A 288,358-nucleotide genomic window follows, 5' to 3' on the forward strand; every position below is an offset into this window, starting at 1 on the left:
CCGTGTGCCACAGAAGCACATGGCCCCGCGTCTGGGAGCCAGAGAAGCACAAGGCCAAATGTTTGGGTGCCACTTAAGCACACGGCCCCGGTTACTGATGCCACCGAAGCACACGGTCCTGTATACGGATGCCACCGAAGCATTTGCCCCCAAGTACGGGTGCCACCGAAGCACACAGCCCAGCATACGAGAGCCACCGAAACACACGCCCCCGTGTCTGGGTGCCACCGCAGCCCAAAGTCTCGCTTCCGTGTGCCACCGAAGCAAGTGACCCCGCGTCCTGGTGACCCCGAAGCACATGGTCCCGTGTCTAGGTGCCACCGAAGCACACAAACCCGCGTTAGGGTGCCATCAAAGCACACGGCCTACCTGTACGGGTGCCACCGAAGCACATGGCCCCACATGCAAGTGCCACCGAAGCACATAGACCCATGTCTGGTTGCCACCGAAGCACACAGACCCACGTCCATGTGCCACAGAAGCACATGGCCCTGCGTCCGTGTGCCACCGAAGCACATGGCCCCGCTAATCGGTGCTACTGAAGCACAAACACCGGTGTCCGGGTACCACCGAAGCACACGGCTCCAAGTATAAATGCCCCTGAAGCACACGGCCTCGTGTCTGGGTGACACCGAAGCACACAGTCCCACATCCATGTGCCATCGAAGCAAATGGCTCCATGTCTAGGTGCCACCAAAGCACACAGACTCGCGTCCAGGTGCCACCGAAGCACAAGGCCCCGTGTCTGGATGCCACCGAAGCACACGGCTTCACATGCGAGTTCCACTGAAGCACACGGCCCCGTTTCTGGGTGCCACCGAAGCACACAGACCCACGTCCGTGTGCCACTGTAGCACTCTGCCCCGCCTCCGGGTGCCACCGAATCACACGTCCCCGTGTCTGGGTGCCACCGAAGCACACAGACCCGCATCCGTGTGCCATCGAAGCACATGACCTTGTGTCCGGGTGCCACCGAAGCACATGGCCCCATGTCTAGATGAAATCGAAGCACACAGACCCGCATCCGGGTGCCGCCAAAGAATACAGTTCCATGTACGAGTGCCCCTGAACCACACGGCCTCATGTCTGGGTGCCACCAAAGCACACAGACCCATGTCCGTGTACCACCGAAGCACACAGACCCCAGTCCGGGAGCCACCGAAGCACATGGCCCCGTGTCTAGGTGCCACCGTAGCGCTTAGACCCGTGTCTGGGTGCCACCGAAGCACACAGACAAACGTCCATGTGCCACCGAAGAACATGGCCCCGCGTCCGGTTTCCACTGAAGCACATGGCCCTGCTTCTCGGTGCTACGGAAGCACAAAGCCGGGATCTGGGTACCACCGCAGTACACGGCTCCACGTACGAGTGCCCCTGAAGCACACAGCCTCGTGTCTAGCTGCCACCGAAGCACACAGACCCATGTCCGTGTGCCACCGAAGCACATGGCCCCACTTCTCGGTGCTACCGAAGCACAAAGATCGGCATCCGGATACCACCGAAGTACACGGAATCACGTACGAGTGCCCCTGCAGCACACGGCCTTGTGTCTGGGTGCAACCGAAACACACAGACACGTGTCCGTGTGCCATCGAAGCACTCTGCCCCGCATCCGGGTGCCACCGAACCACATGGCCCCGTGTCTAGGTGCTTTCGAAGCACACAGACCCGCATCCGGGTGCCACCGAATCACATAGCCCCGCTTCTCGGTGCTACCGAAGCACAAAGCTTGGCGTCCAAGTACCACCGAAGAACATGGCTCCACGTACGAGTGCCCCTGAAGCACAAGGCCGCGCATCTAGGTGCCACCTAAGCACACAGACCCGCGTCCTTGTGCCACCAAAGCACATAGCCCCTCATCCGGGTGCCACCGAAGCACAAGACCCCCTGAATGGGTGCCACCTAAGCACACAGACCCGCGTCCTTGTGCCACCAAAGCACATAGCCCCTCGTCCGGGTGCCACCGAAGCACAAGACCCCCTGAATGGGTGTCACCGAAGCACACAGTGCCACATGAGTGCCATTGAAGCATACGCCCCCGTGTTTGGGTGCCACCGAAGCACACAGACCCACGTCTGTGTGCCAAATAAGCACAGGGCCCTGTGTATGGGTTCCACCGAAGCACATGGCTACCGCTTCTCGGTGCTACTGAAGCACAAAGACCGGCATCCGGGTACCTCGGAAGCACACGGCTCTACGTACGAGTGCCCATGAAGCACACGGCCCCGTTGAATGGGTGCCATCGAAGCACACAAACCTGCGACCGGGTGCCACCGAAGCACACGACCTCCCTGTACAGGTGCCACCGAAGCACAAGGCCCCACATATGAGTGCCACCGAAGCACACAGACCCGTGTCTGGGTGGCACCGAAGCACACAGACTCGCGTCCGGGTGCCACCGAAGCACAAGGCCCCGCTTCTCGGTGCTACCGAAGCACAAAGACCGGCGTCCGGGTACCACCGAAGCACACGGCTCCACGTACGAGTGCTCCTGAAGCACAAGGCCTTGTATCTGCGTGCCACCGAAACACACAGACCCGCGTCCGTGTGCCACCGAAGCACTCTGACCCGCGTCTGGGTGCAATTGAAGCACATGGCCCATGTCTAGGTGCCTCCAAAGCACACAGACCCGCATCCGGGTGCCACCGAAGCAAACGGCCCCATGTCCGGGTGCCGCCAAAGCACACGGCCCACATACGAGTGCCATCTAAGCACACGGCCCCACGTCCGGGTGCATCTGGGTGCCACCGAAGCACATGGCCTCCCTGTACAGGTGCCATTGAAGCACACAGACCCGTGTCTTGGTGCCACCAAAGCACACAGACCCGCGTCCATGTGCTACAGAAGCACACAACCCTGCATCTGGGTGCCACCGAAGCACGTGGCCCCGCTTCTCGGTGCTACCAAGGCACAAACATCGGCGTCCGGGAACCACCGAAGAACACGGCTCCACGTACGAGGGCCCCTGAAGCACACAGCCTCGTGTCTGGGTGCCACTGAAGCACACAGACCCGCGTCCTTGTGCCACCGAAGCACACTGCCCCGCGTCCGGGTGCCACCGAAGCACACGGCTTCACATACGAGTACCACCCACGGCCACGTGTCTGGGTGCCACCAAAGCACATGGCCTCCCTGTAAGGGTGCCAACGAAGCACACAGACCCACGTCTGTGTGCCACCAAAGCACTCTGCCCCTCGTCCGGGTGCCACCGAATCACATGTCCCCGTGTCTAGGTGCCAGCGAAGCACACAGACCCACATCTGGGTGCCACCGAAGAACATGGTCCCACTTCTCAGTGCTACCGAAGCACAAACACCGGCGTCCGGGTACCAACGAAGCACACGGCTCCAAGTATGAAGGTCCCTCGTGTTTGGGTGACACCGAAGTACACAGACCCACATCCATCTGCCATCGAAGCACATGGCCCCATGTCTAGGTGGCACCAAAGCACACAGACACGCGTCCGGGTGCCACCGAAGCTCACGGCCCCATGTCCGGGTGCCACCGAAGAACACGGCTTCACATGCTAGTACCACCAAAGCACTCTGCCCCGCCTCCGGGTGCCACCGAAGCACATGACCCCACATACAAGTGCCACCAAAGAACATGGCCCCGTGTCTGGGTGCCACCGAAGCACACAGACCCACATCCGTGTGCCATCGAAGCACATGACCTTGCGTCCGGGTGCCACCGAAGCACATGGCCCCATGTCTAGGTGCCACCGAAGCAAACAGACCCGCATCCGGGTGCCACCAAAGAATACAGTTCCATGTACGAGTGCCACCGAAGCACACAGACCCATGTCTGTGTACCACCGAAGCACACAGACCACAGTCCGGATGCCACCGAAGCACATGGCCCCGAGTCTAGGTGCCACCGTAGAGCTTAGACCGGTGTTTGGGTGCCACCGAAGCACACAGACCAATGTCCATGTGCCACCGAAGCACATGGCCCCGCATCCGGTTTCCACTGAAGAACATGGCCCTGCTTCTCAGCGCTACCGAAGCACGAAGCCGGCGTCCGGGTACATCCGCAGTACACGGCTCCATGTACGAGTGCCCCTGAAGCACACGGCCTCGTGTCTAGCTGCCACCGAAGCACACAGACCCGTGTCCGTGTGCCATCGAAGCACATGGCCCCGCTTCTCGGTGCTACCGAAGCACAAAGATTGGCGTCTGGGTACCTCCGAAGTACACGGCTTCACGTATGAGTGCCCCTGAAGCACACGGCCTTGTGTCTGGGTGCAACCGAAACACACAGACCAGTGTCCATGTGTCACCGAATCACACCGCCCCGCTTCTCGGTGCTACCGAAGCACAAAGCTTGGCGTCCAGGTACCACAGAAGAACACGGCTCCATGTACGAGTGTAACTGAAGCACAAGGCCACATATCTAGGTGCCACCTAAGCACACAGACCCACATCCTTGTGCCACTGAAGCACATAGCCGCTCGTCCGGGTGCCACCGAAGTACACGACCCCCTGAATGGGTGTCACCGAAGCACACAGCCCCACATGAGTGCCATTGAAGCACACGCCCCCGTGTTTGGGTGCCACCGAAGCACACAGACACAAGTCTGTGTGCCAAATAAGCACAGTGCCCTGCGTCCGGGTACCTCCGAAGCACACGGCTCTACGTACGAGTGCCCATGAAGCACACGGCCCGTTGAATGGGTGTCACCGAAGCACACAAACCTGCATCCGGGTGCCACCGAAGCACACGACCTCCCTGTACAGGTGCCACCGAAGCACACAGCCCCACGTACGAGTGCCGCCGAAGCATACAGACCCCTGTCTGGGTGCCACCGAAGCACACAGACTCGCGTCCGGGTGCCACCGAAGCACAAGGCCCAGCTTCTAGGTGCTACCGAAGCACAAAGACCGGCGTCCGGGTGCCACCAAAGCACACGTCCCCGTGTTTGGGTGCCACTTAAGCACACGGCCCAGGTTACTGATGCCACTGAAGCACACGGTCCTGCATACGGATACCACCGAAGCATTTGCCCCCAAGTACAGGTGCCACCGAAGCACATGGCCCTGTGTCTGGGTGCCACCGAAGCACACGGTCCCGCATACGGATGCCACCAAAGCACATAGCCCCGCGTGCGGAAGTCACCGAAGCACACAGTCCAGCTTCTCAGCGCCATTGAAGCACACGGACCGGCGGGTGCCACTGTGCCACCGAAGCACATGGCTCCACATACGGGTGCCACCGAAACACACGGCCTGGCATCCGGGTGCCACCGAAGCACATGGCCCCACATACGGGTGCCACGAAGCACATGGCCGTGCATCCAGGTTCCACCGAAGCACACGGCCCTGTGTCCGGGTGCCTACGAAGAACAAGCCCTGCGTACCGGTGCCACCAAAGCACACGGCTCCATATCTGAGTGCCCCAAAGCATACGGTCCCGTGTCCAGGTGCCACTGAAGCACAAGACCCGGCGTCCACGTGCCACTGAAGCACAAGGCCCGATGTCTGGATGTCGCTGAAGCACACGGCCCGGCATTTATTTGCCATCAAAGCACATGCATCAGCTTCCGCATTCCAGTGAAGCACCAGGCCCGACATCCACATGCCACCGAAGCACATGGACCGACGTCCGTGTGACACCAAAGCATCTACTGGTACAGAATATAATATCATGATATAGGTCATCTGCGTATATAAGAATATATATATTCCTCCTATACCCCGTTTACAATGCTTTTGTTGGACAGAAAAATTGCATCAACAATTTGATTAGTAATGTAATAATGGCAATGAAGAACAGATGGGCATGTTAGCATTTATACTGGATTCCTGACAGATGCCACACAGACTGACGATTAGATTTGTTAATCCAAGGGAAATACACTATTGTGTTTCTGTTGACTTGTTATGTATGAGCATTTCTGTTACTGGTCAAGGGCAGACCAGTATTTGTATAACCCTGATTGTTATCTTCTATTAGTCTGTGGTACAATGAATGTTGATTAAGCTTTGTGTGGACACTGTGGCTTGTTGACTCCCAAGACAGGAGGACAAACTATGCAAATTCATTAAATGCTCAAACATTGAGACCTGAGCGCTGCCCTTTCCCCCAAACCTGTGAATGTGTACTTGCATGGAGAACTGTGACTATTTTAAGGGACATGTGCTTCTGTAGGAGAGACATGGGACAGAGATTGAAAGAGACTTGGAACATCAGCTTGGTAGTATGGCTTTACCTAAAGAGACCCAGATTTGGATTCTACATGATTCTTGCCTAAGGGTACATAGCCCTGACTGGAAAGATACGGATCTGCTCCATTAACCATCAGAGAGCCCATGGATACATTTGTGGAGACCAGGTTGGGACGATGAAGTCGCCTGGCCCCATGGATATGTTGTTTGGGGTTGCCAGGAGGGACCCATTGGTTGCCTGGAACTCATGGAGACATTCGTAAAAGCCAGAATGGGACTCACCAGTCATCTGGCCCCATGGAAACTCTCGGAGAGGACAGGGTGGGACCCTCAGGTTTCTTGACCTTGTACCTTGATGGACTACTAACTTCCTAAGCTTACCGCTACCTTCTCTATGTGGGGCCCGCCAGTAGCCGGGGCCCACTGATTGAGGTAGTTGACCCTGGAAGTCTCAAAGTCGCAGCTGTTCTATCCCAGGAGCGGAAGGGTGAGACTGTGTAATGTTGTACCATCTTGGGTATTTGCTGGGACTGTTCTATGTGTTTATTGTCCTATTTTGTGGTTCAATAAAGTATTGTCACGCTGTTTTACCCTCACCCCTGTGTTGTCTGAGTAGCATTACGCCCACTGAAGACCCCAGAACTTCACACCATACATTAAATGTTGGATAACAGTTGCTTAACTCCTTAAATGCCGTGGTGAAAAACAAGCACGGTATCTAAGTTGATAGACATAGGGAGGAGCTCCTTTTCTCTCAGTATCTCTAAAATGCGCAATAATGGAGTATTCAGAAGTACAAAAAAAATAAAGTGAAAACCACAAAAATAACTTTTTTTACATTAAAACGTGTTTTGACAAAAAAATCACAAGCAAAAAAATATAAACCTACGGTAATTTATATTGCAGCATCTGTAACTACACAAACTATAAAGCCATCACATTATTTATCATGACTGAAAAATGGCATAATAATAATAACACCACAATTGCTATTATTGATCATTTTGGCCTCACCCTAAAAAAAATCCACCAGAATATATTACCTATACTGCATTATAAACTCTGTACAGTTATATAAATAACCAAATGGAAAAGTTCATACCAGTCATCACCCCCCATAGATGAAGCGGAGAACGCTCTGGTGGTCTGCATCAGATCCGGAAGTGATGATTTCGCCATCCGGAAGTTACTTGATCGCTGATTCACTGCACAGGTCAGGAAAGATCTAATGACACACTGGTTCAGACGCCTGTCCGGCCAATCTCAGGCTTCAGCATCGGTCACATCTGGGCGGCTTAGTCATCGTTTCTATCTAGAGTGAGTATAGCAGGGGGACGCACATTTGTTTGTTATTTTTAAAAGATCAACGCCAAAGAAAAAATATTGGATAACTCATTTAAAAGTAAAATAATGGTAGCTCTCAGAAAATGTAGACAGAAAAAATATTTTTATTTTTACAAAGTGATTTTATTGAGCAAAGCTTGAAAGCTTCAAAACCTTCTAAATTAGGTAAAGTGCTAAAAATAAAATAAATAACATTTTTTTTTCACAAAATGCAGCTTTTTTTGTTCATCTTTCCTACAAATAAATGGAATTAAAAAGTGATCAAAATGTAGTCTGTACCCTAAAATAGTACCAATGAGAGCTATAGATTGTCCTGGAAAATTTAAGCCCTCGTATAGCTTTGTCAACAGAAAAATTAACAAGTTATTACTGTTAAAATATGGCAATATAAAATCAAATATATTCTTTTTCCCTTTCCAGATTTCTGACGCACTTGTACGACGTACGTGGGGTGATTGTGTACGTGGCCCACTCGTTACAGTGTGGGTGCTGGCTGTGTTATACAGATGGCACCGGCCTCTGAACAGCAGCTGCTGAAAATAGCACCGATTGTTGCTGTCAATTTATGATAGCGGCATTTAAATCGTTTTTCACCATGTGGAGAAAAACTATGGGCGACTATTGCTACCAGCCCCCACCACGCACAATAGAATAGTGGGGGCTACTGGATTTGACATTGTTCAATATCACCAAACAAATTACAAAACATTTGCATGCTGAAATCCCCTAAAGGAAAAATATATAAGTTAAAAAAATAAAGAGATATTGAAAGAATAAAAAAATCAAAAACTCAAATCATACCCTCGTCTCCTCGTTTTCAGCAAAGAAATGTAAAATAAATAAATAAATATATGTATATATAGGAAACATATACTGGAACAGCACCATTTCACATTCACTCACGGTGGGTGCCAGGCCTCCAAGCAACCTGTCCAAATTGCATCTGAATAGAAACATGTAAGAAGGCAGCACTCCAGATATATTACATTTTTAGAAAAAATGGACTTTATTGAGCCCAAATGGCGACGTTTCGGTTCATAGAACATTTCTCAAGCCTTGAATTTATCTGTAGTGCTGCCTTATTATATTTTATATATATATATATATACATATATATATATATATATATATATACACATGTATATATATAACAGCACATTTGGTAATGTTGCATTTGTAACACATATGATAAACGCTGTAAAGAAAAAAAAATGTTAAAAGCCCCAAAAATTGGAATAAAAAGCAATCAACAAGCCGTAAGCAGCCCCCCTTGGTATTACTAAAACCAATAGCTTACGCTGGAAAAAAACAAGTCCTCATACAGCTCAAAAAAAATGCATTAGTCTCTGAAAATGGCGACACAAGGCAATTTATTTTTACAAGATTCTGGCTTTCTTAACCCCCATCTCCCTGTCTTTGACGTGGGCAAGCTGAGCCTATATTTTTGACAGCAGATGATGGCTGTGTTATTCAGCCATCACTTGCCTCTAACAGCTGCGAATGGAGCAGAGCTCCGCCCATAGCTATTAACCATCTAAATGCTGCTGTCAATCTGTGACAGCGCCATTAACAGCACGGTCTGGGGAAGAGCTCTTCTTACTGCGCACTGACATCACCGCGACGTGATCGTGAGGCGCCAGGTTGCCATGACAGCTGGGGGTCTACTGAAGACCCCAGTTGCTCGCAAGTACTGACAGTACTCTGGTGAACGCCAGATTCTAGTTGGCGTTCATAGGAGATCGGAGACAGTGATTTTTTTCTATATACAGCAATATAGCGGCATTGCTGTATAAAGTACAAGCGATCAGAAGATCAGACTAACAATTACAATGAAAAGAAAAAAATATTTAAAAAAAAAAATTTAAAAAAAATAAAAGTTCCAATCACCCTCCTTTTCCCTCATTAAAAATAAATAAAAAATTCAAAATTTACACATAGTGTGATATCGTGATTTCTGTATCAAAATATAATGAATTAATCTGATCAGTAACAGCGTAATGAGAAAAAAATGCAACATGAGGCGATGGAAACATCATATGTACCCCAAAATTGTATCAATAAAAACATCAGCTCAGGGCGCAAAAAGCGAATCCCTCGCACAGCCCCATCCACCAACACTTGGAAACCTATCGGGTCTCAAAAAATGACAACACAAGGGATTTTTTTTTTTTTTACAAATTTCTGATTTGTTTTCTACACTTAAAGTAAAAACGATGTATGTTTGGTATTGGTGAAATGGTACTGCCCCGGGAATCATATTGTCAGGACATTGTGACCATATAATGAACGCTGTATATAATAAATACTGAGTTGGGGGATTGCGCTTTTTTCACTGCAGTTGGAATTTATCAGAAGATAAAATGGTGACATTCAATAGCAGAACTCGTCCCCAATAAACAAGTCGTCATACGGCGATATCAGCGGAAACATCAGAAAGTGACGGGAAGAAGGGAGGAGAACAGCGAAAACGCAAGAACTGATAATCGCCGGGAAGTGAAGGGGAAGCAGGAAATTCTACTAATCAGTTTGGTGACAGCCGCCATCATGCCACCGGAGAACCAGCACCGGACATTATTACCGGCCAATAAACCCCCAAACACAACGATCTGTTATTATTCCTTTATTCCTCGGCCCCTGGATGCAGATTATATGGACAAGTGACTGGAGCCATTAATAAGAGGAGATCACTCAGCAGATAACGAGCCGCCGTACGGATCCACCGACAGAAGAAGGAAAAGTGATGGAGGAGACATAACAGGGCGGAAATCAGAGCTGTCAGGAAGGGGTTAAAGGGCATTTATTCCATTAGTAGGAATATGGTATCTATAGATTTGGTGTCAGCTGAATCCCCCAGAATAACCCAGCAGTGCAGAGACCCCCATCCTCCATGTATGTATGTACACTGCTATCTATAGACACACATACATCCACAATGCCCACAGCTCGTACATCGCACAGCCTCAGCCGGGGGCTCCACCACCCGGCAGCACAGACCCCGCTCACCACCTCAGACCCCCGGGGTGAGCGCTCATATCGCTGCTGGCTCTGCTCCTCCGTCCTCAGCAATTTGGTGACATCCGCGGTGATGGGAACACTGCGCGCAGGGCGTGGCTTCTCACTGTAACAGACACTGACGTGTTGTCATGGAGAACTCAGGGGGCGTGGTATCTATAATGGGCGGAGTCTCCTGGGAATGGGCGGGGCCTCCGGTTTATAGTGTTCCGCACGTAATAGGAAGTAGCAGCACTGCATGCTGGTCTATACAGTGTAAGATCCGTCCTGCTGCTGCTGCTCGGGGAAGATGGAGAGGGACAGAGAGCAAAAGGACAGATCTGTGAGAGGAGAGAGAGATGAGAATCTGTGTGAGAGGGGACATCATGGGGGCAGTCTGTAATAGTGGGGGGACTATGAGGAGCCTGCTGTATGAGAGGGGACTATGGGGAACAGGCTGTATGAGAGGGAGCTATGGGGAAAGTGGGGGGCTATGAGGAGCTGGCTGTATGAGAAGGGAGTATGGGGAACAGGCTGTATGAGAGGGGACTATGGGGAAAGTGGGGGGCTATGAGGAGCTGACTGTATGAGAGGGAAGTATGGGGAAAGTGGGGGGCTATGAGGAACAGGCTGTATGAGAGGGGACTATGGAGAAAGTGGGGGGACTATGAGGAGCCGGCTGTATGAGAGGGGAGTATGAGGAAAGTGGGGGGGACTATGGTGAACAGGCTGTACGAGAGGAAAGTGGGGGGACGATGAGCATCAGGCTGTATGAGAGGGGACTATGGGGAACAGTCTGTATGAGAGGGGACTATGGGGAACAGGCTGTATGAGAGGGAGCTATGGGGAAAGTGGGGGGACTATGAGGAGCCGGCTGTATGAGAGGGGAGTATGGGGAAAGTGGGGGGCTATGAGGAGCAGGCTATATGAGAGGGGACTATGGGGAACAGGCTGTATGAAAGGGAGCTATGGGGAAAGTGGGGGGCTATGAGGAGCCGGCTGTATGACAGGGGAGTATGGGGAAAGTGGGGGGCTATGAGGAGCAGGCTGTATGAGAGGGAGATATGGGGAAAGTGGGGGGCTATGAGGAACAGGCTGTATGAGAGGGAGCTATGGGGAAAGTGGGGGGACTATGGGGAACAGGCTGTATGAAAGGGAGCTATGGGGAAAGTGGGGAGCTATGAGGAGCTGGCTGTATGAGAGGGAGCTATGGGGAAAGTGGGGGACTGTGGAGCAGGCTGTACGAGGTGGGGCTATGGGGAAAGAGGGGTGACTTTTGGGAGCAGGCTGTATGAGAGGGAGCTATGGGGAAAGTGGGGGGCTATGAGGAGCTGGCTGTATGAGAGGGGACTGTGGGGGGACTACGAGGAGCAGGCTGTATGAGAGGGGACTATGGGGAGCAGGCTGTATGAGAGGGGACTATGGGGAGCAGGCTGTATGAGAGGGGACTATGGAGAAAGTGGGGGACTGTGGAGCAGGCTGTACGAGGTGGGACTATGGGGAAAGAGGGGTGACTTTTGGGAGCAGGCTGTATGAGAGGGAGCTATGGGGAAAGTGGGGGGCTATGAGGAGCTGGCTGTATGAGAGGGGACTGTGGGGGGACTACGAGGAGCAGGCTGTATGAGAGGGGACTATGGGGAGCAGGCTGTATGAGAGGGGACTATATAGAAAGTGTGTGACTATGGATCAGGCTGTATGAGAGGGGACTATGGGGAAAGTGGGGGGACTATTGGAAGCTGGCTGTATGAGAGGGAGCTATGGGGAAAGTGGGGGGCTAAGATATGCTGACTGTATGAGAGGGGACTGTGGGGGGACTACGAGGAGCAGGCTGTATGAGAGGGGACTATGGGGAGCAGGCTGTATGAGAGGGGACTATGGAGAAAGTGGGGGGACTACAAGAAGCAGGCTGTATGAGAGGAGACTATGGAGAAAGTGGGGGGACTATGAGGAGCAGGCTGTATGAGAGGAAAGTGGGGGGACGATGAGCATCAGGCTGTATGAGAGGGGAATATGGGGAAAGTGGGGGGACTATGAGGAGCAGGCTAAATGAGAGGAGACTATGGAGAAAGTGGAGACTATGAGGAGCAGACTGTATGAGAGGAAAGTGGGGGAACGATGAGCATCAGGCTGTATGAGAGGGGACTATGGGGAAAGTGGGGGGACTATGGGGAGCAGGCTGTATGAGAGGGGACTATGGAGAAAGTGGGGAACTCTGTGGAGCAGACTATGAGAGGGCACTATGGGGAAAGTGGGAGGCCTATTAGGAACAGGCTGTATGAGAGGGAGCTATGGGGAAAGTGGGGGGATATGAGGAGCTGGCTGTATGAGAGGGGACTATGAGGAGCCTGCTGTATGAGAGGGGACTATGGGGAACAGTCTGTATGAGAGGGGACTATGGGGAACAGGCTGTATGAGAGGGAGCTATGGGGAAAGTGGGGGGACTATGAGGAGCCGGCTGTATGAGAGGGGAGTATGGGGAAAGTGGGGGGCTATGAGGAGCAGGCTATATGAGAGGGGACTATGGGGAACAGGCTGTATGAAAGGGAGCTATGGGGAAAGTGGGGGGCTATGAGGAGCCGGCTGTATGACAGGGGAGTATGGGGAAAGTGGGGGGCTATGAGGAGCAGGCTGTATGAGAGGGAGATATGGGGAAAGTGGGGGGCTATGAGGAACAGGCTGTATGAGAGGGAGCTATGGGGAAAGTGGGGGGACTATGGGGAACAGGCTGTATGAAAGGGAGCTATGGGGAAAGTGGGGAGCTATGAGGAGCTGGCTGTATGAGAGGGAGCTATGGGGAAAGTGGGGGACTGTGGAGCAGGCTGTACGAGGTGGGGCTATGGGGAAAGAGGGGTGACTTTTGGGAGCAGGCTGTATGAGAGGGAGCTATGGGGAAAGTGGGGGGCTATGAGGAGCTGGCTGTATGAGAGGGGACTGTGGGGGGACTACGAGGAGCAGGCTGTATGAGAGGGGACTATGGGGAGCAGGCTGTATGAGAGGGGACTATGGGGAGCAGGCTGTATGAGAGGGGACTATGGAGAAAGTGGGGGACTGTGGAGCAGGCTGTACGAGGTGGGACTATGGGGAAAGAGGGGTGACTTTTGGGAGCAGGCTGTATGAGAGGGAGCTATGGGGAAAGTGGGGGGCTATGAGGAGCTGGCTGTATGAGAGGGGACTGTGGGGGGACTACGAGGAGCAGGCTGTATGAGAGGGGACTATGGGGAGCAGGCTGTATGAGAGGGGACTATATAGAAAGTGTGTGACTATGGATCAGGCTGTATGAGAGGGGACTATGGGGAAAGTGGGGGGACTATTGGAAGCTGGCTGTATGAGAGGGAGCTATGGGGAAAGTGGGGGGCTAAGATATGCTGACTGTATGAGAGGGGACTGTGGGGGGACTACGAGGAGCAGGCTGTATGAGAGGGGACTATGGGGAGCAGGCTGTATGAGAGGGGACTATGGAGAAAGTGGGGGGACTACAAGAAGCAGGCTGTATGAGAGGAGACTATGGAGAAAGTGGGGGGACTATGAGGAGCAGGCTGTATGAGAGGAAAGTGGGGGGACGATGAGCATCAGGCTGTATGAGAGGGGAATATGGGGAAAGTGGGGGGACTATGAGGAGCAGGCTAAATGAGAGGAGACTATGGAGAAAGTGGAGACTATGAGGAGCAGACTGTATGAGAGGAAAGTGGGGGAACGATGAGCATCAGGCTGTATGAGAGGGGACTATGGGGAAAGTGGGGGGACTATGGGGAGCAGGCTGTATGAGAGGGGACTATGGAGAAAGTGGGGAACTCTGTGGAGCAGACTATGAGAGGGCACTATGGGGAAAGTGGGAGGCCTATTAGGAACAGGCTGTATGAGAGGGAGCTATGGGGAAAGTGGGGGGATATGAGGAGCTGGCTGTATGAGAGGGGACTATGGGGAAAGTGGGGGGGCTATGAGGAGCTGGCTGTATGAGAGGGAGCTATGGGGAAAGTGGAGGGACTATGGGGAACAGGCTGTATGAGAGGGAGCTATGGGGAAAGTGGGGGCCTATGAGGAGCAGGCTGTATGAGAGGGGACTATGGGGAGCAGGCTGTATGAGAGGGGACTATGGAGAAAGTGGGGGACTGTGGAGCAGGCTGTACGAGATGGGACTATGGGGATAGAGGGGTGACTTGGGAGCAGGCTGTATGAGAGGGAGCTATGGGGAAAGTGGGGGGCTATGAGGAGCTGGCTGTATGAGAGGGGACTGTGGGGGGACTACGAGGAGCAGGCTGTATGAGAGGACTATGGGGAGCAGGCTGTATGAGAGGGGACTATGGAGAAAGTGGGGGGACTGCGAGAAGCAGGCCGTATGAGAGGAGACTATGGAGAAAGTGGGGGGACTATGAGGAGCAGGCTGTATGAGAGGAAAGTGGGGGGACGATGAGCATCAGGCTGTATGAGAGGGGACTATGGGGAAAGTGGGGGGACTATGAGGAGCAGGCTAAATGAGAGGAGACTATGGAGAAAGTGGAGACTATGAGGAGCAGACTGTATGAGAGGAAACTGGGGGAACGATGAGCATCAGGCTGTATGAGAGGGGACTATGGGTAAAGTGGGGGGACTATGGGGAGCAGGCTGTATGAGAGGGGACTATGGAGAAAGTGGGGAACTCTGTGGAGCAGACTATGAGAGGGCACTATGGGGAAAGTGGGAGGCCTATTAGGAACAGGCTGTATGAGAGGGGACTATGGAGAAAGTGGGGGACTGTGGAGCAGGCTGTACGAGGTGGGACTATGGGGAAAGAGGGGTGACTTTTGGGAGCAGGCTGTATGAGAGGGAGCTATGGGGAAAGTGGGGGGCTATGAGGAGCTGGCTGTATGAGAGGGGACTGTGGGGGGACTACGAGGAGCAGGCTGTATGAGAGGGGACTATGGGGAGCAGGCTGTATGATAGGGGACTATATAGAAAGTGTGTGACTATGGAGCAGGCTGTATGAGAGGGGACTATGGGGAAAGTTGGGGGACTATTGGAAGCTGGCTGTATGAGAGGGAGCTATGGGGAAAGTGGGGGGCTAAGATATGCTGACTGTATGAGAGGGGACTGTGGGGGGACTACGAGGAGCAGGCTGTATGAGAGGGGACTATGGGGAGCAGGCTGTATGAGAGGGGACTATGGAGAAAGTGGGGGGACTACAAGAAGCAGGCTGTATGAGAGGAGACTATGGAGAAAGTGGGGGGACTATGAGGAGCAGGCTGTATGAGAGGAAAGTGGGGGGACGATGAGCATCAGGCTGTATGAGAGGGGAATATGGGGAAAGTGGGGGGACTATGAGGAGCAGGCTAAATGAGAGGAGACTATGGAGAAAGTGGAGACTATGAGGAGCAGACTGTATGAGAGGAAAGTGGAGGAACGATGAGCATCAGGCTGTATGAGAGGGGACTATGGGGAAAGTGGGGGGACTATGGGGAGCAGGCTGTATGAGAGGGGACTATGGAGAAAGTGGGGAACTCTGTGGAGCAGACTATGAGAGGGCACTATGGGGAAAGTGGGAGGCCTATTAGGAACAGGCTGTATGAGAGGGAGCTATGGGGAAAGTGGGGGGATATGAGGAGCTGGCTGTATGAGAGGGGACTATGGGGAAAGTGGGGGGGCTATGAGGAGCTGGCTGTATGAGAGGGAGCTATGGGGAAAGTGGAGGGACTATGGGGAACAGGCTGTATGAGAGGGAGCTATGGGGAAAGTGGGGGCCTATGAGGAGCAGGCTGTATGAGAGGGGACTATGGGGAGCAGGCTGTATGAGAGGGGACTATGGAGAAAGTGGGGGACTGTGGAGCAGGCTGTACGAGATGGGACTATGGGGATAGAGGGGTGACTTGGGAGCAGGCTGTATGAGAGGGAGCTATGGGGAAAGTGGGGGGCTATGAGGAGCTGGCTGTATGAGAGGGGACTGTGGGGGGACTACGAGGAGCAGGCTGTATGAGAGGACTATGGGGAGCAGGCTGTATGAGAGGGGACTATGGAGAAAGTGGGGGGACTGCGAGAAGCAGGCCGTATGAGAGGAGACTATGGAGAAAGTGGGGGGACTATGAGGAGCAGGCTGTATGAGAGGAAAGTGGGGGGACGATGAGCATCAGGCTGTATGAGAGGGGACTATGGGGAAAGTGGGGGGACTATGAGGAGCAGGCTAAATGAGAGGAGACTATGGAGAAAGTGGAGACTATGAGGAGCAGACTGTATGAGAGGAAACTGGGGGAACGATGAGCATCAGGCTGTATGAGAGGGGACTATGGGTAAAGTGGGGGGACTATGGGGAGCAGGCTGTATGAGAGGGGACTATGGAGAAAGTGGGGAACTCTGTGGAGCAGACTATGAGAGTGCACTATGGGGAAAGTGGGAGGCCTATTAGGAACAGGCTGTATGAGAGGGGACTATGGAGAAAGTGGGGGACTGTGGAGCAGGCTGTACGAGGTGGGACTATGGGGAAAGAGGGGTGACTTTTGGGAGCAGGCTGTATGAGAGGGAGCTATGGGGAAAGTGGGGGGCTATGAGGAGCTGGCTGTATGAGAGGGGACTGTGGGGGGACTACGAGGAGCAGGCTGTATGAGAGGGGACTATGGGGAGCAGGCTGTATGAGAGGGGACTATATAGAAAGTGTGTGACTATGGAGCAGGCTGTATGAGAGGGGACTATGGGGAAAGTTGGGGGACTATTGGAAGCTGGCTGTATGAGAGGGAGCTATGGGGAAAGTGGGGGGCTAAGATATGCTGGCTGTATGAGAGGGGACTGTGGGGGGACTACGAGGAGCAGGCTGTATGAGAGGGGACTATGGGGAGCAGGCTGTATGAGAGGGGACTATGGAGAAAGTGGGGGGACTGCGAGAAGCAGGCTGTATGAGAGGAGACTATGGAGAAAGTGGGGGGACTATGAGGAGCAGGCTGTATGAGAGGAAAGTGGGGGGACGATGAGCATCAGGCTGTATGAGAGGGGACTATGGGGAGCAGGCTGTATGAGAGGGGACTATATAGAGAGTGGGTGACTATGGAGCAGGCTGTATGAGAGGGGACTGTGGGGGGACTATTGGGAGCTGACTGTATGAGAGGGAGCTATGGGGAAAGTGGGGGGCTAAGAGGAGCTGGCTGTATGAGAGGGGACTGTGGGGGGACTACAAGGAGCAGGCTGTATGAGAGGGGACTATGGGGAACAGGCTGTATGAGAGGGGAGTATGGGAAAAGTGGGGGGACTATGAGGGGCTGGCTGTATGAGAGGGGACTATGGGGAGCAGGCTGTATGAGAGGGGAGTATGGGGAGCAGGCTGTATGAGAGGGAGCTATGGGGAAAGTGGGGGGCTATGAGGAGCTGGCTGTATGAGAGGGGACTATGGGGAGCAGGCTGTATGAGAGGGAGCTATGGGGAAAGTGGGGGGCTATGAGGAGCTGGCTGTATGAGAGGGAGCTATGGGGAAAGTGAAGGGACTATGAGGAGCATGCTGTATGAGAGGGGACTATGGGGAACAGGCTGTATGAGAGGGGACTGTGGGGAACAGGCTGTATGAGAAGGAACTATGGGGAAAGTGGGGGGCTATGAGGAGCTGGCTGTATGAGAGGGGAGTATGGGGAAAGTGGGGAGACTATGGGGAGCAGGCTGTATGAGAGAGGACTATGGGGAACAGGCTGTATGAGAGGGAGCCATTGGGAAAGTGGGGGGCTATGAGGAGCTGGCTGTATGATAGAGGAGTATGGGGAAAGTGGGGGGACTATGGGGAACAGGCTGTATGAGGGAGCTATGGGGAAAGTGGGGGTCTATGAGGAGCTGGCTGTATGAGAGGGAGCTATGGGGAAAGTGGGGGGCGATGAGGAGCTGGCTATATGAGAGGGAGCTATGGGGAAAGTGGGGGCCTATGAGGAGCTGGCTGTATGAGAGGGGACTATGGGGAGCAGGTTGTATGAGAGGGAGCTATGGGGAAAGTGGGGGGCTATGAGGAGCTGGCTGTATGAGAGGGAGCTATGGGGAAAGTGGAGGGACTATGGGGAACAGGCTGTATGAGAGGGAGCTATGGGGAAAGTGGGGGGCTATGAGGAGCTGGCTGTATGAGAGGGAGCTATGGGGAAAGTGGGGGGCTATGAGGAGCTGGCTATATGAGAGGGAGCTATGGGGAAAGTGGGGGCCTATGAGGAGCTGGCTGTATGAGAGGGGAGCTATGGGGAAAGTGGGGGACTATGAGGAGCAGGCTGTATGAGAGGGAGCTATGGGGAAAGTGGAGGGACTATGGGGAACAGGCTGTATGAGAGGGAGCTATGGGGAAAGTGGGGGCCTATGAGGAGCAGGCTGTATGAGAGGGGACTATGAGGAAAGTGGGAGGACTATGAGGAGCAGGCTGTATGAGAGGGGACTATGGGGAAAGTGGGGGGACTATGAAAAGCTGGCTGTATGAGGGAATTATGGAGAAAGTTGGGGACTATGAGGAACAGGCTGTATGAGGGGACTATGGGGAAAGTGGGGGGACTATGAGGAGCAGGCTGTATGAGGGAACTGTGGGGGGACTATGGGTAGCATGCTGTATGAGAGGGGACTATGGGGAAAGTGGGAGGACTATGAGGAGCAGGATGTATGATATGGGACTATGGGGAAAGTGGGGGGACTGAGGAGCAGGCTGTATAAGAGGGGACTAAGGGGAAGGTGAGGGGACTATGAGGAGCAGGATATATGAGAGGGAAGTGTGAGGCTCCATTGGGAGTTCTCTGAGAGGAGAGACTAAAGGAAAAATGGAGGGTATATGGGGAGTTTCCTGTGAGAAGAGGGACTATGGAGCATGTGGGGAACATTAGGGAGTGGTCTGTGAGTAAAAAGCTTTGGGTAAATTGAGGGACCATAGCTGGTGTGCTGTGAGAGACGGGATTATGGAGAAAGTGGGGGAACTATGAGGAGTGGTCTGATAGAGCGAACTATGGGGAAAGTGTAGGAACCATGTGGAGGGGTTTGTGAGAGACGGTACTATGGGGAAACCATAGGACATGGTCTATGAGACGAGGCCTATAGAGAAGTGGAAGATGAGGGTCTGTAAGAGATCAAAGACTTGGGGGACACTCTGTAAAAGTAGGGGTACCACAGGGAGCCGTCAGTTAATTTGGCCAGTGTGGAATGAGGGAAACCATGGTGAGCGGTCTCTGATGGGGACCGTTGGAAACAGTTTGTGTTAAATGAGAGGCAATCGGGATCACAAGATAAGAGGAGTGACTGAGAAGAGCGGTCAGGTGCCCATCATATAGATTAATGGCGGAGTGTACGGCATGTGCTGTGATGAATATAAAGTCTGCACTGTTGCATCATGATGTTGTTTATGGGGGTCTGTCTGATAAGTGACAGTGAGCCCTGGACCCAGAGGTACAAACCCACTGTTCGCCGCCCCTGCCCCCCAGCTCTAAATTATCCTAGGTACAAGCCCCCTGCACACAGCTCCTGCCCCCCAGTTCTGCATTACCCAAAGTACAAACCCCCTGCACACAGACCCTGCCCCTCATTTCTGCATTACCCAAGGTGCAAGACCCCTGCACACAGCTTCTGCCCCCATTTCTCCATTACCCAAGGTACAAGCAAGCCCCCTACACACAGTCCCTGCTTGCCAGTTCTGTATTACCGAAGGTACAAGCCCCCTGCACACAGCCACTGCCCCCAGTTCTGCATTACCCACAGGTACAAGCCCCCTGCACACAGCCCCTGCCCCCAGGTCTGCATTACCTAAGATACAAGTCCCCTGAACACATTCCCTGCCCCCCAGTTCTGCATTACCCAAGATACAAGACCTCTGCACACAGCTCCTGCCCCCCAGATCTGCATTACCTAAGATACAAGCCCCCTGTACACAGCCCCTGCCTCCCCCCAGTTCTGCATTACCCACAGGTACAAGGCCCCTGCACACAGCCCCTGCCCCCAGGTCTGAATTACCTAAGATACAAGCCCCCTGCACACAGCCCCTGCCCCCCAATTCTGCATTACCCACAGGTACAAGCTCCGTGCGAAAAGCCCCTTCCCCCCTTAGGACTGCATTACCTGCACACATTCCCTGCCCCCAGGTCTGAATTACCTAAGATACAAGTCCCCTGCACACATTCCCTGCCCCCTAGTTCTGCATTACCCAAGGTACAGCACCCTTGCATACAGCTCCTGCACCCCAGGTCTGCATTACCCTAGGTACACACCCCTGCCTCCAGGTCTGCATTATCCACTGGTATAAGCCCCCTTCACACAGCTCCTGCCCCTCAGTTCTGCATTACCCAAGGTACAAGCCCCTGCACACAGCCTCTCTTTGTCAAGGCACGGAAAACCCACCAGGAGGCAGTAAACCTCATATGCTATCCAGGGGTGTACATAGAAATCATGGGGCCCCATTACAGAAGTTCTAATTGGGCTCCCCCCCTCCCCAAAAAAAATAATTGTTGGGGTCACAGGGGAGCATATCTCATAACTTTCCAGCCTTTACATAGTAATTTCCTCATGCTGAAGTCCTAGATTCCTTTTGCATTACCCCCATAAGTATGATGCCAACAAAACAAAAGTACCCCCCCCCCAAACACAGAATGATACCCCCATGGTGAATTCCTCTACATTAACCTCCACATGCACAGTATAATTACTCTATTGTACCCCACCTCAACTCCCAAGGCAATGTATGGTGACCCCAACACAGTATGATCCCCCAGCTGTGACCCCCATACAGCCCTTCATGCAGTATAATGGACCTACATACAGTATGATGGCCCCACACCTCTCCACACTGTATAATGGCCCGCACTAGCCCTCCACACAGCATGATGGTACCCACACAGGGCTGCCACTAGGAATTACAGGTCCCCATACTGGCTAAATTTTTGGGCCCCCTTGAGACTCTGCCCAGGCTCCACCCCAGCTCCGCCTCAACCCCTCGAATGTTCCACAGTCCCGCCGCCCACTCTTGGAAAAACTCTACTTTCTGCACCACGTCTTCACCAATCACACATTAACAGTACCCATTGAACACCGGCTCACATATACAGTACAGACCAAAAGTTTGGACACACCTCATTTAAAGATTTTTCTGTATTTTCATAACTATGAAAATTGTACATTCACACTGAAGGCATCAAAACTATGAATTAACACATCTGGAATTATATACTTAACAAAAAAGTGTGAAGCAACTGAAAATATGTCTTATATTCTAGGTTCTTCCAAGTAGCCACCTTTTGCTTTGATGACTGCTTTGCACACTCTTGGCATTCTCTTGATGAGCTTCAAGAGGTAGTCACCGGAAATGGTCTTCCAACAATCTTGAAGGAGTTCCCAGAGATGCTTAGCACTTGTTGGCCCTTTTGCCTTCACTTTGCGGTCCAGCTCACCCCAAACCATCTCGATTGGGTTCAGGTCTGGTGACTATGGAGGCCAGGTCATCTGGCATAGCACCCCATCACTCTCCTCCTTGGTCAAATAGCCCTTACACAGCCTGGAGGTGTGTTTGGGGTCATTGTCCTGTTGAAAAATAAATGATGGTCCAACTAAAAGCAAACCGGATGGAATAGCATGCCGCTGCAAGAAGCTGTGGTAGCCATGCTGGTTCAGTATGCCTTCAATTTTGAATAAATCCCCAACAGTGTCACCAGCAAAGCACCCCCACACCATCACACCTCCTCCTCCATGCTTCACGGTGGGAACCAGACATGTAGAGTCCATCCGTTCACCTTTTCTGCGTCGCACAAAGACACGGTGGTTGGAACCAAAGATCTCAAATTTGGACTCATCAGACCAAAGCACAGATTTCCACTGGTCTAATGTCTATTCCTTGTGTTCTTTAGCCCAAACAAGTCTCTTCTGCTTGTTGCCTGTCCTTAGCAGTGTTTTCCTAGCAGCTATTTTACCATGAAGGCCTGCTGCACAAAGTCTCCTCGTAACAGTTGTTGTAGAGATGTGTCTGCTGCTAGAACTCTGTGTGGCATTGACCTGGTCTCTAATCTGAGCTGCTGTTAACCTGCGATTTCTGAGGCTGGTGACTCGGATAAACTTATCCTCAGAAGCAGAGGTGACTCTTGGTCTTCTTTTCCTGGGGTGGTCTTCATGTGAGCCAGTTTCTTTGTAGCGCTTGATGGTTTTTGCAACTGCACTTAGGGACATTTTCAAAGTTTTCTCAATTTTTCGCACTGACTGACCTTCATTTCTTAAAGTAACGATGGCCACTCGTTTTTCTTTACTTAGCTGCTTTTTTCTTGCCATAATACAAATTCTAACAGTCTATTCAGTAGGACTATCAGCTGTGTATCCACCTGACTTCTGCACAACACAACTGATGGTCCCAACCCCATTTATAAGGCAAGAAATCCCACTTACTAAACCTGACAGGGCACACCTGTGAAGTGAAAACCATTTCCGGTGACTACCTCTTGAAGCTCATCAAGAGAATGCTAAGAGTGTGCAAAGCAGTCATCAAAGCTAAAGATGGCTACTTTGAAGAACCTAGAATATAAGACATATTTTCAGTTGTTTCACACTTTTTTGTTAAGTATATAATTCCACATGTGTTAATTCACAGTTTTGATGCCTTCAGTGTGAATGTACAATTTTCATAGTCATGAAAATACAGAAAAATCTTTAAATGAGAAGGTGTGTCCAAACTTTTGGTCTGTACTGTATATATATATATATACACTGCTCAAAAAAATAAAGGGAACACTCAAATAACACATCCTAGATCTGAATGAATGAAATATTCTCATTGAATACTTTGTTCTGTAGAAAGTTGAATGTGCTGACAACAAAAACACAAAAAAATCATCAATGGAAATCAAAGTTATTAACCAATGGAGGCATGGATTTGGAGTCACCCCCAAAATTAAAGTGGAAAAACACACTACAGGCTGATCCAACTTAGATGTAATGTCCTTAAAACAAGTCAAAATGAAGCTCAGTATTGTGTGTGGCCTCCACGTGCCTGTATGACCTCCCTACAACGCCTGGGCATGCTCCTGATGAGGTTGCGGATGATCTCCTGTGAGATCTCCGCCCAGACCTGGACTAAAGCATCTGCTAACTCCTGGACAGTCTGTGGTGCAACGTGACGTGGGTGGATGGTGCGAGACATGATGCCCCAGATGTGCTCAATCGGATTCAGGTCTGGAGAATGGGCGGGCCAGTCCACAGCTTCAATGCCTTTATCTTGCAGGAACTGCTGACACACTCCAGCCACATGAGGTCTGGCATTGTCCTGCATTAGGAGGAACCCAGGGCCAACCGCACCAGCATATGGTCTCACAAGGGGTCTGAGGATCTCATCTCGGTACCTAATGGCAGTCAGGCTACCTCTGGCGAGCACATGGAGGGCTGTGCGGCCCTCCAAAGAAATGCCACCCCACACCATTACTGACCCAGTTCCAAACCGATCTTGCTGAAGGATGTTGCAGGCTGCAGATCGCTCTCCACGTCGTCTCCAGACTCTGTCACGTCTGTCACATGTGCTCAGTGTGAACCTGCTTTCATCTGTGAAGAGCACAGGGCGCCAGTGGCGACTTTGCCAATCCTGGTGTTCTGTAGCAAATGCCAAGCGTCCTGCACGGTCTTTGGCTGTGAGCATAACCCCTATCTGTGGACGTCGGGCCCTCATACCACCCTCATGGAGTCGGTTTCTAACCGTTTGTGCAGACACATGCACATTTGTGGCCTGCTGGAGGTCATTTTGCAGGGCTCTGGCAGTGCTTCTCCTGTTCCTCCTTGCACAAAAGCGGAGGTAGCGGTCTTGCTGCTGGGTTGTTGCCCTCCTACGGCCCCCTCCACGTCTCCTGGTGTACTGGCCTGTCTCCTGGTAGCGCCTCCTGCCTCTGGACACTACGCTGACAGACAAATCAAACCTTCTTGCCACAGCTCGCATTGATGTGCCATCCTGGATGAGCTGCACTACCTGAGCAACTTCTGTGGGTTGTAGAGTCCGTCTCATGCTACCATGAGTGTGAAAGCACAACCAACATTCAAAAGTGACCAAAACATCTGCCAGAAAGCATTGCTACTGAGATGTGGTCTGTGGTCCCCACCTGCAGAGCCACTCCTTTTATTGAGTGTGTTTTGATAATTGCCAATAATTTCCATCTATTGTCTATTCCATTTGCACAACAGCATGTGAAATTGATTGTCAATCCGTGTTTCTTCCTAAGTGGACAGTTTGATTTCACAGAAGTTTGATTTACTTGGAGTTATATTCTGTTGTTTAAGTGTTCCCTTTATTTTTTTGAGCAGTGTGTATGTATATATATATATATATATATATATATATATATATATATATATATAACCATATAATATAGGATGAGAGATCCTGTAGCCTGGAGCCAATTCAGTCAGTGCATATAACTTTATATATCTGTGGACAGTATAACACATCCAGTGTACATATTGTTATATACCATCTGGTGTCTGTAGCCATGGTATATTATATATTGGTGATCCCGGACCCTGAGGAGGGGAACACATGGCATTACCAGGAATGCTATGTGTTCTGCTTAGTTAAGGGTTAAATGGCGGGAGAATGGCTTTCCCGCCGCTTTCAGATGGTCATGTAGCTAGGAGAAGTTAGGGAATTGATTGGATCTAAGGCCCGTCCATTCAGGGCACCGTAACAGGGGAGATATGTTTTCTGCCCTGGAGATGGACCGTGATTGGAGCGGGTATCAGCTGGGGGATATAAGGGAGCAGTGCCGGAGGTTCATGTCTGTCCTCCGGCACTGTCGTACCTGAAGTGCTGCCCTGCCCTCCCTCCCTGAATTTTTGGCACGGCCTAGCGTTAGTCGTCCAGGTATCTGGATGGACAGGTAGTTGATTAACGGGCTTAAGCCTCATGGCCGAGCTGCAGTGTTGGAAAAATGGTTTGAACCTTTTAAGAAATTATGTTAATATGGTTATATTTATATGATATGTTTTAATGTTTTAATAAAGGCTGTGGCCAATCTTTTATCCACCAAGTCAATGTGTCAAGCAGTGTTTGTTATGCGCTGTTTAGGTAGAGAGTTAGATTAATGTGTAATGCCTTTGCAATGTATCTGTAAAAATCGAAAGCTATACTATGGCTCTGTATGGCATCTGATTTTTTTTACGCACCCAGACTTGAATGTGCGAGTCTCATCTGATTTATAGAAGAAACCAGAGCACGCTGCACTATTTTTCTCACACAAATTCAGTGAAAAAAAAAGTCTCATCTGCACTGTGCCACTGAATAACAATGGTCCGAGTGTGGTCCGTTATTTCAACAGACAGCACCCGGACCAAAAATACAATCCTGTGAATGAGCCCCAATCCTGGCTAGAAATCAGACATGAATTGCAGCAGCTGCTTACTGATGGTCTCCTGGCCAATCTCCTGCCAGCTTCCAGGATTTAAACCACAGAGAGGAAGCAGTCAGCAGATTGTGTGCTGTGATGAGGGCCTTTATGAGAGGGTGTAAAGATGGCAGCTGTGATGACCAGGGTAAGTGGAAGGGCTCTGGCGGGTGCAAGGGTTAAGTTACTTGCATGTTGTCTGGTTATAGGTAAATTCCACTTTTACATTGTGCTGCTGTTTTATGAGATTTGCATTGCTGGGTTCTTCATGGTTTATGTGGAGGCATGTCATTGTATGATTTTCCAATTTTCTTTTTTTTGTCTTATTGCTGAAACTAGAACTTGGCTTCTTCACTCTTTTTAGGCCATTTTAAAAAAAACAACAACCTTGTTGCTTACTGAAATTCCTGCTGTGACTTTGCTGCTTGCCTACAGGACTGAGTTAGTACTGGGCTAGCTGAGGCCTAACCCTGACAGCACATGTAACTCCTTTAGTGATATGGGTTAGGATTAGTGATGAGCGAGCACAAAAATGCTCGGGTACTCGTTGCTCGGGTCGAGCAAATTGGAATACTCAGGTGCTCGACCCGAGCAACGAGCCCAATGTAAGTCTATGGGAAACTCGAACATTTTTCCGGCGGCTCCCCCCGGCGGTCTGCAGAGGGCCTAAAAATTGCCCAAATCGATGGGAACAGTGCTCAAATGACATGGGAAAAGCATGGGGAAGACCCCTGGAAGCATTTCTGACTCCCAGGTCACTGCTGTCAACAACGTCAGAGTATTACACCACTTTTACGGACTCACAATAAAACATACAAAAACAAAACCAAAATGGATTTTCCTAGGAAATATATTAAGGAACATCCTTTCCAGGGTAATGACTTGTATATAAGGCAAAATAAATAACCAAAAATACTCCTCCACACCTTGGGCTATGTTCACACGTAGCGTTTTTGATACGTTTTTGCACTTTTGCATTGCTTTCAACAAAGACAAATGCATTCACTGGGAAATGTAATTTTAACATTTTACAACCTTATCTGGCCATGTGGTGTGTGACACATCATCAGACACATGCATACAGTGCTGAAAAGACATGGGAACAGCATGGGGAAGACCTCTGGAAGCATTTCTGACTCCCAGATCACTGCCTAAAAGTGTGCCCATCATAAGTGATCCTTGGCGCATGCGAAGATGCCTCCCGCCATGCACCTGTCGTTGCAGACTTGCAACAATCACTGTCCACGTCCTTATCCCAGTGCAGCGTTCAGTTGTCCCTACCCCATTCCTTGGAATGCAAGCGCAAGTATGCAGCCAGCCACCCACCCACCCACAGGCTGCAATACTATACTGCCAAATTTTTGACAGCTGCTTGCACTTGAAAATGTGGCCTTTTAGGCTCGTGGAGGCGGAAGCTTTTGATAACCTCATGCAGGAGGCGGCCGGGTGTCCATACTCCTGTCCCCAGCCGCCACTGTTTCTCCCGGTGTCGTCTCCTCCTTCCACAAGCACGGTTCCCACAACATTACCCGTGCCCTCCCCAGTGCAATTACTGGGAAGGACCGCCTAACCACAAACACGTGGACAGGGAAGGTACGGAGCCAGTCCACAGCTTTTTTTGCTGAGTTGTATTTCACCACAGCCATATTCTTTAGCTTGGTGAAAGGACTTGGGAAACCATATGTACCCAGCTGTCATTTCTCCCAAGAAGTCTTCTAAAGCTGCTTTCACTTGAAATGTGGCCATTTAGGCTCGAGAAGTCGGAAGCTTTTCATAACCTCATGCCAGCAGCGTCTGGGTGTCCAAACTCGGTCCCCAGCCGCCACTGTTTCTCCTGGGGTCGTCTCCGTCTTCCACAAGCACGGGTCCCACAACATTACCCGTGCCCTCTCCAGTGCACATACTGGGAAGGACCGCCTACCCACAAACACGTGGACAGATGAATGTGGCCAGGGATGGTACGGAGCCAGTCCACAGCTTTTTTTGCTGAGAGTTGTATTTAGCTCGGTGAAAGGACTGGCATAGAGGGAAACCGTATCTACTCTGGGTGTCATTTCCCCGTCACCAGGTTCCACCCATTGTCACACACGACCATGCCTGGCTGTATGTTCAGCGGTAAGAGCCACAAATCAGGCTGCTGTGTTACAGCTTTCAACAACTCTGTAGTGCTGGGCGGTTTGTAAATTAAGCATTAAGCATGTTATCTTCAGCACAGCCTGTTGCCGCTTGGCCAAGGCAGTGCTGCAGTGCTGTCAGCTTGTGACTGATGTGGTCATTTTGGAGATGGAGGAGGAGGGGCATGAGCTGAACAATGTGATTACATTGAGGTTAAATTGGTGACGCTGTTTTTTATACTAAAGAAAGATCCTATTGCTTTGTTTTTTTACGTTATTTTTTAAGACAAATGCATTCACTGGGAAATGTCATTTTAACATTTTACAACCTTATCTGGCAATGTGGTGTGTGACACCTCATCAGACACATCCTTTTTTATTTGTGATGGAGGGACTCTGAAAGTCATAAAGCCTATTTTTATAGGGACATCAGATGGCCCTTACTATTCTTAAAAGGCCAGCAGTCGGCCCTAGCTATTGTTAGAGAGCCATCAGCCGGCTATGCTTTGTTGTTCCCATTATTAACAAGTGGGTCTTCTATACTGTTATTGCGTATCCAGTGACTGGAAGGGCTGCCAAAAATTTGGACGCAACCCAATACACCTTTGAAGAGACATAGAGGAGGGTCTCAGTAAAAAAAATGTTCCCATTATAAAGGAGCGGGTCTCCTATAGTGGTAATGCCCATGCTGTGACTGCAAGGGCTGCCAAAATTTGGGAAAAACCCCACTAAGAATTTAAAGACAAACGGGATAATTAGGATAGAGTATCAAGTTGCATACTACCAAGGTTATAAGATAAAATATAAACATACTATCCATATTGCAACTTACTCATTGGATATATATAAAGAGGCTAATCGTCAAATAGACTATATACAAGAGGGAGCCGAAGCACAAAACAACGATCTATAGCCAATTATATTGAAAAATGTGAAACAATCTTTATTAAACATATAGCCACAGGAAGTCTGGAGAGACTATTGAATGCAAAAAATACATACACAAGCCTAAAAACCTGATTAAAAACAAGCAAGTATCACGCAAAGTACAGATTCCTCTATTGTCAAATCCCTATTGCACAAAGACATTGTATAGCAGAGAAGATATATATGTAGATATACAGGAAAAGAGATCTATATGTATCCAAGATGCCCCCATTCAGATAAATCTATATCCTACCCTCACATCATGTCCCATGGCAATCACTCATATTTACCTTGGTGGGGAGGGCGAAGCCTGCACAACCTGCACAATGCGTGTATCCCCAGAGGAATCTGTACTTTGCGTGATACTTGCTTGTTTTTAATCAGGTTTTTAGGCTTGTGTATGTATTTTTTGCATTCAATAGTCTCTCCAGACTTCCTGTGGCTATATGTTTAATAAAGATTGTTTCACATTTTTCAATATAATTGGCTACAGATCGTTGTTTTGTGCTTCGGCTCCCTCTTGTATAAGAATTTAAAGACACATAGAGCAGGGCCAGAGTAACAAGGTACGACATGTTCCCATTAGAAAGGAGAAGGTCTGCTATATAGATATAGGGTATGCAGTGTGTCCAACGGCTGACCAATTTTAGGAAAAAACCCACTAAGAATTTAAAGACACGCGGAGCAGGGCCACAGTAACAAGGTACGACATGTTCCCATTAGAAAGGAGAGGGTCTGCTATACAGTTATAGGGTATGCAGTGAGTCCAACGGCTGACCAATTTTAGGAAAACACCACTAAGAATTTAAAGACACATAGAGCAGGGCCACAGTAACAAGGTACGACATGTTCTCATTAGAAAGGAGAGGGTCTGCTATACAGTTATAGGGTATACAGTGAGTCCAACGGCTGACCAATTTTAGGAAAAACCCCACTAAGAATTTAAAGACACACAGAGCAGGGCCACAGTAACAAGGTACGACATGTTCTCATTAGAAAGGAGAGGGTCTGCTATACAGTTATAGGGTATGCAGTGAGTCCAACGGCTGACCAATTTTAGGAAAAACCCCACTAAGAATTTAAAGACACATAGAGCAGGGCCACAGTAATAAGGTACGACATGTTCCCATTAGAAAGGAGAGGGTCTGCTATACAGTTATAGAGTATGCAGTGAGTCCAACGGCTGACCAATTTTAGGAAAAACCCCACTAACAATTTAAAGACACACGGAGCAGGGCCACAGTAACGACAAATTCCCATTAGAAAAGAGAGAGTCTCCCATAGTGTTGGCCTATACAGTGAATGCAAGGGCTGCCAAAAATTTGGAGGCACTTCAATGCCCCTTGGAAGAGACGTGGAGGAGGGCCTCATAAAAAAATGTTCGCATTAGAAAGGAGCGGGCCTCCTATACTTGTAATGCCCATGCACTAAGTGTATGGGCTGACAAACATTTACCCCTGGGGGGAGTATACATGAACATACTGTATAAAAAAAATTTTTAACAGGCATCATAAACACCCTTTAAAAAAATTATGTGGGTGTTGCATCACGGACCACGGTCATCATGGTGATATGGTGGTGGAGGATGAGGAGAAGGAGGAGGACAAGAGCAAATAGCCAAATCAGGAAGCGTATACCCATGTGTGGGTGTGAAAAGGTGCATGGGAATACACCTCCCAAGAAAAGACACTGGATTTGAGTTTCTCACGCTGCTATCATTCGGTGGTGTTGAGAAGCCTGGCCCAATCCAGCCCTTGTTCATTTTTATAAGAGTCAGCCTGTCAGCATTTTCAGTTGACAGGCAGATCATTGATTTTTGGGCCTTCTGTGTAACTGCCAGGTACCACTGACCTAGATGCTGTACCGAAATCTCGCACATCAATCTGCTCATCTCTAGTGTCTAGCAGTGGCTGTCCCTATTGACTACACGTAAACCCTCAGTCATACTGATCATTCTATTATAATGGGAAGTCGGAAAAGATAAGTGTTGGCAGGACAAGTGTCTTATCAATAGCCAACTCATGTCTATGGCCACCTTAGCATCCGGAAAGCCATTCTCCAACCTACCATAAAAATGGAGGATAGGTAAAGGCTGTTAGAGCCTCAGTTAAACCTCACGTAAAAGAAGTCATGTAACAGTTATTTTAAAATAATAATGTAAATAAAACACAAGTCCGGATAAATGTCATTTTCCAAAACTTTATTTAGCATTGACTTTTTAATTAAAATCATTAAAGTATAAACTCTATTTTAAATGTAAAAAAAGCTGCAGGGGGTAACAGTTTTTCTTCTGAAACTCCTTTGTGGTCAAGATGTTCTGCTGTCAAAGGCCCTGCTTGTTCTTGGTCTTCCCCATTGTGCAAATTCTGAAGACCAGGATTGCTCCTCGGGGTCAGGCTTTTGTTGACCAGTCATGAGGTCAGAATGCCATGGAGATATATAGCCTTCAGTTTAGGAAAGCAAGAGAGGAATAAGATGAATGTGATGTACTGACAAGACAGAGCTAAAAAAACAATATGTATGAAATAATATGTGACGTTGCAAGTTGCACAAAAATTGGGCCACAATGACCAAAGTGCAGTAGCATTAAAGAGCTTACAAAATGCATGTTTTAAAGAGAAACTGTCATTTGCCATTAATATGATTTTTTTTTTCCAAAACAACATCAGGGAAACAAAATCATTTAGACCAGGTAAAATATTTCCATATTTATGGCAAGTGACAGATCCTCTTTAAAGAAGAACTCCCGACAAACATATTATCTTGTAAACCTTTCTAGATACAGGGAAGGAAATAATTATTTGATCAATTGCTGTTTTTGTAAGTTTGCCCACTGACAAAGACATGAACAGTCTATAATTTTAAGGGTAGGTTAATTTTAACATTGAGAGATAGAATATCCCCCCCCAAAAATCAAGAAAATCACATTGTATAAATTAGATACATTTATTTGCATTTTGCAGTGAGAAATAAGTATTTGATCCCCTACAAACTATTATGAGTTCTGGCTCCTACAGACTAGTTAGACGCTCCTAATCAACTTGTTACCTGCATTAAAGACATCTGTCTTACATAGTCACCTGTATAAAAGACTCCAGTCCACAGACTCAATTAATCCGTCAGACTCTAACCTCTACAACATGGGCAAGACCAAAGAGCTTTCTAAGGATGTCAGGGACAAGATCATAGACCTGCACAAAGCTGGAATGGGCTAAAAAACATAAGTAAGATGCTGGGTAAGAAGAAGACAACTGTTGGTGCAATAGTAAGAAAATGGAAGAAGTACAAAATTACTGTCAATCAACATCGATCTGGGGCACCATGCAAAATCTCACCTCGTGAGGTAGCCTTGATCATGAGGAAGGTGAGAGATCAGCATAAAACTACAGAGGGGGAACTTGTTAATGATCTCAAGATAGCTGGGACCACAGTCACCAAGAAAACCATTGGTCGGGCGAGTACAGAGTATCTTCAGCATGCTCGGTGATATGTTTGAATCACTCCCATGTGCATGATTTGCGACTGTTTGACAGCTTTAATACATGTGAAGAATGCTTGTTTCTTAAGCATTCCTCACATGTATTAAAACTGTCAAACAAGCACGCTGAAGATACTTGGTACTCGCCCGAGCATACCTGTCGAAAGGGTTAACTGAACATACTCGCTCATCACAAGAGCAGGCCCATCTGAAGTTTGCCAATGAACACCTGGATGATTCTGTGAGTTATTGGGAGAAGGTGCTGTGGTCAGATGAGACAAAAATTGAGCTCTTTGGCATTAACTCAACTCGCTGTGTTTGGAGGAAGAGAAATGCTGTCTATGACCCAAAGAACACCATCCCCACTGTCAAGCATGGAGGTGGAAACATTATGTTTTGGGTGTGTCTCTTTGCTAAGGGCACAGGACTACTTCACCGCATCAATGGGAGAATGGATGGAGCCATGTACCGTAAAATCCTGAGTGACAACCTCCTTCCCTCCACCAGGACATTAAAAATGGGTCGGGACAGGGTCTTCCAGCAAGATAATTAAAAACATACAGCCAAGGCAACAAAGGAGTGGAGGGAGTGGAAGCTTCGAGTTGCCAATCGACAGCCTCAAAATCTGAATGATTTAGAGATGATCTGCAAAGAGGAGTGGACCAAAATTCCTCTTGACATGTGCGCAACCCTCATAATCAAGTACAAAAAAAGTCTGACTGCTGTGCTTGCCAACAAAGGTTTTGCCACCAAGTATTAATTGTTGTTTTCCAGAGGAATCAAATACTTATTTCTCACTGCAAAATGCAAATAAATTTATCTAACATATACAATGTGATTTTTTGGGGGGATATTCTATCTCTCAATGTTAAAATTAACCTACCCTTAAAATTATAGACTGTCCATGTCTTTGTCAGTGGGCAAACGTACAAAAACAGCAAGGGATCAAATAATTACTTCCTTCACTGTATGTATGCTATGTAGTATTATTGTGTTACAATACTTACTGATCACCTTCTACCCCAGTTTTCAGTGCCGCCTAGGTTCATTAAAAGCTGTTAGAATTTTTTTGCACACCGCCAAATCTTTGTTCAATTAGTCCATAACCCCGATCTTATGAAACCTTTTCTTCATCCCAATTGAGCTTAATGGCATATGGCTGAAAGAGATCTTCCCCATCAGAATCACCCTACATGTAAACTTCAGGGAATCCAACAATGGCTAAAAATTTCTCACCATCACATCACACCGCATTCACCTTTCCATCTTCCAGTAATCAACTTGACAGCCGGCAGCCTACACTGCCCTTTTAGCGAGTCCACTTGTATTCCTATATAGGACAGTCTTGAAAATGGAAAATATTTTTTTCGTGAATTCCATTAATAATTTCTCCTCTTCTTCCTCACTACCTGTCTAAGTCTGTCTTCGCTGCCAAGACTTAGGTTAAAAAAAAAAAAAAACATCCACGTCCCCTCCTTCCCTGATGCTCTTACTACAAATGTATAAGTGGATGACAATGAACATACCCTGCGCTGTGACTAGTATCTCACTGTTCTGAGCTTTCAGCCATGTAGTGATCACCTCTTTCTTATAACACTTCTCAGCTTTCAAACACTTTATTAACGTGTTAAACATATTTCCTTCCTTACTGCATGCATCTTCATCTGACAATACAGCCCCATCCAATCAATTAGAATAAGACTTACTTGGCTACTGCGGTGCTGCTTGGATTGTGTCCTTGCTGTGACTTGCTCTTGTTTGGCCACTGTTTGCTGCGTGAGACCTCCATGCCCCGGCCACCTCTTATCGTCTAGTGTCCACATCTTGTTGCACCTTGTCGCTGCTTTGATCTCTGCAACAACAGACACTGTGCGAGTATGCGTTCACATGTGATTTCACTGAGGACGCAACAAATTCCTGCCCAAGCCAATTACTCCCTGTACGTGGCCTGTGCTGTGACTACTCACCTAATCCTGGATGCTGTCCATGCTTCCCAACCTAAATTTGTCCTGGCCTCTGTTCCTCACATCTCCTAGTTCTGAGTCCATGATCTGCTCCTGCTATATACTGGTTATGTCCAAGGCCTATTTCTAGTTATAGCTTGTGGTCATGAACCTGATCCCGGCTGTGTCCCTGGTCCATGATCCTGGATGCAACTCTTTGCTGTGTCCTAGTTATCCGTCACTCTGCTTACAGCTCCACATCTGGTACTTAAAGGGGTTTTCCAATGAACAAAAGTTAATTTTAATCAATACATCTTGAATAATAATTTCCACAATTGGATGTGTTTAAATAAAATGTTCCTGTGCTAAGATAATCTTATAAATGTGCCCCTGCTGTGTACTGTGTAATGACCCGACTTCTGTGTGCCACTGAAGCACATGGCCCGAACAGATGCCACATAAGCACATGGTCTGATGTCCACATGCTGCTGAAGCATGCGGCTCGGCGTCTCTTTGCCACCAAAACACACGGCCTGGCATCTGCGTGCCACCAGAGCACACAGCTCAACTTCCACGTGCCAACAAAGCACGTAGCCTGGTTTCCGCTTGTCACTGAAGCATATGACCCAGCATCCGTATGCCACTGAAGCATACGGCCACGTCATCGAATGTCACTGAAATGCACGGCCCCGTGTCCATGTGCCACCAAAGTACACGGACCAACATCCACGTGCCACCGAAGCACATTGACCGACATCTGCCTGACACCGAAGCACATGGCTAAATGTTTGCAGCACAGTTAAATCCACTGGTAGAGAATATAATGCCATGCTATGGGTCATCTATGTACGTATATAAGAATATGACAAGCTATCAAAATATGAAATTACAACCAAACTGTAGATAATAATACAACCACTAACATACAGTATGTTATCTGAAAATGAATTACTGGAGAGTTTACCCTCCAGGTCACACTCATTGGCAATTGGTCTGCCTCTGTTTTTTTTTTCCACCAAAGCACAAGGCCTGACATCCGGGTACAAACGAAGCACACTGCCCAAAGTCCATGTGCTATCGAAGCACAAAGTCCGACGTCCGCGGGCCACCGAAGCACAAAGAACAGCGTCCACGTGTCACAGAAGCACAAGGTCCTCGAGTTTGAGTCCCACTGAAGCACAGGGCTTGGCATCCGGGTGCCACCGAAGCACACAGCCCCACGTCCGGGTGCCACCGAAGCACACAATCCCGTGTACGGGTGCCACCGAAGAACACAGCCCGGCATCCGGTTGCCACCAAGGCACACGGCACCGCGTACATGTGCCACCGAAACACACGGTCCCGCTTACAGGTGCCATTGAAGCACATATCCCAGCACCTGGGTGTCACCGAAGCACACGGCCTGCGTATGGGTGCCATTGAAGCACATGGCCCTGCGCCTGGGTGCCACAGAAGCACACAAACCCGTGTCCGGGTGCCACCGAAGCACATGGCCTCCCTGTATGGGTGTCACCGAAGCACACAGACCCATGTCTGGGTGCCACCGAAGCATACACACCCGCATCTGGGTGCCACCGACGCATACGGCCTACCTGTACGGGTGCAACCGAAGCACATGGCCCCACATGCGAGTGCCACCAAAGCACACAGACCCGTGTCTGGTTGCCACCGAAGCACACAGACCCGCATCCGTGTACCACTGAAGCACATGGCCCCGCTTCTCGGTGCTACTGAAGCACTTAAATCGGCGTCTGGGTACCATCGAAGCACACGACTTCATATACGAGTGACCCTGAAGCACAAGGCCTCGTGTCTGGGTGGCACCGAAGCACTCTGCCCCTCGTCCGGGTGGCACCGAAGCACATGGCCCCGCATCTAGGTGCCACCTAAGCACGCAGACCCACATCCGTGTGCAACCGAACCACTCTGCCCCCATCCGGATGCCACCGAAGCACATGGCCCTTTGTCTAGGTGCCACATAAGCACACAGATCTGCATTCGGGTGCAACTGAAGTACACGGCCTCATGTCTGAGTGCCACCGAAACACACGCCCCATGTCTGAGTGTCACCGAAGCACATGGCCCCGCCTCCGGGTGCCACCGAAGCACATGGCCCCTCGTCCGGGTGCCACCGAAGCACACAGACCTGCGTCCGTGTACCACAGAAGCACATGGTCCTGCGTGCGTGTGCCATCGAAGCACATGACCCCGTTTCTCGGTGCTACCGAAGCACTAAGATCGGCATCCGGGTACCATCAAAGCACACGGCTCCATGTACGATTGCCCCTGAAGCACAAGGCCTCGTGTCTGGGTGTCACCGAAGCATGCTGACCCGCGTCTGGGTGCCACCGAAGCACACAATCCCGTGTACAGGTGCCACCGAAGAACTCGGCCCGGCATCCGGTTGCCACCAAGGCGCACGGCCCCGCGTACATGTGCCATTGAAGCACAAGGCACCGTGTACGGGTGCCACCGAAACACATGGTCCCGCTTACAGGTGCCATTGAAGCACATATCCCGACATCTGGGTGTCACCGAAGCACACGGCCCTACGTATGGGTGCCATTGAAGAACATGGCCCTGCGTCGGGGTGCCACTGAAGCATATGGCCCCACCTCACAGTGCCAAGGAAGCACACGGCCTCGCGTCTGGGTGCCACTTAAGCACACGGCCTCCCTGTACGGGTGCCACCGAAGCACACAGACCCGTGTCTGTGTGCCACCGAAGCACACAGATCCACGTCCATGTGCCATAGAAGCACATGACCCTGCGTCCGGGTGCCACAGAAGCATATGGCCCCGCTTTTGGGTGCTACCGAATCACAAAGACCGGCGTCCGGGTACCTCCGAAGCTCCATGTACGAGTGCCCATGAAGAACACGGTCTCGTGTCTGGGTGCCACCGAAGCACACAGACCCGCATTCGTGTGCCACCGTAGCACTCTGCCCCGCGTCCGTGTGCCACCGAAAAACATGACCCCTCGTCTGGGTGCCACCGAAGCACACAAACCCGCGTCCAGGTGGCACCGAAGCACACGGCCTACCTTTACGGGTGCTACCGAAGCACACTGCCCCACATATGAGTGCCACCGAAGCACACAGACCCGAGTCTGGTTGACACCGAAGCACACACTCCCGCATCTGTGTACCACCAAAGCAAATGGCCCCGCTTCTCGGTGCTACTGAAGCACTAAGATCGGCGTCTGGGTACCATCGAAGCACACAGCTCCATGTACGAGTGAACCTGAAGCACAAGGCCTCGTGTCTGGGTGGCACCGAAGCACTCTACCCCGCGTCCGGGTGCCACCGAAGCACATGGCCCCGCATCTAGGTGCCACCTAAGCACGCAGACCCGCATCCATGTGCCACCGAAGCACTCTGCCCCGCGTCCGGATGCCACCGAAGCACATGGCCCCTTGTCTAGGTGCCACAGAAGCACACAGATCTGCATTCGAGTGCCACCGAAACACACGCCCCATGTCTGAGTGCCACCGAAGCACATGGCCCTACCTCCGGGTGCCACCGAAGCACATGGCCTTGCGTCTGGGTGCCACAGAAGCACACAAACCCGTGTCCGGGTTCCACCGAAGCACATGGCCTCCCTGTATGGGTGTCACCGAAGCACACAAACCCGTGTCTGGGTGCAACCGAAGCATACACACACGCATCAGGGTGCCACCGACGCATACGGCCTACCTGTACGGGTGCAACCGAAGCACATGGCCCCACATGCGAGTGCCACCGAAGCACACATACCTGTGTCTGGTTGCCACCGAAGCATACAGACCCGCGTCCGTGTGCCACCGATGCATTCTGCCCCGCGTCTGGGTGCCACCGAAGCACAGAGACCCGCGTCTGGGTGTCACCGAAGCACACGGCCCAACGTCCGGGTGCCGCCAAAGCACACGGCCCCATGTCCGGGTGCCGCCAAAGCACACGGCCCACATACGAGTGCCACCGAAGTACACGGCCCCACTTCCGGGTGCCACCGAAGCACACTGCCCCGTGTGGTCGTCGTGCCATCGAAGCACACAGACCCGCGTCCATGTGCTACAGAAGCACACGGCCCTGCGTCCGGGTGCCACCGAAGCACGTGGCCACGCTTCTCGGTGCTACGGAAGCACAAAGATTGGCGTCTGGGTACCAACAAAGCACATGGCTCCACTTACGAGTGCCCCTGAAGCACAAAGCCTCGTGTCTGGGTGCCACCAAAGCACACAGACCCGCATCCGTGTGCCATCGAAGCACTCTGCCCCGTGTCCGGGTGCCACCGAAGCATGTGGCCCCGCTTCTCAGTGCTACCGAAGCAGAAATATTGGCGTCCGGGTACCACCGAAGCACACGGCTCCACGTACGAGTGCCCCTGAAGCACACAGCCTCGTGTATGGGTGCCACCGAAGCACACAGACCCGCGTCCATGTGCCACAGAAGCACATGGCCCCTCGTCCGGGTGCCACCGAAGCACACAGACCCGCGTCCTTGTACCACAGAAGCATATGGCCCTGCGTCTGTGTGCCACCGAAGCACATGGCCCCGTTTCTCAGTGCTACCGAAGCACTAAGATCGGCGTCCGGGTACCATCGAAGCACACGGCTCCATGTACGAGTGCCCCTGAAGCACAAGGCCTCGTGTCTGGGTGTCACCGAAGCACGCTGCCCCGTGTCCGGGTGCCACCGAAGCACATGGCCAAGCATCTAGGTGCCACCTAAGCACGCAGACCCGCATCCGTGTGCCACCGAAGCACTCTGCCGCGCGTCCGGATGCCACCGAAGCACATGGCCCCTTGTCTAGGTGCCACAGAAGCACACAGATCTGCATTCGGGTGCAACTTAAGCACTTGGCCCCGCATTCGCGTGCCACCGAAGCACATGGTCCTGCGTCTGGGTGCCACAGAAGAACACAAACCTGTGTCCGGGTGCCACCGAAGCACATGGCCTCCCTGTATGGGTGCCACCGAAGCATACACACTCGCATCAGGGTGCCACCGACGCATACGGCCTACCTGTATGGGTGCAACCGAAGCACAAGGCCCCACATGCGAGTGCCACCGAAGCACACATAACCGTGTCTGGTTGCCACCGAAGCACACAGCCCGCTTCTCGGTGCTACCGAAGCACAAAACTTGGCATCCAGGTACCACCGAAGAACACGGCTCCACGTACGAGTGTCCCTGAAGCACACGGCCCGACGTCTAAATGCCACCTAGGCACATAGACCCGTGTCCGTGTGCCACCAAAGCATACAGACCCGCGTCCGTGTGCCACCGAAGGACTCTGCCCCGCGTCTGGGTGCCACCGAAGCACATGGCCCATGTCTAGGTGCCACCGAAGCACACAGACCAGCGTCTGGGTGCCACCGAAGCACACGGCCCCACGTCTGGGTGCCACCGAAGCACACTGCACTGTGTGCTCGTGCCACCGAAGCACACAGACCCGCGTCTGTGTGCCATCGAAGCACTCTGCCCCCCGTTCGGGTGCCATCAAAGCACATGGCCCCTTGTCTAGGTGCCACCAAAGCACACAGACCCGCATTCGGGTGCCACCGAAGGACACGGCCCCGCTTCCAGTTGCCATCGAAGCACACAGCCCCACATACGAGTGCCACCGAAACACACGCCCCGTGTCTGGGTGCCACCGAAGCACATAGCCCTGCATCTGGGTGCCACCAAAGCACATGGCCCCATGTCAAGGTGCCACAGAAGCACACAAACCCGTGTCCAGGTGCCACCGAAGCACACGGCCTCCCTGTACGGGTGCCACCGAAGCACACAGACCCGTGTCTGTGTGCCACCGAAGCACAGAGACCCATGTCTGTATGCCACCAAAGCACATAGCCCCGCTTCTCAGTGGTACGGAAGCACAAAGACCAGCGTCCGGGTATCACCAAAGAACACGGCTCCACGTACGAGTGCCCCTGAAGCACACGGCCCCGCGTCTAGGTGACACCTAAGCACACAGACCCACATCCGGATGCCACCGAAGCACATGGCCCCTTGTCTAGGTGCCACCGAAGCACACAGACCCACATTCGGGTGCAACCGAATCACAAGGCCCCACCTACTAGTGCCACCGACGCACGCAGACACGTGTGTGGGTGCCACCGAAGCACACAGATCCACGTCCATGTGCCATAGAAGCACATGGCCCTGCGTCCAGCTGCCACCGAAGCACATTGCCCCGCTTTTTGGTACTACCGAATCACAAAGACCGGCGTCCGGGTACCTCCGAAGCACACGGCTTCATGTACGAGTGCCCCTGAAGCACAAGGCCTTGTGTCTGCGTGCCACCGAAGCACACAAACCCACGTCCATGTGCCACAGAAGCACATGGCCCCGCATCTAGGTGCCACCTAAGCAAGCAGACCCGCATCCGTGTGCCACCGAAGGACTCTGCCCCGCGTCTGGGTGCCACCGAAGCACATGGCCCATGTCTAGGTGCCACCGAAGCACACAGACCAGCGTCTGTGTGCCACCGAAGCACACGGCCCCACGTCCGGGTGCCACCGAAGCACACTGCACTGTGTGCTCGTGCCACCGAAGCACACAAACCCGCGTCTGTGTGCCATCGAAGCACTCTGCCCCCCGTTCGGGTGCCATCAAAGCACATGGCCCCTTGTCTAGGTGCCACCAAAGCACACAGACCCGCATTCGGGTGCCACCGAAGGACACGGCCCCGCTTCCGGTTGCCATCGAAGCACACAGCCCCACATACGAGTGCCACCGAAACACACGCCCCGTGTCTGGGTGCCACCGAAGCACATAGCCCCGCATCTGGGTTCCACCAAAGCACATGGCCCCATGTCAAGGTGCCACAGAAGCACACAAACCCGTGTCCAGGTGCCACCGAAGCACACGGCCTCCCTGTACGGGTGCCACCGAAGCACACAGACCTGTGTCTGTGTGCCACCGAAGCACAGAGACCCATGTCTGTATGCCACCAAAGCACATGGCCCCGCTTCTCAGTGGTACGGAAGCACAAAGACCAGCGTCCGGGTATCACCAAAGAACACGGCTCCACGTACGAGTGCCCCTGAAGCACACGGCCCCGCGTCTAGGTGACACCTAAGCACACAGACCCACATCCGGATGCCACCGAAGCACATGGCCCCTTGTCTAGGTGCCACCGAAGCACACAGACCCACATTCGGGTGCAACCGAATCACAAGGCCCCACCTACTAGTGCCACCGACGCACGCAGACACGTGTGTGGGTGCCACCGAAGCACACAGATCCACGTCCATGTGCCATAGAAGCACATGGCCCTGCGTCCAGCTGCCACCGAAGCACATTGCCCCGCTTTTTGGTACTACCGAATCACAAAGACCGGCGTCCGGGTACCTCCGAAGCACACGGCTTCATGTACGAGTGCCCCTGAAGCACAAGGCCTTGTGTCTGCGTGCCACCGAAGCACACAAACCCACGTCCATGTGCCACCGAAGCACATGGCCCCGCATCTAGGTGCCACCTAAGCACGCAGACCCGCATCCGTGTGCCACCGAAGCACTCTGCCCCGCGTCCGGATGCCACCGAAGCACATGGCCCCTTGTCTAGGTGCCACAGAAGCACACATATCTGCATTCGGGTGCAACTGAAGCACACGGCCCCACATACGAGTGCCACCGAAACAGACGCCAACGAAGCACACAGAGCCGTGGTCCGTATGCCACCGAAGCACATAGCCCCAAATCTGGGTGCCACCGAAGCAAATGGCCCTGCGTCTGGGTGCCACAGAAGCACACAAACCCGTGTCCGGGTGCCACTGAAGCACATGGCCTCCCTGTATGGGTGTCACCGAAGCACACAGACCCGTGTTTGGGTGCCACCGAACCATACACATCCGCATAAGGGTGCCACTGACGCATACGGCCTACCTGTACGGGTGCAACCGAAGCACATGGCCCCACATGTGAGTGCCACCGAAGCACACATACACGTGTCTGGTTGCCATCGAAGCACACAGACCCGCGTCCGGGTGCCGCCAAATCACATGGGTCCGCTTCTCGGTGCTACTGAAGCACAAAGCTTGGCGTCCAGGTACCACCGAAGAACACGGCTCCACGTACGAGTGTCCCTGAAGCACACGGCCCCACGTCTAAATGCCACCTAAGCACACAGACCAGCGTCCGTGTGCCACCGAAGCATACAGACCCACGTCTGTGTGCCACCGAAGCACACAGACCCGTGTCTGGGTGCCACCGAAGCACACAGACCAGCGTCTGGGTGCCACCGAAGCACATAGCCCCGCTTCTCAGTGCTACCGAAGCACAAAGACCGGTGTCCGGGTACCACCGAATCACACGGCTCTGAGTACGAGTGCCCCTGAAGCACAAGGCCTTGTGTCTGCGTGCCACCGAAACACACAGACCCGCGTCCGTGTGCCACCGAAGCACTCTGCCCCGCGTCTGGGTGCCACCGAAGAACATGGCCCATGTCTAGGTGCCACCGAAGCACACAGACCCGCGACTGGGTGCCACCGAAGCACACGGCCCCACGTCCGGGTGCCGCCAAAGCACACAGCCCACATACGAGTGCCACCGAAGCACACGGCCCCACGTCCGGGTGCTACCGAAGCACAGTGCACCATGTGCTCGTGCCACCGAAGCACACAGACCCGCGTCCATGTGCCATCGAAGCACTCAGCCCCGCGTCCGGGTGCCATTGAAGCACATGGCCCCATGTCAAGGTGCCAAAGAAGCACACAAACCCGTGTCCAGGTGCCACCGAAGCACATGGCCTCCCTGTACAGGTGCCATCGAAGCACACAGACCCGTGTCTGGGTGCCACTGAAGCACACAGACCCACGTTCATGTGCTACAGAAGCACACGGCCCTGAGTCCGGGTGCCACCGAAGCATTCTGCCCCGCGTCCGGGTGCCACCGAAGCACGTGGCCCCACTTCTCAATGCTACCGAAGCACAAATATTGGCGTCCGAGTACCACCGAAGCACATGGCTCCACGTACGAGTGCCCCTGAAGCACACAGCCTCGTCTCTGGGTGCCACCGAAGCACACAGACCCACGTACATGTACCACAGAAGCACATGGCCCCTCGTCCGGGTGCCACCAAAGCACATGGCCCCGTATCTAGGTGCCAGCGAAGCACACAGACCTGCGTCTGGGTGCCACCGAAGAAAATAGTCCCACTTCTCGGTGCTACCGAAGAACAAAGACCGGCGTCCAGGTGCCTCCGAAGCAAACGGCTGCACATACGAGTGCCCCTGAAGCACATGGCCTTGTGTCTGGGTGCCACCGAAGCACACAGACCCGCATTCGTGTGCCACCGTAGCTTTCTGCCCCGCGTCTGTGTGCCACCAAAGCACATGACCCCCTGAACGGGTGCTACCGAAGCACACAGCCCTGCATAAGAGTGCGACCGAAGCACATGACCCCATGTCTAGGCGACACCGAAGCACAGACCCGTGTCTGGATGCCACCGAAGCACACGGGCCCACAACCGGGTGCCACCGAAGCACAGGGCCCTGTGTCTGGGTGCCACCGAAGCACACAGACCTGCGTCCGTGTGCCACCGAAGCACATGGCCCCTCATCCTGGTGCCACTGAAGCACATGGCCCCATGTCAAGGTGCCACAGAAGCACACAAACCCGTGTCCAGGTGCCACCGAAGCACATGGCCTCCCTGTACAGGTGCATCGAAGCACACAGACACATATCTGGGTGCCACTGAAGCACACAGACCCGCGTCTATGTGCTACAGAAGCACACAGCCCTGCGTCTGGGTGCCACCGAAGCACATGGCCCTGCTTCTCGGTGTTACAGAAGCACAAAGATCGGCGTCTGGGTACCACCAAAGCACATGGCTCCACGTACGAGTGCCCCTGAAGCACACAGCCTTGTGTCTGGGTGCAATCAAAGCACACAGACACGCATTCATGTGCCATCGAAGCACTCTGTCCCGCGTCCGGGTGCCACCGAAGCACGTGGCCCCGCTACTCAGTGCTACCGAAGCACAAATATTGGCGTCCGGGTACCACCGAAGCACACGGCTCCACGTACGAGTGCCCCTGAAGCACACAGCCTCGTGTCTCGGTGCCACCGAAGCACACAGACCCGCGTCCATGTGCCACAGAAGCACATGGCCCCTCGTCCGGGTGCCACCGAAGCACATGTCCCCGTGTCTAGGTGCCAGCGAAGCACACAGACCCGCATCTGGGTGCCACCGAAGAACATAGTCCCACTGCTCGGTGGCACATGGCCCCGTTTCTCAGTGCTACCGAAGCACAAAGAACAGCATCCAGGTACCTCCAAAGCACACGGCCCCACATACGAGTGCCACTGAAGCACGCGGCCCCGTCTCTGGGTGCCACCAAAGCACACAGACCCGCATCCGTGTGCCACCGAAGCACATGGCCCTGCGTCCGGGTGCCACCGTAACGCACATGGCCCCGTGTCTAGGTGCCACCGAAGCACACAGACATGCATCTGGGTGTCACCGAAGCACACGGTCCCGCTTCTCGGTGTTACCGAAGCACAAAGACTGGTGTCCAGGTAACATTGAAGAACACGGCTCCACGTACGAGTGCACCTGAAGCACAGGGACTCGTGTCAGCCCACATACGGGTGCCACCGAAGCACACATAGCCGCGTCCGGGTGCCACCGAAGCACACGGCCCCACGTCCGGGTGCCGCCAAAGCACACGGCCCCACGTGTAGTTGCCACCGAGCACTCTGCCCCGCGTCCATGTGCCACCGAAGCACATGGCCCCTTGTCTAGGTGCCACCAAAGCACACAGACCCGGGTGCCTCCGAAGCACACGGCCCCGCTTATGGGTGCCATCGAAGCATACAGCTCACATACGGGTGCCACCGAAGCACACAGACCCGAGTCCAGGTGCCACCGAAGCACATGGGCCCACGTCCGGGTGCCGCCAAAGCACACAGACCCGCGTCTAGGTGCAACCGAAGCACACAGACCCGCGTCCATGTGCCACCAAAGCACTCTGCCCTGCATCCGGGTGCCACCGAAGCACATGGCCCCTTGTCTAGGTGCCACCAAAGCACACAGACCCGCATTCGGATGCCTCCGAAGCACATGTCCCCGATTCTGGGTGCCATCGAAGCACACAGCCCCACATACGAGTGCCACCAATGCACTCTACCCCGCGTCCGGTTGCCACCAAAGCACATAGAACTGTCTCTAGGTGCCACCGTAGCACACATACCCGTCTCTGGGTGCCACCAAAGCACACAGACCCGCATCCGTGTGCCACCGAAGCACATGGCCCTGCGTCCGGGTGCCACCGTAACGCACATGGCCCCGTGTCTAGGTGCCACCGAAGCACACAGACACGCATCTGGGTGTCACCGAAGCACACGGCCCCGCTTCTCGGTGTTACCGAAGCACAAAGACTGGTGTCCAGGTAACATTGAAGAACACGGCTCCACGTACGAGTGCACCTGAAGCACAGGGACTCGTGTCAGCCCACATACGGGTGCCACCGAAGCACACATAGCCGCGTCCGGGTGCCACCGAAGCACACGGCCCCACGTCCGGGTGCCGCCAAAGCACACGGCCCCGCGTATAGTTGCCACCGAAGCACTCTGCCCCGCGTCCATGTGCCACCGAAGCACATGGCCCCTTGTCTAGGTGCCACCAAAGCACACAGACCCAGGTGCCTCCGAAGCACACGGCCCCGCTTATGGGTGCCATCGAAGCATACAGCTCACATACGGGTGCCACCGAAGCACACAGACCCGAGTCCAGGTGCCACCGAAGCACATGGGCCCACGTCCGGGTGCCGCCAAAGCACACAGACCCGCGTCTAGGTGCAACCGAAGCACACAGACCCGCGTCCATGTGCCACCAAAGCACTCTGCCCTGCGTCCGGGTGCCACCGAAGCACATGGCCCCTTGTCTAGGTGCCACCAAAGCACACAGACCCGCATTCGGATGCCTCCGAAGCACATGTCCCCGATTCTGGGTGCCATCGAAGCACACAGCCCCACATACGAGTGCCACCAATGCACTCTGCCCCGCGTCCGGTTGCCACCAAAGCACATAGAACTGTCTCTAGGTGCCACCGTAGCACACATACCCGTATCTGGGTGCCACCAAAGCACACAGACTAACGTCCATGTGCCACCGAAGCACATGGCCCCACATCCGGTTTCCACTGAAGCACATGGCCCCGATTCTCGGTGCTACCGAGGCACAAACACTGGTGTCCGAAGTACACGGCTCTACGTATGAGGGCCCCTGAAGCACATGGCCTCGTGTCTGGGTGCCACCGAAGCACACAGACCCGCGTCCATGTGCCACAGAAGCACATGGCCCCTCGTCCAGGTGCCACCGAAGCACATGGCCCCGTGTCTAGGTGCCAGCGAAGCACACAGACCCGCATCTGGGTGCCACCGAAGAACATAGTCCCACTTCTCGGTGCTACCGAAGCACAAAGAACGGCATCCAGGTACCTCCGAAGCACACGGCCCCACATACAAGTGCCACTGAAGCACGCGGCCCCGTCTCTGGGTGCCACCAAAGCACACAGACCCGCATCCGTGTGCCACCGAAGCACATGGCCCTGCGTCCGGGTGCCACCGTAACGCACATGGCCCCGTGTCTAGGTGCCACCGAAGCACACAGACACGCATCTGGGTGTCACCGAAGCACACGGCCCCGCTTCTCGGTGTTACCGAAGCACAAAGACTGGTGTCCAGGTAACATTGAAGAACACGGCTCCACGTACGAGTGCACCTGAAGCACAGGGACTCGTGTCTGGGTGCCACCGAAGCACACAGACCCATGTCCGTGTGCCACAGAAGCACTCTGCCCCATGTCCGGGTGCCACCAGAGCACATGGCCCATGTCTAGGTGCCACCGAAGCATACAGACCCGCATCCGGGTGCCACCGAAGCACAAGGCCCCACGTCCGGGTGCCACCAAAGCACACAGCCCACATACGGGTGCCACCGAAGCACACATAGCCGCGTCCGGGTGCCACCGAAGCACACGGCCCCACGTCCGGGTGCCGCCAAAGCACACGGCCCCGCGTCTAGTTGCCACCGAAGCACTCTGCCCCGCGTCCATGTGCCACCGAAGCACATGGCCCCTTGTCTAGGTGCCACCAAAGCACACAGACCCGGGTGCCTCCGAAGCACATGGGCCCACGTCCGGGTGCCGCCAAAGCACACAGACCCGTGTCTAGGTGCAACCGAAGCACACAGACCCGCATCCATGTGCCACCAAAGCACTCTGCCCTGCGTCCGGGTGCCACCGAAGCACATGGCCCCTTGTCTAGGTGCCACCAAAGCACACAGACCCGCATTCGGATGCCTCCGAAGCACATGTCTCCGATTCTGGGTGCCATCGAAGCACACAGCCCCACATACGAGTGCCACCAATGCACTCTGCCCCGCGTCCGGTTGCCACCAAAGCACATAGAACTGTCTCTAGGTGCCACCGTAGCACACATACCCGTATCTGGGTGCCACCGAAGCACACAGACTAACGTCCATGTGCCACCGAAGCACATGGCCCCACATCCGGTTTCCACTGAAGCACATGGCCCCGATTCTCGGTGCTACCGAGGCACAAACACTGGTGTCCGAAGTACACGGCTCTACGTATGAGGGCCCCTGAAGCACATGGCCTCGTGTCTGGGTGCCACCGAAGCACACAGACCCGCGTCCATGTGCCACCATAGCACTCGGCCCCGTGTCTGGGTGCCGCCGAAGCACAAAGACCCGCATCCGTGTGCCACCGAAGCATATGGCCCTGCGTCCGAGTGCCAACGAAGCACATGGCCCCGTGTCTAGGTGCCACCAAAGCACACAGACTCGCATCCGGGTGCCACTGAAGCACACGGCCCCGCTTCTCGGTGTTACCGAAGCACAAAGACAGGTGTCCAGGTACCATTGAAGAACACGGATCCACGTACGAGTGCTCCTGAAGCACACGGCCTCATGTCTGGGTGCCACCGAAGCACACAGACCCATGTCCGTGTGCCACCGAAGCACTCTGCTCCGCGTCCGGGTGCCACCGAAGCACATGGCCCGGTGTCTAGGTGCCACCGTAGCACACAGACCCGTGTCCAGGTGCCACCGAAGCACACAGACCAATGTCCACGTGCCACCGAAGCACATGGCCCTGCGTCCGGTTTCCACCGAAGCACATGGCCCCGCTTCTCGGTGCTACCGAAGCAAGAAGACCGGCGTCCGGGTACCCCTTCAGCACATGGCTCCACGTATGAGTGCCCCTGAAGCACATGGCCTTGTGTCTGGGTGCCACCGAAGCACACAAACCCATGTCCGTATGCCACCAAAGCACTCTGCCCCGCATCCGTGTGCCACCGAAGCACATGGCTCTTCGTCCGGGTACCACCGAAGTACATGTCCCCGTGTCTAGGTGCCACCGAAGCAAACAGACCCACATCCGGGTGCCACCGAAGCACACAGCCTCCCTATACGGCTGCCACTAAAGCACATGGCCCCGTGTCTAGGTGCCACCAAAGCACACAGACCCGCATCTGGGTGCCACCACAGCACACGGCCCCGCTTCTCGTGTTACCGAAGCACAAAGAACGGCGTCCCTGTACCATTGAAGAACACGGCTGCACGTACGAGTGCCCCTGTAGCACACAGCCTCGTGTCTGGGTGCCACCAAAGCACACAGACCAGCGTCCATGTGCCACCGTAGCACTCTGCCCCACATCCGGGTGGCACCGAAGCATATGGCCCCGTCTCTAGGTGCCACCGTAGCACACAGACCCGTGTCTGGGTGCCACTGAAGCACACAGACCAACGTCCATGTGCCACTGAAGCACATGGCCCCATGTCTGGTTTCCACCAAAGCACATGGCCCCGCTTCTCGGTGCTACCGAAGCACAAAGGTACCTCCGAAGTACACGGCTCCACATATGAGTGCCCCTGAAGCACACGGCCTCGTGTCTGGGTGACACCGAAGCACAGACCCGCGTCCGTGTGCCACCATAGCACTCTGCCCCACATCTGGGTGCCACCGAAGCACACGGCCCCACATACGAGTGACACCGAAGCATACGGCCCCATGTCTGGGTTCCACCAAAGCACACAGACCCGCGTCCATGTAAAACCGAAGCACTCTGCCCCGCGTCCGGGTGCCACCAAAGCACATGGCTTCACATACCAGTACCACCGAAACACACGGCCACGTGTCTGGGTGCCACCAAAGCACAAAGACCTGGGTCCATGTGCCACCGAAGCACATGGCCCCGTGTCTACATGCCACCGAAGAACACAGACCCACATCTGGGTGCCACCGAAGAACATGGTCTCACTTCTCGGTGCTACCGGAGCACAAAGACCGGCGTCCGGGTACCTCCGAACCACATGGCTGCACATGCGAGTGCCCCTGAAGCACACAGCCTTGTGTCTGGGTGCCACCGAAGCACACAGACCCACGTTCGTGTGCCACCATAGCTTTCTGCCCCGTGTCCTTATACCACCGAAGCACATGACCCCCTGAACAGGTGCCGCAGAAGCACACAGCCCTGCATAAGAGTGCGACCGTAGCACATGACCCCATGTCTAGGTGACACCCAAGCACACAGACCCGCATCCGGGTGCCACCGAAGCACATGACCCCATGTCTAGGTTCCACCGAAGCACACGGCTTCACATACAAGTACCCCCGAAGCACATGGCCCTCGTCCGGGTGCCACCGAAGCACATGGTCCCGTGTCTAGGTGCCACCGAAGCACACAGACCCGCATCTGGGTGCCACCGAAGAACATGGTCCCACTTTTCGGTGCTACCGAAGCACAAACACCGGTGTCCGGGTACCTCCGAAGCACACGGCTGCACGTACGAGTGCCCCTGAAGCACACGACCTTGTGTCTAGGTGCCACCGAAGCACACAGACCCACGTTCATGTGCCACCGTAGCTTTCTGACCCGCGTCCGTGTGCAACCGAAGCATATGACCCCCTGAACAGGTGCCACCAAAGCACACAGCCTTGCATAAGAGTGCGACCGAAGCACATGACCCCATGTCTAGGTGACACCGAAGCACACAGACCCGCGTCTGAGTGCTACCGAAGCACACGGGCCCGCAACCGGGTGCCACCGAAGCACACAGCTTCACAAACGAGTACCACTGAAGCACACAGCCCCGTGTCTGGGAGCCACCGAAGCACACACACCTGAGTCTGTGAGTGACCAAGCACGTGGTCCCTCGTCTGGGTGCCACAGAAGCACATAACCCCGTCTCTAGGTGCCACCGAAGCACACAGACCCGCGTCCGGGTGCCACCGAAGCACATGGCCCTGCTTCTCGGTGCTACCGAAGCACAAAGACCGGCCTCCGGGTACCACCGAAGCACTCCACATGAGTGCCCCTGAAGCACAGAGCCTCGTGTCTGGGTGCCACCGAAGCACACAGATCCGCATCCGTGTACCACCATAGAACTCTGCCACGCATCTGGGTGCCACCAAAGCACACAACCCCCTGAATGGGTGCCACCGAAGCACAAAGCTCCACATACGAGTATCACCGAAGCACACAGCCCCATGTCTGGGTGCCACCGAAGCACACAGACCCGCATCCGTGTGCCACCGAAGCACATGGCCCTTCGTCCGGGTGCCACCGAAGCACATGGCCCCGTGTCTAGGTGCCACCAAAGCACACAGACCTGCATCTGGGTGCCACCAAAGCACACGGCCCCGCTTCTCGTGTTACCGAAGCACAAAGACCGGTGTCCCTGTACCATTGAAGAACACGGCTCCACGTACGAGTGCCACTGTAGCACACAGCCTCGTGTCTGGGTGCCACCAAAGCACACAGACCAGCGTCCATGTGCCACCGTAGCACTCTGCCCCGTGTCCGGGTGCCACCAAAGCACATGGCCCCGTCTCTAGGTGCCATCGTAGCACACAGACCCGTGTCTGGGTGCCACTGAAGCACACAGACCAACATCCATGTGCCACCGAAGCACATGGCCCCATGTCTTGTTTCCACAAAAGCACATGGCCCTGCTTCTCAGTGCTACCGAAGCACAAAGACCGGCGTCCGGGTACCTCCGAAGTACACGGCTCCACATATGAGTGCCCCTGAAGCACACGGCCACGTGTCTGGGTGCCACTTAAGCACAGACCCGCGTCCGTGTGCAACCATAGCACTCTGCCCCACATCTGGGTGTCATCGAAGCACACGGCCCCACATACGAGTGCCACCGAAGCACACGGCCCCATGTCTGGGTGCCACCGAAGCACACAGACCCGCATCCATGTGCCATCTAAGCACATGGCCTTGCGTCCGGGTGCCACCGAAGCACATGGCCCCATGTCTAGGTACCACCGAAGCAAACAGACCCGCATCCGGGTACCACCGAAGCACACGGCCCCGCTTCTCGGTGTTACCGAAGCACAAAGACCGGCATCCAGGTACCATTGAAGAACACAGCTCCATGTACGAGTGCCGCTGAAGCACACGGCCTCGTGTCTGGGTGCCACCGAAGCACACAGACTCATGTCCGTGTGCCACCGAAGCACTCTGCCCCGCGTCCGGGTGCCACCGAAGCACATGGCCCGGTGTCTAGGTGCCACCGTAGCACACAGACCCGTGTCTAAGTGCCACCGAAGCACACAGACCAACGTTCATGTGCCACCGAAGCACATGGCTCCTCGTCCGCTTTCCACCGAAGCACATGGCCCCGCTTCTCGGTGCTACCGAAGCACAAGGACCAGCGTCCGGGTTCCTCCAAAGCACAAGACTCCACGTACGAGTGCCCATGAAGAACACGGCCTCGTGTCTGGGTGCCACCAAAGTACAGGGCCCCGTTGAATGGGTGCCACCGAAGCACACAAACCTGCATCCGGGTGCCCCCGAAGCACACAACCTCCCTGTACAGGTGCCACTGAAGCACACATATCAGCGTCCAGGTGCCACTGTAGCACAAGGCCCCGCTTTTCGGTGCTACCGAAGCACACAGACCGGCGTCTGGGTACAACCGAAGCACACGGCTTCACATATGAGTGCCCGTGAAGCACAAGGCCTTGTGTCTGCATGCCACCGAAACACACAGACCCGCATCCGTGTGCCACCAACGCACTCTGCCCCGCATCTGGGTGCCACCGAAGCACATGGCCCATGTCTAGGTGCCACCGAAGCACACGGCCCCACATCCGGATGCCGCCAAAGCACACAGCCCACATACGGGTGCCACCGAAGCACACAGACCCGAGTCCAGGTGCAACCAAATCAGACGGCCCCACGTCCGGGTGCTGCCAAAGCACACGGCCCCGCATCTAGGTGTCACCGAAGCACACAGACCCGCATCCATGTGCCACTGAAGCACTCTGCCCCAAGTCCAGTTGCCACCGAAGCACATAGCCCCTTGTCTAGGTGCCACCAAAGCACACAGACCCGCATTCGGGTGCCACCGAAGCACACGGAACCGCTTCTGGGTGCCATCGAAGCACACAGCCCCACATACGAGTGCCACCGAAACACATGCCCCGTGTCTGGGTGCCATCGAAGCACATGGCACCATCTCTAGGTGCCACCATAGCACACATACCCGTGTCTGGGTGCCACCGAAGCACACAGTCCATGTGCCACCGAAGCACATGGCCTCACGTCCGGGTGCCACCGAAGCACATGACCCCACTTCTCAGTGCTATCGAAGCACAAAGAACGGCTTCCGGGTACCTCCGAAGTACACGGCTCCACGTATGAGGGCCCCTGAAACACACAGCCTCGTATCTGGGTGCCACCGAAGCACACAGACCCGCGTCCGTGTGCCACCATAGCACTCTGCCCCGCGTCTGGGTGCCACCGAAGCACATGGCCTGGTGTCTAGGTGCCACCATAGCACACAGACCCGTGTCTGGGTGCCACCGAAGCACACAGACCAATGTCCATGTGCCACGGAAGCACATGGCCCCTTGTCCGGTTTCCACCGAAGCACATGGCCACGCTTCTCGGTGCTACCTGAGCACAAAGGCCGGCATCCAGGCACCTCTGCAACACATGGCTCCACATACGAGTGCCCCTGAAGCACACGGCTTCGTGTGTGGGTGCCACCGAAGCACTCAGACCCATGTCCGTATGCCACCGAATCACTCTGCCCCACGTCCGGGTGCCACCGAAGCACAAGGTCCAGTGTCTAGGTGCCACCGTAGCACAAATACCTGTGTCTGGGTGCCACCGAAGCACACAGACCAACGTCCATGTGCCACCGAAGCACTTGGCTTCACGTCCGGTTTCCACCGAAGCACATGGCTCCTCTTCTCGGTGCTACCGACGCACAAAGACCCGCGTCCGTGTGCCACCGAAGCACTCTGCCCCGCCTCCGGGTGCCATCGAAGCACATGGCCCCATGTGTAGGTGCTAACGAACACACAGACCCGCGTCCGGGTGCCACCGAATCACACGGCCCCGCTTCTCGGTGATACCGAAGCAGAAAGCTTGGCGTCCAGGTACCACCGAAGAACACGGCTCCACGTACGAGTGCCCCTGAAGCACACGGCCCTGCGCCTAGGTGCCACCTAAGAACACAGATCCGCGTCCGTGTGCCACCGAAGCACATGGTCCCGCTTCTCGGCACCACCGAAGCACAAAGACCGGTGTCCGGGTACCTGCCAAGCACACTGCTCGATGTACGACTGCCACTTTAGCTCTCTGCCCCGCGTCTGGGTGCCACCGAAGCACACGACCCCCTGGACGGGTGCCACTAAAGCACACAGCCCCACATAAGAGTGCCATTGAAGCACATGCCCCTGTGTCTGGGTACCACTGAAGCACACAGACCCACGCCCATTTGCCAAATAAGCACAGGGCCCTGCGTACTGGTGCCACTGAAGCACATGGCTCCCGCTTCTCGGTGCTACTGATGCACAAAGACCGGCGTCCGGGTACCTCCGAAGAACACGGCTCCACGTACGATTCCTCATGAAAAACACTGCTTCGTGTCTGGGTGCCACCGAAGCACACGGCCCCGTTGAATGGGTGCCACCGAAGCACACAAACCTGCGTCCGGGTGCCACCGAACAACATGACCTCCCTATACAGGTGCCACCGAAGCACACGGCCCCACATGCGAGTGCCACCAAAGCACACAGACCCGTGTCTGGGTGCCACCGAATCACACAGACCAGCGTCCGGGTGCCACCGAAGCACATGGCCCTGCTTCTTGGTGCTATCGCAGCACAAAAACTGGCTTCCGTGTACCACCGAAGCACACAACTCCACATACGAGTGCCCCTGAAGCACATGGCCTGGTGTCTGGGTGCCACGGTGGCACACAGACCTGCATCCGTGTGCCACCGAAGCACTCTGTCCCACGTCCGGGTGCCACCGAATCACACGGCCCCGCTTCTCGGTGCTACCGAAGCACAAAGCTTGGCGTCCATGTACCACCGAAGAACACGGCTCCACGTACGAGTGCCCCTGAAGCACATGGCCCTGCGTCTAGGTGACACCTAAGAACACAGACCCGCGTCCGTGTGCCACCGAAGCACATGGCTCCTCGTCCGGGTGCCACCGAAGCACATGGCCCGTGTCTAGGTGCCACCAAAGCACACAGACCCACGTCCGTGTGCCACCGAAGCACATGCCCCCGCTTCTCTGCGCCACTGAAGCACAAAGACCGGCGTCCGGGTACCTCCCAAGCACACGGCTCAACGTACGACTGCCACTTTAGCTCTCTTCCCCGCATCCGGGTGCCACCGAAGCACACGACCCCCTGAACAGGTGCCACCGAAGCACACAGCCCCACATAAGAGTGCCATTGAAGCACATGCCCCTGTGTCTGGGTACCACCGAAGCACACAGACCCACGTCCATGTGCCAAATAAGCACAGGGCCCTGCGTACTGGTGCCACCAAAGCACATGGCTCCCGCTTCTCGGTGCTACTGAAGCACAAAGACCAGCATCCGGGTACCTCCGAAGAACACGGCTCCACGTACGATTGCTCATGAAGAACACGGCTTCGTGTCTGGGAGCCACTGAAGCACACGACCCCGTTGAATGGGTGCCACCGAAACACACAGACCAGCGTCCGGGTGCCACCGAAGCACATGGCCCTGCTTCTCGGTGCTATCACAGCACAAAAACTGGTGTCCGTGTACCACCGAAGCACACAACTCCACATACGAGTGCCCCTGAAGCACATGGCCTGGTGTCTGGGTGCCACCGTAGCACACAGACCCGCGTCCGAGTGCCACCAACGCACTCTGCCCCGCGTCTGGGTGCCACCGAAGCACATGGCCCATGTCTAGGTGCCAACGAAGCACACAGACCCGCGTCCGGGTGCCACCAGAGCACATGACCCCATGTCCGGATGCCGCCAAAGCACACAGCCCACATACGGGTGCCACCAAAGCATACAGACCTGAGTCCGGGTGCAACCGAAGCACACGGCCCCACGTCCGGGTGCCGCCAAAGCACACGGCCCCGCATCTAGGTGCCACCGAAGCACACAGACCCGCGTACATGTGCCACCGAAGCACTCTGCCCCGCGTCCGGGTGCCACCGAAGCACATGGCCTGGTGTCTAGGTGCCACCGTAGCACACAGACCCGTGTCTGGGTGCCACCGAAGCACAAAGACCAATGTCCATGTGCCACCGAAGCACATGGCCCGGTTTCCACCGAAGCACACAGACCCGTGTCTGGGTGCCACCGAAGCACACAGACCAGCGTCCGGGTGCCAACAAAGCACATGGCCCTGCTTCTCGCAGCACAAAGACTGGCGGCCGTGTACCACCGAAGCACACAACTCCACATACGAGTGCCCCTGAAGAACATGGCCTGGTGTCTGGGAGCCACCGTAGCACACAAACCCGCGTTCGGGTGCCACCGACGCACATGGCCCGGTGTCTAGGTGCCACCGTAGCACACAGACCCGTGTCTAGGTGCCACTGAAGCACACAGACCAACGTTCATGTGCCACCGAAGCACATGGCTCCTCGTCCGCTTTCCAGCGAAGCACATGGCCCCGTTTCTCGGTGCTACCGAAGCACAAAGACCGGCGTCCGGGTACCTCCAAAGCACAAGACTCCACGTACGAGTGCCCATGAAGAACACGGCCTCGTGTCTGGGTGCCACTGAAGTACAAGGCCCCGTTGAATGGGTGCCCCCGAAGCACACAACCTCCCTGTACAGGTGCCACCGAAGCACACAGATCAGCGTCCAGGTGCCACTGTAGCACAAGGCCCCGCTTCTCGGTGCTACCGAAGCACACAGACCGGCGTCTGGATACAACCGAAGCACACGGCTCCGCATACGAGTGCCCCTGAAGCACAAGGCCTTGTGTCTGCATGCCACCGAAACACACAGACCCGCGTCCGTGTGCCACCAACGCACTCTGCCCCGCATCTGGGTGCCACCGAAGCACATGGCCCATGTCTAGGTGCCAACGAAGCACAAAGACCAGCGTCCGGGTGCCACCAGAGCACACGGCCCCACGTCCGGATGCCGCCAAAGCACACAGCTCACATACGGGTGCCACCGAAGCACACAGACCTGAGTCCGGGTGCAACTGAAGCACACGGCCCCACGTCCGGGTGCCGCCAAAGCACACGGCCCCGCATCTAGGTGCCACCGAAGCACACAGACCCGCGTCCATGTGACACCGAAGCACTCTGCCCCGCGTCCGGGTGCCACCGAAGCACATAGCCCCTTGTCTAGGTGCCACCAAAGCACACAGACCCGGAATCGGGTGCCACCGAAGCACACGGCCCAGCTTCCGGGTGCTATCGAAGCACACAGCCCACATACGAGTGCCACCGAAACACAAGCCCCGTGTCTGGGTGCCACTGAAGCACATGGCCCCGCATCTGGGTGCCACCAAATCACACAGACCCGCGTCCATGTGCCACCGATGCACTCTGACCCACGTCCAGGTGCCACCGAAGCACATGGCACCATCTCTTGGTGCCACCATAGCACACATACCCATGTCTGGGTGCCACCGAAGCACACAGACTGACGTCCATGTGCCAACGAAGCACATGGCCCCACGTCCGGGTGCCACCGAAGCACATGACCCCGCTTTTCAGTGCTACCAAAGCACAAAAAACTGCGTCCGGGTACCTCCGAAGTACACGGCTCCATGTATGAGGGCCCCTGAAGCACACGGGCTCGTGTCTGGGTGCCAACGAAGCACACAGACCCGCGTCCGTGTGCCACTATAGCACTCTGCCCCGCGTCCGGGTGCCACTGAAGCACACGGCCCCACATACGAGTGCCACCGAAGCACACGGCCTCGTGTCTGGGTGCCACCGAAGCACACAGACCCATGTCCGTGTGCCACCGAAGCACTCTGCCCCGCGTTCGGGTGCGACCGAAGCACATGGCCTGGTGTCTAGGTGCCACCATAGCACACAGACCCGTGTCTGGGTGCCACCGAAGCACACAGACCAATGTCCATGTGCCACCGAAGCACATGGCCCCTCGTCCGGTTTCCACCGAAGCACATGGCCACGCTTTTCGGTGCTACCGGAGCACAAAGGCCGGCATCCGGGTACCTCCACAACACATGGCTCCACGTACTTGTGCCCCTGAAGCACACGGCTTCGTGTGTGGGTGCCACCGAAGCACTCAGACCCATGTCCATGTGCCACCGAAGCACTCTGCCCCGCGTCCAGGTGTCACCGTAGCACACAGACCCATGTCTGGGTGCCACCGAAGCACACAGACCAACGTCCATGTGCCACCAAAGCACATGGCCCCTCATCCGGTTTCCACTGAAGCACACAGACCCGTGTCTGGGTGCCACCGAAGCACACAGACCAGCATCCGGGTGCCACCGAAGCACATGGCCCTGCTTCTCGGTGCTATCACAGCACAAAGACTGGCGTCCGTGTACCACTGAAGCACACAACTCCACATACGAGTGCCCCTGAAGCACATGGCCTGGTGTCTGGGTGCCACCGTAGCACACAGACCCGTGTCTAGGTGCCACTGAAGCACACAGACCAACGTTCATGTGCCACCGAAGCACATGGCTCCTCGCCCGGTTTCCAGCGAAGCACATGGCCCCGTTTCTCGAAGCACAAAGACCGGCGTCCGGGTACCTTCAAAGCACAAGACTCCACGTACGAGTGCCCATGAAGAACACGGCCTCGTGTCTGGGTGCCACCGAAGTACAGGGCCCCGTTGAATGGGTGCCACCGAAGCACACAAACCTGCATCCGGGTGCCCCCGAAGCACATGGCCCCTTGTCCGGTTTCCACCGAAGCACATGGCCAGGCTTCTCGGTGCTACCGGAGCACAAAGGCCGGCATCCGTGTACCTCCGCAACACATGGCTCCACGTACGAGTGCCCCTGAAGCACACGGCTTCGTGTGTGGGTGCCACCGAAGCACTCAGACCCATGTCCGGGTGCCCTTCGTCCGGGTGCCACCGAAGCACATGGCCCCGTGTCTAGGTGCCACCAAAGCACACAGACCTGCATCTGGGTGCCACCAAAGCACACGGCCCCGCTTCTCGTGTTACCGAAGCACAAAGACCGGTGTCCCTGTACCATTGAAGAACACGGCTCCACGTACGAGTGCCACTGTAGCACACAGCCTCGTGTCTGGGTGCCACCAAAGCACACAGACCAGCGTCCATGTGCCACCGTAGCACTCTGCCCCGTGTCCGGGTGCCACCAAAGCACATGGCCCCGTCTCTAGGTGCCATCGTAGCACACAGACCCGTGTCTGGGTGCCACTGAAGCACACAGACCAACATCCATGTGCCACCGAAGCACATGGCCCCATGTCTTGTTTCCACAAAAGCACATGGCCCTGCTTCTCAGTGCTACCGAAGCACAAAGACCGGCGTCCGGGTACCTCCGAAGTACACGGCTCCACATATGAGTGCCCCTGAAGCACACGGCCACGTGTCTGGGTGCCACTTAAGCACAGACCCGCGTCCGTGTGCAACCATAGCACTCTGCCCCACATCTGGGTGTCATCGAAGCACACGGCCCCACATACGAGTGCCACCGAAGCACACGGCCCCATGTCTGGGTGCCACCGAAGCACACAGACCCGCATCCATGTGCCATCTAAGCACATGGCCTTGCGTCCGGGTGCCACCGAAGCACATGGCCCCATGTCTAGGTACCACCGAAGCAAACAGACCCGCATCCGGGTACCACCGAAGCACACGGCCCCGCTTCTCGGTGTTACCGAAGCACAAAGACCGGCATCCAGGTACCATTGAAGAACACAGCTCCATGTACGAGTGCCGCTGAAGCACACGGCCTCGTGTCTGGGTGCCACCGAAGCACACAGACTCATGTCCGTGTGCCACCGAAGCACTCTGCCCCGCGTCCGGGTGCCACCGAAGCACATGGCCCGGTGTCTAGGTGCCACCGTAGCACACAGACCCGTGTCTAAGTGCCACCGAAGCACACAGACCAACGTTCATGTGCCACCGAAGCACATGGCTCCTCGTCCGCTTTCCACCGAAGCACATGGCCCCGCTTCTCGGTGCTACCGAAGCACAAGGACCAGCGTCCGGGTTCCTCCAAAGCACAAGACTCCACGTACGAGTGCCCATGAAGAACACGGCCTCGTGTCTGGGTGCCACCAAAGTACAGGGCCCCGTTGAATGGGTGCCACCGAAGCACACAAACCTGCATCCGGGTGCCCCCGAAGCACACAACCTCCCTGTACAGGTGCCACTGAAGCACACATATCAGCGTCCAGGTGCCACTGTAGCACAAGGCCCCGCTTTTCGGTGCTACCGAAGCACACAGACCGGCGTCTGGGTACAACCGAAGCACACGGCTTCACATATGAGTGCCCGTGAAGCACAAGGCCTTGTGTCTGCATGCCACCGAAACACACAGACCCGCATCCGTGTGCCACCAACGCACTCTGCCCCGCATCTGGGTGCCACCGAAGCACATGGCCCATGTCTAGGTGCCACCGAAGCACACGGCCCCACATCCGGATGCCGCCAAAGCACACAGCCCACATACGGGTGCCACCGAAGCACACAGACCCGAGTCCAGGTGCAACCAAATCAGACGGCCCCACGTCCGGGTGCTGCCAAAGCACACGGCCCCGCATCTAGGTGTCACCGAAGCACTCTGCCCCAAGTCCAGTTGCCACCGAAGCACATAGCCCCTTGTCTAGGTGCCACCAAAGCACACAGACCCGCATTCGGGTGCCACCGAAGCACACGGAACCGCTTCTGGGTGCCATCGAAGCACACAGCCCCACATACGAGTGCCACCGAAACACATGCCCCGTGTCTGGGTGCCATCGAAGCACATGGCACCATCTCTAGGTGCCACCATAGCACACATACCCGTGTCTGGGTGCCACCGAAGCACACAGTCCATGTGCCACCGAAGCACATGGCCTCACGTCCGGGTGCCACCGAAGCACATGACCCCACTTCTCAGTGCTATCGAAGCACAAAGAACGGCTTCCGGGTACCTCCGAAGTACACGGCTCCACGTATGAGGGCCCCTGAAACACACAGCCTCGTATCTGGGTGCCACCGAAGCACACAGACCCGCGTCCGTGTGCCACCATAGCACTCTGCCCCGCGTCTGGGTGCCACCGAAGCACATGGCCTGGTGTCTAGGTGCCACCATAGCACACAGACCCGTGTCTGGGTGCCACCGAAGCACACAGACCAATGTCCATGTGCCACGGAAGCACATGGCCCCTTGTCCGGTTTCCACCGAAGCACATGGCCACGCTTCTCGGTGCTACCTGAGCACAAAGGCCGGCATCCAGGCACCTCTGCAACACATGGCTCCACATACGAGTGCCCCTGAAGCACACGGCTTCGTGTGTGGGTGCCACCGAAGCACTCAGACCCATGTCCGTATGCCACCGAATCACTCTGCCCCACGTCCGGGTGCCACCGAAGCACAAGGTCCAGTGTCTAGGTGCCACCGTAGCACAAATACCTGTGTCTGGGTGCCACCGAAGCACACAGACCAACGTCCATGTGCCACCGAAGCACTTGGCTTCACGTCCGGTTTCCACCGAAGCACATGGCTCCTCTTCTCGGTGCTACCGACGCACAAAGACCCGCGTCCGTGTGCCACCGAAGCACTCTGCCCCGCCTCCGGGTGCCATCGAAGCACATGGCCCCATGTGTAGGTGCTAACGAACACACAGACCCGCGTCCGGGTGCCACCGAATCACACGGCCCCGCTTCTCGGTGATACCGAAGCAGAAAGCTTGGCGTCCAGGTACCACCGAAGAACACGGCTCCACGTACGAGTGCCCCTGAAGCACACGGCCCTGCGCCTAGGTGCCACCTAAGAACACAGATCCGCGTCCGTGTGCCACCGAAGCACATGGTCCCGCTTCTCGGCACCACCGAAGCACAAAGACCGGTGTCCGGGTACCTGCCAAGCACACTGCTCGATGTACGACTGCCACTTTAGCTCTCTGCCCCGCGTCTGGGTGCCACCGAAGCACACGACCCCCTGGACGGGTGCCACTAAAGCACACAGCCCCACATAAGAGTGCCATTGAAGCACATGCCCCTGTGTCTGGGTACCACTGAAGCACACAGACCCACGCCCATTTGCCAAATAAGCACAGGGCCCTGCGTACTGGTGCCACTGAAGCACATGGCTCCCGCTTCTCGGTGCTACTGATGCACAAAGACCGGCGTCCGGGTACCTCCGAAGAACACGGCTCCACGTACGATTCCTCATGAAAAACACTGCTTCGTGTCTGGGTGCCACCGAAGCACACGGCCCCGTTGAATGGGTGCCACCGAAGCACACAAACCTGCGTCCGGGTGCCACCGAACAACATGACCTCCCTATACAGGTGCCACCGAAGCACACGGCCCCACATGCGAGTGCCACCAAAGCACACAGACCCGTGTCTGGGTGCCACCGAATCACACAGACCAGCGTCCGGGTGCCACCGAAGCACATGGCCCTGCTTCTTGGTGCTATCGCAGCACAAAAACTGGCTTCCGTGTACCACCGAAGCACACAACTCCACATACGAGTGCCCCTGAAGCACATGGCCTGGTGTCTGGGTGCCACGGTGGCACACAGACCTGCATCCGTGTGCCACCGAAGCACTCTGTCCCACGTCCGGGTGCCACCGAATCACACGGCCCCGCTTCTCGGTGCTACCGAAGCACAAAGCTTGGCGTCCATGTACCACCGAAGAACACGGCTCCACGTACGAGTGCCCCTGAAGCACATGGCCCTGCGTCTAGGTGACACCTAAGAACACAGACCCGCGTCCGTGTGCCACCGAAGCACATGGCTCCTCGTCCGGGTGCCACCGAAGCACATGGCCCGTGTCTAGGTGCCACCAAAGCACACAGACCCACGTCCGTGTGCCACCGAAGCACATGCCCCCGCTTCTCTGCGCCACTGAAGCACAAAGACCGGCGTCCGGGTACCTCCCAAGCACACGGCTCAACGTACGACTGCCACTTTAGCTCTCTTCCCCGCATCCGGGTGCCACCGAAGCACACGACCCCCTGAACAGGTGCCACCGAAGCACACAGCCCCACATAAGAGTGCCATTGAAGCACATGCCCCTGTGTCTGGGTACCACCGAAGCACACAGACCCACGTCCATGTGCCAAATAAGCACAGGGGTGCCACCAAAGCATACAGACCTGAGTCCGGGTGCAACCGAAGCACACGGCCCCACGTCCGGGTGCCGCCAAAGCACACGGCCCCGCATCTAGGTGCCACCGAAGCACACAGACCCGCGTACATGTGCCACCGAAGCACTCTGCCCCGCGTCCGGGTGCCACCGAAGCACATGGCCTGGTGTCTAGGTGCCACCGTAGCACACAGACCCGTGTCTGGGTGCCACCGAAGCACAAAGACCAATGTCCATGTGCCACCGAAGCACATGGCCCGGTTTCCACCGAAGCACACAGACCCGTGTCTGGGTGCCACCGAAGCACACAGACCAGCGTCCGGGTGCCAACAAAGCACATGGCCCTGCTTCTCGCAGCACAAAGACTGGCGGCCGTGTACCACCGAAGCACACAACTCCACATACGAGTGCCCCTGAAGAACATGGCCTGGTGTCTGGGAGCCACCGTAGCACACAAACCCGCGTCCGGGTGCCACCGACGCACATGGCCCGGTGTCTAGGTACCACCGTAGCACACAGACCCGTGTCTAGGTGCCACTGAAGCACACAGACCAACGTTCATGTGCCACCGAAGCACATGGCTCCTCGTCCGCTTTCCAGCGAAGCACATGGCCCCGTTTCTCGGTGCTACCGAAGCACAAAGACCGGCGTCCGGGTACCTCCAAAGCACAAGACTCCACGTACGAGTGCCCATGAAGAACACGGCCTCGTGTCTGGGTGCCACTGAAGTACAAGGCCCCGTTGAATGGGTGCCCCCGAAGCACACAACCTCCCTGTACAGGTGCCACCGAAGCACACAGATCAGCGTCCAGGTGCCACTGTAGCACAAGGCCCCGCTTCTCGGTGCTACCGAAGCACACAGACCGGCGTCTGGATACAACCGAAGCACACGGCTCCGCATACGAGTGCCCCTGAAGCACAAGGCCTTGTGTCTGCATGCCACCGAAACACACAGACCCGCGTCCGTGTGCCACCAACGCACTCTGCCCCGCATCTGGGTGCCACCGAAGCACATGGCCCATGTCTAGGTGCCAACGAAGCACAAAGACCAGCGTCCGGGTGCCACCAGAGCACACGGCCCCACGTCCGGATGCCGCCAAAGCACACAGCTCACATACGGGTGCCACCGAAGCACACAGACCTGAGTCCGGGTGCAACTGAAGCACACGGCCCCACGTCCGGGTGCCGCCAAAGCACACGGCCCCGCATCTAGGTGCCACCGAAGCACACAGACCCGCGTCCATGTGACACCGAAGCACTCTGCCCCGCGTCCGGGTGCCACCGAAGCACATAGCCCCTTGTCTAGGTGCCACCAAAGCACACAGACCCGGAATCGGGTGCCACCGAAGCACACGGCCCAGCTTCCGGGTGCTATCGAAGCACACAGCCCACATACGAGTGCCACCGAAACACAAGCCCCGTGTCTGGGTGCCACTGAAGCACATGGCCCCGCATCTGGGTGCCACCAAATCACACAGACCCGCGTCCATGTGCCACCGATGCACTCTGACCCACGTCCAGGTGCCACCGAAGCACATGGCACCATCTCTTGGTGCCACCATAGCACACATACCCATGTCTGGGTGCCACCGAAGCACACAGACTGACGTCCATGTGCCAACGAAGCACATGGCCCCACGTCCGGGTGCCACCGAAGCACATGACCCCGCTTTTCAGTGCTACCAAAGCACAAAAAACTGCGTCCGGGTACCTCCGAAGTACACGGCTCCATGTATGAGGGCCCCTGAAGCACACGGGCTCGTGTCTGGGTGCCAACGAAGCACACAGACCCGCGTCCGTGTGCCACTATAGCACTCTGCCCCGCGTCCGGGTGCCACTGAAGCACACGGCCCCACATACGAGTGCCACCGAAGCACACGGCCTCGTGTCTGGGTGCCACCGAAGCACACAGACCCATGTCCGTGTGCCACCGAAGCACTCTGCCCCGCGTTCGGGTGCGACCGAAGCACATGGCCTGGTGTCTAGGTGCCACCATAGCACACAGACCCGTGTCTGGGTGCCACCGAAGCACACAGACCAATGTCCATGTGCCACCGAAGCACATGGCCCCTCGTCCGGTTTCCACCGAAGCACATGGCCACGCTTTTCGGTGCTACCGGAGCACAAAGGCCGGCATCCGGGTACCTCCACAACACATGGCTCCACGTACTTGTGCCCCTGAAGCACACGGCTTCGTGTGTGGGTGCCACCGAAGCACTCAGACCCATGTCCATGTGCCACCGAAGCACTCTGCCCCGCGTCCAGGTGTCACCGTAGCACACAGACCCATGTCTGGGTGCCACCGAAGCACACAGACCAACGTCCATGTGCCACCAAAGCACATGGCCCCTCATCCGGTTTCCACTGAAGCACACAGACCCGTGTCTGGGTGCCACCGAAGCACACAGACCAGCATCCGGGTGCCACCGAAGCACATGGCCCTGCTTCTCGGTGCTATCGCAGCACAAAGACTGGCGTCCGTGTACCACTGAAGCACACAACTCCACATACGAGTGCCCCTGAAGCACATGGCCTGGTGTCTGGGTGCCACCGTAGCACACAGACCCGTGTCTAGGTGCCACTGAAGCACACAGACCAACGTTCATGTGCCACCGAAGCACATGGCTCCTCGCCCGGTTTCCAGCGAAGCACATGGCCCCGTTTCTCGAAGCACAAAGACCGGCGTCCGGGTACCTTCAAAGCACAAGACTCCACGTACGAGTGCCCATGAAGAACACGGCCTCGTGTCTGGGTGCCACCGAAGTACAGGGCCCCGTTGAATGGGTGCCACCGAAGCACACAAACCTGCATCCGGGTGCCCCCGAAGCACATGGCCCCTTGTCCGGTTTCCACCGAAGCACATGGCCAGGCTTCTCGGTGCTACCGGAGCACAAAGGCCGGCATCCGTGTACCTCCGCAACACATGGCTCCACGTACGAGTGCCCCTGAAGCACACGGCTTCGTGTGTGGGTGCCACCGAAGCACTCAGACCCATGTCCGGGTGAAGCCAAAGCACACATACGAGTGCCATCTAAGCACACGGCCCCACGTCCGGGTGCATCTGGGTGCCACCGAAGCACATGGCCTCCCTCTAAAGGTGCCATTGAAGCACACAGACCCGTGTCTGGGTGCCACCAAAGCACACAGACCCGCATCCATGTGCTACAGAAGCACACAACCCTGCGTCCAGGTGCCACCGAAGCACCGCTTCTCGGTGCTACCGATGCACAAACATCGGCGTCCGGGAACCACCGAAGAACACGGCTCCACGTACTAGTGCCCCTGAAGCACATAGCCTCGTGTCTGGGTGCCACCAAAGCACACAGAACCACATCCGTGTGCCACCGAAGCATTTTGCCCCGCGTCCGGGTGCCACCGAAGCATACGGCTTCACATACGAGTACCACCGAAGCACACGGCCACGTGTCTGGGTGCCACCAAAGCACATGGCCCCGTGTCTAGGTGCCACCGAGGCTCACAGACCAGCGTCCGTGTGCCACAGTAGCACATGGCCCCGCGTTGTGGTGCCACCGAAGCACATGGCCTCGTGTCTAGGTGCCACCTTAGCACACAAACCCGCGTCCAGGTGCCACTGAAGCACACGGCCTCCCTATAAGGGTGCCAATGAAGCACAAATACCCACGTCCGTGTGCCACCAAAGCACTCTGCCCCTCATCCGGGTGACACCGAATCACATGTCCCCGTGTCTAAGTGCCACCGAAGCACACAGACCCACGTCCGGGTGCCACCGAAGCACACGGCCCCGCTTCTCAGTGCTACCGAAGCACAAAGACTGGCGTCCAGGTACTACCAAAGAACACGGCTCCACGAACGAGTGCCCCTGAAGTACAAGGCCTCATGTCTGGGTGCCAAGGAAGTAAACAGACCTGCGTCCGTGTGCCATCGAAGCACTCTGCCCCGCGTCCGGGTGACACCGAAGCACATGGCCCCGTGTCTAGCTGCCACCGAAGCACACAGACCCGCGTCTGTGTGCCACCGAAGCACATGTTCCAGAGTCCGGGTGCTACCGAAACACATGGCCCTGTGTCCAGGTGCCACCGAAGCACACAAACCCGTGTCCGGGTGCCACCGAAGCACACGGCCTCCCTGTACAGGTGCCACCGAAGCACACGGCCCCGTGTCTGGGTGCCACCACAGCACACAGACCCGCGTCCGGGTGCTCCCGAAGCACAAAGACCTGTGTCCGAGTACCAATGAAGCACACGGGTCCGCGTACAAGTGCCCCTGAAACGCACGGCCTCGTTTGTGGGTGCCACCGAAGCATACAGACCCCTGTTCATGTGCCACCGAAGCACTCTGCCCCGCATCCGGGTGCCACCGAAGCACATGGCCCGGTGTCTAGGTGCCACCGTAGCACACAGAACCGTGTCTGGGTGCCACCGAAGCACACAGACCAACGTCCATGTGCCACCGAAGCACATGGCCCCTCGTCCGGTTTCCACTGAAGCACATGGCCCCGCTTCTCGGTGCTACCAAAGCACAAAGACCGGCGTCCGGGTGCCACCGAATCACATGGCTCCACGTACTTGTGCCCCTGAAGCACACGGCTTCGTGTGTGGGTGCCACCGAAGCACTCAGACCCATGTCCATGTGCCACCGAAGCACTCTGCCCCGCGTCCAGGTGTCACCGTAGCACACAGACCCGTGTCTGGGTGCCACCGAAGCACACAGACCAACGTCCATGTGCCACCAAAGCACATGGCCCCTCATCCGGTTTCCACTGAAGCACACAGACCCATGTCTGGGTGCCACCGAAGCACACAGACCAGCGTCCGGGTGCCACCGAAGCACATGGCCCTGCTTCTCGGTGCTATCGCAGCACAAAGACTGGCGTCTGTGTACCACCGAAGCACACAACTCCACATACGAGTGCCCCTGAAGCACATGGCCTGGTGTCTGGGTGCCACCGTAGCACACAGACCCGTGTCTAGGTGCCACTGAAGCACACAGACCAACGTTCATGTGCCACCGAAGCACATGGCTCCTCGCCCGGTTTCCAGCGAAGCACATGGCCCCGTTTCTCGAAGCACAAAGACCGACGTCCGGGTACCTCCAAAGCACAAGACTCCACGTACGAGTGCCCATGAAGAACACGGCCTCGTGTCTGGGTGCCACCGAAGTACAGGGCCCCGTTGAATGGGTGCCACCGAAGCACACAAACCTGCATCCGGGTGCCCCCGAAGCACATGGCCCCTTGTCCGGTTTCCACCGAAGCACATGGCCAGGCTTCTCGGTGCTACCGGAGCACAAAGGCCGGCATCCGTGTACCTCCGCAACACATGGCTCCACGTACGAGTGCCCCTGAAGCACACGGCTTCGTGTGTGGGTGCCACCGAAGCACTCAGACCCATGTCCGGGTGCCGCCAAAGCACACGGCACACATACGAGTGCCATCTAAGCACACGGCCCCACGTCCGGGTGCATCTGGGTGCCACCGAAGCACATGGCCTCCCTGTAAAGGTGCCATTGAAGCACACAGACCCGTGTCTGGGTGCCACCAAAGCACACAGACCCGCATCCATGTGCTACAGAAGCACACAACCCTGCGTCCAGGTGCCACCGAAGCACGTGGCCCCGCTTCTCGGTGCTACCGATGCACAAACATCGGCGTCCGGGAACCACCGAAGAACACGGCTCCACGTACTAGTGCCCCTGAAGCACATAGCCTCGTGTCTGGGTGCCACCGAAGCACACAGAACCGCATCCGTGTGCCACCTAAGCACTTTGCCCCGCGTCCGGGTGCCACCGAAGCATACGGCTTCACATACGAGTACCACCGAAGCACACGGCCACGTGTCTGGGTGCCACCAAAGCACATGGTCCCGTGTCTAGGTGCCACCGAGGCTCACAGACCAGCGTCCGTGTGCCACAGTAGCACATGGCTCCCTGTACAGGTGCCACCGAAGCACACGGACCCACATACGAGTGCCACCGAAGCACACAGACCCGTGTCTGGATGCCACCGAAGCACACAGACTCGCGTCCGGGTGCCACCGAAGCACAAGGCCCCGCTTCTCGATGCTACCGAAGCACAAAGACCGGCGTCCGGGTACCACCGAAGCACACGGCTCCGCGTACGAGTGCCCCAGAAGCACAAGGCCTTGTATCTGCGTGCCACCGAAACACACAGACCCGCGTCCGTGTGCCACCGAAGCACTCTGCCCCGCGTCTGGGTGCCACTGAAACACATGGCCCGTGTCTAGGTGCCGCCAAAGCACACGGCCCACATACGAGTGCCACCTAAGCACACGGCCCCACATCCGGGTGCATCTGGGTGCCACCGAAGCACATGGCCTCCCTGTACGGGTGCCATTGAAGCACACAGACCCGTGTCTGGGTGCCACCGAAGCACACAGACCCGCGTCCATGTGCTACAGAAGCACACAACGGCCACATGTCTGGGTGCCACCAAAGCACATGGCCCCGTGTCTAGGTGCCACCGAGGCTCACAGACCAGCGTCCGTGTGCCACAGAAGCACATGGCCCCGCGTCGTGGTGCCACCGAAGCACATGGCCTCGTGTCTAGGTGCCACCTTAGCACACAAACCCACGTCCGGGTGCCACTGAAGCACACGGCCTCCCTGTAAGGGTGTCAACGAAGCACACAGACCTGCGTCCATGTGCGACCATAGCACTCTGCCCCTCGTCCGGGTGACACCGAATCACATGTCCCCGTGTCTAGGTGCCACCTTAGTACACAAACCCACGTCCGGGTGCCACTGAAGCACACGGCCTCCCTGTAAGGGTGTCAACGAAGCACACAGACCCGCGTCCATGTGCGACCATAGCACTCTGCCCCTCGTCCGGGTGACACCAAATCACATGTCCCCGTGTCTAGGTTCCACCGAAGCACACAGACCCACGTCCGGGTGGCACCGAAGCACACGGCCCCGCTTCTCGGTGCTTCCGAAGCACAAAGACTGGCGTCCAGGTACCACCAAAGAACACGGCTCCACGTACGAGTGCCCCTGAAGTACACGGCCTCAAGTCTGGGTGCCACCGAAGCACACAGACCTGCGTCTGTGTGCCATCGAAGCAATCTGCCCTGCGTCCGGGTGACACCGAAGCACATGGCCCCGTGTCTAGCTGCCACCGAAGCACACAGACCCGCATCTGTGTGCCACCGAAGCACATGGTCCAGAGTCCGGGTGCTACCGAAGCACATGGCCCTGTGTCTATGTGCCACCGAAGCACACAAACCCACGTCCGGGTGCCACCGAAGCACACGGCCTCCCTGTACAGGTGCCACCGAAGCACACAGCCCCACATATGAGTGCCACCGAAGCACACAGACACGTGTCTGGGTGCCACCACAGCACACAGACCCGCGTCCGAGTGCCACCGAAGCACATGGCCCCGCTTCTCTGTGCTCCCGAAGCACAAAGACCGGCGTCCGAGTACCAACGAAGCACATGGGTCCGCGTACAAGTGCCCCTGAAACGCACGGCCTCGTTTGTGGGTGCCACCGAAGCATACAGACCCCTGTTCATGTGCCACCGAAGCACTCTGCCCCGCGTCCCGGTGCCACCGAAGCACATGGCCCGGTGTCTAGGTGCCACCGTAGCACACAGAACCGTGTCTGGGTGCCACCGAAGCACACAGACCAACGTCCATGTGCCACCGAAGCACATGGCCCCTCGTCCGGTTTCCACCGAAGCACATGGCCCCGCTTCTCGGTGCTACCAAAGCACAAAGACCGGCGTCCGGGTGCCACCGAAGCACATGGCCCTACTCCTCGGTGCTATCGCAACACAAAGACTGGCGTCCGTGTACCACTGAAGCACACAACTCCACATACGAGTGCCCCTGAAGAACATGGCCTGGTGTCTGGGTGCCGCTGTAGCACACAGACCGGCATCCGTGTGCCACCCAAGCACTCTGTCCCACGTCCGGGTGCCACCGAAGCACATGGCCCCTTGTCTAGGCGCCACCAAAGCACACAGACCCACATTCGGGTGCCACCGAAGCACACGACCCCGCTTCCGGGTGCCACCGAAGCACACAGCCCCACATACGAGTGCCACCGAAACACATGCCCCGTGTCTGTGTGCCACCGAAGCATGTGGCCCTGTGTCAAGGTGCCAGAGAAGCACACAAACCCATGTCTAGGTGCCACCGAAGCACATGGCCTCCCTGTACGGGTGTCATCGAAGCACACAGACTCGTGTTTGGGTGCCACCGAAGCACAAAGACCCGCATCCATGTGCTACAGAAGCACACGGCCCTGCATCCGGGTGCCACGAAGCACGTGGCCCCACTTCTCGGTGCTACCGAAGCAACAAAGATCGGCGTCCGAGTACCACCGAAGCACACAGCTCCACGTATGAGTGCCCATGAAGCACACAGCCTCGTGTCTGGGTGCCACCGAAGCACACAGAACCACGTCCGTGTGCCATCGAAGCACTCTGCCCCGCGTCCGGGTGTCACCGAAGCACACGGCTTCACATACGAGTACCACCGAAGCACACGGCCATGTGTTTGGGTGCTACCGAAGCACACTGACTTGCATCCATGTGCCACCGAAGCACATGGCCCCTCATCCAGGAACCACCGAAGCACACAGACCCGCATCTGGGTGCCACCGAAGAACATGGTCCCACTTCTCGGTGCTACCGAAGCACAAAGACTGGCGTCCGGGTACCTCCGAGGCACACGGCTGCACGTACTAGTGCCCCCGAAGCACATGGCCTTGTGTCTGGGTGCCACTGAAGAACATAGTCCTACTTCTCGGTGCTACCGAAGTACAAAGACCTGCGTCCGGGTACTTCCGAAGCACACAGCTGCACGTACTAGTGCCTCTGAAGCACACGGCCTTGTGTCTGGGTGCCACCGAAGCATACAGACCCACGTTCGTGTGCCACCGTAGCTTTCTGACCCGCATCCGTGTGCCACTGAAGCACATGACCCCCTGAACAGGTGCCACCGAAGCACACAGCCCTGCATAAGAGTGCGACCATAGCACATGACCCCATGTCTAGGTGACACCGAAGCACACAGACCCGCGTCCGGGTGCCACCGAAGCACACGGCCCCACAACCTGGTGCCACCGGAGCACACGGCTTCACATATGAGTACCACCGAAGCACACGGCCCCATGTCTGGGTGCCACCGAAGCACACAGACCTGCGTCCGTGTGCCACCTAAGAATATGGCCCCTCGTCCGCGTGCCACAGAAGCACATGACCTTGTGTCTAGGTGCCACCGAAGCAGCTTCACATACGAGTACCACCGAAGCACATGGCCATGTGTCTGGGTGCCTCCGAAGCACACAGACTAACATCCATGTGCCACCGAAGCACATGGCCCCAAGTCCGGTTTCCACCGAAGCACATGGCCCCGCTTCTTGGTACTACCGAAGCACAAAGACCGGCGTCCGGGTACTTCCGAAGTACGCGGCTCCACATACGAGTGCCCCTGAAGCACACGGCCTTGTGTCTGGGTGCCACCGAAGCACACAGACCCACGTCCTTGTGCCACCGTAGCACTCTGCCCCGCATCCGGGTGCCAACGAAGCACACGGCCCCACATACGAGTGCCACCAAAGCACACGGCCCCGTGTCTGGGTGCCACCGAAGCACACAGACCCGCATCCGTTTGCCACCGAAGCACATGGCCTTGTGTCCGGGTGCCACCGAAGCACATGCCCCCTGTCTAGGTGCCACCAAAGCACAGACCCGCATCCAGGTGCCACCAAAGAATACTTCTCCATGTACGAGTGACCAAGAAGCACACGGCCTCATATCTGGGTGCCACCGAAGCAGACAGACCCGCGTCCATGTACCACCAAAGCACAAAGACCCCAGTCCGGGTGCCACCGAAGCACATGGCCCTGTGTCTAGGTGCCACCGTACCACACAGACCCGTGTCTGGGTGCCACCGAAGCACATAGACCAACGTCCATGTGCCACCGAAGCACATGACCCCGCATCCGGTTTCCACCGAAGCACATGGCCCAGCTTCTCGGTGCTACCGAAGCACAAAGACCGGCGTCCGGGTACCTCTGAAGTACACGGCTCCATGTACGAGTGCCCCTGAAGCACACGGCCTCGTGTCTGGGTGCCACCGAAGCACACAGACCCGCGTCCATGTGCCACCAAAGCACTCTGCCCCGCATCCGGGTGCCATCGAAGTACATGGCCCCGTGTCTAGGTGCTACCGAACACACAGACCCGCGTCCGGGTGCCACCGAATCACACGGCCCCGCTTCTCGGTGCTACCGAAGCACAAAGCTTGGCGTTCAGGTACCACCGAAGAATACGGCTCCACGTACAGGTGCCCCTGAAGCACACGACCCTGCGTCTAGGTGTCACCTAAGCACACAGACCCGCGTCCGTGTGCCACCAAAGCACATGGCTCCTCGTCCGGGTGCCACCGAAGCATATGGCCCGTGTCTAGGTGCCACCAAAGCACACAGACCCACGTCCGTGTGCTACTGAAGCACATGGCCCGCTTCTCTGCGCCCCCAAAGCACAACGACCGGCATCCGGGTACCTCCCAAGCACACTGCTCAACGTACTACTGCCACTCTAGCTCTCTGCCCCGTGTCCGGGTGCCACCGAAGCACACGACCCCCTGAACGGGTGCAACCGAAGCACACAGCCCCACATTGAAGCACATGCCCCTGTGTCTGGGTACCACCGAAGCACACAGACCCACGTCCATGTGCCAAATAAGCACAGGGCCCTGCGTACTGGTGCCACTGAAGCACATGGCTCCCGCTTCTCGGTGCTACTGAAGCACAAAGACCGGCGTCCAGGTACCTCCGAAGAACACGGCTCCACGTACGATTGCTCATGAAGAACACGGCTTCGTGTCTGGGTGTCACCGAAGCACACGGCCCCGTTGAATGGGTGCCACCGAAGCACACAAACCTGCGTCCGGGTGCCACCGAAGCACACGACCTCCCTGTACAGGTGCCACCGAAGCACGCGGCCCCACATGCGCGTGCCACCGAAGCACACAGACCCGTGTCTGGGTGCTACCGAAGCACACAGACCAACGTCCGGGTGCCACCGAAGCACATGGCCCTGCTTCTCGGTGCTATCGCAGCACAAAGACTGGCGTCCGTGTGCCACCGAAGCACACAACTCCACATACGAGAACATGGCATGGTGTCTGGGTGCCACCGTAGCACAGACCCGCATCCGTGTGCCACCGAAGCACTCTGTCCCACGTCCGGTTGCCACCGAAGCACATGGCCCTTGTCTAGGTGCCACCAAAGCACACAGACCCACATTCGGGTGCCACCGAAGCACACAGCCCCACATACGAGTGCCACCGAAACACATGCCCCATGTCTGGGTGCCACCGAAGCACGTGGCCCTGTGTCAAGGTGCCACAGAAGCACACAAACGCGCGTCTAGGTGCCACCGAAGCACATGGCCTCCCTGTACGGGTGTCATTGAAGCACACAGACTCGTGTCTGGGTGCATCTGAAGCACAAAGACCCGCATCCATGCACTACAGAAGCACACGGCCCTGCATCCGGGTGCCACGAAGCACGTGGCCCCACTTCTCGGTGCTACTGAAGCACAAAGATCGGCGTCCGAGTACCACCGAAGCACACAGCTCCACGTACGAGTGCCCCGAAGCACACAGCCTCGTGTCTGGGTGCCACCAAAGCACACAGACCCGCGTCCGTGTGTCATCGAAGCACTCTGCCAGCGAAGCACACGGCTTCACAAACCAGTACCACCGAAGCACACGGCCACGTGTTTGGGTGCTACCGATGCACACAGACTTGCGTCCATGTGCCACCGAAGCACATGGCTCCTCGCCCGGTTTCCAGCGAAGCACATGGCCCCGTTTCTCGAAGCACAAAGACCGACGTCCGGGTACCTCCAAAGCACAAGACTCCACGTACGAGTGCCCATGAAGAACACGGCCTCGTGTCTGGGTGCCACCGAAGTACAGGGCCCCGTTGAATGGGTGCCACCGAAGCACACAAACCTGCATCCGGGTGCCCCCGAAGCACATGGCCCCTTGTCCGGTTTCCACCGAAGCACATGGCCAGGCTTCTCGGTGCTACCGGAGCACAAAGGCCGGCATCCGTGTACCTCCGCAACACATGGCTCCACGTACGAGTGCCCCTGAAGCACACGGCTTCGTGTGTGGGTGCCACCGAAGCACTCAGACCCATGTCCGGGTGCCGCCAAAGCACACGGCACACATACGAGTGACATCTAAGCACACGGCCCCACGTCCGGGTGCATCTGGGTGCCACCGAAGCACATGGCCTCCCTGTAAAGGTGCCATTGAAGCACACAGACCCGTGTCTGGGTGCCACCAAAGCACACAGACCCGCATCCATGTGCTACAGAAGCACACAACCCTGCATCCAGGTGCCACCGAAGCACGTGGCCCCGCTTCTCGGTGCTACCGATGCACAAACATCGGCGTCCGGGAACCACCGAAGAACACGGCTCCACGTACTAGTGCCCCTGAAGCACATAGCCTCGTGTCTGGGTGCCACCGAAGCACACAGAACCGCATCCGTGTGCCACCTAAGCACTTTGCCCCGCGTCCGGGTGCCACCGAAGCATACGGCTTCACATACGAGTACCACCGAAGCACACGGCCACGTGTCTGGGTGCCACCAAAGCACATGGCCCCGTGTCTAGGTGCCACCGAAGCTCACAGACCAGCGTCCGTGTGCCACAGTAGCACATGGCTCCCTGTACAGGTGCCACCGAAGCACACGGACCCACATACGAGTGCCACCGAAGCACACAGACCCGTGTCTGGATGCCACCGAAGCACACAGACTCGCGTCCGGGTGCCACCGAAGCACAAGGCCCCGCTTCTCGATGCTACCGAAGCACAAAGACCGGCGTCCGGGTACCACCGAAGCACACGGCTCCGCGTACGAGTGCCCCAGAAGCACAAGGCCTTGTATCTGCGTGCCACCGAAACACACAGACCCGCGTCCATGTGCCACCGAAGCACTCTGCCCCGCGTCTGGGTGCCACTGAAGCACATGGCCCATGTCTAGGTGCCGCCAAAGCACACGGCCCACATACGAGTGCCACCTAAGCACACGGCCCCACATCCGGGTGCATCTGGGTGCCACCGAAGCACATGGCCTCCCTGTACGGGTGCCATTGAAGCACACAGACCCGTGTCTGGGTGCCACCGAAGCACACAGACCCGCGTCCATGTGCTACAGAAGCACACAACGGCCACATGTCTGGGTGCCACCAAAGCACATGGCCCCGTGTCTAGGTGCCACCGAGGCTCACAGACCAGCGTCCGTGTGCCACAGAAGCACATGGCCCCGCGTCGTGGTGCCACCGAAGCACATGGCCTCGTGTCTAGGTGCCACCTTAGCACACAAACCCACGTCCGGGTGCCACTGAAGCACACGGCCTCCCTGTAAGGGTGTCAACGAAGCACACAGACCTGCGTCCATGTGCGACCATAGCACTCTGCCCCTCGTCCGGGTGACACCGAATCACATGTCCCCGTGTCTAGGTGCCACCTTAGTACACAAACCCACGTCCGGGTGCCACTGAAGCACACGGCCTCCCTGTAAGGGTGTCAACGAAGCACACAGACCCGCGTCCATGTGCGACCATAGCACTCTGCCCCTCGTCCGGGTGACACCAAATCACATGTCCCCGTGTCTAGGTTCCACCGAAGCACACAGACCCACGTCCGGGTGGCACCGAAGCACACGGCCCCGCTTCTCGGTGCTTCCGAAGCACAAAGACTGGCGTCCAGGTACCACCAAAGAACACGGCTCCACGTACGAGTGCCCCTGAAGTACACGGCCTCAAGTCTGGGTGCCACCGAAGCACACAGACCTGCGTCTGTGTGCCATCGAAGCAATGTGCCCTGCGTCCGGGTGACACCGAAGCACATGGCCCCGTGTCTAGCTGCCACCGAAGCACACAGACCCGCATCTGTGTGCCACCGAAGCACATGGTCCAGAGTCCGGGTGCTACCGAAGCACATGGCCCTGTGTCTATGTGCCACCGAAGCACACAAACCCACGTCCGGGTGCCACCGAAGCACACGGCCTCCCTGTACAGGTGCCACCGAAGCACACAGCCCCACATATGAGTGCCACCGAAGCACACAGACACGTGTCTGGGTGCCACCACAGCACACAGACCCGCGTCCGAGTGCCACCGAAGCACATGGCCCCGCTTCTCGGTGCTCCCGAAGCACAAAGACCGGCGTCCGAGTACCAACGAAGCACACGGGTCCGCGTACAAGTGCCCCTGAAACGCACGGCCTCGTTTGTGGGTGCCACCGAAGCATACAGACCCCTGTTCGTGTGCCACCGAAGCACTCTGCCCCGCGTCCCGGTGCCACCGAAGCACATGGCCCGGTGTCTAGGTGCCACCGTAGCACACAGAACCGTGTCTGGGTGCCACCGAAGCACACAGACCAACGTCCATGTGCCACCGAAGCACATGGCCCCTCGTCCGGTTTCCACCGAAGCACATGGCCCCGCTTCTCGGTGCTACCAAAGCACAAAGACCGGCGTCCGGGTGCCACCGAAGCACATGGCCCTACTCCTCGGTGCTATCGCAACACAAAGACTGGCGTCCGTGTACCACCGAAGCACACAACTCCACATACGAGTGCCCCTGAAGAACATGGCCTGGTGTCTGGGTGCCGCTGTAGCACACAGACCGGCATCCGTGTGCCACCCAAGCACTCTGTCCCACGTCCGGGTGCCACCGAAGCACATGGCCCCTTGTCTAGGCGCCACCAAAGCACACAGACCCACATTCGGGTGCCACCGAAGCACACGACCCCGCTTCCGGGTGCCACCGAAGCACACAGCCCCACATACGAGTGCCACCGAAACACATGCCCCGTGTCTGTGTGCCACCGAAGCATGTGGCCCTGTGTCAAGGTGCCAGAGAAGCACACAAACCCATGTCTAGGTGCCACCGAAGCACATGGCCTCCCTGTACGGGTGTCATCGAAGCACACAGACTCGTGTTTGGGTGCCACCGAAGCACAAAGACCCGCATCCATGTGCTACAGAAGCACACGGCCCTGCATCCGGGAGCCACGAAGCACGTGGCCCCACTTCTCGGTGCTACTGAAGCACAAAGATCGGCGTCCGAGTACCACCGAAGCACACAGCTCCACGTACGAGTGCCCCTGAAGCACACAGCCTCGTGTCTGGGTGCCACCAAAGCACACAGACCCGCGTCCGTGTGTCATCGAAGCACTCTGCCCCGCGTCCGGGTGCCAGCGAAGCACACGGCTTCACAAACCAGTACCACCGAAGCACACGGCCACGTGTTTGGGTGCTACCGATGCACACAGACTTGCGTCCATGTGCCACCGAAACACATGGCCCCTCGTCCAGGAACCACCGAAGCACACAGACCCGCATCTGGGTGCCACCAAAGAACATGGTCCCACTTCTCGGTGCTACCGAAGCACAAAGACCGGCGTCCGGGTACCTCCGAAGCACACAGCTGCACGTACGAGTGCCCCTAAAGCACACGGCCTTGTGTCTGGGTGCCAATGAAGAACATGGTCCCACTTCTCGGTGCTGCCAAAGTACAAAGACCTGCGTCCGGGTACCTCCGAAGCACACAGCTGCACGTACGAGTGCCTCTGAAGCACACGGCCTTGTGTCTGGGTGCCACCGAAGCACACAGACCCACGTTCATGTGCCACCATACCTTTCTGACCCGCGTCCGTGTGCCACCGAAGCACATGACCCCCTGAACAGGTGCCACCAAAGCACACAGCCCTGCATAAGAGTGCGACCATAGCACATGACCCCATGTCTAGGTGACACCGAAGCACACAGACCTGCGTCCGGGTGCCACTGAAGCACACGGCCCCACAACCTGGTGCCACCGAAGCACACGGCTTCACATATGAGTACCACCGAAGCACACGGCCCAATGGCTGGGTGCCACCGAAGCACACAGACCTGCGTCCGTGTGCCACAGAAGAATATGGCCCCTCTTCCGGGTACCATGGAAGCACATGACCTTGTGTCTAGGTGCCACCGAAGCACACGGCTTCACATACGAGTACCACAGAAGCATATGGCCATGTGTCTGGGTGCCACCGAATCACATGGCCCCTCGTCCGGGTGCCACCGAAGCACATGGCCCCATGTCTAGGTGCCACCGAAGCACACAGACCCGCATCTGGGTGCCACCGAAGAACATGGTCCCACTTCTCGGTGCTGCCGAAGCACAAAGACAGGTGTCCGGGTAACTCCGAAGCACACGGCTGCACGTACGAGTACCACCGAAGCACACGGACCCATGTCTGGGTGCCACCGAAGCACACAGACCTACGTCCGTGTGCCACTGAAGCACATGGCCCCTCGTCCGGGTGCCACCGAAGCACATGACCCCGTGTCTAGGTGCCATCGAAGCACACAGACTCGCATCTGGGTGCCACCGAAGCACATGGCAATGCTTCTCAGTGCTACCGAAGAACAAAGACCGGCGTCCGGGTACCACCGAAGCACATGGCTCCACGTATGAGTGCCCCTGAAGCACACAGCCTCATGTCTGGGTGCCACCGAAGCACACAGATCCGCGTACATGTGCCACTATAGCACTCTGCCCCACGTCCGAGTGCCACCGAAGCACATGGCCTGGTGTCTAGGTACCACTGAAGCACACGGTCCGGCGTCCATGTGCCACAGAAGCACATGGCCCCAAGTCTGGGAGCCAGAGAAGCACAAGGCCCAATGTTTGGGTGCCACTTAAGCACACGGCCTCAGTTACTGATGCCACCGAAGCACACGGTCCTGTATACGGATGCCACCGAAGCACACAGCCCAGCATAAGAGAGCCACCGAAGCACACGCCCCCGTGTCTGGGTGCCACCGCAGCCCAAAGTCTCGCTTCCGTGTGCCACCGAAGCAAGTGACCTCGCGTCCTGGTGACCCCGAAGCACATGGTCCCGTGTCTAGGTGCCACCGAAGCACACAAACCCACGTTAGGGTGCCATCAAAGCACACGGCTTACCTGTACGGGTGCCACCGAAGCACATGGCCCCACATGCAAGTGCCACCGAAGCACATAGACCCATGTCTGGTTGCCACCGAAGCACACAGACCCACGTCCATGTGCCACAGAAGCACATGGCCCTGCGTCCGTGTGCCACCGAAGCACATGGCCCCGCTAATCGGTGCTACTGAAGCACAAACACTGGTGTCTGGATACCACCGAAGCACACGGCTCCAAGTATAAATGCCCCTGAAGCACACGGCCTCGTGTCTGGGTGACACCGAAGCACACAGTCCCACATCCATGTGCCATCGAAGCAAATGGCCCCATGTCTAGGTGCCACCAAAGCACACAGACTCGCATCCGGGTGCCACCAAAGCACAAAGCCCCGTGTCTGGTTGCCACCGAAGCACACGGCTTTACATGCGAGTTCCACTGAAGCACACGGCCCCGTTTCTGGGTGCCACCGAAGCACACAGACCCACGTCCGTGTGCCACTGTAGCACTCTGCCCCGCCTCCGGGTGCCACCGAATCACACGTCCCCGTGTCTGGGTGCCACCGAACCACACAGACTCGCATCCGTGTGCCATCGAAGCACATGACCTTGTGTCCGGGTGCCACCGAAGCACATGGCCCCATGTCTAGGTGAAACCGAAGCACACAGACCCGCATCTAGGTGCCGCCAAAGAATACAGTTCCATGTACGAGTGCCCCTGAAGCACACGGCCTCATGTCTGGGTGCCACCAAAGCACACAGACCCATGTCCGTGTACCACCGAAGCACACAGACCCCAGTCCGGGAGCCACCGAAGCACATGGCCCCGTGTCTAGGTGCCACCGTAGCGCTTAGACCCGTGTCAGGGGGCCACCGAAGCACACAGACAAACGTCCATGTGCCACCGAAGAACATGGCCCCGCGTCCGGTTTCCACTGAAGCACATGGCCCTGCTTCTCAGTGCTACCGAATCACAAAGCCGGGATCTGGGTACCACCGCAGTACACGGCTCCATGTACGAGTGCCCCTGAAGCACACGGCCTCGTGTCTAGCTGCCACCGAAGCACACAGACCCATGTCTGTGTGCCACCGAAGCACATGGCCCCACTTCTCGGTGCTACCGAAGCACAAAGATCGGCATCCGGATACCACCGAAGTACACGGATTCACGTACGAGTGCCCCTGAAGCACACGGCCTTGTGTCTGGGTGCAACCGAAACACACAGACCCGTGTCCGTGTGCCATCGAAGCACTCTGCCCCGCATCCGGGTGTCACCGAACCACATGGCCCCGTGTCTAGGTGCTTTCGAAGCACACAGACCCGCATACGGGGGCTACGAAGCACATGGCCGTGCATCCAGGTGCCACCGAAGCACACGGCCCTGTGTCCGGGTGCCTATGAAGAACAAGCCCTGCGTACCGGTGCCACCAAAGCACACGGCTCCATATCTGAGTGCCCCAAAGCATACGGTCCCGTGTCCAGGTGCCACTGAAGCACAAGATCCGGCGTCCACGTGCCACTGAAGCACAAGGCCCGATGTCTGGATGTCGCTGAAGCACACGGCCCGGCATTTATTTGCCATCAAAGCACATGCCTCAGCTTCCGCATACCCGTGAAGCACCAGGCCCGACATCCACATGCCACCGAAGCACATGGACCGACGTCCGTGTGACACCAAAGCATCTACTGGTACAGAATATAATATCATGATATAGGTCATCTGCGTATATAAGAATATATATATTCCTCCTATACCCCGTTTACAATGCTTTTGTTGGACAGAAAAATTGCATCAACAATTTGATTAGTAATGTAATAATGGCAATGGAGAACAGATGGGCATGTTAGCATTCATACTGGATTCCTGACAGATGCTACACAGACTGACGATTAGATTTGTTAATCCAAGGGAAATACACTATTGTGTTTCTGTTGACTTGTTATGTATGACCATTTCTGTTACTGGTCAAGGGCAGACCAGTATTTGTATAACCCTGATTGTTGTCTTCTATTAGTCTGTGGTACAATGAATGTTGATTAAGCTTTGTGTGGACACTGTGGCTTGTTGACTCCCAAGACAGGAGGACAAACTATGCAAATTCATTAAATGCTCAAACATTGAGACCTCAGCGCTGCCCTTTCCCCCAAACCTGTGAATGTGTACTTGCATGGAGAACTGTGACTATTTTAAGGGACATGTGCTTCTGTAGGAGAGACATGGGACAGAGATTGAAAGAGACTTGGAACATCAGCTTGGTAGTATGGCTTTACCTAAAGAGACCCAGATTTGGATTCTACATGATTCTTGCCTAAGGGTACATAGCCCTGACTGGAAAGATACGGATCTGCTCCATTAACCATCAGAGAGCCCATGGATACATTTGTGGAGACCAGGTTGGGACGATGAAGTCACCTGGCCCCATGGATATGTTGTTTGGGGTTGCCAGGAGGGACCCATTGGTTGCCTGGAACTCATGGAGACATTCATAAAAGCCAGATTGGGACTCACCAGTCATCTGGCCCCATGGAAACTCTCGGAGAGGACAGGGTGGGACCCTCAGGTTTCTTGACCTTGTACCTTGATGGACTACTAACTTCCTAAGCTTGCCGCTACCTTCTCTATGTGGGGGCCCGCCAGTAGCCGGGGCCCACTGATTGAGGTAGTTGACCCTGGAAGTCTCAAAGTCGCAGCTGTTCTATCCCAGGCAGGCGGAGCGGAAGGGTGAGACTGTGTAATGTTGTACGATCTTGGGTATTTGCTGGGACTGTTCTATGTGTTTATTGTCCTATTTTGTGGTTCAATAAAGTATTGTCACGCTGTTTTACCCTCACCCCTGTGTTGTCTGAGTAGCATTACGCCCACTGAAGACCCCGGAACTTCACACCATACATTAAATGTTGGATAACAGTTGCTTAACTCCTTAAATGCCGTGGTGAAAAACAAGCACGGTATCTAAGTTGATAGACATAGGGATGAGCTCCTTTTCTCTCAGTATCTCTAAAATGCGCAATAATGGAGTATTCAGAAGTACAAAACAATAAAGTGAAAACCACAAAAATAACTTTTTTTATATTAAAACGTGTTTTGACAAAAAAATCACAAGCAAAAAAATATAATGACACACTGGTTCAGACGCCTGTCCGGCCAATCTCAGGCTTCAGCATCGGTCACATCTGGGCGGCTTAGTCATCGTTTCTATCTAGAGTGAGTATAGCAGGGGGACGCACATTTGTTTGTTATTTTTAAAAGATCAACGCCAAAGAAAAAATATTGGATAACTCATTTAAAAGTAAAATAATGGTAGCGCTCAGAAAATGTAGACAGAAAAAAATATTTTTATTTTTACAAAGTGATTTTATTGAGCAAAGCTTGAAAGCTTCAAAACCTTCTAAATTAGGTAAAGTGCTAAAAATAAAATAAATAACATTTTTTTTTCACAAAATGCAGCTTTTTTTGTTCATCTTTCCTACAAATAAATGGAATTAAAAAGTGATCAAAATGTTGTCTGTACCCTAAAATAGGCGACTATTGCTACCAGCCCCCACCACGCACAATAGAATAGTGGGTGCTACTGGATTTGACATTGTTCAATATCTCCAAACAAATTACAAAACATTTGCATGCTGAAATCCCCTAAAGGAAAAATATATAAGTTAAAAAAATAAAGAGATATTGAAAGAATAAAAAAATTAAAAACTCAAATCATACCCTCGTCTCCTCGTTTTCAGCAAAGAAATGTAAAATAAATAAATAAATATATGTATATATATATATATATAGGAAACATATACTGGAACAGCACCATTTCACATTCACTCACGGTGGGTGCCAGGCCTCCAAGCAACCTGTCCAAATTGCATCTGAATAGAAAAATGGAAGAAGGCAGCACTCCAGATATATTACATTTTTAGAAAAAATGGACTTTATTGAGCCCAAATGGCGACGTTTCGGTTCATAGAACCTTTCTCAAGCCTTGAACTTATCTGTAGTGCTGCCTTATTATATATATTTTTTATATATATATATATATATATATATATATATATATATATATATATGTATAAATATATATACATGTTTATATATAACAGCACATTTGGTAATGTTGCATTTGTAACACACATGATAAACGCTGTAAATACAAAAAAATGTTAAAAGCCCCAAAAATTGGAATAAAAAGCAATCAACAAGCCGTAAGCAGCCCCCCTTGGTATCAGTAAAACCAATAGCTTACGCTGGAAAAAAACGATGTATGTTTGGTATTGGTGAAATGGTACTGCCCCGGGAATCATATTGTCAGGACATTGTGACCATATAATGAACGCTGTATATAATAAATGCTGAGTTGGGGGATTGCGCTTTTTTCACTGCAGTTGGAATTTATCAGAAGATAAAATGGTGACATTCAATAGCAGAACTCGTCCCCAATAAACAAGTCGTCATACGGCGATATCAGCGGAAACATCAGAAAGTGACGGGAAGAAGGGAGGAGAACAGCGAAAACGCAAGAACTGATAATCGCCGGGAAGTGAAGGGGAAGCAGGAAATTCTACTAATCAGTTTGGTAACAGCCGCCATCATGCCACCGGAGAACCAGCACCGGACATTATTACCGGCCAATAAACCCCCAAACACAACGATCTGTTATTATTCCTTTATTCCTCGGCCCCTGGATGCAGATTATATGGACAAGTGACTGGAGCCATTAATAAGAGGAGATCACTCAGCAGATAACGAGCCGCCGTACGGATCCACCGACAGAAGAAGGAAAAGTGATGGAGGAGACATAACAGGGCGGAAATCAGAGCTGTCAGGAAGGGGTTAAAGGGCATTTATTCCATTAGTAGGAATATGGTATCTATAGATTTGGTGTCAGCTGAATCCCCCAGAATAACCCAGCAGTGCAGAGACCCCCATCCTCCATGTATGTATGTACACTGCTATCTATAGACACACATACATCCACAATGCCCACAGCTCGTACATCGCACAGCCTCAGCCGGGGGCTCCACCACCCGGCAGCACAGACCCCGCTCACCACCTCAGACCCCCGGGGTGAGCGGTCATATCGCTGCTGGCTCTGCTCCTCCGTCCTCAGCAATTTGGTGACATCCGCGGTGATGGGAACACTGCGCGCAGGGCGTGGCTTCTCACTGTAACAGACACTGACGTGTTGTCATGGAGAACTCAGGGGGCGTGGTATCTATAATGGGCGGAGTCTCCTGGGAATGGGCGGGGCCTCCGGTTTATAGTGTTCCGCACATAATAGGAAGTAGCAGCAGTGCATGCTGGTCTATACAGTGTAAGATCCGTCCTGCTGCTGCTGCTCGGGGAAGGTGGAGAGGGACAGAGAGCAAAAGGACAGATCTGTGAGAGGAGAGAGAGATGAGAATCTGTGTGAGAGGGGACATCATGGGGGCAGTCTGTAATAGTGGGGGGACTATGAGGAGCCTGCTGTATGAGAGGGGACTATGGGGAACAGGCTGTATGAGAGGGAGCTATGGGGAAAGTGGGGGGACTATGAGGAGCTGGCTGTATGAGAGGGGAGTATGGGGAAAGTGGGGGGCTATGAGGAGCAGACTGTATGAGAGGGGAGTATGGGGAACAGGCTGAATGAGAGGGAGCTATGGGGAAAGTGGGGAACTATGTGGAGCAGGCTGTGTGAGAGGGGACTATGGGAAAAGTGGGGGGACTATGGGGAGCAGGCTATATGAGATGGGACTATGGGGAAAGAGGGGTGACTATTGTGAGCTGGCTGTATGAGAGGAGACTAAGGGGAAAGTGGGTGGACTATTGGGAGTAGGCTGTATGAGAGGGAGCTATGGGGAAAGTGGGGGGCTATGAGGAGCAGGCTGTATGAGAGGGGACTGTGGGGAGACTACAAGGAGCAGGCTGTATGAGAGGGGACTATGGGGAGCAGGCTGTATGAGAGGGGACTATGGAGAAAGTGGGGGGACTATGAGGAGCAGGCTGTATGAGAGGAAAGTGGGGGGACGATGAGCATCAGGCTGTATGAGAGGGGACTATGGGGAAAGTGGGGGGACTATGAGGAGCAGGCTAAATGAGAGGAGACTATGGAGAAATTGTGGAGACTATGAGGAGCAGGCTGTATGAGAGGAAACGGGAAAGTGGGGGAACGATGAGCATCAGGCTGTATGAGAGGGGACTATGGGGAAAGTAGGGGGACTATGAGGAGCAGGCTGTATGAGAGGGGACTATGGGGAAAGTGGGGGGACTACAAGGAGCAGGCTGTATGAGAGAGGACTACGAGGAAAGTGGTAGGACTATGTAGAGCAGGCTGTATGAGAGGAGACTATGGGGAAAGTGGGGGGACTATAAGGAGCAGGTTGTATGAGGGGACTATGGGGAAAGTGGAGGGACTATGAGGAGCAGGCTGTATGAGAGGGGACTATGGGGAAAGTGGGGGGACTATGAAAAGCAGGCTGTATGAGGAAACTATGGAGAAAATTGGGGACTATGAGGAACAGGATGTATGAGAGGGGACTATGGGGAAAGTGTGGGGACTATGAGGAGCAGTCTGTATGAGGGAACTGTGGGGGGACTATGGGGAGCATGCTGTATGAGAGGGGACTATGGGGAAAGTGGGAGGACTATGAGGAGCAGGATGTATGAGACGGGACTATGGGGAAAGTAGGGGGACTGAGGAGCAGGCTGTATAAGAGGGGACTAAGGGAAAGGTGGGGGGACTCTGAGGAGCAGAATATATGAGAGGGAAGTGTGAGGCTCCATTGGGAGTTCTCTGAGAGGAGGGACTAAAGGAAAAATGAGTGGAGGGTATATGGTGAGTTTTCTGTGAGAAGAGGGACTATGGAGCATGTGGGGAACATTAGGGAGTGGTCGGTGAGTAAAAAGCTTTGGGTAAATTGAGGGACCATAGCTGGTGTTCTGTGAGAGACGGGATTATGGAGAAAGTGGGGGAACTATGAGGAGTGGTCTGATAGAGCGAACTATGGGGAAAGTGAAGGGACCATGTGGAGGGGTTTGTGAGAGACGGTACTATGGGGAAACCATAGGACATGGTCTATGAGACGAGGCCTATAGAGAAGTGGAAGATGAGGGTCTGTAAGAGATCAGAGACTTGGGGGACACTCTGTAAAAGTAGGGGTACCACAGGGAGCCGTCAGTTAATTTGGCCAGTGCGGAATGAGGGAAACCATGGTGAGCGGTCTCTGATGGGGACAGTTGGAAGCAGTTTGTGTTAAATGAGAGACAATCGGGATCACAAGATAAGAGGAGTGACTGAGAAGAGCTGTCAGGTGCCCATCATATAGATTAATGGCGGAGTGTACGGCATGTGCTGTGATGAATATAAAGTCTGCACTGTTGCATCATGATGTTGTTTATGGGGGTCTGTCTGATAAGTGACAGTGAGCCCTGGACCCAGAGGTACAAACCCACTGCCCGCCACCCCTGCCCCCCAGTTCTAAATTATCCTAGGTACAAGCCCGCTGCACACAGCTCCTGCCCCCCAGTTCTGCATTACCCAAAGTACAAGCCCCCTGCACACAGACCCTGCCCCTCATTTCTGCATTACCCAAGGTGCAAGACCCCTGCACACATCTTCTGCCCCCCTTTCTCCATTACCCAAGGTACAAGCAAGCCCCCTACAAACAGTCCCTGCTTGCCAGTTCTGTATTACCGAAGGTACAAGTCCCCTGAACACATTCCCTGCCCCCCAGTTCTGCATTACCCAAGATACAAGACCTCTGCACACAGCTCCTGGCCCCCAGATCTGCATTACCTAAGATACAAGCCCCCTGCACACAGCCACTGCCCCAAGTTCTGCATTACCCACAGGTACAAGCCCCCTGCACACAGCCCCTGTCCCCAGATCTGCATTACCTAAGATACAAGTCCCCTGAACACATTCCCTGCCCCCCAGTTCTGCATTACCCACGATACAAGCCCCCTGCACACAGCCCCTGCCTACCCCCAGTTCCGCATTACCCACAGGTACAAGGCCCCTGCACACAGCCCCTGCCCCCAGGTCTGAATTACCTAAGATACAAGCTCCCTGCACACAGCCCCTGCCCCCCAATTCTGCATTACCCACGGGTACAAGCTCCGTGTGAAAAGCCCCTGCACCCCAGGACTGCATTACCTAAGATACAAGTCCCCTGCACACATTCCCTGCCCCCTAGTTCTGCATTACCCAAGGTACAGCACCCTTGCACACAGCTACTGCACCCCAGGTCTGCATTACCCTAGGTACACACCCCTGCCTCCAGGTCTGCATTATCCACTGGTATAAGCCTCCTTCACACAGCTCCTGCCCCTCAGTTCTGCATTACCCAAGGTACAAGCCCCTGCACACAGCCTCTGTTTGTCAAGGCACGGAAAACCCACCAGGAGGCAGTAAACCTCATATGCTATCCAGGGGTGTACATAGAAATCATGGGGCCCCATAGCAGAAGTTCTAATTGGGCTCCCCCCCTCCCAAAAAAAAAAATTGTTGGGGTCACAGGGGAGCATATCTCATAACTTTCCAGCCTTTACATAGTAATTTCCTCCTGCTGAAGTCCTAGATTCATTTTGCATTACCCCCATAAAGTATGATGCCAACAAAACAAAAGTACCCCCCCAAACACAGGCTGATACCCCCATGGTGAATTCCTCTACATTAACCTCCACATGCACAGATTAATTACTCTATTGTACCCCACCTCAACTCCCAAGGCAATGTATGGTGACCCCGACACAGTATGATCCCCCAGCTGTGACCCCCATACAGCCCTTCATGCAGTATAATGGACCTACATACAGTATGATGGCCCCACACCTCTCCACACTGTATAATGGCCCGCACTAGCCCTCCACACAGCATGATGGTACCCACACAGGGCTGCGACTAGGAATTACAGGGCCCCATACTGGCTACATTTTTGGGCCCCCTTGAGACTCTGCCCAGGCTCCACCCCAGCTCCGCCTCAACCCCTCGAACGTTCCACAGTCCCACCGCCCACTCTTGGAAAAACTCTACTTTCTGCACCACGTCTTCACCAATCACACATTAACAGTACCCATTGAACCCCAGCTCACATATACAGTACAGACCAAAAGTTTGGACACACCTTCTCATTTAAAGATTTTTCTGTATTTTCATGACTATGAAAATTGACATTCACACTAAAGGCATCAAAACTATGAATTAACACATGTGGAATTATATACTTAACAAAAAAGTGTGAAACAACTGAAAATATGTCTTATATTCTAGGTTCTTCAAAGTAGCCACCTTTTGCTTTGATGATTGCTTTGCACAATCTTGGCATTCTCTTGATGAACTTCAAGAGGTAGTCACCGGAAATGGTATTCCAACAATCTTGAAGGAGTTCCCAGAGATGCTTAGCACTTGTTAGCCCTTTTGCCTTCACTTTGCGGTCCAGCTCACCCCAAACCATCTCGATTGGGTTCAGGTCAGGTGACTGTGGAGGCCAGGTCATCTGGCGTAGCACCCCATCACTCTCCTTCTTGGTCAAATAGCCCTTACACAGCCTGGAGGTGTGTTTGGGGTCATTGTCCTGTTGAAAAATAAATGATGGTCCAACTAAAAGCAAACCGGATGGAATAGCATGCCGCTGCAAGATGCTATGGTGGCCATGCTAGTTCAGTATGCCTTCAATTTTGAATAAATCCCCAACAGTGTCACCAGCAAAGCACCCCCACACCATCACACCTCCTCCTCCATGCTTCACGGTGGGAACCAGACACGTAGAGTCCATCCGTTCACCTTTTCTGCGTCACACAAAGACACGGTGGTTGGAACCAAAGATCTCAAATTTGGACTCATCAGACCAAAGCACAGATTTCCACTGGTCTAATGTCCATTCCTTGTGTTCTTTAGCCCAAACAAGTCTCTTCTGCTTGTTGCCTGTCCTTAGCAGTGTTTTCCTAGCAGCTATTTTACCATGAAGGCCTGCTGCACAAAGTCTCCTCTTAACAGTTGTTGTAGAGATGTGTCTGCTGCTTGAACTCTGTGTGGCATTGACCTGGTCTCTAATCTGAGCTGCTGTTAACCTGCGATTTCTGAGGCTGGTGACTCGGATAAACTTATCCTCAGAAGCAGAGGTGACTCTTGGTCTTCCTTTCCTGGGGCGGTCCTTATGTGAGCCAGTTTCTTTGAAGCGCTTGATGGTTTTTGCAGCTGCACTTAGGGACACTTTCAAAGTTTTCCCAATTTTTCGCACTGACTGACCTTCATTTCTTAAAGTAATGATGGCCACTCGTTTTTCTTTACTTAGCTGCTTTTTTCTTGACATAATACAAATTCTAACAGTCTATTCAGTAGGACTATCAGCTGTGTATCCACCTGACTTCTGCACAACATAACTGATGGTCCCAACCCCATTTATAAGGCAAGAAATCCCACTTACTAAACCTGACAGGGCACTCCTGTGAAGTGAAGACCATTTCCGGTGACTACCTCTTGAAGCTCATCAAGAGAATGCCAAGAGTGTGCAAAGCAGTCATCAAAGCAAAAGGTGGCTACTTTGAAGAACCTAGAATATAAGACATATTTTCAGTTGTTTCACACTTTTTTGTTAAGTATATAATTCCACATGTGTTAATTCATAGTTTTGATGCCTTCAGTGTGAATGTACAATTTTCATAGTCAAGAAAATACAGAAAAATCTTTAAATGAGAAAGTGTGTCCAAACTTTTGGTGTGCACTGTATACAGGGTGGTCCAATAGTAGGTGGACAGAAAGTGTAATAAGGTTATGAAGGGACAGATTTAACAAACATGGTGTAAAGTGAAACTGGCTCATTTGCCCTTAGCAACCAGTCAGATTTCACTTTTCATTCCTCACAGACTCTTTGGAAAATGAAAGGTGGAATCTGATTGGTTGCTAAGGGCAACTGAGCCAGTTTCACAGATCTAGTTTTCAAAGATAGATCTCCCCCAAATCTGTTTTCTTTTCAGATAACACATAATGGCAAATAATTTAAATACAGATCAAAGAAAATGGATTTTAACAGAGTATTGGAAATCTCAAAATGCTGAAACCGTTAGAGCAAATTGGGTTGAAACATTTGGTACTCAAGCCCCAAAGAGATAAACCATTTATCGCATTCGTGACAAATTCAATGCCACTGGCTCAATCCTTAATGCTCCAAAAACTGGTCGACCGAAAACAGTCTGTACAGAAGATAATAAACAACTTGTTGCTGAAACATTTGTTCAGAGTCCAAAAAAGTCCACCAGAAGAGCCTCTTTGGAATTGGGAATTTCACGAGCTTCTATCATGCGAATCCTGAAATCTATTGGGTGGAGGTTTATCGTCCACGTCTAATTCATGGTTTATTGGAGGATGATCCAGACAGGCGGCTGCAATTTAGTGTTTGATAAATCTCCCCCTTCATAACCTTATTACACTTTCTGTCCACCTACTTTTGTACAACCCTGTGTATATATATATATATATATATATATATATATATATATATATATATATATACACTGCTCAAAAAAATAAAGGGAACACTCAAACAACACATCCTAGATCTGAATGAATGAAATATTCTCATTAAATACTTTGTTCTGTACAAAGTTGAATGTGCTGACAACAAAATCATGCAAAAATCATCAATGGAAATCAAATTTATTAACCAATGGAGGCCTGGATTTGGAGTCACCGCCAAAATTAAAGTGGAAAAACACACTACAGGCTGATCCAACTTACCGTAGATGTAATGTCCTTAAAACAAGTCAAAATGAAGCTCAGTATTGTGTGTGGCCTCCACGTGCCTGTATGACCTCCCTACAACGCCTGGGCATGCTCCTGATGAGGTTGCGGATGGTCTCCTGTGAGATCTCCGCCCAGACCTGGACTAAAGCATCTGCCAACTCCTGGACAGCCTGTGGTGCAACGTGACGTTGGTGGATGGTGCGAGACATGATGTCCCAGATGTGCTCAATCGGATTCAGGTCTGGAGAATGGGCGGGCCAGTCCACAGCTTCAATGCCTTTATCTTGCAGGAACTGCTGACACACTCCAGCCACATGAGGTCTGGCATTGTCCGGCATTAGGAGGAACCCAGGGCCAACCGCACCAGCTTATGGTCTCACAAGGGGTCTGAGGATCTCATCTCGGTACCTAATGGCAGTCAAGCTACCTCTGGCGAGCACATGGAGGGATGTGTGGCCCTCCAAAAAAATGCCACCCCACACCATTACTGACCCAGTGCCAAACCGATCATGCTGAAGGATGTTGCAGGCTGTCACATGTGCTCAGTGTGAACCTGCTTTCATCTGTGAAGAGCACAGGGCGCCAGTGGCGACTTTGCCAATCCTGGTGTTCTGTGGCAAATGCCAAGCGTCCTGCACGGTCTTGGGCTGTGAGCACAACCCCTATCTGTGGACGTCGGGCCCTCATACCACCCTCATGGAGTCGGTTTCTAACCGTTTGTGCAGACACATGCACATTTGTGGCCTGCTGGAGGTCATTTTGCAGGGCTCTGGCAGTGCTTCTCCTGTTCCTCCTTGCACAAAAGCGGAGGTAGCGGTCTTGCTGCTGGGTTGTTGCCCTCCTACGGCCCCCTCCATGTCTCCTGGTGTACTGGCCTGTCTCCTGGTAGTGCCTCCAGCCTCTGGACGCTACGCTGACAGACAAAGCAAACCTTCTTGCCACAGCTCGCATTGATGTGCCATCCTGGATGAGCTGCACTACCTGAGCAACTTCTGTGGGTTGTAGAGTCCGTCTCATGCTACCATGAGTGTGAAAGCACAACCAACATTCAAAAGTGACCAAAACATCTGCCAGAAAGCATTGCTACTGAGATGTGGTCTGTGGTCCCCACCTGCAGAACCACTCCTTTTATTGAGGGTGTCTTGATAATTGCCAATAATTTCCATCTATTGTCTATTCCATTTGCACAACAGCATGTGAAATTGATAGTCAATCAGTGTTTCTTCCTAAGTGGACAGTTTGATTTCACAGAAGTTTGATTTACTTGGAGTTATATTCTGTTGTTTAAGTGTTCCCTTTATTTTTTTGAGCAGTGTGTATGTATATATATATATATATATATATATATATATATATATATATATATATAAAACCATATAATATAGGATGAGAGATCCTGTAGCCAGGAGCCAATTCAGTCAGTGCATATAACTTTATATATCTGTGGACAGTATAACACATCCAGTGTACATATTGTTATATACCATCTGGTGTCTGTAGCCATGGTATATTATATATTGGTGATCCCGGACCCTGAGGAGGGGAACACATGGCATTACCAGGAATGCTATGTGTTCTGCTTAGTTAAGGGTTAAATGGCGGGAGAATGGCTTTCCCGCCGCTTTCAGATGGTCATGTAGCTAGGAGAAGTTAGGGAATTGATTGGATCTAAGGCCCGGCCATTCAGGGCACCGTAACAGGGGAGATATGTTTTCTGCCCTGGAGATGGACCGTGATTGGAGCGGGTATCAGCTGGGGGATATAAGGGAGCAGTGCCGGAGGTTCATGTCTGTCCTCCGGCACTGTCATACCTGAAGTGCTGCCCTGCCCTCCCTCCCTGAATTTTTGGCACGGCCTAGCGTTAGTCGTCCAGGTATCTGGATGGACAGGTAGTTGATTAACGGGCTTAAGCCTCATGGCCGAGCTGCGGTGTTGGAAAAATGGTTTGAACCTTTTAAGAAATTATGTTAATATGGTTATATTTATATGATATGTTTTAATATTTTAATAAAGGCTGTGGCCAATCTTTTATCCACCAAGTCAATGTGTCAAGCAGTATTTGTTGTGCGCTGTTTAGGTAGAGAGTTAGATTAATGTGTAATGCCTTTGCAATGTATCTGTAAAAATCGAAAGCTATACTATGGCTCTGTATGGCATCTGATTTTTTTTACGCACCCAGACTTGAATGTGCGAGTCTCTTCTGATTTATAGAAGAAACCAGAGCACGCTGCACTATTTTTCTCACACAAATTCAGTGAAAAAAAAAGTCTCATCTGCACTGTGTCACTGAATAACAATGGTCCGAGTGTGGTCCGTTATTTCAACAGACAGCACCCGGACCAAAAATACAATCCTGTGAATGAGCCCCAATCCTGGCTAGAAATCAGACATGAATTGCAGCAGCTGCTTACTGATGGTCTCCTGGCCAATCTCCTGCCAGCTTCCAGGAAAACCACAGAGAGGAAGCAGTCAGCAGATTGTGTGCTGTGATGAGGGCCTTTATGAGAGGGTGTAAAGATGGCAGCAGTGATGACCAGGGTAAGTGGAAGGGCTCTGGCGGGTGCAAGGGTTAAGTTACTTGCATGTTGTCTGGTTATAGGTAAATTCCACTTTTACATTGTGCTGCTGTTTTATGAGATTTGCATTGCTGGGTTCTTCATGGTTTATGTGGAGGCATGTCATTGTATGATTTTCCAATTTTCTTTTTTTTGTCTTATTGCTGAAACTAGAACTTGGCTTCTTCACTCTTTTTAGGCCATTTTAAAAAAAACAACAACCTTGTTGCTTACTGAAATTCCTGCTGTGACTTTGCTGCTTGCCTACATCACTGAGTACTGGGCTAGCTGAGGCCTAACCCTGACAGCACATGTAACTCCTTTAGTGATATGGGTTAGGATTAGTGATGAGCGAGCACAAAAATGCTCGGGTCGAGCAAATTGGAATACTCAGGTGCTCGACCCGAGCAACGAGCCCAATGTAAGTCTATGGGAAACTCGAGCATTTTTCAGGCGGCTCCCCCCGGCGGTCTGCAGAGGGCCTAAAAATTGCCCAAATCGATGGGAACAGTGCTCAAATGACATGGGAAAAGCATGGGGAAGACCCCTGGAAGCATTTCTGACTCCCAGGTCACTGCTGTCAAGAACGTTGTCAGCGTATTACACCACTTTTACGGACTCACAATAAAACATACAAAAACAACACCAAAATGGATTTTCCTGGGAAATATATCAAGAAACATCCTTTTCAAGGTAATGACTTGTATATAAGGCAAAATAAATAACCAAAACCAAAAATACTCCTCCACACCTTGGGCTATGTTCACACGTAGCGTTTTTGCACTTTTGCATTGCTTTCAACAAAGACAAATGCATTCACTGGGAAATGTAATTTTAACATTTTACAACCTTATCTGGCCATGTGGTGTGTGACACATCATCAGACACATGCATACAATGCTGAAAAGACATGGGAACAGCATGGGGAAGACCTCTGGAAGCATTTCTGACTCCCAGGTCACTGCCTAAAAGTGTGCCCATCATAAGTGATCCTTGGCGCATGCGAAGATGCCTCCCGCCATACACCTGTCGTTGCAGACTTGCAACAATCACTGTCCACGTCTTTGTCCCAGTGCAGCGTTCAGTTGTCCCTACCCCATTCCTTGGAATGCAAGCGCAAGTATGCAGCCAGCCACCCACCCACCCACAGGCTGCAATACTACACTGCCAAATTTTTGACAGCTGCTTGCACTTGAAAATGTGGCCTTTTAGGCTCGTGGAAGCGGAAGCTTTTGATAACCTCATGCAGGAGGCGGCCGGGTGTCCATACTCCTGTCCCCAACCGCCACTGTTTCTCCCGGTGTCGTCTCCTCCTTCCACAAGCACGGTTCCCACAACGTTACCTGTGCCCTCCCCAGTGCACTTACTGGGAAGGACCGCCTAACCACAAACACGTGGACAGGTGAATGTGGCCAGGGAAGGTACGAAGCCAGTCCACAGCTTTTTTATGCTGAGAGTTGTATTTAGATAGGTGAAAGGACTGGCATAGAGGGAAACCATATCTACTCTGAGTGTCATTTCTCCGTCACCAGGTTCCGCCCATTGTCACACACGACCATGCCTGGCTGTATGTTCAGCGGTGAGAGCCACAGATCAGGCTGCTGTGTTACAGCTTTCAGCAACTCTGCAGTGCTGAAGCATGTTATCTTCAGCACAGCCTGTTGCTGCTTGGCCAAAACAGTGCTGCAGTGCTGTCAGCTTGTGACTGGTGTGGTCATTTTGGAGATGGAGGAGGAGGGGCATGAGCTGAACAATGTGATTATATTGAGGTTAAATTGGTGACGCTGTTTTTTTATACTAAAGAAAGATCCTATTGTTTTGTTTTTTTACGTTATTTTTTAAGACAAATGCATTCACCGGGAAATGTCATTTTAACATTTTACAACCTTATCTGGCAATGTGGTGTGTGACACATCATCAGACACATCCTTTTTTATTTATGATGGAGGGACTCTGAAAGTCATGAAGCCTATTTTTATAGGGACATCAGATGGCCCTTACTATTCTTAAAAGGCCAGCAGTCGGCCCTAGCTATTGTTAGAGAGCTATCAGCCAGATATGCTTTGTTGTTCCCATTATTAACAAGTGGGTCTCCTATACTGTTATTGCGTATCCAGTGACTGCAAGGGCTGCCAAAAATTTGGACGCAACCCAATACCCCTTTGAAGAGACATAGAGGAGGGTCTCAGTAAAAAAAATGTTCCCATTAGAAAGGAGCGGGTCTCCTATAGTGGTAATGCCCATGCTGTGACTGCAAGGGCTGCCAAAATTTGGGAAAAACCCAACTAAGAATTTAAAGACACACGGAGCAGGGCCACAGTAACAAGGTACGACATCTTCCCATTAGAAAGGAGAGGGTCTGCTATACAGTTATAGGGTATACAGTGAGTCCAACGGCTAACCAATTTTAGGAAAAACCCCACTAAGAATTTAAAGACACACAGAGCAGGGCCACAGTAACAAGGTACGACATGTTCCCATTAGAAAGGAGAGGGTCTGCTATACAGTTATAGGGTATACAGTGAGTCCAACGGCTGACCAATTTTAGGAAAAACCCCACTAAGAATTTAAAGACACACAGAGCAGGGCCACAGTAACGACAAATTCCCTTTAGAAAAGAGAGAGTCTCCCATAGTGTTGGCCTATGCAGTGAATGCAAGGGCTGCCAAAAATTTGGAGGCACTTCAATGCCCCTTGGAAGAGATGTGGAGGAGGGCCTCATAAAAAAAAAAAAATGTTCCCATTAGAAAGGAGCGGGCCTCCTATACTTGTAATGCGCATGCACTAAGAGTATGGGCTGACAAACATTTACCCCTGGGGGGTATACATGAACATACTGTATAAAAAAAATTTTTTAACGGGCATCATAAACACCCTTTAAAAAAATTATGTGGGTGTTGCATCACGGACCACGGTCATCATGGTGATATGGTGGTGGAGGATGAGGAGAAGGAGGAGGACAAGAGCAAATAGCCAAAATCAGGAAGCGTATACCCATGTGTGGGTGTGAAAAGGTGCATGGGAATACACCTCCCAAGAAAAGACACTGGATTTGAGTTTCTCACGCTGCTATCATTCGGTGTTGTTGAGAAGCCTAGCCCAATCCAGCCCTTGTTCATTTTTATAAGAGTCAGCCTGTCAGCATTTTCAGTTGACAGGCAGATAATTGATTTTTGGGCCTTCTGTGTAACTGCCAGGTACCACTGACCTAGATGCTGTACCGAAATCTCGCACATCAATCTCCTCATCTCTAGTGTCTAGCAGTGGCTGTCCCTATTGACTACAAGTAAACCCTCAGTCATACTGATCATTCTATTATAATGGGAAGTCGGAAAAGATTAGTGTTGGCAGGTGTAACATACCTGGCGGCGTCCTTGCATAGTGGTCCATCTCCCACTGTGCAAGAGCGCGCACTTGATTTCCAGTCCAGACTATCACTTTGGCTTCTTTCCATATGGTCTGCTTTGCTCTGCTCTGTCTGCTTAGGGCGACGGCTGCTGAACTTCCTGCTTCTTGTAGCTGCTGCAGACACACCCCTAATGCGTCCTCAGCCTATTGCTGTCTGTCACCTGGTATTTAACCCAGCTCCTCCCTGGAATCCTTGCCTGAGCATCTTGTTCTGTCTGTTGGCTTCTAGTCACTGATGTGCCAGGTCCTGTCTATGTTTCCTGCCTTGCGGTATCAGTTCCCGTGTCTGATCTGTGTCCTGTCTGTGCACTCTAGCCAGCTGTCTTTCTGCCTTTCCTGGAGGCTGTATTTCCAGGCCCGTGTGAACACGCTCTTAGCCTGTTCGTCCCGCCCTCTAGGGGCCGCATACCCAGACTCGCTCCTGTATCTCGCTTCAGTAACAGTTCCTGTCTGAACTGTCTCCTAACCTGCTTCCTGTTTTTCTCTGTCCGTACCTTCCCTTTCTCCTGCATTGTCTGAACCAGCACTTGGCTTTACCTTGGCTCGTTCCTGTATTTGTTGCAGTAACAGTTCCTGTCTGAACTGTCTCCTAACCTGTCTCCTGTTTTTCTCTACGCCCATATCTTCCCTTTTTCTGCAGAGTCTGAACTCGTACCTAACTCCTGCTCGTTGTCACTGTACTTCCGTTTGTGAGTTTGTGGTCCACTCGCTACTTCACTGCAAGTACCCTGTGGGTATGTGGTTCTGCCTTTCCCTTCCTGTCTGTTCCGTGTGAACAGAGCCCTGTTCCCTCTGCCCTGCCTTGCTCGCCGCTCCGGCGGTTTCTGCCTGCTCTGCCTTGTTCACCGCTCCGGCGGTTCTTGCCTGCTCTGCCTTGCTCACCGCTCCGGTGGTTCTTGCCTGCTCTGACCCTTTGCTCACTGCTCCGGCAGTCTCGCTCTGCTCTGACCCTTTTCTCACTGCTCCGGCAGTCTTGCTCTGCTCTGACCCTTTGCTCGCTGCTCCGTCAGTCTCGCTCTGCTCTGACCATTTGCTCGCTGCTCCGGCAGTCTCGCTCTGCTCTGACCATTTGCTCACCGCTCCAGGCGGTCTCGTCTTGCTCTGCTCTTGCTCGCCGCTCCGGGCGGCCTCACTCTGCTGTGTTTGTCCACCGCATCTGCGGTTCTGTTCCTGAGTCCCAGTCTGTACTGGGTCCTATCCACTCTGTGCGCCAACCTGTCGTACCTGCCAGTACCTCCCTGCCTGCATACCAGTCGTGCTTAGCAACATCCACCTGCCTGCATACCGGCCGTACCTGCCAGTAACTCCCTGTTTGCATACCAGTTGTGCTTTGCCAGCATCCACCCGTCTGCATACCTGCCGTGTCTGCCTGTACCCACCAGTCTGTGTGCCAGCCTAACCTGCCTGTTCCTGTATTCCCCGGTGTGGGTCAACAGCCGTGTCCAGGGTCTGACCTGGAGTAGCACCTAGTCCCTCTGCTCGGTCCCTCCTTGGTGCACTGGCGTCGTATGCCGTCATGCGACCTTGGTCGGATCGGGTGGATACTTAGTTACGCCCCTCCAGGCATTCACTCTCCGGTACGGTCCAGTGGAATCACTACATATACACGCACACGCCAGTCAGTTCGGGCGCGTGCATTACAGCAGGACAAGTGTCTTGTCAATAGCCAACTCATGTCTATGGCCACCTTAGCATCCGGAAAGCCATTCTCCAACCTACCATAAAAATGGAGGATAGGTAAAGGCTGTTAGAGCCTCAGCTAAACCTCACGTAAAAGAAGTCATGTAACAGTTATTTTAAAATAATAATGTAAATAAAACACAAGTCCGGATAAATGTCATTTTCCAAAACTTTATTTAGCATTGACTTTTTAATTTAAATCATTAAAGTATAAACTCTATTTTAAATGTAAAAAAAGCTGCAGGGGTAACAGTTTTTCTTCCGGAACTCCTTTGTGGTCAAGTTGTTCTGCTGTCAAAGGCCCTGCTTGTTCTTGGTCTTCCCCATCGTGCAAATTCTGAAGACCAGGATTGCTCCTCGGGGTCAGGCTTTTGTTGACCAGTCATGAGGTCAGAATGCCATGGAGATATATAGCCTTCAGTTTAGGAAAGCAAGAGAGGAATAAGATGAATGTGATGTACTGACAAGACAGAGCTAAAAAAACAATATGTATGAAATAATATGTGACGTTGCAAGTTGCACAAAAACTGGGCCACAATGACCAAAGTGCAGTAGCATTTAAGAGCTTACAAAATGCATGTTTTAACCCCTTAAGCCCCGCGGGTGGTTTGCACGTTAATGACCGGGCCAATTTTTACAATTCTGACCACTGTCACTTTATGAGGTAATTACTCTCGAACGCTTCAACGGATCCCCCTGATTCTGAGATTGTTTTTTCGTGACATATTGTACTTCATGATTGTGGAAAAATTTCTTCGATATCACTTGCGTTTATTTGTGAAAAAAACGGAAATTTGGCGAAAATTTTGAAAATTTTGCAATTTTCAAAATTTGAATTTTTAAGCCCTGAAATCAGAGCGATATGTCACACAAAAGAGTTAATAAATAACATTTCCCACATGTCTACTTTACATCAGCACAATTTTGGAACCAAAATTTTTTTTTTGTTAGGGAGCTATAAGGGTTAAAAGTTGACCAGCGATTTCTCATTTTTCCAACAAAATTTACAAAACCATTTTTTTAGGGACCACATCACATTTGAAGTCACTTTGAGAGGTCTTTATGACAGAAAATACCCAAAAGTGACACCATTCTAAAAACTGCACCCCTCAAGGTGCTCAAAACCACATTCAAGAACTTTATTAACCCTTCAGGTGCTTCACAGGAATTTTTTGAATGTGGAAGAAAAAAATGAACATTTAACTTTTTTCACAAAAATGTTAATTTAGACCCAATTTTTTTTATTTTCACAGGGGTAACAAGAAAAAATGGACCCCAAAATTTGTTGTGCAATTTCCCCTGGGCACGCAGATACCCAATATTTGGGGAAAAAATACTGTTTGGGCGCACGGCAGGGCTCGGAAGGGAAGGAGCGCTATTTGACTTTTTGATTGTAAAATTTGCTTGAATAATTAGCGGACGCCATGTTGTGTTTGGAGAGCCCATGTGTGCCCAAACTTTGGAGCTCCCCCACAAGTGACCCCATTTTGGAAACTAGACCCCCCAAGGCACCTTTCTAGATGCATAGTGAGCACTTGGAACCCCCAGGTGCTTCACAAATTGATTCGTAACAATGAAAAAGTGAAAAAAAAAAAACACTTTTTCATTTTTATGAATCAATTTGTGAAGCACCTGAGTGTTCCAAGTGCTCACAATGCATCTAGATAGGTGCCTTGGGGGGTCTAGTTTCCAAAATGGGGTAACTTGTGGGGGAGCTCCAATGTTTGGGCACACAGCGGCTCTCCAAACGCAACATGGTGTCGCTAACAATTTGAGCCGATTTTCCGTTAAATTTGTTAGAGGACACCATGTTGCATTTAGAGAGTCCCTGTGTGCCCAAACATTGGAGCTCCCCCACAAGTGACCCCATTTTGGAAACTAGACCCCCCAAGGCACCTATCTAGATGCATAGTGAGCACTTGGAACCCCCAGGTGCTTCACAAATTGATTCGTAACAATGAAAAAGTGAAAAAAAAAACACTTTTTCATTTGTATGAATCAATTTGTGAAGCACCTGAGGGTTCCAAGTGCTCAGTATGCATCTAGATAGGTGCCTTGGGTGGTCTAGTTTCCAAAATGGGGTCACTTGTGGGGGAGCTCCAATATTTGGGCACACAGCGGCTCTCTAAATGCAACATGGTGTCCGCTAACAAATTTAACGCAAAATTGGCTCAAATTGTTAGCGACACCATGTTGCGTTTGGAGAGCTGCTGTGTGCCCAAACATTGGAGCTCCCCCACAAGTGACCCCATTTTGGAAACTAGACCCCCCAAGGCACCTATCTAGATGCATAGTGAGCACTTGGAACCCCCAGGTGCTTCACAAATTGATTCGTAACAATGAAAAAGTGAAAAAAAAAACACTTTTTCATTTTTATGAATCAATTTGTGAAGCACCTGGGGGTTCCAACTGCTCACTATGCATCTAGATAGGTGCCTTGGGGGGTCTAGTTTCCAAAATGGGGTCACTTGTGGGAGAGCTCCAATGTTTGGGCACACAGGGACTCTCTAAATGCAACATGGTATCCGCTAACAAATTGAATGGAAAATCGGCTCAAATTGTTAGCGGACACCACATTGCGTTTGGAGAGCTTCTCTGTGCCCAAACTTTGGAGCTCCCCCACAAGTGACCCCATTTTGGAAACTAGACCCCCCAAGGCACCTTTCTAGATGCATAGTGAGCACTTGGAACCCCCAGGTGCTTCACAAATTGATTCGTAATAATGAAAAAGTGAAAAAAAAAACACTTTTTCATTTTTACGAATCAATTTGTGAAGCACCTAGGGGTTCCAAGTGCTCACTATGCATCTAGATAGGTGCCTTGGGGGGTCTAGTTTCCAAAATGGGGTCACTTGTGGGGGAGCTCCAATGTTTGGGCACACAGGGACTCTCTAAATGCAACATGGTATCCGCTAACAATTTGAGCCGACAATTTGTTAGCGGATATCATGTTGCATTTGGAGAGTCCCTGTGTGCTCAAACATTGGAGCTCCCCCACAAGTGACCCCATTTTGGAAACTAGACCCCCCAAGGCACCTATCTAGATTCATAGTGAGCACTTGGAACCCCAGGTGCTTCACAAATTGATTCATAAAAATGAAAAAGTGTTTTTTTTTTCACTTTTTCATTTTTACGAATCAATTTGTGAAGCACCTGGGGGTTCCAAGTGCTCACTATGCATCTAGAAAGGTGCCTTGGGGGGTCTAGTTTCCAAAATGGGGTCACTTGTGGGGGAGCTCCAAAGTTTGGGCACAGAGGGGCTCTCCAAGCGCAATGTGGTGTCCGCTAACAATTTGAGCCGATTTTCCATTCAATTTGTTAGCGGATACCATGTTGCATTTAGAGAGTCCCTGTGTGCCCAAACATTGGAGCTCCCCCACAAGTGACCCCATTTTGGAAACTAGACCCCCCAAGGCACCTATCTAGATTCATAGTGAGCACTTGGAACCCCAGGTGCTTCACAAATTGATTCATAAAAATGAAAAAGTGTTTTATTTTCACTTTTTCATTTTTACGAATCAATTTGTGAAGCACCTGGGGGTTCTAAGTGCTCACTATGCATCTAGATAGGTGCCTTGGGGGGTCTAGTTTCCAAAATGGGGTCACTTGTGGGGGAGCTCCAATGTTTGGACACACAGGGGCTCTCCAAACGCAACATGGCGTCCGCTAACAATTTGAGCCGATTTTCCATTCAATTTGTTAGCGGACACCATGTCGCGTTTGGAGAGCCCGTGATGTGCCTAAACAGTGGAGCTCCCCCACAAGTGTCCCCATTTTGGAAACTATACCCCTCAAAGATTTTATTAAGGTGTATAGTGAACATTTTGAACCCAGAGGTACGGCACATTATTTGTTTACATTAGGTCATCATATTGAATAAGTTTTCATTATTCTTGAGCGCAAGTGCTCGCTACTTGAGTTTGCATCGGGTACTCAGGTATGCACCATGTACAGCGTGTGCTCGAGTGACATGCTCGAGTCCCTGCTCCGCATGTTTCACGGTTATTAGACACCCAAAAAAAAACATGCGGGGATCGCTCGTGCATGGCAGGCAATCCCCGTAAAGTTTTTTGGCCGCGAAGCATATGGGGCAGAGACTCGAGCATGTCACTCAAATACCCACGATACTAAATGCATACCAGAGCACCCGATGCAAACTCAAGTAGCGAGCACTTGCTCTCAACACTAGTCGCCATATCGTCATCTTTTTTTCTTACTTTTGAAAAAAATCCCAACCCCAGCCCTAACCCTAGCACAACCCTAGCCCCAGCACAACCCTAGCCCCAGCACAACCCTAGCCCCAGCACAACCCTAGCCCCAGCACAACCCTAGCCCCAAACCCAGCCCTAACCCTAGCCCAATCCTAACTCAAGAGTTTATTTTTGACGCCGTTCCTTGTGCGGTATAAGTGATTAGACGACTTTATTCTTCGGGTCGGTGTGATTACAGCAATGCCAGAATCATATGGGGTTTTTATGACTGACAGCTGTCACACACTAAAAGACGCATTTTTTGTAAAATCTAGTTTTTGCATCGCCATATTTTGAGAGCTATAATTTTTCCAAATTTTGGCAGACAGTCATGTGACGGCTCGTTTTTTGCGGGATGACTTGACGTTGTTATTGGTGCCATTTTCAGGCACGTGACATTTTTTGATCACTTTCTATTCCGATTTTTGGGAGGCAGAATAAACAAAAACCAACAATTCAGGAATTGTTTTTTTTTTTTTTTTTTTATTCTGTTCCGCGTGTGGTAAAATTGATGAGGCAGCTTTACTCTTCGGGTCAGTACGTTTACAACGGTACCACATTTGTATAATTTTTCTATGTTTTGGCGCTTATACACAATAAAAGCTATTTTATAGAAAAAAATATTTTTTAGTATCGCTTTATTCTGAGAGCTATAACTTTTTTATTTTTCGGCTGATGGAGCTATATGGCGGCTTGTTTTTTGCGGGACGAGATGACGTTTTCAGCGGTATCATTTTTATTTATATGCGTCTTTTTGATCGCGTGTTATTCCACTTTTTGTTTGGCGGTATGGTGATAAAGCATTGTTTTTTGCTTGTTTTTTTTTTTTTTTTTTTTACCGTGTTCACTGAAGGGGTTAACTAGTGGGACAGTTTTATAGGTCAGGTTGTTCCGGACGCGGCGATACCAAATATGTGTACTTTTATTGTTTTTTTTTATTTTTTTTATAATAATATTTATTGATGGGTACATTATATTTTTATTTTTGGTGTATTATTTTTTTTATTTTTTTATAATATTTTTGCACATTTTTTTTTTTTTTTTTTTTCCACTTTCACACAGTTTATACACTTTATTACTTTGTCCCACTCTGGGACTTTCACTTTTTTTTTTCTGATCGCCTGCATGGCACAGGAATGGAGCACCATCCCTATGCCATGAAGGCTGTCAGAAGTGCACAGTGTGAAGATTGCTTGGAGATGCACTGCGCATGTCCAAGCAATCTTCCTGCTCTCTGGTGACCCGGATGTTGTCATGACGACATCGGGTCGTCATGGCAACACCCGGGAAGCCTTTGCAGACTGCGCTGGAAGCCGGAAGAGGAGGTGAGTATCGGCGATCACCTCCCCTTGCCCCCGCAATGCCGCGATCGACTTCGATCGACTTCGATCGCAGCATCGCGGGGGTTAATGTGCTGGGAGCGGTGCGTGACCGCTCCCTGCACATAGTACCGGGTGTCAGCTGTGACAATCAGCTGACACCCGGCGGCGATCGCGCCCGCACAGCCTGTGTGCGCGCGCGATCGCCATGACGTACTAATACGGGTCTGGCTCTTAAGTCCCAGGGCACAGACGCGTATTAGTACGTCAGATGTTATTAAGGGGTTAAAGAGAAACTGTCATTTGCCATTAATATGATTTTTTTTTTCCAAAACCACTTCAGGGAAACAAAATCATTTAGACCAGGTAAAATATTTCCATATTTATGGCAAATGACAGATCCTCTTTAAAGAAGAACTCCCGACAAACATATTATCTTGTAAACCCTTCTAGATACAGGGAAGGAAATAATTATTTGATCAATTGCTGTTTTTGTAAGTTTGCCCACTGACAAAGACATGAACAGTCTATAATTTTAAGGGTAGGTTAATTTTAACATTGAGAGATAGAATATCCCCCCAAAAAATCAAGAAAATCACATTGTATAAATTAGATACATTTATTTGCATTTTGCAGTGAGAAATAAGTATTTGATCCCCTACAAACCATTATGAGTTCTGGCTCCTACAGACTAGTTAGACGCTCCTAATCAACTCGTTACCTGCATTAAAGACAGCTGTCTTACATAGTCTTACATAGTCACATGTATAAAAGACTCCTGTCCACAGACTCAATTAATCCGTCAGAGTCTAACCTCTACAACATGGGCAAGACCAAAGAGCTTTCTAAGGATGTCAGGGACAAGATCATAGACCTGCACAAAGCTGGAATGGGCTAAAAAAACATAAGTAAGATGCTGGGTAAGGAGAAGACAGCTGTTGGTGCAATAGTAAGAAAATGGAAGAAGTACAAAATGACTTCGATCTGGGGCACCATGCAAAATCTCACCTCGTGGGGTAGCCTTGATCACGAGGAAGGTGAGAGATCAGCATAAAACTACAGAGGGGGAACTTGTTAATGATCTCAAGGAAGCTGGGACCACAGTCACCAAGAAAACCATTGGTCGGGCGAATACAGAGTATCTTTAGCGTGCTCGGTGATATGTTTGAATGACTCCCATGTGCATGATTTGCGACTGTTTGACAGCTTTAATACATGTGAAGAATGCTTGTTTCTTAAGCATTCCTCCCACTCCAGCCAGGAACAGACACTGTCGTACCTGCACATTTCTCTAGTGGGAGTACCATCGGTCTGTTCCCCGGAAATGGGATGTGTGTAGTGCATGCAGCCTACTAGCTCAGTTCCACACTCCATCCTTACCCGGGAGTGGAATACCACACCTCTGGCTTGAGGCGTAATACCCCTGTAGCAGCCGAGTCCTCAGGGTGCTACATTCCCCCCTGGTAAATCACAGCACGTCCTCGGGCTGTAAAAGAATAAACATCCAAAAACATACAATTTTTTTTTTTTCATAAACATAAACATAGAAAACATCATATATATATATCAGCAATAAACTTTTCATATAAATAACATTCTTGTTTCTGGTTCCTCCGGTCACGGTGCAACTTGTGACCGGGTAAAGTGTGACAGTCTCTCTTGGAATAAAACAGTTCCCTATAAAACCGGTAGGGGGCGCTTTAGGAAGCGCAACTATATACAAGGGAATTATGGCCGCTCTCAGTCCTCGGCCAGGTATTAGGGAGGATTGACCGCTCTCAGTCCTCGGTCAGTGGGAATAGGGACACACGGGTTTCAGTTCAATTGGCTGGTCCCAACGGGGACTATATTTTAACTAGAACAGTTCTTATACCCTGACAGGTAACTATGTACAGTCTCTTTACCGTACTTTAACGACGGCGTCCTCCTGCTCCTTCTTTAGATTCTTCAGACCCGTCCGGGTCCTCTTGCTCCTCCTCACACCGCAGCTCCTCCTCCGTCAGGCGATGCACATGGAGGGCGTAGGGTCCTTTGGCACACTTGTGCCGGGTGAAGGTGACCTCGTCCCCTACATACAGGTCACGACCTCTGTGTCCCTCTGGCAGATGGCTTTCTACGTCTCTGCGAGTTACAAAGACGTCGCCGGGGGTGTGATGATCCCTGATGAAACCCCAACCGTGCTGCAGTTGGAATTTAATTACAGTCCCGGTGGCACGGGGACCGTGGGCTGCACGGGGGTTCCTCCGGGTCCGGCTCTTCTGCTCCGCGCTCCTTATCTGCGCTTGCTGTTCCCGGACCCGCCTCTCTCTCCGCTCCCTTTCGAAGACCTCGAGCTGCTGCCGGCAGCACTCTGCACGCTCCGCTGCAGCCGCCCGAGTCTCCTGAGTGAACCCCATGAGGTCTTCTCCAGTGGGGTCCCACTCGAACTGTGCCTCCTCCAGCGGGGGCGAGGTCCTCCTTGCGGGCTTCGGAACCGGAATCAGGGGTTCATCTAGGGGTCTCTCTTTCCGGAGTCGGGGATGGTGAAACTCCGGTGGCCATATGAAGGGCTGCCCATCCGGGCACGTATGCTGGGCGAACAGGTCCTCACCCAGGTGCGGTACTTTAGGTGCTATGGGCGCTGTGGTAGTAGCGGCGCCCGGGTTGACCAGGCCTTGCGACCAGGCTTGGGGCATGCTAAAGGAAAAGGGCACCGTAAGAACGGCGGCGCCCGTGGTTACTCGGCCCTGCGGCCAGGCCGGTGGCTCCGCGGAGGTAGGGGGCGCTGTTGGAATGGCGGCGCCCGGGTGTACTAGGCCTTGCGACCAGGCCGGTGGTATTTCCTGCTTGGCCACGCTCGAGGTCGAGGCGTGTGACGTCACAGGGGTCGCGGCCGCGGTTTCCGGTTGAGGCCTAGTTGGCGGCGGTGACGATGCAGCGACGGGCACGGCAGGGGGAATTTCGGGCTCTGCGACGGGGAGCTGGGGCAGGCACGCGGTTTCCCGGCTCGGGGTAGAGACGTCCCCTTTACCTGCCTCCGTCCGTTCAGCTCCCTTCTCGGCGCCGTCTCCTGCCTTCATTCCTCCTGCGCCATCCTCAGAGGCGGTCTGTCTCCTCGTCTCGGGCGGCGTGCTCCGCTGACGGGTTCCGGTCTGCTGGGCCATCTCTCGGCTCCACTCCGCCAACGTCTCTCGCTGCACCCGGGCCATCCTCCGTGCGAGGCCCTCCAGCGCGGTCTGTGCACACTCCCGGTCTCGGGGGAGCTGTGCTAGGATCTCCAGCAGGCCTTCTGGAGTGGCGACCTGCAACAGGCTCCTGACCACTGGGTCGGTGCTGCCTGACTCTCCCTCCATCTCCGGGTAGGCTCTCTCTGGACTCTCTTCCAGACGTCTTGTCTCCGGGTGCGCTCTCTCCAGACTCCTCCAGGCTGCACCCATCTTCGTTCTCTTGTTCTGTCTCCGCCCACATTTAGGGTGGTCCCGGGGCAACTTTGTGATTGTCAGTTCCAGGGGCAGTTCTCTTACGCTGATGGACACTTCCAGCATCACAGTCTCTGTTGGTGGGCGCGGTTTCCGCTTTTGGCGCCATTCTTCGACCTGGCCCACGATGGGAGGTGGCCTCTTGCCACCCTCTGGCACGCCCATAATGGCGTCCGCTATTCCAAGGCGGGAAATCTTTGGAAATGGCGGGAATCGTCTCCCAGTGGCGGGAAACTCCATGGATGGCGGGAAAAAGCTGCAAATGGCGGACAACCGGCGGGAAACGACCTGTGATGGGGTCTGTTGGCGGGGACCCTCCGGAACCGGCGGGAGACTTCTTTTTGAGGTAACGGTGAACTTTTCTTCAGGCACGCAGTACCCGGTTGTTGCGGGCATGTTATCCTGCCGACTACGCCAAAGTTGACGCGCCCCCTGGGCCAGTGCTGTTAGGGATACCCGGAGCCGGATCAGATGGGGGTTGTAGTCTCCGAGTGGCTGTGACCCGGTCCGTGCCCAGGGTGTCAAGCTCAGTGTGTGGCAGTCCTACAGATGTTATTAGTTCTTTGTGTCGACTACGCCACCCGTTGATTTGCGGTCAAAAGGCCGCCGCTGCAGCAGGGTCCGCTGAGGCTGTTGGTATGTGTGCAGCTTTGGTAGTATAACCCTCAACGGGAGGGGTATAGCCTCAGGGGGTCAGCCGTGGAGGATGGTGGTTGTGAAGGTGCAGCAAAGAGACTCAGAGGCATAAAATGCAGTTCCAGGGTTTTACTTACTGGTGTTGCTCGGGTCACTGTGTACAGCAGTGACCACCCGAGCCGTGCTGCGTCCACCAGGTCCTGGACTCGGTCAACTCCCAGGCAACTCCGGAGTGTGGTCCTGAGCTCCTTTCTGACTCTCCCTTCTTCTGGCCGTTCCCACCAGGGATCCACCTAAGTCCGGCTCCCTCGGGCCTCTTGTTGGTCAAGCCTCCTCTGGGCTCCCTGACCCTATTCTTGGTCTGCCTTCCGGGTGGATTTAGTGGGTGGTCGTGGCAGATCCTGCCCACGACCTCCGGTCTCTGGCTGAGGATTAGTGCTGTAGCCTCCACCAGCTTGGGATCCGGTACCCTGTTGCCGACCCTTCACCCTATTAGCTCTCTTATGGGCTCTTGGGGTCCCCTCTTCCTGCGCCTCTGGGTCCCTCTTCCTTCTCCTCTGCTCTGCTTCTCAGGCTCTCAGACAGACTGTCTGACTGGCGGACTGACGTCTCACAGACTGACAACTGACTGACTGACGTCTCACAGACTGACAACTGACTGACTGACGTCTCACAGACTGACCCTGATCTAAGATGGTGCCCACCTTATATACTCCCTCTATGTGTGAGCTCAGGTGACCAGCACCCAATGAGCTCCTAGCTTTACCCAGGCTGCTCCCCCTATCTGCCCCTACACTACTGGGATGTTCCACCCCCCTCCCACTCCAGCCAGGAACAGACACTGTCGTACCTGCACATTTCTCTAGTGGGAGTACCATCGGTCTGTTCCCCGGAAATGGGATGTGTGTAGTGCATGCAGCCTACTAGCTCAGTTCCACACTCCATCCTTACCCGGGAGTGGAATACCACACCTCTGGCTTGAGGCGTAATACCCCTGTAGCAGCCGAGTCCTCAGGGTGCTACACATGTACCGTAAAATCCTGAGTGACAACCTCCTTCCCTCCACCAGGACATTAAAAATGGGTCGGGGCAGGGTCTTCCAGCAAGACAATGACCCAAAACATACAGCCAAGGCAACAAAGGAGTGGAGGGAGTTGAAGCTCCGAGTTGCCAATCGACAGCCTCAAAATCTGAATGATTTAGAGATGATCTGCAAAGAGGAGTGGACCAAAATTCCTCCTGACATGTGCGCAACCCTCATCATCAACTACAAAAAAAGTCTGACTGCTGTGCTTGCCAACAAAGGTTTTGCCACCAAGTATTAAGTGTTGTTTTCCAGAGGAATCAAATACTTATTTCTCACTGCAAAATGCAAATAAATTTATCTAACATATACAATGTGATTTTTTGGGGGGATATTCTATCTCTCAATGTTAAAATTAACCTACCCTTAAAATTCTAGACTGTTCATGTCTTTGTCAGTGGGCAAACGTACAAAAACAGCAAGGGATCAAATAATTACTTCCTTCACTGTATGTATGCTATGTAGTATTATCGTGTTACAATACTTACTGATCACCTTCTACCCCAGTTTTCAGTGCCGCCTAGGTTCATTAAAAGCTGTTAGAATTTTTTTGCACACCGCCAAATCTTTGTTCAATTAGTCCATAACCCCAATCTTATGAAACCTTTTCTTCATCCCAATTGAGCTTAATGGCATATGGCTGAAAGAGATCTTCCCCATCAGAATCACCCTACATGTAAATTTCAGGGAATCCAACAATGGCTAAAAATTTCTCACCATCACATCACACCGCATTCACCTTTCCATCTTCCGGTAATCAACTTGACAGCCGGCAGCCTACACTGCCCTTTTAGCGAGTCCACTTGTGTTCCTATATAGAACAGTCTTGAAAATGGAAAATATTTTTTTCGTGAATTCCATTAATAATTTCTCCTCTGCTTCCTCACTACCTGTCTAAGTCTGTCTTCGCTGCCAAGACTTAGGTTAAAAAAAACAAAAAACATCCACGTACTCTCCTTCCCTGATGCTCTTACTACAAATGTATAAGTGGATGACAATGAACACACCCTGCGCTGTGACTAGTATCTCACTGTTCTGAGCTTTCAGCCATGTAGTGATCACCTCTTTCTTATAACACTTCTCAGCTTTCAAACACTTTATTAACATGTTAAACATATTTCCTTCCTTACTGCATGCATCTTCATCTGACAATACAGCCCCATCCAATGAATTAGAATAAGACTTACTTGGCTACTGCGGTGCTGCTTGGATTGTGTCCTTGCTGTGACTTGCTCTTGTTTGGCCACTGTTTGCTGCGTGAGACCTCCATGTCCCGGCCACCTCTTATCGTCTAGTGTCCACATCTTGTTGCACCTTGTCGCTGCTTTGATCTCTGCAACAACAGACACTGGGCGAGTATGCGTTCACATGTGATTTCACTGAGGACGCAACAAATTCCTGCCCACGCCAATTACTCCCTGTACGTGGCCTGTGCTGTGAGTACTTACCTAATCCTGGATGCTGTCCATGCTTCCCAACCTAAATTTGTACTGGTTATGTCCAAGGCCTATTTCTAGTTATAGCTTGTGGTCATGAACCTGATCCCGGCTGTGTCCCTGGTGCCATGATCCTGGATGCAGCTCTTTGCTGTGTCCTAGTTATCCGTCACTCTGCTTACAGCTCCACATCTGGTACTTAAAGGGGTTTTCCAATGAACAAAAGTTCATTTTAATCAATACATCTTGGAATAATAATAATTTCCACAATTGGATGTGTTTAAATAAAATGTTCCTGTGCTAAGATAATCTTATAATGTGCCCCTGCTGTATATGGTGTAATGACCCGACTTCTGTGTGCCACTGAAGCAAATGGCCCGAACAGATGCCACAGAAGCACATGGTCTGATGTCCACATGCTGCTGAAGCATGCGGCCTGGCATCTCTTTGCCACCAAAACACACAGCCTGGCATCTGCGTGCCACCAGAGCACACAGCTCAACTTCCACGTGCCAACAAAGCACGTAGCCCGGTTTCCGCTTGTCATCGAAGCATATGACCCAGCATCCGTATGCCACTGAAGCATATGGCCACGTAATCGAATGTCACTGAAACACACGGCCCCGTCTCCATGTGCCACCAAAGTACACGGACCAACATCCACGTGCCACCCTAACACATTGACCCACATCTGCCTGACACCGAAGCACATGGCTAAATGTTTGCAGCACAGTTAAATCCACTGGTAGAGAATATAATGCCATGCTATGGGTCATCTATGTACGCATATAAGAATATGACAAGCTATCAAAATATGAAATTACAACCAAACTATAGATAATAATACAACCACTAACATACAGCATGTTATCTGAAAATGTATTACTGGAGAGTTTACCCTCCAGGTCACACTCATTGGCAATTTGTCTGCCTTTGTTTTTTTTTTCCACCAAAGCACAAGGCCTGACATCCGGGTACAAACGAAGCACACTGCCCAAAGTCCATGTGCTATTGAAGCACAAAGTCCGACGTCCGCGGGCCACCGAAGCACAAAGAACAGCGTCCACGTGCCACAGAAGCACAAGGTCCTCGAGTTTGAGTCCCACTGAAGCACAGGGCTCGGCATCCGGGTGCCACCGACGCACACGGCCCCACGTCCAGGTGCCACCAAAGCACACAATCCCGTGTACGGGTGCCACCGAAGAACACGGGCCCGGCATCCGGTTGCCACCAAGGCGCACGGCCCTGCGTACATATGCCATTGAAGCACAAGGCACCGCGTACGGGTGCCCCGACACACACGGTCCCGCTTACAGGTGCCATTGAAGCACATATCTCGGCATCTGGGTGTCACCGAAGCACACGGCCCTGCGTATGGGTGCCATTGAAGCACATGGCCTTGCGTCGGGGTGCCACCGAAGCACACGGCCCCACCTCACGGTGCCAAGAAAGCACACGGCCTCGCATCTGGGTGCCACTTAAGCACACGGCCTCCCTGTACGGGTGCTACCGAAGCACACAGACCCGTGTCTGTGTACCACCGAAGCACAGAGACCCATGTCTGTGTGCCACCGAAGCACATGGCCCCGCTTCTCAGTGCTATGGAAGCACAAAGACCAGCGTCCGGGTATCACCAAAGAACACGGCTCCACGTACGAGTGCCCCTGAAGCACACGGCCCCGCGTCTAGGTGCCACCTAAGCACACAGACCGAAGTCCGGATGCCACCGAAGCACATGGCCCCTTGTCTAGGTGCCACAGAAGCACACAGATCTGCATTCGGGTGCAACTGAAGCACACGGCCCCACATACGAGTGCCACCGAAACACATGCCCCATGTCTGAGTGCCACCGAAACACACGCCCCATGTCCGTATGCCACCGAAGCACATGGCCCCGACTCCGGGTGCCACTGAAGCACATGACCCTGCGTCTGGGTGCCACAGAAGCACACAAACCCGTGTCCAGGTGCCACCAAAGCACATGGTCTCCCTGTATGGGTTTCACCGAAGCACACAGCCCGTGTCTGGGTGCCACCGAAGCATACACACCCGCATCAGGATGCCACCGACGCATACGGCCTACCTGTATGGGTGCAACCGAAGCACATGGCCCCACATGCGAAAGCCACCGAAGCACACATACGTGTATCTGGTTGCCACCGAAGCACACAGACCCGCGTCCGGGTGCCACTGAATCACATGGCCCCGCTTTTCAGTGCTACTGAAGCACAAAGCTTGGCGTCCAGGTACCACTGAAGAACACGGCTCCACGTACGAGTGTCCCTGAAGCACACGGCCCCACGTCTAAATGCCATCTAAGCACACAGACCCGCGTCCGTGTGCCCCTGAAGCATACAGACCCGCGTCCGTGTGCCACCGAAGAATACAGACCCGCGTCCGTGTGCCACCGAAGCACTCTGCCCCGCGTCTGGGTGCCACCGAAGCACATGGCCCATGTCTAGGTGCCACCGAAGCCTACAGACAAGCATCTCGGTGCCACCGAAGCACACAGAGCCGCGGTCCATATGCCACCGAAGCACATGGCCCCGCATCCGGGTGCCACCGAAGCACATGGTCCTGCGTCTGGGTGCCACAGAAGCACACAAACCCGTGTCCAGGTGCCACCGAAGCACATGGCCTCCCTATATGGTTGTCACCGAAGCACAAAACCCGTGTCTGGGTGCCACCGAAGCATACACACCCACATCAAGGTGCCACCGACGCATACGGCCAACCTGTACGGATACAACAGAAGCACATGGCGCCACATGCGAGTGCCACCGAAGCACACATACCCGTGTCTGGTTGCCACCGAAGCACACAGACCCGCGTCCGGGTGCCACCGAATCACATGGCCCCACTTCTAGGTACTACCGAAGCACAAAGCTTGGCATCCAGGTACCACCGAAGAACACGGCTCCACGTACGAGTGTCCCTGAAGCACACGGCCCCACGTCTAAATGCCATCTAAGCACACAGACCCGCGTCCGTGTGTCACCGAAGCATACAGACCGGCGTCTGTGTACCACAGAAGCACACAGACCCATGTCTGGGTGCCACCGAAGCACACAGACCAGCGTCCGGGTGCCACCGAAGCACATAGCCCCGCTTCTCAGTGCTACCGAAGCACAAAGACCAGTGTCCAGGTACCACCAAAGCACACGGCTCCGTGTACGAGTGCCCCTGAAGCACAAGGCCTTGAGTCTGGGTGCAAACAAAGCACACAGTCCTGCATCCGTGTGCCACCGAAGCACTCTACCCCGTGTCCGGGTGCCACTGAAGCGCTTGGCCCCATGTCTAGGTACCAGCGAAACACACTTCTCGGTGCTACCGAAGCACAAAGACCGGCGTCCAGGTACCTCCTAAGCTCACGGCTGCACGTACGAGTGCCCCTGAAGCACACGGCCTTGGGTCTGGGTGCCACCGAAGCACACAGACCCGCATTCGTGTGCCACCGTAGCTTTCTGCCCCGCGTCTGTGTGCCACCAAAGCACATGACCCCTTGAACGGGTGCCACTGAAGAACACAGCCCTGCATAAGAGTGTGACCGAAGCACATGACCCCATGTCTAGGCGACACCGAAGCACAAACCCGTGTCCAGGTGCCACCGAAGCACATGGCCTCCCTATATGGGTGTCACCGAAGCACAAAACCCGTGTCTGGGTGCCACCGAAGCATACACACCCACATCAGGGTGCCACCGACGCATACGGCCAACCTGTATGGATGCAACAGAAGCACATGGCCCCACATGCGAGCGCCACCGAAGCACACATACCCGTGTCTGGTTGCCACCGAAGCACACAGACCCGCGTCCGGGTGCCACCGAATCACATGGCCCCACTTCTAGGTGCTACCGAAGCACAAAGCTTGGCGTCCAGGTACCACCGAAGAACACGGCTCCATGTACGAGTGTCCCTGAAGCACACGGCCCCACGTCTAAATGCCATCTAAGCACACAGACCCGCGTCCGTGTGCCACCGAAGCATACAGATCGGCGTCTGTGTACCACAGAAGCACACAGACCCGTGTCTGGGTGCCACCGAAGCACACAGACCAGCGTCCGGGTGCCACCGAAGCACATAGCCCCGCTTCTCAGTGCTACCGAAGCACAAAGACCAGTGTCCAGGTACCACCAAAGCACACGGCTCCGTGTACGAGTGCCCCTGAAGCACAAGGCCTTGAGTCTCGGTGCAAACAAAGCACACAGTCCTGCATCCGTGTGCCACCGAAGCACTCTGCCCCGCGTCCGGGTGCCACTGAAGCACTTGGCCCCATGTTTAGGTACCAGCGAAACACACTTCTCGGTGCTACCGAAGCACAAAGACCGGCGTCCAGGTACCTCCTAAGCTCACGGCTGCACGTACGAGTGCCCCTGAAGCACACGGCCTTGGGTCTGGGTGCCACCGAAGCACACAGACCCGCATTCGTGTGCCACCGTAGCTTTCTGCCCCGCGTCTGTGTGCCACCAAAGCACATGACCCCTTGAACGGGTGCCACTGAAGAACACAGCCCTGCATAAGAGTGTGACCGAAACACATGACCCCATGTCTAGGCGACACCGAAGCACAGACCCGTGTCTGGGTGCCACCGAAGCACACGGCCCCGCAACCGGGTGCCACCGAAGAACACGGCCCCGTGTCTGGGTGCCACCTAAGCACACAGACCTGCGTCCATGTGCCACTGAAGCACATGGCCCCTCGTCCGGGTGCCACCGAAGCACATGGACCCGTGTCTAGGTGCCACCGAAGCACACAGACTAGCGTCCGGGTGCCACCGGAGCACATGGCCTTGCCTCTCGGTGCTACCGAAGCACAAAGACCAGCGTCCGGGTACCACCGAAGCACACGGCTCCACTTATGAGTGCCCCTGAAGCATGCAGCCTCGTGTCTGGGTGCCACTGAAGCACACAGATCCGTGTCCGTGTGCCACAATAGCACTCTGCCCCGCGTCCGCGTGCCACCGAAGCACACGACCCCCTGAACAGGTGCCACCGATACACAAAGCTCCACATACGAGTGTCACCTAAGCACACGGCCCCGTGTCTGGGTGCCACCAAAGCACACAGACCCGCATCTGGGTGCCACCAAAGCACACGGCCCTGCTTCTCGGTGTTACCGAAGCACAAAGACCGGCGTCTCTGTACCATTGAAGAACACGGCTCCACGTACGAGAACCACCGAAGCACATGGCCCCTCGTCCGGGTGCCACCGAACCACATGGACCCGTGTCTAGGTGCCACCGAAGCACACAGACCCGTGTCCGGGTGCCACCGGAGCACATGGCCCTGTCTCTCGGTGCTACCGAAGCACAAAGACCGGCGTCCGGGTACCACCGAAGCACACGGCTCCACGTATGAGTGCCCCTGAAGCACACGGCCTCGTGTCTGGGTGCCACCGAAGCACACAGACCCGTGACCATGTGCCATCGAAGCACTCTGCCATGCGTCCAGGTGCCACCGAAGCACATGGCCCCATCTCTAGGTGCCATCATAGCACACATACCCGTGTCTGGGTGCCACTGAAGCACACAGACTAACGTCCATGTGCTACCGAAGCACATGGCCCCACGTCCGGTTTCCACCGAAGCACATGGCCCTGCTTCTCGGAGCTACCGAGGCACAAAGACCGGCGTCCGGGTACCTCCAAAGTACACGGCTCCACGTACAAGCGCCCCTGAAGCACACGGCCTCGTGTCTGGGTGCCACCGAAGCACACAGACCCGCGTCCATGTGCCACCAAAGCACTCTGCCCCGCGTCCGGGTTCCACCGAAGCACACGGCCCCACATACGAGTGCCACTGAAGCACACGGCCCCGTCTCTGGGTGCCACCGAAGCACACAGACCCGCATCCGTGTACCACCGAAGCACATGGCCCTGCGTCCGGGTGGCACCGAAGCACACAGCCCCACTTCTCGGTGTTACCGAAGCGCAAAGACCGGTGTCCAGGTAACATTGAAGAACACGGCTCCACGTACGAGTGCACCTGAAGCACACGGACTCGTGTCTGGTAGCCACAGAAGCACACAGACCCATGTCCGTGTGCCACCGAAGCACTCTGCCCCGTGTCAGGGTGCCACCGAAGTACATGGCCAATGTCTAGGTGCCACCGAAGCACACAGACCCGCGTCCGGGTGCCACCGAAGCACACAGCCCCACGTCCGGGTGCCACCAAAGCACACAGCCCACATACGGGTGCAACCGAAGCACACAGACCCGCGTCCGGGTGCCACTGAAGCACAAGGCCCCACGTCCGGGTGCCGCCAAAGCACACGGCCCCGCGTCTAGTTGCCACTGAAGCACTCTGCCCCGCGTCCATGTGGCACCAAAGCACATGGCCCCTTGTCTAGGTGCCACTAAAGCACACAGACCCGCATTTGGGTGCCTCTGAAGCACACGGCCCCGCTTCCGGGTGCCATCGAAGCACACAGCTCACATACGGGTGCCACCGAAGCACACAGACAGGCTTCCAGGTGCCCCCGAAGCACACGGCCCCACGTCCGGGTGCCGACAAAGCACACAGACCCGCGTCTAGGTGCAAACGAAGCACACAGACCCGCGTCCATGTGCCACCGAAGCACTCGGCCCCACGTCCGGGTGCCACCGAAGCACATGGCCCCTTGTCTAGGTGCCACAAAAGCACACAGACCCGCATTCGGATGCCTCTGAAGCACATGGCCCAGCTTCCTGAACGGGTGCCACTGAAGCACATAGCCCCACATACGAGTATCATTGAAGCACACACCCCTGTGTCTGGGTGCCACCGAAGCACACAGACCCATGTCCATGTGCCAAATAAGCACAGGGCCCTGCGCACGGGTGCCACCGAAGCACATGGCTCCCTCTTTTCGGTGCTACTGAAGCACAAAGACCGGCATCCGGGTACCTCCGAAGCTCACGGCTCCACGTACGAATGCTCATGAAGAACACGGCTTCGTGTCTGGGTGCCACCGAAGCACACTGCCCCGTTGAATGGGTGCCTCCGAAGCACACAAAGCTGAGTCCAGGTGCCACTGAAGCACACAACCTCCCTGTACAGGTGCCACCGAAGCACACGGCCCCAAGTGTCTGGGTGCCACCGAAGCACACAGACCAGCGTCCATGTGCTACAGAAGCACACGGCCCTGCATCCGGGTGCCACCAAAGCACGCGGCCCCGCTTCTCAGTGATACCGAAGCACAAAGATCAGTGTCCGAGTACCACCGAAGCACACGGCTCCACGTACGAGTGCCCCTGAAGCACACAGCCTAGTGTCTGGGTGCCACCGAAGCACACAGACCCATGTCCGTGTGCCATTGAAGAACTCTGCCCCGCGTCCGGGTGCCACCGAAGCACATGGCCTGGTGTCTAGGTGCCACCGTAGCACACAGACCCGTGTCTAGGTGCCACCGAAGCACACAGACCAACGTTCATGTGCCACCGAAGCACATGGCTCCTCGCCCGCTTTCCACCGAAGCACTTGGCCCCGCTTCTCGGTGCTACCGAAGCACAAAGACCGGCGTCCGGGTACCTCCAGAGCACAAGACTCCACGTACGAGTGCCCATGAAGAACACGGCCTCGTGTCTGGGTGCCACCAAAGTACAGGGCCCCGTTGAATGGGTGCCACCGAAGCACACAAACCTGCATCCGGGTGCCCCCGAAGCACACAACCTCCCTGTACAGGTGCCACTGAAGCACACAGATCAGCGTCCAGGTGACACTGTAGCACAAGGCCCTAGTTCTCGGTGCTACTGAAGCACACAGACCGGCGTCTGGGTACAACCGAAGCACACGGCTCCACATACGAGTGCCCCTGAAGCACAAGGCCTTGTGTTTGCATGCCACCGAAACACACAGACAAGCGTTCGTGTGCCACCAACGCACTCTGCCCCGCATCTGGGTGCCACCGAAGCACATGGCCCATGTCTAGGTGCGACCGAAGCACATGGCCCCACGTCCGGATGCCGCCAAAGCACACAGCCCACATACGGGTGCCACCGAAGCACACAGACCCGAGTCCGGGTGCAACCAAAGCAGACGGCCCGAAGTCCGGGTGCCGCCAAAGCACACAGCCCCGCATCTAGGTGCCACCGAAGCACACAGACCTGCGTCCATGTGCCACCGAAGCACTCTGCCCCGCGTCCGGGTGTCACCGAAGCACATAGCCCCTTGTCTAGGTGCCACCAAAGCACACAGACCCGCATTCGGGTGCCACTGAAGCACACGGCCCCGCTTCCGGGTGCCATCGAAGCACACAGCCCCACATACGAGTGCCACCGAAACACATGCCCCGTGTCTGGGTGCGACCGATGCACATGGCCCGGCATCTGGGTGCCACCAAATCACACAGACCCGCGTCCATGTGCCACCGATGCACTCTGCACCGCGTCCGGGTGGCACCGAAGCACATGGCACCATCTCTAGGTGCCACCATAGCACACATACCCGTGTCTGGGTGCCACCGAAGCACACAGTCCATGTGCCACTGAAGCACATGGCCCCACGTCCGGGTGCCACCGAAGCACATGACCCCGCTTCTCAGTGCTACCGAAGCACAAAGAACGTCGTCCGGGTACCTCCGAAGTACACGGCTCCACGTATGAGGATCCCTGAAACACACGGCCTCGTGTCTGGGTGCCACCGAAGCACACAGACCCGCGTCCATGTGCCACCAAAGCACACGGCCCCACATACGAGTGCCACCGAAGCACACGGCCTCGTGTCTGGGTGCCACCGAAGCACACAGACCCATGTCCGTGTGCCAACGACGCACTCTGCCCCGCGTCCGTTTGCCACCGAAGCACATAGCCTGGTGTCTAGGTGCCACCGTAGCACACAGACCCGTGTCTGGGTTCCACCGAAGCACACAGTCCAACGTCCATGTGCCACCGAAGCACATGGCCCCTCGTCCGGTTTCCACCGAAGCACATGGCCATGCTTCTCGGTGCTACCCGAGCACAAAGGCCGGCATCCGGGTACCTTCGCAACACATGGCTCCACGTACGAGTGCCCTTGATGCACACGGCTTCATGTGTGGGTGCCACCGAAGCACTCAGACCCATGTCCGTGTGCCACCGAAGCACTCTGCCCCACGTCCGGGTGCCACCGAAGTACATGGTCCGGTGTCTAGGTGCCACTGTAGCACAAATACCTGTGTCTGGGTGCCACCGAAGCACACAGACCAACGTCCATGTGCCACCGAAGCACATGGCTTCACGTCCGGTTTCCACCGAAGCACATCCTCCGCTTCTCGGTGCTACCGACGCACAAAGAACGGCATCCGGGTACCTGCAAGTCACACAGTTCCACGTACGAGTGCCCCTGAAGCACACGGCCTCGTGTCTGGGTGCCACCAAAGCACACAGACCCGCGTCCAGGTGGCATCAAAGCACACGACCCACTGTACGGGTGCCATCGAAGCACACAGCCCAGCATACGAGTGCCACCGAAGCACATGCCCCCGTGTCTGGGTGCCATCGAAGCACACAGACTCCCTTCCGTGTGCCACCGAAGCACGTGACCCCATGTCCGGGTGCCTCCGAAGCACATGGTCCCATGTCTAGGTGCCACCGAAGCACACAAACCCGCGTTAGAGTGCCATCAAAGCACACAGACCCGTGTCTGGTTGCCACCGAAGCACACAGACCCACGTTCATGTGCCACAGGAGCACATGGCCCTGCGTCCGTGTGCCACCGTAGCACATGGCCCCGCTTATTGGTGGTACCGAAGCACAAAGACCAGCTTCCGGGTACCACCAAAGTACACGGCTTCACGTATGAGTGCCCCTGAAGTACACGGCCTCGTGTCTTGGTGCCACCGAAGCACACAGACCCACAACCGTGTGCCACCCAAGCAAATGGCCCTATGTCTAGGTGCCACCGAAGCACACAGACCCGCGTCCGGGTGCCACCGAAGCACACGGCCCCGCATCCGGGTGCCACTGAAGCACACGGCTTCACATACGAGTATCACCCAAGCACACGGCCCCGTGTCTGGGTGTCACCGAAGCACACAGACTTGCGTCCGTGTGCCACCATAGCACTCTGCCCCGCCTCTGGGTGCCACCGAAGCACACGGCGCACATATGAGTGCCACCGAAGCACTCGGCCCCGTGTCTGGGTGCCGGCAAAGCACACAGACCCACATCCATTTGCCACCGAAGCACATGGCCTTGCATCCGGGTGCCACCGAAGCACATGGCCCTGTGTCTAGGTGCCACCGAAGCACACAGACCCGAATCCGGGTGCCACCAAAGAATACAGCTCCATGTACGAGTGCCCCTGAAGCACACTGCCTCATGTCTGGGTGCCACCGAAGAACACAGACCCACGTCCGTGTATACCACCGAAGCACACAGACCCCAGTCTGGGTGCCACTGAAGCACATGGCCCCGTGTCTAGGTGCCACTGTAGCGCACTGACCTGTGTCTGAGTGCCAGCGAAGCACACAGACCAACGTCTATGTGCCACCGAAGCATATGGCCCCGCTTCTTGGTGCTACCGAAGCACAAAGACCGGCGTCCCGGTACTTGCGAAGCACACGGCCCTACATACAAGTGCCACAAAAGCACACGGCCCCGAGTCTGGGTGCCACCGAAGCTCACAGACCCGCATCCGTGTGCCACCGAACCACATGGCCTTGTGTCCGGGTGCCACCGAAGCACATGCCCCATGTCTAGGTGCAACCGAAGCACACAGACCCGCATCCGGGTGTCACTGTACGAGTGACCATGAAGCATACGGCCTCATGTCTAGGTGCCACCGAAGCACACAGACCCGTGTCCATGTGCCACTGAAGCACTCTGCCCCGCGTCCGGGTGCCAACGAAGCACATGGCCCCATCTATAGGTGCCACCATAGCACACAGACTAACGTCCATGTGTCACCAATGTACATGGCCCCACGTCTGGTTTCCACCGAAGCAGATGGCCCCGCTTCTTGGTGCTACCGAAGCACAAAGACCGGCGTCCGGGTACTTCCGAAGTAGACGGCTCTACATACGAGTGCCCCTGAAGCACACGGCCTTGTGTCTGGGTGCCACCGAAGCACACAGACCCACGTCCGTGTGCCACCGTAGCAGTGTGCCACCGTAGCACTCTGCCCCGCATCCGGGTGCCAATGAAGCACACGGCCCCACATACGAGTGCCACGAAAGGACACGGCCCCGTGCCTGGGTGCCACCGAAGCACACAGACCCGCATCCGTTTGCCAACGAAGCCTATGGCCTTCAGTCCGGGTTGCACCGAAGCACATGCCCCCTGTCTAAGTCCCACCGAAGTACAGACCCACATTCGGGTGCCACCAAAGAATACTCCATGTACGAGTGACCAAGAAGCACACGGCCTCATGTCTGGGTGCCACGAAAGCAGACAGACCCGCGCCCATATACCACCAAAGCACACAGACCCCAGTCCGGGTGCAACTGAAGCACATGGCCCCGAGTCTAGGTGCCACCGAATCAAACACACCCGTGTCTGGGTGCCACCGAAGCACAGAGACCAATGTCCATGTGCCATCGAAGCACATGACCCCTGCGTCCGGTTTCCACCGAAGCACATGGCTCAGCTTCTCGGTGCTACCGAAGCACAAAGACCGGCGTCCGGGTACCTCCGAAGTACACGGCTCCATGTACGAGTGCCCCTAAAGCACACGGCCTCGTGTCTGGGTTCTACTGAAGCACACAGACCCGCGTCCGTGTGCCACCGAAGCACTCTGCCCCGCCTCCGGGTGCCATCGTAGCACATGGCCCCGTGTCTAGGTGCTACCGAACACAAAGACCCGCGTCCGGGTGCCACCGAATCACACGGCCCCGCTTCTCGGTGCTACCGAAGCACAAAGCTTGGCGTCCAGGTACCACCGAAGAACACGGCTCCATGTACGAGTGCCCCTGAAGCACATGGCCCTGCGTCTAGGTGCCACCTAAGAACACAGACCCGCGTCCGTGTGCCACCGAAGCACATGGCTCCTTGTCCGGGTGCCACCGAAGCACATGGCCCGTGTCTAGGTGCCACCAAGGCACAGAGACCCATGTCCGTGTGCCACCAAAGCACATGGCCCCGCTTCTCGGCGCCACCGAAGCACAAAGACCAGCGTCCGGGTACCTCCCAAGCACACTGCTCAATGTACGACTGCCACTTTAGCTCTCTGCCCCGCATCTGAGTGCCATCGAAGCATACAACCCCCTGAACGGGTGCCACTGAAGCACACAGCCCCACATAAGAGTGCCATTGAAGCACATGCCCCTGTGTCTGGGTACCACCGAAGCACATAGACCCACGTCCATGTGCCAAATAAGCACAGGGCCCTGCGTACTGGTGCCATGGAAGCACATGGCTCCTGCTTCTTGGTGCTACTGAAGCACAAAGACCAGCGTCCGGGTACCTCCGAAGAACACAGCTCCACGTACGATTGCTCATGAAGAACACGGTTTCGTGTCTGGGTACCACCGAAGCACACGGCCCCGTTGAATGGGTGCCACCGAAGCACACAAACCTGCGACCGGGTGCCACCGAAGCACACGACCTCCCTGTACAGGTGCCACCGAAGCACACGGCCCCACATGCGAGTGCCACCGAAGCACACAGACCCGTGTCTGGGTGCCACCAAATCACACAGACCAGCATCCGGGTGCCACCGAAGCACATGGCCCTGATTCTCTGTGCTATCGCAGCACAAAGACTGGCGTCCGTGTACCACAGAAGCACACAACTCCACATACGAGTGCCCCTGAAGCACATGGCCTGGTGTCTGGGTGCCACCGTAGCACACAGACCCGCGTCCGGGTGCCACCGAAGCACATGGCCCGGTGTCTAGGTGCCACCGTAGCACACAGACCCGTGTCTAGGTGCCACTGAAGCACACAGACCAACGTTCATGTGCCACCGAAGCACATGGCTCCTCGCCCGGTTTCCAGCGAAGCACATGGCCCCGTTTCTCGGTGCTACCGAAGCACAAAGACCGGCGTCCGGGTACCTCCAAAGCACAAGACTCCACGTACCAGTGCCCATGAAGAACATGGCCTCGTGTCTCGGTGCCACCGAAGTACAGGGCCCCGTTGAATGGGTGCCACCGAAGCACACAAACCTGCATCCGGGTGCCCCCGAAGCACACAACCTCCCTGTACAGGTGCCACCGAAGCACACAGATCAGCATCCAGGTGCCACCGTAGCACAGCACACAGACCGGCGTCTGGATACAACCGAAGCACAGGGCTCCGCATACGAGTGCCCCTGAAGCACAAGGCTTTGTGTCTGCTTGCCACCGAAACACACAGACCCACATCCATGTGCCACCGAAGCACATGGCCCATGTCTAGGTGCCAACGAAGCACACAGACCCGCGTCCGGGTGCCACCAAAGCACACGGCCCCACGTCCGGATGCCGCCAAAGCACACAGCCCACATACGGGTGCCACCGAAGCACACAGACCTGAGTCCGGGTGCAACCGAAGCACACGGCCCCACGTCCGGGTGCTGCCAAAGCACACGGCCCCGCATCTAGGTGCCACCGAAGCACACAGACCCGTGTCCATGTGCCAACGAAGCACTCTGCCCATGCGTCCGGGTGCCACCGAAGCACACAGACCTGCAATCGGGTGCCACCGAAGCACACAGACCCGTGTCCATGTGCCACCGAAGCACTCTGCCCCTTGTCTAGGTGCTACCAAAGCACACAGACCTGCAATCGGGTGCCACCGAAGCACACGGCCCCGCTTACGAGTGCCAACGAAACACAAGCCCCGTGTCTGGGTGCCACCGAAGCACATGGCCCCGCATCTGGGTGCCACCAAATCACACAAACCCGCGTCCATGTGCCACCGATGCACTCTGCCCCGCGTCTGGGTGCCACCGAACCACATGGCACCATCTCTAGGTGCCACCAAAGCACACATAGCCATGTCTGGGTGCCACCAAAGCACACAGACTAACGTCCATGTGCCACTGAAGCACATGGCCCCATGTCCGGGTGGCACCAAAGCACATGACCCCGCTTCTCAGTGCTACCGAAGCACAAAGAACTGTGTCCGGGTACCTCTGAAGTACACGGCTACATGTATGAGGGCCCCTGAAGCACACGGGCTCGTGTCTGGGTGCCACTGAAGCACACAGACCCAAGTCCGTGTGCCACCATAGCACTCTGCCCCGCGTCCGGGTGCCACCGAAGCACATGGCCCTGTGTCTAGGTGCCACCGAAGCACACAGACCCGCGTCCGTGCATACCACCGAAGCACACAGACCCCAGTCTGGGTGCCACCGAAGCACATGGCCCCGTGTCTAGGTGCCACCGTAGCGCACACACCCATGTCTGGGTGCCAGCGAAGCACACAGACCAACGTCTATGTGCCACCAAAGCATATGGCCCCGCGTCCGGTTTCCACCGAACCACACGGCACTGCTTCTCAGTGTTACGAAGCACAAAGACCGGCGTCCGGGTACCTCCGAAGTACACGGCTCCACATACGAGTGCCCCTGAAGCACACGGTGTCTGGGTGCCACCAAAGCACTCAGCCCCGCGTCCGGGTGCCAACAAAGCACATGGCCCCGTCTCTAGGTGCCTCCATAGCAGACAGACCCGTGTCTGGGTGCCACCGAAGCACACAGACTAACGTACATGTGCCACCGAAGCACATGGCCCGAAGCACAAAGACCGGCGTCCGGGTACTTCCATAGCACAAGGCCCCACATACGAGTGCCACAAAAGCACATGGCCCCACGTCTGGGTGCCACCGAAGCACATGACACCGCTTCTCAGTGCTACCGAAGCACAAACAACGGCGTCCGCGTACCTCCGAAGTACACGGCTCCACGTACGAGGGCCCCTGAAGCACATGGCCTCGTGTCTGGGTGCCACCAAAGCACACAGACCCGCGTCCGTGTGCCACCATAGCACTCTGCCCCGCGTCCGGGTGCCACCGAAGCACACGGCGCCACATATGAGTGCCACCGAAGCACACGGCCTCGTGTCTGGGTGCCACCATAGCACATGGCCTGGTGTCTAGGTGCCACCGTAAGACACAGACCCGTGTCTGGGTGCCACCGCAGCACACAGACCAACGTCCATGTGCCACCGAAGCACATGGCCCCTCGTCCTGTTTCCACCAAAGCACATGGCCACGCTTCTCAGTGCTACCGGAGCACAAAGGCCGGCGTCCGGGTACCTCCGCAACACATGGCTCCACGTACGAGTGCCCCTGAAGCACACGGCTTCGTGTGTGGGTGCCACTGAAGCACTCAGACCCATGTCCGTGTGCCACCGAAGCACATGGCCCCTAGTCCGGCTTCCACCGAAGCACATGGCCCCACTTCTCAGTGCTACCGAAGCACAAAGACCCACTGAACAGGTGCCATCGAAGGACACAGCCCAGCATACGAGTGCCACCGAAGCAGATGCCCTCGTGTCTGGGTGCCACCGAAGCACACAGACTCACTTCCGTGTGCCACCTAAGCACGTGACCCAGCGTCCGGGTGCCCCCGAAGCACATGGTCACGTGTCTAGGTGCCACCGAAGCACACACACCCGCGTTCGAGTGCCATCACTCGCGTTAGAAGCCTACCTGTACGGGTGCCACCGAAGCACATGGCCCCACATGCGAGTGCCATCGAAGCACACAGACCCGTGTGTGGTTGCCACCGAAGCACACAGACCCACGTCCATGTGCCACAGAAGCACATGGCCCTGCGTCCGTGTGCCACCGAAGCACATGGCCCCGCTTATCGGTGCTACCGAAGCACAAAGACCGCCTTCCGGGTACCACCGAAGTACTCGGCTCCACGTATGAGTGCCCCTGAAGCACATGGCCTCGTGTCTTGGTGCCACCGAAGCACACAGACCCATATCCGTGTGCCACCGAAGCAAATGGCCCCATGTCTAGGTGCCACTGAAGCACACAGACCCGCGTCCGGGTGCCACCTAAGCACACGGCCCCGCATCCGGGTGCCACTGAAGCACACGGCTTCACATACGAGTATCACCGAAGCACACGGCCCCGTGTTTGGGTGCCACCGAAGCACACAGACTTGCGTCCGTGTGCCACCGTAGCACTCTGCCGTGCCTCCGGGTGCCACCGAAGCACACGGCGCCACATAGGAGTGACACCGAAGCACACGGCCCCGTGTCTGGGTGCCGACGAAGCACACAGACACGCATCCATTTGCCACCGAAGCACATGGCCTTGCATCCGGGTGCCACCAAAGCACATGGCCCTGTGTCTAGATGCCACCGAAGCACACAGACTCGCATCTGGGTGCCACCAAAGAATACAGCTCCATGTACGAGTACCCCTGAAGCACACAGCCTCATGTCTGGGTGCCACCGAAGCACACAGACCTATATCCGTGTGCCACCGAAGCAAATGGCCCCATGTCTAGGTGCCACTGAAGCACACAGACCCGCGTCCGGGTGCCACCTAAGCACACGGCCCCGCATCCGGGTGCCACTGAAGCACACGGCTTCACATACGAGTATCACCGAAGCACACGGCCCCGTGTTTGGGTGCCACCGAAGCACACAGACTTGCGTCCGTGTGCCACCGTAGCACTCTGCCGTGCCTCCGGGTGCCACCGAAGCACACAGCGCCACATAGGAGTGACACCGAAGCACACGGCCCCGTGTCTGGGTGCCGACGAAGCACACAGACACGCATCCATTTGCCACCGAAGCACATGGCCTTGCATCCGGGTGCCACCGAAGCACATGGCCCTGTGTCTAGGTGCCACCGAAGCACACAGACTCGCATCTGGGTGCCACCAAAGAATACAGCTCCATGTACGAGTACCCCTGAAGCACACAGCCTCATGTCTGGGTGCCACCGAAGCACACAGACCCGCGTCCGTGTATACCACCGAAGCACACAGACCCCAGTCTGGGTGCCACCGAAGCACATGGCCCCGTGTCTAGGTGTCACCGCAGTGCAAAGACCCGTGTCTGGGTGCCACCGAAGCACACAGACCCACGTTCCTGTGCCACCGTAGCATTCTGCCCCGTGTCCGTATGCCACCGAAGCACATGACCCCCTGAACAGGTACCACAGAAGCACACAGCCCTGCATAAGAGTGCGACCGTAGCACATGACCCCATGTCTAGGTGACACCGAAGCACACAGACCCGCGTTGGGGTGCCACCGAAGCACATAACCCCGTGTCTAGGTGCCACCGAAGCACACGGCTTCACATACGAGTACCACCGAAGCACATGGCCCTCGTCCGGGTGCCACCGAAGCACATGGTCCCGTGTCTAGGTGCCACCGAAGCACACGGACCAGCATCTGGGTGCCACCGAAGCACACGGCTGCACGTACGAGTGCCCCTGAAGCACACGGCCTTGTGTCTAGGTGCCACCGAAGCACACAGACCCACGTTCATGTGCTACCGTAGCTTTCTGCCCCGCGTCCGTGTGCCCCTGAAGCACATGACCCCCTGAACAGGTGCCACCGAAGCACACAGCCCTGCATAAGAGTGAGACTGAAGCACATGACCCCATGTCTAGGTGACACCGAAGCACACAGACCCGCGTCCGGGTGCTACCGAAGCACACGGGCCCGCAACCGGGTGCCACCGAAGCACACGGCTTCACATACGAGTACCACCGAAGCACTCGGCCCCGTGTCTGGATGCCACCGAAGTACACACACCTGCGTCTGTGAGCGACCAAAGCACGTGGCCCCTCGTCTGGGTGCTACCGAAGCACATGACCCCGTGTCTAGGTGCCACCGAAGCACACAGACCCGCGTCCGGGTGCCACCGAAGCACATGGCCCTGCTTCTCGGTGCTACCGAAGTACAAATACCGGCGTCCGGGTACCACCGAAGCACTCAGCTCCACATATGAGTGCCCCTGAAGCACACAGCTTCGAGTCTGGGTGCCACCGAAGCACACAGATCCGCGTCCGTGTACCACCATAGGACTCTGCCACGCATCTGGGTGCCACCAAAGCACACAATCCCCTGAATGGGTGCCACCGAAGCACAAAGCTCCACATACGATTGTCACCGAAGCACACAGCCCCGTGTCTGGGTGCCACCGAAGCACACAGACCCGCGTCCATGTATAACACCGAAGCACACAGACCCCAGTCTGGGTGCCACCGAAGCACATGGCCCCGTGTCTAGGTGTCACCGCAGCGCAAAGACCCGTGTCTGGGTGCCACCGAAGCACACAGACCCACGTTCCTGTGCCACAGTAGCATTCTGCCCCGTGTCCGTATGCCACCGAAGCACATGACCCCCTGAACAGGTGCCACAGAAGCACACAGTCCTGCATAAGAGTGCGACCGTAGCACATGACCCCATGTCTAGGTGACACCGAAGCACACAGACCCGCGTCGGGGTGCCACCGAAGCACATAACCCCGTGTCTAGGGGCCACCGATGCACACGGCTTCACATACGAGTACCACCGAAGCACATGGCCCTCGTCCGGGTGACACCGAAGCACATGGTCCCGTGTCTGGGTGCCACCGAAGCACACGGCTGCACGTACGAGTGCCCCTGAAGCACACGGCCTTGTGTCTAGGTGCCACCGAAGCACCCAGACCCACATTCATGTGCTACCGTAGCTTTCTGCCCCGCGTCCGTGTGCCACCGAAGCACAAGACCCCCTGAAAAGGTGCCACTGAAGCACACAGCCCTGCATAAGAGTGCGACTGAAGCACATAGCCCATGTCTAGGTGCCACTGAAGCACACAGACCCGCGTCCGGGTGCCACCGAAGCACACGGCCCCACGTCCGGAAGCCGCCAAAGCACACAGCCCACATACGGGTGCCACAGAAGCACACAGACACGAGTCCGGGTGCCACCGAAGCACACGGCCCCACGTCCGGGTGCCACCGAAGCACACGGTCCCTCATCCGGGTGCCGCCAAAGCACACGGCCCCGCATCTAGATGCCACCGAAGCACACAGACCCGCGTCCATGTGCCACCGAAGCACACGGCCCGGCTTCCGGGTGCCATCGAAGCACACAGCCCCACATACGAGTGCCACCAAATCACACAGACCCGCGTCCTTGTGCCACCGATGCACTCTGCCCCGCGTCCGGGTGCCACCGAAGCACATGGCACCATCTCTAGGTGCCACCATAGCACACATACCCGTGTCTGGGTGCCACCGAAGCACACAGACTAATGTCCATGTGCCACTGAAGCACATGGCCCCACGTCTGGGTGCCATCGAAGCACATGACCCCGCTTCTCAGTGCTACCGAAGCACAAAGAACAGCGTCCGCAAACCTCCGAAGTACACGGCTCCACGTACGAGGGCCCCTGTAGCACACGGCCTCGTGTCTGGGTGCCATCGAAGCACACGGCCCCACATATGAGTGCCACCGAAGCACACGGCCTTGTGTCTGGGTGCCACCGAAGCACATGGCCTGGTGTCTAGGTACCACCGAAGCACACGGTCCGGCATCCGTGTGCCACAGAAGCACATGATCCCACGTCTGGGAGCCACAGAAGCACAAGGCCCCGTGTTTGGGTGCCACTTAAGCACACGGCCCCGGTTACTGATGCCACCGAAGCACACGGTCCTGTATACGGATGCCACCGAAGCATTTGCCCACAAGTACGGGTGCCACCGAAGCACACAGCCCAGCATACGAGTGCCACCGAAGCACACGCCCCCGCGTCTGGGTGCCACTGCAGCACAAAGACTCGCTTCCGTGTGCCACTGAAGCAAGTGACCCCGCGTCCGGGTAACCCCGAAGCACATGGTCCCGTGTCTAGGTGCCACCGAAGCACACTAACCCGCGTGCCATGGGTGCCATCAAAGCACACGGCCTACCTGTACGGGTGCCACAGAAGCACATGGCCCTGCGTCCGTGTGCCACCGAAGCACATGGCCCTGCTATTCGGCGCTACCGAAGCACAAACACCGGTGTCCGGGTACCACCGAAGCACACGGCTCCAAGTATCAATGCCCCTGAAGCACACGGCCTCGTGTCTGGGTGACACCGAAGCACACAGTCCCACATCCATGTGCCATCGAAGCACATGGCCCCATGTCTAGGTGCCACCAAAGCACACAGACTCGCGTCCGGGTGCCACCGAAGCACAAGGCCCCGTGTCTGGATGCCAACGAAGCACACGGCTTCACATGCGAGTTCCACCGAAGCACAAGGCCCCGTGTCTGGGTGCCACCGAAGCACAGACCCACGTCCGTGTGCCACTTTAGCACTCTGCCCCGCCTCCGGGTGCCACCGAATCACACGGCCCCGTGTCTGGGTGCCACCGAAGCACACAGACCCGCATCCGTTTGCCATCGAAGCACATGACCTTGCGTCCGGGTGCCACCGAAGCACATGGTCCCATGTCTAGGTGCCACCGAAGCACACAGACCTGCATCCGGGTGCCGCCAAAGAATACAGTTCCATGCACGAGTGCCCCTGAAGCACACGGCCTCATGTCTGGGTGCCACCAAAGCACACAGACCCAAGTCCATGTACCACCGAAGCACACAGTCCCTAGTCCGGGTGCCACCGAAGCACAGGGCCCCGTGTCTAGGTGCTACCGTAGCGCTTAGACCCGTGTCTGGGTGCCACCGAAGCACACAGACTAATGTCCATGTGCCACCGAAGAACATGGCCCCGTGTCCGGTTTCCACTGAAGCACATGGCCCTGCTTCTCGGTACTACCGAAGCAGAAAGCCGGCGTCCGGGTACCTCCGCAGTACACGGCTCCACGTACGAGTGCCCCTGAAGCACACGGCCTCGTGTCTAGCTGCCACCGAAGCACACAGACCCGTGTCCGTGTGCCACCGAAGCACATGGCCCAACTTCTCGGTGCTACCGAAGCACAAAGATCGGCATCCGGATACCACTGAAGTACACGGCTTCACGTACGAGTGCCCCTGAAGCACACGGCCTTGTGTCTGGGTGCAACCGGAACACACAGACCCGTGTCCGTGTGCCATTGAAGCACTCTGCCCCGCGTCCGGGTGCCACTGAAGCACATGGCCCCGTGTCTAGGTGCTACCGAAGCACACAAACCCGCATCCGGGTGCCACCAAATCACATCGCCCCGCTTCTCGGTGCTACCGAAGCACAAAGCTTGGCGTCCAGGTACCACCAAAGAACACGGCTCCACGTACGAGTGCCCCTGAAGCACAAGGCCGCGCATCTAGGTGCCACCTAAGCACACAGACCCGCGTCCTTGTGCCACCGAAGCACATAGCCCCTCGTCCGGGTGCCACCGAAGCACACGACCCCCTGAATGGGTGTCACCTAAGCACACAGTGCCACATGAGTGCCATTGAAGCACACGCCCCCGTGTTTGGGTGCCACCGAAGCATACAGACCCCCGTTAATGTGCCAATGAAGCACTCTGCCCCGAGTCCAGGTGCCACCGAAGCACATGGCTCCGTGTCTAGGTGCCACTGAAGCACACAGACCCACGTCTGTGTGCCAAATAAGCACAGGGCCCTGCATATGGGTTCCACCGAAGCACATGGCTACCGCTTCTCGGTGCTACCGAAGCACAAAGACAGGCATCCGGGTACCTCCGAAGCACACGGCTCTACGTACGAGTGCCCATGAAGCACACGGCCCCTTTGAATGGGTGCCACCGAAGCACACAAACCTGCGTCCGGGTGCCACCGAAGCACACGACCTCCCTGTACAGGAGCCACTGAAGCACGCGGCCCCACATACGAGTGCCAATGAAGCACACAGACCCGTGTCTGGGTGGCACCGAAGCACACAGACTCGCGTCCGGGTGGCACCGAAGCACAAGGCCCCGCTTCTCAGTGCTACCGAAGCACAAAGACCGGCGTCTGGGTACCACCGAAGCACATGGCTCCGCATACGAGTGCCCCTGAAGCACAAGGCCTTGTATCTGCGTGCCACCGAAACACACAGACCCGCGTCCGTGTGCCACCGAAGCACTCTGACCCACATCTGGGCGCCACTGAAGCACATGGCCCGTGTCTAGGTGCCACCGATGCACACAGACCCGTGTCCGTGTGCCACCGAAGCACATGGCCCAACTTCTCGGTGCTACCGAAGCACAAAGATCGGCATCCGGATACCACCGAAGTACACGGCTTCACGTACGAGTGCCCCTGAAGCACACGGCCTTGTGTCTGGGTGCAACCGAAACACAGACCCGTGTCCGTGTGCCATCGAAGCACTCTGCCCCGCGTCCGGGTGCCACCGAAGGACATGGCCCCGTGTCTAGGTGCTACCGAAGCACACAGACCCGCGTCCGGGTGCCACCGAATCACATCGCCCCGCTTCTCGTTGCTACCGAAGCGCAAAGCATGGCGTCCAGGTACCACCAAAGAACACGGCTCCACGTACGAGTGCCCCTGAAGCACAAGGCCGCGCATCTAGGTGCCACATAAGCACACAGACCCGCGTCCTTGTGCCACCGAAGCACATAGCCCCTCGTCCGGGTGCCACTGAAGCACACGACCCTCTGAATGGGTGTCACCGAAGCACACAGTGCCACATGTGTGCCATTGAAGCACACGCCCCCGTGTTTGGGTGCCACCGAAGCATACAGACCCCCGTTAATGTGCCAACGAAGCACTCTGCCCCGTGTCCAGGTGCCACCGAAGCACATGGCTCTGTGTCTAGGTGCCACTGAAGCACACAGACCCACGTCTGTGTGCCAAATAAGCACAAGGCCCTGCGTATGGGTTCCACCGAAGCACATGGCTACCGCTTCTCGGTGCTACCGAAGCACAAAGACAGGCATCCGGGTACCTCCGAAGCACACGGCTCTACGTACGAGTGCCCATGAAGCACACGGCCCCGTTGAATGGGTGCCACCGAAGCACACAAACCTGCGTCCGGGTGCCACCGAAGCACACGACCTTCCTGTACAGGAGCCACTGAAGCACACGGCCCCACATACGAGTGCCAACGAAGCACACAGACCCGTGTCTGGGTGGCACCGAAGCACACAGACTCGCGTCCGGGTGCCACCGAAGCACAAGGGCCCGCTTCTCAGTGCTACCGAAGCACAAAGACCGGCGTCTGGGTACCACCGAAGCACATGGCTCCGCGTACGAGTGCCCCTGAAGCACAAGGCCTTGTATCTGCGTGCCACCGAAACACACAGACCCGCGTCCGTGTGCCACCGAAGCACTCTGATCCGCATCTGGGCGCCACTGAAGCACATGGCCCATGTCTAGGTGCCTCAAAAGCACACAGACCTGCATCCGGGTGCCACCGAAGCAAACGGCCCCATGTCCGGGTGCCGCCAAAGCACACGGCCCACATACGACTGCCATCTGGGTGCCACCGAAGCACATGGCCTCCCTGTACAGGTGCCATTGAAGCACACAGACCCGTGTCTGGGTGCCACCGAAGCACACAGACCCGTGCCCATGTGCTACAGAAGCACACAACCCTGCGTCTGGGTGCCACCGAATCACGTGGCCCCGCTTCTCGGTGCTACCGAAGCACAAACATCAGCGTCCGGGAACCACCAAAGAACACAACTCCACGTACGACTGCCCCTGAAGCACATAGCCTCGTGTCTGGGTGCCACCGAAGCACACAGACCTGCGTCCGTGTGCCACCGAAGCACATGGCACCTCGTTGGGGTGCCACCGAAGCACATGACCCCGTGTCTGGGTGCCACCAAAGCACCCAAACCCGCATCCGAGTGCCACCGAAGCACATGGCCCCGCTTCTCGGTGCAACCGAAGCACAAAGACCGGCGTCCGGGTACCAACGAAGCACACGGGTCCGCGTACAAGTGCCCCTGAAACACACGGCCTCGTGTGTGGGTGCCACCGTAGCATACAGACCCCTGTTCATGTGCCACCGAAGCACTCTGCCCCGCGTCTAGGTGCCACCGAAGCACACTGCTTCGCGTCCAGGTGCCAACGAAGCACACGACCCATGTCTGGATGCAACTGAAGCACACAGACCCGTGTTCGGGTGCCACCGAAGCACACGGCCCTGCGTATAGGTACCACCGAAGCACACGGTCCGACGTCCGGTATCCACTGAAGCACATGGCCCTCCTTCTCGGTGCTCCCAAAGCACAAAGCCGGCGTCCGGGTACCTCTGCAGTACACGGCTGCACGTACGAGTGCCCCTGAAGCACACGGCCTCGTGTCTAGGTGCCACCGAAGCACACAGACCCGTGTCCGTGTGCCACCGAAGCACATGGCCCCGCTTCTCGGTGCTACCGAAGCACAAAGATCGGCGTCGGGGTACCTCTGAAGTACACGGCTTCACGTACGAGTGCCTCTGAAGCAAACGGCCTTGTGTCTGGGTGGAACCGAAATACAGACCCGCGTCCAGGTGCCACCGAAGCACATGGCCACGTGCCTAGGTGCTACCGAAGCACACAGACCCGCGTCCGGGTGCCACCGAATCACATGGCCCCGCTTCTCGGTGCTACCGAAGCACAAAGCTTGGCATCCAGGTACCACCGGAGAACACGGCTCCACGTACGAGTGCCCCTGAATCACAAGGCCGCGCATCTAGGTGCCACCTAAGCACACAGACCCGCGTCCTTGTGCCACCGAAGCACATAGCCCCTCGTCCGGGTGCCACCGAAGCACACGACCCCCTGAATGGGTGTCACCGAAGCACACAGCCACACATGAATGCCAATGAAGCACACGCCCCCGTGTCTGGGTGCCACCGAAGCACACAGACCCACGTCTGTGTGCCAAATAAGCACAGGGCCCTGCGTACGGGTTCCACCGAAGCACATGGCTACCGCTTCTCAGTGCTACCAAAGCACAAAGACCGTCGTCCGGGAACCTCCGAAGCACACGGCTCTAAAGACGAGTGCCCATGAAGAACACGGCCTCGTGTCTGGGTGCCACCGAAGCACACGGCCCCGTTGAATGGGTGCCACCGAAGCACACAAACCTGCGTCCGAGTGCCACCGAAGCACACGACCTCCCTGTACAGGTGCCACCGAAGCACACGGCCCCACGTACGAGTGCCACCGAAGCACACAGATCAGCGTCCGGGTGCCACCGAAGCACAAGGCCCTGCGTCTGGGTGCCACCGAAGCACACGGTCCCGCATACGGATGCCACCAAAGCACATAGCCCCGCGTACGGGTGTCACCGAAGCACACAGTCCAGCTTCTCAGCGCCACCGAAACACACGGCCTGGCATCCGGGTGCCACCTAAGCACATGGCCCCACATATGGGTGCCACGAAGCACATGGCCGTGCATCCAGGTGCCACCGAAGCACACGGCCCTGTGTCCGGGTGCCTACAAAGAACAAGCCCCGTGTACCGGTGCCACCGAAGCACAGGGCTCCATATCTGAGTGCCCCAAAGCATACGGTCCTGTGTCCAGGTGCCACTGAAGCACAAGACCCGACGTCCACGTGCCACTGAAGTACAAGGCCCGATGTCTGGATGTCGCTGAAGCACACGGCGCGGCATTTATTTGCCATCAAAGCACATGCATCAGCTTCCGCATTCCAGTGAAGCACCAGGCCCGACATCCACATGCCACCGACGCACATGGACCGATGTCCGTGTGACACCAAAGCATCTACTGGTACAGAATATAATATCATGATATAGGTCATCTACGTATATAAGAATATATATATTCCTCCTATACCCTGTTTACAATGCTTTTGTTGGACAGAAAAAATGCATCAACAATTTGATTAGTAATGTAATAATGGCAATGGAGAACAGATGGGCATGTTAGCATTTATACTGGATTCCTGACAGATGCCACACAGACTAACGATTAGATTTGTTAATCCAAGGGAAATACACTATTGTGTTTCTGTTGACTTGTTATGTATGAGCATTTCTGTTACTGGTCAAGGGCAGACCAGTATTTGTATAACCTTGATTGTTGTCTTCTATTAGTCTGTGGAACAATTAATGTTGATTACGCTTTGTGTGGACACTGTGGCTTGTTGACTCCCAAGACAGGAGGACAAACTATGCAAATTCATTAAATGCTCAAACATTGAGACCTCAGCGCTGCCCTTTCCCCCAAACCTGTGAATGTGTACTTGCATGGAGAACTGTGACTATTTTAAAGGACATTTGCTTCTGTAGGAGAGACATGGGACAGAGATTGAAAGAGACTTGGAACATCAGCTTGGTAGTATGGCTTTACCTAAAGAGACACAGATTTGGATTCTACATGATTCTAGCCTAAGGGTACATAGCCCTGACTGGAAAGATACGGATCTGCTCCACTAACCATCAGAGAGCCCATGGATACATTTGTCGAGACCAGGTTGGGACGATGAAGTCACCTGGCTCCATGGATATGTTGTTTGGGGTTGCCAGGAGGGACCCATTGGTCGCCTGGAACTCATGGAGACATTCATAAAAGCCAGATTGGGACTCACCAGTTATCTGGCCCCATGGAAACTCTCAGAGAGGCCAGGGTGGGACCCTCAGGTTTCTTGACATTGTACCTTGAAGTGCCCATGAAGAACACGGCCTCGTGTCTGGGTGCCACCGAAGCACACGGCCCCGTTGAATGGGTGCCACCGAAGCACACAAACCTGCGTCCGGGTGCCACCGAAGCACACAAACCTGCGTCCGGGTGCCACCGAAGCACACGACCTCCCTGTACAGGTGCCACCGAAGCACACGGCCCCACGTACGAGTGCCACCGAAGCACACAGATCAGCGTCCGGGTGCCACCGAAGCACAAGGCCCCGCATCTCGGTGCTACCGAAGCACAAAGACTGGCGTCTGGGTACCACCGAAGCACACGGCTCCGCGTACGAGTGCCCCTGAAGCACAAGGCCTTGTATCTGTGTGCCACCGAAACACACAGACCCGTGTCCGTGTGCCACCGAAGCACACAGACCCATGTCTGGGTGCCACCGAAGCACACAAACTCGCGTCCGAGTGCCACCGAAGCACATGGCCCCGCTTCTCAGTGCTACCGAAGCACAAAGACCGACGTCCGGGTACCAACGAAGCACACGGGTCCGCGTACAAGTGCCCCTGAAACACACGGCCTCGTGTGTGGGTGCCACCGAAGCATACAGACCCCCGTTAATGTGCCAACGAAGCACTCTGCCCTGCGTCCAGGTGCCACCGAAGCACATGGCTCCGTGTCTAGGTGCCACCGAAGGACACAGCCTCGCGTCCAGGTGCCACTGAAGCACACGGCCCACATACGAGGGCCACAGAAGCACATGGCCCCGTGTCTGGATGCAACTGAATCACACAGACCCGTGTTCCGGTGCCACCGAAGCACATGGCCCTGCGTATAGGTACCACCGAAGCACACGGTCCGGAGTCTGGGTGCCACCGAAGCACATGAACCCACGTCTGGGAACCATAGAAGCACAAGGCCCCGCATACGGGTGCCACTGAAGCACGCGTCCGGGTGCCACCGAAGCACACGGCCCCGTGTTTGGGTGCCACTTAAGCACACGGCCCCGGTTACTGATGCCACCGAAGCACACGGTCCTGTATACGGATGCCACCGAAGCATTTGCCCCCAAGTACGGGTGCCACCGAAGCACACAGACCAGCATAAGAGTGCCACCGAAGCACGTGACCCCGCGTCCGGGTGACCCCAAAGCACATGGTCCCGTGTCTAGGTGCCACCGAAGCACACAAACCCGCGTTAGGGTGCCATCAAAGCAGACGGCCTACCTGTACGGGTGCCACCGAAGCACATGGCCCCACATGCGAGTGCCACCGAAGCACAAGGACCCGTGTCTGGTTGACACCGAAGCACACTGACCCACATCCATGTGCCACAGAAGCACATGGCCCTGCGCCCGTGTGCCACCGAAGCACATGGCCCCGCTTATTGGTGCTACCGAAGCACAAACACCGGCGTCCGGGTACCACCGAAGCACACGGCTCCAAGTATGAATGTCCCTCATGTCTGGGTGACACCGAAGCACAGACCCACATCCATGTGCCATCGAAGCACATGGCCCCATGTCTAGGTGCCACCAAAGCACACAGACCCGCATCCGGGTGCCACCGAAGCACACGGCCCCGTGTCCGGGTGCCACCGAAGAACACGGCTTCACATGCTAGTACCACCAAAGCACACGGACCCGTGTCTGGGTGCCACCGAAGCACACAGACCCGCATCCGTGTGCCACTGTAGCACTCTGCCCTACCTCCGGGTGCCACCGAAGCTCACGACCCCACATAAAAGTGCCACCGAAGCACACGGCCCAGTGTCTGGGTGCCACCGAAGCACATGGCCCCATGTCTAGGTGCCACCGAAGCAAACAGACCCGCATCCGGGTGCCACCAAAGAATACAGTTCCATGTACGAGTGCCCTTGAAGCACACAACCTCACGTCTGTATGCCACCGAAGCACACAGACCCATGTCTGTGTACCACCCAAGCACACAGACCACAGTCCGGATGCCACCAAAGCACATGGCCCCGTGTCTAGGTGCCACCGTAGCGCTTAGACCCGTGTCTGGGTGCCACCGAAGCACACAGACCAATGTCCATGTGCCACCGAAGCACATGGCCCCGCGTCCGCTTTCCACTGAAGCACATGGTCTTGCTTCTCAGTGCTACTGAAGCACAAAGCCGGACTACTAACTTCCTAAGCTTGCCGCTACCTTCTCTATGTGGGGGTCCGCCAGTAGCCAGGGCCAACTGATTGAGGTAGTTGACCCTGGAAGTCTCAAAGTCGCAGCTGTTCTATCCCAGGAGAGGAAGGGTGAGACTGTGTAATGTTGTACCATCTTGGGTATTTGCTGGGACTGTTTTATGTGTTTATTGTCCTATTTTGTGGTGCAATAAAGTATTGCCACGCTATTTTACCCTCACCCCTGTGTTGTCTGAGTAGCATTACGCCCACTGAAGACCCCGGAACTTCACACCATACATTAAATGTTGGATAACAGTTGCTTAACTCCTTAAATGCCGTGATGAAAAACAAGCATGGTATCTAAGTTGATAGACATAGGGAGGAGCTCCTTTTCTCTCAGTATCTCTAAAATGCGCAATAATGGAATATTCAGAAGTAGAAAAAAAATAAAGTGAAAACCACAAAAATAACTTTTTTTACATTAAAACGTGTTTTGACAAAAAAATCACAAACAAAAAAATATAAACCTACGGTAATTTATATTGCAGCATCTGTAACTACCCAAACTATAAAGCCATCACATTATTTATCCTGACTGAAAAATGGCATAATAATAATAACACCACAATTGCTATTATTGATCATTTTGGCCTCACCCTAAAAAAAAATCCACCAGAATATATTACCTATACTGCATTATAAACTCTGTACAGTTATATAAATAACCGAATGGAAAAGTTCATACCAGTCATCACTCCCCATAGATGAAGCGGAGAACGCTCCGGTGGTCTGCATCAGATCCGGAAGTGATGATTTCGCCATCCAGATGTTACTTGATCGCTGATTCACTGCACAGGTCAGGAAAGATCTAATGACACACTGGTTCAGACGCCTGTCCGGCCAATCTCAGGCTTCAGCATCGGTCACATCTGGGCGGCTTAGTCATCGTTTCTATCTAGAGTGAGTATAGCAGGGGGACGCACATTTGTTTGTTATTTTTAAAAGATCAATGCCAAAGAAAAAATATTGGATAACTCATTTAAAAGTAAAATAATGGTAGCTCTCAGAAAATGTAGACAGAAAAAATATTTTTATTTTTACAAAGTGATTTTATTGAGCAAAGCTTGAAAGCTTCAAAACCTTCTAAATTAGGTAAAGTGCTAAAAATAAAATAAATAACATTTTTTTTTTTACAAAATGCAGCTTTTTTTTGTTCATCTTTCCTACAAATAAATGGAATTAAAAAGTGATCAAAATGTTGTCTGTACCCTAAAATAGTACCACTGAGAGCTATAGATTGTCCTGGAAAATTTAAGCCCTCGTATAGCTTTGTCAACAGAAAAATTAACAAGTTATTGCTCTTAAACTATGGCAATATAAAATCAAATATATTCTTTTTCCCTTTCCAGATTTCTGACGCACTTGTACGACGTACGTGGGGTGATTGTGTACGAGGCCCACTCGTTACAGGGTGGGTGCTGGCTGTGTTATACAGATGGCACCGGCCTCTAAACAGCAGCTGCTGAAAATAGCACCGATTGTTACTGTCAATTTATGATAGCGGCATTTAAATAGTTTTTCACCATGTGGAGAAAAACTATGGGCGACTATTGCTACCAGCCCCCACCACGCACAATAGAATAGTGGGGGCTACTGGATTTGACATTGTTCAATATCTCCAAACAAATTACAAAACATTTGCATGCTGAAATCCCCTAAAGGACAAATATATAAGTTAAAAAAATAAAGAGATATTGAAAGAATAAAAAAATTAAAAACTCAAATCATACCCTCGTCTCCTCGTTTTCAGAAAAGAAATGTAAAATAAATAAATAAATAAATATATGTATATAGGAAACACATACTGGAACAGCACCATTTCACATTCACTCACGGTGGGTGCCAGGCCTCCAAGCAACCTGTCCAAATTGCATCTGAATAGAAAAATGTAAGAAGACAGCACTCCAGATATATTACATTTTTAGAAAAAATGGACTTTATTGAGCGCAAATGGCGACGTTTCGGTTCATAGAACTTTTCTCAAGCCTTGAATTTATCTGTAGTGCTGCCTTATTATATTTATATATATATATATATATATATATATATATATATATATATATATATACACATGTATATATATAACAGCACATTTGGTAATGTTGCATTTGTAACACATATGATAAACGCTGTAAAGAAAAAAAAATGTTAAAAGCCCCAAAAATTGGAATAAAAAGCAATCAACAAGCCGTAAGCAGCCCCCCTTGGTATTACTAAAACCAATAGCTTACGCTGGAAAAAAACAAGTCCTCATACAGCTCAAAAAAATGCATTGGTCTCTGAAAATGGCGACACAAGGCAATTTATTTTTACAAGATTCTGGCTTTCTTAACCCCCATCTCCCTGTCTTTGACGCGGGCAAGCTGAGCCTATATTTTTGACAGCAGATGATGGCTGTGTTATTCAGCCATCACTTGCGTCTAACAGCTGCGAATGGAGCAGAGCTCTGCCCATAGCTATTAACCATCTAAATGCTGCTGTCAATCTGTGACAGCGCCATTAACAGCACGGTCTGGGGAAGAGCTCTTCTTACTGCGCACTGGCATCACCGCGACGTGATCGTGAGGCGCTGGGTTGCCATGACAGCTGGGGGTCTGCTGAAGACCCCAGTTGCTCGCCAGTACTGACAGTACTCCGGTGAACGCCAGATTCTAGTTGGCGTTCATAGGAGATCGGAGACAGTGATTTTTTTCTATATACAGCAATATAGCGGCATTGCTGTATAAAGTACAAGCGATCAGAAGATCAGACTAACAATTACAATGAAAAGAAAAAAATATAAAAAAAAAATAAAATAAAAAAATAAAAGTTCCAATCACCCTCCTTTTCCTTCATTAAAAATAAATAAAAAAACCTAAATTTACACATAGTGTGGTATCGTGATTTCTGTATCAAAATATAAAATTAATTAATCTGATCAGTAACAGCGTAATGAGAAAAAAATGCAACATGAGGCGATGGAAACATCATATGTACCCCAAAATTGTATCAATAAAAACATCAGCTCAGGGCGCAAAAAGCGAATCCCTCGCACAGCCCCATCCACCAACACTTGGAAACCTATCGCGTCTCAAAAAATGACAACACAAGGGATTTTTTTTTTTTACAAATTTCTGATTTGTTTTCTACACTTAAAGGTAAAAACGATGTATGTTTGGTATTGGTGAAATGGTACTGCCCCGGGAATCATATTGTCAGGACATTGTGACCATATAATGAACGCTGTATATAATAAATACTGAGTTGGGGGATTGCGCTTTTTTCACGGCAGTTGGAATCTATCAGAAGATAAAATGGTGACATTCAATAGCAGAACTCGTCCCCAATAAACAAGTCGTCATACGGCGATATCAGCGGAAACATCAGAAAGTGACGGGAAGAAGGGAGGAGAACAGCGAAAACGCAAGAACTGATAATCGCCGGGAAGTGAAGGGAAAGCAGGAAATTCTACTAATCAGTTTGGTAACAGCCGCCATCATGCCACCGGAGAACCAGCACCGGACATTATTACCGGCCAATAAACCCCCAAACACAACGATCTGTTATTATTCCTTTATTCCTCGGCCCCTGGATGCAGATTATATGGACAAGTGACTGGAGCCATTAATAAGAGGAAATCACTCAGCAGATAACGAGCCGCCGTACGGATCCACCGACAGAAGAAGGAAAAGTGATGGAGGAGACATAACAGGGCGGAAATCAGAGCTGTCAGGAAGGGGTTAAAGGGCATTTATTCCATTAGTAGGAATATGGTATCTATAGATTTGGTGTCAGCTGAATCCCCCAGAATAACCCAGCAGTGCAGAGACCCCCATCCTCCATGTATGTATGTACACTGCTATCTATAGACACACATACATCCACAATGCCCACAGCTCGTACATCGCACAGCCTCAGCCGGGGGCTCCACCACCCGGCAGCACAGACCCCGCTCACCACCTCAGACCCCCGGGGTGAGCGGTCATATCGCTGCTGGCTCTGCTCCTCCGTCCTCAGCAATTTGGTGACATCCGCGGTGATGGGAACACTGCGCGCAGGGCGTGGCTTCTCACTGTAACAGACACTGACGTGTTGTCATGGAGAACTCAGGGGCGTGGTCTCTATAATGGGCGGAGTCTCCTGGGAATGGGCGGGGCCTCCGGTTTATAGTGTTCCGCACATAATAGGAAGTAGCAGCAGTGCATGCTGGTCTATACAGTGTAAGATCCGTCCTGCTGCTGCTGCTCGGGGAAGATGGAGAGGGACAGAGAGCAAAAGGACAGATCTGTGAGAGGAGAGAGAGATGAGAATCTGTGTGAGAGGGGAGATCATGGGGGCAGTCTGTAATAGTGGGGGGACTATGAGGAGCCTGCTGTATGAGAGGGGACTATGGGGAGCAGGCTGTATGAGAGGGAGCTATGGGGAAAGTGGGGGGCTATGAGGAGCTGGCTGTATGAGAGGGCACTATGGGGAAAGTGGGGGGATATGAGGAGCTGGCTGTATGAGAGGGGAGTATGGGGAAAGTGGGGGGCTATGGGGAACAGGCTGTATGAGAGGGAGCTATGGGGAAAGTGGAGGGACTATGGGGAACAGGCTGTATGAGAGGGAGCTATGGGGAAAGTGGGGGGCTATGAGGAGCTGGCTGTATGAGAGGGGACTGTGGGGGGACTACGAGGAGCAGGCTGTATGAGAGGGGACTATGGGGAGCAGGCTGTATGAGAGGGGACTATATAGAGAGTGGGTGACTATGGAGCAGGCTGTATGAGAGGGGACTGTGGGGGGACTATTGGGAGCTGGCTGTATGAGAGGGAGCTATGGGGAAAGTGGGGGGCTAAGAGGAGCTGGCTGTATGAGAGGGGACTGTGAGGGGACTACAAGGAGCAGGCTGTATGAGAGGGGACTATGGGGAGCAGGCTGTATGAGAGGGGACTATGGAGAAAGTGGGGGGACTACGAGAAGCAGGCTGTATGAGAGGAGACTATGGAGAAAGTGGGGGGACTATGAGGAGCAGGCTGTATGAGAGGAAAGTGGGGGGACGATGAGCATCAGGCTGTATGAGAGGGGACTATGGGGAAAGTGGGGGGACTATGAGGAGCAGGCTAAATGAGAGGAGACTATGGAGAAAGTGTGGAGACTATGAGGAGCAGACTGTATGAGAGGAAAGTGGGGGAACGATGAGCATCAGGCTGTATGAGAGGGGACTGTGGGGGGACTATGGGGAGCAGGCTGTATGAGGGGACTATGGAGAAAGTGGGGAACTCTGTGGAGCTGACTGTATGAGAGGGCACTATGGGGAAAGTGGGAGGGCTATTAGGAACAGGCTGTATGAGAGGGAGCTATGGGGAAAGTGGCTGGATATGAGGAGCTGGCTGTATGAGAGGGGACTATGGGGAAAGTAGGGAGATTATGAAGGAAAGGCTATATGAGAAGGGACTATGGGGAAAGTGGGGGGAATAGGCTGTATGACAGGGGACTATGGGGAAAGTGGGGGGACTATGAGGAGCAGACTGTATGAGAGGGGACTGTGGGGAGATTTTGAAAAAAAGGCTGTATGAGAAGGGACTATGGGGAAAGTGGGGGGACTATGGAGAGTAGGCTCTATGAGAGGGACTATTGGGAAAGTGGGGGACTATGAGGAGCAGGATGCATTAGAGGGGACTATGGGGAAAGTGGGGGTACAATAGGGAACAGGCTGTATGAGAAGGGACTATGTGGAAATTGGGGGGACTATGAAGAGCAGGCTGTATGAGAGCGGACTATCGGGAAAGTGGGAGGACTATAAGGAGCAGACTGTATGAGAGGGGACTCTGGGGAAAGTAGGGGGAGTGAGGAGCAGGCTGTATGAGAGGAAATTGAGGCAAGTAGGGGGGACTATAAGGAGCAGGTTGTATGAGGTGACTATGGGGAAAGTGGGGGGACTACAAGGAGCAGGCTGTATGAGAGAGGACTACGAGGAAAGTGGTAGGACTATGTAGAGCAGGCTGTATGAGAGGAGACTATGGGGAAAGTGGGGGGACTAAAAGGAGCAGGTTGTATGAGGGGACTATGGGGAAAGTGGGGGGACTATGAGGAGCAGGCTGTATGAGAGGGGACTATGAGGAAAGTGGGAGGACTATGAGGAGCAGGCTGTATGAGAGGGGACTATGGGGAAAGTGGGGGGACTATGAAAAGCTGGATGTATGAGGGAATTATGGAGAAAGTTGGGGACTATGAGGAACAGGCTGTATGAGGGGACTATGGGGAAAGTGGGGGGACTGTGAGGAGCAGGCTGTATGAGGGAACTGTGGGGGGACTATGGGTAGCATGCTGTATGAGAGGGGACTATGGGGAAAGTGGGAGGACTATGAGGAGCAGGATGTATGATATGGGACTATGGGGAAAGTGGGGGGACTGAGGAGCAGGCTGTATAAGAGGGGACTAAGGGGAAGGTGAGGGGACTATGAGGAGCAGGATATATGAGAGGGAAGTGTGAGGCTCCATTGGGAGTTCTCTGAGAGGAGAGACTAAAGGAAAAATGGAGGGTATATGGGGAGTTTCCTGTGAGAAGAGGGACTATGGAGCATGTGGGGAACATTAGGGAGTGGTCTGTGAGTAAAAAGCTTTGGGTAAATTGAGGGACCATAGCTGGTGTTCTGTGAGAGACGGGATTATGGAGAAAGTGGGGGAACTATGAGGCGTGGTCTGATAGAGCGAACTATGGGGAAAGTGTAGGAACCATGTGGAGGGGTTTGTGAGAGACGGTACTATGGGGAAACTATAGGACATGGTCTATGAGACGAGGCCTATAAAGAAGTGGAAGATGAGGGTCTGTAAGAGATCAAAGACTTGGGGGACACTCTGTAAAAGTAGGGGTACCACAGGGAGCCGTCAGTTAATTTGGCCAGTGTGGAATGAGGGAAACCATGGTGAGCGGTCTCTGATGGGGACCGTTGGAAACAGTTTGTGTTAAATGAGAGACAATCGGGATCACAAGATAAGAGGAGTGACTGAGAAGAGCGGTCCGGTGCCCATCATATAGATTAATGGCGGAGTGAACGGCATGTGCTGTGATGAATATAAAGTCTGCACTGTTGCATCATGATGTTGTTTATGGGGGTCTGTCTGATAAGTGACAGTGAGCCCTGGACCCAGAGGTACAAACCCACTGTTCGCCGCCCCTGCCCCCCAGCTCTAAATTATCCTAGGTACAAGCCCCCTGCACACAGCTCCTGCCCCCCAGTTCTGCATTACCCAAAGTACAAGCCCCCTGCACACAGACCCTGCCCCTCATTTCTGCATTACCCAAGGTGCAAGACCCCTGCACACAGCTTCTGCCCCCATTTCTCCATTACCCAAGGTACAAGCAAGCCCCCTACACACAGTCCCTGCTTGCCAGTTCTGTATTACCGAAGGTACAAGCCCCCTGCACACAGCCACTGCCCCCAGTTCTGCATTACCCACAGGTACAAGCCCCCTGCACACAGCCCCTGCCCCCAGGTCTGCATTACCTAAGATACAAGTCCCCTGAACATATTCCCTGCCCCCCAGTTCTGCATTACCCAAGATACAAGACCTCTGCACACAGCTCCTGCCCCCCAGATCTGCATTACCTAAGATACAAGCCCCCTGCACACAGCCCCTGCCTCCCCCCAGTTCTGCATTACCCACAGGTACAAGGCCCCTGCACACAGCCCCTGCCCCCAGGTCTGAATTACCTAAGATACAAGCCCCCTGCACACAGCCCCTGCCCCCCAATTCTGCATTACCCACAGGTACAAGCTCCGTGCGAAAAGCCCCTTCCCCCCTTAGGACTGCATTACCTAAGATACAAGTCCCCTGCACACATTCCCTGCCCCCTAGTTCTGCATTACCCAAGGTACAGCACCCTTGCACACAGCTCCTGCACCCCAGGTCTGCATTACCCTAGGTACACACCCCTGCCTCCAGGTCTGCATTATCCACTGGTATAAGCCCCCTTCACACAGCTCCTGCCCCTCAGTTCTGCATTACCCAAGGTACAAGCCCCTGCACACAGCCTCTCTTTGTCAAGGCACGGAAAACCCACCAGGAGGCAGTAAACCTCATATGCTATCCAGGGGTGTACATAGAAATCATGGGGCCCCATTACAGAAGTTCTAATTGGGCTCCCCCCCTCCCCAAAAAAAATAATTGTTGGGGTCACAGGGGAGCATATCTCATAACTTTCCAGCCTTTACATAGTAATTTCCTCATGCTGAAGTCCTAGATTCCTTTTGCATTACCCCCATAAGTATGATGCCAACAAAACAAAAGTACCCCCCCCCAAAACACAGAATGATACCCCCATGGTGAATTCCTCTACATTAACCTCCACATGCACAGTATAATTACTCTATTGTACCCCACCTCAACTCCCAAGGCAATGTATGGTGACCCCGACACAGTATGATCCCCCAGCTGTGACCCCCATACAGCCCTTCATGCAGTATAATGGACCTACATACAGTATGATGGCCCCACACCTCTCCACACTGTATAATGGCCCGCACTAGCTCTCCACACAGCATGATGGTACCCACACAGGGCTGCCACTAGGAATTACAGGTCCCCATACTGGCTAAATTTTTGGGCCCCCTTGAGACTCTGCCCAGGCTCCACCCCAGCTCCGCCTCAACCCCTCGAATGTTCCACAGTCCCGCCGCCCACTCTTGGAAAAACTCTACTTTCTGCACTACGTCTTCACCAATCACACATTAACAGTACCCATTGAACACCGTCTCACATATACAGTACAGACCAAAAGTTTGGACACACCTCATTTAAAGATTTTTCTGTATTTTCATAACTATGAAAATTGTACATTCACACTGAAGGCATCAAAACTATGAATTAACACATCTGGAATTATATACTTAACAAAAAAGTGTGAAGCAACTGAAAATATGTCTTATATTCTAGGTTCTTCCAAGTAGCCACCTTTTGCTTTGATGACTGCTTTGCACACTCTTGGCATTCTCTTGATGAGCTTCAAGAGGTAGTCACCGGAAATGGTCTTCCAACAATCTTGAAGGAGTTCCCAGAGATGCTTAGCACTTGTTGGCCCTTTTGCCTTCACTTTGCGGTCCAGCTCACCCCAAACCATCTCGATTGGGTTCAGGTCTGGTGACTGTGGAGGCCAGGTCATCTGGCATAGCACCCCATCACTCTCCTCCTTGGTCAAATAGCCCTTACACAGCCTGGAGGTGTGTTTGGGGTCATTGTCCTGTTGAAAAATAAATGATGGTCCAACTAAAAGCAAACCGGATGGAATAGCATGCCGCTGCAAGAAGCTGTGTTAGCCATGCTGGTTCAGTATGCCTTCAATTTTGAATAAATCCCCAACAGTGTCACCAGCAAAGCACCCCCACACCATCACACCTCCTCCTCCATGCTTCACGGTGGGAACCAGACATGTAGAGTCCATCCGTTCACCTTTTCTGCGTCGCACAAAGACACGGTGGTTGGAACCAAAGATCTCAAATTTGGACTCATCAGACCAAAGCACAGATTTCCACTGGTTTAATGTCTATTCCTTGTGTTCTTTAGCCCAAACAAGTCTCTTCTGCTTGTTGCCTGTCCTTAGCAGTGTTTTCCTAGCAGCTATTTTACCATGAAGGCCTGCTGCACAAAGTCTCCTCTTAACAGTTGTTGTAGAGATGTGTCTGCTGCTAGAACTCTGTGTGGCATTGACCTGGTCTCTAATCTGAGCTGCTGTTAACCTGCGATTTCTGAGGCTGGTGACTCGGATAAACTTATCCTCAGAAGCAGAGGTGACTCTTGGTCTTCTTTTCCTGGGGTGGTCTTCATGTGAGCCAGTTTCTTTGTAGCGCTTGATGGTTTTTGCAACTGCACTTAGGGACATTTTCAAAGTTTTCCCAATTTTTCCCACTGACTGACCTTCATTTCTTAAAGTAACGATGGCCACTCGTTTTTCTTTACTTAGCTGCTTTTTTCTTGCCATAATACAAATTCTAACAGTCTATTCAGTAGGACTATCAGCTGTGTATCCACCTGACTTCTGCACAACACAACTGATGGTCCCAACCCCATTTATAAGGCAAGAAATCCCACTTACTAAACCTGACAGGGCACACCTGTGAAGTGAAAACCATTTCCGGTGACTACCTCTTGAAGCTCATCAAGAGGATGCTAAGAGTGTGCAAAGCAGTCATCAAAGCAAAAGATGGCTACTTTGAAGAACCTAGAATATAAGACATATTTTCAGTTGTTTCACACTTTTTTGTTAAGTATATAATTCCACATGTGTTAATTCACAGTTTTGATGCCTTCAGTGTGAATGTACAATTTTCATAGTCATGAAAATACAGAAAAATCTTTAAATGAGAAGGTGTGTCCAAACTTTTTGTCTGTACTGTATATATATATAGACACTGCTCAAAAAAATAAAGGGAACACTCAAATAACATATCCTAGATCTGAATGAATGAAATATTCTCATTGAATACTTTGTTCTGTAGAAAGTTGAATGTGCTGACAACAAAAACACAAAAAAATCATCAATGGAAATCAAATTTATTAACCAATGGAGGCCTGGATTTGGAGTCACCCCCAAAATTAAAGTGGAAAAACACACTACAGGCTGATCCAACTTAGATGTAATGTCCTTAAAACAAGTCAAAATGAAGCTCAGTATTGTGTGTGGCCTCCACGTGCCTGTATGACCTCCCTACAACGCCTGGGCATGCTCCTGATGAGGTTGCGGATGATCTCCTGTGAGATCTCCGCCCAGACCTGGACTAAAGCATCTGCCAACTCCTGGGCAGTCTGTGGTGCAACGTGACGTTGGTGGATGGTGCGAGACATGATGCCCCAGATGTGCTCAATCGGATTCAGGTCTGGAGAATGGGCGGGCCAGTCCACAGCTTCAATGCCTTTATCTTGCAGGAACTGCTGACACACTCCAGCCACATGAGGTCTGGCATTGTCCTGCATTAGGAGGAACCCAGGGCCAACCGCACCAGCATATGGTCTCACAAGGGGTCTGAGGATCTCATCTCGGTACCTAATGGCAGTCAGGCTACCTCTGGCGAGCACATGGAGAGCTGTGCGGCCCTCCAAAGAAATGCCACCCCACACCATTACTGACCCAGTGCCAAACCGATCTTGCTGAAGGATGTTGCAGGCTGCAGATCGCTCTCCACGTCGTCTCCAGACTCTGTCACGTCTGTCACATGTGCTCAGTGTGAACCTGCTTTCATCTGTGAAGAGCACAGGGCGCCAGTGGCGACTTTGCCAATCCTGGTGTTCTGTAGCAAATGCCAAGCGTCCTGCACGGTCTTTGGCTGTGAGCATAACCCCTATCTGTGGACGTCAGGCCCTCATACCACCCTCATGGAGTCGGTTTCTAACCGTTTGTGCAGACACATGCACATTTGTGGCCTGCTGGAGGTCATTTTGCAGGGCTCTGGCAGTGCTTCTCCTGTTCCTCCTTGCACAAAAGCGGAGGTAGCGGTCTTGCTGCTGGGTTGTTGCCCTCCTACGGCCCCCTCCACGTCTCCTGGTGTACTGGCCTGTCTCCTGGTAGCGCCTCCTGCCTCTGGACACTACGCTGACAGACAAATCAAACCTTCTTGCCACAGCTCGCATTGATGTGCCATCCTGGATGAGCTGCACTACCTGAGCAACTTCTGTGGGTTGTAGAGTCCGTCTCATGCTACCACGAGTGTGAAAGCACAACCAACATTCAAAAGTGACCAAAACATCTGCCAGAAAGCATTGCTACTGAGATGTGGTCTGCGGTCCCCACCTGCAGAACTACTCCTTTTATTGAGTGTGTCTTGATAATTGCCAATAATTTCCATCTATTGTCTATTCCATTTGCACAACAGCATGTGAAATTGATTGTCAATCCGTGTTTCTTCCTAAGTGGACAGTTTGATTTCACAGAAGTTTGATTTACTTGCAGTTATATTCTGTTGTTTAAGTGTTCCCTTTATTTTTTTGAGCAGTGTGTATGTATATATATATATACTCGTGTGTATGTATATATATATACTCGTGTGTATGTATATATATATATATATATATATATATATATATATATATATATATATATATATATATATATATATAACCATATAATATAGCATGAGAGATCCTGTAGCCAGGAGCCAATTCAGTCAGTGCATATAACTTTATATATCTGTGGACAGTATAACACATCCAGTGTACATATTGTTATATACCATCTGGTGTCTGTAGCCATGGTATATTATATATTGGTGATCCCGGACCCTGAGGAGGGGAACACATGGCATTACCAGGAATGCTATGTGTTCTGCTTAGTTAAGGGTTAAATGGCGGGAGAATGGCTTTCCCGCCGCTTTCAGATGGTCATGTAGCTAGGAGAAGTTAGGGAATTGATTGGATCTAAGGCCCGGCCATTCAGGGCACCGTAACAGGGGAGATTTGTTTTCTGCCCTGGAGATGGACCGTGATTGGAGCGGGTATCAGCTGGGGGATATAAGGGAGCAGTGCCGGAGGTTCATGTCTGTCCTCCGGCACTGTCGTACCTGAAGTGCTGCCCTGCCCTCCCTCCCTGAATTTTTGGCACGGCCTAGCGTTAGTCGTCCAGGTATCTGGATGGACAGATAGTTGATTAACGGGCTTAAGCCTCATGGCCGAGCTGCGGTGTTGGAAAAATGGTTTGAACCTTTTAAGAAGTTATTATGTTAATATGGTTATATTTATATGATATGTTTTAATATTTTAATAAAGGCTGTGGCCAATCTTTTATCCACCAAGTCAATGTGTCAAGCAGTATTTGTTATGCGCTGTTTAGGTAGAGAGTTAGATTAATGTGTAATGCCTTTGCAATGTATCTGTAAAAATCGAAAGCTATACTATGGCTCTGTATGGCATCTGATTTTTTTTACGCACCCAGACTTGAATGTGCGAGTCTCATCTGATTTATAGAAGAAACCAGAGCACGCTGCACTATTTTTCTCACACAAATTCAGTGAAAAAAAAAGTCTCATCTGCACTGTGCCACTGAATAACAATGGTCCGAGTGTGGTCCGTTATTTCAACAGACAGCACCCGGACCAAAAATACAATCCTGTGAATGAGCCCCAATCCTGGCTAGAAATCAGACATGAATTGCAGCAGCTGCTTACTGATGGTCTCCTGGCCAATCTCCTGCCAGCTTCCAGGATTTAAACCACAGAGAGGAAGCAGTCAGCAGATTGTGTGCTGTGATGAGGGCCTTTATGAGAGGGTGTAAAGATGGCAGCTGTGATGACCAGGGTAAGTGGAAGGGCTCTGGCGGGTGCAAGGGTTAAGTTACTTGCATGTTGTCTGGTTATAGGTAAATTCCACTTTTACATTGTGCTGCTGTTTTATGAGATTTGCATTGCTGGGTTCTTCATGGTTTATGTGGAGGCATGTCATTGTATGATTTTCCAATTTTCTTTTTTTTGTCTTATTGCTGAAACTAGAACTTGGCTTCTTCACTCTTTTTAGGCCATTTTAAAAAAAAAACAACCTTGTTGCTTACTGAAATTCCTGCTGTGACTTTGCTGCTTGCCTACAGGACTGAGTTAGTACTGGGCTAGCTGAGGCCTAACCCTGACAGCACATGTAACTCCTTTAGTGATATGGGTTAGGATTAGTGATGAGCGAGCACAAAAATGCTCGGGTACTCGTTGCTCGGGTCGAGCAAATTGGAATACTCAGGTGCTCGACCCGAGCAACGAGCCCAATGTAAGTCTATGGGAAACTCGAACATTTTTCCGGCGGCTCCCCCCGGCGGTCTGCAGAGGGCCTAAAAATTGCCCAAATCGATGGGAACAGTGCTCAAATGACATGGGAAAAGCATGGGGAAGACCCCTGGAAGCATTTCTGACTCCCAGGTCACTGCTGTCAACAACGTTGTCAGAGTATTACACCACTTTTACGGACTCACAATAAAACATACAAAAACAAAACCAAAATGGATTTTCCTGGGAAATATATTAAGGAACATCCTTTCCAGGGTAATGACTTGTATATAAGGCAAAATAAATAACCAAAAATACTCCTCCACACCTTGGGCTATGTTCACACGTAGCGTTTTTGATACGTTTTTGCACTTTTGCATTGCTTTCAACAAAGACAAATGCATTCACTGGGAAATGTAATTTTAACATTTTACAACCTTATCTGGCCATGTGGTGTGTGACACATCATCAGACACATGCATACAGTGCTGAAAAGACATGGGAACAGCATGGGGAAGACCTCTGGAAGCATTTCTGACTCCCAGATCACTGCCTAAAAGTGTGCCCATCATAAGTGATCCTTGGCGCATGCGACGATGCCTCCCGCCATGCACCTGTCGTTGCAGACTTGCAACAATCACTGTCCACGTCCTTATCCCAGTGCAGCGTTCAGTTGTCCCTACCCCATTCCTTGGAATGCAAGCGCAAGTATGCAGCCAGCCACCAACCCACCCACAGGCTGCAATACTATACTGCCAAATTTTTGACAGCTGCTTGCACTTGAAAATGTGGCCTTTTAGGCTCGTGGAGGCGGAAGCTTTTGATAACCTCATGCAGGAGGCGGCCGGGTGTCCATACTCCTGTCCCCAGCCGCCACTGTTTCTCCCGGTGTCGTCTCCTCCTTCCACAAGCACGGTTCCCACAACATTACCCGTGCCCTCCCCAGTGCAATTACTGGGAAGGACCGCCTAACCACAAACACGTGGACAGGGAAGGTACGGAGCCAGTCCACAGCTTTTTTTGCTGAGTTTATTTCACCACAGCCATATTCTTTAGCTTGGTGAAAGGACTTGGGAAACCATATCTACCCAGCTGTCATTTCTCCCAAGAAGTCTTCTAAAGCTGCTTTCACTTGAAATGTGGCCATTGAGGCTCGAGAAGTCGGAAGCTTTTCATAACCTCATGCCAGCAGCGGCTGGGTGTCCAAACTCGGTCCCCAGCCGCCACTGTTTCTCCTGGGGTCGTCTCCGTCTTCCACAAGCACGGGTCCCACAACATTACCCGTGCCCTCTCCAGTGCACATACTGGGAAGGACCGCCTACCCACAAACACGTGGACAGATGAATGTGGCCAGGGATGGTACGGAGCCAGTCCACAGCTTTTTTTGCTGAGAGTTTTATTTAGCTCGGTGAAAGGACTGGCATAGAGGGAAATCGTATCTACTCTGGGTGTCATTTCTCCGTCACCAGGTTCCGCCCATTGTCACACACGACCATGCCTGGCTGTATGTTCAGCGGTAAGAGCCACAGATCAGGCTGCTGTGTTACAGCTTTCAACAACTCTGCAGTGCTGGGCGGTTTGTCAATTAAGCATTAAGCATGTTATCTTCAGCACAGCCTGTTGCCGCTTGGCCAAGGCAGTGCTGCAGTGCTGTCAGCTTGTGACTGATGTGGTCATTTTGGAGATGGAGGAGGAGGGGCATGAGCTGAACAATGTGATTACATTGAGGTTAAATTGGTGAAGCTGTTTTTTATACTAAAGAAAGATCCTATTGCTTTATTTTTTTACGTTATTTTTTAAGACAAATGCATTCACTGGGAAATGTCATTTTAACATTTTACAACCTTATCTGGCAATGTGGTGTGTGACACCTCATCAGACACATCCTTTTTTATTTGTGATGGAGGGACTCTGAAAGTCATAAAGCCTAATTTTATAGGGACATCAGATGGCCCTTACTATTCTTAAAAGGCCAGCAGTCGGCCCTAGCTATTGTTAGAGAGCCATCAGCCGGCTATGCTTTGTTGTTCCCATTATTAACAAGTGGGTCTTCTATACTGTTATTGCGTATCCAGTGACTGGAAGGGCTGCCAAAAATTTGGACGCAACCCAATACACCTTTGAAGAGACATAGAGGAGGGTCTCAGTAAAAAAAATGTTCCCATTATAAAGGAGCGGGTCTCCTATAGTGGTAATGCCCATGCTGTGACTGCAAGGGCTGCCAAAATTTGGGAAAAACCCCACTAAGAATTTAAAGACAAACGGGATAATTAGGATAGAGTATCAAGTTGCATACTACCAAGGTTATAAAATAAAATATAAACATACTATCGATATTGCAACTTACTCATTGGATATATATAAAGAGGCTAATCGTCAAATAGACTATATACAAGAGGGAGCCGAAGCACAAAACAACGATCTATAGCCAATTATATTGAAAAATGTGAAACAATCTTTATTAAACATATAGCCACAAGAAGTCTGGAGAGACTATTGAATGCAAAAAATACATACACAAGCCTAAAAACCTGATTAAAAACAAGCAAGTATCACGCAAAGTACAGATTCCTCTATTGTCAAATCCCTATTGCACAAAGACATTGTATAGCAGACAGGGCCGGCTCCAGGTTTTTCTGGGCCCCGGGCGAAAGAGTCTCAGTGGGCCCCTTTAACACATACCACGATTCATGATGCAGAGATACGGCGGAGAAATATATATATATAGTACAATGCAAAGATTTCACTTCATGAGTGATATCTATTGTAAATTCCACAATAGCTCAGAAACCGGTGAATCGCTCCACACAGAATAGTGGCCCCCATATAAGGCTCCATACGGAATACTGGCCCCCATATAACGCTTCATACGGAATACTGGCCCCCATATAAGGCCCCATACGGAATACTTGCCCCCATATAAGGCCCCATACGGAATACTGGCCCCCATATAAGACCCCATACGGAATACTGGCCCCCATATAAGACCCCATACGGAATACTGGCCCCCATATAAGGCCCCATACGGAATACTGGCCCCCATATAAGGCTCCATGCGGAATACTGGACCCCATATAAGACCCCATACGGAATACTGGCCCCCATATAAGACCCCATACGGAATACTGGCCCCCATATAAGACCCCATACGGAATACTGGCCCCCATATAAGACCCCATACGGAATACTGGCCCCCATATAAGACCCCATACGGAATACTGGCCCCCATATAAGACCCCATACGGAATACTGGCCCCCATATAAGACCCCATACGGAATACTGGCCCCCATATAAGACCCCATACGGAATACTGGCCCCCATATAAGACCCCATACGGAATACTGGCCCCCATATAAGACCCCATACGGAATACTGGCCCCCATATAAGACCCCATACGGAATACTGGCCCCCATATAAGGCCCCATGCGGAATACTGACCCCCATATAAGGCTCCATGCGGAATACTGACCCCCATATAAGGCTCCATGCGGAATACTGACCCCCATATAAGGCTCCATGCGGAATACTGGCCCCCATATAAGGCTCCATACGGAATACTGGCCCCCATATAAGGCTCCATACGGAATACTGGCCCCCATATAAGGCCCCATATGGAATACTGGCCCCTATATAAGGCTCCATATGGAATACTGGCCCCCATGTAAGGCTCCATACGGAATACTGGCCCCCATATAAGGCTCCATACGGAATACTGGCCCCCATATAAGGCTCCATACGGAATACTGGCCCCCATATGGAATACTGGCCCCCATATAAGGCTCCATACGGAATACTGGCTTCCATATAAGGCTCCATACGGAATACTGGCCCCCATATAAGGCTCCATACAGAATACTGGCCCCCATATAACGCTCCATACAGGATACTGGCCCCCATATAACGCTCCATACAGGATACCGGTCCCCATATAATGCTGCATGCAGGCTGTTACCCCCCACATAATGCCCCATACAGGCTGTCCCCCCCTTATAATGCTCCATGCAGGCTGTTACCCCCCACATAATGCCCCATACAGGCCCCTCCCTTTTAATGCTCCATGCAGGCTGTTACCCCCCACATAATGCCCCATACAGGCTGCCCCCCCCTTATAATGCTCCATGCAGGCTGTTCCCCCCCACATAATGCCCCATACAGGCCCCCCCTTTTAATGCTCCATGCAGGCTGTTACCCCCCACATAATGCCCCATACAGGCTGCCCCCCCCCCTTATAATGCTCCATGCAGGCTGTTCCCCCCCACATAATGCCCCATACAGGCCCCCCCCTTTTAATGCTCCATGCAGGCTGTTACCCCCCACATAATGCCCCATACAGGCTGCCCCCCTCTTTATAATGCCCCATGCAGGCTGTCACCCCTCCTCTTTATAATGCTCCATGCAGGCTGTCACCCCTCCTCTTTATACTGCCCCATGCAGGCTGTCACCCCTCCTCTTTATACTGCCCCATGCAGGATGTCCCCCCCTCTTTTTATAATGCCCCGTGCAGGCTGTTCCCCACCTTATAATGCCCCATGCAGGCTGGTCCCCACCTTATAATGCCCCATGCAGGCTGTCACCCCTCCTCATTATAATGCCCCAAGCAGGAATCCCCCCCTCTTTATAATGCCCCATGCAGGCTGTTCCCCACCTTATAATGCCCCATGCAGGTTGTCACCCCTCCTCTTTATAATGCCCCATGCAGGCTGTCACCCCTCCTCTTTATACTGCCCCATGCAGGCTGTCACCCCTCCTCTTTATAATGCCCCATGCAGGATGTCCCCCCCTCTCTTTATAATGCCCCGTGCAGGCTGTTCCCCACCTTATAATGCCCCATGCAGGCTGGTCCCCACCTTATAATGCCCCATGCAGGCTGTCACCCCTCCTCATTATAATGCCCCAAGCAGGAATCCCCCCCTCTTTATAATGCCCCATGCAGGCTGTTCCCCACCTTATAATGCCCCATGCAGGCTGTCACCCCTCCTCTTTATAATGCCCCATGCAGGCTGTCATCCCTCCTCTTTATAATGCCCCATGCAGGATGTCCCCCCCTCTCTTTATAATGCCCCATGCAGGCTGTCACCCCTCCTCTTTATACTGCCCCATGCAGGCTGTCACCCCTCCTCTTTATAATGCCCCATGCAGGATGTCCCCCCCTCTCTTTATAATGCCCCGTGCAGGCTGTTCCCCACCTTATAATGCCCCATGCAGGCTGTTCCCCACCTTATAATGCCCCATGCAGGCTGTCACCCCTCCTCTTTATAATGCCCCATGCAGGATGTCCCCCCCTCTCTTTATAATGCCCCATGCAGGCTGTCACCCCTCCTCTTTATAATGCCCCATGCAGGATGTCCCCCCCTCTCTTTATAATGCCCCATGCAGGATGCCCCCCCTCCCCTCTTTATAATGCCCCATGCCTCCATACATTAAAAAAAAAAAAAAAAATCAAATACTCACCTCCCTTCTCCTCACCTGCTACCTGCTGCCCGCTGCCTGCTGCCCGCCGCTCGCTGCTCGGCTCCGAACTCCAGCGTTGTCGGCGTCTTCCCGCTCAGCGCTCCCTGTGACGGCTCAGGGGAGGGCGCGGTGTAAAGACGTCACCGCGCCCTCTGACCTGAGACGTCACAGGGAGCGCAGAGCAGGAAGACAGCTGATCTGCGGAGGCACGGGGAGAGGTAAGTATCGGGCTGCCGGGGCCCTGAGCAAGCGGCGGAGAAGGGCGGGCGCTGACACCGCTCTCCTCCACCCATAGCCCAGCGGGGTGCGCGACCCCTCTGCCTGCTCAGGGCCCCGGCATTTGCCCGGGTGCGCCGGGTGCTGACGCCGGCCCTGATAGCAGAGAAGATATATATGTAGATATACAGGAAAAGAGATCTATATGTATCCAAGATGCCCCCATTCAGATAAATCTATATCCTACCCTCACATCATGTCCCATGGCAATCACTCATATTTACCTTGGTGGGGAGGGCGAAGCCTGCACAACCTGCACAATGCGTGTATCCCCAGAGGAATCTGTACTTTGCGTGATACTTGCTTGTTTTTAATCAGGTTTTAAGGCTTGTGTATGTATTTTTTGCATTCAATAGTCTCTCCAGACTTCCTGTGGCTATATGTTTAATAAAGATTGTTTCACATTTTTCAATATAATTGGCTACAGATCGTTGTTTTGTGCTTCGGCTCCCTCTTGTATAAGAATTTAAAGACACATAGAGCAGGGCCAGAGTAACAAGGTACGACATGTTCCCATTAGAAAGGAGAGGGTCTGCTATACAGTTATAGGGTATGCAGTGAGTCCAACGGCAGACCAAATTTAGAAAAACACCACTAAGAATTTAAAGACACATAGAGCAGGGCCACAGTAACAAGGTACGACATGTTCTCATTAGAAAGGAGAGGGTCTGCTATACAGTTATAGGGTATACAGTGAGTCCAACGGCTGACCAATTTTAGGAAAAACCCCACTAACAATTTAAAGACACACGGAGCAGGGCCACAGTAATGACAAATTCCCATTAGAAAAGAGAGAGTCTCCCATAGTGTTGGCCTATGCAGTGAATGCAAGGGCTGCCAAAAATTTGGAGGCACTTCAATGCCCCTTGGAAGAGACGTGGAGGAGGGCCTCATAAAAAAATGTTCGCATTAGAAAGGAGCGGGCCTCCTATACTTGTAATGCCCATGCACTAAGTGTATGGGCTGACAAACATTTACCCCTGGGGGGAGTATACATGAACATACTGTATAAAAAAAATTTTTAACGGACATCATAAACACCCTTTAAAAAAATTATGTGGGTGTTGCATCACGGACCACGGTCATCATGGTGATATGGTGGTGGAGGATGAGGAGAAGGAGGAGGACAAGAGCAAATAGCCAAATCAGGAAGCGTATACCCATGTGTGGGTGTGAAAAGGTGCATGGGAATACACCTCCCAAGAAAAGACACTGGATTTGAGTTTCTCACGCTGCTATCATTCGGTGGTGTTGAGAAGCCTGGCCCAATCCAGCCCTTGTTCATTTTTATAAGAGTCAGCCTGTCAGCATTTTCAGTTGACAGGCAGATCATTGATTTTTGGGCCTTCTGTGTAACTGCCAGGTACCACTGACCTAGATGCTGTACCGAAATCTCGCACATCAATCTGCTCATCTCTAGTGTCTAGCAGTGGCTGTCCCTATTGACTACACGTAAACCCTCAGTCATACTGATCATTCTATTATAATGGGAAGTCGGAAAAGATAAGTGTTGGCAGGACAAGTGTCTTGTCAATAGCCAACTCATGTCTATGGCCACCTTAGCATCCGGAAAGCCATTCTCCAACCTACCATAAAAATGGAGGATAGGTAAAGGCTGTTAGAGCCTCAGCTAAACCTCACGTAAAAGAAGTCATGTAACAGTTATTTTAAAATAATAATGTAAATAAAACACAAGTCCGGATAAATGTCATTTTCCAAAACTTTATTTAGCATTGACTTTTTAATTAAAATCATTAAAGTATAAACTCTATTTTAAATGTAAAAAAAGCTGCAGGGGCAACAGTTTTTCTTCTGAAACTCCTTTGTGGTCAAGATGTTCTGCTGTCAAAGGCCCTGCTTGTTCTTGGTCTTCCCCATCGTGCAAATTCTGAAGACCAGGATTGCTCCTCGGGGTCAGGCTTTTGTTGACCAGTCATGAGGTCAGAATGCCATGGAGATATATAGCCTTCAGTTTAGGAAAGCAAGAGGGGAATAAGATGAATGTGATGTACTGACAAGACAGAGCTAAAAAAACAATATGTATGAAATAATATGTGACGTTGCAAGTTGCACAAAAATTGGGCCACAATGACCAAAGTGCAGTAGCATTAAAGAGCTTACAAAATGCATGTTTTAAAGAGAAACTGTCATTTGCCATTAATATGTTTTTTTTTTCCAAAACAACTTCAGGGAAACAAAATCATTTAGACCAGGTAAAATATTTCCATATTTATGACAAGTGACAGATCCTCTTTAAAGAAGAACTCCCGACAAACATATTATCTTGTAAACCCTTCTAGATACAGGGAAGGAAATAATTATTTGATCAATTGCTGTTTTTGTAAGTTTGCCCACTGACAAAGACATGAACAGTCTATAATTTTAAGGGTAGGTTAATTTTAACATTGAGAGATAGAATATCCCCCCAAAAAATCAAGAAAATCACATTGTATAAATTAGATACATTTATTTGCATTTTGCAGTGAGAAATAAGTATTTGATCCCCTACAAACCATTATGAGTTCTGGCTCCTACAGACTAGTTAGACGCTCCTAATCAACTTGTTACCTGCATTAAAGACAGCTGTCTTACATAGTCACCTGTATAAAAGACTCCAGTCCACAGACTCAATTAATCCGTCAGACTCTAACCTCTACAACATGGGCAAGACCAAAGAGCTTTCTAAGGATGTCAGGGACAAGATCATAGACCTGCACAAAGCTGGAATGGGCTAAAAAACATAAGTAAGATGCTGGGTAAGAAGAAGACAACTGTTGGTGCAATAGTAAGAAAATGGAAGAAGTACAAAATTACTGTCAATCAACATCGATCTGGGGCACCATGCAAAATCTCACCTCATGAGGTAGCCTTGATCATGAGGAAGGTGAGAGATCAGCATAAAACTACAGAGGGGGAACTTGTTAATGATCTCAAGGTAGCTGGGACCACAGTCACCAAGAAAACCATTGGTCGGGCGAGTACAGAGTATCTTCAGCATGCTCGGTGATATGTTTGAATCACTCCCATGTGCATGATTTGCGACTGTTTGACAGCTTTAATACATGTGAAGAATGCTTGTTTCTTAAGCATTCCTCACATGTATTAAAACTGTCAAACAAGCACGCTGAAGATACTTGGTACTCGCCCGAGCATACTTGTCGAAAGGGTTAACTGAACATACTCGCTCATCACAAGAGCAGGCCCATCTGAAGTTTGCCAATGAACACCTGGATGATTCTGTGAGTTATTGGGAGAAGGTGCTGTGGTCAGATGAGACAAAAATTGAGCTCTTTGGCATTAACTCAACTCGCTGTGTTTGGAGGAAGAGAAATGCTGTCTGTGACCCAAAGAACACCATCCCCACTGTCAAGCATGGAGGTGGAAACATTATGTTTTGGGTGTGTCTCTTTGCTAAGGGCACAGGACTACTTCACCGCATCAATGGGAGAATGGATGGAGCCATGTACCGTAAAATCCTGAGTGACAACCTCCTTCCCTCCACCAGGACATTAAAAATGGGTCGGGACAGGGTCTTCCAGCAAGATAATGAAAAACATACAGCCAAGGCAACAAAGGAGTGGAGGGAGTGGAAGCTTCGAGTTGCCAATCGACAGCCTCAAAATCTGAATGATTTAGAGATGATCTGCAAAGAGGAGTGGACCAAAATTCCTCCTGACATGTGCGCAACCCTCATCATCAAGTACAAAAAAAGTCTGACTGCTGTGCTTGCCAACAAAGGTTTTGCCACCAAGTATTAATTGTTGTTTTCCAGAGGAATCAAATACTTATTTCTCACTGCAAAATGCAAATAAATTTATCTAATATATACAATGTGATTTTTTGGGGGGATATTCTATCTCTCAATGTTAAAATTAACCTACCCTTAAAATTATAGACTGTCCATGTCTTTGTCAGTGGGCAAACGTACAAAAACAGCAAGGGATCAAATAATTACTTCCTTCACTGTATGTATGCTATGTAGTATTATTGTGTTACAATACTTACTGATCACCTTCTACCCCAGTTTTCAGTGCCGCCTAGGTTCATTAAAAGCTGTTAGAATTTTTTTGCACACCGCCAAATCTTTGTTCAATTAGTCCATAACCCCGATCTTATGAAACCTTTTCTTCATCCCAATTGAGCTTAATGGCATATGGCTGAAAGAGATCTTCCCCATCAGAATCACCCTACATGTAAACTTCAGGGAATCCAACAATGGCTAAAAATTTCTGACCATCACATCACACCGCATTCACCTTTCCATCTTCCAGTAATCAACTTGACAGCCGGCAGCCTACACTGCCCTTTTAGCGAGTCCACTTATATTCCTATATAGGACAGTCTTGAAAATGGAAAATATTTTTTTTGTGAATTCCATTAATAATTTCTCCTCTGCTTCCTCACTACCTGTCTAAGTCTGTCTTCGCTGCCAAGACTTAGGTTAAAAAAAAAAAAAAAACATCCACGTACTCTCCTTCCCTGATGCTCTTACTACAAATGTATAAGTGGATGACAATGAACATACCCTGCGCTGTGACTAGTATCTCACTGTTCTGAGCTTTCAGCCATGTAGTGATCACCTCTTTCTTATAACACTTCACAGCTTTCAAACACTTTATTAACGTGTTAAACATATTTCCTTCCTTACTGCATGCATCTTCATCTGACAATACAGCCCCATCCAATCAATTAGAATAAGACTTACTTGGCTACTGCGGTGCTGCTTGGATTGTGTCCTTGCTGTGACTTGCTCTTGTTTGGCCACTGTTTGCTGCGTGAGACCTCCATGCCCCGGCCACCTCTTATCGTCTAGTGTCCACATCTTGTTGCACCTTGTCGCTGCTTTGATCTCTGCAACAACAGACACTGTGCGAGTATGCGTTCACATGTGTTTCACTGAGGACGCAACAAATTCCTGCCCACGCCAATTACTCCCAGTACGTGGCCTGTGCTGTGACTACTCACCTAATCCTGGATGCTGTCCATGCTTCCCAACCTAAATTTGTCCTGGCCTCTGTTCCTCACATCTCCTAGTTCTGAGTCCATGATCTGCTCCTGCTATATACTGGTTATGTCCAAGGCCTATTTCTAGTTATAGCTTGTGGTCATGAAACTGATCCCGGCTGTGTCCCTGGTCCCATGATCCTGGATGCAGCTCTTTGCTGTGTCCTAGTTATCCGTCACTCTGCTTACAGCTCCACATCTGGTACTTAAAGGGGTTTTCCAATGAACAAAAGTTCATTTTAATCAATACATCTTGAATAATAAGTTCCACAATTGGATGTGTTTAAATAAAATGTTCCTGTGCTAAGATAATCTTATAAATGTGCCCCTGCTGTGTACTGTGTAATGACCCGACTTCTGTGTGCCACTGAAGCACATGGCCCGAACAGATGCCACATAAGCACATGGTCTGATGTCCACATGCTGCTGAAGTATGCGGCCCGGCGTCTCTTTGCCACCAAAACACACGGCCTGGCATCTGCGTGCCACCAGAGCACACAGCTCAACTTCCACATGCCAACAAAGCACGTAGCCTGGTTTCCGCTTGTCACTGAAGCATATGACCCAGCATCCGTATGCCACTGAAGCATACGGCCACGTCATCGAATGTCACTGAAATGCACGGCCCCGTGTCCATGTGCCACCAAAGTACACGGACCAACATCCACGTGCCACCGAAGCACATTGACCAACATCTGCCTGACACCGAAGCACATGGCTAAATGTTTGCAGCACAGTTAAATCCACTGGTAGAGAATATAATGCCATGCTATGGGTCATCTATGTACGCATATAAGAATATGACAAGCTATCAAAATATGAAATTACAACCAAACTGTAGATAATAATACAACCACTAACATACAGTATGTTATCTGAAAATGAATTACTGGAGAGTTTACCCTCCAGGTCACACTCATTGGCAATTGGTCTGCCTCTGTTTTTTTTTTCCACCAAAGCACAAGGCCTGACATCCGGGTACAAACGAAGCACACTGCCCAAAGTCCATGTGCTATCGAAGCACAAAGTCCGACGTCTGCGGGCCACCGAAGCACAAAGAACAGCGTCCACGTGTCACAGAAGCACAAGGTCCTCGAGTTTGAGTCCCACTGAAGCACAGGGCTTGGCATCCGGGTGCCACCGAAGCACACAGCCCCACGTCTTGGTGCCACCGAAGCACACAATCCCGTGTACGGGTGCCACCGAAGAACACAGCCCGGCATCCGGTTGCCACCAAGGCACACGGCACCGCGTACATGTGCCATTAAAGCACAAGGCACCGCGTACGGGTGCCACCGAAACACACGGTCCCGCTTACAGGTGCCATTGAAGCACATATCCCGGCACCTGGGTGTCACCAAAGCACACGGCCTGCGTATGGGTGCCATTGAAGCACATGGCCCTGCGCCTGGGTGCCACAGAAGCACACAAACCCGTGTCCGGGTGCCACCGAAGCACATGGCCTCCCTGTATGGGTGTCACCGAAGCACACAGACCCATGTCTGGGTGCCACCGAAGCATACACACCCGCATCTGGGTGCCACCGACGCATACGGCCTACCTGTACGGGTGCAACCGAAGCACATGGCCCCACATGCGAGTGCCACCGAAGCACACAGACCCGTGTCTGGTTGCCACCGAAGCACACAGACCCGCATCCGTGTACCACTGAAGCACATGGCCCCGCTTCTCGGTGCTACTGAAGCACTTAAATCGGCGTCTGGGTACCATCGAAGCACACGGCTTCATATACGAGTGACCCTGAAGCACAAGGGCTCGTGTCTGGGTGGCACCGAAGCACTCTGCCCCTCGTCCGGGTGGCACCGAAGCACATGGCCCCGCATCTAGGTGCCACCTAAGCACGCAGACCCGCATCCGTGTGCAACCGAACCACTCTGCCCCGCATCCGAATGCCACCGAAGCACATGGCCCTTTGTCTAGGTGCCACATAAGCACACAGATCTGCATTCGGATGCAACTGAAGTACACGGCCTCATGTCTGAGTGCCACCGAAACACACGCCCCATGTCTGAGTGTCACCGAAGCACATGGCCCCGCCTCCGGGTGCCACCGAAGCACATGGCCCCTCGTCCGGGTGCCACCGAAGCACACAGACCTGCGTCCGTGTACCACAGAAGCACATGGTCCTGAGTGCGTGTGCCATCGAAGCACATGACCCCGTTTCTCGGTGCTACCGAAGCACTAAGATCGGCATCCGGGTACCATCAAAGCACACGGCTCCATGTACGATTGCCCCTGAAGCACAAGGCCTCGTGTCTGGGTGTCACCGAAGCATGCTGACCCGCGTCTGGGTGCCACCGAAGCACACAATCCCGTGTACAGGTGCCACCGAAGAACTCGGCCCGGCATCCGGTTGCCACCAAGGCGCACGGCCCTGCGTACATGTGCCATTGAAGCACAAGGCACCATGTACGGGTGCCACCGAAACACATGGTCCCGCTTACAGGTGCCATTGAAGCACATATCCCGACATCTGGGTGTCACCGAAGCACACGGCCCTGCGTATGGGTGCCATTGAAGAACATGGCCCTGCGTCGGGGTGCCACCGAAGCATATGGCCCCACCTCACAGTGCCAAGGAAGCACACGGCCTCGCTTCTGGGTGCCACTTAAGCACACAGCCTCCCTGTACGGGTGCCACCGAAGCACACAGACCCGTGTCTGTGTGCCACCGAAGCACACAGATCCACGTCCATGTGCCATAGAAGCACATGACCCTGCGTCCGGGTGCCACAGAAGCATATGGCCCCGCTTTTGGGTGCTACCGAATCACAAAGACCGGCGTCCGGGTACCTCCGAAGCTCCATGTACGAGTGCCCATGAAGAACACGGTCTCGTGTCTGGGTGCCACCGAAGCACACAGACCCGCATTCGTGTGCCACTGTAGCACTCTGCCCCGCGTCCGTGTGCCACCGAAGCACATGACCCCTCGTCTGGGTGCCACTGAAGCACACAAACCCGCGTCCAGGTGGCACCGAAGCACACGGCCTACCTTTACGGGTGCTACCGAAGCACACTGCCCCACATATGAGTGCCACCGAAGCACACAGACCCGAGTCTGGTTGACACCGAAGCACACACTCCCGCATCTGTGTACCACCAAAGCAAATGGCCCCGCTTCTCGGTGCTACTGAAGCACTAAGATCGGCGTCTGGGCACCATCGAAGCACACAGCTCCATGTACGAGTGAACCTGAAGCACAAGGCCTCGTGTCTGGGTGGCACCGAAGCACTCTACCCCGCGTCCGGGTGCCACCGAAGCACATGGCCCCGCATCTAGGTGCCACCTAAGCACGCAGACCCGCATCCATGTGCCACCGAAGCACTCTGCCCCGCGTCCGGATGCCACCGAAGCACATGGCCCCTTGTCTAGGTGCCACAGAAGCACACAGATCTGCATTCAAGTGCCACCGAAACACACGCCCCATGTCTGAGTGCCACCGAAGCACATGGCCCTGCCTCCGGGTGCCACCGAAGCACATGGCCTTGCGTCTGGGTGCCACAGAAGCACACAAACCCGTGTCCGGGTTCCACCGAAGCACATGGCCTCCCTGTATGGGTGTCACCGAAGCACACAAACCCGTGTCTGGGTGCAACCGAAGCATACACACGCGCATCAGGGTGCCACCGACGCATATGGCCTACCTGTACGGGTGCAACCGAAGCACATGGCCCCACATGCGAGTGCCACCGAAGCACACATACCTGTGTCTGGTTGCCACCGAAGCACACAGACCCGCGTCCGGGTGCCACTGAATCACATGGCCCCGCTTCTCGGTGCTACTGAAACACAAAGCTTGCTGTCCAGGTACCACTGAAGAACACGGCTCCACGTATGAGTGTCCCTGAAGCACACGGCCCCACGTCTAAATGCCACATAAGCACACAGACCCGCGTCCGTTTGCCCCTGAAGCATACAGACCCGCGTCCGTGTGCCACCGAAGCATACAGACCTGCGTCCGTGTGCCACCGATGCATTCTGCCCCGCGTCTGGGTGCCACCGAAGCACAGAGACCCGCGTCTGGGTGTCACCGAAGCACACGGCCCAACGTCCAGGTGCCGCCAAAGCACACGGCCCCATGTCCGGGTGCCGCCAAAGCACACGGCCCACATACGAGTGCCACCGAAGTACACGGCCCCACTTCCGGGTGCCACCGAAGCACACTGCCCCGTGTGGTCGTCGTGCCATCGAAGCACACAGACCCGCGTCCATGTGCTACAGAAGCACACGGCCCTGCGTCCGGGTGCCACCGAAGCACGTGGCCACGCTTCTCGGTGCTACGGAAGCACAAAGATTGGCGTCTGGGTACCAACAAAGCACATGGCTCCACTTACGAGTGCCCCTGAAGCACACAGCCTCGTGTCTGGGTGCCACCAAAGCACACAGACCCGCATCCGTGTGCCATCGAAGCACTCTGCCCCGCGTCCGGGTGCAACCGAAGCATGTGGCCCCGCTTCTCAGTGCTACCGAAGCAGAAATATTGGCGTCCGGGTACCATCGAAGCACACGGCTCCACGTACGAGTGCCCCTGAAGCACACAGCCTCGTGTATGGGTGCCACCGAAGCACACAGACCCGCGTCCATGTGCCACAGAAGCACATGGCCCCTCGTCCGGGTGCCACCGAAGCACACAGACCCGCATCCTTGTACCACAGAAGCATATGGCCCTGCGTCTGTGTGCCACCGAAGCACATGGCCCCGTTTCTCAGTGCTACCGAAGAACTAAGATCGGCGTCCGGGTACCATCGAAGCTCACTGCTCCATGTACGAGTGCCCCTGAAGCACAAGGCCTCGTGTCTGGGTGTCACCGAAGCACGCTGCCCCGTGTCCGGGTGCCACCGAAGCACATGGCCAAGCATCTAGGTGCCACCTAAGCACGCAGACCCGCATCCGTGTGCCACCGAAGCACTCTGCCCCACGTCCAGATGCCACCGAAGCACATGGCCCCTTGTCTAGGTGCCACAGAAGCACACAGATCTGCATTCGGGTGCAACTGAAGCACTTGGCCCCGCATTCGCGTGCCACTGAAGCACATGGTCCTGCGTCTGGGTGCCACAGAAGCACACAAACCTGTGTCCGGGTGCCACCGAAGCACATGGCCTCCCTGTATGGGTGCTACCGAAGCATACACACTCGCATCAGGGTGCCACCGACGCATACGGCCTACCTGTATGGGTGCAACCGAAGCACAAGGCCCCACATGCGAGTGCCACCGAAGCACACATAACCGTGTCTGGTTGCCACCGAAGCACACAGCCCGCTTCTCGGTGCTACCGAAGCACAAAACTTGGCATCCAGGTACCACCGAAGAACACGGCTCCACGTACGAGTGTCCCTGAAGCACACGGCCCGACGTCTAAATGCCACCTAGGCACATAGACCCGTGTCCGTGTGCCACCAAAGCATACAGACCCGCGTCCGTGTGCCACCGAAGGACACTGCCCCGCGTCTGGGTGCCACCGAAGCACATGGCCCCACATACGAGTACCACCGAAACACACGCCCCGTGTCTGGGTGCCACCGAAGCACATAGCCCCGCATCTGGGTGCCACCAAAGCACATGGCCCCATGTCAAGGTGCCACAGAAGCACACAAACCCGTGTCCAGGTGCCACCGAAGCACACGGCCTCCCTGTACGGGTGCCACCGAAGCACACAGACCCGTGTCTGTGTGCCACCGAAGCACAGAGACCCATGTCTGTATGCCACCAAAGCACATGGCCCCGCTTCTCAGTGGTACGGAAGCACAAAGACCAGCGTCCGGGTATCACCAAAGAACACGGCTCCACGTACGAGTGCCCCTGAAGCACACGGCCCCGCGTCTAGGTGACACCTAAGCACACAGACCCACATCCGGATGCCACCGAAGCACATGGCCCCTTGTCTAGGTGCCACAGAAGCACACAGACCCACATTCGGGTGCAACCGAATCACAAGGCCCCACCTACTAGTGCCACCGACGCACGCAGACACGTGTGTGGGTGCCACCGAAGCACACAGATCCACGTCCATGTGCCATAGAAGCACATGGCCCTGCGTCCAGCTGCCACCGAAGCACATTGCCCCGCTTTTTGGTACTACCGAATCACAAAGACCGGCGTCCGGGTACCTCCGAAGCACACGGCTTCATGTACGAGTGCCCCTGAAGCACAAGGCCTTGTGTCTGCGTGCCACCGAAGCACACAAACCCACGTCCATGTGCCACCGAAGCACATGGCCCCGCATCTAGGTGCCACCTAAGCACGCAGACCCGCATCCATGTGCCACCGAAGGACTCTGCCCCGCGTCTGGGTGCCACCGAAGCACATGGCCCATGTCTAGGTGCCACCGAATCACACAGACCAGCGTCTGGGTGCCACCGAAGCACACGGCCCCACGTCCGGGTGCCACCGAAGCACACTGCACTGTGTGCTCGTGCCACCGAAGCACACAAACCCGCGTCTGTGTGTCATCGAAGCACTCTGCCCCCCGTTCGGGTGCCATCAAAGCACATGGCCCCTTGTCTAGGTGCCACCAAAGCACACAGACCCGCATTCGGGTGCCACCGAAGGACACGGCCCGGCTTCCGGTTGCCATCGAAGCACACAGCCCCACATACGAGTGCCACCGAAACACACGCCCCGTGTCTGGGTGCCACTGAAGCACATAGCCCCGCATCTGGGTTCCACCAAAGCACATGGCCCCATGTCAAGGTGCCACAGAAGCACACAAACCCGTGTCCAGGTGCCACCGAAGCACACGGCCTCCCTGTACGGGTGCCACCGAAGCACACAGACCCGTGTCTGTGTGCCACCGAAGCACAGAGACCCATGTCTGTATGCCACCAAAGCACATGGCCCCGCTTCTCAGTGGTACGGAAGCACAAAGACCAGCGTCCGGGTATCACCAAAGAACACGGCTCCACGTACGAGTGCCCCTGAAGCACACGGCCCCGCGTCTAGGTGACACCTAAGCACACAGACCCACATCCGGATGCCACCGAAGCACATGGCCCCTTGTCTAGGTGCCACCGAAGCACACAGACCCACATTCGGGTGCAACCGAATTACAAGGCCCCACCTACTAGTGCCACCGACGCACGCAGACACGTGTGTGGGTGCCACCGAAGCACACAGATCCACGTCCATGTGCCATAGAAGCACATGGCCCTGCGTCCAGCTGCCACCGAAGCACATTGCCCCGCTTTTTGGTACTACCGAATCACAAAGACCGGCGTCCGGGTACCTCCGAAGCACACGGCTTCATGTACGAGTGCCCCTGAAGCACAAGGCCTTGTGTCTGCGTGCCACCGAAGCACACAAACCCACGTCCATGTGCCACCGAAGCACATGGCCCCGCATCTAGGTGCCACCTAAGCACGCAGACCCGCATCCGTGTGCCACCGAAGCACTCTGCCCCGCGTCCGGATGCCACCGAAGCACATGCCCCCTTGTCTAGGTGCCACAGAAGCACACATATCTGCATTCGGGTGCAACTGAAGCACACGGCCCCACATAGGAGTGCCACCGAAACACACAGAGCCGTGGTCCGTATGCCACCGAAGCACATAGCCCCAAATCTGGGTGCCACCGAAGCAAATGGCCCTGCATCTGGGTGCCACAGAAGCACACAAACCCGTGTCCGGGTGCCACTGAAGCACATGGCCTCCCTGTATGGGTGTCACTGAAGCACACAGACCCGTGTTTGGGTGCCACCGAACCATACACATCCGCATAAGGGTGCCACTGACGCATACGGCCTACCTGTACGGGTGCAACCGAAGCACATGGCCCCACATGTGAGTGCCACCGAAGCACACATACACGTGTCTGGTTGCCACCGAAGCACACAGACCCGCGTCCGCGTGCCGCCAAATCACATGGGTCCGCTTCTCGGTGCTACCGAAGCACAAAGCTTGGTGCCCAGGTACCACCGAAGAACACGGCTCCACGTACGAGTGTCCCTGAAGCACACGGCCCCACGTCTAAATGCCACCTAAGCACACAGACCAGCGTCCGTGTGCCACCGAAGCATACAGACCCACGTCTGTGTGCCACCGAAGCACACAGACCCGTGTCTGGGTGCCACCGAAGCACACAGACCAGCGTCTGGGTGCCACCGAAGCACATAGCCCCGCTTCTCAGTGCTACCGAAGCACAAAGACCGGTGTCCGGGTACCACCGAATCACACTGCTCTGAGTACGAGTGCCCCTGAAGCACAAGGCCTTGTGTCTGTGTGCCACCGAAACACACAGACCCGCGTCCGTGTGCCACCGAAGCACTCTGCCCCGCGTCTGGGTGCCACCGAAGAACATGGCCCATGTCTAGGTGCCACCGAAGCACACAGACCCGCGACTGGGTGCCACCGAAGCACACGGCCCCACGTCCGGGTGCCGCCAAAGCACACAGCCCACATACGAGTGCCACCGAAGCACACGGCCCCACGTCCGGGTGCTACCGAAGCACAGTGCACCATGTGCTCGTGCCACCGAAGCACACAGACCCGCGTCCATGTGCCATCGAAGCACTCAGCCCCGCGTCCGGGTGCCATTGAAGCACATGGCCCCATGTCAAGGTGCCAAAGAAGCACACAAACCCGTGTCCAGGTGCCACCGAAGCACATGGCCTCCCTGTACAGGTGCCATCGAAGCACACAGACCCGTGTCTGGGTGCCACTGAAGCACACAGACCCACGTTCATGTGCTACAGAAGCACACGGCCCTGAGTCCGGGTGCCACCGAAGCATTCTGCCCCGCGTCCGGGTGCCACCGAAGCACGTGGCCCCGCTTCTCAATGCTACCGAAGCACAAATATTGGCGTCCGAGTACCACCGAAGCACATGGCTCCACGTACGAGTGCCCCTGAAGCACACAGCCTCGTCTCTGGGTGCCACCGAAGCACACAGACCCACGTACATGTACCACAGAAGCACATGGCCCCTCGTCCGGGTACCACCAAAGCACATGGCCCCGTATCTAGGTGCCAGCGAAGCACACAGACCTGCATCTGGGTGCCACCGAAGAACATAGTCCCACTTCTCGGTGCTACCGAAGAACAAAGACCGGCATCCAGGTGCCTCCGAAGCAAACGGCTGCACATACGAGTGCCCCTGAAGCACACGGCCTTATGTCTGGGTGCCACCGAAGCACACAGACCCGCATTCGTGTGCCACCGTAGCTTTCTGCCCCGCGTCTGTGTGCCACCAAAGCACATGACCCCCTGAACGGGTGCTACCGAAGCACACAGCCCTGCATAAGAGTGCGACCGAAGCACATGACCCCATGTCTAGGCGACACCGAAGCACAGACCCGTGTCTGGATGCCACCGAAGCACACGGGCCCACAACCGGGTGCCACCGAAGCACAGGGCCCTGTGTCTGGGTGCCACCGAAGCACACAGACCTGCGTCCGTGTGCCACCGAAGCACATGGCCCCTCATCCTGGTGCCACTGAAGCACATGGCCCCATGTCAAGGTGCCACAGAAGCACACAAACCCGTGTCCAGGTGCCACCGAAGCACATGGCCTCCCTGTACAGGTGCATCGAAGCACACAGACACATATCTGGGTGCCACTGAAGCACACAGACCCGCGTCTATGTGCTACAGAAGCACACAGCCCTGCGTCTGGGTGCCACCGAAGCACATGGCCCCGCTTCTCGGTGTTACAGAAGCACAAAGATCGGCGTCTGGGTACCACCAAAGCACATGGCTCCACGTACGAGTGCCCCTGAAGCACACAGCCTTGTATCTGGGTGCAACCAAAGCACACAGACACGCATCCGTGTGCCATCGAAGCACTCTGTCCCACGTCCGGGTGCCACCGAAGCACGTGGCCCCGCTACTCAGTGCTACCGAAGCACAAATATTGGCGTCCGGGTACCACCGAAGCACACGGCTCCACGTACGAGTGCCCCTGAAGCACACAGCCTCGTGTCTCGGTGCCACCGAAGCACACAGACCCGCGTCCATGTGCCACAGAAGCACATGGCCCCTCGTCCGGGTGCCACCGAAGCACATGGCCCTGTGTCTAGGTGCCAGCGAAGCACACAGACCCGCATCTGGGTGCCACCGAAGAACATAGTCCCACTTCTCGGTGGCACATGGCCCCGTTTCTCAGTGCTACCGAAGCACAAAGAACAGCATCCAGGTACCTCCAAAGCACACGGCCCCACATACGAGTGCCACTGAAGCACGCGGCCCCGTCTCTGGGTGCCACCAAAGCACACAGACCCGCATCCGTGTGCCACCGAAGCACATGGCCCTGCGTCCGGGTGCCACCGTAACGCACATGGCCCCGTGTCTAGGTGCCACCGAAGCACACAGACACGCATCTGGGTGTCACCGAAGCACACGGCCCCGCTTCTCGGTGTTACCGAAGCATAAAGACTGGTGTCCAGGTAACATTGAAGAACACGGCTCCACGTACGAGTGCACCTGAAGCACAGGGACTCGTGTCAGCCCACATACGGGTGCCACCGAAGCACACATAGCCGCGTCCGGGTGCCACCGAAGCACACGGCCCCACGTCCGGGTGCCGCCAAAGCACACGGCCCCGCGTATAGTTGCCACCGAAGCACTCTGCCCCGCGTCCATGTGCCACCGAAGCACATGGCCCCTTGTCTAGGTGCCACCAAAGCACACAGACCCGGGTGCCTCCGAAGCACACGGCCCCGCTTATGGGTGCCATCGAAGCATACAGCTCACATACGGGTGCCACCGAAGCACACAGACCCGAGTCCAGGTGCCACCGAAGCACATGGGCCCACGTCCGGGTGCCGCCAAAGCACACAGACCCGCGTCTAGGTGCAACCGAAGCACACAGACCCGCGTCCATGTGCCACCAAAGCACTCTGCCCTGCGTCCGGGTGCCATCGAAGCACATGGCCCCTTGTCTAGGTGCCACCAAAGCACACAGACCCGCATTCGGATGCCTCCGAAGCACATGTCCCCGATTCTGGGTGCCATCGAAGCACACAGCCCCACATACGAGTGCCACCAATGCACTCTGCCCCGCGTCCGGTTGCCACTAAAGCACATAGAACTGTCTCTAGGTGCCACCGTAGCACACATACCCGTATCTGGGTGCCACCAAAGCACACAGACTAACGTCCATGTGCCACCGAAGCACATGGCCCCACATCCGGTTTCCACTGAAGCACATGGCCCCGATTCTCGGTGCTACCGAGGCACAAACACTGGTGTCCGAAGTACACGGCTCTACGTATGAGGGCCCCTGAAGCACATGGCCTCGTGTCTGGGTGCCACCGAAGCACACAGACCCGCGTCCGTGTGCCACCATAGCACTCGGCACCGCGTCTGGATGCCACCGAAGCACACGGCCCCGTGTCTGGGTGCCGCCGAAGCACAAAGACCCGCATCCGTGTGCCACCGAAGCATATGGCCCTGCGTCCGGGTGCCAACGAAGCACATGGCCCCGTGTCTAGGTGCCACCAAAGCACACAGACTCGCATCCGGGTGCCACTGAAGCACACGGCCCCGCTTCTCGGTGTTACCGAAGCACAAAGACAGGTGTCCAGGTACCATTGAAGAACACGGATCCACGTACGAGTGCTCCTGAAGCACACGGCCTCATGTCTGGGTGCCACCGAAGCACACAGACCCATGTCCGTGTGCCACCGAAGCACTCTGCTCCGCGTCCGGGTGCCACCGAAGCACATGGCCCGGTGTCTAGGTGCCACCGTAGCACACAGACCCGTGTCCAGGTGCCACCGAAGCACACAGACCAACGTCCACGTGCCACCGAAGCACATGGCCCCGCGTCCGGTTTCCACCGAAGCACATGGCCCCGCTTCTCGGTGCTACCGAAGCAAAAAGACCGGCGTCCGGGTACCCCTTCAGCACATGGCTCCACGTACGAGTGCCCCTGAAGCACATGGCCTTGTGTCTGGGTGCCACCGAAGCACACAAACCCATGTCCGTATGCCACCAAAGCACTCTGCCCCGCATCCGTGTGCCACCGAAGCACATGGCTCTTCGTCCGGGTACCACCGAAGTACATGTCCCCGTGTCTAGGTGCCACTGAAGCAAACAGACCCACATCCGGGTGCCACCGAAGCACACAGCCTCCCTGTACGGCTGCCACTAAAGCACATGGCCCCGTGTCTAGGTGCCACCAAAGCACACAGACCCGCATCTGGGTGCCACCAAAGCACATGGCCCCGCTTCTCGTGTTACCGAAGCACAAAGAACGGCGTCCCTGTACCATTGAAGAACACGGCTGCACGTACGAGTGCCCCTGTAGCACACAGCCTCGTGTCTGGGTGCCACCAAAGCACACAGACCAGCGTCCATGTGCCACCGTAGCACTCTGCCCCACATCCGGGTGGCACCGAAGCATATGGCCCCGTCTCTAGGTGCCACCGTAGCACACAGACCCGTGTCTGGGTGCCACTGAAGCACACAGACCAACGTCCATGTGCCACTGAAGCACATGGCCCCATGTCTGGTTTCCACCAAAGCACATGGCCCCGCTTCTCGGTGCTACCGAAGCACAAAGGTAACTCCGAAGTACACGGCTCCACATATGAGTGCCCCTGAAGCACACGGCCTCGTGTCTGGGTGCCACCGAAGCACAGACCCGCGTCCGTGTGCCACCATAGCACTCTGCCCCACATCTGGGTGCCACCGAAGCACACGGCCCCACATACGAGTGCCACCGAAGCATACGGCCCCATGTCTGGGTTCCACCAAAGCACACAGACCCGCGTCCGTGTAAAACCGAAGCACTCTGCCCCGCGTCCGGGTGCCACCAAAGCACATGGCTTCACATACCAGTAGCACCGAAACACACGGCCACGTGTCTGGGTGCCACCAAAGCACAAAGACCTGGGTCCATGTGCCACCGAAGCACATGGCCCCGTGTCTACGTGCCACCGAAGAACACAGACCCACATCTGGGTGCCACCGAAGAACATGGTCTCACTTCTCGGTGCTACCGGAGCACAAAGACCGGCGTCCGGGTACCTCCGAAGCACACGGCTGCACATACGAGTGCCCCTGAAGCACACGGCCTTGTGTCTGGGTGCCACCGAAGCACACAGACCCACGTTCGTGTGCCACCATAGCTTTCTGCCCCGCGTCCTTATACCACCGAAGCACATGACCCCCTGAACAGGTGCCGCAGAAGCACACAGCCCTGCATAAGAGTGCGACCGTAGCACATGACCCCATGTCTAGGTGACACCGAAGCACACAGACCCGCATCCGGGTGCCACCGAAGCACATGACTCCATGTCTAGGTTCCACCGAAGCACACGGCTTCACATACAAGTACCCCCGAAGCACATGGCCCTCGTCCGGGTGCCACCGAAGCACATGGTCCCGTGTCTAGGTGCCACCGAAGCACACAGACCCGCATCTGGGTGCCACCGAAGAACATGGTCCCACTTTTCGGTGCTACCGAAGCACAAACACCGGTGTCCGGGTACCTCCGAAGCACACGGCTGCACGTACGAGTGCCCCTGAAGCACACGACCTTGTGTCTAGGTGCCACCGAAGCACACAGACCCACGTTCATGTGCCACCGTAGCTTTCTGACCCGCGTCCGTGTGCAACCGAAGCACATGACCCCCTGAACAGGTGCCACCAAAGCACACAGCCCTGCATAAGAGTGCGACCGAAGCACATGACCCCATGTCTAGGTGACACCGAAGCACACAGACCCGCGTCTGGGTGCTACCGAAGCACACGGGCCCGCAACCGGGTGCCACCGAAGCACACAGCTTCACATACGAGTACCACTGAAGCACACAGCCCCGTGTCTGGGAGCCACCGAAGCACACACACCTGCGTCTGTGAGTGACCAAGCACGTGGTCCCTCGTCTGGGTGCCACAGAAGCACATGACCCCGTCTCTAGGTGCCACCGAAGCACACAGACCCGCGTCCGGGTGCCACCGAAGCACATGGCCCTGCTTCTCGGTGCTACCGAAGCACAAAGACCGGCCTCCGGGTACCACCGAAGCACTCCACATGAGTGCCCCTGAAGCACAGCCTCGTGTCTGGGTGCCACCGAAGCACACAGATCCGCATCCGTGTACCACCATAGAACTCTGCCACGCATCTGGGTGCCACCAAAGCACACAACCCCCTGAATGGGTGCCACCGAAGCACAAAGCTCCACATACGAGTATCACCGAAGCACACAGCCCCATGTCTGGGTGCCACCGAAGCACACAGACCAGCATCCGTGTGCCACCGAAGCACATGGCCCTTCGTCCGGGTGCCACCGAAGCACATGGCCCCGTGTCTAGGTGCCACCAAAGCACACAAACCTGCATCTGGGTGCCACCAAAGCACACGGCCCCGCTTCTCGTGTTATCGAAGCACAAAGACCGGTGTCCCTGTACCACTGAAGAACACGGCTCCACGTACGAGTGCCACTGTAGCACACAGCCTCGTGTCTGGGTGCCACCAAAGCACACAGACCAGCGTCCATGTGCCACCGTAGCACTCTGCCCCGTGTCCGGGTGCCACCGAAGCACATGGCCCCGTCTCTAGGTGCCATCGTAGCACACAGACCCGTGTCTGGGTGCCACTGAAGCACACAGACCAACATCCATGTGCCACCGAAGCACATGGCCCCATGTCTTGTTTCCACCAAAGCACATGGCCCTGCTTCTCAGTGCTACCGAAGCACAAAGACCGGCGTCCGGGTACCTCCGAAGTACACGGCTCCACATATGAGTGCCCCTGAAGCACACGGCCACGTGTCTGGGTGCCACTTAAGCACAGACCCGCGTCCGTGTGCAACCATAGCACTCTGCCCCACATCTGGGTGTCATCGAAGCACACGGCCCCACATACGAGTGCCACCGAAGCACACGGCCCCATGTCTGGGTGCCACCGAAGCACATGGCCCCATGTCTAGGTACCACCGAAGCAAACAGACCCGCATCCGGGTACCACCGAAGCACACGGCCCCGCTTCTCGGTGTTACCGAAGCACAAAGACCGGCATCCAGGTACCATTGAAGAACACAGCTCCATGTACGAGTGCCGCTGAAGCACACTGCCTCGTGTCTGGGTGCCACCGAAGCACACAGACCCATGTCCGTGTGCCACCGAAGCACTCTGCCCCGCGTCCGGGTGCCACCGAAGCACATGGCCCGGTGTCTAGGTGCCACCGTAGCACACAGACCGTGTCTAAGTGCCACCGAAGCACACAGACCAACGTTCATGTGCCACCGAAGCACATGGCTCCTCGTCCGCTTTCCACCGAAGCACATGGCCCCGCTTCTCGGTGCTACCGAAGCACAAGGACCAGCGTCCGGGTTCCTCCAAAGCACAAGACTCCACGTACGAGTGCCCATGAAGAACACGGCCTCGTGTCTGGGTGCCACCAAAGTACAGGGCCCCGTTGAATGGGTGCCACCGAAGCACACAAACCTGCATCCGGGTGCCCCCGAAGCACACAACCTCCCTGTACAGGTGCCACTGAAGCACACATATCAGCGTCCAGGTGCCACTGTAGCACAAGGCCCCGCTTCTAAGTGCTACCGAAGCACACAGACCGGCGTCTGGGTACAACCGAAGCACACGGCTTCACATATGAGTGCCCGTGAAGCACAAGACCTTGTGTCTGCATGCCTGCATGCCACCGAAACACACAGACCCGCATCCGTGTGCCACCAACGCACTCTGCCCCGCATCTGGGTGCCACCGAAGCACATGGCCCATGTCTAGGTGCCACCGAAGCACACGGCCCCACATCCGGATGCCGCCAAAGCACACAGCCCACATACGGGTGCCACCGAAGCACACAGACCCGAGTCCGGGTGCAACCAATGCAGACGGCCCCAAGTCCGGGTGCTGCCAAAGCACACGGCCCCGCATCTAGGTGTCACCGAAGCACACAGACCCGCATCCATGTGCCACTGAAGCACTCTGCCCCAAGTCCGGTTGCCACCGAAGCACATAGCCCCTTGTCTAGGTGCCACCAAAGCACACAGACCCGCATTCGGGTGCCACCGAAGCACACGGAACCGCTTCTGGGTGCCATCGAAGCACACAGCCCCACATACGAGTGCCACCGAAACACATGCCCCGTGTCTGGGTGCCATCGAAGCACATGGCACCATCTCTAGGTGCCACCATAGCACACATACCCGTGTCTGGGTGCCACCGAAGCACACAGTCCATGTGCCACCGAAGCACATGGCCTCACGTCCGGGTGCCACCGAAGCACATGACCCCACTTCTCAGTGCTATCGAAGCACAAAGAACGGCTTCCGGGTACCTCCGAAGTACACGGCTCCACGTATGAGGGCCCCTGAAACACACAGCCTCGTATCTGGGTGCCACCGAAGCACACAGACCCGCGTCCGTGTGCCACCATAGCACTCTGCCCCGCGTCTGGGTGCCACCAAAGCACACGGCCCCACATACGAGTGCCACCGAAGCACAAGGCCTCGTGTCTGGGTGCCACCGAAGCACACAGACCCATGTCCGTGTGCCACCGAAGCACTCTGCCCCGCATCCGGGTGCCACCGAAGCACATGGCCTGGTGTCTAGGTGCCACCGTAGCACACAGACCCGTGTCTGGGTGCCACCGAAGCACACAGACCAACGTCCATGTGCCACGGAAGCACATGGCCCCTTGTCCGGTTTCCACCGAAGCACATGGCCACGCTTCTCGGTGCTACCTGAGCACAAAGGCCGGCATCCAGGCACCTCTGCAACACATGGCTCCACATACGAGTGCCCCTGAAGCACACGGCTTCGTGTGTGGGTGCCACCGAAGCACTCAGACCCATGTCCGTATGCCACCGAATCACTCTGCCCCACGTCCGGGTGCCACCGAAGCACAAGGTCCAGTGTCTAGGTGCCACCGTAGCACAAATACCTGTGTCTGGGTGCCACCGAAGCACACAGACCAACGTCCATGTGCCACCGAAGCACTTGGCTTCACGTCCGGTTTCCACCGAAGCACATGGCTCCTCTTCTCGGTGCTACCGACGCACAAAGACCCGCGTCCGTGTGCCACCGAAGCACTCTGCCCCGCCTCCGGGTGCCATCGAAGCACATGGCCCCATGTGTAGGTGCTAACGAACACACAGACCCGCGTCCGGGTGCCACCGAATCACACGGCCCCGCTTCTCGGTGATACCGAAGCAGAAAGCTTGGCGTCCAGGTACCACCGAAGAACACGGCTCCACGTACGAGTGCCCCTGAAGCACACGGCCCTGCGCCTAGGTGCCACCTAAGAACACAGATCCGCGTCCGTGTGCCACCGAAGCACATGGTCCCGCTTCTCGGCGCCACCGAAGCACGAAGACCGGCGTCCGGGTACCTGCCAAGCACACTGCTCGATGTACGACTGCCACTTTAGCTCTCTGCCCCGCGTCTGGGTGCCACCGAAGCACACGACCCCCTGAACGGGTGCCACTAAAGCACACAGCCCCACATAAGAGTGCCATTGAAGCACATGCCCCTGTGTCTGGGTACCACTGAAGCACACAGACCCACGCCCATTTGCCAAATAAGCACAGGGCCCTGCGTACTGGTGCCACTGAAGCACATGGCTCCCGCTTCTCGGTGCTACTGATGCACAAAGACCGGCGTCCGGGTACCTCCGAAGAACACGGCTCCACGTACGATTCCTCATAAAAAACACTGCTTCGTGTCTGGGTGCCACCGAAGCACACGGCCCCGTTGAATGGGTGAAACCGAAACACACAAACCTGCGTCCGGGTGCCACCGAACCACATGACCTCCCTATACAGGTGCCACCGAAGCACACGGCCCCACATGCGAGTGCCACCAAAGCACACAGACCCGTGTCTGGGTGCCACCGAATCACACAGACCAGCGTCCGGGTGCCACCGAAGCACATGGCCCTACTTCTTGGTGATATCGCAGCACAAAAACTGGCTTCCGTGTACCACCGAAGCACACAACTCCACATACGAGTGCCCCTGAAGCACATGGCCTGGTGTCTGGGTGCCACGGTGGCACACAGACCCGCATCCGAGTGCCACCGAAGCACTCTGTCCCACGTCCGGGTGCCACCGAATCACACAGCCCCGCTTCTCGGTGCTACCGAAGCACAAAGCTTGGCGTCCATGTACCACCGAAGAACACGGCTCCACGTACGAGTGCCCCTGAAGCACATGGCCCTGCGTCTAGGTGACACCTAAGAACACAGACCCGCGTCCGTGTGCCACCGAAGCACATGGCTCCTCGTCCGGGTGCCACCGAAGCACATGGCCCGTGTCTAGGTGCCACCAAAGCACACAGACCCACGTCCGTGTGCCACCGAAGCACATGCCCCCGCTTCTCTGCGCCACTGAAGCACAAAGACCGGCGTCCGGGTACCTCCCAAGCACACGGCTCAACGTACGACTGCCACTTTAGCTCTCTTCCCCGCATCCGGGTGCCACCGAAGCACACGACCCCCTGAACAGGTGCCACCGAAGCACACAGCCCCACATAAGAGTGCCATTGAAGCACATGTCCCTGTGTCTGGGTACCACCGAAGCACACAGACCCACGTCCATGTGCCAAATAAGCACAGGGCCCTGCGTACTGGTGCCACCAAAGCACATGGCTCCCGCTTTTCGGTGCTACTGAAGCACAAAGACCAGCATCCGGGTACCTCCGAAGAACACGGCTCCACGTACGATTCCTCATGAAGAACACGGCTTCGTGTCTGGGTGCCACTGAAGCACACGACCCCGTTGAATGGGTGCCACCGAAGCACACAAACCTGCATCCGGGTGCCACCGAAGCACATGACCTCCCTGTACAGGTGCCACTGAGGCACATGACCCCACATGCGAGTGCCACCGAAGCACACAGACACGTGTCTGGGTGCCACCGAAGCACACAGACCAGCGTCCGGGTGCCACCGAAGCACATGGCCCTGCTTCTCGGTGCTATCACAGCACAAAAACTGGTGTCCGTGTACCACCGAAGCACACAACTCCACATACGAGTGCCCCTGAAGCACATGGCCTGGTGTCTAGGTGCCACCGTAGCACACAGACCCGCGTCCGAGTGCCACCAACGCACTCTGCCCTGCGTCTGGGTGCCACCGAAGCACATGGCCCATGTCTAGGTGCCAACGAAGCACACAGACCCGCGTCCGGGTGCCACCAGAGCACATGACCCCATGTCCGGATGCCGCCAAAGCACACAGCCCACATACGGGTGCCACCGAAGCATACAGACCTGAGTCCGGGTGCAACCGAAGCACACGGCCCCACGTCCGGGTGCCGCCAAAGCACACGGCCCCGCATCTAGGTGCCACCGAAGCACACAGACCCGCGTCCATGTGCCACCGAAGCACTCTGCCCCGCGTCCGGGTGCCACCGAAGCACATGGCCTGGTGTCTAGGTGCCACCGTAGCACACAGACCCGTGTCTGGGTGCCACCGAAGCACAAAGACCAATGTCCATGTGCCACCGAAGCACATGGCCCGGTTTCCACCGAAGAACACAGACCCATGTCTGGGTGCCACCGAAGCACACAGACCAGCGTCCGGGTGCCAACAAAGCACATGGCCCTGCTTCTCGCAGCACAAAGACTGGCGGCCGTGTACCACCGAAGCACACAACTCCACATACGAGTGCCCCTGAAGAACATGGCCTGGTGTCTGGGAGCCACCGTAGCACACAAACCCGCGTCCGGGTGCCACCGACGCACATGGCCCGGTGTCTGGGTGCCACCGTAGCACACAGACCCGTGTCTAGGTGCCACTGAAGCACACAGACCAACGTTCATGTGCCACCGAAGCACATGGCTCCTCGCCCGCTTTCCAGCGAAGCACATGGCCCCGTTTCTCGGTGCTACCGAAGCACAAAGACCGGCGTCCGGGTACCTCCAAAGCACAAGACTCCACGTACGAGTGCCCATGAAGAACACGGCCTCGTGTCTGGGTGCTACCGAAGTACAAGGCCCCGTTGAATGGGTGCCACCGAAGCACACAAACCAGCATCTGGGTGCCCCCGAAGCACACAACCTCCCTGTACAGGTGCCACCGAAGCACACAGATCAGCGTCCAGGTGCCACTGTAGCACAAGGCCCCGCTTCTCGGTGCTACCGAAGCACACAGACCGGCGTCTGGATACAACCGAAGCACACGGCTCCGCATACGAGTGCCCCTGAAGCACAAGGCCTTGTGTCTGCATGCCACCGAAACACACAGACCCGCGTTCGTGTGCCACCAACGCACTCTGCCCCGCATCTGGGTGCCACCGAAGCACATGGCCCATGTCTAGGTGCCAACGAAGCACAAAGACCCGCGTCCGGGTGCCACCAGAGCACACGGCCCCACGTCCGGATGCCGCCAAAGCACACAGCTCACATACGGGTGCCACCGAAGCACACAGACCTGAGTCCGGGTGCAACCGAAGCACACGGCCCCACGTCCGGGTGCCGCCAAAGCACACGGCCCCGCATCTAGGTGCCACCGAAGCACACAGACCCGCGTACATGTGACACCGAAGCACTCTGCTCCGCGTCCGGGTGCCACCGAAGCACATAGCCCCTTGTCTAGGTGCCACCAAAGCACACAGACCCGCAATCGGGTGCCACCGAAGCACACGGCCCAGCTTCTGGGTGCTATCGAAGCACACAGCCCACATACGAGTGCCATTGAAACACAAGCCCCGTGACTGGGTGCCACCGAAGCACATGGCCCCGCATCTGGGTGCCACCAAATCACACAGACCCGCGTCCATGTGCCACCGATGCACTCTGCCCCGCGTCCGGGTGCCACCGAAGCACATGGCACCATCTCTTGGTGCCACCATAGCACACATACCCATGTCTGGGTGCCACCGAAGCACACAGACTGACGTCCATGTGCCAACGAAGCACATGGCCCCACGTCCGGGTGCCACCGAAGCACATGACCCCGCTTTTCAGTGCTACCAAAGCACAAAAAACTGCGTCCGGGTACCTCCGAAGTACACGGCTCCATGTATGAGGGCCCCTGAAGCACACGGGCTCGTGTCTGGGTGCCACCGAAGCACACAGACCCGCGTCCGTGTGCCACTATAGCACTCTGCCCCGCGTCCGGGTGCCACCGAAGCACACGGCCCCACATACGAGTGCCACCGAAGCACACAGCCTCGTGTCTGGGTGCCACCGAAGCACACAGACCCATGTCCGTGTGCCACCGAAGCACTCTGCCCCGCGTTCGGGTGCGACCGAAGCACATGGCCTGGTGTCTAGGTGCCACCATAGCACACAGACCAACGTCCATGTGCCACCGAAGCACATGGCCCCTCGTCCGGTTTCCACCGAAGCACATGGCCACGCTTTTCGGTGCTACTGGAGCACAAAGGCCGGCATCCGGGTACCTCCACAACACATGGCTCCACGTACTTGTGCCCCTGAAGCACACGGCTTCGTGTGTGGGTGCCACCGAAGCACTCAGACCCATGTCCATGTGCCACCGAAGCACTCTGCCCCTCGTCCAGGTGTCACCGTAGCACACAGACCCGTGTCTGGGTGCCACCGAAGCACACAGACCAACGTCCATGTGCCACCAAAGCACATGGCCCCTCATCCGGTTTCCACTGAAGCACACAGACCCGTGTCTGGGTGCCACCGAAGCACACAGACCAGCATCCGGGTGCCACCGAAGCACATGGCCCTGCTTCTCGGTGCTATCGCAGCACAAAGACTGGCGTCCGTGTACCACCGAAGCACACAACTCCACATACGAGTGCCCCTGAAGCACATGGCCTGGTGTCTGGGTGCCACCGTAGCACACAGACCCGTGTCTAGGTGCCACTGAAGCACACAGACCAACGTTCATGTGCCACTGAAGCACATGGCTCCTCGCCCGGTTTCCAGCGAAGCACATGGCCCCGTTTCTCGAAGCACAAAGACCGGCGTCCGGGTACCTTCAAAGCACAAGACTCCACGTACGAGTGCCCATGAAGAACACGGCCTCGTGTCTGGGTGCCACCGAAGTACAGGGCCCCGTTGAATGGGTGCCACCGAAGCACACAAACCTGCATCCGGGTGCCCCCGAAGCACATGGCCCCTTGTCCGGTTTCCACCGAAGCACATGGCCAGGCTTCTCGGTGCTACCGGAGCACAAAGGCCGGCATCCGTGTACCTCCACAACACATGGCTCCACGTACGAGTGCCCCTGAAGCACTCGGCTTCGTGTGTGGGTGCCACCGAAGCACTCAGACCCATGTCCAGGTGAAGCCAAAGCACACATACGAGTGCCATCTAAGCACACGGCCCCACGTCCGGGTGCATCTGGGTGCCACCGAAGCACATGGCCTCCCTGTAAAGGTGCCATTGAAGCACACAGACCCGTGTCTGGGTGCCACCAAAGCACACAGACCCGCATCCATGTGCTACAGAAGCACACAACCCTGCGTCCAGGTGCCACCGAAGCACGTGGCACCGCTTCTCGGTGCTACCGATGCACAAACATCGGCGTCCGGGAACCACCGAAGAACACGGCTCCACGTACTAGTGCCCCTGAAGCACATAGCCTCGTGTCTGGGTGCCACCAAAGCACACAGAACCACATCCGTGTGCCACCGAAGCATTTTGCCCTGCGTCCGGGTGCCACCGAAGCATACGGCTTCACATACGAGTACCACCGAAGCACACGGCCACGTGTCTGGGTGCCACCAAAGCACATGGCCCCATGTCTAGGTGCCACCGAGGCTCACAGACCAGCGTCCGTGTGCCACAGTAGCACATGGCCCCGCGTCGTGGTGCCACCGAAGCACATGGCCTCGTGTCTAGGTGCCACCTTAGCACACAAACCCGCGTCCAGGTGCCACTGAAGCACACGGCCTCCCTATAAGGGTGCCAATGAAGCACAAATACCCACGTCCGTGTGCCACCAAAGCACTCTGCCCCTCATCCGGGTGACACCGAATCACATGTCCCCGTGTCTAGGTGCCACCGAAGCACACAGACCCACATCCGGGTGCCACCGAAGCACACGGCCCCGCTTCTCAGTGCTACCGAAGCACAAAGACTGGCGTCCAGGTACTACCAAAGAACACGGCTCCACGAACGAGTGCCCCTGAAGTACAAGGCCTCATGTCTGGGTGCCAAGGAAGTAAACAGACCTGCGTCCGTGTGCCATCGAAGCACTCTGCCCCGCGTCCGGGTGACACCGAAGCACATGGCCCCGTGTCTAGCTGCCACCGAAGCACACAGACCCGCGTCTGTCTGCCACCGAAGCACATGGTCCAGAGTCCGGGTGCTACCGAAACACATGGCCCTGTGTCCAGGTGCCACCGAAGCACACAAACCCGCGTCCGGGTGCCACCGAAGCACACGGCCTCCCTGTACAGGTGCCACCGAAGCACACGGACCCACATACGAGTGCCACCGAAGCACACAGACTCGCGTCCGGGTGCCACCGAAGCACAAGGCCCCGCTTCTCGATGCTACCGAAGCACAAAGACCGGCGTCCGGGTACCACCGAAGCACGCGGCTCCGCATACGAGTCCCCAGAAGCACAAGGCCTTGTATCTGCGTGCCACCGAAACACACAGATCCGCGTCCGTGTGCCACCGAAGCACTCTGTCCCGCGTCTGGGTGCCACTGAAGCACATGGCCCCTGTCTAGGTGCCTCCAAAGCACAAAGACCCGCATCCGGGTGCCACCGAAGCAAACGGCCCCATGTCCGGGTGCCGCCAAAGCACACGGCCCACATACGAATGCCACCTAAGCACACGGCCCCACGTCCGGGTGCATCTGGGTGCCACCGAAGCACATGGCCTCCCTGTAAAGGTGCCATTGAAGCACACAGACCCGTGTCTGGGTGCCACCGAAGCACACAGACCCGCGTCCATGTGCTACAGAAGCACACAACCCTGCATCCGGGTGCCATCGAAGCACGTGGCGCCGCTTCTCGGTGCTACCGAAGCACAAACATCGGTGTCCAGGAACCACCGAAGAACACGGCTCCACGTACGAGTGCCCCTGAAGCACACAGCCTCGTGTCTGGGTGCCACCAAAGCACACAGACCCGCATCCGTGTGCCACCGAAGAACTCTAACCCGCGTCCGGGTGCCACCGAAGCACACGGCTTCACATACGAGTACCACCGAAGCACACGGCCACATGTCTGGGTGCCACCAAAGCACATGGCCCCGTGTCTAGGTGCCACCAAGGCTCACAGACCAGCGTCCGTGTGCCACAGAAGCACATGGCCCCACGTCGTGGTGCCACCGAAGCACATGGCCTCGTGTCTAGGTGCCACCTTAGCACACAAACCCACGTCCGGGTGCCACTGAAGCACACGGCCTCCCTGTAAGGGTGTCAACGAAGCACACAGACCCGCGTCCATGTGCGACCATAGCACTCTGCCCCTCGTCCGGGTGACACCGAATCACATGTCGCCGTGTCTAGGTGCCACCAAAGCACACAGACCCACGTCCGGGTGGCACCGAAGCACACGGCCCCGCTTCTCGGTGCTTCCGAAGCACAAAGACTGGCGTCCAGGTACCACCAAAGAACACGGCTCCACGTACGAGTGCCCCTGAAGTACACGGCCTCAAGTCTGGGTGCCACCGAAGCACACAGACCTGCGTCTGTGTGCCATCGAAGCAATCTGCCCTGCGTCCGGGTGACACCGAAGCACATGGCCCCGTGTCTAGCTGCCACCGAAGCACACAGACCCGCATCTGTGTGCCACCGAAGCACATGGTCCAGAGTCCGGGTGCTACCGAAGCACATGGCCCTGTGTCTATGTGCCACCGAAGCACACAAACCCACGTCCGGTTGCCACCGAAGCACACGGCCTCCCCGTACAGGTGCCACCGAAGCACACGGCCCCGTGTCTGGGTGCCACCACAGCACACAGACCCGCGTCCGAGTGCCACCGAAGCACATGGCCCCGCTTCTCGGTGCTCCCGAAGCACAAAGACCGGCGTCCGAGTACCAACAAAGCACACGGGTCCGCGTACAAGTGCCCCTGAAACGCACGGCCTCGTTTGTGGGTGCCACCGAAGCATACAGACCCCTGTTCATGTGCCACCGAAGCACTCTGCCCCGCATCCGGGTGCCACCGAAGCACATGGCCCGGTGTCTAGGTGCCACCGTAGCACACAGAACCGTGTCTGGGTGCCACCGAAGCACACAGACCAACGTCCATGTGCCACCGAAGCACATGGCCCCTCGTCCGGTTTCCACCGAAGCACATGGCCCCGCTTCTCGGTGCTACCAAAGCACAAAGACCGGCGTCCAGGTGCCACCGAATCACATGGCTCCACGTACTTGTGCCCCTGAAGCACGCGGCTTCGTGTTTGGGTGCCACCGAAGCACTCAGACCCATGTCCATGTGCCACCGAAGCACTCTGCCCCGCGTCCAGGTGTCACCGTAGCACACAGACCCGTGTCTGGGTGCCACCGAAGCACACAGACCAACGTCCATGTGCCACCAAAGCACATGGCCCCTCATCCGGTTTCCACTGAAGCACACAGACCCGTGTCTGGGTGCCACCGAAACACACAGACCAGCGTCCGGGTGCCACCGAAGCACATGGCCCTGCTTCTCGGTGCTATCGCAGCACAAAGACTGGCGTCTGTGTACCACCGAAGCACACAACTCCACATACGAGTGCCCCTGAAGCACATGGCCTGGTGTCTGGGTGCCACCGTAGCACACAGACCCGTGTCTAGGTGCCACTGAAGCACACAGACCAACGTTCATGTGCCACCGAAGCACATAGCTCCTCGCCCGGTTTCCAGCGAAGCACATGGCCCCGTTTCTCGAAGCACAAAGACCGGCGTCCGGGTACCTCCAAAGCACAAGACTCCACGTACGAGTGCCCATGAAGAACACGGCCTCGTGTCTGGGTGCCACCGAAGTACAGGGCCCCGTTGAATGGGTGCCACCGAAGCACACAAACCTGCATCCGGGTGCCCCCGAAGCACATGGCCCCTTGTCCGGTTTCCACCGAAGCACATGGCCAGGCTTCTCGGTGCTACCGGAGCACAAAGGCCGGCATCCGTGTACCTCCGCAACACATGGCTCCACGTACGAGTGCCCCTGAAGCACACGGCTTCGTGTGTGGGTGCCACCAAAGCACACAGACCCGCATCCGTGTGCCACCGAAGAACTCTAACCCGCGTCCGGGTGCCACCGAAGCACACGGCTTCACATACGAGTACCACCAAAGCACATGGCCCCGTGTCTAGGTGCCACCGAGGCTCACAGACCAGCGTCCGTGTGCCACAGAAGCACATGGCCCCGCGTCGTGGTGCCACTGAAGCACATGGCCTCGTGTCTAGGTGCCACCTTAGCACACAAACCCACGTCCGGGTGCCACTGAAGCACACGGCCTCCCTGTAAGGGTGTCAACGAAGCACACAGACCCGCGTCCATGTGCGACCATAGCACTCTGCCCCTCGTCCGGGTGACACCGAATCACATGTCCCCGTGTCTAGGTGCCACCGAAGCACACAGACCCACGTCCGGGTGGCACCGAAGCACACGGCCCCGCTTCTCGGTGCTTCCGAAGCATAAAGACTGGCGTCCAGGTACCACCAAAGAACACGGCTCCACGTACGAGTGCCCCTGAAGTACACGGCCTCAAGTCTGGGTGCCACCGAAGCACACAGACCTGCGTCTGTGTGCCATCGAAGCAATCTGCCCTGCGTCCGGGTGACACCGAAGCACATGGCCCCGTGTCTAGCTGCCACCGAAGCACACAGACCCGCATCTGTGTGCCACCGAAGCACATGGTCCAGAGTCCGGGTGCTACCGAAGCACATGGCCCTGTGTCTATGTGCCACTGAAGCACACAAACCCACGTCCGGTTGCCACCGAAGCACACGGCCTCCCTGTACAGGTGCCACCGAAGCACACGGCCCCGTGTCTGGGTGCCACCGAAGCACACAGACCCGCGTCCGAGTGCCACCGAAGCACATGGCCCCGCTTCTCGGTGCTCCCGAAGCACAAAGACCGGCGTCCGAGTACCAATGAAGGACACGTGTCCGCGTACAAGTGCCCCTGAAACGCACGGCCTCGTTTGTGGGTGCCACCGAAGCATACAGACCCCTGTTCATGTGCCACCGAAGCACTCTGCCCCGCATCCGGGTGCCACCGAAGCACATGGCCCGGTGTCTAGGTGCCACCGTAGCACACAGAACCGTGTCTGTGTGCCACCGAAGCACACAGACCAACGTCCATGTGCCACCGAAGCACATGGCCCCTCGTCCGGTTTCTACCGAAGCACATGGCCCCGCTTCTCGGTGCTACCAAAGCACAAAGACTGGCGTCCGGGTGCCACCGAATCACATGGCTCCACGTACTTGTGCCCCTGAAGCACACGGCTTCGTGTGTGGGTGCCACCGAAGCACTCAGACCCATGTCCATGTGCCACCGAAGCACTCTGCCCCGCGTCCAGGTGTCACCGTAGCACACAGACCCGTGTCTGGGTGCCACCGAAGCACACAGACCAACGTCCATGTGCCACCAAAGCACATGGCCCCTCATCCGGTTTCCACTGAAGCACACAGACCCGTGTCTGGGTGCCACCGAAGCACACAGACCAGCGTCCGGGTGCCACCGAAGCACATGGCCCTGCTTCTCGGTGCTATCGCAGCACAAAGACTGGCGTCTGTGTACCACCGAAGCACACAACTCCACATACGAGTGCCCCTGAAGCACATGGCCTGGTGTCTGGGTGCCACCGTAGCACACAGACCCGTGTCTAGGTGCCACTGAAGCACACAGACCAACGTTCATGTGCCACCGAAGCACATGGCTCCTCGCCCGGTTTCCAGTGAAGCACATGGCCCCGTTTCTCGAAGCACAAAGACCGGCGTCCGGGTACCTCCAAAGCACAAGACACCACGTACGAGTGCCCATGAAGAACACGGCCTCGTGTCTGGGTGCCACCGAAGTACAGGGCCCCGTTGAATGGGTGCCACCGAAGCACACAAACCTGCATCCGGGTGCCCCCGAAGCACATGGCCCCTTGTCCGGTTTCCACCGAAGCACATGGCCAGGCTTCTCGGTGCTACCGGAGCACAAAGGCCGGCATCCGTGTACCTCCGCAACACATGGCTCCACGTACGAGTGCCCCTGAAGCACACGGCTTCGTGTGTGGGTGCCACCGAAGCACTCAGACCCATGTCCGGGTGCCGCCAAAGCACACGGCACACATACGAGTGCCATCTAAGCACACGGCCCCACGTCCGGGTGCATCTGGGTGCCACCAAAGCACATGGCCTCCCTGTAAAGGTGCCATTGAAGCACACAGACCCGTGTCTGGGTGCCACCAAAGCACACAGACCCGCATCCATGTGCTACAGAAGCACACAACCGTGCGTCCAGGTGCCACCGAAGCACGTGGCCCCGCTTCTCATTGCTACCGATGCACAAACATTGGCGTCCGGGAACCACCGAAGAACACGGCTCCACGTACTAGTGCCCCTGAAGCACATAGCCTCGTGTCTGGGTGCCACCGAAGCACACAGAACCGCATCCGTGTGCCACCGAAGCACTTTGCCCCACGTCCGGGTGCCACCGAAGCATACGGCTTCACATACGAGTACCACCGAAGCACACGGCCACGTGTCTGGGTGCCACCAAAGCACATGGCCCCGTGTCTAGGTGCCACCGAGGCTCACAGACCAGCGTCCGTGTGCCACAGTAGCACATGGCTCCCTGTACAGGTGCCACCGAAGCACAAGGACCCACATACGAGTGCCACCGAAGCACACAGACCCGTGTCTGGATGCCACCGAAGCACACAGACTCGCGTCCGGGTGCCACCGAAGCACAAGGCTCCGCTTCTCGATGCTACCGAAGCACAAAGACCGGCGTCCGGGTACCACCGAAGCACACGGCTCCACGTACGAGTGCCCCAGAAGCACAAGGCCTTGTATCTGCGTGCCACCGAAACACACAGACCCGCGTCCGTGTGCCACCGAAGCACTCTGCCCCGCGTCTGGGTGCCACTGAAGCACATGGCCCGTGTCTAGGTGCCTCCAAAGCACACAGACCCGCATCCGGGTGCCACCGAAGCAAACGGCCCCATGTCCGGGTGCCGCCAAAGCACAGGGCCCACATACGAGTGCCACCTAAGCACACGGCCCCACGTCCGGGTGCATCTGGGTGCCACCGAAGCACATGGCCTCCCTGTACGGGTGCCATTGAAGCACACAGACCCGTGTCTGGGTGCCACCGAAGCACACAGACCCGCGTCCATGTGCTACAGAAGCACACAACCCTGCATCCGGGTGCCACCGAAGCACGTGACCCCGCTTCTCGGTGCTACCGAAGCACAAACATCGGTGTCCAGGAACCACCGAAGAACACGGCTCCACCTACGAGTGCCCCTGAAGCACACAGCCTCGTGTCTGGGTGCCACTAAAGCACACAGACCCGCATCCGTGTGCCACCGAAGAACTCTAACCCGCGTCCGGGTGCCACCGAAGCACACGGCTTCACATACGAGTACCACCGAAGCACACGGCCACATGTCTGGGTGCCACCAAAGCACATGGCCCCGTGTCTAGGTGCCACCGAGGCTCACAGACCAGCGTCCGTGTGCCACAGAAGCACATGGCCCCGCGTCGTGGTGCCACCGAAGCACATGGCCTCGTGTCTAGGTGCCACCTTAGCACACAAACCCACGTCCGGGTGCCACTGAAGCACACGGCCTCCCTGTAAGGGTGTCAACGAAGCACACAGACCTGCGTCCATGTGCGACCATAGCACTCTGCCCCTCGTCCGGGTGACACCGAATCACATGTCCCCATGTCTAGGTGCCACCTTAGCACACAAACCCACGTCCGGGTGCCACTGAAGCACACGGCCTCCCTGTAAGGGTGTCAACGAAGCACACAGACCCGCGTCCATGTGCGACCATTGCACTCTGCCCCTCGTCCGGGTGACACCGAATCACATGTCCCCATGTCTAGGTTCCACCGAAGCACACAGACCCACGTCCGGGTGGCACCGAAGCACACGGCCCCGCTTCTCGGTGCTTCCGAAGCACAAAGACTGGCGTCCAGGTACCACCAAAGAACACGGCTCCACATACGAGTGCCCCTGAAGTACACGGCCTCAAGTCTGGGTGCCACCGAAGCACACAGACCTGCGTCTGTGTGCCATCGAAGCAATCTGCCCTGCGTCCGGGTGACACCGAAGCACATGGCCCCGTGTCTAGCTGCCACCGAAGCACACAGACCCGCATCTGTGTGCCACCGAAGCACATGGTCCAGAGTCCGGGTGCTACCGAAGCACATGGCCCTGTGTCTATGTGCCACTGAAGCACACAAACCCACGTCCGGGTGCCACCGAAGCACACGGCCTCCCTGTACAGGTGCCACCGAAGCACACAGCCCCACATATGAGTGCCACCGAAGCACACAGACCCGTGTCTGGGTGCCACCACAGCACACAGACCCGCGTCCGAGTGCCACCGAAGCACATGGCCCCGCTTCTCGGTGCTCCCGAAGCACAAAGACCGGCGTCCGAGTACCAACGAAGCACACGGGTCCGCGTACAAGTGCCCCTGAAACGCACGGCCTCGTTTGTGGGTGCCACCGAAGCATACAGACCCCTGTTCATGTGCCACCGAAGCACTCTGCCCCGCGTCCGGGTGCCACCGAAGCACATGGCCCGGTGTCTAGGTGCCACCGTAGCACACAGAACCGTGTCTGGGTGCCACCGAAGCACACAGACCAACGTCCATGTGCCACCGAAGCACATCGCCCCTCGTCCGGTTTCCACCGAAGCACATGGCCCCGCTTCTCGGTGCTACCAAAGCACAAAGACCGGCGTCCGGGTGCTACCGAAGCACATGGCCCTACTCCTCGGTGCTATCGCAGCACAAAGACTGGCGTCTGTGTACCACCGAAGCACACAACTCCACATACGAGTGTCCCTGAAGAACATGGCCTGGTGTCTGGGTGCCGCTGTAGCACACAGACCGGCATCCGTGTGCCACCCAAGCACTCTGTCCCACGTCCGGGTGCCACCGAAGCACATGGCCCCTTGTCTAGGTGCCACCAAAGCACACAGACCCACATTCGGGTGCCACCGAAGCACACGACCCCACATACGAGTGCCACCGAAACACATGCCCCGTGTCTGGGTGCCACCGAAGCATGTGGCCCTGTGTCAAGGTGCCAGAGAAGCACACAAACCCACGCCTAGGTGCCACCGAAGCACATGGCCTCCCTGTACGGGTGTCATCGAAGCACACAGACTCGTGTTTGGGTGCCACCGAAGCACAAAGACCCGCATCCATGTGCTACAGAAGCACACGGCCCTGCATCCGGGTGCCACGAAGCACGTGGCCCCACTTCTCGGTGCTACCGAAGCAACAAAGATCGGCGTCCGAGTACCACCGAAGCACACAGCTCCACGTATGAGTGCCCATGAAGCACACAGCCTCGTGTCTGGGTGCCACCGAAGCACACAGAACCACGTCCGTGTGCCATCGAAGCACTCTGCCCCGCGTCCGGGTGTCACCGAAGCACATGGCTTCACATACGAGTACCACCGAAGCACACGGCCATGTGTTTGGGTGCCACCGAAGCACACAGATTTGCATCCATGTGCCACCGAAGCACATGGCCCCTCATCCAGGAACCACCGAAGCACACAAACCCGCATCTGGGTGCCACCGAAGAACATGGTCCCACTTCTCGGTGCTACCGAAGCACAAAGACTGGCGTCCGGGTACCTCCGAGGCACACGGCTGCACGTACTAGTGCCCCCGAAGCACATGGCCTTGTGTCTGGGTGCCACTGAAGAACATAGTCCTACTTCTCGGTGCTACCGAAGTACAAAGACCTGCGTCCGGGTACTTCCGAAGCACACAGCTGCACGTACTAGTGCCTCTGAAGCACACGGCCTTGTGTCTGGGTGCCACCGAAGCATACAGACCCACGTTCGTGTGCCACCGTAGCTTTCTGACCCGCATCCGTGTGCCACTGAAGCACATGACCCCCTGAACAGGTGCCACCGAAGCACACAGCCCTGCATAAGAGTGCGACCATAGCACATGACCCCATGTCTAGGTGACACCGAAGCACGCAGACCCGCGTCCGGGTGCCACCGAAGCACACGGCCCCACAACCTGGTGCCACCGGAGCACACGGCTTCACATATGAGTACCACCGAAGCACACGGCCCCATGTCTGGGTGCCACCGAAGCACACAGACCTGCGTCCGTGTGCCACCTAAGAATATGGCCCCTCATCCGCATGCCACAGAAGCACATGACCTTGTGTCTAGGTGCCACCGAAGCAGCTTCACATACGAGTACCACCGAAGCACATGGCCATGTGTCTGGGTGCCTCCGAAGCACACAGACTAACATCCATGTGCCACCGAAGCACATGGCCCCAAGTCCGGTTTCCACCGAAGCACATGGCCCCGCTTCTTGGTGCTACCGAAGCACAAAGACCGGCGTCCGGGTACTTCCGAAGTACACGGCTCCACATACGAGTGCCCCTGAAGCACACGGCCTTGTGTCTGGGTGCCACCGAAGCACACAGACCCACGTCCTTGTGCCACCGTAGCACTCTGCCCCGCATCCGGGTGCCAACGAAGCACACGGCCCCACATACGAGTGCCACCAAAGCACACGGCCCCGTGTCTGGGTGCCACCGGCACACGGCCCCGTGTCTGGGTGCCACCGAAGCACACAGACCCGCATCCGTTTGCCACCGAAGCACATGGCCTTGTGTCCGGGTGCCACCGAAGCACATGCCCCCTGTCTAGGTGCCACCAAAGCACAGACCCGCATCCAGGTGCCACCAAAGAATACTTCTCCATGTACGAGTGACCAAGAAGCACACGGCCTCATATCTGGGTGCCACCGAAGCAGACAGACCCGCGTCCATGTACCACCAAAGCACAAAGACCCCAGTCCGGGTGCCACCGAAGCACATGGCCCTGTGTCTAGGTGCCACCGTATCACACAGACCCGTGTCTGGGTGCCACCGAAGCACATAGACCAACGTCCATGTGCCACCGAAGCACATGACCCCGCATCCGGTTTCCACCGAAGCACATGGCCCAGCTTCTCGGTGCTACCGAAGCACAAAGACCGGCGTCCGGGTACCTCTGAAGTACACGGCTCCATGTACGAGTGCCCCTGAAGCACACGGCCTCGTGTCTGGGTGCCACCGAAGCACACAGACCCGCGTCCATGTGCCACCGAAGCACTCTGCCCCGCATCCGGGTGCCATCGAAGTACATGGCCCTGTGTCTAGGTGCTACCGAACACACAGACCCGCGTCCGGGTGCCACCGAATCACACGGCCCCGCTTCTCGGTGCTACCGAAGCACAAAGCTTGGCGTTCAGGTACCACCGAAGAACACGGCTCCACGTACAGGTGCCCCTGAAGCACACGACCCTGCGTCTAGGTGCCACTTAAGCACACAGACCCGCGTCCGTGTGCCACCAAAGCACATGGCTCCTCGTCCGGGTGCCACCGAAGCATATGGCCCGTGTCTAGGTGCCACCAAAGCACACAGACCCACGTCCGTGTGCTACTGAAGCACATGGCCCTGCTTCTCTGCGCCCCCAAAGCACAAAGACCGGCATCCGGGTACCTCCCAAGCACACTGCTCAACGTACTACTGCCACTCTAGCTCTTTGCCCCGTGTCCGGGTGCCACCGAAGCACACGACCCCCTGAACGGGTGCAACCGAAGCACACAGCCCCACATAAGAGTGCCATTGAAGCACATGCCCCTGTGTCTGGGTACCACCGAAGCACACAGACCCACGTCCATGTGCCAAATAAGCACAGGGCCCTGCGTACTGGTGCCACTGAAGCACATGGCTCCCGCTTCTCGGTGCTACTGAAGCACAAAGACCGGCGTCCAGGTACCTCCGAAGAACACGGCTCCACGTACGATTGCTCATGAAGAACACAGCTTCGTGTCTGGGTGCCACCGAAGCACACGGCCCCGTTGAATGGGTGCCACCGAAGCACACAAACCTGCGTCCGGGTGCCACCGAAGCACACGACCTCCCTGTACAGGTGCCACCGAAGCACGCGGCCCCACATGCGCGTGCCACCGAAGCAAACAGACCCGTGTCTGGGTGCTACCGAAGCACACAGACCAACGTCCGGGTGCCACCGAAGCACATGGCCCTGCTTCTCGGTGCTATCGCAGCACAAAGACTGGCGTCCGTGTGCCACCGAAGCACACAACTCCACATACGAGTGCCCCTGAAGAACATGGCATGGTGTCTGGGTGCCACCGTAGCACAGACCCGCATCCGTGTGCCACCGAAGCACTCTGTCCCACGTCCGGTTGCCACCGAAGCACATGGCCCTTGTCTAGGTGCCACCAAAGCACACAGACCCACATTCGGGTGCCACCGAAGCACACAGCCCCACATACGAGTGCCACCGAAACACATGCCCCATGTCTGGGTGCCACCGAAGCACGTGGCCCTGTGTCAAGGTGCCACAGAAGCACACAAACGCGCGTCTAGGTGCCACCGAAGCACATGGCCTCCCTGTACGGGTGTCATTGAAGCACACAGACTCGTGTCTGGGTGCATCTGAAGCACAAAGACCCGCATCCATGCGCTACAGAAGCACACGGCCCTGCATCCGGGTGCCACGAAGCACGTGGCCCCACTTCTCGGTGCTACTGAAGCACAAAGATCGGCGTCCGAGTACCACCGAAGCACACAGCTCCACGTACGAGTGCCCCTGAAGCACACAGCCTCGTGTCTGGGTGCCACCAAAGCACACAGACCCGCGTCCGTGTGTCATCGAAGCACTCTGCCCCGCGTCCGGGTGCCAGCGAAGCACACGGCTTCACAAACCAGTACCACCGAAGCACACGGCCACGTGTTTGGGTGCTACCGATGCACACAGACTTGCGTCCATGTGCCACCGAAACACATGGCCCCTCGTCCAGGAACCACCGAAGCACACAGACCCGCATCTGGGTGCCACCAAAGAACATGGTCCCACTTCTCGGTGCTACCGAAGCACAAAGACCGGCGTCCGGGTACCTCCGAAGCACACAGCTGCACGTACGAGTGCCCCTAAAGCACACGGCCTTGTGTCTGGGTGCCAATGAAGAACATGGTCCCACTTCTCGGTGCTGCCAAAGTACAAAGACCTGCGTCCGGGTACCTCCGAAGCACACAGCTGCACGTACGAGTGCCTCTGAAGCACACGGCCTTGTGTCTGGGTGCCACCGAAGCACACAGACCCACGTTCATGTGCCACCATACCTTTCTGACCCGCGTCCGTGTGCCACCGAAGCACATGACCCCCTGAACAGGTGCCACCAAAGCACACAGCCCTGCATAAGAGTGCAACCATAGCACATGACCCCATGTCTAGGTGACACCAAAGCACACAGACCTGCGTCCGGGTGCCACCGAAGCACACGGCCCCACAACCTGGTGCCACCGAAGCACACGGCTTCACATATGAGTACCACCGAAGCACACGGCCCAATGTCTGGGTGCCACCGAAGCACACAGACCTGCGTCCGTGTGCCACAGAAGAATATGGCCCCTCTTCCGGGTGCCATGGAAGCACATGACCTTGTGTCTAGGTGCCACCGAAGCACACGGCTTCACATACGAGTACCACAGAAGCATATGGCCATGTGTCTGGGTGCCACCGAATCACATGGCCCCTCGTCCGGGTGCCACCGAAGCACATGGCCCCATGTCTAGGTGCCACCGAAGCACACAGACCCGCATCTGGGTGCCACCAAAGAACATGGTCCCACTTCTCGGTGCTACCGAAGCACAAAGACAGGCGTCCGGGTAACTCCGAAGCACACGGCTGCACGTACGAGTACCACCGAAGCACACGGCCCCATGTCTGGGTGCCTCCGAAGCACACAGACCTACGTCCGTGTGCCACTGAAGCACATGGCCCCTCGTCCGGGTGCCACCGAAGCACACAGACCCGTGTCTGGGTGCTACCGAAGCACACAGACCAGCGTCCGGGTGCCACCGAAGCACATGGCCCTGCTTCTCGGTGCTATCGCAGCACAAAGACTGGCGTCCGTGTGCCACCGAAGCACACAACTCCACATACGAGTGCCCCTGAAGAACATGGCATGGTGTCTGGGTGCCACCGTAGCACAGACCCGCATCCGTGTGCCACCGAAGCACTCTGTCCCACGTCCGGTTGCCACCGAAGCACATGGCCCTTGTCTAGGTGCCACCAAAGCACACAGACCCACATTCGGGTGCCACCGAAGCACACAGCCCCACATACGAGTGCCACCGAAACACATGCCCCATGTCTGGGTGCCACCGAAGCACGTGGCCCTGTGTCAAGGTGCCACAGAAGCACACAAACGCGCGTCTAGGTGCCACCGAAGCACATGGCCTCCCTGTACGGGTGTCATTGAAGCACACAGACTCGTGTCTGGGTGCATCTGAAGCACAAAGACCCGCATCCATGCGCTACAGAAGCACACGGCCCTGCATCCGGGTGCCACGAAGCACGTGGCCCCACTTCTCGGTGCTACTGAAGCACAAAGATCGGCGTCCGAGTACCACCGAAGCACACAGCTCCACGTACGAGTGCCCCTGAAGCACACAGCCTCGTGTCTGGGTGCCACCAAAGCACACAGACCCGCTTCCGTGTGTCATCGAAGCACTCTGCCCCGCGTCCGGGTGCCAGCGAAGCACACGGCTTCACAAACCAGTACCACCGATGCACAAGGCCACGTGTTTGGGTGCTACCGATGCACACAGACTTGCGTCCATGTGCCACCGAAACACATGGCCCCTCGTCCAGGAACCACCGAAGCACACAGACCCGCATCTGGGTGCCACCAAAGAACATGGTCCCACTTCTCGGTGCTACCGAAGCACAAAGACCGGCGTCCGGGTACCTCCGAAGCACACAGCTGCACGTACGAGTGCCCCTAAAGCACACGGCCTTGTGTCTGGGTGCCAATGAAGAACATGGTCCCACTTCTCGGTGCTGCCAAAGTACAAAGACCTGCGTCCGGGTACCTCCGAAGCACACAGCTGCACGTACGAGTGCCTCTGAAGCACACGGCCTTGTGTCTGGGTGCCACCGAAGCACACAGACCCACGTTTATGTGCCACCATACCTTTCTGACCCGCGTGCGTGTGCCACCGAAGCACATGACCCCCTGAACAGGTGCCACCAAAGCACACAGCCCTGCATAAGAGTGCGACCATAGCACATGACCCCATGTCTAGGTGACACCGAAGCACACAGACCTGCGTCCGGGTGCCACCGAAGCACACGGCCCCACAATTTGGTGCCACCGAAGCACACGGCTTCACATATGAGTACCACCGAAGCACACGGCCCAATGTCTGGGTGCCACCGAAGCACACAGACCTGCGTCCGTGTGCCACAGAAGAATATGGCCCCTCTTCCGGGTGCCATGGAAGCACATGACCTTGTGTCTAGGTGCCACCGAAGCACACGGCTTCACATACGAGTACCACAGAAGCATATGGCCATGTGTCTGGGTGCCACCGAATCACATGGCCCCTCGTCCGGGTGCCACCGAAGCACATGGCCCCATGTCTAGGTGCCACCGAAGCACACAGACCCGCATCTGGGTGCCACCGAAGAACATGGTCCCACTTCTCGGTGCTACCGAAGCACAAAGACAGGCGTCCGGGTAACTCCGAAGCACACGGCTGCACGTACGAGTACCACCGAAGCACACGGCCCCATGTCTGGGTGCCACCGAAGCACACAGACCTACGTCCGTGTGCCACTGAAGCACATGGCCCCTCGTCCGGGTGCCACCGAAGCACATGACCCCATGTCTAGGTGCCACCGAAGCACACAGACTCGCATCTGGGTGCCACCGAAGCACATGGCAATGCTTCTCAGTGCTACCGAAGAACAAAGACCGGCGTCCGGGTACCACCGAAGCACATGGCTCCACGTATGAGTGCCCCTGAAGCACACAGCCTCATGTCTGGGTGCCACCGAAGCACACAGATCCGCGTACATGTGCCACTATAGCACTCTGCCCCGCGTCCGGGTGCCACCGAAGCACATGGCCTGGTGTCTAGGTACCACTGAAGCACACGGTCCGGCGTTCATGTGCCACAGAAGCACATGGCCCCAAGTCTGGGAGCCAGAGAAGCACAAGGCCCAATGTTTGGGTGCCACTTAAGCACACGGCCTCGGTTACTGATGCCACCGAAGCACACGGTCCTGTATACGGATGCCACCGAAGCATTTGCCCCCAAGTACGGGTGCCACCGAAGCACACAGCCCAGCATAAGAGAGCCACCGAAGCACACGCCCCCGTGTCTGGGTGCCACCGCAGCCCAAAGTCTCGCTTCCGTGTGCCACCGAAGCAAGTGACCCTGCATACTGGTGACCCCGAAGCACATGGTCCCGTGTCTAGGTGCCACCGAAGCACACAAACCCGCGTTAGGGTGCCATCAAAGCACACAGCTTACCTGTACGGGTGCCACCGAAGCACATGGCCCCACATGCAAGTGCCACCGAAGCACATAGACCCGTGTCTGGTTGCCACCGAAGCACACAGACCCACGTCCATGTGCCACAGAAGCACATGGCCCTGCGTCCGTGTGCCACCGAAGCACATGGCCCCGCTAATTGGTGCTACTGAAGCACAAACACCGGTGTCTGGATACCACCGAAGCACACGGCTCCAAGTATAAATGCCCCTGAAGCACACGGCCTCGTGTCTGGGTGACACCGAAGCACACAGTCCCACATCCATGTGCCATCGAAGCAAATGGCCCCATGTCTAGGTGCCACCAAAGCACACAGACTCGAATCCGGGTGCCACCAAAGCACAAAGCCCCGTGTCTGGATGCCACCGAAGCACACGGCTTCACATGCGAGTTCCACTGAAGCACACGGCCCCGTTTCTGGGTGCCACCGAAGCACACAGACCCACGTCCGTGTGCCACTGTAGCACTCTGCCCCGCCTCCGGGTGCCACCGAATCACAAGTCCCCGTGTCTGGGTGCCACCGAACCACACAGACTCGCATCCGTGTGCCATCGAAGCACATGACCTTGTGTCCGGGTGCCACCGAAGCACATGGCCCCATGTCTAGGTGAAACCGAAGCACACAGACCCGCATCTAGGTGCCGCCAAAGAATACAGTTCCATGTACGAGTGCCCCTGAAGCACACGGCCTCATGTCTGGGTGCCACCAAAGCACACAGACCCATGTCCGTGTACCACCGAAGCACACAGACCCCAGTCTGGGAGCCACCGAAGCACATGGCCCCGTGTCTAGGTGCCACCGTAGCGCTTAGACCCGTGTCAGGGGGCCACCGAAGCACACAGACAAACGTCCATGTGCCACCGAAGAACATGGCCCCGCGTCCGGTTTCCACTGAAGCACATGGCCCTGCTTCTCAGTGCTACCGAAGCACAAAGCCGGGATCCGGGTACCACCGCAGTACACAGCTCCACGTACGAGTGCCCCTAAAGCACACGGCCTCGTGTCTAACTGCCACCGAAGCACACAGACCCATGTCCGTGTGCCACCGAAGCACATGGCCCCACTTCTCGGTGCTACCGAAGCACAAAGATCGGCATCCGGATACCACCGAAGTACACGGCTTCACGTACGAGTGCCCCTGAAGCACACGGCCTTGTGTCTGGGTGCAACCGAAACACACAGACCCGTGTCCGTGTGCCATCGAAGCACTCTGCCCCGCATCCGGGTGTCACCGAACCACATGGCCCCGTGTCTAGGTGCTTTCGAAGCACACAGACCCGCATACGGGGGCTACGAAGCACATGGCCGTGCATCCAGGTGCCACCGAAGCACACGGCCCTGTGTCCGGGTGCCTATGAAGAACAAGCCCTGCGTACCGGTGCCACCAAAGCACACGGCTCCATATCTGAGTGCCCCAAAGCATACGGTCCCGTGTCCAGGTGCCACTGAAGCACAAGACCCGGCGTCCACGTGCCACTGAAGCACAAGGCCCGATGTCTGGATGTCGCTGAAGCACACGGCCCGGCATTTATTTGCCATCAAAGCACATGCCTCAGCTTCCGCATACCCGTGAAGCACCAGGCCCGACATCCACATGCCACCGAAGCACATGGACCGACGTCCGTGTGACACCAAAGCATCTACTGGTACAGAATATAATATCATGATATAGGTCATCTGCGTATATAAGAATATATATATTCCTCCTATACCCCGTTTACAATGCTTTTGTTGGACAGAAAAATTGCATCAACAATTTGATTAGTAATGTAATAATGGCAATGGAGAACAGATGGGCATGTTAGCATTCATACTGGATTCCTGACAGATGCTACACAGACTGACGATTAGATTTGTTAATCCAAGGGAAATACACTATTGTGTTTCTGTTGACTTGTTATGTATGAGCATTTCTGTTACTGGTCAAGGGCAGACCAGTATTTGTATAACCCTGATTGTTGTCTTCTATTAGTCTGTGGTACAATGAATGTTGATTAAGCTTTGTGTGGACACTGTGGCTTGTTGACTCCCAAGACAGGAGGACAAACTATGCAAATTCATTAAATGCTCAAACATTGAGACCTCAGCGCTGCCCTTTCCCCCAAACCTGTGAATGTGTACTTGCATGGAGAACTGTGACTATTTTAAGGGACATGTGCTTCTGTAGGAGAGACATGGGACAGAGATTGAAAGAGACTTGGAACATCAGCTTGGTAGTATGGCTTTACCTAAAGAGACCCAGATTTGGATTCTACATGATTCTTGCCTAAGGGTACATAGCCCTGACTGGAAAGATACGGATCTGCTCCATTAACCATCAGAGAGCCCATGGATACATTTGTGGAGACCAGGTTGGGACGATGAAGTCACCTGGCCCCATGGATATGTTGCTTGGGGTTGCCAGGAGGGACCCATTGGTTGCCTGGAACTCATGGAGACATTCATAAAAGCCAGATTGGGACTCACCAGTCATCTGGCCCCATGGAAACTCTCGGAGAGGACAGGGTGGGACCCTCAGGTTTCTTGACCTTGTACCTTGATGGACTACTAACTTCCTAAGCTTGCCGCTACCTTCTCTATGTGGGGGCCCGCCAGTAGCCGGGGCCCACTGATTGAGGTAGTTGACCCTGGAAGTCTCAAAGTTGCAGCTGTTCTATCCCAGGCAGGCGGAGCGGAAGGGTGAGACTGTGTAATGTTGTACGATCTTGGGTATTTGCTGGGACTGTTCTATGTGTTTATTGTCCTATTTTGTGGTTCAATAAAGTATTGTCACGCTGTTTTACCCTCACCCCTGTGTTGTCTGAGTAGCATTACGCCCACTAAAGACCCCGGAACTTCACACCATACATTAAATGTTGGATAACAGTTGCTTAACTCCTTAAATGCCGTGGTGAAAAACAAGCACGGTATCTAAGTTGATAGACATAGGGATGAGCTCCTTTTCTCTCAGTATCTCTAAAATGCGCAATAATGGAGTATTCAGAAGTACAAAAAAAATAAAGTGAAAACCACAAAAATAACTTTTTTTATATTAAAACGTGTTTTGACAAAAAAATCACAAGCAAAAAAATATAAACCTACGGTAATTTATATTGCAGCATCTGTAACTACCCAAACTATAAAGCCATCACATTATTTATCCTGACTGAAAAATGGCATAATAATAATAACACCACAATTGCTATTATTGATCATTTTGGCCTCACCCTAAACAAAAAATCCACCAGAATATATTACCTATACTGCATTATAAACTCTGTACAGTTATATAAATAACCAAATGGAAAAGTTCATACCAGTCATCACCCCCCATGGATGAAGCGGAGAACGCTCCGGTGGTCTGCATCAGATCCGGAAGTGATGATTTCGCCATCCGGATGTTACTTGATCTCTGATTCACTGCACAGGTCAGGAAAGATCTAATGACACACTGGTTCAGACGCCTGTCCGGCCAATCTCAGGCTTCAGCATCGGTCACATCTGGGCGGCTTAGTCATCGTTTCTATCTAGAGTGAGTATAGCAGGGGGACGCACATTTGTTTGTTATTTTTAAAAGATCAATGCCAAAGAAAAAATATTGGATAACTCATTTAAAAGTAAAATAATGGTAGCTCTCAGAAAATGTAGACAGAAAAAATATTTTTATTTTTACAAAGTGATTTTATTGAGCAAAGCTTGAAAGCTTCAAAACCTTCTAAATTAGGTAAAGTGCTAAAAATAAAATAAATAACATTTTTTTTTCACAAAATGCAGCTTTTTTTGTTCATCTTTCCTACAAATAAATGGAATTAAAAAGTGATCAAAATGTTGTCTGTACCCTAAAATAGGCGACTATTGCTACCAGCCCCCACCACGCACAATAGAATAGTGGGGGCTACTGGATTTGACATTGTTCAATATCTCCAAACAAATTACAAAACATTTGCATGCTGAAATCCCCTAAAGGAAAAATATATAAGTTAAAAAAATAAAGAGATATTGAAAGAATAAAAAAATTAAAAACTCAAATCATACCCTCGTCTCCTCGTTTTCAGCAAAGAAATGTAAAATAAATAAATAAATATATGTATATATATATAGGAAACATATACTGGAACAGCACCATTTCACATTCACTCACGGTGGGTGCCAGGCCTCCAAGCAACCTGTCCAAATTGCATCCGAATAGAAAAATGGAAGAAGGCAGCACTCCAAATAAATTAAATTTTTAGAAAAAATGGACTTTATTGAGCCCAAATGGCGACGTTTCGGTTCATAGAACCTTTCTCAAGCCTTGAACTTATCTGTAGTGCTGCCTTATTATATATATTTTTTATATATATATATATATATATGTATAAATATATATATATACATGTTTATATATAACAGCACATTTGGTAATGTTGCATTTGTAACACATATGATAAACGCTGTAAATAAAAAAAAAATGTTAAAAGCCCCAAAAATTGGAATAAAAAGCAATGAACAAGCCGTAAGCAGCCCCCCTTGGTATCAGTAAAACCAATAGCTTACGCTGGAAAAAAACGATGTATGTTTGGTATTGGTGAAATGGTACTGCCCCGGGAATCATATTGTCAGGACATTGTGACCATATAATGAACGCTGTATATAATAAATACTGAGTTGGGGGATTGCGCTTTTTTCACTGCAGTTGGAATTTATCAGAAGATAAAATGGTGACATTCAATAGCAGAACTCGTCCCCAATAAACAAGTCGTCATACGGCGATATCAGCGGAAACATCAGAAAGTGACGGGAAGAAGGGAGGAGAACAGCGAAAACGCAAGAACTGATAATCGCCGGGAAGTGAAGGGGAAGCAGGAAATTCTACTAATCAGTTTGGTGACAGCCGCCATCATGCCACCGGAGAACCAGCACCGGACATTATTACCGGCCAATAAACCCCCAAACACAACGATCTGTTATTATTCCTTTATTCCTCGGCCCCTGGATGCAGATTATATGGACAAGTGACTGGAGCCATTAATAAGAGGAGATCACTCAGCAGATAACGAGCCGCCGTACGGATCCACCGACAGAAGAAGGAAAAGTGATGGAGGAGACATAACAGGGCGGAAATCAGAGCTGTCAGGAAGGGGTTAAAGGGCATTTATTCCATTAGTAGGAATATGGTATCTATAGATTTGGTGTCAGCTGAATCCCCCAGAATAACCCAGCAGTGCAGAGACCCCCATCCTCCATGTATGTATGTACACTGCTATCTATAGACACACATACATCCACAATGCCCACAGCTCGTACATCGCACAGCCTCAGCCGGGGGCTCCACCACCCGGCAGCACAGACCCCGCTCACCACCTCAGACCCCCGGGGTGAGCGCTCATATCGCTGCTGGCTCTGCTCCTCCGTCCTCAGCAATTTGGTGACATCCGCGGTGATGGGAACACTGCGCGCAGGGCGTGGCTTCTCACTGTAACAGACACTGACGTGTTGTCATGGAGAACTCAGGGGCGTGGTATCTATAATGGGCGGAGTCTCCTGGGAATGGGCGGGGCCTCCGGCTTATAGTGTTCCGCACATAATAGGAAGTAGCAGCAGTGCATGCTGGTCTATACAGTCTAAGATCCGTCCTGCTGCTGCTGCTCGGGGAAGGTGGAGAGGGACAGAGAGCAAAAGCACAGATCTGTGAGAGGAGAGAGAGATGAGAATCTGTGTGAGAGGGGACATCATGGGGGCAGTCTGTAATAGTGGGGGGACTATGAGGAGCCTGCTGTATGAGAGGGGACTATGGGGAACAAGGCTGTATGAGAGGGAGCTATGGGGAAAGTGGGGGGCTATGAGGAGCCTGCTGTATGAGAGGGGAGTATGGGGAAAGTGGGGGGCTATGAGGAGCCGGCTGTATGAGAGGGGAGTATGGGGAAAGTGGGGGTACTATGAGGAACAGGCTGTATGAGAGGGGAGTATGGGGAAAGTGGGGGGACTATGGGGAACAGGCTGTATGAGAGGGGACTATGGGGAAAGTGGGGGGACTATGGGGAGCTGACTATGAGAGGGGAGTATGGGGAAAGTGAGGGGACTATGGGGAACAGACTGCATGAGAGGGGACTATGGGGGAACTATGAGGAGCAGGCTGTATGAGAGGGGACTATGGGGGAACTATGAGGAGCAGGCTGTATGAGAGGGGACTATGGGGAAAGTGGGGGGACTATGGATAGTAGGCTCTATGAGAGGGGACTATGGGGAAAGTGGGGGACTATGAGGAGCAGGATGCATTAGAGGGTACTATGGGGAAAGTGGGGGTACAATAGGGAACAGGCTGTATGAGAAGGGACTATGGGGAAAGTGGGGGGACTATGGGGAGCAGGTTGTATGAGAGAGGACTATGGGGAGCAGGCTGTATGAGAGGGGACTATGGGGAAAGTGGGGGGACTATGGGGAGCAGGCTGTATGAGAGGGGACTATGGGGAAAGTGGTAGGACTATGTAGAGCAGGCTGTATGAGAGGAGACTATGGGGAAAGTGGGGGGACTATAAGGAGCAGGTTGTATGAGGGGACTATGGGGAAAGTGGAGGGACTATGAGGAGCAGGCTGTATGAGAGGGGACTATGGGGAAAGTGGGGGGACTATGAAAAGCAGGCTGTATGAGGAAACTATGGAGAAAATTGATGACTATGAGGAACAGGATGTATGAGAGGGGACTATGGGGAAAGTGTGGGGACTATGAGGAGCAGGATGTATGAGACGGGACTATGGGGAAAGTAGGGGGACTGAGGAGCAGGCTGTATAAGAGGGGACTAAGGGAAAGGTGGGGGGACTCTGAGGAGCAGAATATATGAGAGGGAAGTGTGAGGCTCCATTGGGAGTTCTCTGAGAGGAGGGACTAAAGGAAAAATGAGTGGAGGGTATATGGGGAGTTTTCTGTGAGAAGAGGGACTATGGAGCATGTGGGGAACATTAGGGAGTGGTCGGTGAGTAAAAAGCTTTGGGTAAATTGAGGGACCATAGCTGGTGTTCTGTGAGAGACGGGGTTATGGTGAAAGTGGGGGAACTATGAAGAGTGGTCTGATAGAGCGAACTATGGGGAAAGTGAAGGGACTATGTGGAGGGGTTTGTGAGAGACGGTACTATGGGGAAACCATAGGACATGGTCTATGAAACGAGGCCTATAGAGAAGTGGAAGATGAGGGTCTGTAAGAGATCAGAGACTTGGGGGACACTCTGTAAAAGTAGGGCTACCACAGGGAGCCGTCAGTTAATTTGGCCAGTGCGGAATGAGGGAAACCATGGTGAGCGGTCTCTGATGGGGACAGTTGGAAGCAGTTTGTGTTAAATGAGAGACAATCGGGATCACAAGATAAGAGGAGTGACTGAGAAGAGCTGTCAGGTGCCCATCATATAGATTAATGGCGGAGTGTACGGCATGTGCTGTGATGAATATAAAGTCTGCACTGTTGCATCATGATGTTGTTTATGGGGGTCTGTCTGAAAAGTGACAGTGAGCCCTGGACCCAGAGGTACAAACCCACTGCCCGCCGCCCCTGCCCCCCAGTTCTAAATTATCCTAGGTACAAGCCCGCTGCACACAGCTCCTGCCCCCCAGTTCTGCATTACCCAAAGTACAAGCCCCCTGCACACAGATGTGACACCCCAGGGGTCTGGTTGCCACAGTGATAGAGATATTACGTCTGAGAGCAGGTGGGAGGTCCTTTGGTCAGGGATCCTGTGCATGCCACACCTCCTGCCCAGTCTTGGGAGGGGAAGAACTTCCCCTGTATAAACCCTGGGCTGAGGCAGGGTTAGTCAGACAAGGAGAGTGGAGACAAGAAGCAGCATAGGAAACAGCAGAGTTACAAGGAGTCAGGGGCTGGCAGCTGCAGAGCTCGCCCTGACTAAGAAGATTCTTTACCGGACCCGGAGTCCGAGGCTGTGGGGACTAACTCCTACCCAGCAGCAGAATCCGTCAGGCAGGGGATTTCAGGTCCTCTGGCCCAGAAGCCCGAAGGCACGGTCACACGCGTGGGACCAGCACCGCCATCGTGGAGCGGAAGCCATTAGAAGGCCCCGAGTCACCGGCCATACGGGTGAGCACCACACGGTACACTCAGGGACGTGGGCTACTTACATCAGCTTCTAGCAAGGTAGCCAGAAGAGTACAGTCAGTTTGGGAGGCCTACAACTACGCCTGGCCAGGGGAGATCTCATCTGCTCAAAGACTGACCAGGCCCCGTTTGCTAGCAAGTACTCCGGGAGGGTCTATCGTTGTTACCAGTAAAGACCCTGAACTACACCGTACCGTCTCTGAGTGGTTCCTGCTACCCCCATCATCCACGTCGGCTGCCCTGAGGCCATACCCCTCCCGTTGGGGGTTATACTATCACGCTGCACAATCCTACCACCGGCCTCAGCGGTCTGCCCTGCAGCAGCAGCTCCCTGGCTGCACTCAACGGGTGGCGTAGTCATCAACCATTTACCGCTAACAGACTGCCGTCCAGTTTGACTCCCTGGGCACGGACCGGGTCACCGCCACGAGACTACAACCCTCAACAGATCCGGCTCCGGGTAAGCTCACGCGTGCGCAACGCAGCGCGACACAGGCCCAGGGGCGCGTCAACTTTGGCGTAGTCGGCAGGATTTCGTGCCCGCAACCACCGGGTACTGCGTGCCTGAAAAGCAAAGACTGTTCAAACTTACCAGTGGTGAAGATTCCCGCTATCCGTGGAGGTTTCCCGCCATCCGGCGCCATCTTCTACCTTCTTCCCGCCATCCGCGAATTTTCCCGCCATCCGGCGCCATCTTCGACCTTCCCGCCATCCGTGGAGTTTTCCCGCCATTGGACGCCATCTTGAGGACGCCGCGCGGGAAGAAGAGGGGCGTGGACTCCGAAAGCGCGCGAGAACTGAAGCTCCGCCTCACGTCCGGACGTTGCGTAAGGTCCTGGAAGGAGCCCAGCAGACGCCGACGTCACCGGAGCGCGACGGAAGGTCCTCAACCCTGACGATCCACTGCGGAGCCGCGGCCTACGGAACAGGATCATCGCAAGGTAGGCCACGGTCCACTAGGGGGGAGGAAGATGTCGGATACGGAGGAGAGCTTCACTGCCTCAACCCCCGCCAGCGCCACCGCTGCTGCAGTTATGCCCTTCACCATGCCCTATATCCCGGGAGCAGCTTGGCTACCCCAGTACTCAGGGGAGTCACATACCCTGCATGACTTTAGAGAAAAGCTGGATAGCCTCTTCCAGGTGTACCCCCTCACAGAAGAGCAAAAAGTGAGCATCCTGGTGGCCCAACTAACCGGGGCAGCCAAAAGGGAAGTAAAATCCTGGCCACCTGGGAGGAAGACTGTCGCAGGGATACTAACCCGGCTGAAGGACACCTTTGATACCCGCACCTCAGCCGAGATTAAGCTTAGATTCTACGGGTGCAAGCAGCGAGCGCATGAGAGTATAAGGGACTATGCACTAAACCTACAAGAGGCCCTTAGGGCCATAAAGCAGACCGACCCTGATGGGGTGGGAAACGAGGACAGGCTGTTGACTGAACAATTTATAGAGGGTTTATATTGCAATGCCCACCGAACCCAGTTGCGGGCAATGGCCTTACAGGATCCCCATCTGGACTTTGCACAGTTCAAGGACAGAGCCATCCGGGTGCTCCGAGAACCGGCACCGGGTGGCGTTGTGACCCACAGGCGCCCAGCTATCACTTACCACCAGGAGGCGGCGCCCTTGTCGGCAGGGCCTGTGGGAGCTGATGCGCAGGCTTTGGACAATGACCCGGCTCCAGACCTACGCCATCAGGTCCAAGAGCTAGCTAAGAGCGTTGCTGCGCTAACCCGAACTGTGCAGTCTTTACAGGTTTCCACCCCAGGGAAGATCCAGCTGGCATCCGGACCGGAGGACATCCCGTGGCGTCGACCAAGGAGGACCCCACCGGCCAGAGGAAGACCCAGTGACCGATACAGCGAGGACGGACGACCCATCTGCCGCCGCTGCAATCAACCCGGACATATGGAAAGGTACTGTTCTTTAAACGGGCACAACCTGGGGTAGAGGGCCAACCCCCAGGAAAAAGATCACCAGGCCCATCGAACTGGCGCGACAGATATGTGGGAGGACGTCCAGTCTTGCCTGTGGTACTGGATGGCATTCCCATGAGTGCCCTACTGGACACCGGGTCACAGGTCACCACCATCCCGTACGTGCTCTTCAAGCAGTACTGGAATGACTCGGATATTACCCGCTACCCTGACGACGACTTGAGTATCATCGCCAGCAATGGTCAGCCCGTGCCACAGATCGGATTTAAAGAGGTGACCATCAAAATTGGTAGAGTCGAACTGGCCGCACAGGGACTGATCATTGTAGATATTGACAAACATGAGAGTCACCCAAAAATAACTCTAGGAACTAATGTAATTGAAAATTGTCTTGCAGAGGTGATTTTCCTTTTACAGCAGGTTGCCAAGAATGCCAGCTCCGGCGAGCAGCGGGTGCTCCAGAAAGAGATCCGGGCACTGATGCAACGGCAACAAGTGGAACTCTCCGGCGGTGAGATTGGTAGCGTAAGAATGTGTGACCCTTTTCCTATTGCCATGCCCCCAAAAAGTGAAATGATGATTTGGTGCCGGGCAGCTATTGGTCTGAGAGGTAGAGATTACCAGGCAATGGTAGAACCAGTGTACTCAGACAGTAGGCCCACCATTTTGACAGCACGGGGGGTGGTCAATGTACGCCATGGGAGGGTGCCCGTTCGCATAATAAATATCGGGGAGAGGGAAGTGTACCTGCCCCGGTATGCCACGCTAGCCAAATTATATACCACTAATCAAAATTCTATACAATCTGTGGAACCCTTGCCTCCATCTCACCCGGAGGAAGGTAACGGCTCTAAGAAAGACATGGAGGACTGGTGTCAGCAACTACATCTGGGTACTGACTCCACTCCCTCACATCAGAAACAAGGAGTCTATCGGGTGGTTCAAGAGTATGAGAGAGTGTTTAGTAAACACCCGTTAGACTTCGGGCGAGTCAAGGGGGTAGAACATCGCATCCCCACGGGAGATCATCCTCCCATAAAAGAGAGGTATCGACCCGTACCCCCTGCACATTACCAACACGCCAAGGGGATGCTTAGAGACATGAAGGAGGCTGGGGTAATCCGGGATAGTTGTAGCCCCTGGGCAGCCCCATTAGTTTTAGTCAAAAAGAAAGACAACACTATGAGGATGTGTGTAGATTACCGGAAAATCAACCGTATCACACACAAGGATGCGTACCCCTTACCAAGGATAGAGGAGTCATTGGCTGCTTTAAGATCTGCTAACTTCTTCTCTACCTTGGATCTCACTAGCGGGTACTGGCAGGTTCCTGTAGCAGAGGCGGACCGGGAGAAGACCGCATTCACCACCCCGATGGGACTTAGCGAGTTCACCTGCATGCCGTTCGGACTCTGCAACGCACCAGGAACCTTCCAACGCCTAATGGAGTGTTGTCTGGGCCACAGAAACTTCGAGACGGTCCTGTTGTACCTGGACGATGTCATCGTATATTCCAAGACGTATGAGGACCACCTGAAACACCTGGCGGAAGTGTTCGAGGCTCTGGCGAGTTACGGCCTAAATGTGAAACCCTCCAAGTGTCACCTCCTGAAACCAAAGGTGCAGTACCTGGGACACGTGGTGAGCGCTGACGGAGTGGCTCCCGACCCTGATAAGATCACCGCAATTAAGGGATGGCCAAGCCCCTCCAGCGTAAAAGAAGTGCGGCAGTTCCTCGGGTTGGTAGGCTACTACCGAAGATTTATTCCCGGTTTCACCAAAAAGGCAGCACCTATGCAGGACCTCCTGATAGGCCAGTCCCGGAAGGCCAAGAACCAGAAGCCGCCCTTCAAATGGGAGGAGCTGGAAGAAGAGTTCTTCCGCCAGCTGAAGATGGCCCTCACGGGGGACGAAATCCTGGCGTACCCGGATTATAGTCAGCCCTTTATCCTCTACACCGACGCCAGTAACATCGGGCTAGGAGCCGTACTGTCCCAGATTCAGCAGGGGAGAGAACGAGTAATCTCCTATGCCAGCCGAAAACTGCGACCCACCGAAAGGAACCCCGAAAATTACAGCTCATTTAAGCTAGAGTTCCTGGCCGTGGTATGGGCAGTCACCGAGCGCTTTAGGCATTACCTCGCTTCTTCCCGGTTCACCGTATACACGGATAACAACCCGTTGACACACCTGGACACGGCAAGACTCGGTGCCCTGGAGCAGAGGTGGATGGCCCGTCTGTCCAACTACGAGTTCACAATCAAATACCGGGCAGGACGCTCCAATACTAACGCGGACGCCCTGTCCAGGATGCCCAACCTGCCGGACGAAGGAGAAGATCCGGAGGGACTGGAAGAAGTTGAACTCCCTGCGTTCCACCGTCATGGGACTATCCAGTATTCCCACCGGGTAAGGGGTAAGCAGGCTGCTACGTTGAACCCCTTACCCCACTACAACTGGGCGGAAACGCAAGACAGTGACCCTGCCGTCCGACTGGTGAAGGAGATGCTGACTCGGCCGGAGGCTCGCCTTGAACCAGACGCTCCGGAGGAAGCCAAACAACTATGGGCGGAGAAGAGTCGACTATTCCTTTACAAGGGGAAGTTGTGCCGCAGAATGGTCAACTCCCGGACGCATGAACTACTCTGGCAAGTAGTGGTGCCACGAAGAGACGCAGCCATGGTGATGGAGGCATACCACGACGGAGCTGGACACTTCGGGTGGAAAAAGCTGGAGTTCCTGCTGCGCGAGCGGTTCCACTGGGTAGGCATGAGGGGAACCATCGAGAAGTGGTGCAGAGACTGTGGCCCATGCAATCTGAGAAGGAAGGACCGGGCCAGCCAGAAGACTCCCCTGCAGTCCATCGTCACCCGGCAACCGTTGGAACTGGTAGCCTTGGATCATGTAAAACTGACCCCAAGCAGAAGTGGCTACGTCTACGCGTTAACCATCGTGGATCATTACTCCCGGTTCTTGGTTGTCGTCCCCGTCAAGGACTTAACGGCTCAAACAGCAGCTAGAGCCTTCCAGCAGCACTTCTGCCGTCCACACGGGTACCCGGACCAAGTGCTGACGGACCAGGGACCTGCCTTTGAAGCGGAGGTCTTTCAGGAATTCTGCAATCTGTATGGCTGCCGGAAGATAAGGACGACACCCTACCATCCGCAGACTAATGGACTTTGTGAAAAAATGAACCAGGTGGTAATGGATCTTCTAAAAACGTTGCCCCTGGAAGAACGCAGTCTGTGGCCTGAAAAGTTGCCCGATCTGGTGGACCTATACAACCACATCCCGGTAGGTTCCACCAACTGTACCCCGGCTTACCTAATGAGGGCAAGACCTGGTAAGTTACCTGTTGACCTGGAAATGGGAGTCCTGACCCCCGAGGACACTTCACCAGAAACAGACTGGGACACAGAGAGGCAGCAGCAGTACCGGAGAGTACAGGAGAGCGTGGAGCGAAGTCTCTGTCAGGCTAGGGAAAGACAAGAGAAAACTTACAACCAGTATGCTCCCGCTGTTCCCCTGGTACCCGGAGAGCAGGTCTTGAAGAGGAAGAGACGGCTCCACAAGTTGGACGACCAGTGGGAGAAGGACCCGTACACCGTACTGCCCTCAAGCCACGAGAACCCGAAGGTCTGTACCATCAGTAAAGACGGAGGGGAAACCACAGCCATTGTATCCCGGGACCACCTGAAGAAGTGTCCCGAACAACTGAGGAACCCTGAAGAGGAACAAGAAGACCATCGACCCGTGGGAGAAAGGGAAGATATGGTTAGTACCGTGCTCGGGGACTTCCCTCGGTCTTGGACTCAAGTCAATGGTGCAGTTGTGGTACCCGTACTCACCTTCCTCCAACCATCATCCCAAGAACCTACGGAGCAACGGGTGGAGCTGGAAAAACAGCCGGTCCAGGAGGCAGAAGACTCCACACAAGTAGAACAGGAGAATCAACCCTCTGCTTATAGTGAGCCTGCCGTACCCCTAGTGAGACAAAGAGCCGGTAGACAGCTGCCCAGTTTACCCTTGACAGCTCCTACACCCTGTAGTTCAGGGCCAGACAGTCAGCTCCGTAGGTCCACTAGGGCCACTAGAGGCCAGTTACCCGCACGCTGGAGAATTTGAAGTGTAAAAATAGTTTTATTTATGTTTATCTGTGTATTGTTGCTTGTGTATAATTTTGTGTTTCCAGTTGTTTTTAGGAAACCTTGGTGGATTTACCGGGAATCCTTGTATATAGTTGGAGCGTAACCCAGGATGGACTAGAGACTGTTAAGGACTCGGGGTAGGACAGACCCCTACCTGGTTACGTCTCCCTGTGTTGGTGAAATGGACACCTTTGCTTTTCTTCAAAGACTACACCCGGTTGCGGATATGCCGTGACCATCTTATTGTGTTTCCTTATTGTATTTTATTGTTATTGTTATACCTTGGTATATTTTTCTAAAAAAAAAAAAAGTGTTTAGTCCCGGAGTACTAAATTTCACTAGGGGGGAATGTGACACCCCAGGGGTCTGGTTGCCACAGTGATAGAGATATTACGTCTGAGAGCAGGTGGGAGGTCCTTTGGTCAGGGATCCTGTGCATGCCACACCTCCTGCCCAGTCTTGGGAGGGGAAGAACTTCCCCTGTATAAACCCTGGGCTGAGGCAGGGTTAGTCAGACAAGGAGAGTGGAGACAAGAAGCAGCATAGGAAACAGCAGAGTTACAAGGAGTCAGGGGCTGGCAGCTGCAGAGCTCGCCCTGACTAAGAAGATTCTTTACCGGACCCGGAGTCCGAGGCTGTGGGGACTAACTCCTACCCAGCAGCAGAATCCGTCAGGCAGGGGATTTCAGGTCCTCTGGCCCAGAAGCCCGAAGGCACGGTCACACGCGTGGGACCAGCACCGCCATCGTGGAGCGGAAGCCATTAGAAGGCCCCGAGTCACCGGCCATACGGGTGAGCACCACACGGTACACTCAGGGACGTGGGCTACTTACATCAGCTTCTAGCAAGGTAGCCAGAAGAGTACAGTCAGTTTGGGAGGCCTACAACTACGCCTGGCCAGGGGAGATCTCATCTGCTCAAAGACTGACCAGGCCCCGTTTGCTAGCAAGTACTCCGGGAGGGTCTATCGTTGTTACCAGTAAAGACCCTGAACTACACCGTACCGTCTCTGAGTGGTTCCTGCTACCCCCATCATCCACGTCGGCTGCCCTGAGGCCATACCCCTCCCGTTGGGGGTTATACTATCACGCTGCACAATCCTACCACCGGCCTCAGCGGTCTGCCCTGCAGCAGCAGCTCCCTGGCTGCACTCAACGGGTGGCGTAGTCATCAACCATTTACCGCTAACAGACTGCCGTCCAGTTTGACTCCCTGGGCACGGACCGGGTCACCGCCACGAGACTACAACCCTCAACAGATCCGGCTCCGGGTAAGCTCACGCGTGCGCAACGCAGCGCGACACAGGCCCAGGGGCGCGTCACAGACACTGCCCCTCATTTCTGCATTACCCAAGGTGCAAGACCCCTGCACACATCTTCTGCCCCCCTTTCTCCATTACCCAAGGTACAAGCAAGCCCCCTACAAACAGTCCCTGCTTGCCAGTTCTGTATTACCGAAGGTACAAGTCCCCTGAACACATTCCCTGCCCCCCAGTTCTGCATTACCCAAGATACAAGACCTCTGCACACAGCTCCTGCCCCCTAGATCTGCATTACCTAAGATACAAGCCCCCTGCACACAGCCACTGCCCCAAGTTCTGCATTACCCACAGGTACAAGCCCCCTGCACACAGCCCCTGCCCCCAGATCTGCATTACCTAAGATACAAGTCACCTGAACACATTCCCTGCCCCCCAGTTCTGCATTACCCACGATACAAGCCCCCTGCACACAGCCCCTGCCTCCCCCCAGTTCCGCATTACCCACAGGTACAAGGCCCCTGCACACAGCCCCTGCCCCCAGGTCTGAATTACCTAAGATACAAGCTCCCTGCACACAGCCCCTGCCCCCCAATTCTGCATTACCCACGGGTACAAGCTCCGTGTGAAAAGCCCCTGCACCCCAGGACTGCATTACCTAAGATACAAGTCCCCTGCACACATTCCCTGCCCCCTAGTTCTGCATTACCCAAGGTACAGCACCCTTGCACACAGCTACTGCACCCCAGGTCTGCATTACCCTAGGTACACACCCCTGCCTCCAGGTCTGCATTATCCACTGGTATAAGCCTCCTTCACACATCTCCTGCCCCTCAGTTCTGCATTACCCAAGGTACAAGCCCCTGCACACAGCCTCTGTTTGTCAAGGCACGGAAAACCCACCAGGAGGCAGTAAACCTCATATGCTATCCAGGGGTGTACATAGAAATCATGGGGCCCCATAGCAGAAGTTCTAATTGGGCTCCCCCCCCTCCCAAAAAAAAAAATTGTTGGGGTCACAGGGGAGCATATCTCATAACTTTCCAGCCTTTACATAGTAATTTCCTCCTGCTGAAGTCCTAGATTCATTTTGCATTACCCCCATAAAGTATGATGCCAACAAAACAAAAGTACCCCCCCAAACACAGAATGATACCCCCATGGTGAATTCCTCTACATTAACCTCCACATGCACAGTATAATTACTCTATTGTACCCCACCTCAACTCCCAAGGCAATGTATGGTGACCCCGACACAGTATGATCCCCCAGCTGTGACCCCCATACAGCCCTTCATGCAGTATAATGGACCTACATATAGTATGATGCCCCCACACCTCTCCACACTGTATAATGGCCCGCACTAGCCCTCCACACAGCATGATGGTACCCACACAGGGCTGCGACTAGGAATTACAGGGCCCCATACTGGCTACATTTTTGGGCCCCCTTGAGACTCTGCCCAGGCTCCACCCCAGCTCCGCCTCAACCCCTCGAACGTTCCACAGTCCCACCGCCCACTCTTGGAAAAACTCTACTTTCTGCACCCCGTCTTCACCAATCACACATTAACAGTACCCATTGAACCCCAGCTCACATATACAATACAGACCAAAAGTTTGGACACACCTTCTCATTTAAAGATTTTTCTGTATTTTCATGACTATGAAAATTGTACATTCACACTAAAGGCATCAAAACTATGAATTAACACATGTGGAATTATATACTTAACAAAAAAGTGTGAAACAACTGAAAATATGTCTTATATTCTAGGTTCTTCAAAGTAGCCACCTTTTGCTTTGATGATTGCTTTGCACAATCTTAGCATTCTCTTGATGAACTTCAAGAGGTAGTCACCGGAAATGGTATTCCAACAATCTTGAAGGAGTTCCCAGAGATGCTTAGCACTTGTTAGCCCTTTTGCCTTCCCTTTGCGGTCCAGCTCACCCCAAACCATCTCGATTGGGTTCAGGTCAGGTGACTGTGGAGGCCTGTCATCTGGCGTAGCACCCCATCACTCTCCTTCTTGGTCAAATAGCCCTTACACAGCCTGGAGGTGTGTTTGGGGTCATTGTCCTGTTGAAAAATAAATGATGGTCCAACTAAAAGCAAACCGGATGGAATAGCATGCCGCTGCAAGATGCTATGGTGGCCATGCTGGTTCAGTATGCCTTCAATTTTGAATAAATCCCCAACAGTGTCACCAGCAAAGCACCCCCACACCATCACACCTCCTCCTCCATGCTTCACGGTGGGAACCAGACACGTAGAGTCCATCCGTTCACCTTTTCTGCGTCACACAAAGACACGGTGGTTGGAACCAAAGATCTCAAATTTGGACTCATCAGACCAAAGCACAGATTTCCACTGGTCTAATGTCCATTCCTTGTGTTCTTTAGCCCAAACAAGTCTCTTCTGCTTGTTGCCTGTCCTTAGCAGTGTTTTCCTAGCAGCTATTTTACCATGAAGGCCTGCTGCACAAAGTCTCCTCTTAACAGTTGTTGTAGAGATGTGTCTGCTGCTAGAACTCTGTGTGGCATTGACCTGGTCTCTAATCTGAGCTGCTGTTAACCTGCGATTTCTGAGGCTGGTGACTCGGATAAACTTATCCTCAGAAGCAGAGGTGACTCTTGGTCTTCCTTTCCTGGGGCGGTCCTTATGTGAGCCAGTTTCTTTGAAGCGCTTGATGGTTTTTGCAGCTGCACTTAAGGAGACTTTCAAAGTTTTTCCAATTTTTCGCACTGACTGACCTTCATTTCTTAAAGTAATGATGGCCACTCGTTTTTCTTTACTTAGCTGCTTTTTTCTTGCCATAATACAAATTCTAACAGTCTATTCAGTAGGACTATCAGCTGTGTATCCACCTGACTTCTGCACAACATAACTGATGGTCCCAACCCCATTTATAAGGCAAGAAATCCCACTTACTAAACCTGACAGGGCACACCTGTGAAGTGAAGACCATTTCCGGTGACTACCTCTTGAAGCTCATCAAGAGAATGCCAAGAGTGTGCAAAGCAGTCATCAAAGCAAAAGGTGGCTACTTTGAAGAACCTAGAATATAAGACATATTTTCAGTTGTTTCACACTTTTTTGTTAAGTATATAATTCCACATGTGTTAATTCATAGTTTTGATGCCTTCAGTGTGAATGTACAATTTTCATAGTCAAGAAAATACAGAAAAATCTTTAAATGAGAAAGTGTGTCCAAACTTTTGGTGTGCACTGTATACAGGGTGGTCCAATAGTAGGTGGACAGAAAGTGTAATAAGGTTATGAAGGGACAGATTTAACAAACATGGTGTAAAGTGAAACTGGCTCATTTGCCCTTAGCAACCAGTCAGATTTCACTTTTCATTCCTCACAGACTCTTTGGAAAATGAAAGGTGGAATCTGATTGGTTGCTAAGGGCAACTGAGCCAGTTTCACAGATCTAGTTTTCAAAGATAGATCTCCCCCAAATCTGTTTTCTTTTCAGATAACACATAATGGCAAATAATTTAAATACAGATCAAAGAAAATGGATTTTAACAGAGTATTGGAAATCTCAAAATGCTGAAACCGTTAGAGGAAATTGGGTTGAAACATTTGGTACTCAAGCCCCAAAGAGACAAACCATTTATCGCATTCGTGACAAATTCAATGCCACTGGCTCAATCCTTAATGCTCCAAAAACTGGTCGACCCAAAACAGTCTGTACAGAAGATAATAAACAACTTGTTGCTGAAACATTTGTTCAGAGTCCAAAAAACTCCACCAGAAGAACCTCTTTGGAATTGGGAATTTCACGAGCTTCTATCATGCGAATCCTGAAATCTATTGGGTGGAAGTTTATCGTCCACGTCTAATTCATGGTTTATTGGAGGATGATCCAGACAGGCGGCTGCAATTTAGTGTTTGATAAATCTCCCCCTTCATAACCTTATTACACTTTCTGTCCACCTACTTTTGTACAACCCTGTGTATATATATATATATATATATATATATATATATATATATATATATATATATACTGCTCAAAAAAATAAAGGGAACACTCAAACAACACATCCTAGATCTGAATGAATGAAATATTCTCATTAAATACTTTGTTCTGTACAAAGTTGAATGTGCTGACAACAAAATCATGCAAAAATCATCAATGGAAATCAAATTTATTAACCAATGGAGGCCTGGATTTGGAGTCAGCCCCAAAATTAAAGTGGAAAAACACACTACAGGCTGATCCAACTTACCGTAGATGTAATGTCCTTAAAACAAGTCAAAATGAAGCTCAGTATTGTGTGTGTCCTCCACGTGCCTGTATGACCTCCCTACAACGCCTGGGCATGCTCCTGATGAGGTTGCGGATGGTCTCCTGTGAGATCTCCGCCCAGACCTGGACTAAAGCATCTGCCAACTCCTGGACAGCCTGTGGTGCAACGTGACGTTGGTGGATGGTGCGAGACATGATGTCCCAGATGTGCTCAATCGGATTCAGGTCTGGAGAATGGGCGGGCCAGTCCACAGCTTCAATGCCTTTATCTTTCAGGAACTGCTGACACACTCCAGCCACATGAGGTCTGGCATTGTCCGGCATTAGGAGGAACCCAGGGCCAACCGCACCAGCATATGGTCTCAAAAGGGGTCTGAGGATCTCATCTCGGTACCTAATGGCAGTCAAGCTACCTCTGGCGAGCACATGGAGGGATGTGTGGCCCTCCAAAGAAATGCCACCCCACACCATTACTGACCCAGTGCCAAACCGATCATGCTGAAGGATGTTGCAGGCTGTCACATGTGCTCAGTGTGAACCTGCTTTCATCTGTGAAGAGCACAGGGCGCCAGTGGCGACTTTGCCAATCCTGGTGTTCTGTGGCAAATGCCAAGCGTCCTGCACGGTCTTGGGCTGTGAGCACAACCCCTATCTGTGGACGTCGGGCCCTCATACCACCCTCATGGAGTCGGTTTCTAACCGTTTGTGCAGACACATGCACATTTGTGGCCTGCTGGAGGTCATTTTGCAGGGCTCTGGCAGTGCTTCTCCTGTTCCTCCTTGCACAAAATCGGAGGTAGCGGTCTTGCTGCTGGGTTGTTGCCCTCCTACGGCCCCCTCCACGTCTCCTGGTGTACTGGCCTGTCTCCTGGTAGTGCCTCCAGCCTCTGGACGCTACGCTGACAGACAAAGCAAACCTTCTTGCCACAGCTCGCATTGATGTGCCATCCTGGATGAGCTGCACTACCTGAGCAACTTCTGTGGGTTGTAGAGTCCGTCTCATGCTACCATGAGTGTGAAAGCACAACCAACATTCAAAAGTGACCAAAACATCTGCCAGAAAGCATTGCTACTGAGATGTGGTCTGTGGTCCCCACCTACAGAACCACTCCTTTTATTGAGGGTGTCTTGATAATTGCCAATAATTTCCATCTATTGTCTATTCCATTTGCACAACAGCATGTGAAATTGATTGTCAATCAGTGTTTCTTCCTAAGTGGACAGTTTGATTTCACAGAAGTTTGATTTACTTGGAGTTATATACTGTTGTTTAAGTGTTCCCTTTATTTTTTTGAGCAGTGTATATATATATATATATATATATATATATATGCATATATATATATATATATATATATATATGTATATATAAAGCCATATAATATAGCATGAGAGATCCTGTAGCCAGGAGCCAATTCAGTCAGTGCATATAACTTTATATATCTGTGGACAGTATAACACATCCAGTGTACATATTGTTATATACCATCTGGTGTCTGTAGCCATGGTATATTATATATTGGTGATCCCGGACCCTGAGGAGGGGAACACATGGCATTACCAGGAATGCTATGTGTTCTGCTTAGTTAAGGGTTAAATGGCGGGAGAATGACTTTCCCGCCGCTTTCAGATGGTCATGTAGCTAGGAGAAGTTAGGGAATTGATTGGATCTAAGGCCCGGCCATTCAGGGCACCGTAACAGGGGAGATATGTTTTCTGCCCTGGAGATGGACCGTGATTGGAGCGGGTATCAGCTGGGGGATATAAGGGAGCAGTGCCGGAGGTTCATGTCTGTCCTCCGGCACTGTCGTACCTGAAGTGCTGCCCTGCCCTCCCTCCCTGAATTTTTGGCACGGCCTAGCGTTAGTCGTCCAGGTATCTGGATTGACAGGTAGTTGATTAACGGGCTTAAGCCTCATGGCCGAGCTGCGGTGTTGGAAAAATGGTTTTAACCTTTTAAGAAATTATGTTAATATGGTTATATTTATATGATATGATTTAATATTTTAATAAAGGCTGTGGCCAATCTTTTATCCACCAAGTCAATGTGTCAAGCAGTGTTTGTTATGCGCTGTTTAGGTAGAGAGTTAATGTGTAATGCCTTTGCGATGTATCTGTAAAAATCGAAAGCTATACTATGGCTCTGTATGGCATCTGATTTTTTTTACGCACCCAGACTTGAATGTGCGAGTCTCATCTGATTTATAGAAGAAACCAGAGCACGCTGCACTATTTTTCTCACACAAATTCAGTGAAAAAAAAGTCTCATCTGCACTGTGTCACTGAATAACAATGGTCCGAGTGTGGTCCGTTATTTCAACAGACAGCACCCGGACCAAAAATACAATCCTGTGAATGAGCCCCAATCCTGGCTAGAAATCAGACATGAATTGCAGCAGCTGCTTACTGATGGTCTCCTGGCCAATCTCCTGCCAGCTTCCAGGATTTAAACCACAGAGAGGAAGCAGTCAGCAGATTGTGTGCTGTGATGAGGGCCTTTATGAGAGGGTGTAAAGATGGCAGCTGTGATGACCAGGGTAAGTGGAAGGGCTCTGGCGGGTGCAAGGGTTAAGTTACTTGCATGTTGTCTGGTTATAGGTAAATTCCACTTTTACATTGTGCTGCTGTTTTATGAGATTTGCATTGCTGGGTTCTTCATGGTTGAGGCATGTCATTGTATGATTTTCCAATTTTCTTTTTTTTGTCTTATTGCTGAAACTAGAACTTGGCTTCTTCACTCTTTTTAGGCCATTTAAAAAAAAAAAAAAAACCTTGTTGCTTACTGAAATTCCTGCTGTGACTTTGCTGCTTGCCTACAGGACTGAGTTAGTACTGGGCTAGCTGAGGCCTAACCCTGACAGCACATGTAACTCCTTTAGTGATATGGGTTAGGATTAGAGATGAGCGAGCACAAAAATGCTCGGGTCGAGCAAATTGGAATACTCGGGTGCTCGACCCGAGCAACGAGTCCAATGTAAGTCTATGGGAAACTCGTACATTTTTCAGGCGGCTCCCCCCGGCGGTCTGCAGAGGGCCTAAATATTGCCCAAATCGATGGGAACAGTGCTCAAATGACATGGGAAAAGCATGGGGAAGACCCCTGGAAGCATTTCTGACTCCCAGGTCACTGCTGTCAACAACGTTGTCAGAGTATTACACCACTTTTACGGACTCACAATAAAACATACAAAACCAAAATGGATTTTCCTGGGAAATATATGAAGAAACATCCTTTCCAGGGTAATGACTTGTATATAAGGCAAAATAAACAACCAAAACCAAAAATACTCCTCCACACCTTGGGCTATGTTCACACGTAGCGTTTTTGCACTTTTGCATTGCTTTCAACAAAGACAAATGCATTCACCGGGAAATGTCATTTTAACATTTTACAACCTTATCTGGCTATGTGGTGTGTGACACATCATCAGACACATGCATACAGTGCTGAAAAGACATGGAAACAGCATGGGGAAGACCTCTGGAAGCATTTCTGACTCCCAGGTCACTGCCTAAAAGTGTGCCCATCATAAGTGATCCTTGGCGCATGCGAAGATGCCTCCCGCCATGCACGTGTCGTTGCAGACTTGCAACAATCACTGTCCACGTCTTTGTCCCAGTGCAGCGTTCAGTTGTCCCTACCCCATTCCTTGGAATGCAAGCGCAAGTATGCAGCCAGCCACCCACCCACCCACAGGCTGCAATACTACACTGCCAAATTTTTGACAGCTGCTTGCACTTGAAAATGTGGCCTTTTAGGCTCGTGGAGGCGGAAGCTTTTGATAACCTCATGCAGGAGGCGGCCGGGTGTCCATACTCCTGTCTCCAGCCGCCACTGTTTCTCCCGGTGTCGTCTCCTCCTTCCAGAAGCACGGTTCCCACAACATTACCCGTGCCCTCCCCAGTGCACTTACTGGGAAGGACTGCCTAACCACAAACACGTGGACAGGTGAATGTGGCCAGGGAATGTACGAAGCCAGTCCACAGCTTTTTTTTGCTGAGAGTTGTATTTTGCTCGGTGAAAGGACTGGCATAGAGTGAAACCGTATCTACTCTGGGTGTCATTTCTCCGTCACCAGGTTCCGCCCATTGTCACACACGACCATGCCTGGCTGTATGTTCAGCGGTGAGAGCCACAGATCAGGCTGCTGTGTTACAGCTTTCAACAACTCTGCAGTGCTGGGCGGTTTGTCAATTAAGCATTAAGTATGTTATCTTCAGCACAGCCTGTTGCTGCTTGGCCAAGGCAGTGCTGCAGTGCTGTCAGCTTGTGACTGATGTGGTCATTTTGGAGATGGAGGAGGAGGGGCATTAGCTGAACAATGTGATTATATTGAGGTTAAATTGGTGACGCTGTTTTTTTATACTAAAGAAAGATCCTATTGTTTTGTTTTTTTACGTTATTTTTTAAGACAAATGCATTCACCGGGAAATGTCATTTTAACATTTTACAACCTTATCTGGCAATGTGGTGTGTGACACATCATCAGACACATCCTTTTTTATTTATGATGGAGGGACTCTGAAAGTCATAAAGCCTATTTTTATAGGGACATGAGATGGCCCTTACTATTCTTAAAAGGCCAGCAGTCGGCCCTAGCTATTGTTAGAGAGCCATCAGCTAGCTATGCTTTGTTGTTCCCATTATTAACAAGTGGGTCTCCTATACTGTTATTGCGTATCCAGTGACTGCAAGGGCTGCCAAAAATTTGGACGCAACCCAATACCCCTTTGAAGAGACATAGAGGAGGGTCTCAGTAAAAAAAATGTTCCCATTAGAAAGGAGCGGGTCTCCTATAGTGGTAATGCCCATGCTGTGACTGCAAGGGCTGCCAAAATTTGGGAAAAATCCCACTAAGAATTTAAAGACACATAGAGCAGGGCCACAGTAGCAAGGTACGACATGTTCCCATTAGAAAGGAGAGGGTCTGCTATACAGTTATAGGGTATGCAGTGAGTCCAACGGCTGACCAATTTTAGGAAAAAACCCACTAAGAATTTAAAGACACACGGAGCAGGGCCACAGTAACAAGGTACGACATGTTCCCATTAGAAAGGAGAGGGTCTGCTATACAGTTATAGGGTATACAGTGAGTCCAACGGCTAACCAATTTTAGGAAAAACCCCACTAAGAATTTAAAGACACACAGAGCAGGGCCACAGTAACAAGGTACGACATGTTCCCATTAGAAAGGAGAGGGTCTGCTATACAGTTATAGGGTATACAGTGAGTCCAACGGCTGACCAATTTTAGGAAAAACCTCACTAAGAATTTAAAGACACATAGAGCAGGGCACAGTAACGACAAATTCCCATTAGAAAAGAGAGAGTCTCCCATAGTGTTGGCCTATGCAGTGAATGCAAGGGCTGCCAAAAATTTGGAGGCACTTCAATGCCCCTTGGAAGAGACGTGGAGGAGGGCCTCATAAAAAAAAAAATGTTCCCATTAGAAAGGAATGCGCATGCACTAAGTGTATGGGCTGACAAACATTTACCCCTGGGGGGTATATATGAACATACTGTATAAAATATTTTTTTAACGGGCATCATAAACACCCTTTAAAAAAATGATGTGGGTGTTGCATCACAGACCACGGTCATCATGGTGATATGGTGGTGGAGGATGAGGAGAAGGAGGAGGACAAGAGCAAATAGCCAAAATCAGGAAGCGTATACCCATGTGTGGGTGTGAAAAGGTGCATGTGAATACACCTCCCAAAAAAAGACACTGGATTTGAGTTTCTCACGCTGCTATCATTCGGTGGTGTTGAGAAGCCTGGCCCAATCCAGCCCTTGTTCATTTTTATAAGAGTCAGCCTGTCAGCATTTTCAGTTGACAGGCAGATAATTGATTTTTGGGCCTTCTGTGTAACTGCCAGGTACCACTGACCTAGATGCTGTACCGAAATCTCGCACATCAATCTCCTCATCTCTAGTGTCTAGCAGTGGCTGTCCCTATTGACTACACGTAAACCCTCAGTCATACTGATCATTCTATTATAATGGGAAGTCGGAAAAGATAAGTGTTGGCAGGACAAGTGTCTTGTCAATAGCCAACTCATGTCTATGGCCACCTTAGCATCCGGAAAGCCATTCTCCAACCTACCATAAAAATGGAGGATAGGTAAAGGCTGTTAGAGCCTCAGCTAAACCTCACGTAAAAGAAGTCGTGTAACAGTTATTCTAAAATAATAATGTAAATAAAACACAAGTCCGGATAAATGTCATTTTCCAAAACTTTATTTAGCATTGACTTTTTAATTAAAATCATTAAAGTATAAACTCTATTTTAAATGTAAAAAAAGCTGCAGGGGCAACAGTTTTTCTTCTGAAACTCCTTTGTGGTCAAGTTGTTCTGCTGTCAAAGGCCCTGCTTGTTCTTGGTCTTCCCCATCGTGCAAATTCTGAAGACCAGGATTGCTCCTCGGGGTCAGGCTTTTGTTGACCAGTCATGAGGTCAGAATGCCATGGAGATATATAGCCTTCAATTTAGGAAAGCAAGAGGGGAATAAGATGAATGTGATGTACTGACAAGACAGAGCTAAAAAAACAATATGTATGAAATAATATGTGACGTTGCAAGTTGCACAAAAACTGGGCCACAATGACCAAAGTGCAGTAGCATTAAAGAGCTTACAAAATGCATGTTTTAAAGAGAAACTGTCATTTGCCATTAATATGATTTTTTTTTCCAAAACAACTTCAGGGAAACAAAATCATTTAGACCAGGTAAAATATTTCCATATTTATGGCAAGTGAGAGATCCTCTTTAAAGAAGAACTCCCGACAAACATATTATCTTGTAAACCTTTCTAGATACAGGGAAGGAAATAATTATTTGATTAATTGCTGTTTTTGTAAGTTTGCCCACTGACAAAGACATGAACAGTCTATAATTTTAAGGGTAGGTTAATTTTAACATTGAGAGATAGAATATCCCCCCAAAAAATCAAGAAAATCACATTGTATAAATTAGATACATTTATTTGCATTTTGCAGTGAGAAATAAGTATTTGATCCCCTACAAACCATTATGAGTTCTGGCTCCTACAGACTAGTTAGACGCTCCTAATCAACTTGTTACCTGCATTAAAGACAGCTGTCTTACATAGTCACCTGTATAAAAGACTCCTGTCCACAGACTCAATTAATCCGTCAGACTCTAACCTCTACAACATGGGCAAGACCAAAGAGCTTTCTAAGGATGTCAGGGACAAGATCATAGACCTGCACAAAGCTGGAATGGGCTAAAAAACATAAGTAAGATGCTGGGTAAGAAGAAGACAACTGTTGGTGCAATAGTAAGAAAATGGAAGAAGTACAAAATGACTGTCAATCGACATCGATCTGGGGCACCATGCAAAATCTCACCTCGTGAGGTAGCCTTGATCATGAGGAAGGTGAGAGATCAGCATAAAACTACAGAGGGGGAACTTGTTAATGATCTCAAGGTATCTGGGACCACAGTCACCATGAAAACCATTGGTCGGGCGAGTACAGAGTATCTTCAGCATGCTCGGTGATATGTTTGAATCACTCCCATGTGCATGATTTGCGACTGTTTGACAGCTTTAATACATGTGAAGAATGCTTGTTTCTTAAGCATTCCTCACATGTATTAAAACTGTCAAAGAAGCACGCTGAAGATACTTGGTACTCGCCCGAGCATACTCGTCGAAAGGGTTAACTGAACATACTCGCTCATCACAAGAGCAGGCCCATCTGAAGTTTGCCAATGAACACCTGGATGATTCTGTGAGTTATTGGGAGAAGGTGCTGTGGTCAGATGAGACAAAAATTGAGCTCTTTGGCATTAACTCAACTCGCTGTGTTTGGAGGAAGAGAAATTCTGTCTATGACCCAAAGAACACCATCCCCACTGTCAAGCATGGAGGTGGAAACATTATGTTTTGGGGGTGTCTCTTTGCTAACGGCACAGGACTACTTCACCGCATCAATGGGAGAATGGATGGAGCCATGTACCGTAAAATCCTGAGTGACAACCTCCTTCCCTCCACCAGGACATTAAAAAAGGGTCTTCCAGCAAGACAATGACCCAAAACATACAGCCAAGGCAACAAAGGAGTGGAGGGAGTTGAAGCTTCGAGTTGCCAATCGACAGCCTCAAAATCTGAATGATTTAGAGATGATCTGCAAAGAGGAGTGGACCAAAATTCCTCCTGACATGTGCGCAACCCTCATCATCAACTACAAAAAAAGTCTGACTGCTGTGCTTCCCAACAAAGGTTTTGCCACCAAGTATTAAGTGTTGTTTTCCAGAGGAATCAAATACTTATTTCTCACTGCAAAATGCAAATAAATTTATCTAATTTATACAACGTGATTTTCTTGATTTTTTGGGGGGGATATTCTATCTCTCAATGTTAAAATTAACCTACCCTTAAAATTATAGACTGTTCATGTCTTTGTCAGTGGGCAAACGTACAAAAACAGCAAGGGATCAAATAATTACTTCCTTCACTGTATGTACAGTATGCTATGTAGTATTATGGTGTTACAATACTTACTGATCACCTTCTACCCCAGTTTTCAGTGCCGCCTAGGTTCATTAAAAGCTGTTAGAATTTTTTTGCACACCGCCAAATCTTTGTTCAATTAGTCCATAACCCCGATCTTATGAAACCTTTTCTTCATCCCAATTGAGCTTAATGGCATATGGCTGAAAGAGATCTTCCCCATCAGAATCACCCTACATGTAAACTTCAGGGAATCCAACAATGGCTAAAAATTTCTCACCATCACATCACACCGCATTCACCTTTCCATCTTCCGGTAATCAACTTGACAGCCGTCAGCCTACACTGCCCTTTTAGCGAGTCCACTTGTATTCCTATATAGGACAGTCTTGAAAATGGAATTCCATTAATAATTTCTCCTCTGCTTTCTCACTACTTTTCTAAGTCTGTCTTCACTGCCAAGACTTAGGTTAAAAAAAAAAACAAACATCCACGTACTCTCCTTCCCTGATGCTCTTACTACAAATGTATAAGTGGATGACAATGAACACACCCTGCGCTGTGACTAGTATCTCACTGTTCTGAGCTTTCAGCCATGTAGTGATCACCTCTTTCTTATAACACTTCAAATATGAAATTACAACCAAACTGTAGATAATAATACAACCACTAACATACAGTATGTTATCTGAAAATGAATTACTGGAGAGTTTACCCTCCAGGTCACACTCATTGGCAATTGGAAGCACACTGCCCAAAGTCCATGTGCTATCGAAGCACAAAGTCCGACGTCCGCGGGCCACCGAAGCACAAAGAACAGCGTCCACGTGTCACAGAAGCACAAGGTCCTCGAGTTTGAGTCCCACTGAAGCACAGGGCTTGGCATCCGGGTGCCACCGAAGCACACAGCCCCACGTCCGGGTGCCACCGAAGCACACAATCCCGTGTACGGGTGCCACCGAAGAACACGGCCCGGCATCCGGTTGCCACCAAGGCACACGGCCCCGCGTACATGTGCCTTTAAAGCACAAGGCACCACGTACGGGTGCCACCGAAACACACGTTCCCGCTTACAGGTGCCATTGAAGCACATATCCCGGCACCTGGGTGTCACCGAAGCACACGGCCTGCGTATGGGTGCCATTGAAGCACATGGCCCTGCGCCTGGGTGCCACAGAAGCACACAAACCCATGTCCGGGTGCCACCGAAGCACATGGCCTCCCTGTATGGGTGTCACCGAAGCACACAGACCCATGTCTGGGTGCCACCGAAGCATACACACCCGCATCTGGGTGCCACCGACGCATACGGCCTACCTGTACGGGTGCAACCGAAGCACATGGCCCCACATGCGAGTGCCACCGAAGCACACAGATTCGTGTCTGGTTGCCACCGAAGCACACAGACCCGCATCCGTGTACCACTGAAGCACATGGCCCCGCTTCTTGGTGCTACTGAAGCACTAAGATCGGCGTCTGGGTACCATCGAAGCACACGGCTCCATATACGAGTGACCCTGAAGCACAAGGCCTCGTGTCTGGGTGGCACCGAAGCACTCTGCCCCGCGTCCGGGTGCCACCGAAGCACATGGCCCCGCATCTAGGTGCCACCTAAGCACGCAGACCCGCATCCGTGTGCAACCGAAGCACTCTGCCCCGCGTCCGGATGCCACCGAAGCACATGGCCCTTTGTCTAGGTGCCACATAAGCACACAGATCTGCATTCGGGTGCAACTGAAGCACACGGCCTCATGTCTGATTGCCACCGAAACACACGCCCCATGTCTGAGTGCCACCGAAGCACATGGCCCCGCCTCCGGGTGCCACCGAAGCACATGGCCTTGCGTCTGGGTGCCACAGAAGCACACAAACCCATGTCCGGGTGCCACCGAAGCACATGGCCTCCCTGTATGGGTGTCACCGAAGCACACAGACCCGTGTCTGGGTGCCACCGATGCATACAGCCTACCTGTACGGGTGCAACCGAAGCACATGGCCCCACATGCGAGTGCCACCGAAGCACACAGACCCGTGTCTGGTTGCCAGCGAAGCACACAGACCCGCATCCGTGTACCACTGAAGCACATGGCCCCGCTTCTCGGTGCTACTGAAGCACTAAGATCGGCGTCTGGGTATCATCGAAGCACACGGCTCCATCTACGAGTGACCCTGAAGCACAAGGCCTCATGTCTGGGTGGCACCGAAGCACTCTGCTCTGCGTCCGGGTGCCACCAAAGCTCTCCGCCCCACGTTTGGATGCCACCGAAGCACATGACCCCTTGTCTAGGTGCCACATAAGCACACGGATCTGCATTCGGGTGCAACTGAAGCACACGGCCCCAAGTCTGAGTGCCACCGAAACACACGCCCCATGTCTGAGTGCCACCGAAGCACATGGCCCCACCTCCGGGTGCCACCAAAGCACATGGCCTTGTGTCTGGGTGCCACAGAAGCACACAAACCCGTGTCCGGGTGCCACCGAAGCACATGGCCCCTCGTCCGGGTGCCACCGAAGCACACAGACCCGCGTCCGTGTACCACAGAAGCACATGGTCATGCGTGCGTGTGCCATCGAAGCACATGACCCCGTTTCTCGGTGCTACTGAAGCACTATGATCGGCATCCGGGTACCATCAAAGCACACGGCTCCATGTACGAGTGCCCCTGAAGCACAAGGCCTCGTGTCTAGGTGTCACCGAAGCATGCTGCCCCGCGTTTGGGTGCCACCGAAGCACACAATCCCGTGTACAGGTGCCACCGAAGAACACGGCCCGGCATCCAGTTGCCACCAAGGCGCACGGCCCCGCATACATGTGCCATTGAAGCACAAGCCACCGCGTACGGGTGCCACCGAAACACATGGTCCCGCTTACAGGTGCCATTGAAGCACATATCCCGACATCTGGGTGTCACCGAAGCACACGGCCCTGCGTATGGGTGCCATTGAAGCACATTGCCCTGCGTCGGGGTGCCACCGAAGCACATGGCCCCACCTCACGTTGCCAAGGAAGCACACGGCCTCGCGTCTGGGTGCCACTTAAGCACACGGCCTCCCTGTACGGGTGCCACCGAAGCACACAGATCCACGTCCATGTGCCATAGAAGAACATGGCCCTACGTCCGGGTGCCACACAAGCAGATGGCCCCGCTTTTGGGTGCTACTGAATCACAAAGACCGGCGTCCGGGTACCTCCGAAGATCCATGTACGAGTGCCCATGAAGAACACGGTCTCGTGTCTGGGTGCCACCGAAGCACACAGACCCGCATCCGTGTGCCACCGTAGTACTCTGCCCCGCGTCCGTGTGCCACCGAAGCACATGACCCGTCGTCTGGGTGCCACTGAAGCACACAAACCCGCGTCCAGGTGCCACCGAAGCACACGGCCTACCTTTACGGGTGCTACCGAAGCACACTGCCCCAGATATGAGTGCCACCGAAGCACACAGACGCGTGTCTGGTTGCCACCGAAGCACACAGACCCGCATCTGTGTACCACCAAAGCACATGGCCCCGCTTCTCAGTGCTACTGAAGCACTAAGATCGGCGTCTGGGTACCATCGAAGCACACAGCTCCATGTACGAGTGAACCTGAAGCACAAGGCCTCGTGTCTGGGTGGCACCGAAGCACTCTGCCCCGCGTCCGGGTGCTACCGAAGCACATGGCCCCGCATCTAGGTGCCACCTAAGCACGCAGACTCGCATCCATGTGCCACCGAAGCACTCTGCCCCGCGTCCGGATGCCACCGAAGCACATGGCCCCTTGTCTAGGTGCCACAGAAGCACACAGATCTGCATTCGGGTGCAACTGAAGCACACGGCCCCATGTCTGAGTGCCACCGAAACACACGCCCCATGTCTGAGTGCCACCGAAGCACATGGCGCCGCCTCCGGGTGCCACTGAAGCACATGGCCTTGCGTCTGGGTGCCACAGAAGGACACAAACCTGTGTCCGGGTGCCACCGAAGCACATGGCCTCCCTGTATGGGTGTCACCGAAGCACACAAACCCGTGTCTGGGTGCAACCGAAGCATACACACGCGCATCAGGGTGCCACCGACGCATACGGCCTACCTGTACGGGTGCAACCGATGCACATGGCCCCACATGCGAGTGCCACCGAAGCACACATACCTGTATCTGGTTGCCACCGAAGCACACAGACCCTCGTCCGGGTGCCACTGAATCACATGGCCCCGCTTCTCGGTGCTACTGAAACACAAAGCTTGCTGTCCAGGTACCACTGAAGAACACGGCTCCACGTACGAGTGTCCCTGAAGCACACAGCCCCACGTCTAAATGCCACCTAAGCACACAGACCCGCGTCCGTTTGCCCCTGAAGCATACAGACCCGCGTCCGTGTGCCACCAAAGCATACAGACCCACGTCCGTGTGTCACCGATGCATTCTGCCCCGCGTCTGGGTGCCACCGAAGCACACAGACCCGTGTCTGGGTGTCACCGAAGCACACGGCCCACATACGAGTGCCACCGAAACACACGGCCCCACTTCCGGGTGCCACCGAAGCACACTGCCCCGTGTGGTCGGGCCATCGAAGCACACAGACCCACGTCCATGTGACATCGAAGAACTCTGCCACGCGTCCGGGTGACATCAAAGCACATGGCCCCTTGTCTAGGTGCCACCAAAGCACAGAGACCTGCCTTCGGGTACCACTGAAGGACACGGCCCCGCTTCCGGGTGCCATCAAAGCACACAGCCCCACATACGAGTACCACCGAAACACACGCCCCGTGTCTGGGTGCCACCGAAGCACATGGCCACATGTCAAGGTGCCACAGAAGCACACAAACCCGTGTCCAGGTGCCACCGAAGCACATGGCCTACCTGTACAGGTGCCATCGAAGCACACAGACCCGTGTCTGGGTGCCACCGAAGCACACAGACCCGCGTCCATGTGCTACAGAACCACACGGCCCTGCGTCCGGGTGCCACCGAAGCACGTGGCCACGCTTTTCGGTGCTACAGAAGCACCAAGATTGGCGTCTGGGTACCAACAAAGCACATGGCTCCACGTACGAGTGCCCCTGAAGCACACAGCCTCGTGTCTGGGTGCCACCAAAGCACACAGACCCGCATCCGTGTGCCATCGAAGCACTCTGCCCCGCGTCCGGGTGCCACCGAAGCATGTGGCCCTGCTTCTCAGTGCTACCGAAGCAGAAATATTGGCATCCGGGTACCACCGAAGCACACGGCTCCACATACGAGTGCCCCTGAAGCACACAGCCTCGTGTATGGGTGCCAACGAAGCACACAGACCCGCGTCCATGTGCCACAGAAGCACATGGCCCCTCGTCCGGGTGCCACCGAAGCACACAGACCCGCGTCCTTGTACCACAGAAGCATATGGCCCTGCGTCTGTGTGCCACCGAAGCACATGACCCCGTTTCTCAGTGCTACCGAAGCACTAAGATCGGCATCCGGGTACCATCGAAGCACACGGCTCCATGTATGAGTGCCCCTGAAGCACAAGGCCTCGTGTCTGGGTGTCACCGAAGCACGCTGCCCCGCGTCCGGGTGCCACTGAAGCACATGGCCAAGCATCTAGGTGCCACCTAAGCACGCAGACCCGCATCCGTGTACCACCGAAGCACTCTGCCCCACGTCCGGATGCCACCGAAGCACATGGCCCCTTGTCTAGGTGCCACAGAAGCACACAGATCTGCATTCGGGTGCAACTGAAGCACACGGCCCCACATACGAGTGCCACCGAAACAGACGCCCCATGTCTGGGGTCCAACGAAGAACACAGAGCCGTGGTCCGTATGCCACCGAAGCACATAGCCCCGAATCTTGGTGCCACCGAAGCAAATGGCCCTGCGTCTGGGTGCCACAGAAGCACACAAACCTGTGTCCGGGTGCCACTGAAGCACATGGCATCCCTGTATGGGTGTCACCGAAGCATACAGACCCGTGTCTGGGTGCCACCGAATCATACACACCCGCATAAGGGTGCCACTGACGCATACGGCCTACCTGTACGGGTGCAACCGAAGCACATGGCCCCACATGTGAGTGCCACCGAAGCACACATACCCGTGTCTGGTTGCCACCGAAGCACACAGACCCGCGTCCGGGTGCCCCCAAATCACATGGGTCCGCTTCTCGGTGCTACCGAAGCACAAAGCTTGGCGTCCAGGTACCACCGAAGAACACGGCTCCACATACTAGTGCCCCTGAAGCACACAGCCTCGTCTCTGGGTGCCACCGAAGCACACAGACCCACGTACATGTACCACAGAAGCACATGGCCCCTCGTCCGGGTGCCACCAAAGCACATGGCCCCGTGTCTAGGTGCCAGCGAAGCACACAGACCTGCGTCTGGGTGCCACCGAAGAACATAGTCCCACTTCTCGGTGCTACCGAAGAACAAAGACCGGCGTCCAGGTGCCCCCGAAGCAAACGGCTGCATGTACGAGTGCCCCTGAAGCACACGGCCTTGTGTCTGAGTGCCACCGAAGCACACAGACCCGCATTCGTGTGCCACCGTAGCTTTCTGCCCCGCGTCTGTGTGCCACCAAAGCACATGACCCCCTGAACGGGTGCTACCGAAGCACACAGCCCTGCATAAGAGTGCGACCGAAGCACATGACCCCATGTCTAGGCGACACCGAAGCACAGACCCGTGTCTGGGTGCCACCGAAGCACACAGCCCTACAACCGGGTGCCACCGAAGCACAGGGCCCTGTGTCTGGGTGCCACCAAAGCACACAGACCTGCGTCCGTGTGCCACCGAAGCACATTGCCCCTCATCCTGGTGCCACTGAAGCACATGACCCCATGTCAAGGTGCCACAGAAGCACACAAACCCATGTCCAGGTGCCACCGAAGCACATGGCCTCCCTGTACATGTGCCATCGAAGCACACAGACACGTGTCTGGGTGCCACCGAAGCACACAGACCCACGTCTATGTGCTACAGAAGCACACAGCCCTGCGTCTGGGTGCCACCGAAGCACGTGGCCCCGCTTCTCGGTGTTACAGAAGCACAAAGATCGGCTTCTGGGTACCACCAAAGCACATGGCTCCACGTACGAGTGTCCCTGAAGCACACGGCCTCATGTCTGGGTGCCACCGAAGCACACAGACCCATGTCCGTGTGCCACCGAAGCACTCTGCTCCGCATCCGGGTGCCACCGAAGCACATGGCCCGGTGTCTAGGTGCCACCGGAGCACACAGACCCGTGTCCAGGTGCCACCGAAGCACACAGACCAACGTCCATGTGCCACCGAAGCACATGGCCCCGCGTCCGGTTTCCACCGAAGCACATGGCCCCACTTCTCGGTGCTACCGAAGCAAAAAGACCAGCGTCCGGGTACCCCTTCAGCACATGGCTCCACGTACGAGTACCCCTGAAGCACATGGCCTTGTGTCTGGGTGCCACCGAAGCACACAAACCCATGTCCGTATGCCACCAAAGCACTCTGCCCCGCATCCGTGTGCCACTGAAGCACATGGCTCTTCGTCCGGGTACCACCGAAGCACATGTCCCCGTGTCTAGGTGCCACCGAAGCAAACAGACCCACATCCGGGTGCCACCGAAGCACACATCCTCCCTGTACGGCTGCCACCAAAGCACATGGCCCCGTGTCTAGGTGCCACCAAAGCACACAGACCCGCATCTGGGTGCCACCAAAGCACACGGCCCCGCTTCTCGTGTTACCGAAGCACAAAGACCGGCGTCCCTGTACCATTGAAGAACATGGCTGCACGTACGAGTGCCCCTGTAGCACACAGCCTCGTGTCTGGGTGCCACCAAAGCACACGGATCAGCGTCCATGTGCCACCATAGCACTCTGCCCCGCATCCGGGTGGCACCGAAGCATATGGCCCCGTCTCTAGGTGCCACCGTAGCACACAGACCCGTGTCTGGGTGCCACTGAAGCACACAGACCAACGTCCATGTGCCACTGAAGCACATGGCCCCATGTCTGGTTTCCACCGAAGCACATGGCCCCGCTTCTCGGTGCTACCGAAGCACAAAGGTACCTCTGAAGTACACGGCTCCACATATGAGTGCCCCTGAAGCACACAGCCTCGTGTCTGGGTGCCACCGAAGCACAGACCCATGTCCGTGTGCCACCATAGCACTCTGCCCCACATTTGGGTGCCACAGAAGCACACGGCCCCACATACGAGTGCCACCGAAGCACACGGCCCCATGTCTGGGTTCCACCGAAGCACACAGACCCGCGTGCGTGTAAAACCGAAGCACTCTGCCCCGCGTCCGGGTGCCACCAAAGCACATGGCTTCACATACCAGTACCACCGAAACACACGGCCACGTGTCTGGGTGCCACCAAAGCACAAAGACCTGGGTCCATGTGCCACCGAAGCACATGGCCCCGTGTCTACGTGCCACCGAAGAACACAGACCCACATCTGGGTGCCACCGAAGAACATGGTCTCACTTCTCGGTGCTACCGGAGCACAAAGACCGGCGTCCGGGTACTTCCGAAGCACACGGCTGCACATACGAGTGCCCCTGAAGCACACGGCCTTGTGTCTGGGTGCCACCGAAGCACACAGACCCACGTTCGTGTGCCACCGTAGCTTTCTGCCCCGCGTCCTTATACCACCGAAGCACATGACCCCCTGAACAGGTGCCGCAGAAGCACACAGCCCTGCATAAGAGTGCGACCGTAGCACATGACCCCATGTCTAGGTGACACCGAAGCACACAGACCCGTATCCGGGTGCCACCGAAGCACATGACCCGTGTCTAGGTGCCACCGAAGCACACGGCTTCACATACAAGTACCCCCGAAGCACATGGCCCTCTTCCGGGTGCCACCGAAGCATGCAGACCCACGTTCGTGTGCCACCGTAGCTTTCTGACCCGCATCCATGTGCCACCGAAGCACATGACCCCCTGAACAGGTGCCACCGAAGCACACAGCCCTGCATAAGAGTGCGACCGTAGCACATGACCCCGTGTCTAGGTACCACCGAAGCAAACAGATCCGCATCCGGGTACCACCGAAGCACACGGCCCCGCTTCTCGGTGTTACCGAAGCACAAAGACCGGCATCCAGGTACCATTGAAGAACACAGCTCCATGTACGAGTGCCGCTAAAGCACACTGCCTCGTGTCTGGGTGCCACCGAAGCACACAGACCCATGTCCGTGTGCCACCGAAGCACTCTGTCCCACGTCCGGGTGCCACCGAAGCACATGGCCCGGTGTCTAGGTGCCACTGTAGCACACAGACCCGTGTCTAAGTGCCACCGAAGCAAACAGACCAACGTTCATGTGCCACCGAAGCACATGGCTCCTCGCCCGCTTTCCACCGAAGCACATGGCCCCGCTTCTCAGTGCTACCGAAGCACAAGGACCGGCGTCCGGGTTTCTCCAAAGCACAAGACTCCACGTACGAGTGCCCATGAAGAACACGGCCTCGTGTCTGGGTGCCACCAAAGCACATGGCACCATCTCTAGGTGCCACCATAGCACACATACCCGTGTCTGGGTGCCACCGAAGCACACAGTCCATGTGCCACCGAAGCTCATGGTCCCACGTCCGGGTGCCACCGAAGCACATGACCCCGCTTCTCAGTGCTACCGAAGCACAAAGAACGGCTTCCGGGTACCTCCGAAGTACACGGCTCCACGTATGAGGGCCCCTGAAACACACGGCCTCGTGTCTGGGTGCCACCGAAGCACACAGACCCGCGTCCGTGTGCCACCATAGCACTCTGCCCCTCGTCTGGGTGCCACCAATGCACACGGCCCCACATACGAGTGCCACCGAAGCACACGGCCTCGTGTCTGGGTGCCACCGAAGCACACAGACCCATGTCCGTGTGCCACCGAAGCACTCTGCCCCACATCCGGGTGCCACCGAAGCACATGGCCTGGTGTCTAGGTGCCACCGTAGCACACAGACCCATGTCTGGGTGCCACCGAAGCACACAGACCAACGTCCATGTGCCACCGAAGCACATGGCCCCTTGTCTGGTTTCCACCGAAGCACATGGCCACGCTTCTCGGTGCTACCTGAGCACAAAGGCCGGCATCCAGGCACCTCCGCAACACATGGCTCCACATACGAGTGCCCCTGAAGCACACGACTTTGTGTGTGGGTGCCACCGAAGCACTCAGACCCATGTCCGTATGCCACCGAAGCAGTCTGCCCCACGTCCGGGTGCCACCGAAGCACAAGGTCCGGTGTCTAGGTGCCACCGTAGCACAAATACCTGTGTCTGGGTGCCACCGAAACACACAGACCAACGTCTATGTGCCACCGAAGCACATGGCTTCACGTCCGGTTTCCACCGAAGCACATGGCTCCTCTTCTCGGTGCTACCGACGCACAAAGACCGGCCTCGTGTCTGGGTGCCACCGAAGCACACAGACCCGCATCCGTGTGCCACCGAAGCACTCTGCCCCGCCTCCGGGTGCCATCGAAGCACATGGCCCCATGTGTAGGTGCTACCAAACACACAGACCCGCGTCCGGGTGCCACCGAATCACACGGCCCCCGCTTCTCGGTGCTACCGAAGCACAAAGCTTGGCGTCCAGGTACCACCGAATAACACGGCTCCACGTACGAGTGCCCCTGAAGCACACAGCCCTGCACCTAGGTGCCACCTAAGAACACAGACCCGCGTCCGTGTGCCACCGAAGCACATGGCCCCGCTTCTCGGCGCCACCGAAGCACAAAGACCGACGTCCGGGTACCTCCCAAGCACACGGCTCAATGTACGACTGCCACTTTAGCTCTCTGCCCCGCGTCTGGGTGCCACCGAAGCACATGACCCCCTGAACGGGTGCCACTGAAGCACACAGCCCCACATAAGAGTGCCATTGAAGCACATGCCCCTGTGTCTGGGTACCACCGAAGCACACAGACCCACGTCCATTTGCCCCAAGCACAGGGCCCTGCGTACTGGTGCCACTGAAGCACATGGCTCCGTTTCTCGGTGCCACCGAAGCACATGACCCTGCTTTTCAGTGCTACCAAAGCACAAAAAACTGCGTCCGGGTACCTCCGAAGTACACGGCTCCATGTATTAGGGCCCCTGAAGCACACGGGCTCGTGTCTGGGTGCCACCGAAGCACACAGACCGGCGTCCGTGTGCCACTATAGCACTCTGCCCCGCGTCCGGGTGCCACCGAAGCACACGGCCCCACATACGAATGCCACCGAAGCACACGGCCTCGTGTCTGGGTGCCACCGAAGCACACAGACCCCCATTCATGTGCCACCGAAGCACTCTGCCCCGCGTCCGGGTGCCACCGAAGCACATGGCCCGGTGTCTAGGTGCCACCGTAGCACACAGACCCGTGTCTGGGTGCCACCGAAGCACACAGACCAATGTCCATGTGCCACCGAAGCACATGGCCCCGCTTCTCGGTGCTACCGAAGCACAAAGACCGGCGTCCGGGTGCCACCGAAGCACATGGCCCTACTCCTCGGTGCTATCGCAGCACAAAGACTGGCGTCCGTGTACCACCGAAGCACACAACTCCACATACGAGTGCCCCTGAAGAACATGGCCTGGTGTCTGGGTGCCACCGTAGCACACAGACCCGCATCCGTGTGCCACCGAAGCACTCTGTCCCACGTCCGGGTGCCACCGAAGCACATGGCCCCTTGTCTAGGTGCCACCAAAGCACCCAGACCCACATTCGGGTGCCACCGAAGCACACGGCCCCGCTTCCGGGTGCCAACGAAGCACACAGCCATACATACGAGTGTCACCGAAACACATGCCCCGTGTCTGGGAGCCACCGAAGCACGTGGCCCTGTGTCAAGGTGCCACTGAAGCACACAAACCCACGTCTAGGTGTCACGCTGTCTCTGTATACTGGAGGTAGGGGGCCTAAGCTGACCCTAAGCTGGGGCCCTGACTAATCCCTCAACCTGGAGGTACTGTTAAAGGTACAGAGGTCCAGGCCGCCAGCGTAACCCCTACCTCCTGAGGATCCCTGCACCTAAGTAATCTAGTCCTGAGAAGGACCCCGATCACAACAAAAGGGAACAAGTAATAATATGCCCACACACAGTACTTAGACGAACGAGACAGTACAAGGGAAAAACCAAAACCACCTTGCATACAAAAACTACACAACTACAACAGAGGGAACACCAACGGGAAAGGAGATAAATGATAAAGCGAGGAAGGGAAAAAACGCTCCAAATACACTTATCTCTGAAACTCCAAATACCACGATCCGCTCTGTTAGTCTGCATGAAATGCTTTCACTGACACTTCCCTAACAGACCAGCAGGCATTTGAAGGAGTCTCACTACAGCAGCATTGATTGCAGCTGGGCGAGGCTGGACCTCGTCTAGCACAGAGAGAGAGAGAATTAACTCCCTCACTGCCGAAAAACACAAAGCACCAAAAAGTCAGCTGCGAGAAGTCAGGCTGTGTAATCATGACGATCTTCGTGGCGACACACCCGTGACACTAGGTGCCACCGAAGCACATGGCCTCCCTGTACAGGTGTCATCGAAGCACACAGACTCGTGTCTGGGTGCCACCGAAGCACAAAGACCCGCATCCATGTGCTACAGAAGCACACGGCCCTGCATCCGGGTGCCACGAAGCACGTGGCCCCACTTCTCGGTGCTACCGAAGCAACAAAGATCGGCGTCCGAGTACCACCGAAGCACACAGCTCCACGTATGAGTGCCCATGAAGCACACAGCCTCGTGTCTGGGTGCCACCGAAGCACACAGAACCACGTCCGTGTGCCATCGAAGCACTCTGCCCTGCGTCCGGTTGCCACCGAAGCACACGGCTTCACATACGAGTACCACCGAAGCACACGGCCATGTGTTTGGGTGCTACCGAAGCACACAGACCTGCATCCATGTGCCACCGAAGCACATGGCCCCGCATCTGGGTGCCACCGAAGAACATGGTCCCACTTCTCGGTGCTACCGAAGCACAAAGACTGGCGTCCGGGTACCTCCGAGGCACACGGCTGCACGTACTAGTGCCCCTAAAGCACATGGCCTTGTGTCTGGGTGCCACTGAAGAACATGGTCCTACTTCTCGGTGCTACCGAAGTACAAAGACCTGCGTCCGGGTACTTCCGAAGCACACAGCTGCACGTACGAGTGCCTCTGAAGCACACGGCCTTGTGTCTGGGTGCCACCGAAGCATACAGACCCACGTTCGTGTGCCACCGTAGCTTTCTGACCCGCATCCATGTGCCACCGAAGCACATGACCCCCTGAACAGGTGCCACCGAAGCACACAGCCCTGCATAAGACTGCGACCATAGCACATGACCCCATGTCTAGGTGACACCGAAGCACACAGACCCGCGTCCGGGTGCCACCGAAGCACACGGCCCCACAATCTGGTGCCACCGAAGCACACGGCTTCACATATGAGTTCCACCGAAGCACACGGCCCCATGTCTAGGTGCCACCGAAGCACACAGACCTGCGTCCGTGTGTCATCGAAGCACTCTGCCCCGCGTCCGGGTGCCACCGAAGCAAACGGCTTCACAAACGAGTACCACCGAAGCACACGGCCACGTTTGGGTGCTACCGATGCACACAGACTTGCGTCCATGTGCCACCGAAGCACATGGCCCTTCGTCCAAGAACCACCGAAGCACACAGACCAGCATCTGGGTGCCACCAAAGAACATGGTCCCACTTCTCGGTGCTACCGAAGCACAAAAACCGGCGTCCGGGTAGCTCCGAAGCACACGGCTGTAAGTACGAGTGCCCCTAAAGCACACGGCCTTGTGTCTGGGTGCCACTGAAGAACATGGTCCCACTTCTCGGTGCTGCCAAAGTACAAAGACCTGCGTCCGGGTATCTCCGAAGCACACAGCTGCACGTATGAGTGCCTCTGAAGCACACGGCCTTGTGTCTGGGTGCCACCGAAGCACACAGACCCACGTTCATGAGCCACCATACCTTTCTGACCCACGTCCGTGTGCCACCGAAGCACATGACCCCCTGAACAGGTGCCACCAAAGCACACAGCCCTGCATAAGAGTGCGACCATAGCACATGACCCCAGGTCTAGGTGACACCGAAGCACACAGACCCGCATCCGGGTGCCACCGAAGCACACGGCCCCACAACCTGGTGCCACCGAAGCACACGGCTTCACATATGAGTACCACCGAAGCACACGGCCCAATGTCTGGGTGCCACCGAAGCACACAGACCTGCGTCCGTGGGCCACAGAAGAATATGGCCCCTCTTCCGGGTGCCATGGAAGCACATGACCTTGTGTCTAGGTGCCATCGAAGCACACGGCTTCACATACGAGTACCACAGAAGCATATGGCCATGTGTCTGGGTGCCACCGAAGCACATGGCCCCTCGTCCGGGTGCCACCGAAGCATATGGCCCCATGTCTAGGTGCCACCGAAGCGCTCAGACCCGCATCTGGGTGCCACCGAAGAACATGGTCCCACTTCTCGGTGCTACCGAAGCACAAAGACAGGCGTCTGGGTAACTCCGAAGCACACGGCTGCACGTACGAGTACCACCGAAGCACACGGCCCCATGTCTGGGTGCCACCGAAGCACACAGACCTGCGTCCGTGTGCCACTGAAGCATATGGCCCCTCGTCCGGGTGCCACCGAAGCACATGACCCTGTGTCTAGGTGCCACCGGAGCACACAGACTCGCATCTGGGTGCCACCGAAGCACATGGCAATGCTTCTCAGTGCTACCGAAGAACAAAGACCGGCTTCCGGGTACCACCGAAGCACATGGCTCCACGTATGAGTGCCCCTGAAGCATACAGCCTCATGTCTGGGTGCCACCGAAGCACACAGATCCGCGCACATGTGCCACTATAGCACTCTGCCCCGCGTCCGGGTGCCACTGAAGCACATGGCCTGGTGTCTAGGTACCACTGAAGCACACGGTCCGGCGTCCCTGTGCCACAGAAGCACATGGCCCCACATCTGGGAGCCAGAGAAGCACAAGGCCCAATGTTTGGGTGCCACTTAAGCACACGGCCCCGGTTACTGATGCCACCGAAGCACACGGTCCTGTATACGGATGCCACCGAAGCATTTGCCCCCAAGTACGGGTGCCATCGAAGCACACAGCCCAGCATACGAGAGCCACCGAAGCACACGCCCCCGTGTCTGGGTGCCACCGCAGCCCAAAGTCTCACTTCCGTTTGCCACCGAAACAAGTGACCCTGCGTCCTGGTGACCCCCAAGCACATGGTACCATGTCTAGGTGCCACCGAAGCACACAAACCCGCGTTAGGGTGCCATCAAAGCACACGGCCTACCTGTACAGGTGCCACCGAAGCACATGGCCCCACATGCAAGTGCCACCGAAGCACATAGACCCGTGTCTGGTTGCCACCGAAGCACACAGACCCACGTCCATGTGCCACAGAAGCACATGGCCCTGCGTCCGTGTGCCACCGAAGCACATGGCTCCGCTAATCGGTGCTACTGAAGCACAAACACCGGTGTCCGGGTATCACCGAAGCACACGGCTCCAAGTATAAATGCCCCTGAAGCACACGGCCTCGTGTCTGGGTGACACCGAAGCACACAGTCCCACATCCATGTGCCATCGAAGCAAATGGCCCCATGTCTAGGTGCCACACAGACTCGCGTCCGGGTGCCACCGAAGCACAAGGCCCCATTTCTGGGTGCCACCGAAGCACACAGAACCACATCCATGTGCCACTGTAGCACTCTGCCCCGCCTCCGGGTGCCACCGAATCACACGTCCCTGTGTCTGGGTGCCACCGAAGCACACATACCCGCATCCGTGTGCCATCGAAGCACATGACCTTGTGTTCGGGTGCCACCGAAGCACATGGCCCCATGTTTAGGTGAAACCGAAGCACACAGACCCGCATCCGGGTGCCGCCAAAGAATACAGTTCCATGTACGAGTGCCCCTGTAGCACACGGCCTCATGTCTGGGTGCCACCAAAGCACACAGACCCATGTCCGTGTACCACCGAAGCACACAGACCCCAGTCTGGGAGCCACCGAAGCACATGGCCCCGTGTCTAGGTGCCACCGTAGCGCTTAGACCCGTGTCTGGGTGCCACCGAAGTACACAGACAAACGTCCATGTGCCACCGAAGAACATGGCCCCGAGTCCGGTTTCCACTGAAGCACATGGCCCTGCTTCTCGGTGCTACCGAAGCACAAAGCCGGGATCCGGGTACCACCGCAGTACACGGCTCCACGTACGAGTGCCCCTGAAGCACACGGCCTCGTGTCTAGCTGCCACCGAAGCACACAGACCCATGTCCGTGTGCCACCGAAGCACATGGCCCCACTTCTCGGTGCTACCGAAGCACAAAGATCGGCATCCGGATACCATCGAAGTACACGGCTTCACGTACAAGTGCCCCTGAAGCACACGGCCTTGTGTCTGGGTGCAACCGAAACACACAGACCCGTGTCCGTGTGCCATCGAAGCACTCTGCCCCGCATCCGGGTGCCACCGAACCACATGGCCCCATGTCTAGGTGCTTTCGAAGCACACAGACCCGCATCCGGGTGCCACCGAATCACATCGCCCCGCTTCTCGGTGCTACCGAAGCACAAAGCTTGGCATCCAAGTACCACCAAAGAACACGGCTCCACGTACGAGTGCCCCTGAAGCACAAGGCCGCGCATCTAGGTGCCACCTAAGCACACAGACCCGCGTCCTTGTGCCACCGAAGCACACATCCCCTCGTCCGGGTGCCACCGAACCACACGACCCCCTGAATGGGTGTCACCGAAGCACACAGACCCACGTCTGTGTGCCAAATAAGCACAGGGCCCTGCGTATGGGTTCCTCCGAAGCACATGGCTACCGCTTCTCTGTGCTACTGAAGCACAAAGACCGGCATCCGGGTACCTCCGAAGCACATGGCTCTATGTACGAGTGCCCATGAAGCACAAGGCCCCGTTGAATGGGTGCCACAGAAGCACACAAACCTGCGTCCGGGTGCCACCGAAGCACATGACCTCCCTGTACAGGTGCCACTGAAGCACACGGCCCCACATACGAGTGCCACCAAAGCACACAGACCCGTGTCTGGGTGGCACCGAAGCACACAGACTCGCGTCCGGGTGCCACCGAAGCACAAGGCCCCGCTTCTCGGTGCTACCGAAGCACAAAGACCGGCGTCCGGGTACCACCGAAGCACACGGCTCCGCGTGCGAGTGCTCCTGAAGCACAAGGCCTTGTATCTGCTTGCCACCGAAACACACAGACCCGCGTGCGTGTGCCACCGAAGAACTCTGACCCGCGTCTGGGTGCCACTGAAGCACATGGCCCGTGTTTAGGTGCCTCCAAAGCACACAGACCCGCATCCGGGTGCCACCGAAGCAAACGGCCCCATGTCTGGGTGCCGCCAAAGCACACGGCCCACATACGAGTGCCATCTAAGCACACGGCCCCACGTCCGGGTGCATCTGGGTGCCACCGAAGCAAATGGTCTCCCTGTACAGGTTCCATTGAAGCACACAGACCCGTGTCTGGGTGCCACCGAAGCACACAGACCCGTGTCCATGTGCTACAGAAGCACACAACCCTGCGTCCGGGTGCCACCAAAGCACGTGGCCCCGCTTCTTGGTGCTACCAAAGCACAAACATCGGCGTCCGGGAACCACCGAAGAACACGGCTCCACGTACGAGTGCCCCTGAAGCACACGGCCTCGTGTCTGGGTACCACTGAAGCACACAGACCCGCGTCCTTGTGCCCCCGAAGCACTCTGCCCCGTGTCCGGGTGCCACCGAAGCACATGGCCCCGTGTCTAGGTGCTTCCGAAGCACACAGACCCATGTCCGGGTGCCACCGAATCACATCGCCCCGCTTCTCGGTGCTACCGAAGCACAAAGCTTGGCGTCCAAGTACCACCGAAGAACACTGCTCCACGAACGAGTGCCCCTGAAGCACAAGGCCGCGCATCTAGGTGCCACCTAAGCACACAGACCCGCGTCCTTGTGCCACCGAAGCACATAGCCCCTTGTCCGGGTGCCACCAAAGCACATGACCCCCTTGAATGGGTGTCACCGAAGCACACAGTGCCACATGAGTGCCGTTGAAGCATACGCCCCCGTGTTTGGGTGCCACCGAAGCACACAGACCCACGTCTGTGTGCCAAATAAGCACAGGGTCCTGCGTATGGGTTCCACCGAAGCACATGGCTACCGCTTCTCGGTGCTACCGAAGCACAAAGACCGGCATCCGGGTACCACTGAAGCACACGGTTCTACGTATGAGTGCCCATGAAGCACACGGCCCCGTTGAATGGGTGCCACCGAAGCACACAAACCTGCGTCCGGGTGCCACCGAAGCACACGACCTCCCTGCACAAGTGCCACCGAAGCACACGGCCCCACATACGAGTGCCACCGAAGCACACAGACACGTGTCTGGGTGGCACCGAAGCACACAGACTCGCGTCCGGGTGCCACCGAAGCACAAGGCCCCGCTTCTCGGTGCTACTGAAGCACAAAGACCGGCGTCCGGGTACCACCGAAGCACACGTCTCCACGTACGAGTGCTCCTGAAGCACAAGGCCTTGTATCTGCGTGCCACCGAAACACACAGACCCGCGTGCGTGTGTCACCGAAGAACTCTGACCCACGTCTGGATGCCACTGAAGCACATGGCCCGTGTTTAGGTGCTTCCAAAGCACACAGACCCGCATCCGGGTGACACCGAAGCAAACAGCCCCATGTCTGGGTGCCGCCAAAGCACACGGCCCACATACGAGTGCCATCTAAGCACACGGCCCCACATCCAGGTGCATCTGGGTGCCACTGAAGCACATGGCCTCCCTGTACAGGTTCCATTGAAGCACACAGACCCGTGTCTGGGTGCCACCAAAGCACACAGACCCGCGTCCATGTGCTACAGAAACACACAACCCTAAGTCCGGGTGCCACCAAAGCACGTGGCCCCGCTTCTCGGTGCTACCAAAGCACAAACATCAGCGTCCGGGAACCACCGAAGAACACGGCTCCACGTACGAGTGCCCCTGAAGCACACGGCCTCGTGTCTGGGTACCACCGAAGCACACAGACCCGCGTCTTTGTGCCACCGAAGCACTCTGCCCCGCGTCCGGGTGCCACCGAAGCACATGGCCCCATGTCTAGGTGCTTCCAAAGCACACAGACCCACGTCCGGGTGCCACCGAATCACATCGCCCCGCTTCTCGGTGCTACCGAAGCACAAAGCTTGGCGTCCAAGTACCACCGAAGAACACGGCTCCAAGTACGAGTGCCCCTGAAGCACAAGGCCGCGCATCTAGGTGCCACCTAAGCACACAGACCCGCGTCCTTGTGCCAACGAAGCACATAGCCCCTCGTCCGGGTGCCACCGAAGCACACGACCCCCTGAATGGGTGTCACCGAAGCACACAATGCCACATGAGTGCCATTGAAGCATACGCCCCCGTGTTTGGGTGCCAAATAAGCACAGGGCCCTGCATATGGGTTCCACCGAAGCACATGGCTACCGCTTCTCGGTGCTACCGAAGCACAAAGACCAGCATCCGGGTACCTCCGAAGCACACGGCTCTACGTACGAGTGCCCATGAAGCACACGGCCCCGTTGAATGGGTGCCACCGAAGCACACAAACCTGCGTCCGGGTGCCATCGAAGCACACGACCTCCCTGCACAGGTGCCACCGAAGCACACGGCCCCACATACGAGTGCCACCGAAGCACACAGACCCGTGTCTGGGTGGCACCGAAGCACACAGACTCGCGTCCGGGTGCCACCGAAGCACAAGGCCAAGCTTCTCGGTGCTACCGAAGCACAAAGACCGGCGTCTGGGTACCACCGAAGCACACGTCTCCACGTACGAGTGCTCCTGAAGCCTTGTATCTGCGTGCCACCGAAACACACAGACCCGCGTCCGTGTGCCACCGAAGCACTCTGACCCGCGTCTGGGTGCCACTGAAGCATATGGCCCATGTCTAGGTGCCTCCAAAGCACACAGACCCGCATCCGGGTGCCACCGAAGCAAACGGCCCCATGTCCGGGTGCCGCCAAAGCACACGGCCCACATACGAGTGCCATTTAAGCACACGGCCCCACGTCCGGGTGCATCTGGGTGCCACCGAAGCACTCTGCCCCTTGTCCGGGTGCCACCGAATCAAATGTCCCCGTGTCTAGGTGTCAGCAAAGCACACAGACCCACATCTGGGTGCCACCGAAGAACATGGTCCCACTTCACAGTGCTACCGAAGCACAAAGACCGGCGTCCGGGTAACTCCGAAGCACAGGGCTGCATTTACGAGTACCACCAAAGCACATGGCCCCGTGTCTGGGTGCCACCGAAGCACACAGACCTGCGTCCGTGTGCCACCGAAGCACATGGCCCCTCGTTGGGGTGCCACCGAAGCACATGACCCCGTGTCTGGGTGCCACCAAAGCACACAAACCCACATCCGGGTGCCACCGAAGCACATGGCCCCGCTTCTCGGTGCTACCGAAGCACAAAAACCGGCGTCCGGGTACCAACGAAGCACACGGGTCTGCGTACAAGTGCCCCTGAAACACGCAGCCTCGTGTGTGGGTGCCACTGAAGCATACAGACCCCCGTTCATGTGCCACCGAAGCACTCTGCCCCGCGTTCGGGTGGCACCGAAGCACATGGCTCTGTGTCTAGGTGCCACCGAAGCACACTGCCTCGCGTCCAGGTGCCACCGAAGCACACGACCCCGTGTCTGGATGCAACTGAAGCACGCAGACCCGTGTTCGGGTGCCACCGAAGCACACGGCCCTGCGCATAGGTACCACCGAAGCACACGGTCCGACGTCCGGGTGCCACCGAAGCACATGACCCCACGTCCGGTTTCCACTGAAGCACATGGCCCTGCTTCTCGGTGCTCCCGAAGCACAAAGCCGGCGTCCGGGTACCTCTGCAGTACACGGCTCCACATACGAGTGCCCCTGAAGCACACGGCCTCGTGTCTAGGTGCCACCGAAGCACACAGACCCGTGTCCGTGTGCCACCGAAGCACATGGCCCCGCTTCTCGGTGCTACTGAAGCACAAAGATCGGCGTCTGGGTACCTCCGAAGTACACGGCTTCACGTACGAGTGCCCCTGAAGCACACGGCCTTGTGTCTGGGTGCAACCGAAACACACAGACCCGTGTCCGTGTGCCATCGAAGCACTCTGCCCTGCGTCCGGGTGCCACCGAAGCACATGGCCCCGTGCCTAGGTGCTACCGGAGCACACAGACCCACGTCCGGGTGCCACCGAATCACATGGCCCCGCTTCTCGGTGCTACCGAAGCACAAAGCTTGGCATCCAGGTACCACCGAAGAACACGGCTCCACGTACGAGTGCCCCTGAAGCACAAGGCCGCGCATCTAGGTGCCACCTAAGCACACAAACCCACGTCCTTGTGCCACCGAAGCACATAGCCCCTCGTCCGAGTGCCATCGAAGCACACGACCCCCTGAATGGGTGTCACCGAAGCACACAGCCCCACATGAATGCCAATGAAGCACACGCCCCCGTGTCTGGGTGCCACCGAAGCACACAGACCCACGTCTATATGCCAAATAAGCACATGGCCCTGCGTACGGGTTCCACCAAAGCACATGGCTACCGCTTCTCAGTGCTACCGAAGCACAAAGACCGTCGTCCGGGAACCTCCGCAGCACACGGCTCTACGTACGAGTGCCCATGAAGAACACGGCCTCGTGTCTGGGTGCCACCGAAGCACACGGCCCCGTTGAATGGGTGCCACCGAAGCACAGAAACCTGCGTCCGGGAACCACCCAAGCACACAACCTCCCTGTACAGGTGCCACCGAAGCACATGGCCCCACGTACGAGTGCCACCGAAGCACACAGACTAGCGTCCGGGTGCCACCGAAGCACAAGGCCCCGCTTCTCGGTGCTACCGAAGAACAAAGACTGGCGTCTGGGTACCACCAAAGCACACGGCTCCGCGTACGAGTGCCCCTGAAGCACAAGGCCTTGTATCTGCGTGCCACCGAAACACACAGACCCTCGTCCGTGTGCCACCGAAGCACACAGACCAGTGTCTGAGTGCCACCGAAGCACACAAACCTGCGTCCGAGTGCCACCGAAGCACATGGCCCCGCTTCTCAGTGCTACCGAAGCACAGAGACCGGCATCCGGGTACCAACAAAGCACACGGGTCCGCGTACTAGTGCCCCTGAAACACACGGCCTCGTGTGTGGGTGCCACCGAAGCATACAGACCCCCGTTCATGTGCCACCGAAGCACTCTGCCCCGCATACGGGTGCCACCGAAGCACATGGCTCCGTGTCTAGGTGCAACCGAAGGACACAGCCTCGTGTCCAGGTGCCACTGAAGCACACGGCCCACATACGAGGGCCACCGAAGCACACGGCCCCGTGTCTGGATGCAACTGAAGCACACAGACCCGTGTTCGGGTGCCACCGAAGCACATGGCCCTGCGTATAGGTAACACCGAAGCACACAAACCTGTGTCCGGGTGCCACCGAAGCACACGACCTCCCTGTACAGGTGCCACCGAAGCACAAGGCCCCACGTACGAGTGCCACCGAAGCACACAGACTAGCGTCCGGGTGCCACCGAAGCACAAGGCCCCACTTCTCGGTGCTACCGAAGAACAAAGACTGGCGTCTGGGTACCACCGAAGCAAACGGCTCCGCGTACGAGTGTCCCTGAAGCACAAGGCCTTGTATCTGCGTGCCACCGAAACACACAGACCCGCGTCCGTGTGCCACCGAAGCACACAGACCCGTGTCTGGGTGCCACCGAAGCACACAAACCCGCGTCCGAGTGCCACCGAAGCACATGGCCCGCTTCTCAGTGCTACCGAAGCACAAAGATCGGCGTCCGGGTACCAACAAAGCACACGGGTCCGCGTACAAGTGCCCCTGAAACACACGGCCTCATATGTGGGTGCCACCGAAGCATACAGACCCCCGTTCATGTGCCACCGAAGCACATGGCCCCGTGCCTAGGTGCTACCGAAGCACACAGACCCGCGTCCGGGTGCCACCGAAGCACATGGCTCCGTGTCTAGGTGCCACTGAAGGACACAGCCTCGCGTCCAGGTGCCACTGAAGCACACGGCCCACATACGAGGGCCACCGAAGCACACGGCCCCGTGTCTGGATGCAACTGAAGCACACAGACCCGTGTTCGGGTGCCACCGAAGCACATGGCCCTGCGTATAGGTACCACCGAAGCACACGGTCCGGAGTCTGGGTGCCACCGAAGCACATGACCCCACGTCTGGGAGCCATAGAAGCACAAGGCCCCGCATACGGGTGCCACTGAAGCACACGTCCGGGTGCCACCGAAGCACACGGCCCCGTGTTTGGGTGCCACTTAAGCACACGGCCCTGGTTACTGATGCCACCGAAGCACACGGTCCTGTATACGGATGCCACCGAAGCATTTGCCCCCAACTATGGGTGCCACCGAAGCACACAGCCCAGCATACAAGTGCCACCGAAGCAAGTGACGCCGCGTCCGGGTGACCCCGAAGCACATGGTCCCATGTCTAGGTGCCACCGAAGCACACAAACCCGCGTTAGGGTGCCATCAAAGCACACGGCCTACCTGTACGGGTGCCACCGAAGCACATGGCCCCACATGCGAGTGCCACCGAACCACACAGACCCGTGTCTGGTTGACACCGAAGTACACAGACCCACGTCCATGTGCCACAGAAGCACATGGCCCTGCGACCGTGTGCCACCGAAGCACATGGCCCCGCTTATCGGTGCTACCGAAACACAAACACCAGCGTCCGGGTACCAACGAAGCACACGGCTCCAAGTATGAATGTCCCTCGTGTCTTGGTGACACCGAAGTACACAGACCCACATCCATCTGCCATCGAAGCACATGGCCCCATGTCTAGGTGCCTCCAAAGCACACAGACCCGCGTCCGGGTGCCACCGAAGGTCACGGCTTCACATGCTAGTACCACCAAAGCACACGGCTCCGTGCCTGGGTGCCACTGAAGCACACAGACCCGCGTCCGTGTGCCACTGTAGCACTCTGCCCCGCCTCCGGGTGCCACCGAAGCACACGACCCCACATACAAGTGCCACCAAAGCACATGGCCCCGTGTCTGGGTGCCACCGAAGCACACAGACCCACATCCGTGTGCCATCGAAGCGCATGACCTTGCGTCCGGGTGCCATCGAAGCACATGGCCCCATGTCTAGGTGCCACCGAAGCAAACAGACCCGCATCCGGGTGCCACTAAAGAATACAGTTCCATATACGAGTGCCCTTGAAGCACAAGGCCTCATGTCTGGATGCCACCGAAGCACACAGACCCATGTCTGTGTACCACCGAAGCACACAGACCACAGTCCGGATGCCACCGAAGCACATGGCCCCGTGTCTAGGTGCCACCGTAGCGCTTAGACCCGTGTCTAGGTGCCACCGAAGCACACAGATCAATGTCCATGTGCCACCGAAGCACATGGCCCCGCATGCGGTTTCCACTGAAGAACATGGCCCTGCTTCTCAGCGCTACCGAAGCACAAAGCCGGCGTCCGGGTACATCCGCAGTACACGGCTCCACGTACGAGTGCCCCTGAAGCACACGGCCTCGTGTCTAGCTGCCACCGAAGCACACAGACCCGTGTCCATGTGCCATCGAAGCACATGGCCCCGCTTCTCGGTGCTACCGAAGCACAAAGATCGGCGTCTGGGTACCTCCGAAGTACACGGCTTCACGTATGAGTGCCCCTGAAGAACACGGCCTTGTGTCTGGGTGCAACCGAAACACACAGACCAGTGTCCATGTGTCACCGAATCACGCCGCCCCACTTCTCGGTGCTACCGAAGCACAAAGCTTGGCGTCCAGGTACCACAGAAGAACACGGCTCCACGTACGAGTGCAACTGAAGCACAAGGCTACACATCTAGGTGCCACCTAAGCACACAGACCCGCGTCCTTATGCCACTGAAGCACATAGCCGCTCGTCCGGGTGCCACCGAAGTACACGACCCCCTGAATGGGTGTCACTGAAGCACACAGCCTCACATGAGTGCCATTGAAGCACACGCCCCCGTGTTTGGGTGCCACCGAAGCACACAGACACAGGTCTGTGTGCCAAATAAGCACAGTGCCCTGCGTACGGCTTCCACTGAAGCACATGGCTACCGCTTCTCAGTGCTACCGAAGCACAAAGAGTGGCGTCCGGGTACCTCCGAAGCACACGGCTCTACGTACGAGTGCCCATGAAGCACACGGCCCCTTGAATGGGTGTCACCGAAGCACACAAACCTGCGTCCGGGTGTCACCGAAGCACACGACCTCCCTGTACAGGTGCCACCGAAGCACATAGCCCCACGTACGAGTGCCGCCGAAGCATACAGACCCCTGTCTGGGTGCCACCGAAGCACACAGACTCGCGTCCAGGTGCCACCGAAGCACAAGGCCCCGCTTCTCGGTGCTACTGAAGCACAAAGACCGGCGTCCGGGTGCCACCGAAGCACACGTCCCCATGTTTGGGTGCCACTCAAGCACACTGCCCCGGTTACTGATGCCACTGAAGCACACGGTCCTGCATACGGATGCCACCGAAGCATTTGCCCCCAAGTACAGGTGCCACCGAAGCACATGGCCCTGCGTCTGGGTGCCACCGAAGCACACGGTCCCGCATACGGATGCCACCAAAGCACATATCCCCGCGTGCGGAAGTCACCGAAGCACACCGTACAGCTTCTCAGCGCCACCGAAGCACACGGACCGGCGGGTGCCACTGTGCCACCGAAGCACATAGCTCCACATACGGGTGCCACCAAAACACACGGCCTGGCATCCGGGTGCCACCGAAGCACACGGCCCCACATATGGGTGCCACGAAGCACATGGCCGTGTATCCAGGTGCCACCGAAGCACACGGCCCTGAGTCCGGGTGCCTACGAAGAACAAGCCCTGCGTACCGGTGCCACCAAAGCACACGGCTCCATATCTGAGTGCCCCAAAGCATACGGTCCCGTGTCCAGGTGCCACTGAAGCACAAGACCCGGCGTCCATGTGCCACTGAAGCACAAGGCCCGATGTCTGGATGTCGCTGAAGCACACGGCCCGGCATTTAATTGCCATCAAAGCACATGCCTCAGCTTCCGCATTCCAGTGAAGCACCAGGCCCGACATCCACATGCCACCGAAGCACATGGACCGACGTCCGTGTGACACCAAAGCATCTACTGGTACAGAATATAATATCATGATATAGGTCATCTGCGTATATAAGAATATATATATTCCTCCTATACCCCGTTTACAATGCTTTTGTTGGACAGAAATATTGCATCAACAATTTGATTAGTAATGTAATAATGGCAATGGAGAACAGATGGGCATGTTAGCATTCATACTGGATTCCTGACAGATGCCACACAGACTGATGATTAGATTTGTTAATCCAAGGGAAATACACTATTGTGTTTCTGTTGACTTGTTATGTATGAGCATTTCTGTTACTGGTCAAGGGCAGACCAGTATTTGTATAACCCTGATTGTTGTCTTCTATTAGTCTGTGGTACAATGAATGTTGATTAAGCTTTGTGTGGACACTGTGGCTTGTTGACTCCCAAGACAGGAGGACAAACTATGCAAATTCATTAAATGCTCAAACATTGAGACCTGAGCGCTGCCCTTTCCCCCAAACCTGTGAATGTGTACTTGCATGGAGAACTGTGACTATTTTAAGTGACATGTGCTTCTGTAGGAGAGACATGGGACAGAGATTGAAAGAGACCTGGAACATCAGCTTGGTAGTATGGCTTTACCTAAAGAGACCCAGATTTGGATTCTACATGATTCTTGCCTAAGGGTACATAGCCCTGACTGGAAAGATACGGATCTGCTCCATTAACCATCAGAGAGCCCATGGATACATTTGTGGAGACCGGGTTGGGACGATGAAGTCACCTGGCCCCATGGATATGTTGTTTGGGGTTGCCAGGAGGGACCCATTGGTTGCCTGGAACTCATGGAGACATTTGTAAAAGCCAGATTGGGACTCACCAGTCATCTGGCCCCATGGAAACTCTCGGAGAGGCCAGGGTGGGACCCTCAGGTCTCTTGACCTTGTACCTTGATGGACTGCTAACTTCCTAAGCTTGCCGCTACCTTCTCTATGTGGGGGTCCGCCAGTAGCCGGGGCCAACTGATTGAGGTAGTTGACCCTGGAAGTCTCAAAGTCGCAGCTGTTCTATCCCAGGCAGGCGGAGCGGAAGGGTGAGACTGTGTAATGTTGTACCATCTTGGGTATTTGCTGGGACTGTTCTATGTGTTTATTGTCCTATTTTGTGGTTCAATAAAGTATTGCCACGCTGTTTTACCCTCACCCCTGTGTTGTCTGAGTAACATTACGCCCACTGAAGACCCCGGAACTTCACACCATACATTAAATGTTGGATAACAGTTGCTTAACTCCTTAAATGCCGTGGTGAAAAACAAGCATGGTATCTAAGTTGATAGACATAGGGAGGATCTCCTTTTCTCTCAGTATCTCTAAAATGCGCAATAATGGAGTATTCAGAAGTACAAAAAAAATAAAGTGAAAACCACAAAAATAACTTTTTTTACATTAAAACGTGTTTTGACTAAAAAATCACAAGCAAAAAAATATAAACCTACGGTAATTTATATTGCAGCATCTGTAACTACCCAAACTATAAAGCCATCACATCATTTATCTTGACTGAAAAATGGCATAATAATAATAACACCACAATTGCTATTATTGATCATTTTGGCCTCACCCTAAAAAAAATCCACCAGAATATATTACCTATACTGCATTATAAACTCTGTACAGTTATATAAATAACCAAATGGAAAAGTTCATACCAGTCATCACTCCCCATAGATGAAGCGGAGAACGCTCCGGTGGTCTGCATCAGATCCGGAAGTGATGATTTCGCCATCCGGATGTTACTTGATCGCTGATTCACTGCACAGGTCAGGAAAGATCTAATGACACACTGGTTCAGACGCCTGTCCGGCCAATCTCAGGCTTCAGCATCGGTCACATCTGGGCGGCTTAGTCATCGTTTCTATCTAGAGTGAGTATAGCAGGGGGACGCACATTTGTTTGTTATTTTTAAAAGATCAATGCCAAAGAAAAAATATTGGATAACTCATTTAAAAGTAAAATAATGGTAGCTCTCAGAAAATGTAGACAGAAAAAATATTTTTATTTTTACAAAGTGATTTTATTGAGCAAAGCTTGAAAGCTTCAAAACCTTCTAAATTAGGTAAAGTGCTAAAAATAAAATAAATAACATTTTTTTTTTCACAAAATGCAGCTTTTTTTGTTCATCTTTCCTACAAATAAATGGAATTAAAAAGTGATCAAAATGTTGTCTGTACCCTAAAATAGTACCACTTCTTTTTCCCTTTCCAGATTTCTGACGCACTTGTACGACGTACATGGGGTGATTGTGTAAGTGGCCCACTCGTTACAGGGTGGGTGCTGGCTGTGTTATACAGATGGCACCGGCCTCTAAACAGCAGCTGCTGAAAATAGCACCGATTGTTACTGTCAATTTATGATAGCGGCATTTAAATAGTTTTTCACCATGTGGAGAAAAACTATGGACGACTATTGCTACCAGCCCCCACCACGCACAATAGAATAGTGGGGGCTACTGGCTTTGACATTGTTCAATATCTCCAAACAAATTACAAAACATTTGCATGCTGAAATCCCCTAAAGGAAAAATATATAAGTTAAAAAAATAAAGAGATATTGAAAGAATAAAAAAATTAAAAACTCAAATCATAACCTCGTCTCCTCGTTTTCAGAAAAGAAATGTAAAATAAATAAATAAATAAATATATGTATATATATATAGGAAACATATACTGGAACAGCACCATTTCACATTCACTCACGGTGGGTGCCAGGCCTCCAAGCAACCTGTCCAAATTGCATCTGAATAGAAACATGTAAGAAGGCAGCACTCCAGATAAATTACATTTTTAGAAAAAATGGACTTTATTGAGCGCAAATGGCGACGTTTCGGTTCATAGAACTTTTCTCAAGCCTTGAATTTATCTGTAGTGCTGCCTTATTATATTTTATATATATATATATATATATATATATATATATATATATATACACATGTATATATATAACAGCACATTTGGTAATGTTGCATTTGTAACACATATGATTAAACGCTGTAAAGAAAAAAAAATGTTAAAAGCCCCAAAAATTGGAATAAAAAGCAATCAACAAGCTGTAAGCAGCCCCCCTTTGGTATTACTAAAACCAATAGCTTACGCTGGAAAAAAACAAGTCCTCATACAGCTCAAAAAAATGCACTGGTCTCTGAAAATGGCGACACAAGGCAATTTATTTTTACAAGATTCTGACTTTCTTAACCCCCATCTCCCTGTCTTTGACGCGGGCAAGCTGAGCCTATATTTTTGACAGCAGATGATGGCTGTGTTATTCAGCCATCACTTGCCTCTAACAGCTGCGAATGGAGCAGAGCTCCGCCCATAGCTATTAACCATCTAAATGCTGCTGTCAATCTGTGACAGCGCCATTAACAGCACGGTCTGGGGAAGAGCTCTTCTTACTGCGCACTGGCATCACCACGACGTGATCGTGAGGCGCTGGGTTGCCATGACAGTTGGGGGTCTACTGAAGACTCCAGTTGCTCGCCAGTACTGACAGTACTCCGGTGAACGCCAGATTCTAGTTGGCGTTCATAGGAGATCGGAGACAGTGATTTTTTTCTATATACAGCAATATAGCGGCATTGCTGTATAAAGTACAAGCGATCAGAAGATCAGACTAACAATTACAATGAAAAGAAAAAAATATTTAAAAAAAATGAAATAAAAAAAATAAAAGTTCCAATCACCCTCCGTTTCCCCCATTAAAAATAAATAAAAAAAATCTAAATTTACACATAGTGTGGTATCGTGATTTCTGTATCAAAATATAAAATGAATTAATCTGATCAGTAACAGCGTAATGAGAAAAAAATGCAACATGAGGCGATGGAAACATCATATGTACCCCAAAATTGTATCAATAAAAACATCAGCTCAGGGCGCAAAAAGCGAATCCCTCGCACAGCCCCATCCACCAACACTTGGAAACCTATCGCGTCTCAAAAAATGACAACACAAGGGATTTTTTTTTTTTTACAAATTTCTGATTTGTTTTCTACACTTAAAGTAAAAACGATGTATGTTTGGTATTGGTGAAATGGTACTGCCCCGGGAATCATATTGTCAGGACATTGTGACCATATAATGAACGCTGTATATAATAAATGCTGAGTTGGGGGATTGCGCTTTTTTCACTGCAGTTGGAATTTATCAGAAGATAAAATGGTGACATTCAATAGCAGAACTCGTCCCCAATAAACAAGTCGTCATACGGCGATATCAGCGGAAACATCAGAAAGTGACGGGAAGAAGGGAGGAGAACAGCGAAAACGCAAGAACTGATAATCGCCGGGAAGTGAAGGGAAAGCAGGAAATTCTACTAATCAGTTTGGTAACAGCCGCCATCATGCCACCGGAGAACCAGCACCGGACATTATTACCGGCCAATAAACCCCCAAACACAACGATCTGTTATTATTCCTTTATTCCTCGGCCCCTGGATGCAGATTATATGGACAAGTGACTGGAGCCATTAATAAGAGGAGATCACTCAGCAGATAACGAGCCGCCGTACGGATCCACCGACAGAAGAAGGAAAAGTGATGGAGGAGACATAACAGGGCGGAAATCAGAGCTGTCAGGAAGGGGTTAAAGGGCATTTATTCCATCAGTAGGAATATGGTATCTATAGATTTGGTGTCAGCTGAATCCCCCAGAATAACCCAGCAGTGCAGAGACCCCCATCCTCCATGTATGTATGTACACTGCTATCTATAGACACACATACATCCACAATGCCCACAGCTCGTACATCGCACAGCCTCAGCCGGGGGCTCCACCACCCGGCAGCACAGACCCCGCTCACCACCTCAGACCCCCGGGGTGAGCGCTCATATCGCTGCTGGCTCTGCTCCTCCGTCCTCAGCAATTTGGTGACATCCGCGGTGATGGGAACACTGCGCGCAGGGCGTGGCTTCTCACTGTAACAGACACTGACGTGTTGTCATGGAGAACTCAGGGGGCGTGGTATCTATAATGGGCGGAGTCTCCTGGGAATGGGCGGGGCCTCCGGTTTATAGTGTTCCGCACATAATAGGAAGTAGCAGCAGTGCATGCTGGTCTATACAGTCTAAGATCCGTCCTGCTGCTGCTGCTCGGGGAAGATGGAGAGGGACAGAGAGCAAAAGGACAGATCTGTGAGAGGAGAGAGAGATGAGAATCTGTGTGAGAGGGGAGATCATGGGGGCAGTCTGTAATAGTGGGGGGACTATGAGGAGCCTGCTATATGAGAGGGGACTATGGGGAACAGGCTGTATGAGAGGGAGCTATGGGGAAAGTGGGGGGCTATGAGGAGCAGGCTGTATGAGAGGGGAGTATGGGGAACAGGCTGTATGAGAGGGAGCTATGGGGAAAGTGGGGGGCTATGAGGAGCAGGCTGTATGAGAGGGGACTATGGGGAACAGGCTGTATGAGAGGGAGCTATGGGGAAAGTGGGGGGCTATGAGAAGCTGGCTGTATGAGAGGGGACTATGGGGAACAGGCTGTATGAGAGGGGACTATGGGGAAAGTGGGGGGCTATGAGGAGCAGGCTGTATGAGAGGGGAGTATGGGGAACAGGCTGTATGAGAGGGAGCTATGGGGAAAGTGGGGGGCTATGAGGAGCCTGCTGTATGAGAGGGGACTATGGGGAGCAGGCTGTATGAGAGGGGACTATGGGGAACAGGCTGTATGAGAGGGAGCTATGGGGAAAGTGGGGGGCTATGAGGAGCTGGCTGTATGAGAGGGGAGTATGGGGAAAGTGGGGGGCTATGAGGAACAGGCTGTATGAGAGGGAGCTATGGGGAAAGTGGGGGGCTATGAGGAGCTGGCTGTATGAGAGGGGAGTATGGGGAAAGTGGGGGGCTATGAGGAACAGGCTGTACGAGAGGGGAGTATGGGGAAAGTGGGGGCTATGAGGAGCTGGCTGTATGAGAGGGGAGTATGGGGAAAGTGGGGGGACTATGAGGAGCTGGCTGTATGAGAGGGAGCTATGGGGAAAGTGGGGGGCTATGAGGAGCAGGCTGTATGAGAGGGAGCTATGGGGAAAGTGGGGGGCTATGAGGAGCAGGCTGTATGAGAGGGAGCTATGGGGAAAGTGGGGGGCTATGAGGAGCTGGCTGTATGAGAGGGGATTGTGGGGGGACTACGAGGAGCAGGCTGTATGAGAGGGGATTATGGGGAGCAGGCTGTATGAGAGTGGACTATGGAGAAAGTGGGGGACTTTGAGGATCAGGCTCTATGAGAGGGGACTATGGAGAAAGTGGGTGACTATGTGGAGCAGGCTTTATGAGAGGGGACTATGGGGAAAGTGGGGGGACTATTGGGAGCAGACTGTATGAGAGGGAGCTATGGGGAAAGTGGGGGGCTGTGAGCAGCTGGCTGTATGAGAGGGGATTGTGGGGGGACTACGAGGAGCAGGCTGTATGAGAGGGGATTATGGGGAGCAGGCTGTATGAGAGTGGACTATGGAGAAAGTGGGGGACTTTGAGGAGCAGGCTGTATGAGAGGGGACTATGGAGAAAGTGGGTGACTATGTGGAGCAGGCTTTATGAGAGGGGACTATGGGGAAAGTGGGGGGACTATTGGGAGCAGGCTGTATGAGAGGGAGCTATGGGGAAAGTGGGGGGCTATGAGGAGCTGGCTGTATGAGAGGGGACTGTGGGGGACTACGAGGAGCAGGCTGTATGAGAGGGGACTATGGGGAGCAGGCTGTATGAGAGGGGACTATGGAGAAAATGGGGGGGACTACGAGAAGCTGGCTGTATGAGAGGAGACTATGGAGAAAGTGGGGGGACTATGAGGAGCAGGCTGTATGAGAGGAAAGTGGGGGGACGTTGAGCATCAGGCTGTATGAGAGGGGACTATAGGGAAAGTGGGGGGATATGAGGAGCTGGCAGTATGAGAGGGGACTGTGGGGTCGATGAGCATCAGGCTGTATGAGAGGGGACTATGGGGAAAGTAGGGAGATTATGAAGAAAAGGCTATATGAGAAGGGACTATGGGGAAAGTGGGGGGACTATGGGGAATAGGCTGTATGACCGGACTATGGGGAAAGTGGGGGGACTATGGGGAGCACACTGTATGAGAGGGAACTATGGGGAAAGTGGGGGAACTATGAGGAGCAGGCTGTTTGAGAGGGGACTATGGAGAAAGTGGGGAGATTTTGAAGAAAAGGCTGTATGAGAAGGGACTATGGGGAAAGTGGGGGGGACTATGGAGAGTAGGTTCTATGAGAGGGGAGTATGGGGAAAGTGGGGGACTATGAGGAGCAGGATGCATTAGATGGGACTATGGGGAAAGTGGGGGTACAATAGGGAACAGGCTGTATGAGAAGGGACTATGGGGAAAGTAGGGGAACTATGGGGAGCAGGCTGTATGAGAGGGAACTATGGGGAAAGTGGGGGGACTATGGGGAGCAGGCTGTATGAGAGGGGACTATGGGGAAAATGGGAGGACTATGAGGAGCAGACTGTATGAGAGGGGACTCTTGGGAAAGTAGGGGGACTGAGGAGCAGGCTGTATGAGAGGAAATTGAGGCAAGTAGGGGGGACTATGAGGAGCAGGTTGTATGAGGTGACTTTGGGGAAAGTGGGGGGACTACAAGGAGCAGGCTGTATGAGAGAGGACTACGAGGAAAGTGGTAGGACTATGTAGAGCAGGCTGTATGAGAGGAGACTATGGGGAAAGTGGGGGGACTATAAGGAGCAGGTTGTATGAGGGGACTATGGGGAAAGTGGGGGGACTATGAGGACCAGGCTGAATGAGAGGGGGCTATGAGGAAAGTGGGAGGACTATCAGGAGCAGGCTGTATGAGAGGGGACTATAGGGAAAGTGGGGGGGCTATGAAAAGCAGGCTGTATGAGGGAACTATGGAGAAAGTTGGGGACTATGAGGAAAAGGCTGTATGAGAGGGGACTATGGGGAAAGTGGGGGGACTATGAGGAGCAGGCTGAGGGAACTGTGGGGGGACTATGGGGAGCATGCTGTATGAGAGGGGACTATGGGGAAAGTGGGAGGACTATGAGGAGCAGGATGTATGAGGTGGGACTATGGGGAAAGTGGGGGGACTGAGGAGCAGGCTGTATAAGAGGGGACTAAGGGGAAGGTGTGGGGACTATGAGGAACAGGATATATGAGAGGGAAGTGTGAGGCTCCATTGGGAGTTCTCTGAGAGGAGGGACTAAAGGAAAAATGGAGGGTATATGGGGAGTTTTCTGTGAGAAGAGGGACTATGGAGCATGTGGGGAACATTAGGGAGTGGTCTGAGAGTAAAAAGCTTTGGGTAAATTGAGGGACCATAGCTGGTGTTCTGTGAGAGACGGGATTATGGAGAAAGTGGGGGGAACTAGGAGGAGTGATCTGATAGAGCGAACTATGGGGAAAGTGAAGGGACCATGTGGAGGGGTTTGTGAGAGACGGCACTATGGGGAAACCATAGGACATGGTCTATGAGACGAGGCCTATAGAGAAGTGGAAGATGAGGGTCTGTGAGAAAACAAAGACTTGGGGGACACTCTGTAAAAGTAGGGGTACCACAGGGAGCCGTCAGTTAATTTGGCTAGTGCGGAATGAGGGAAACCATGGTGAGCGGTCTCTGATGGGGACCGTTGGAAGCAGTTTGTGTTAAATGAGAGACAATCGGGATCACAAGATAAGAGGAGTGACTGAGAAGAGCGGTCAGGTGCCCATCATATAGATTAATGGCGGAGTGTACGGCATGTGCTGTGATGAATATAAAGTCTGCACTGTTGCATCATGATGTTGTTTATGGGGGTCTGTCTGATAAGTGACAGTGAGCCCTGGACCCAGAGATACAAACCCACTGCCCACCGCCCCTGCCCCCCAGTTCTAAATTATCCTAGGTACAAGCCCGCTGCACACAGCTCCTGCCCCCGAGTTCTGCATTACCCAAAGTACAAGTCCCCTGCACACAGACCCTGCCCCTCATTTCTGCATTACCCAAGGTGCAAGACCCCTGCACACAGCATCTGCCCCTATTTCTCCATTACCCAAGGTACAAGCAAGCCCCCTACACACAGTCCCTGCTTGCCAGTTCTGTATTACCGAAGGTACAAGCCCCCTGCACACAGCTCCTGCCCCTCAGTTCTGCATTACCCAAGGTACAAGCCCCTGCACACAGCCTCTGTTTGTCAGGGCACGGAAAACCCACCAGGAGGCAGTAAACCTCATATGCTATCCAGGGGTGTACATAGAAATCATGGGGCCCCATAGCAGAAGTTCTAATTGGGCTCCCCCCCTCCCAAAAAAAAAAATTGTTGGGGTCACAGGGGAGCATATCTCATAACTTTCCAGCCTTTACATAGTAATTTCCTCCTGCTGAAGTCCTAGATTGTTTTTGTGTTACCCCCATAAAGTATGATGCCAACAAAACAAAAGTACCCCCCCCCCCCCAAACACGGAATGATACCCCCATGGTAAATTCCTCTACATTAGCCTCCACATGCACAGTATAATTACTCTATTGTACCCCACCTCAACTCCCAAGGCAATGTATGGTGACCCCAACACAGTATGATCCCCCCAGCTATGACCCCCATACAGCCCTTCATGCAGTATAATGGACCTACATACAGTATGATGGCCCCATACCTCTCCACAATGTATAATGGCCCGCACTAGCCCTCCACACAGCATGATGGTACCCACACAGGGCTGCTACTAGGAATTACAGGGCCCCATACTGGCTAAATTTTTGGGCCCCCTTGAGACTCTGCCCAGCCTCCACCCCAGCTCCGCCTCAACCCCTCAAACGTTCCACAGTCCCACCGCCCACTCTTGGAAAAACTCTACTTTCTGCACCACGTCTTCACCAATCACACATTAACAGTACCCATTGAACACCAGCTCACATATACTGTATAGCCAGCAGCCTTTGTTTTGGCCAGAAGATTTTTTAAGCCGCCACCACGACAAGTAGACTCTTCTCTAACATATTAAACATTTCTTATAATACTCAATACTCTTTTAGGTATATTTTATTCATGGGAATGTGTCACACACATTTTTTAAAATGACCAATAATACCACATACAAGGGATAAATACCACCACACTATGACTATATCACATATTACCACCACATAGTGACCGAATAATACCACATACAAGGGACAAATATCGCCACACCATGACCAGACCACATATTACCACCACATAGTGACCGAATAATACCACATACAGTACAGACCAAAAGTTTGGACACACCTTCTCATTTAAAGATTTTTCTGTATTTTCTTGAAGCTCATCAAGAGAATGCCAAGAGTGTGCAAAGCAGTCATCAAAGCAAAAGGTGGCTACTTTGAAGAACCTAGAATATAAGACATATTTTCAGTTGTTTCACACTTTTTGTAAAGTATATAATTCCACATGTGTTAATTCATAGTTTTGATGCCTTTAGTGTGAATGTACAATTTTCATAGTCATGAAAATACAGAAAAATCTTTAAATGAGAAGGTGTGTCCAAACTTTTGGTCTGTACTGTATACAGGGTGGTCCAAAAGTAGGTGGACAGAAAGTGTAATAAGGTTATGAAGGGGGAGGTTTAACAAACATGGTGTAAAGTGAAACTGGCTCATTTGCCCTTAGCAACCAGTCAGATTCCACTTTTCGTTCCTCACAGACTCTTTGGAAAATGAAAGGTGGAATCTGATTGGTTGCTAAGGGCAACTGAGCCAGGTTCACAGATCTAGTTTTCAAAGATAGATCTCCCCCCAAATCTGTTTTCTTTTCAGATAACACATAATGGCAAATAATTTAAATACAGATCAAAGAAAATGGATTTTAACAGAGTATTGGAAATCTCAAAATGCTGCAACCGTTACAGCAAATTGGGTTGAAACATTTGGTACTCAAGCCCCAAAGAGACAAACCATTTACCGCATTCGTGACAAATTCAATGCCACGGGCTCAATCCTTAATGCTCCAAAAACTGGTCGACCCAAAACAGTCTGTACAGAAGATAATAATTTGTTCAGAGTCCAAAAAAGTCCACCAGAAGAGCCTCTTTGGAATTGGGAATTTCACGAGCTTCTATCATGCGAATCCTGAAATCTATTGGGTGGAAAGCTTATCGTCCACGTCTAATTCATGGTTTATTGGAGGATGATCCAGACAGGCGGCTGCAATTTAGTGTTTGATAAATCTCCCCCTTCATAACCTTATTACACTTTCTGTCCACCTACTTTTGGACCACCCTGTGTATATATATATATATATATATATATATATATATATATACACACACTGCTCAAAAAAATAAAGGGAACACTCAAATAACACATCCTAGATCTGAATGAATGAAATATTCTCATTGAATACTTTGTTCTGTAGAAAGTTGAATGTGCTGACAACAAAATCACACAAAAATCATCAATGGAAATCAAATTTATTAACCAATGGAGGCCTGGATTTGGAGTCACCCCCAAAATTAAAGTGGAAAAACACACTACAGGCTGATCCAACTTAGATGTAATGTCCTTAAAACAAGTCAAAATGAAGCTCAGTATTGTGTGTGGCCTCCACGTGCCTGTATGACCTCCCTACAACGCCTGGGCATGCTCCTGATGAGGTTGCGGATGGTCTCCTGTGAGATCTCCGCCCAGACCTGGACTAAAGCATCTGCCAACTCCTGGACAGCCTGTTGTGCAACGTGACGTTGGTGGATGGTGCGAGACATGATGTCCCAGATGTGCTCAATCGGATTCAGGTCTGGGGATCGGGCGGGCCAGTCCACAGCTTCAATGCCTTCATCTTGCAGGAACTGCTGACACACTCCAGCCACATGAGGTCTGGCATTGTCCTGCATTAGGAGGAACCCAGGGCCAACCGCACCAGCATATTGTCTCACAAGGGGTCTGAGGATCTCATCTCGGTACCTAATGGCAGTCAGGCTACCTCTGGCGAGCACATGGAGGGCTGTGCGGCCCTCCAAAGAAATGCCACCCCACACCATTACTGACCCAGTGCCAAACCGATCATGCTGAAGGATGTTGCAGGCTGCAGATCGCTCTCCACGTCATCTCAAGACTCTGTCACGTCTGTCACATGTGCTCAGTGTGAACCTGCTTTCATCTGTGAAGAGCACAGGGCGCCAGTGGCGACTTTGCCAATCCTGGTATTCTGTAGCAAATGCCAAGCGTCCTGCACGGTCTTGAGCTGTGAGCACAACCCCTATCTGTGGACGTCGGGCCCTCATACCACCCTCATGGAGTCGGTTTCTAACCATTTGTGCAGACACATGCACATTTGTGGCCTGCTGGAGGTCATTTTGCAGGGCTCTGGCAGTGCTTCTCCTGTTCCTCCTTGCACAAAAGCGGAGGTAGCTTTCTTGCTGCTGGGTTATTGCCCTCCTACGGCCCCCTCCACATCTCCTGGTGTACTGGCCTGTCTCCTGGTAGTGCCTCCAGCCTCTGGACGCTACGCTGACAGACAAAGCAAACCTTCTTGCCACAGCTCGCATTGATGTGCCATCCTGGATGAGCTGCACTACCTGAGCAACTTCTGTGGGTTGTAGAGTCCGTCTCATGCTACCATGAGTGTGAAAGCACAACCAACATTCAAAAGTGACCAAAACATCAGCCAGGAAGCATTGCTACTGAGAAGTGGTCTGTGGTCCCCACTTACAGAGCCACTCCTTTTATTGAGTGTCTCTTGATAATTGCCAATAATTTCCATCTATTGTCTATTCCATTTGCACAACAGCATGTGAAATTGATTGTCAATCAGTGTTTCTTCCTAAGTGGACAGTTTGATTTCACAGAAGTTTGATTTACTTGGAGTTATATTCTGTTGTTTAAGTGTTCCCTTTATTTTTTTGAGCAGTGTATATATATATATATATATATATATATATATATATATATATATATAAAACCATATAATATAGCATGAGAGATCCTGTAGCCAGGAGCTAATTCAGTCAGTGCATATAACTTTATATATCTGTGGACAGTATAACACATCCAGTGTACATATTGTTATATACCATCTGGTGTCTGTAGCCATGGTATATTATATATTGGTGATCCCGGTCCCTGAGGAGGGGAAAACATGGCATTACCAGGAATGCTATGTGTTCTGCTTAATTAAGGGTTAAATGGCGGGAGAATGGCTTTCCCGCCGCTTTCAGATGGTCGTGTAGCTAGGAGAAGTTAGGGAATTGATTGGATCTAAGGCCCGGCCATTCAGGGCACCATAACAGGGGAGATATGTTTTTTCTGCCCTGGAGATGGACCATGATTGGAGCGGGTATCAGCTGGGGGATATAAGGGAGCAGTGCCGGAGGTTCATGTCTATCATCCGGCACTGTCATACCTGAAGTGCTGCCCTGCCCTCCCTCCCTGAATTTTTGTCACGGCCTAGCGTTAGTCGTCCAGGTATCTGGATGGACAGGTAGTTGATTAACGGGCTTAAGCCTCATGGCCGAGCTGCGGTGTTGGAAAAATGGTTTGAACCTTTTAAGAAATTCTGTTAATATGGTTATATTTATATGATATCCTACTAATATTATAAATGCGAAAGTTTGTGAGTATGTATATTTGTTACTCTTTCACGAAAAAACTACTGGACGGATTTGCATGAAACTTTACAGTAATATAGATTATACATCGGAATAACATATAGGCTACAATTTGTAATGATTGTATGTAATTTTGGTCGTAATATAACGATACATGTCAATTAAGTCGGAAAAAAATCTGGCCTCTGAGAGCTATCTTGGCGTACGCTGCCTAAACCGTTGGAGTTACACAAAGATGATGTACCGTAGAATTGTTTGTCTTGAATAGTTCTAAATAAAAGTCCGCGACAGCATATATCTACCTTTTATGTGGAAGCCACTATGACCAAAATTGTGAACCATAAATTTAATTAAATTAGATACTATTTTACAATGCACATTTTAGTATATTTATCAAACTTTTTAGTATATTTATCAAACTCTTATATACACACATACACAGGTGATATTTAAATGGCTGATTTACAGCAGTCAGAAGAGATTGATAATACAATAATTTGCCCATAGTGGATCATTGTATAGTGAGGTCACAGTTGCCGCCTGTCCACAGTCAGAATACAGGGGTGATCATATACCGTGGCCAGGTACAAGTGTGGCACAGGGGGTTCACACACGACCCCCAGGGACTGACATTTCCTAGAAACTTTGGCAGCTGTCAGTCATGAGCTCACCCTGATACATTACACTCTGGAAACAGCTGAATGGAGAAGGATAATTTATGACATTTTCTCAGACTTAAAAAAATAAATAAATAAATAGCCCAGAAAACAGCCCATTTGTCAGGAACAGGTTACTAGGGAACTACACGTCCCAGCACGGCCTGCCCGCGCCCACAGCCCGGGGGGAGTGTGAGGATTCCTCCTGCAGGTTGCCCGGGGGCAACGGGCCGTCATTGTCCTCACACAGGGGGTCCCCGCCGCCATTGTCCCTCCACATAACACCGTATAATAAAACATGCGCTCACCTGCGCCAGCTGCTGCAGCCGGGAAAGTTCCGAGCGCCTCACCTGGGCGGAGGAGAAGTGACTCACACACGGGGACGGGCAGTAACCTGAGCGCGGCTCCATGGAGGATGCATACACTGCAGCCTGACAGCACCGGCAGCAGCGCTACACAAATGGCGTCCTCCCCTCCTGTGTGCAGCACAGCCCTGTGTGTGTGCAGCGCAGCATGTCACCCACAGCACCAGCAGGCTGCTCTCAGCTCCCACAGAGCACTGGGAATGGTTGCTATGGGTAACCGCGCCACAGCTGCTCCTCATAGACCAGTCATATACAACTGATATCGTCTGTACAGCGATCGTAATATAACTAATTAGATTGTTTTAGTATTTTGTTTGAACTTTACTAAGTACCTATTTTGTAATTAGTACTTATAAAAATGCCGCGAAAGCGTAAGTCTAACATTTCGCAAAGCTCTAATAAAGCCCGAGCTATGAAAATAATTAGACGTGATGAGACGTCTCAACAAGCCGAGCAACGAAGGCTTGAGCAGGCGGTGCGTTGTGCGGCACATAGAGCTGCAGAGAATCCAGAACAATCCCAAGCCCGACGTGAACGGAATGCGGAGTTTTTGGCATCTCAACGGGCTGCTGAAACTCAAGAACAGTCCCAAGCCCGACGTGAACAGCATGCGGAGTATCTGGCGTCTCAACGGGCTGCTGAAACTCCAGAACAGTCCCAAGCTCGACGTCAGCATCAAGCGACTTACATGGCGTCCCAAAGAGCCACTGAAACTTATGAAATGGCCGAATCTCGCAGACGCACTGTTGCTGAAAGGGCAGCACAGCGACGTCAAACATTTACAAGAAATACATGGATATTGTTTAATAAAGCTGCATTTGAGTATGACGAGACTCTTGATTATGAAACTCACAAGCTTATAAAAATAGAAGCAATGACCATAGATTGCAAATATTGCGGAGCTCTTAAGTGGAAAGAGGAAGCAGCAGGTATGTGTTGTTTGGGCGGGAAAGTAGCTCTTCCTTATATAGACGAGCCAGTTCAACCTTTAAAAGAGCTTTTCTCTAATGAAACTGATGAATCTCGCCTTTTTCTAAATAATATAAGAAAATACAACATGTGCTTTCATATGACGTCTTTTGGAGCAGATCAAATTGTCTCAATGCCAGGGTTTTGCCCGACCTTTACAATACAAGGACAAGTATACCACCGTATCGGTTCTTTAATTCCTACGTCCATTTCGCAACCACAATTTTTACAAGTTTATTTCATAGGTGACGAAGAAGAACAAATCAACAGGCGTACTGAGTGCGTGCAAAGCGTAGATAGAAACATAGTTAAAAAATTACAACGAGTACTTCAAGACCACAACATTTTGGTGCATGAATTTAAAACGGCTAGAGACAGAATGATCAATGACGATCATTTCAAAGTAGTGATTCACCCAGACCGTGTACCACGTGGTCAACATGAGAGACGATTCAATACCCCTACTACAAATGAAATAGCTGCTGTAATAGTTAGTAGCGAACAAACTATGTCTCGGGACATCGTTGTGCAGCCGCGCGATGGCATGCTCACTAGGGTTCCCGATACACATAGATTCTATGACGCTCTCGAGTACCCAATAATTTTTTGGAAAGGACAAGAGGGGTACAGCATTGATATTCCTCAGATAAATCCAATTACCAAACAAGCAATGCCAAGCAAAAAGGTGTCCTGCAAAGATTTTTATGCCTTTCACTTGATGGTCCGTCGCAGCGATTTTAATTTGATGCTTAAGTGTAGGCTCCTACTTCATCAGTTTCTGGTCGACATGTATGTAAAGATGGAAAGTGAGCGCTTAAGGTTCATTTCTTTAAATAAAAAAAAACTGCGCGCAGAAAATTATATTCACTTGCAAGATGCAATAAGAAATGATGCGGATTTGGATCCAAATAACTTAGGTCAGATGGTGATTCTCCCGTCATCATTTGTAAATAGCCCGAGATACCTACACGAATACACACAAGATGCGTTCACATACGTACGTAATTATGGGAGGCCTGATTTATTTATTACAATGACTTGCAATCCCGCTTGGCCAGAAATCACCAAAGAGCTTATGGCTGGTCAAAATTCAACGGACAGACATGACTTAGCTCGAGTATTTAGAATAAAAGTACAGAAGTTGGTAGCTCTACTTACAAAAGGTAACATATTTGGTGATATGCAATGCTTCATGTACTCGATCGAGTGGCAAAAGCGAAGTTTGCCTCATGTGCACTTACTGCTGTGGTTAAAGGAAAAATTGCATCCGAACCAAATTGACGAAATCATATGTGCTGAGATACCAAACCCAGAAACCGATCAAAAGCTCTATGATACAGTGACAAAGAATATGATTCACGGGCCATGTGGTACATTCAATTCTTCATCGCCATGCATGAAGGAAGGAAAATGTACCAAAAAATATCCGAGGAAGCTTTTAAAAGATACTCAAACCAATGACAAAGGTTATCCTTTGTACAGGCGCAGAGCACCAGAGAATGGTGGACGCACGACGATTATAAAAACCCGTAGAGGAACACGGGAAATATTGGTGGATAATAGCTGGGTGGTCCCATTTTCTCCACTCTTATCAAAAATTTTTAATTCTCATTTAAATGTAGAGTTCTGTAATACTGTACAGGTGATAAAATATATTTGTAAATATATTAATAAGGGTAGCGACAAGGCTATTTTTAACATCCGCCAGCAAGGGAATGTTAACATTGACCCAAGAGATGAGATGCAGACCTTTAGAACCGGCTGATATGTTAGTAGTCACGAAGCAGCGTGGCGGATCTTAGGTCTGCCTCTGCACGAGAGACACCCAACCGTCACTCATCTCGCGATTCATTTACCCAATGGCGAGAGGGTTTACTTTACGGAAAATAATTTTAGAGAGAGATTAGAAGCACCACCTAAAACTACACTAACTGCATTTTTCCTGTTGTGCCAAAGTGATACGTTTGCAAAAACATTACTTTACATTGACGTGACTCGCTGCTATACTTGGAATGTGGCACGGAAGCAATGGAAACGTCGTTTACAAGGAACACCTGTCGATGGCTGGCCAGGTGTGAAGGCAGGAGACGCTCTAGGTCGCATTTACACTGTGCACGTTAGCAATTTTGAATGTTATTGCTTGCGTATGCTGCTGAATGTAATAAGGGGTCCAACCAACTTCTCGGATTTAAAAACATTTGAAGGTCAAGAACTTGCAATTTTTCGGCAGGTGTGTGAGAAGATGGGGTTGTTGGAAGATGATAACCACTGGGATACCACCTTAGAAGAGGCCGTGCTATGTCGCTCCCCGGCGCAAATAAGAGAGCTGTTTGCCATATTGATATGCACTTGCGGTTTATCCAATCCTCTACAACTCTGGCACAAGTATAAAACTGCGTTATCAGAGGATATCATGCACAGATTTGAAAGAATGGATCACGTTAACGATGATCTCTGTTTCAATCAGGCTTTGGGGCTTATCGAGGACAAAGTATTAATAATTTCTGGAAAGAAATTGTCCGATTTTGGTGTACCCTCACCGCGGCGTAGAGGAGAGCTGTCGAACGAGTTGATAAAAGAGCTAAGCTATGATACCAACCAGTTAGACGCTCACGTTTGCGAAACTGAGCCACGTTTGCTACCTGATCAAAGAGAGATTTATCACAAAATAGTAGGACGAGTTAAGAATGGTGAAGGCGGACTTTTTTTCCTTGATGCCCCGGGTGGTACAGGAAAAACGTTCTTGCTTAATTTACTTTTAGCAAAAATTCGTAGCGGTCATAACGTTGCATTAGCTGTGGCTTCCTCTGGAATTGCTGCAATATTGCTAAGCGGTGGACAGATGGCACATTCAGTCTTTAAATTACCTCTTAATCTGGTGAACGAAGAAACCCCATCGTGCAATATCAGCAAGAGCAGCGCCCGTGGCCTCCTGTTGCAACAGTGCAAACTAATCGTGTAGGACGAGTGCACAATGTCACACAAACGCGCCATCGAAGCTCTTGATCGTTGTCTACAAGACTTACACAGTAAACAAACAATAGTATGTTGTGTGGTTGTTTTATTGGCTGGGGACTTTAGGCAAACTTTGCCTGTCATCGAGCGAGGCACTGCAGCAGACGAAATTAACGCATGTCTGAAATCCTCATATTTATGGACCAAAGTTGAAAAGCTGCACCTCACCACCAACATGCGTGTCCAGTTATTCAGTGATCTAGAGTCGGGCGCATACGCTGAGAAACTGCTCGAGATCGGTGAAGGTCGAATCGAAACTGACGAAGAAGGTATGGTACTATTCACTAACCAATTTTGTCATGTTGTGGATTCGGAAGACGCACTTATTGCTCAAGTTTTTCCAAATTTGCAACAAAACATCCACGATGAAAATTGGCTATGTGAAAGAACTATACTAGCACCAAGAAATGAAACAGTTGCGAAAATCAATAAAATTATCTTGGACCAAGTAACCATCGATGCAACAACCTACAACTCCATCGACACAGTCATGTCATCTGAAGACTGTACGAGCTACCCCGTGGAGTTTCTTAACTCTTTGGAGCTATCCGGGGTCCCATCTCATAAGCTCGAATTAAAGGTCGGTATACCCGTTTTTTTAATGCGCAACTTGGACGCCCCGAGATTATGTAATGGCACTAGATTGCGAGTCACTGAACTAGGCAGGCACATTGTAAAGGCCACAATTTTAACTGGAGAAGCTAAGGGTGAAAATATTCTTATACCACGCATCCCAATAATACCCAATAACTTACCCTTTAATTTCAAACGTTTGCAGTTCCCACTTAAAGTTGCATTTTCAATGACCATCAATAAATCGCAAGGGCAAACTTTGAAGGTAGCGGGGATACATTTAGGCACGCCCTGTTTTTCCCACGGTCAGCTATACGTAGCTTGCTCACGTGTTTCTAAATCGCAAAATCTACATATTTTCGCTGAACGAACGAAATCAAATAACATAGTTTACAGGAGTATATTGCAGTAAAAACACATAGATAAATTACCTGCAGACGTCCATTATTCCAATTACATACTAATTCTTTACTAACACGAACAATATTAAACGCAAGTAACTTCAGTCCGTCCTGTTTATTAATCAGTGTTTAGTAATCCGTTTGTGATGAAATTTGATATGGATAATTTCAAGCCTGGGGAAGGACATAGGGCTACTTTTTATAAACACACCATACAGGCGAAGATTATATAAAACTGTAAACCTGATTGACTGACACACCTAGCGGTCAACGCACAGCCGAAACCACTGAACTTATAGCATCTTGAAATTTGCAGATAGGTTCTATTATAGCTTAAATGAGCACTAAGAAAGGAATTTTGATAATTTCACCCTCAAGAGTTTCCCTCTTCATATTATAGGGGTTCAAAGATTGTATGGAATCCATCAGTTTTGAAGTTCGACATCTGAAATTTTGGATGTACGAGTAACTAAATAAGATTATTTTTTTTTTACTATTAAGATTATTTTTTTTTACTATTAAAATGATCTGTCACGAAACTTAATGTGGCAGACCAAATTCCACGCGAGCGAAGCCACGGGTAAAAGCTAGTTTTGATATAATCCCTCTTTTATCTGCTGCAGATCTAGCAGTTCCCTGAATTCACAGATTATGTAGAGACCAATGCGGGAAAGTTAACCCAAATGTTCTAGAAGTCAGCACTGGATTTTCTGCTTTCAGATCACCTCACAGACCAATGTAAGTTAAGGGACAAGTTCAGATCACTGTTTATCCCACTGTTTTTTTAAAGAAATTCGCCATTAAAACTCATGCATACAGTACAAAAAGACATAGATGCCACAACCAGGGCCGGCTCCAGGATTTCATGGGCCCCGGGCAAAAGTCTCAGTGGGCCCCTTTCACACCTACCACGATTCATGATGCACAGGAATATAGGTATAGTACAATGCTAAAGATTTCACTGACTTCTCACATTACATGAGTGATATCTATTGTAAAGTCTACAACAGCTCAGAAACCGGCGAATCCTCCCAGCGCACAGTTCAGACCAGACAATATAGTCCTCTATACAGTATTATGGGCCCCACGTAGTCCTCCATATACAGTATTATGGGCACCACGTGGTCCTCCATATACAGTATTATGGGCACCACGTGGTCCTCCATACAGTATTATGGACACCACATGGTCCTCCATACAGTATTATGGACACCACATGGTCCTCCATACAGTATTATGGACACCACATGGTCCTCCATGTACAGTATTATGAGCACCACATGGTCCTCCACACAGTATTATGGACACCACATGGTCCTCCATACAGTATTATGGACACCACATGGTCCTCCATACAGTATTATGGACACCACATGGTCCTCCATACAGTATTATGGGCAGCACATGGTCCTCCATACAGTATTATGGACACCACATGGTCCTCCATACAGTATTATGGGCAGCACATGGTCCTGCATCCAGTACTATGGGCACCATATATTACTCCATACAGAATAATGGACCGCATATAATGCTCCATACAGTATGATCAACATATATTGCTCCATTCAGTATAATGGACCCCATATATTGCTCTGTAAAGTAAAATGAGCCCCATATATTGCTCCATGCATAATGGGTACCATATAATTCTCCATACAGAATAATGGAGCCCAAATATTGCTCCATACAGTATGGGCCCCATATATTGCTCCATACAGTATGGGCCCTATATATTGCTCCATAAATAGTGGGCCCAATATATTGCTCCATAAAGAATAGGCCCCATATAATGCTCCATAGATAATGGGCCCTATATAATACTCCATACATAATGAGCCCCATATATTGTTCAATAGATAATGAGCCCCATATAATACTCCATACATAATGAGCCCCATATATTGTTCAATAGATAATGAGCCCCAAATAATACTCCATACATAATGAGCCCCATATATTGTTCAATAGATAATGAGCCCCATATAATACTCCTTACATAATGAGCCACATATATTGTTCAATAGATAATGAGCCCCAAATAATACTCCATACATAATGAACCCCATATATTGTTCAATAGATAATGAGCCCCATATAATACTCCATACATAATGAGCCCCAAATAATACTCCTTACATAAAAAAAATAATCAAATACTCACCGCTCCTTGCTGGAAGCAGGCCTGTCTCATCAGCGTCTTCCAACTCTCTGCACTGGGACTGCTCAGCAGAGGGCGCTCTGTAGTGACGTCATCGTACCCTCTGCCCTGAGATGTCACAGAGTAAGAAGACGCAGAAGACAGAGGAGCAGCAGAGGAACAGGGAGAGGTAAGTATTGCAAACAGTTTAAAGCACTGGGGAAGGCCCAGTGCAAGTGCCCATTCGCAGGCATCAGGCCCCGCTGACTCATGGGCCCCATAGCACGCTGGTGTCCCAGAGGGTGAGTGGGCCCCCTGCTCGCTCAGGGCCCAGGCACTTGCCCGGGTGGTGATGCCGGCCCTGGGTACAACACATACGACACCCGTTTTTAACTGATCCGCTGCATTGATTATGTAGGAAACTGTATTCATTTACAATCATCCACAGTGTGAGAGAAAACAGCTACAACATTACTGAATAAACAGAAACCCTGCAAGTATAAGAAAATGATTTTATTAAAAATATTTTGCATATCAATCCAGTTTGAAAAAAAATAACTTATTAAGCATTTTTTGGAACGTAGCAGTCCACATCTGACAGACTCCTGTAACTCTGGACACAGTATAATAGTGTGGCCGCTGTTCTCTAGCAGGACCCTCTAATGATAGAAGCAGGACGGCATACTGGATCTCCCACAACGCTACCTGCATGCCATCTGATTGGCTACTGTAAGTGCTCCAGCCGTATAAAGATCACTATGTATACAATATACTCCGAAAAGATGTCAGTGATTACTGTGAAGTCAAAATATTGTGGCCCCCATTGAGCAGGAATGATTAGAGATGGACAAGCTCCAGTTGGCAGACAGTCAGTGATGGCGGAGAGCTGACCATCTTTACTCGCTGCTCATTAGGAAAGTGGTCGCTTTCTGAAACCATTTGACTCTGAACTCGGCGTCAGACGGCATTATGTAAGAGGCCAATGTCTGAGTGGTTTTTGTGTCCATTTGTCCTTCTTCTGTTCTTTCTGCCAAAAGATCCTCACCCATAACCTAAGGATTAAAATAAAGTTGAGTTGTTACTAATATTTTTTTACATTTAGCGCATGAATTGAATTTCATAAACTAAAAGAAAACTTTCCCTCCGATGTCCACAAAACTGAGCGCCACTACATAAGCCCCAAATAGTCTCCCCTCTCTCTCCCAGTCTGTGCAGCGGACGGGAACCATTTAAATGGGTGCAGGGCCGATTTTAGATAAAGTGGGGCCCTGGGGAAAAGTTTAAAGTGTGGTCCCAAATGCTGACATACAGCACCACACAAACATTTAGCTTGTATGTACATGCGCTGAGATCAGGCCGCTAAACGAGCGCAATCCACAATACTGAAGCCGTTCGACGCTTGTTTCCCGGCCTCTTTACACCAGCTGAGGAAGAATGATGGATACAGAACAATCACTAATAGATCAATCTGTCCCCATACAGCATCATGTTATCAGCAGCACATCTGCAGGTTACACCGGGCGATGTGCTGCTGAGAACAAGGATTTTTGTTCTGGCATAAACAATCCAATTACTCGATGAATAGGCAGCATTTTGCTTGTTTAGTATAATACATGCCATAGTCCTCCATATTTTATAATGTGCACCACAACCCCCCATATTGTATAATGAGGCCCATAGTCCTCCATATAGTATAATACACTCCCGATAGCCCTCCATATAGTATAATGCACTCCCCATAACCCTCTATATAGTATAATATACTCCCCATAGTCCTCCATATTGTATAATGTGCCCCACAGCCCTCCATATTGTATAATGTGGCCCATATTCCTCCAAATAGTATAATACACTCCCCATAGCTCTCTATATAGTATAATGCACCTCATAGTTCTCCATATAGTATAATGCACCTCATAGTCCTCCATATAGTATAATGCACCTCATAGCCCTCCATATAGTATAATATACTCCCCATAGTCCTTCATATAGTATAATGCACTCCCCATAGTCTTTCATATTGTATAATGTGCCCCACAGCCCTCCATATTGTATAATGTGGCCCATATTCCTCAATATAGTAAATACATTCCCCATAGCTCTCTATATAGTATAATGCACCTCATAGTCCTCCATATAGTATAGTACACTCCCCATAGCCCTCCATATAGTATAATACACTGCCCCATAGCCCTCCATATAGCATAATACACTGCCCCATAGCCCTACATATAGTATAATACACTGCCCCATAGCCCTCCATATAGTATAATACACTGCCCCATAGCCCTCCATATAGTATAATACACTGCCCCATAGCCCTCCATATAGTATAATACACTGCCCCATAGCCCTCTATATAGTATAATATACTGCCCCATAGCCCTCCATATAGTATAATACACTCCCTATAGTATAATGCACTCCCCCAAAGTCTTCAATATAGTATAATGTGCCCCACAGAGCTCCATATTGTATAATGTGACCGATATTCCTCCAAATAGTATAATACACTCCCCGTAGCCCTCCACATAGTATAATGCACCTCATAGTCCTCCATATAGTATAATGAACCTCATAGTCCACCATATAGTATAATACACTCCCCATAGCCCTCCATATAGTATAATGCACTCCTCATAGCCCTCCATATAGTATAATGCACTTCATAGTCCTCCATATAGTATAATACACTCCCTATAGCCCTCTAAATAGTATAATGCACTCCACAAAGTCCTCCATATAGTATAATATACTCCCCATAGTCCTCCATATAGTATAATATACTCCCCATAGTCCTCCATATAGTATAATGCACTCCCAATAGTCCTCAATATAGTATAATGTGCCCCACAGCCCTCCATATTGTATAATGTGGCCCATATTCCTCAATATAGTATAATACATTCCCCATAGTTCTCCATATAGTATAATACACTTCCCATAGCCCTCCATATAGTATAATACACTCCCCATAGCCCTCCATATAGTATAATACACTCCCCATAGCCCTCCATATAGTATAATGCACCTCATTGTCCTCCATATAGTATAATTTACTCCCCATAGTCCTCCATATAATGGAATGCACCTCATAGTCCTCCATATAGTATAATGCACTCCCCATAGCCCTCCATATAGTATAATACACTCCCCATAGCCCTCCATATAGTATAATACACTCCCCATAGCCCCCCATATAGTATAATGCACCTCATAGTCCTACATATAGTATAATACACTCCCCATAGCCCTCCATATAGTATAATACACTCCCCATAGCCCTCCATATAGTATAATACACTCCCCATAGCCCTCCATATAGTATAATGCACCTCATAGTCCTCCATATAGTATAATACACTCCCCATAGCCCTCCATATAGTATAATGCACCTCATAGTCCTCCATATAGTATAATACACTCCCCATAGCCCTCCATATAGTATAATATACTCCCCATAGTCCTCCATATTATGGAATGCACCTCATAGTCCTCCATATAGTATAATGCAATCCCTATAGCCCTCCATATAGTATAATGCACTCCCTATAGCCCTCCCTATAGTATAATGCACTCCCCATAGCCCTCCCTATAGTATAATGCACTCTCCATAGTTCTTCATAGTGTATAATGCACTCCCCATAGTCCTTCATATAGTATAATGCATTCTCCTCAGTCCTTAATAGAGTATAATGCAGCCTCCCTATAGTATAATGCAGCCAAACATATAGTATATATAATATAATGAAACCCATAGTCCTCGTAATGTATAATTCGGCCCCAACCATAGAGTATAATTCAGCCACTCCATACAGTATAATGCAGCCCCCCAGTTCTGCAGTATTATGGTCACCACGTATAAAAAACAAATACATACAATACTCACCTCTCCTCGTTCTCCAGCTGCTCCATGCTCTGCAGAGCATCTCAGCAGCTCCACTCTGCAGGCACAGTCATTCCCCCGCTACCGATACAGTTCAATGCCCAATGCGGGGGAACGAACTCACGGGCCCTATAGCGGCACGCCACGGGCTGGAGGCCCCAGGCAGATGCCTAGTCTGCCTGCCCTTACATCGGCCCTGAATGGGTGTCTCATATTGGGGACGTGTTTTTCTGCTTTTTTTCTTGCCATAGTACAAATTCTATTCAGTAGGACTATCAGCTGTGTATCCACCAGACTTCTGCACAACACAACTGATAGTCCCAACCCCATTAATAAGGCAAAAAATCTCACTTATTAAACCTGACAGGGCACACCTGTGAAGTGAAAACCATTTCCGGTGACTACCTCTTGAAGCTCATCAAGAGAATGCCAAGAGTGTGCAAAGCAGTCATCAAAGCAAAAGGTGGCTACTTTGAATAACCTAGAATATAAGACATATTTTCAGTTGTTTTACACTTTTTGCTAAGTATATAATTCCACATGTGTTAATTCATAGTTTTGATGCCTTCAGTGTGAATGTACAATTTTCATAGTCATTGAAAATACAGAAAAATCTTTAAATGAGAAGGTGTGTCCAAACTTTTGGTCTGTTACTGTATATATCCAGGATGTGTGATCAAGGGGTGCCATACATACCAGAATGGGGGATTAAGGGGTGTCATGCATACCAGGATGGGTGATCAAGGGATGCCATGCATACCAGGATGGGGGATCAACGGGTGTCATGCATAGCAGGATGGGGGATCAAGGGGTGCCATGAAAACTAGGATGGGGATCAGGGTGTGCCATGCATACCAGGATGGTAGATCAAAGGGGTGCCATGAATACCAGGATGGGGGATCAAGGGGTGCCATGCATTCCAGGATGGGGATGAGGGCCACGTATACCAAGATGGGATGGGGGCCACATATAACCAGGAAGGAGGGACCATACATACCAGGATGGAGGATATTAACAGACTTGGGGGACATTACCCCAATACCAATGTCAGCAGCAGACTCCTATTAGACAAAGATAGCACAAGTATACAGAAAATGCAGTTTTTAAAAGGAAGGTTTTTATGATTAAGGGAAAAGGAAATCCAAACCTACAGGGCCCTGTGTGAAAAAGTGATGCACCTCCCTCCTTAAAACATAAATTAACTGTAATTTGTCACATCTTTGGGAAGCTGAATTCAATTTCCGTAGCCCCACACAGCCCTGTTTACTGCCACACGTGTTCTCAATCAAGAAGTCACTTAAATAGGACATGCCTGACAAAGTGAAGTAGAACAAAAGATCCTCTAAAGCTAGACATCATGCTGCGATCCAAAGAAATTCAGTACCAAATGAGAAACAAAGTAATTGAGATCTATCAGTCTGGAAAAAGTTCTAAAGCCATTTCTAAAGATTTGGGACTCCAGCGAACCACAGTGGGAGTCATTATCCACAATAGGCGAAAATATGGAACAATGGTGAACTTTCCAAGGTGTGGCCGGCTGATCAAAATTACCCCAAGAGCGCAGCAACGACTCATCCAAGAGGTCACAAAAGACCCCACAACAACATCCAGAGAACTGCAGGTCTCACTTGCCTCAGTTAAGGACAGTGTTCATGACTACACCATAAGAAAGAGACTGGGCAAAAATTACACGCATAGCAGAGTTCCAAGACGAAAACCACTGCTGAGCAATAAGAACAAAGGCTCATCTCAGTTTTGGCAGAAAACATCTTGATGATCGCCAAGACTTTTGGGAGAATACTCTGTGGACTGACAAGACAAAAGTTTAACTTTTTGGAAGGTGTATGTCCTATTACATCTGGCGTAGAAGTAACACTGCATTTCAAAAAAGGAACATCATACCAACAGTAAAATATGGTGGCGGTAGCTTGATGGTCTGGGACTGTTATGCTGCTTCAGGACCTGGAAGATTTGCTGTGGTAAATGGAACCATGAATTCTGCTGGTTAACCAAAAAATCCTGAAAGAGAATGTCCGGCCATCTGTTCATGACCTCAAGCTGAAGTGCACTTGGGTTATGCTGCAGGACAATGATCCAAAACACACTATTAAGTCCACCTCTGAATGGCTTAAGGAAAACAAAATTAAGACTTTGCAGTGGCTTAGTCAAAGTCCTGACATTAAGAAAGCGGTTCATGCTTGGAAACCCTCCAATGTGGCTAAATTACAACAATTTTGCAAAGATGAGTGGGCAAAAATTCCTCCAGAGTGTTATAAAAGACTCATTGCCAATTATCCCAAACACTTGATTGTAGTTGTTGTTGCTGAGGGTGCTTCTACCAGTTATTAGGTTTAGAGGGCAATCACTTTTTCACATAGGGCCCTGTAGGTTTGGATTTCTTTTTCCCTTAATAATTAGGATCTTCATTTAAAAACTGCATTTTGTGCTTACTTGTGTTATCTTTGTCTAATATTAAAATTTGTTTTGACATCTGAAATATTTAAGTATGACAAACATGCAAAAGAATGAGAAATCAGGAAGGGGCAAACAACTTTTCACACATACACATATACATATATATATATTCATCCCACAATGTCACATTCATGGTAGAAGAGAGGGATTGGTAAGATGGGACAACCATTACAAACCAGCCACCTGATCAGACGTTATTGAACACCTTTCCAGAAGCTTTAATCAATCTTATCTGCTGTTATTTTCTGAAGAGAGGAAACAAATGTCCTAAAAATAAAAAAATATAAAAATGAAAGTTAAAAAAAATAAAATAAAAATAATAATAGTCTCACCTCCACTATGAGCATTTTTTGCTCTTCTAATAATCCAAGCTTTCCTAATTGTTCTTCTATTTGCTCCTGCGTCCTCATATTCCTCTCCAGCACAAATGATGCATGCTGGGGCTATAAGAGCTGTAATAGAAGCCTAGAAGAACCATCAGAGGTCAGGCCCATCTGGTTACAGAAAGAACACAGATACACGCTGTATAAGACAATGGGATGGAAACAAGATTTTAAAAGGAGTTATCAAACACTTTTATACTCCACTGGATAGGTCATTAATATAAGATAGGTGGGGGTCCAACCATCGGCCCCCCGATGATCAGCCGCCATCACCTCTGGCAAGATGCAGGCAATGTTCAAAGTGGAACAAAACCGCTCCGTACACTGCGGCCGCTGCCGGGTGCAGACCAGCTATTGAGGAGTACCGGAGGTGATCTGCAGCACCAGGCAGTGGCCACTGGGGTGCGCTCTGTTCACAAGTTACATCCGGCCGTTGCCAGAGCTATAAACAGCTTATTGGTGGGGAGCCAAGAGTCGGACCTACAACGATCTGATATAGACCACCTATTTTATGCATAAATCATCTGCATTAAAGCATTAGAGAACGTCTTTAAGAGCCCGGCATTTTCAGAGCCAAACTTCAGTCAACATCTAATAACCAATTACAAGGTCTTTCTTAGGACTCGTTCACACGAATGTATTTTCAGTAGGAAAGTTGTCTGTGGAACAAATGGACGGCACTCAGACCAATGGGATTCAATGGGAAAGTGCAGAGGAGTCATTTTTCTTTTTTGTCACTGATCGAATCTGTGTGTGAGCAAAAAATAAAGAAAGAAAATGGCAGCATGTCCTCGTTTCATCCGTCAGACAAGATTCACCCATTCAAGTCTATGGGTACAGAAAAAAATCTGCTTTTTACAGATACATTGCAATCCTGTAGCCCTGGAAACTGTAAATGGTTAAAAAGCCAGATTAGATCTGGACTGCACATGGACGACAAGTGAGGAAAGAATTCTCCCACTTTTCTGGATGAAACTCTGAATGATATTTTATCTGCTTGTGTGAACAGGCCCTTAGAGGTCTCGACAAGACGGAGGAGCTGATCCAGAGTGTCCAGGGAAAGCTAGCAGTCCAGGTAATGGCGGATACGGGGGCAACCGTCCACATCGTGCTCCATGCCCTTCTAATCTGACCTCCGTGACAGTGATGCTCAGTGTAAAGCCTGAGCTCAGGAGATGTGGGCTCGGACCCTGTTCAGACACACTGGAACTGATCAATCTCCATTCAACATTATGAAGTTAAAACTGGAGCACTGGCCCCACTCAAATATATTGTATTATGGTCAAATCATTCCCTTTAGGAGCTGAGTGCTGTGTAATAGAGGAGGATAAGGCCCCCCGTATACAGTAATCTATTCTCTGATAGGCGAGAGGGCAGAGACGTCATCTCCTCCTTTCTGATAATGTCCCCTGTATCCTGGTGACAGTGATTGTGCCATCCCAGCCGGTGACACTAGAGCCGCTCCCCGCTCTTAGGCTATGTGCCCATGTAAAACCGTCTGCCATGCCAAGCAATGTGAATTGGGATGTGCTGTGCACATGATGCGCTAATTAGCGCGCCGAATTCACATTGCGCTGCAAAACGCAGCATGACCATTTCTACTGCGATTACGCGGCCATTGAAAAGCAGCAAACCCGCAGGTATATGTGGATTTACTGCGTTTCAATTAAACTCAATGGCCGAGACTTTGCAGCGTAATCGGGGTGCGTGTGGTACCCAGGATGAAGAAGAGACTACAACTCCTCTTCATCCCGGCTACCAAGCGGTGAAAAAAAGAAATAAATAAGTTAAAAATAAAAAACCCTGTATACTCCCCTCTCCAGTCTCCTCCCGGCGGCGTTCTCTCTCTGCAGCGTCCCGCGGTGTACTGGCAGGACCTGCGGTGACGTCATCTAGTCAGCTGATGGTCACGCGACCGCTGACGACAGAGGTCAGGTGATGGTCGCGTGACCATCAGCTGACTAGATGACGTCACCGCAGGTCCTGCTAGTATACCACGGGACGCTGAAGAGAGAGGACGCCGCCGGGAGGAGACTGGAGAGGTGAGTATACAGGGTTTATTTTATTTTTAACTTTTTAATTCTTTTTTTTTTTTTACTATAGATGCAGCATTTAAAGCATCTAAGTTGGTCACACAATATAAGTCTATGCCGGTTGCATGGATTTATATTGTGTGACCAACTTGTCAAGCACTTTCCAGGTGATGCTCAAAATCACTTGGAAAAGTGCTTGAAAAAACGCTGAAAAAATGCTGAAAAAATGCTGAAAAAACACTTCTCTCTGGCAGAAAAAATGCATGTAAATCTGCATGTAAATCTGCTACGTGGGCACATAGCCTTAGCGTGTATGTGCTGTACTTATCATTCAGGACTGTGCAAAGACCTGCCTGTGACCAAAAGAACAACAAGGCTGTGTGCACACGCTGCAGATTTGGTGCGTTTTTCAATGGAACAGGCTGCCACGAGAGGTGGTGAATTCTCCTTCAATGGAAGTCTTCAAACAGAGGCTGGACAGACATTTGTCTGAGATGCTTTAGTGAATCCTGCATTGAGCAGGGGTTGGACACTAGGACCCTGGAGGTTCCTCCTATTCTAATGTTCTAGGATTCTATGTATAAACACCAGCTGCAATCTTCCATGGAGAAGTAACTGTGGTTTCAGGAGAACTTGCAGCAGAAGGTCTGTGCCTTCCGCTAGCTCCTCCCCCTTCCGCTAGCTCCTCCCCTTCCTTCTATAAAGAGTATTAATAGCACTAACTGTCATCTATCTCACTAATAGGAAAGTTTGTCTTCACTGAATACAGATTTTACAGATGTTACCGCGAATTGAGACTGAAAGATCAATCCAGCAGGAAAAAGAAGACTTCTCTTATAAGATGATAAAATTACTTATTTTCATGTGTAATATTAATTTACAAAACAAAAATTAGAACAACGGTTATTCTTTAACTAATGAAGCACTTACGACACGGATTCATTAAGACTGGCCATATTCAAGCTGCTCTTGATGAGGGAGCGTGCTGGAGTCAGACGGTCCAGATTC

The sequence above is a fragment of the Phyllobates terribilis genome, unplaced genomic scaffold, assembly GCF_046119375.1.
Source record: "Phyllobates terribilis strain yellow unplaced genomic scaffold, ASM4611937v1 Scaffold_51__1_contigs__length_9155689, whole genome shotgun sequence".
Taxonomy (NCBI): domain Eukaryota; kingdom Metazoa; phylum Chordata; class Amphibia; order Anura; family Dendrobatidae; genus Phyllobates; species Phyllobates terribilis.